Below are 282,442 nucleotides of genomic sequence, written 5' to 3' on the forward strand. Positions count from 1 at the left end.
GTGTTGACTATTTCATAATCAATAGCTGTGGGGGAATGAAGGTATCAGAGAAGTCCATACTAAGCCAGCCCCCCAATTCTATATTATTTTTGTCTAAACAAGGAATTACAAAGACTGAAGAAGTCTTAGGGATACAAGTTAAACCGGAAACGCCAAACCATCTATGAACGTGTTGGAAATGCCTTCACATAGTTTTCTGGAATCTACATATCTGACTTAGCTCTAATGATAACCAAGTCTTGCACCGGTTCTGATTCAGCATCCACAGGAAAAGGGATTGGTAGAAGGAGTAAGAGCAGATCACTTTCCAAATGGAATTATGATTTGAGAGAGCATTCTTGATGTGGAGCTGGGTGGGAGGAGAGGGCTGAGATAAATAATAAAGGAATGTGGGTCTCCAAGATTTTTAAGGGGGACTCAAGAGGTAAAATACTGGCTGACCATATGGGCTATTGTATCCTCGTGTTCTGTACATAAGACGGTTCTGGGAAGCCCTGCGGTGGGGGCAGCTGTCATACTGCACAAGTAAGCGGCAGCACTTGAAGTAGGGTCAGGCAAGTGAAGCACAAAATTTAAGGGAGCACCCCAAAAAGAACAACACCTCAGTATTCAAGAATCAAGTAATCAAGATTTTTTTCATCAAAAATAAACATTGGGGCTTCCCTGGTGGCGCAGTGGTTGGGAGTCCGCCTGCCGATGCAGGGGACATGGGTTCGTGCCCCGGTCCGGGAAGATTCCACGTGCCGCGGAGCGGCTGGGCCCGTGAGCCATGGCCGCTGAGCCTGCGCGTCCGGAGCCTGTGCTCTGCAACGGGAGAGGCCACAACAGTGAGAGGCCCGCGTACCGCACAAAACAAAACAAAACAAAAAAATAAAAAATAAAAAAAACATTGAACGCGATACTTAATAAAAACTCATGTAAAAATCCCTGATGAATAAAATAGCAAAATTTTACATATAAACAAGCTGTTACTATTTTTTTTAATGATTCTGTTATACAGCCCTTTCCGATCCACCCTTGGCTCCTGGGTCTGCACTGACATTGCGTCCTCTCGGGTGTGTGTATGAGGGTTGATACTGGTGAGCAAACGAAATAGGTATCACTGGGCTTTATATATAGATACGTTTTTTTTCATTGTAGAGCTTTCACTAATGTTTTCCCTTGGCTCAAAATCTGGGAGGAGATTTCAGTAAGTGTATATAGGTACACACACTTTTCCTTTGCCTCAGGTTCCAACAGGGCTCAGCCTGATACTCAACTGAAGAAGATGTACCATAAGTAGGACTGAGTAGGGAAAAGCCGAGAACACTTGGACTGAAACCTTGATTCACAGAGGGGCTTTTGAGAATTCAGGATGAGTTGATTGACAGCTGAGCGGCCAGGGAATAACTGGCTGCAAATTCATAAGAATAAGAGCCCAGAACAAAGGAGACAGGTGGACTCCGAGTGGTGATGGAGCCCAGATAGCAGGGAGGGCTTTGGCCGAGGAATCAGCTACTCATTCCAGCCCTGCCTCTAACTCCCCATGGTCCGGCCACGGCAAACCCTTTCTAAGCCTCAGCTTCTACACCAGTAAAACAGAGTGTCTTCTGACTTACTTTAGCTGGGGGCCCTTTCTCCAAATAAATTTAATGTGACAGCCATAGTTAGAAGTATGGCTGATTTGGTTGAACCTGGGGTGTGAAACCAAGACCCTGACCTGTTCAGCTTTTCCTGACTCCACCATCTCAGGGCTCTTCAGAGGACAGTTTGAAACACTGTATTAGGGGATCATTGATGTCAATTCCAGTCTTAGCATTCTATACAAGCTGAGAAGAAAGCCCTACCTGTATTTTCATGTTGAAATTTTGACAATGAAAGTTTACTCACATCAAAAAACCAGAGGAGCCTCCAGCCTTTGGATTGCACTTCTTCTGGGTGTGCCCTGTTCTGTTTCTGGGCTCTTCAAACCTGCAGGGCTCATAGAATTAGCAGAAGCATCAGGAGAATTTAGTCAGCCTTGCCATGGCCAGTACAATTATACAGTGAAATGAGGCATGCTGTCAGGATTTTAACATGAAGCAGGCACCCCTGGGAAACACTGAGAAGTGACCAGCCATTGTCTACACATGGCCAAGAGCCAGTGGCAGCCAGCTGGGCCTTCCTTTCAGATAAATATGACAGTTCCAGACCTGTAAATATTCCAGGACTGGAAGGGAATGAATTCTAGGGGTATTCAAAACAACAACAAGGTCCTTGTCATCTTTATTAGAATTGTTATCCTCTTGATTACTGTGGCTGTTATTCAATTGTTATGGATCTTCAAGGACATAACAGCCTTCTCTTAAAACACAGGTGGCAGGGAGGCAGCAGGAACTGCAGAAAGGGAAGGAACTTCAGGGTCTGACAGATCCAAGATGGAACTCCGCAGGTCTATCTCTTACTAGCTGTGTGGTTTCGGTCTGTTTTTTTTTTTTTTTTTTTTTTGCGGTACGGGGGCCTCTCACTGTTGTGGCCTCTCCCGTTGCGGCTCCGGACGCGCAGGCTCAGCGGCCATGGCTCATGGGCCCAGCCGCTCCGCGGCATGTGGGATCTTCCCGGACTGGGGCACGAACCCGTGTCCCCTGCATCGGCAGGCGGACATACAGTGCCAGTAGAGCTGTAGTGAGCTCCATCGATTGAACAAAACTTGTACAACCTAAAAGTTTTGAGTTATGCTTTATTCGGGGACCTTACTGAGGACTATAGCCCAAGAGACAGCCTCTCAGATAGCTCTGAGGAACTCTTCCAAAGAGGTAAGGGAGGAACTAGAGTATATAGAAGTTTTTTTTGCTGAAAAAACAAACAAACAAAACACGTAAAAAACAAAAAATAAGCCATGTAGTCAAACATCAAGAGATTACTGCTAAGCACAAAAATGCCAGGCACTTTCTCCTTCTCCTCTTGGGATGCTCACTCTCGGAATCCAGAGTAGGGAGGAAGCTCAGCAGCCTCCCAGAGAAGCCATGGGTAGGAGTTCCAGCCAACAGCCAGTACCAACTTCCAGTCAGGATGAGTCTTCAGATGGTCCTGGTACCCAGTCAGGTCACTTCTGGTTTTCAGGCTACCCCAGCTGATACCATGTAACACAAACTGTCTCAGAGAAACCTTGCTCAGACTGTAGAATTGTAAGGAAAATAAATGTTTTCAGCCACTTAGTTTGGGGTGTTTTTTTTTTATGTGGAGCCTGAATCCCTCTTCCCAAGCCGGTGTATCCATCTTCCAGGTACTGTGAGTGTGGGCTGCTAAGATCTTGCGGCCACGCCCTTCCACATAGACTTGCCCTGGGCTGGCTGGGGTCACAGGGGAGGTTATGTCCACCACCCTGCAGCCAATGACTGATTGTCACAAAAGGTGGTCCCCTTGCCTCAAGGCAGCATTGGTTCTGGTACAATTCACACTCCGGTGGTCCCTGTGGGACTAGGCTAAGGCTAGATCCCTGGTGAGGCCACATCCTAGGCTAGCTCTTTCCCTGCCCCATCTCCTTCTCTCCCCACCTTTCTCCTGAGAGCACCCTCAATACTTCACATGTGTTAGAATCCCTGTCTCAAGCTCTATATCTAGGTACCTGACCAAGAACAGGCACTAATGGATGTTTTAAGTAGTGTAGGGGAGAAATTTTTCCATGCCATCTCCTGGTGCCTCCGCTACCCAGAGACGTTAATATTTTGGTGTACATGAAATTATCTAATACTAACGATAGGGCACTTAGTACATTCCCTGGCAGACAGTAAGCCCTCAATAAATGCTAGCCATTATTATCATATCTCCCAGTGCTTTTTTATATATTTGATAATCACGTTTTTATTGAGCACATATTAAGTGTCAGCACGATTCTAACAATATATTTCATGTATAACACACTTAGTCACACAGCAGTCCTATCTAGTGGGCATTACCATGAAAATCGAGGCAACTGAGGCCCAGAGAAGTTTAATAACTGATCCAAGGATACACAGCAAATAAGCAACACAGTGAGATGAGTTATATATGTCTACATTATATTTTAATCATCATTTCAATGATTACTTCTTTGTGGCAGATTGCTTCAGTGTGAGGCTGGATGCTTTGCTGCATTTTAAAGGACTCAAGTATGCATAGTAATTCACTCCAGCTGTGACTGTCCCCTCCCTGGCCTGGGAAGTACTCTGCTCGTAATTTCAGATGGGTCTCTCTTCCTGGAATGGCCTCACCTCTTCTCTAATTATCCAGATTCTAACCTCCCTTTAAGAGCCACATCAAACCTTATCTCCCCATGTAGTTTTTCTTGATCTCTCACTGTCCTTCACCTCTTCAGTTACGAACTCCTACAGCTTTTATTGTATGTCATTTCTGTCCCTAACAATTTCCTGCCACCACCGGCCCTGACACATTTCCTTTCAATAGAGGTTATGCTTACAGATGGGTCTGTTTCCATCAGCTAGACTGCAGGCCTTTTAAGGACAGAATCGAGACTTCTTTGCTGTTTCTCCAGTATCTCCTGTAGTGCCTGGTACAAAGGAGATTCTTCACAAAAATTTGTTGATTGGATGAATGAATCAACAAACTATTTCATGTGTGTGTGTATGTTTCTTGTTTTTTTGTCTGGATTCTAAGGCCCTTAAGACCCGGACCCGGTTTTCAGTTTCTTTTAAGACCCTCATGTTTAGCAAATGGTAGGACCAGGACAGAAATATTCATGGAACTGAACCAGAATAGTCTGTCCTAAAGATGGGTCACACTGTGGTCTTGCTCTGGGAAAAGGACAGCTCTCTATCAAAGGGAAGCAGTCCCATGTGAAATCTTACATGGAAATAAGAGAAATTTTTAATCTCTGAGTTTGGTGTGTGGCTGGCCCTTGTTGCATGCTGTTTCCATAACTCTGCATGTGACCGAATGTCCTTGACTTGACCTTGTGGGAATATGTAAACTGTGGGATTCAAGGGGGGGATGTTTGTGGGAGGAGGGGACCATGTGATGTGGCGCAAACTTTGTTTGTAATTCCCTGACTCAGGAGTGACTTCTGGGCAGTAGCAAGAGGTGACCCCACGAAGAGCCTTGCCGGCCTCTTCAAAGACAAGATGTTCTACGGAGAAGTCCCCCTGCCAGCCTGACCGGAAGTGGAGGACAAAGGGGCAGCTGACTGCAGGTCTCATCCTGACCAGCACCAGCTTTTCTAGGCTCAGTTTTAGCATGACGTTTCTCCTTCAGGAGGGGAAAACCTGAGCTCAAGGAATACAGCTGTGTCTCTTCGTCCTGCAAGACCAGATTCACGTATCTCTATAAATAAAAACTAATTTTTAAAATGCATCAAAGAAAAAAAAATTGGGCTTCCCTGGTGGCGCAGTGGTTGAGAGTCTGCCTGCTGATGCAGGGGACACAGGTTCGTGTCCCGGTCTGGGAAGATCCCACATGCCGCAGAGCGGCTGGGCCCGTGAGCCATGACCGCTGAGCCTGCGCATCTGGAGCCTGTGTTCTGCAATGGGAGAGGCCACAACAGTGAGAGGCCCGCGTACCACAAAAAAAAAAAAAAGGTATCAAAGAGCTGGCAAGTCAAAGTACCCCAGTGCACACTGTTCCAACACGGACCATCTCACCTTCCGCACTTTCCAAGTTTATCTATTTTGCAAGCATACATGATCACTTGATCAACGTTGGGCCTTTTTCAAAGACATATAAATTTATCTTTAAAGAATAGGGAAGAGGCCGTGAAGTACAGGGGGTTAGGAAAGTTCATTATGCTTTGGAGAATGTTTCAACCTTGATCTTAAAGCAGTGCCCAGAAAGCTTCCCATTCAACCTCAAGGTCACTCGCTGTACCGCGCTGCTTTAGGCCAGAGAGGATGAGGGCTCCTTGGATTGGGGTCAGGGTTGGGATTGGGTAGGGAGAAATTCTGGGCATTCACAGCTGTAGAAAGTGCTTGTTTTCTCTTCATTTTGTTTTGCTTAAGAAGAGAAAAGAAGTTCACGTCTCTTTGAAGCCCCATGGGGCTGTTTTCACTGTGAAGGCACAGAGAAAGCCCATGATTGTTCCTGGAATGCTGGTCTCACCATTTATTGTCCTTGGATTTAATGCCTGCTTTGCATTTGGAATAAAGATTCATTCATTTCTGTGCCAAGAAATAAAGAATTCTATTGTCTCCCTGCCCAAATTGTTTCAAGACCATCTTTTTTTTCTGAGGCTGACAGGGCCAGATAACATCTTGCTTGGCCCCATGATCTGGTCTCCAAAGGAGACGTTGTGCCCTTTTTGGTCTGAGCTTTGCTGCCACAATCATGTTACACAGAGCAGATCTGTCCCCTCGGTACCAGGAACCTTGCCCCTTTCACGAGGATCCTTAACAAGCTCTGCGGATTGCCAGACCAGACTTACACTAATTCTCCACCATAAGGACAGCTATGTCACTTGAATTAGCAGGTGATGATGAGCCTTGGGTGGCCCCTAATTCGATCCATGGGGAGAAATGAGTGTAGCGGATTTGCATGCTGTAACATGCTCCATCCCAGAATATTCTTTGATGACTCACCAAAATAAAGGCCAATCTAATTAAAACGAACACAGAAGTGTGGAAAAATAAAGGGCAAAAGAAGTTCCAAGGAAGCTGGTTATCTCTTCGGAGGAAAACTTCCTCTAGGGGCTGTAGCCAAAACAGTTTTTAACAGAGTGTTCTTAGGTTGTTTGATTCCAACCATCATGACAAAGGTCATGTTGCCTCTTCCGCATCTGCTTTCCTAAGCCTTCCTCCCTCCCCTCAAGCCTCCTCTGCCAGCAATCCTCCTGGCCTGGGGGAGAAGATGAAGCCACCTGGAACCCTACACTTGGCTCTTTTCCTCTGGTTTCAGACAAAGGCAGCCTCTCTCCAATTTACTGCTGGTGCCTCCTGTTGTGCTGTTCATCCGAATGTATCCTCCAGGAGCTGGTTCCCAGGTATGTCTGCTCTGCACTGTAGTGTCCTTTTCTTAGTCACCTGGTTCCATTTCCATATGCTATGAAGATGCTCAAATCTCTCTCAGCTCTTAAAAACACCCTCTCTTAACCTGTCTTTCTCCCCATCTCCCCTGATAGCTTCCCTTTCTCTCCCCTTCCCAGATAAGATCTTTCAAAGGTTGCTTTATATTTAACACCTCCACTTCTATCCACACTTTACCTGCTTCACTCTTCACGACAACGGTATCCTCTTTAAACCCTCAAACTCCCTGACAACAAGCTTCCCACTTCCAGCTCCCAAGGCCATGAAAACGATTGGAAGAAGACACTAAGGACCTAATTGTCAGAGGCGAAGAGCTCATTTTACCCTCAGCTTGTTTGATTTTATGTAGTAGTTGTCTCCATGGTCACTCCTTTCTTCTGGAAATTCTACTCTCCATTTCTAAGACACCACCCCCCCCCCCAGTTCTCCTTTTCCCTCTCTGGTCATTCCTTTCCACATCAACCCTCAACTGCTGAAGCTCTTCAGGATGCCTGGATCTTATCCCTTCTTAGTCTCTCCTGGTAATTTCTCCCATGTCCGTGGTTCACCTCCTACCTGCGTACTGATGACCCCTATGTTTGTATCTCTACCCCACGTTTTGCCCTAAGTTCCAACTGCTTCCTTCAAGATCTCTTCTCCTGGAATACCATACAGGCAGCTCAAACTCTACATACTCAAAATTGCACTCATCTTTCCTATAAAACCTGTACCCTGTACCCCTCTTCCTCCTGTACCCCAATCCAGGAAAGAGCACCAGAATTCATCTACTCACCTGAGTCAGAAACCTGGACGCACATCCTGGCTTTCTCTCCTTCTCTCATCTCCTATGGCTAGTCGGTTACCAAATCTTGTAGACTTGACCTCCACAGCACCTCTGCTATGTATCCACTGCCCTCCTTTTCCGCCGTCCTTGACTTTTCCCTGGATTATTAAAATGCTCTTCTTGCCTCCCGTTTTTTTCGTCTGCAGTCTACCTCCTACAAAGCATCTGGGGTGAACGTCCTTCAGTGGCTCTCTATTGCTTTTAATATGAGGCCCGTACTCTATAGTGGGACCAAGAAATCATGCAGCCCCCGCCTACCACTCAGTTCTCTAGTTTCATCTCTCATCTAAACCTCTTGCACTCCACTCCCCACAGAGACAGGCTAAACGTGCATTCTCGGGCTTCCCTGGTTGCACAGTGGTTAAGAATCCGCCTGTCAATGCAGGGGACATGGGTTCGAGCCCTGGTCCGGATGGATCTCACATGCTGTGGGGCAACTAAGCCCGTGTGCTGCAACTACTGAGCCTGCGCTCTAGAGCCCGTGCTCCGCAACAAGAGAAGCACCTCAACGAAGAGTAGCCCCTGCTCTCCGCAAATAGAGAAAACCCGCGCACAGCAAGGAAGACCCAATGCAACCAAAAATAAATAAATTAAAAAAAAAAAAACATGCACTCTCTTTTCACTTTGCCCAGAATTATGCTGTCCCTTTTCTGACTTTTCCAACTTGCTATTGGTCCATTTCCCTCCACCCTAAACCCACTGCAGGGACACATTATCTACATATCTGTTTTAGACCCAATTCCAGAGTTATTTCACCTCTAATCCCTAGGAGACTTTTCCTGAATACTAACCCATCCCTTACCTCCAGGCGCCACCAAGGGGACCTTCCTTTGAGTCTCACGGCTCTCTGTACACTCTTTCACATGGACTCATAGCCCTTTATTACCAGCATTGCTCATTTTTGTTTCAGCATTTATCACAGTGCCAAAACTGAATAAATGTTTCTCTGAGTGAGTGAATAAATGAATGAAGGAACGAATGAATGAATAGACTCTCAACCATTTCCAGTTGGACAGGTGTAACTTACAAGTCTCAAGTATTAACCACTGCAGAGCTTCGCCTGAGAGGATGTATGCTATGAGAAAGGAGTTAAAGCCATTTGGCTTACCCAATATTTTTAATAATCAAGAGTATGAATTTTCTCCTCCTTAGCATTTGTGGAGTGTTTACTGAGTGTTAGCTAGTACAAAACATTCCCTGCTGTTAGTCAAACATTAAAATGGCTAAGCGCTTTTAATGCACTTTAATATTTTGAAGATAAAATTACAGTCTTGGGTCAGGGAACACTTTCGCAATTTGGATTTATGACTTTTGCAAATGGATTTGTATTTGACTGTCATGTACTAGCAACACAACTAATTTGAATGTGTGTTCTGTTATTTTATTTTTCATAAGCACAGGCTCACTGAAAGCCTGTGAGGCTGTGAGGAATGCATCTTCAGGTTCATCCATGTGAAACATTTGCCTAAAGGTGGCAGCAGGTACCTGCGACTACGTACTGAGCATATATACTCTGCATATACTCTGTACCAGGCACTTTCATTCAATCATTTCAATAGCCTCGGGATGCAGGGGTTCATTTATGAAAGAGGCTTTACACATGCCATTTAGTAGAAGGATTCCTGTTCAGCAGTGGGGTTTTTTTGTGTTTTTTTTTAACATCTTTATTGGGGTATAATTGCTTTACAATGGTGTGTTAGTTTCTGCTTTATAACAAAGTGAATCAGTTATACATATACATATGTTCCCATATCTCTTCCCTCTTGCATCTCCCTCCCTCCCACCCTCCCTATCCCACCCCTCCAGGCGGTCACAAAGGACCAAGCTGATCTCCCTGTGCTATGCTGCTTCCCACTAGCTATCTACCTTACGTTTGGTAGTGTGTATATGTCCATGCTTCTCTCTCGCTTTGTCACACCTTACCCTCCCCCCTCCCCATATCCTCAAGTCCGTTCTCTAGTAGGTCTGTGTCTTTATTCCTGTCTTACCCCTAGGTTCTTCATGACATTTTTTCCCCTTAAATTCCATATATATGTGTTAGCATACGGTATTCGTCTTTCTCTTTCTGACTTACTTCACTCTGTATGACAGACTCTAGGTCTATCCTCATTACAAATAGCTCAATTTCGTTTCTTTTTATGGCTGAGTAATATTCCATTGTATATATGTGCCACATCTTCTTTATCCATTCATCTGATGATGGGCACTTAGGTTGTTTCCATCTCCGGGCTATTGTAAATAGAGCTGCAATGAACATTTTGGTACATGACTCTTTTTGAATTATGGTTTTCTCAGGGTATATGCCCAGTAGTGGGATTGCTGGGTCATATGGTATTTCTATTTGTAGTTTTTTAAGGAACCTCCATACTGTTCTCCACAGTGTCTGTACCAATTCACATTCCCATCAGCAGTGCAAGAGTGTTCCCTTTTCTCCACACCCTCTCCAGCATTTATTGTTTCTAGATTTTTTGATAATGGCCATTCTGACTGGTGTGGGATGATATCCCATTGTAGTTTTGATTTGCATTTCTCTAATGATTACTGATGTTGAGCATTCTTTCATGTGTTTGTTGGCAGTCTGTATATCTTCTTTGGAGAAATGTCTATTTAGATCTTCTGCCCATTTTTGGATTGGGTTGTTTGTTTTTTTGTTATTGAGCTGCATGAGCTGCTTGTAAATTTTGGAGATTAATCCTTTGTCAGTTGCTTCATTTGCAAATATTTTCTCCCATTCTGAGGGTTGTCTTTTGGTCTTGTTTATGGTTTCCTTTGCTGTGCAAATGCTTTGAAGTTTCATTAGGTCCCATTTGTTTATTTTTGCTTTTATTTCCATTTCTCTAGGAGGTGGGTCAAAAAGGATCTGGCTGTGATTTATGTCATAGAGTGTTCTGCCTATGTTTTCCTCTAAGAGTTTGATAGTGTCTGGCCTTACATTTAGGTCTTTAATCCATTTTGAGCTTGTTTTTGTGTATGGTGTTAGGGAGTGATCTAATCTCATACTTTTACATGTAGCTGTCCATTTTTCCCAGCACCACTTATTGAAGAGGCTGTCTTTCTCCACTGCACATTCCTGCCTCCTTTATCAAAGATAAGGTGACCATATGTGCATGGGTTTATCTCTGGGCTTTCTATCTGTTCCATTGATCTATCTTTCTGTTTTTTTAATCAAGAGCCTGCTTTGCTTTTGGTGATGTCTTTGGACAGAGTGTGGTAAGGAGGCAAAGGTGCTTATCTGTGAACCCTTGCCAATCAATGGCCTATGGTACCTGCCAATCACCTTGGGTATTGCTCTGCCCTGAGACCTCCATCCTTCTCTAGCCACCCAACATAAAGACCTGGTTGTATCATTCTACCCTGCTTCTTTCACCACTGGTTTCCATGCTTCCTGATGACCTAAATGTCACTTTGTTTCATCCTCTGAAATTCAACACCTCTGAAATTCAACTTGAGCCAGATGTTCTTTTCAAGGTCGAATAAACTAATCTTCCAGTCTTATAAAATAATCTATGTTAACGGGTAATGGGGGAGAGTCAGAGAATCTCTATCTTTCCCATTCATATAGAAAATTTGTATTAAACGCCTTCTTGAAATGATGTCACACAGTGTCAGTGTCATTTAACCAAAGGATGAGTCTTTGGGTAAATGTCAAGGTATGATGTGGGAAAGGGTCATGTCACAGTTGGCCGGAAGATACACTAGCGTAAGGAAAGTGAGAGGCCCGGAGGTGAGAAAGTGCCTCAAATTAGCTAGAACAGTGCTGTCCAGTAGAAATATCATGTCAGACACATAGTCACATATGGAATTTAAAATTTTCTAGGAGCCACAGTGCAAAATCGTAGAAAGAACCAGGTGAACCAAATTTTAATAATACACTTTATTTAGCCTAAACAATTCAAAATATCGTCATTGCAACATATAGTCAACACAAAAGACATGTATGAGATAGTTTACGTTTTTTTACTACTGTGTCTTTGAAAGCTAATAATATGTATTTTATACATTGGATGAGCCATATTTCAAGTGCTCGATGGTTAGTGGCCATCCTATTGGATAGCACAGCTCTAGAATCCCAGGGCAGAAAGAAGACTCAAAGTCATTAAATCCTACAATTCTCTGAGGTTCAAAAACCCCTATAGAGCATCCGGGTGAAGTGTCTGTTCTGTCCATGGGTGAGCACATTCCGTAACAGAAAACGGCCCTTTCCAACATTGGGATGTTTTGACCTTTAGCAAGTTTTTGGACTCTGATCCCCCAAGTTCAGAGAAAGGAGAAGGAGAATCTTTCAACTACGTTAAGGCTCTTGTGATCCTTGAGTTTGTGCTTTAGGTTAAGCTTTCCTAATGTTTTCAACTGCTCTCTGTATGAAGGGGAGGATTTCCAGAGTCAGAGGAGGCAAGGCACAATGATTTCTTAAGTGCTTTCCAGCTCAAATGTTCTATGACTTCAAATATTAAGCTGTCACCTTAAAGACTCTGCATAAAGTAGAAGTGAAAACATTCAAAGGAAGAAATAAGGCAAGTCAATGGATGAGACATGTGTTCCTGTCCATATGTTATAGGACCTAGAACCAATTAAAGGGGAAAATTGTGATGTTTCTGACCCCATCAACAGGTTGAATCTAATTCCCCTCTCCTTGAGCATGGAATGGTGTTATGACTCACTTGGAACCCACAGAACTGGGTAAGAGTGTGTTTTGCAGGGCTTTTATTTTTTGTTTGTTTTCTTAAAAACTTGATACTACATTTACCTTACATTTTTTAAATTAACCTTTTTATTTTGAGATAATTATAGGATCACATGGGTTATAAGAAACAGTACAGAATAACCCAGTGTACTGTTAACCCCTAAGAGTAACATCTTGGAAAACTATAGCTCAGTATCACAACCAGGATATTGACATGGATACAGTCAAAATATAAAACACTTGCATTGTTACAAGGGTCACGAGTGTTGCCTTTTTATAGTCATATACACTCTCTTCCCATCCACATGTCCTCCTTAACCCCTGGAAACCATTAATCTGTTCTTCGTTTCTGCAATTGTGTCATTTCAAGGACGCTATATAGAAAGAGTCATAGAGTATGTAATTTTTTTTATTGGCTTTTTTTGTTTTTGCTCAGCGTAATTCTCTGTAGATTCATCCAGGGGTTGTTGCATGCATCAATAGCTTTTTCATTGCTGAATAGTAGTCCATGGTATGGGTGTACCACAGTTTGTTTAACCAGTTACCTGTTGAAGAACATTTGACTTGTTTCCAGTTTGGAGCTGTTATGAATAAAGCTGCTATGAACATTCATATACAGTGCTTTGTATGACCATATGTTTATACAAATGCCCAGGAATACGACTGCTTTCATATGGAAATACAACTGATTTTGCATGGTGATCCTGCAACTTTGCTAAACTCACTTATTAGTTGAAGGAGGGGTGTGTGTGTGTGAGTGGTAGCTTCCTTGAGATGTTTTTATGTAGATAATCACAGTATCTGCAAAGAGGCACAGCTTTACTTCTTAGTTTCTGTTCCGTATACCTTTTATTTCCTTTCTTGCCTTTTAGCGTTGGCAAGAAGTTCCGGCACCACGTTGCAAAAGAGTGTTGAGAGTGGATGCCCTTGCCTTGCTCTGATCCGAGAAAAGCGCTCAGTCCTTCACCTCTAAGCATAATATTAGCTGTAGACGTTTTGTAGATGTTCTTTATCAAGTTGAGGCAGTTCCTCTTTATTCCTAGCTTTCTGAGAGGTATTTTTAAAATCATAAATAGATGTTGAATGTTGACATGTTTTCCCGCACCAGTTAATATGATGGTGTGATTGTTCTTCTTTTGCTTTGTTGACGAAAAATTAATCAGTTGATCTAAGAAAGAAATGGAAACTTTTATTCGAGCCAAATTGGAGGATTATAACCCAGGAAGAGCATCTCAGAAAGCTCTGAGAACTGTTCTGCCCCTTAGAAGTCAAGGCACAGTTCTGTAAGTTTTTTGAGGCAGAGGACTGTACATCAAACGACCCATTATTGACAGTTTATATCGTCCAGATCTAAGTGCCGTTGCGGTGGGTCATGTGACCCCTTACGAGATCCAGAAGACATGTTATCTTTAAGGAGTTGTCTTGCTGATGCGAGGAGAATGTTGCTGTTTATGATCGAGCAGGTATTTCTGCCAACGGGGGAGGTTTGGTCGACGCCAAATGCAGATACACAGCGCACAGTGCGGGGAGGGGGGAGACCAAAGGGCAGAGAAGAATTTTTGTTTAAATTTTTCTTGTCTTGCCATAAAAATATGAATTTTTGACTGCTGGTCACTGTCACCAGGGACCTTCTCCTGCAGCTCCTAGGCGAGACCTGGAAGACCATAGCCCTTGCCTGGTTACAGATTGGGTCAGGACTCTTTGATCACGAATCTCTCCCTCCTCTCCAGCCAAAGTAAGTCTCCAGTCGCCTCTTCCGTCTGTGTCTCATTCCTCCTTGAGATTTGTCACCAGGTCCATATTAAAGGAAGCAGAGAGCTGGCTGTCTCTCTCAGCACCCTTCCAATTTACAAGAAGTCTAAATGGCTGGGGCTGTCCTGTCCTTGCTGGTTATTTCCTTTGAGACAGCAGCCAGAGGAAGGGGTGGGAGTCAAGGCAGGCAGGAAGAAAAATGTTGTTGAACACAGCCCAGCTCAGCAGATGAAAGCCTGCAGGCCTTTGGCTGAGGATAGCATAGAAAGGGACAGGCAGAGCCAATCTTCAATCATTCCTTCTCAGTGTTTACATTAGTGAGCTCTGGGCACTGCCCTGCTGGCAGCCTGGGTATTAGTAGCTGTTGGCTCGTGGCCTGATTGGAAAGAGATTCCAGATTTTGGAGGGAGTTGAGGGAAACAAGAACAACATGTCCTGTTCACTCAGAGAGTATGGAGGCCTCCGGCGTGGTCGTATGTACAGGGCGCTCAGCTGCAGGGTGATGTAGCCTCTGACACCCAGGGCCACACGTGTCAGGAGAATCCCAGATCTGGAGCTGGAGGAGGTCCTACGTTCGGGTATGGTTCCACTCTCTGACCTCAGCTTGGGAAAATGGGAGCTTGCCCAGTTTACAGATAAAGCAACCAAGGCCTGGCCTTATCTTGGGATATACAGCTAGAAAGTAGATTGAGGGAGAAGGATGATGGTAAAGTAGAAATGCGGTCTGTGGTCCCCTCTGTCCCCTCCTGGGGACACTCTGGCAACCTGGCCAGCCTGGCCCAGCATAAGCGACACTGGGGAAATAATGCTTGCCTGTCTGCCCCATATTTACCCCAACCCATCCAAATGCCACCACCTCCTTTTCAGGCACTGTCAGAATCTAATAAGCCTATTGTCCAAGGCTTAAGTGTGTAGTGTGGGTTACTTACGGGAAGTCATTCCCGTAAGAGCTGGAGTAGTCAGGGAGAAAGTAGCCAGGGAGAAGAGAGCTTGATGCAGGCTTTAAAGTTGTCGACTGAAAGAAAATGCACACCTAAAAGTGGAGAATTATGTTTGATTCACAGACTTGGCCTTGCTGAGGACTAAAGCCCAGGAGGCAGCCTCTCGGTTAGCTCTGAGGGACTGCTCTGAAGAGGTGAGGGAAACGCCAGGATCTAGGAATTTTTGCAACAAAAACCAGGTAGTTGGAACATCCAAAGACTACTGTTAATCAAAGAAAACCAGACATCTCAAGTTAATGATTTAGCACTTTTCTACGTAGGGGAAGATACAAGAGTCTGGGCTTGTTGAAATCACTCCTTTGATATGCACCTTAATTATCTAAGGCCGGTATCCTGTTTTTCTCCACCCTGAACCCCTCGGGGTACACAGCCCGGGCTGGCTGCAGTGGCTGGTGGCTCCACGGCTGCAATATCCTTTGTTTACTGATATGGCAGGCGGCATTCTTCATCCACAAAGTCTGCGTAGGACTTGAGGAGATGGAGAACAGGGAAATGGGCATTCCAGGAAGCTACTTTTTAAAAGCGTTTATTAAATGCTAGTCATTAGCAAAGCACTCTACACATATTACCTCATTTAATCTTCACAACAACCCTATAAGGTAGGCATGAATTTTCCTAGGTTTATGAATGAGGCTGGGGGAGGGAGGCAGTGAAATATTTCATTCAGTATCATCAGATGATTAACCCAACGGATGTCTCCCTGAGCCCTTATTCTTGACCCCTGCCCTATACTGCTTCTCATGGTGGAACAGGAGAGACAAGAGGGTGTCCTGAGATGAAATGGGAGTGGAGATTGATTGGCAGAGTGGGTGCAATTGACATACATTTTTTGTGATCAGACATGGGTTAGGTGCGCAGTACTCTCTTGGGCATCTGCTGATCTGACACTTAGCCATTATACTAATGCTCTAGAAAATCCTGCTGTGACAATGGAAATGGCATCCTCCAAATTCAGGTTCAAATGGTGTAGGGTCAATTCATGGGGAGGCTAACGAAATGACCTGGATGAATCTGCTCATCATCAGTCCTATTAGACCCGAATTCCTGTTATAAGTGACGTGGTATCACCCTTCTGTCTATTTGTTCGTGCCCTTTTTTAACTTGTATGTTCCCTGAGGATGAAGATTGTTAGTATTTAGCTCAGTAAGTCCCTCAGTAATGGAAGGAACTCTCCATGGGCTCTCAAGTTGAATTAATTAAATCAGATTATTTAGTGGTAATAATTTCACAGTATATGCATATATCAAATCATCCCATTGTACACCTTCAACTTACACAATGCTGTGTGTCAATTATATCTCAATAAAGCTGGAAAAAGAAGAAAACATTTATTTTCAGCCATGTGATTTTGAGTAGAGTTACAGAGAAGTTAGACTCAGAGCCTCCATTGTCTCCTTCTCAAATGGTTGAACGCTTTTTAAGGATCTAAAATCCTTAAAGGATCTAGCAATTTAAATTTATATTCTGGGACCCAAATGAAACCTCTGAAGTGACATCTCTTTTAAACAATAGGTCCACAAACTTTTATGCATTGTGCATATTGGAGAGGAGATTCGTCCATTGAAATGTCTCAAGACTTCTTTAAAGTTTGCTTTTAACCATGTCCTTAAGGTCTTGTGATTCCTAAATTTGGACAGAGAGGCATTAAGGCATGATTTCAAGATCAATCATGAAAAGCTCAGGAACCCAAGGTGGATAGACCTGACTTCCGGGGTCAGCTTTGCCACTGGTTGTGTGACCTTGGGTGAGCTGGCTAAACTTTCAAAGGCTGGGTTTCATCCTTGTTCAAGGGAAGAAAAAACGGAACCCATCATAGGTGGTTGTTGTGAAATTTACTTGAGAAAATATATCCAGAGGATTCCCTGGCACTAGGCAGTGTCCCATAAATGTGAAATTAGAAGATGAAATAAATTAGTGGTACTGCCTCGGCTATTTTCATTCAGAGGCTATTTGCGTCTCCTAGGAAGGGGTAGGTGGCAAAGGAGGCTGGGTGGGTGGAGGAAGTGCTGTGGTGTGTTTGTTGTGGGACAACGGCATGGAAAACCACTTTCATGTGTTGCATGAGTCGGTGGGGGAAGTGCACAGGTGCTGTTACCCCTGGAGAAATTCACTGCCTCCCGTCCTGAACCCCCGCCCCAGAGAGAGGGAGAATCCTCACATGTTCGCCGAAGGACAATTCTCCTTGTTCCTTAGCACAGAAACCTGTTCTGTGAATCATTACACCTCTTTCCCAAAGGCCACCCAAGATGGTCTACCCTCAGCCGAAAGCTTCTTTTCCTTGGATTTTGTTTGTGACCTCTTGTGTGCAAGCCAATACCTGTAAGTGCCCTAATGACTAGAACTTATATGAGCACCTCTGAGTGTATTCCCCATGCCTAAGTGGTCCCTCTGAAAAGACACTGCCCTTGGAGACCTCTTGGGATGTTGGGTCATGGTGAACACAGTAGTGATGCTTGGTGAGTACATCTGAACGGTCCAGATATTGTTTAGCTAGTCAGAGTTGTTGGGGGCAGTTGGACGTAGTGTTGGGCCCGTCATGTGCTGTGTGTCCTCTGACTGAGGTCGTAGGAGTCATCTGTGGGATGAGCGTGGCTAAGGTGATGCAGGTGAAGTACCGGAAACTTTCCATACCATTGACCAAGAATAGCAGGTTTTGATCTGTTGATGGCTTCTGTGTTATGCCTGTACCTCCTTGATTCTTATCTATTTCTGATGGGTTAAATAGATGGGTCGCAACAAAAGGGTATAATTTTACGATTTTTAAAGAACGTGGTAAAAATTATGTGGAGCCCTGGAAGAGCAGCATGAAAAATCTGGAACTGTAGACTCTGGGCTGGACCGTCTATAGCTAGTTAGCTTGGTGCAACTGTTCATTTTATGTGTCAAGTCAAATGGGACACAGCGTCCCCAGATATTTGGTCAAACATTATCCTGGCTGTGTCGATGAGGGTGTTTTGGGATGGGATTAACATTTGAATCGGTAGACTGAAAAAAAGCAGATTGCCCTCCCTAATGTGATGTGTGGCTCTCATCTAATCAACTGAAAACCCGAATAGAACAAAAAGCCTGACCCTCCTGTGAATAGAGAGAACATCACCTGCCTGATTGATTGAGATGGGACACTGGTGTTTTCCAGACTTGGACTGAAACCTCTGCTCTTCTGGGATTCTGAGACAGCCAGCTTTTAGGCTGGAACTTACTTACACCATTGGCTCTCCTGATTCTTCGGCCTTTGGACTCAGCCCGCAGCTACACATTGGCTCTCCTGGGACTCTGGCTTGTCAACAGCCCATCTTGTACTTCTCAGCCTCCATAATCCCATGAGCCAAGTCCTTATAATAAATTTCTTTGGATCGATATAGATGTATACGTATTTCCTATTGGTCCTGTTTCTGTGGAGAACCCTGACGAATTACACTTGGTAAATTATGCATGCTTTTGTCTGGCTGTGTTAGTATCTTCAGGCATTCAATGGGTCACTTAAATTTGCTTTTCTGCATTTAAGTATCTGCACCCCAAACCCTGACCCACTGCCTAACAGTGAGCTGCTGTTATGTGAAGGAACCAAGAAAGGGAATATGGATTTATAAAGATAAATTTAGACCTCCTCCTAAAAGCTTCTAAATTTATGTGGATTTTTTTATAAAGTTTTTGTTACAAAGTTTTGCATATGACAAATTACAAACTAGGTCGCCAGCTTGCAAAGTGTAAGCATGAGACTGTGTCCAATCAATTTATGAAGAAAGGCATACAGAATATATGCAAGGAGCACTAAATTGGAGACTATTCTGCATAAGAGTGTGCTTTGAGGTCTAAGAATTAAAGTTAAGGCAAATTAAAGGCACTCTTTTAAGAGGGGTTAAAATTACTTCCATGAGATGCTGCCACGTGCTGAAGACAAAATAAGTTCAGCAAAGGGTTAAAAATTTAATATATGATAACACTGTGTTTGTTGGTTTACTAAAATAAGCAGGAAAACCAAAAGTTAGAGCCCCAATCTGTGGAAGATGACATCATAGGGCAAATTGGCTGTCCCACCACGTGGAAGTGAGAGGGGACCCGCAAGTGTGGCATAGCTTAAGGTTCTGATTAAGTTCTTATGATATTGAGGTTATTATTCTGCTTGTTGCTTTTATTGAATGTAAGCAGGTAACAGGCATTGGAAATGTTCATTGTAACGTATAACATTGTTCTCAATTTTTTTAATGCATTAGTGCTCTTTCCCATGCAAAACTGTCAGCTCCTTACATCCTGGGACCTGGTTGATTTCTTATTGTGTCTCTAACAGTATTTAGATATTAGTACTCTGTGCCGGGCTCCATGCATAGAGGGTCTCGGTATATACTTGTTGAATAGAATTGAGTTTATCATCCATTCAAACAGGCATAGAGACACTATAATTCAAAGTAGGATGAGTACAGATGTAAACCAAAGAAGGCATTCCTTGTATTTGTACAGCATTGTTCTTGCACAGAGCACAACTTCCTTGTTATACCTTACGGGCTCAGATATCATGCTAAGAATGTTATATATATTCTGAGTAGTATTCCATTGTACGGCTATATCTGCATTTGTTAGTCCCTGTGCCTATTGATGGAGATTTGAATTGTTGCCAGATCAGCAATTATTACTAAAGCCGCTATGAACATTGCATACAATTCTTTGTGTGGATAGATTATTTTCATTTCCCTTGGGTAAATATCTAGAAGTGTGTTATGAAGCTACAGCAAATAGTGTTGAACTGGTTCTTGAGTACATACAGACGAATGCAAGGAATGTAAAGTCCATACATGGACACAAAGAAACATGGGAATTTCATATTTAATAAAGGCGGTACTTCAAATCAATAAGGAAAAGATGAATTATTCAATCAACAGTGTTGGAACAAATGGGTAAATAGCTGGAGAAAAAGTTACTAGCTTTAATTGCTTCGGCTGGTTTAGACTATGCATTATAAGAAAAAGACGGCTGTTCTCAAAAAGGAAGAAAAGGACAAAAAAATAAGTCCCCAAACTCCAGGATCTGTCAGACAGAAGATGTAACTAATTCCCATTTCTAACTGGAAAAATATAAAACTGAGATGGCCTTTGAGTGATTAAGGCCAATTACTACTAAGCCTCATGACAAGAAGCAAGTCAAGGGTATGACCATCAAAACCTTTTGCTTAAACATCTGGAATAATTAAGGTGGTTCTAAGTAAATCCTTTCAGTTGGACAAAACTGCTCCGGGAAAATAGACCAAAGGTACGGCTCTCCCACCAAAGCCTGATATGCTCAAGATACCTGCCTGGAAAAGAACTGGGGCATAACGATTGGCACAAAAAGCTAATTGAATAAAATAGATAAAAAGCCAACTACATTTTTAAGAGAGTTACACTGTCAAGAGAGCCACTAGCTGTGCTAAAAGGGGTTCTAACTTCTTTATCTAAGACCACAAGCTTATTCAGCATATTATTATCTACCAGACAAGTTCTCACAAAAGTTTTACTGCATTACATAGATCGCCTTCAATTTAGTCTCCTGTAACAGTTTCTTTGCTGCCCATTAGCTAGACCAGAAGCAAATGCCATTAATTTTCAAATTGCTCTTATGGAACTTTTTGCCCCACTCTTGGAACTAATTTCTGTATTAGCCAACTAAGTCAATGGTGGTAACAATGAAAAAGAGTGAGTCACTTATAATATACATACAAAATATTTTCCCAAATAATTATTTATATTTGGATGCTCTTTATTGTGGTTTTTTGCCATGAAGAATCCCTCCCACCTGTTTATATAGTCAAATACCGTTTGGTTCTCTTTGTCATTCTGGGTTATGGTTTTACTTTGAAAAGGTTGTGTCATTAAATCAACAAATTAAGGGACATAAGAGCAACAGCTCCTTGTTTTCTTCTAGTATTTTTATAGTTTCATATTTTAACATTTTTAACCCAGATGAAATTGATTCATGGTGGTAACAATTTCAGTTGTTAAAACAAAAAGGGTTTATATTTTGTGCATATAACATATTTTAAATAAATAGAAGCCACGACACCTATTGATGGACTTTTGTATTGCTTCCAATTTTCACATATCACAAGTAATTCTGCATTGGACATATTTGTACAGATATCATTCTGCACGTGGGCAAGTATATCTGTAGGTTCTCTTTCTAGAAAATAGAATTGCTAGGTTAAAGGATATGTACATTTTAAAATTTGGCATAGACTTATTGATTTATACTCCCACTAGCTATATATGAGACTGCCTATTTCCTCCTACCCGCAACAATAGCATTAACCTTTTTGGTCTTTGCCCCACCTGAGAGGTGAAATGTAATATTTCATTAATGTTTTGTTTTTTATTTTTTCAAGTTAGATTAGACTTTTCCTATATTTCAGAAGTCTTTTTACCTCTTTTTTTTTTTATATCCCTTTTTCCATTTCTCTCTTTGGTTGTATTAACAATGGTTAAAGAAGACAATTTAGTTGATCCAAACAAGCTTTATTTAACACTTCATGAAGTAGACAGTCTCCATTCGGAGAGGTGCAAAATGGGGTAGAAGGCAGGAAGCTTTTATAGGTAAAGAATAAGGAATAAGGAAGAGAAAAAAAAAACCTATCTGATTGACTGGGGCTGCAGAGTCTACCTTGTTTGGGGTGAAAAAGAACAAGGAAATAAGGGTAGATCCCGGAGCTGGCTTGGTGTTTGGCTAACGGGATAGACTGCATTTCACGTCAAGTGGAACATTTACAAGGACACAGAAGTCACCCAAGTTTGAGTTTGCCTCTGTGGCACTCCAGGCAGAAGTGGATCCATTTTGGGCCCAGAAAGTTATTTCAACAGACATAACTTTTTCTTATAGATTTATAAGAATTATTTACATAGGCAATAAAAGACTCACTTATGACATACATTGAAAATATTTTTCCAAGTAATTATTTATATTTGGATGCTGTTTTTTGTGGTTTTTGCCGTGAAGAATCCCCTCCCACACCTTTTTATATAGTCAAATACCAATTGTTTCTCTTTGTCATTCTGGGTTATGGTTTCACTTTGGAAAAGTTTTCTCATTAAATCAACAAATGAATGGATATAAGAGCAACAACTCCTTGTTTCCTTCTAGTATCTTTATAGTTCCATATTTTGTTTTAACATTTTTAACCCAGATGAAATTGATTCTGGTGTAAGTTGCTAGGGAGGGATACATATTTATACAATACCTAACTGGTGAGGGTGGGTGTTTTTGTAGATGATGATCTGTGAGCTGTGGAACAAGAGTTGTAGAAGATTAATTTTCTAATGAATATATTTTTGTAATTTTGGGTTTTGTACCTCGTTCATGTAAAATCTACCAAAAATTCATTGAACTAATTAAATTCTTTGCTGTGATGAAAGAAAGCAACAGGAACATGGACAGTCTCTGCTCAGCTTCAGTTAAATGTCACCAAGGCAGAAATATGGAAACAGTATTGTCAGACCTGCCCACTTTTCAAAAGAAGCTGAAATCTGGATTTTCATGTGAAATCCCCGGATGTTTAAATGTTAACAACTAATTCAGAGTTTTAAAAACATTGCCTGGGCCAAGCAAACACATCTGTGAGCCAGATGGGGCCCTCAGGGTGCCAGTTTGAGACCTGTGGTTTAGACATGTTTTCCTCTTACCCTCAAAGATTCATGTAAGTGCCTCTTCTAGGGGAAGCCATAGTGTGGTCAGCCTGTATCACAAAGGATTTTAATTGATTGTTGGTGGCCTAGTTTTTCTATTAAACTCAAGCCTTTCTATTAAGTTATAAAGTTAGAAATATTTATAGATTTTGAGATCCCCAGGGCCTAGCACAGTATCTTGTACCTAGTAGACATTTAATATGAATGTCTGTTGAATGAATAAGTAGATGAATGAATGAACTCCACTGCAAATAGAATCCCTGCCAAACATTTGGACAAAGTAGCTCAGGTTCTCGGAGGTTACCTCCCCCCAACCCCCCAAGTCCCCCAGTGCACTCATGGCAAGCTGAACATTTGTACCCGATTTTGTTTACAGGTGGCCTCTTCCACGTTGTGAATCTTGGCCACTAGATGTCTCGCTTTGCTTAAAAGACATTCTGGACCCCTGGGTTCAACTTGTGGTTTGCTACAAAGAAACAATACTTAAGTAAAAAAGAATGCCTTAATCTCAGGCCACATCTTCTACATATGTTTGTCCTCTTGAAGAAGCTGAAGACAGCCACAATATCAAAGAAAAAGTGCCTAGGGATGGAATCAGATTTATTTTGTTCTGGGAGAATTTTTTATCCACAGGAAAGCACCCTTGGGGGCACTGAATGACAGTCTGTTGGGTTTTCACCTCTAATCCAGCAGATTCGTGAGTGTTCTCCACAAGTCTTGTTGGTGTTACTTTTCTCTGCTGCTTTCGGCTGGTGGAGAAATGCATCTTCCTGTTAAGGGTCTGGGACTCTAGAACCCGTGTAGTAAAAGCAGAATTCTTGTAAGCTGTATCAGGACCAGCTTCCCCACTGAGGCTGCCCAGATGCTCATCTGAATTCCTGAGCACCACGTGAACACAGGGGATATGCTGGTGCCTGTGGTTGTGTCTTTCATGTGCCCAGTGAGGGTCTGCTGAGCTTGGAAAGGTGGGCTGCTTGGTGCTGTATAATTCTTATTTTCTTCTTCTTCTTCTTATTTTGGCCACACCCACGCAGCCTGCAGAATCTTAGTTCCCTGACCAGGGATCAAACCTGGGCCCTGGCAGTAAAAGCACCTAGTCCTAACCACCGGACTGCCATGGAATTCCCTTTCTTTTTTTAGTGCTCTATAATTCGCGTTTTAAAGACAGGCAGAGTAAGGGGTAAAAAAAAAGCTCAATACTTTTATAGCCCATGGCTTTCTCTTCTCAGTGTTACCTCTGGCATTCAAACACAGTACATTCTGAACTGATTAAGGGCAATGGATGGAAGATTGCCCAACGCTGTTAAATGCACCCAGGGCCTTGAATTGAATGATACTTGAAGCTACTTGAATAAAATGGAACTGTGCATTCTATGGGGCTCTGGTGGCTCTCTGATTTATTATGGAAGGTTCAGATGGTAAGAACGCTGTGTCTCATTAGCACCTGAGACATAGCCTTGCCTTTGTCTTTTCTTTGGTTATTTTGCAAGTGTTTGACACTTCTCTTTGCATTTCTCATCTGTCTTAGAGAAGCAATGGAGTGTAGGTTCAGAAAACAGACTTTGAAGTCAGCCTGTGTTAGTGTCCTGGCCCACCATTGAGACTACATCAATTTTGATTGTTTTACCATATTTGTAAGACTTACCATATTACTCACTGTAATTTACATTTTACAGTCAACTCTCCCCCTCTTTACTTCTCCTTTCAGTTGTTTTTTGTTTTTGTTTTTTTTTTCGGTACGCAGGCCTCTCACTGTTGTGGCCTCTCCCTTTGCGGAGCACAGGCTTCAGACGCGCAGGCTCAGTGGCCATGGCTCACGGGCCCAGTCGCTCCGCGGCACGTGGGATCTTCCCGGACCGGGGCACGTACCTGCGTCCCCCGCATCAGCAGGTGGACCCTCAACCACTGTGCCACCAGGGAAGCCCTCCTTTCAGTTTTTCTTTCTAATTATACCTGAATTTTAAAAATTACATTTAACCCTTTCACAATTATGGAATAAAGCCACTGGAAACAGTTCAGGACATATCCCTCCCTTGAATCACCATGTCATTCAATGTGGCCCTCTGTGTTTGCAGCCCCTGGATCAGAGCTTCTCAAAGACCAAACGCAAAGGATACCCAGCACTTCCGATGGAAGGACACTCCTCAGAGTGGGTACATGTCCTTCGCAGGTCCACCTGCTGATCGAATTCAGATATTGTCTCAAACCCACTCAGGGAAAGATTGCCGTCACTCAGGGAAAGATTGTTGAGGTCATAAGAGTTAGATGACTAGTTCCAGTAACACGATTCTGTTTGCTATTTCCTTTCTCCTAGGCCTCAGTCTTGTTGCTGCTTATTCCTGTGACTCTTCTCTTTTGCTGGGAAACCAAGCCGTCAGACCAAAACAAACAGATGGAGTTAGGAGGCCTGAAGCTCTTCCTCAGCCCCCGGTCTTTCTTCTTGTTCTTCTTCGGCATTTGCAGGATGCTAGACCCAGACTCGCCAAGGAAGCTCTGTGGTCAAGTTCACCAGAGGAAAAAAATGTCAGGTTGACCAGATGGACCAAAACGCATTGGTTTAGCTACCTTTGTACCCTTAGGTGAACAACTTTGTTTCTGCTTCATAGGTTAGTGGGTGAGATTTGGGGGCAGAAGGAGCATTGCCATTGCATCAGAGCAGCAACACTTCCTCAGCTCTGCCTTCACAGAAGGTGGCTCTTCTTGGGCTCATAACAAAGACATGTCACAATGCCAGCACAAGGCTCAAAGCATGCTTCTTCCTTTTGGTCTTTGTCCTCTGCAGTGATGGGGGAGCCCCATCCCCGAACCAGGAAATATTGAAAAATTCAGCATCGCGTGTGTTAGCATATTATTAGGAGGAAGCTGGAAGGGGTGATTAAATGGCTTGGTGGTGAGTCATTGGTAACCCTCTTTGTGAAACAACCTGAATACTGGGCATACTATGATCTCCTTCTATAAAATATGGAATTAACTATTAAACACATACATTTATTTGAATTCAGGGTTTCACCAAAATCAATGTACTCATGAAATCACTGATGTTTATTGGTTGCCTAATTTTCTAGTATCTGCTGAATGGTTTTGAACTAATAAGAAACTGTAGGGGTCCCTTTGGTTCTGAGGACTATACACCAGCCCCTAGGAAGCTGCTGGGCTTCATGACAAAAAGAGCTGGAAGTGAATAACAGAGCTGCCGTACGAGCTGCCAGCCCTCACCATGCTGAGCTCCACACTGATCGGCCACTTGGTCTGCTCTTCTGCTGTTTCCTTACCCCTCCCCCTCGCCCACCACCCAATTCCATAGCTACTTTCTCCCTAAGTAATTAGTAAGTTATTAGTCCATTTTATAGACACATTCCCACTGAGATGTCAGTGACTTATATGTTCCTACAAGCTCCTGAATTTTCATACAGACAATAGGAAAAGGGCAGCACTGAACTGAAAATATGGCATCTAATCCTAGGATGTTAGACATTGGATCAACTGAGTAAGAGTATATAGTTCTAGAAGTCCTCGACCGTTCTTATTGAATGGAAATTTGGTCTCCACGTACCATTGGTGGATCCCGAAAATAGGCAGAACCCTGCAGAAAAAGCACATGAGAAGAAAGGAATTAACTTGACTAAATGATGAGATCAGCTTTATTCCACCCAGGCTGGTGGGGGACACAGGAGAGATGGTTGATGCCCTTGAACTATTGGAGGTTGTCAGAATGGCTTTGTTCTCTTGACAGCTCTTCCACTGGACCAGATCCAGACCTGGTCATGAAGAGACAGGATGAGGACCAAGTGGCCCAGATGGTGTTGGAAACAAGAGGATCACATTGAGTTCAGGCCTGATTGGCACTAAAGGTATTCAGAATGAAAATATAGACCCTAATATATTGGGAATATTGTTCACTCTAAAAAAAAAAAAAAAAAAAGAGAGAGAGAGAGAGACTTCTGTTAGGTTTTAGTGCCCCGAAGACCATTTTGTCCTTCCTGAGAAAATGGCTGCTTCCTTTTTTCTGATAATAAGAACAATGTATCTGACTAGCTTCCTCTTTTCATTGCTAGGAAGCTCTGTCCCTAGAGTTACATTTTAAATTTACAAAACACTGTAACTACCTCATAGGTTTTTATTTACATTCTTTTTCTTAGTTGACTCCCTACTCTTTTTTTATTTTATTGGAGTAAAATTGCTTTACAATGTTGTGTTAGTTTCTGCTATACAATGAAGTGAATCAGCTATATGTATACCTGTATCCCCTCCCTTTTGGACTTCTCTCTCCCGCCACCATCCCACCCATCTAGGTCGTCACAGAGCACCAAGCTGAGTTCCCTGTGCTATACAGCAGGTTCCCACTAGCTCTCTATTTTACATATGGTAGCGTATTTATGTCAAACCTAATCTCCCAGTTCATCCCACCCTCCCCCCGCCACCATGTCCACATGTCTGTTCTCTATGTCTATGTCACTATTCCTGTGACTCTCCACTCTTATAGTTCCCCTTTTTATAGTTCATGTACATACATATAGTTTATGTATAGAACATTTATGTTTCTTTATTTCTATTCTAATGTAATTTTATGCATTAATATTGTAAGCTGCCTCAAATCATTTGTAAGTTATACAGTGGTTTAAAGTGTCAACTACCTCAAGTCATTGGTAAATGTGGAGTGTCAGCTTTCAAATCGGATGACTCCTTAGAAAGAAACTTATGAAAGAAGTTAGTAAGGTTTAGCTCGAGGTTTTCTAAGGACAAAGAATATACCGAAAGCATTTGCCCTGGGCGTGGACGCCGTTGCTCTCTTTTGCCCACCCCCATTACACAGTATTCCACCCAGAAGTCCGAGGTGCCTTTGTCTGGGAAAGTAGCAGGTTGATTCTTCAGCCTTGAGTGAGAAAGTGGGAAAAGGAAAAATGATATCTACCTCTCCCCATACCTCCCTGGAAAGACCCACCTCTCCGCAGCTGAAATTTATGCATGAAAGGCTACATTCCTTCTGCTTTATGGGCTATGGCCCTGGGTGTCCAGAGGCTGGATGTGAAAGCTTGACAGAGTGGCATCATGTGACACGTGAATCTAGGACAGAAGTATCCTGCATTCCCCTAGAGCATTTTTCTCCCATATTCCTTCTGTGATTTCTGTGTGCTGGGAGAATCATTAGGTCTTGGACTCTGAGCTCTTTCCTCTTACCAGGCCTGTTAGGGACTTAAGTGGGAGGGAGAGTCAACATAAAGGTATTTCTCTCTTCCTTCTTGAAGGGAGTGTGTTCTGGGCTTGTCTGCCTACTGGGCAGCAACGTGCTGCAGGAGTTGCTGGTGAATCAGTGGCCTGTACACCTGCCAGCGAGCCCCTGTGGCTCAGATATTACGATTATCTTTCCAAACAGAACAAGAAGTGATTGAGCCACGGTTACACCAGAGGAAGGGCTCCCTGGGGCTGTGATGTGAAGAGAGGAATCACAGGTAAGCCTCAAAGCTGTGATTTGATTCCTTAGAATGTGTCTTACTATCATCCTTATTACCTGTTAATCTGAGATGATTTTTCCCCTCCGCATGAGGAAAACTCTGATTTCAATATCCCATTTCCTAAAGAAGGGTAACTAAAGGAAGAGAGAATGGAAAAAACAATGAGCAGATACGACAGAGTTCAGCTTCTCGGTAATTATATAAATCGAGATGTTTGGTGAGTCTCAGACTAGAGGTTTGCTGACTCAAAGCGCAGCCTTCTCTCTGTCGATTGCAACACGGTAACCCCTATTCCTGGGGGTGTGCCTGGGAAATGGATTGACTGGCATAAAGGGTAATTGTTAAAACGTCAATCTCGCGGCTTCCATGAAATAGTCATAGATTTCCCCTCGCCATCTCTTGAAATAAAAATATTCTTGATAGGATCAAGTTTATTTTCACTTTAAGACGAATTAGTTTAAGCTTTGACCTAATTGGTATATTTCCAGGAAGTGCTTCCCAATTTAACTCCTTCCCTAGACTCTAAAAACTCCACAAACTGACCCTTTTAATCCTTTCCTCTGCTCCCTCCCCCAATAAATATAAAGTGATACACTTGAAAATTAGTCATTTTTCTTTTCCCTTTTTTTCTTTTTCATGAAGAATTAATTTATGCAAACCTGATATTCTATGTAATCCATCCAGGCCAGATACTAAATAATGAGAAGTTACCAAAGGAGGTATAGGAAGAAGGTCAGGGTGGAGAAATGTGGAAAAATGATGACTTTGGCATTTCCATGGAGAAATCCATCAAACTAAACCTGATAATAACACACATAGGCTGGAAATTACAGAGACAAGAGAAGTAACAAAAACAGATAAAAGTACATTCTATAATTTATCAGAGTATTAGCACAAGCATTTTGTTATGTTCTTAATAAAACCACTATTAATTATTCAACCATAACCCAAATTTAAAAGGATTGTATATTATGTAGCCACATATAGTACTTTATTCAACCATTAACAAGTAACATAATCTTGAGCAAATTATTTAGCTTTCCTTATTCTGGTCACTTGATTTGCAAAATGATAGCCATGAGCATGAAGTGTTAAAATGAGAGCCTGGGGCTTCCCTGGTGGCGCAGTGGTTGAGAGTCCACCTGCCGATGCAGGGGACACGGGTTCGTGCCCCGGTCCGGGAAGATCCCACATGCCGCGGAGCGGCTGGGCCCGTGAGCCATGGCCGCTGAGCCTGCGCGTCCGGAGCCTGTGCTCCGCAACGGGAGAGGCCACAACAGGGAGAGGCCCGCGTACTGCAAAAAAAAAAAAAAAGAGAGCCTGTCTGTGTTGAGTCTAAGAAACTTGACTTTCAAACACTCCTATTCTGTGCATGACCACAAGTTGATGGAAATTGTTGCCGACAGGCCTCAAAGGTACATATGTCTTGCTTCTCTAAAAAGACAGTGTATTTCTTTATTCCTTTTTAAAAGCAAGGACAGGGTTCCCATCACAGGGTTTATCTCTTGTGGTGCTGAGGGTTAGGCGAGCACAATACTTTGGCATCCATGTGCCCTCTGGTGTCATTCATTCCACAATTAAAGGGATACAAATATCCTCCTAGAAAAAGTAAATGAACACATTCAATCAAACTAGGGTGTCAGTGACATTTTTTAGCAGCTTGGCTGGGAGCAATTGTGAACTGGATGAAGCAAGAGGATACTGGGTACGGAAGGACACGAGCAGTGGCAGCAGTGTGTCCCCAGGGTGAACGACCCAGAAAGTGGAGGGATGGCATCCCTAGGACAATGTCACTGAATTCACAGTTTTGCTTACAGCCGCTCCTTAAGAAACCACGTTCTACCCAATCTAAACGTAGGTCTCTGCCACTTTCAAAATGGTCTGCCTTGTTCTCTTTCTAAAGGTCTTTGGCAGGGAATACCCATAGCTACATAGAGTGTGTTTGAGCAGAGATGTGCTCACAGGATGTCAAGGTCTCCATAGTTCTGGACTGGATACACGGTCTTGATAGCTATGAAAATAATCTTAGAAACCTGGAGGGATGGTGCAAAAGATCTAGAACATCATCCTCTCTCCCATGCCCAGCTGGTTCTAGCCTTGCTGAATTCCACCACTGTAGTACACAGAACTGGGCGGGGAGGCAGGTGGGGTGGGGGTGGGGGGTGGCTTCTTACCCCGCGCCCCCCCCCCCCCCCCGCCCCAGCAAGCCACAGATAATCTCATCAAGGCTCCAGTTCAACGGCAGATGAAAACCTGGGCTCTGGCATGTTGAGGCCAAAAATCCATAAGAATTAATAAGTGTGAAAGTGCCCTGGCATTCCCTAGAATTATAGTAAATTTCCCATGCACAGTCAGTTGAATGAATAAAATGCAGAGGTGAACAGCCATGAGGTATGTAGCCCTAAAATGTGCAAAATATAGTTAAATCTTGTTGATGAAGGTCATCTGGTCTTCATCGTGTCTCTGGGTCCTCAGTGGGAATGTCAGTCTTTGATCCCCAGAGGCTCACAAACCATGGAAACTCTAGTGTTTTGTTTTGTTTTGTTTTAAAGAAAGTCTTTTAAACTAAAGACTTTAAGTAAAGTCTTGAAGATAATTTCCTCATCACTTGCTTCTTTCTTATAAGACAAAATTTTTAAAAACCTGATCATAAGAATTCCTTTATTATTAGGGATAAGCAGGCATTTACTCTAAGTTTGTGGTGTTAGGACAGCTTTGTCACAACAGAACAGATTCACACCTGCAAAGTTTTGGGTAAAGAGGTTTTGTATTAAGCAGATTATATTTTCCATGACGACTTTTCACACTTGTGTTTGTACGTTAGCCTAATTTTGCTTAAAGACATTCCTGTGTTTAATCTCTTAAGAGAATCAGGCTAATTATTTCTAAGAGAACAACATATTTCTTAGGCATATAACACTCTTCTACATTGTCAACAAAGATGCCAATTAAGCAAGTAACTAGCAAAAGAAAAGACACAGATAGCATAGAATTTAAAAAATATTTAGGTTAGAATTTTATTATATGACCATGTGCACCTTTAACATTGATAAAGAATTTTACAGGCGGTCTTGATAAAGAATGGTTTAGTCAAGAAATGTAGTTAGCATAACTGGTTATTCATTTGGAGGAAAATGAAAGTAAACCCCTATTTTATACCGAAACCTAAAATAACTCCAGAAGGACTGAGAATTTTAAAGTATATAACAAATGAACTAACTCACTGAAAGAAGCGTTAGAAGATAATATAGGAGGATATGTTTACCATCTTTTTATAGAAAAAAAATTCTTAGCATGACCCCAATTTAAAATCCATAATGGAAAGGATTGACAGAGACATTCATTGATGAATATCTTAAACTTTTGTGCCGAACAGGACAACGTAAAAAGTTAAAGACCAAAGACAAATGATGAGCGCATATCTATAACACGAGTGACAAAGAGCTGATATCCATGCTATGATGAGCTCCTAGAAGCAGTTCTTAAGAAATAGGTGAACATTCCAACAGAAGCACTTTGGACAATGACTTAAATAGTCAAGCCAGAAAAAAATATATATAAATGACCAATAAACATCTGAAAAATGCTTAATTTTATTAATAATCAAAGGCATAAAAATTAAAGCAATTAGATAAATATTTGCCTATCAGTTTGGCAAATATTATACAGATGTTGGGGCCAGTGTGATGAAACAGGCATTTCTACACCTTACCAGGGACTGTAAATGGGTACAAATTAGGAGGGCCATTTGGCCATGTCTATCAAAACTCAAAATGTAATAACCTGGAATTAAAGATGCACAAGAAGAAGGTTAACAGAAGGAACATTTGAGGCAGATTATAGGAGCCTAAATAACAAATTTGCCATGATAATGTGTTAGATTTTCATCTGCACATAACGTGAAGCCCAGAAGGTTTTTGAATGTGGATTGGCATGACATTTGCAGGATAGGTAGAATGCCAGGCAACTGGCTTTATTTCTAGAAAAATCATTTGGAGAATATCATTGGAAAATGTGCTTTTACTTATTAGGAAATTATGATGAAAACACTGTTCATATGCTTAGGGAAGCTTAAAGAATGAGTGTTTTTTGGTAGATTTGTAACAATTGAGGTGTAGCAGTGTGAGCACTGAATGAAAAGTCAGATATTGTTTCACTCTTATTTAAAAATAGATCACGCAAGAACAGTTTGGAACATCTTTAATCTGACCTTTCACCCATGAAGGCCCCACAAAGCCCGTTCTGTAGGTTCTTTCCAGTAGGCCTGATGAATTGTGTTTTCTCCCGTGCAGAGCTGAGTTTCTTTGGACACTGGTGACACTCACATTGTTAGGAGGATAGCTTTGAAACATATATTCTTCTTTTTCCTGAATAAAGAAAGCTTAATTGTCAGGAACTCGGATGGGGATCATGTTAATAATTGTGACTAAGCAACAAAACGAACTGGGCCCAGAGTCCGAGAGAAATAACAGGTTCTTTGGGGAGAGAAACTTAAGGAAATAGTCAATACATTCTTTCTATTTAGAATTTAGGTTTACCCTTCTCATTTTACACAAGTGTAAAACCCAAATAATTCCCACTTAACTGCCAAATAATCAAAGCAATACATATGAAAGTATTTTGTAAATTAGAAAGAATTATCCTATTTCTTCTTATGTAAATATCCCCGCCCTTGAGTGCGGTTCTGGTACATTTTTCAAGCAAAAGGTCCAAGAGGAAGGTCAAATTCTCTGGGCTTTACTGATTGTCAGTAAGAAAATTCGAGTGGGGAAGATGGGAAACAATGACCTGGGGATTCCAGGAAGGCTGGGTCCCCAGTTGCTAAGCTGAAGTCTTGACTGAAGAAAGAGCTTGGCACCTTTCCTGGAATGCCATTAATCATGCTTTAAGGGCTTGGTGGTAACTTGTGTTCTACTGAACCATGAGTGACAGGAGCAAATCCTCAGTTACAGGGGGTTGGAATAGAGCCAACCCTTGAGGCTGGCAGTCAGGCTTTTTACAACAGGATTGAGCTAGACTTGTCTGTGAGTGATAAACTCAACCAGTACACCCAAAGCAGTATTGGGTGATGAGCTAAGAACGACGAGTCATTCTGTATCTCTTCTAAGAAACAAAGCACAGATAAATGAATTTAAAAAAACCAGAATCCTTGTGAGGAGGGAGCAGACAGCTGAGCTAGGCTGACAGCACCAGCAACAGGAGAAATGCTCTCTAGCTGAAGTTCCAATTCGTGGCAAAGGACAGAAGGCCTCGTCAGAAATGTATCTCAATTTTTGGATGGAAAAGAATCAGATAAGAGGCATGGTCACAAACTGGACTCTGAAGGGAGATCCATTCAGTGAAACATCAGAGAGTTTACTTTATTTATTTATTTATTTATTATTGTTTTTTGCGGTACGCGGGCCTCTCACTGTTGTGGCCTCTCCCGCTGCGGAGCACACGCTCCGGACGCACAGGCTCAGCGGCCATGGCTCACGGGCCCAGCCACTCCGCGGCATGTGGGATCCTCCCGGACCGGGGCACGAACCCGCATCCCCTGCATCGGCAGGCGGACTCCCAACCACTGCGCCACCAGGGAAGCCCTCAGAGAGTTTAAATAGGGAACAGAGAGACCCCAGCAACCCAGCAGTTGTTTTCAAAAGTAGGTCTGATCATGGCTCTTGGAGTTTCCCCAAGTGGGTGGCACGAACACCCTGCCTGGGAAATTGGAGGCGCTCAATACACAAGGCTCTCGATACACAAGTGATTGGACAAATCAAAGTTTAGCAGATTGGTAAAGTGTTGCAAGGAAAGGGACAACTTAGCTAAGTAATTCCTTTTGTCTCTTCCAGCCTTCCAACTCCGTAGTTCTTAAAAAACCTACCGCTATTCTCAACCGAAGGGCTTAATTCTTATCAGGTTCTCAGCCCATCTCAAAAGATGTTCCGGAATGATAATAACCAGTATGAGGAGGACACAGGAACAGAGTCCAGTAAAAACAATTTAATCTTTCTAGACTCAGATTTGCTGACTGACAGACACTAATGAAAAGAACAATTACATATACAAATAGAAACTGGGAAATGGGCATATAATAATGGAATCTGAATGTGAACAGATCTGAGGGCACCCTATTTTCTTGCTTACTTTATAGAAAAGGAAACTGAGTCCAGCAAGTCTTCTTTTTAACTTTCACAAATTCTAGCAGATAAGGGACAATGCTGAAGTTAGGGTCTAATTCATCTAGGTCTTTTCCCACTAAGTTTATTCAACATGAACACACTAAAAACATGCTGCAATATAAAATATGTGTTTAAAATTTTACTGGGAACACATGTTTATACAGACACTCACTGAACTTTTAAATAACTTTATAGTCCTTCCAAAAGAAGTTGGTCTAGCTCATAAAAATTACCAAACCACCAAACATTTTTCCATATATGACATTGGTTATCTTTTCCGTCTCCCACCTATATCCCCACCTGTCTTTACCACATCTGCCTACTGAAAGGAATGCAAAGAAACTCTTCTCAAAGGCAAATGGCCCAAGGACTCCTATACAAAGGCAGATCCCAATGAAAATGTGTCCAAAAACTTATAAAATAAGACGTAAAATAAAACCGAGATTTTAAAGGTCCTCTGCCTATTAATCAGTTCTATTTGAATCCTGATTTCTTTCAGATCCCAGCTGGAGATCTGTTCTTTCCATTTGTGTGTGTGTGTGTGTGTGTGTGTGTGTGTGTGTTATGCATGTGTGCACATGTGAGTCCAAGGCAGAGAGGAGGGTGACAGTTCTACTGGGAATTCTTCTATTTATAGAGGAAGAAACATAATCCCATACATATTGATGCCAGGAAAACAGCCCGAGTTTAACTCTGCCTAAGAATAGAATGTTGCTAAAAATGCTAGAAAATGTATGTGAGAGCAGTGCTAGTTAAGCACCACTGTTGATAAGGAGACAGCTGTTGATATAAATAAGTGATATTTGGATCCGTAAATACATAACTGGAAGATTGAGGAGACAATGGGCAGCTGTCTCCAGAGGCGTAATAGCAAATTCTAATGATTGTTCTCTAAAAACTGAAGGACAGGGATTATCAGGAATGAATTCACTTGAATGAATTCAAGGAAGTGAGGGGAGTCCCACCACGGCCAAGTCTTCCCATGGATGCCAGGGCCTCCCATGGACGCCCGGGCCAACACAGCTGTAGGTCAGGCATCGCTGGCCCCCAGCTGCACAGAGAGACGTGTGTTGTAGACAAGCACACACACTCTGATGACAAAAACAGCTTCTCGTCTATGGCAAGGGAACATGGATTCTGAGAACTTTTTTTAAAATAATCAGGACCCTTCCAGTTTAGAAGGGACGTGCTGAAAATACCACGGGGTTTGCCTCTAGGGAAGGCAAAGTTAAGTTGGATTTAAGATTACACCTCAACACACACACACACACACACACACACACACACACACACACACACACAGTATTTCTTGACCCTCTTTAGAGTCAGATAACTAAGTCACTGTAAAAATGTATTTTTACTACCTCCAAGCTGGGATCCCTCCATTGATACAGTGTTAGCTATCAACCCAGGGGCACCTTTTATTTGACCAGTTAATTTGCCTCAGATTGAAGTCAAATTCTGACACAATCCAACAAGTAACTACAAAAACTGGTGGTGAGATTGAAACGCTAGTCGTACTAATATTAGCAGCTATCAATCATTGAGGCTCACCACCTGTCAGGCGTTGTTCTGAGTCCTCTATATTCAATGACTCATTCAATTCTCCGAAGAACCTCTGAATTAGATACGACTTTCCCCATCTTATAGATGAGCAAACCGAGGCATAGAAAGCCTAAAAAAGTGTCAAAAGGAGTCCGGTTGATAAACGCCAGGACCTGAAGCCTTTGCAGGCTAGCCACAGAGCCCGTTTTGACCCATGCACCCGGAGATAACGATTTTCCTCCTTTTGATTAGTTGTCAAATACAGTCCAGTTAAATTTGAATTTCAGAAAAACAGCTGTAATTCTGGACAATGAATAGTGTCCCAAATATTGTGTGGCACATACGCACACTAAAACATTATTTGTTATTTATCTGAAAGTCAATCTTCCAACCCTACCCCAGAGGGAGCTGAGTGCACCAAGGGAGCAAAGAAAACATTTTGATAAATTTGACGTTTGGTCCCAAATCCCAAAGGAGAATTCAAATCACAGTATTAGCCTCGGGGCAGAACTCTTTTTCCCTCTCCTAGAAGCAGTCTAGAATAACAGCTCTCAAAGCTGTCTGGGGGTCAGCCTCGCTTGGGAAGGTTTAATAACACACATGGCTGGGCCTGGTCTGCATAAGATTTAGTAGACTTACTGTGGGATAGGGGCACCATTATTTTCAAATGAGCCCCTAAGTGTTTCCTTGTCTCCTTCCCAGCTCCTCCCCCTTTTTCATAATCCGGCTATTCATGACTGGCCTATAGACCAGTGACTGGGAATCACTGGTCTGAAACCCTGATTATAAGTTCCAGTTGACCACTTCTAGCCAGTCCAAGGAGACAGCCCAGGCTCCACCCTCCAGTGTGGGAAGAAGAGAGAATTAACAGGCTGAGAGGATGAGAGAGTTTCCTCACACGCTTGGAGCTGTCACCCAGGCCTCCTCACGGTGGGTTTGCAGCCTCAGGCCTGAATGCTACATGCGAGAAAGAGATTTTTCAAAAAGAGAGAGATGGAGAGAAAGAGCCATATGAGGGCCAGGCCTCCCGTTTGGAAGCAGGCCCTGGCGCAAGAGAGAGGGTAGATCATGTTAAAAATTGTCCCTGGAAGTGGAGGAAAATTGGGAAAGGGGCTGGAAAGAGCACAAGCTCCGTCTGCAATGTGGCTGCACTCCAGGAGGGTACTGGGAAATAAATTTAGCAGGACGTGGCAATTCACCAATAAATAAACAAACAAACAGATATATAAATAAAAACAAATAGAAAATATCCAAAGGGCACAGAAAAAGAAGTTCTATTTCACAAAACTGTTCAGTTATTTTACATATATATAAAATTTTCATTATGTGTGAGTATATATATATATTTATATATATATACATAATACAGATATATACACACTTTATTATGTGTGTATCTATACCCTCATGTTATAAAATATGTTTCTTTCTATGGGGTCAAAAATATTTGAAAAACACCACTCCAGAGGCAAACATCCATCCCTTTTGGAAAGCAGAAAGCACAGACCAGAGCGAATAGGACTCAGAGCAGCTTTTGGGAAGGAAGATGGGGAAGAATGATCTGGAGACTGGACAGCTGCCCAAAGAACGTTAAAGCTGTCGATTTAGGGGGAGTCTTGGCAGGCAGGTGGATGGGAGCACGCGAGGACCATTCCCTAAGGGGAGAAGGTAAATACAAAACGGGTATGTGTCTCATGGCTTATTTTTCATGCTGCCCTAGAAAGCCCTAGAAGGAATCTCTGCTGACACGTAGGCACATCTGTGGGAGTCGTTACCCTGTCTCTAATGTCTTTTCTCTTTTCTTCTTTTTAATCAGTATTTTTTAAAATTGAAGCATAGTTGATTTACAATGTTGTATTAATTTCTGCTGTATAGCAAAGTGATTCAGTTATATGTATATATAAATTCTTTTTAAAAATATTGTTTTCCATTATGGTTTATTCCAGGACATTGAATACAGTCCCCTGTGCTATACAGTAGGACCTTGTTGTTATCTATTCGATATATAAAAGCTTACATCTGCTAATCTCCGCCTCTCACTCCATCCTTTCCCACCTGTTCTCTTTTCTTGTAGGTCAGAGAGCAAAGCCTGAGGCCGCACTGTTGGGATGGCAAGGCGTGTATGAAGTTTAAAGTGCACCCAGGAAGCAAGGTAAGGGCTGGAGAACCAACCCTGGGCTTCTGTGCTGCTGTCCCCAGGCACTTATTCCAATGGTGGGTTACTGAGCTTGGGAATCATAGCTCTTTATCTTTTCCTATGGAGATGTAAAGAGAAAGGGAATTTTATGACCATGACTATGGACTTTTGTCTAAATTATTCTGAGATAACCATGAACTTGAGGACAATTTGTTGCTAACCACATCAACTATGAGGAAGGCCACAGGGAAGTATTCTTTCATGTTCTGTCAATACTGGCCAATAAAACGTTAAAAAAATTTTTTGTTAACAAAACCCCACACAACATAAAACATACCATCTTAGCCATTTTTAAGTGTAAAGTTCAGCAGTGTTAAATATATTTACACTGTTGTGCCACAGATTTCTAGAACTTTTCCTTTTGGCAAAATTGAAACTCTATATCCACTGAATAACAACTCCCCTCTACCCCCTCCTCCCAGCCCCTGGCAACCGCATTCTTCTGTCTATTTCTATGAGTCTGACTTCTTTAGATCCTCATATAAGTGGAATCATATAGTACTTGCCATTTTGTGATTGGCTTATGTCATTTAACATAATGCCCTTAAGGTTCATCCATGATCATAGCATGTGACAGAATCTTTTTCTTTTTAAAGGCTGAGTAATATTCCATGCCCAATAAAATTTTTGGCAATGATGAAAGTGTTCTGTGTCTACACTGCCTAACATGGTAACCACTAGCCACATGTGGTTATTGAGCACTTGAAATGTGGCTAGTATGACTGAGAAACTGAGTTTTTCATTCCATTTTATTCTAATTAAAATGAAATTTATTCTAATTAAAAGTAGACTGTCACATGTGGCTAGTGGCTACTACATTGGACAGAACAGTTCTAACTCGTGATTTTTTTCATTGCCACCAAATAACCTGTGTATAAATGATTAAATCTTGTGACCATGACTATGGGCTGAGTTTTGTCTAAATTATTCTAAGATACCCATGAACTTGAGCACAGTTGGTTGCTAATTACATGAACTATGAACAAGGAACTTTGCTGGATTGGTTCACTATTATTTTTATGCTGAAATACTCAGAGTCTATCTTTATATTAATGGTTCTAGGGTCCTTGGTTATTTGAATGCCTGTCTTTACTGAGATGAAAAGAAAACCTCAGTGAAATATAAAAGGCTGGATGTTAAATGCACCCAGCTACAAAGTAAAGCAAGCCATGATTTTAAAATAGCCTGTGTTGAGTCAAATTTGATCACTTAGATCAAACTTAAACGTAGAACAGAGTTCTGGAGAAATTTTCTAGTAGGTTTGTAAAGAGAAAAATTCACTAGTTCTGCAGTGGGAGTGGAAGTGATGTTGTCTCTGGGGGAAAAATATAACCATATGCTCAGGGCTTCTGATGAGCCCAGCTAGGCTTTACCCCTGTGTGCATTTAAAAATGTTGGCTTGAATGACTTGTTTTTGTGCCTCAGCCTTGCATGGCGCACACGTCTAGTCACAGACCGTGACTCCAGCTGTTCTTGTCCTGTCCAGAAGCAGGAGGGGCCAGGGGAAGATGAGAGTTCCTACGCCCTGGCTCTTCTCCTTCTTCATGATCACCGAGGGCTGGAATGGCTTCCTGGGGGTGAGTTTGCGTACGTCCCGTTTTCTTCTCTACCACCTCCCCTCTGTCCTTCTGGCACTTTGAGCGTCTGTCACTCTCTAGGCAACTGCAGTGACAAAATTTCATAGACTTGGCATCAGAAGTGCTGGGTTCTTGTCTCAACAATACCAGCATTAGCTGTGTGGCCTTGGATGAGTCACTTCATCTCTTGGAGCTTGGATGACCTGACTGCAAAAACCGGGATCTTGGACTAGGCCATACTGGAGATGTTTTCTAACTCAGCGCATCCTCTCCTATGGCCTCTTTGATGGAGGAAAAGCATATAGATCGACATTAGCAGTCCTTGGCCTCTTCCCTATCTATACTCACTTTCCTTTTTTTTCCCCAATAACCTTTTTTTTTTAATTGAAGTAATAATTTACATATTTTAGTTTAGTTTACATAGTTAATTTACAATGTGTTAGCTTCAGGTATACAGCAAAGTGATTCAGTTATACATATATATATGTATACATATATATATTCTTTTTCAGATTCCTTTCCATTATAGGTTATTATAAGACTTTGAGTATAGTTCCCTGTGCTATACAGTAGGTCCTTATTGTTTATCTGTTTTATACATAGTAGTGTGTATCTGTTAATCCCAAACTCCTAATTTATCACTCCCCACCTGCCCCTGTCCCCTCTGGTGACCATAAGTCCATTCTCTAAGTCTGTGAGTCTGTTTCTGTTTTGTAAGTAAGTTCATTTGTATCATTGTTTTAGATTCCCCGTATAAGTGATATCATATGATATTTGTCCTTCTCTTTCTGACACACTTCCCTTAGTATGATAATCTCTAGGTCCATCCATGTTGCTGCAAATGGCATTATTTCATTCTTTTATATGCCTGAGTAATATTCCACATCTATGCCACGTCTTCTTTATCCATTCATCTGTCAGTGGGCACTTAGGTAGCTTCCATGTCTTGGCTATTGTAAATAGTGCTGCTGTGAACATTCGGGTGTATGTATCTTTTCAGATTAGAGTTTTGTCTGGATAGATGCCCAGGAGTGGGATTGCAGGATCATACGGCAACACTATTTTTAGTTGTTTTAAGGAACCTCCATACTGCTCTCCATAGTGGCTGCACCAATTTCCATTCCCACCAGCAGCGTAGGAGGGTTCCTTTCTCTCCACACTCTACTCACTTTCTTGATGCTTTCATCTGGGGTCATGGTTTTAATGTTCTCTGCATGCCAATGACTCCAAAATCTGTGTCTCCTTCTCACACCTGTTCCCTGAACGCCACACTCACCTATCTACTACCTACTTGATATCTCCAGTTGGGTGCCAATATCCCGTCAACTTAATATGTCCAAAATTAAACTCTCGGTTTTTTCTCACCAAACCTGCTTCTCCTTGCCCATCTCAGCAAGTGGTATCACTGTCTCTCCAGCTGCTTAGGCAGAAAAATTATTATTACGCTTGACACTTCTCATAATCCACGTCTAAACCATTAGATCTTTTTTTCTGGTTTTCTCTTTAAAATATATCCAGAATCCAAACACTTCTCACCAACTCCATGGCTACCATCCTGATCCACACCTTCATCATCTCTCACCTATATTATCTCGGTAGCTCCTGAAACACTCTCATTGCTTCGGTGCTTGTCTATTCCCAACACGGCTGCAGGATTGAGCCTTCTAGAAAGTGGAGCAGAGCACATCTTTCCTCCATTCAGAACTCTCCAGCGGGCTCCCATCCCACTCAAGCAAAAGCTAAGCCCTTGCCACAGCCCGGAAGGATCTACAGGACCTGCCTCCCTAGAGATACTCTCTGACATCACCTCCTGCCCCGCCTCCCCGACTCCACTTAGCTGCTCTGGCCTTCACGTGCCAGGCATATTCTTATCCCAGGGCCTTTGCACCTGTTCCTCCCTCCTCCTGGGAAGTTCTTTCTCAGGGATCCTTCAGGTTTGTGCTCAAAAGGTGCCTCAGCAATGTCCTTTTCTGCCCCCCTCCCCCACCATCCCTGGCTTGCATTTTAGATCCATGATTTCAGTTTATCTGGGAAATCCAACGAGGCCTTATGAAATACAATATGACCAAGCCTCGCTGTAATTCTTCTTCTTTTTTTTTTTTTCTCTTAACAGAGTGATGATGGCATCAAAACAAAGCAAGAACTCATTTTGAATAAGAAAAATCCTCTAGGTGAGACTCCCTCAGATAGCACGGTACAGCACACCCTGGAGCCCAGAGAGCAGGGTTCAAATCCCAGGGGCGCTCCTGATGGGTTTTATGATCTTTGGCACATCGTTAAATACCTCAAATCCGTAAAACGATAATTACAGTAATTCCTTGTGAGGATGAAATACTATAATAGAGGCATAGTATCCTGTCCCATAGCCAGCCAGTAGCTGCTGCATACTCGTCCTTTCCCTCTTCACCTTGATCCCAATAATGTAATGCATGGCACAGACTTCAGTCCAGGAATGAGTTGTGGTCTGGAATTTGATTTGCGGGTCTGATGTTTCAAGCACTGTATATATTTCCTCACGGAAACAGTGGTACACACAGACGGTGGTTAGGTTCCTGGGTCAGTCCTCAAAAGCCTTTTTACGGTGCCATGAATCTGCCGTCCAGCAATGCGCTAATAGGACCATAGACCTTCCCACACTGTAGCAAGGCTACAATTCGTTGGGAAAATGAAACCAGAGCGTCAGCTTGGAATGCCATGGGAAGGTGTTGCCAGTGCCGTGCACTATCCTAAGTGTGTTAGATGAATTAAAGCCTCACAAAGATCCTCTGAGTTAGGTACAATCTCCATCTTTATTTTACAGGTAGTGAAACTGACAAGGCCGGTGGGTAGGTCGGGCAGGATTCAATGCCCAGTCAGTCTGACTCCAGAACCAGAGCCATTCATCTTTCCCCCCTTCCCCACCTATTACCTGCTTGGGCCTCCTAGCTTACATCCCTTGGAGTAATTCCCAAGGCCGGGACAGAGTTTCCGGCCTTAAGGAGATGCGGAGAGGGGTGAGTTGGTGGCAACTACAGCAGGCAGGAGTCTCCTGTAAATGTCCCGGGACATGCTGCAGCTTCTGGATTTCCTTCTGAGAAGCCTAGGGATTGATCCAGCTGCTTTTCTTCCCTCTAAATCTCCCAGCTCCCCCGGACCCTTAAGAAATGGGACAGTCTCATAGAAGCTCCCCATCTCACCTGTGCCTGTAGAAAGCATGGTCCCGTCCTGAGAGATCTAAGGGATTCTAAGAGAGTTCACTGCCGATGATAACAAAATGAGACCCAGGAAGAAAGGATGTTCACCTTTTGCCTCTTTTTCTCTGAGGCCCTTCACATTCTTAACCTGGGGTCCACAGAGGACCTTGGGAGGATTTTGAGACCCCATGGAACTTCATACAGAGTTTCATGTGAACGTGCCTAAGTGAATTCTGGGTGCGATTCCTCTTCTCTCCCAGCCCAAAACACCTAATGGTCTCTTCTTAGGGAAACAAAAGGTACTGCTCAGAAACGATAGGGTGGAGGTGAGGGTGCATCAAGGCTCAAGTAAGGTTTGCTTTGGTTTTACTCGTGCATTTCATCTCAATAGCAAACTCAGCTAATTAGTGGAACATTTGTACAGGAGAAGGAAGGGCTCTTTGGAGAGGAAAGAGGGGACTGGGGGTTTTATATCAAAGATACATCCAGGAGACCAGAGCTGGGGGAGGAGTCGGGTAGAGTGACCAGGACTTTCTCACCTCTTCTCCCTTCAGTCTTGACCCTGAAACTTGACTCTGGATGTGACCTGAGAAGTATATAAAGTCAGGAGGGCGATGCTGGGGTGGGTCAGAGAGCACAGAGCAGCTGGCCTGGCCGAAGTCAGAGGAGAGAGGTGTCTTAGGCACCTGTGGACTGTCTGATGCTTTGCTCGGGATGCTCATTTTTAGTCCATGTCTGGATGAATGGAAGTGACCAAGCCACGTCCGTGACCCTCAGGCTGAATCTGACAAGCGCTCCGAGGTCACTTGCTCTGCAGTATCTCCCTCCCAGCCTGAGAAAAGAAGCCTTTGACGGTCTCTCTTTCTCTCTAGGTCCAATCCAGGAATACGAGCTGCTGCTTCAGGTAGCCTATCGAGATTCCAAGGAGAAAAGAGACGTGAAGAACTTTCTGAAGCTTTTGGAGCCTTGCCTTGTTTTTGGACCAGTGAAGATTATCAGAGCAAAGGCCACCACGTGTGAGTCAGTCTCTGGTAACTGGGAGTGGAAATGGGGAAGGTGGTGTGTGAGTCAGGAGAGGTTAGGTTATGCTGGGGAATCAACCATCCCCCCAATATCTGTGGCTGAAAAGAATAAATGCTTGTAAAAAATATCTGGCCAACAGCACTAATGACCACCACAATGGGGTTAGGAGAAGTTAAATGATTTATCTAAAGCAAGGGTTCTCAGAGTGTGGTACCCAGACCGACAGTAGCAGCAGCATCAGGGAACTTAAAAGAAGTGCAGATCCCTGGCTCCATTCCAGACTTACTGAATCATAACCTTTGGGATGAGACCCCTCCCAGAAGGTTCTGATGCATGATCACGTTTGAGAACCATTTACTGCACACCATTGTGCATATTTTCACAACCGTATGTGGTGACTTTGCCCCATTTTTGTTTTTTTTTTGTCTATTGAAAAGGAAAGGTTTTTTAGTGGGAGTTTTAGGTCCAATACAAGCATACAGGATTGGTTAATAAAATTTTTCATCATGACTCTCAACAAAAAGGTCTCTCTGCCTTTGCCATATTGCTAACAGGGACTTTGGGGGAGTGATGCTAGGTGGATAGGAGCCTCCGATAAGACAGTGGACAAATACCATCTAGAACCCTTTAAATAACTCTCAGGTCGACATATCCTCTTCTGCTTCTTTCTCCATGTAAGTGGTACCAACTGGGCACACATCCTTCTTTTGGACGCTAGCCCCGGACACTTGATTGTTATGTTAGCTGGGTTTCTGATCCAACCTCAGTATCTATTGAGTGGGACGTTTCCTTAACCTTAAACATACTTGTTTCCGTCTTGTTTTCATCCTTACAGCTTTTGGAGAGAAATAGCTCTAGCTTTCGGTTCAGATTCTATATCAGAACCAAAGATGAGAACTCAACCATAGCCAATTTATTAACCAGGTCCCGTGAGACCAAGCTCTGTTTCTTTTTGTGCAGACTGTGGTATCCAGAACGGGGTCCTGCGCTGTGCCTGTGACGACGGCTACTCCTGGTTTCCTCCCTCATGCCTTGATCCCCAGAAATGCTACCTTCACACGGAGGGATCTCTCCAGAGCTGTGATTGTCATGTCAACAACCTCACCCAGAGTGTCCATTTCTGTGAGAGAACAAGTAAGTGTGTAAGGATACACCCCTCCCACCTCCACATGTGACAGAGAGAGAAGGACCACCGGGTCTGTGCCCCAGTGTTTCTCTCTGCCTCCCAGAGAAGAGCCAGTGTTTACAGGGAGTTGGAAGGGCAGTGATGACGTACCCTGCTAGGCTTGGCTGGACACAGCGAGAGCTTCGTAAGTGCAGAAAATTCAGAAATGCGAGCTGATGTTTGGGCGTAGTTCAGCCTGGAGGTACATCCAGCCACCTCGACAATTCTACGATCCTTCTGAGATTTAGGGAGATTCCCTGAAATTCCAAGTAGGGGAACAGCTTGAGTAAATAACGTTTTTCTTCCCACCTTCTGTTTACTTCTTTGGCCAACATCAATTTCCAGAAAATAAAAATTTAGAGGTGTGCAGGCAGGGAGCGTTGCCCAGTGATTACATTGAAAGAAATTCTGTAAATTGCCAACAAATATGTGTGTTGAATGAATTGCCAAAACCAAACAAAAGTTGAAAGTCTAGTTTAGGAGCCAGTGGACGCTGAGGGAGCTACTGCTGACTTAGGCTGATGCCCAGTGGATGATGGGGTGAGCCGCGTGACGTGGGCTCCGACAGCTTGAAGGACTTTAAGAAACGTCCCCAAAGACTAGTCCAGTTATCTTGAAGCTCCAGATTTTGGTAGAGTGGAGCAAAGAGTGAAGGAGGACCTGAAATAGCCCAGCTTTCCTGGGTCTCCCTGGGTCCCTTTCCCAGAACCACAGCAGTTCAGGTTAAGGTAACACTTCTTTATTTATTTATTTAAAAAATTTGATTGAAGTATAGTTGATTTACAATGTTGTGTTTAATTTCTGCTGTACAGAAAAGTGACTCAGTTTTATATGCATCTATCTATCTATCTATCTATCCTTTTTCATATTCTTTTCCATTATGGGTTATCAAAGGATATTGAGTACAGTTCCCTGTGCTATGCAGTAGGACCTGTTGATTATCCATCCTGTATATAATAGTTTGCATCTGCTAATCCCAGACTCCTAATCCTTCCTGCCTCAAGTAACACGTATTTATTAAACACCATCTTTATACCCAGATCTGGGGCAAATTCTGGGAGGTCACCGTGAGGCATTTCTCTTGCTGTCGATCAATTAGCAAGCTACCTGGGGAGGCCAGAGGCTGTTAACACATGAAAGAAGACAATGTGATCTCTTCAACAAATTTTGATGAAAGCCTACACTTTGAAAAGTGGTCCAAGTCTGATCCATCTTTGGGGGATACAAAGATGGTTCAGATAGGGATTACACTCACAGGGAGATTCCCAAAGTAGAGTGGGGACACACATACATGAGGTGTGTTCACAGATAGGATAGATGTGTAGGTGAAGAGGCTGGAAGGGACGTATGGATAACGTACTGTAAGAATTTAAAGGAGAGGGAGACTCTTTTCATCTGGGGCCCAGGGAAGGTCTTGCTAAAGAGGCGCATTTAACTAAGTCCTGAATGAAAGATACACAGGATTTGTCCATCCAGAGGTGGGGAATAACCTGTCCCAGAGGAGAAAAGCACCAGTGATGGGTAAGCAAGGGGTAAGTTGGAGTTAGCAAGTAGTGATTTTTTTTTTTTTTAATTTTTAAATAGGGACAACGTTTAAGCTCAGGGCCTAGACTGGGATAAGTGCCTTTTATAACCACATGTGAGTGGCTACTCATTTACCTGCTTATAAGGTCATCTTGATTATCGCACTTTCCCATTATCTTCCAAATCCACAAAAGAGAATTCCGGTTTTATGGATACTTCCTATATTACTTTAGGTGAACATTCATCATAAAAAGAAAATTGACAAAACAAAGAAGAAAGTACCAGTGTCAAATAGACGGGCTGAATTAGACTTCTGTAACTTTAAGCTATGATATATCAAGTGAGTAATTTTTATCTCTGTAAATTTCTTTTTATTTTCCATAGAGGTTTGGGGTACTTTCAAAATTAATGAAAGATTTACAAAAGATCTTTTGGATTCATCTTCTGCTATATACTCCAAATATACCACTGGAATTGAACTTCAAGTAAGCACCTTCTACTTATTACAAAAGAAATCCTTGCCTAAACGTAAGTTCAGGTGTTTCCAATTCAACATATTTATTTAACACATATTCTTAATTTTTCATTTTCAATGACTTACTACATAGCAGTTAATCACTCTACCCACAAGTGATGTACTTTGAACATTTTCTTTCAAGGAGCGTTAAGCAATTGACTTCTTCCCATTCCTTTAGTGTTTAGTTTTGCTCATTTGTTAGGGTAATATTAAACCACACCCTCTTGATTCTTTTCTTTTTTTTTTTTTAAGTACTAAGGATCTTTATTCTCAGGTCTGATATTGAATCTGTGGCTGCAGGTAATGTCACTATTTTGAGAATAAAAGTTCCCGTTATCTTCATTCTTTGCAAGTCTTCAGCCACAAAGTTACACCTTATTCTCATAATTAGATGAGTGAATCAAGCCTTCTTGATTATTTTCTGATTTTTATTTGTCAAAAGAAAGTTTTCATGATCCAAGCTCAATTGTTAACATTTGGGATTTGTTCCTTAAAGAAGCCTCTCTTGTTAGAGGCTAAAGAGGGTTACTGACCAAAATTCTGGACTTCATAATGAAGTAACATAAACTACCTCTACCTAGGATGGTGGCTTAGATGTGGTCCTAACTGAAGACATGCACAAACACTTCGCAGGCAGATTCAGTTTAAGCATCTATTGAAATCAATGGCTTATTTAGGGGAAGGAGAAAATAGATTTTGGATGAATTTATTACATTACCTGGCACCCGACCCATCCTCTAGTCTAAGCAGTTGGTTCCACATTCTTTATTAGCAACCTCAACATTAAATTATATGTGTGTACGGAGGCGTGTGTGTGTACATTTTCTGCTATCATTTTAAATGTATTTCTACAACATGCAACTACCTCTCACCATATCTCTTTCCTTTTCTTGCTGCTTCCGTTGGTTATTTATTGTCTGTGATCATTTTTTGCTCAAATGTCTTTCTTGTGTGGGAACAAAGATCAACATATTGCTCTTTGCTCTCTTTGTAAAGCTTAAAGAAGCCTACAAAAGTATCAAAGGTTTTGAGTCAGTTCAAGTCACCCAGTTTCGGTAAGTAATACAACGGTCTTAGAAGGGCATCCCTGGAATCATGCACCCGTCCTGCAGGATGCCTCATGCTGTTTCCAAGTGACCTTGACAGAAAATACGTCAACTGCTTTTTGAAGCAGGATTCTTACTAAAACTGAATAAAAGTCTGTGGTGCTTTAAAAAATCTTAAGAAGAAAGCCTATATTCTCATTTAAATGCCTTTGCGAATATAAATATTAAATGGCATTCTCGAAGCTATGGATCGGAAACTAGAATTGGAAACCCGCATGGCTTGGAAGGAAGCAGGAGGACGTGGTGTGCATGCATGGGAAGGGGCGAGTGGTGGTGACAAGGGTTGTGGGTTGCGGAGGGATGCGTTTTCTCCTTCCATAACACAGAGGGTGTGATGTTGTATAACTGGGGGCCAGAAGGGGCTCCTTGGGTAAAATATTATATTTTTGTGTAGATATCATGTATGCACCATAGTTCAAAGCCCAGTAGTCATTGTCTACAGCAAAGAAAGAGATATTTAGTAAATTACCCTTTTGTTTATACTTTAATTCAAAAGTTATTTGGTTAGTTACCCCTGTGTGTGTGTTGATTACCAGCTATTTATAGTCTGCTTGATAGAGGAAGTGACTTACAGGTCAGAGAACTTAACTTCTTATATACTTTTTTCACAGCTAAAGAAGAGCTATAGGAAATTTTCAGTAGCTTTTGCTATAAATATACTGTCCTGGACATTATCCTTTAAGCCTTCTCATGTACCTATAAAAAAGGCTCACATATATAATATTCTTTAAAATTCAGTGCTAGGAAAAACACTGCTTCTTTTTTCTTATATCAAGGTCTATATAATTAATCTAACTTCTGTTTTTGACTTTGCTGTCATTGAATTCATAGACAGCATTGAAACTCAATCAACAGTTTTGTATTCAATATTCACGTTTCTTTTCCTTGGTCCTGGTTTTCTATTTATATTTCTAATTTATATTCCATCATATATATATATATATATATATATATATATATATATATATATATATATATCTTACAAACTGTCTCCAATAATTTGTAGACAAAATCACAGTAAATGTACACATAAGTCTATAAAATACAACTATTTTGGTTTTACTCTTTATGTACATGATCTAAAGTAAATCTTAGTCTCTCACAGTCTCGATTTATTTATCTGTCAAACAGGACTGTTAATACCTGTGGAATTTGAGTTAACCTCATTACATAAAATGAAATAATAGAAAAATACTTTTCAAACACGATAGAAGGGCCGTATCAATGAAAAGCCATTGTGATCGTCACAGCATAAAAGGGTATTTGGGTTTATTTATTGTGAGTTCAATGTAGTTCAATGTAGTGATTAAGAATTTGAGCTTTAGAGAGCCAGAGGTCCATATCCATCAATTAATAATTAATGACTTGACCCAACTTCTTTAGGACTCAGTTCTCTTATCTATAAAATGAGAATAACCCTAACCCTAACCCTCATGGAGTTGCAGGATTAAATTAATCCATGTTATCTCACTTGCTTTCGTAACTTCAAATACCATCTGTATACAGATGGGTTCTAAATTTATTACTTGACCTCAGCCTCTCCCCTAAACTCTGGACTCCAACATCCAATGCCTATTAACATCTCCAGGTGATTTTCTAGTAGGCATGTCAAATGTAACAGGTCCAAAATGGGAGTCCTCCAACTGCCCATCATAAGCTTTCATCTCCTTCTCCCACTGTCTTCCCCATCTCATTTCCAGACCCAAATCTTAGAGCTATCCTGTCTTAATTTATTTTCCAATAAATTATACTTAATTATTGAAGTATAATTTACATACAGTGATATGCTCAAAACCTAATTGTACAGCTTTATTAGCTTTGACAAATACTAATACACGCCACCTCCTATCAAGACAGACCATTTCCATTATCCCCAAAGTTCCCTTGTACCCCTTTCCAGCCAATCTCCATGCACATTCCTACCTCCCTACCAGAAATAACCACTATCACCATAATAACCTATCACCATAGGCTGGTTTTGCTTATGCTAGAACTTTACCTAAATGGAATCATGTAGTGTATAGTTTTTGGGGGGGCCTGGCTTCTTTCACTCAGCCTAAGGCCTTTGAGACTCATCCTTGGCTTTCTGAGTATCAGTGATTCCTTCCTTTTTATTGCCCAGTAATAATCCATTGTATGAATATACTACAGTTTGTTTTTCAATTCCCTGGGGTCGTTCTTGCCTGGTTTCTTTCTCCCACACCCAAAATCTGCTCCGTTAGCAAGTCTTCTGGCTCTATCTTCAAATACAACCTGAAACTGACCAGTTCACTTCTCCCCACACACACTGCTACTCAATCCGTTCAGGGCACCACCCTCTCCTTCCTAACTAGCTTTCCTGCTTCTCTGCTTCCTCCCTTCACCTATTTTCTACACAGCAGCCAGAGTGATGATCTTAAATTATAAATCTGATCATGCCATGCCTTTTCAAAAAGAGTAAAACCTTTTAATAAAAGATGAAATTCAGACTCAAAGGCCCTCTTCCATCTGGCTCCTGGGTACCTCTCAAGGGTCATCTCCTATCCATCTCTCACCTGCCCATTGAATTTTAGTCACGTTAGCCTTGAAGTTTGTCAGACTCACAGGCATTTTCTTGCCTCCAGCCCTTCTCAGGTGCTGGCCACGCTGTACCAATTCTCTTTGCATCACTGGCTGTTTCTTTTCATCCTTCAGGTCTCAGCTTCAAAGATCCTCTGCACAGAGAAGCCTTTCCTGACCAGTCTTATTTAAAGTGGGCCTCACGTCTACTTGATATTCTTTTTTTTTTAAAGATCTACATGAAGAAAACTTTATTTTATTTTTAAAGTTGTATTGGCATGTTGTTGATTTTCAATGTTGTCTTAGTTTCAGGTGTACAGCAAAGTGAATCAGTTATACATATATCCACCCTTTTTTAGATTCTTTCCCCATATAGGCCATTATAAAGTATTAGGTAGAGTTCCCTGGCTGTACAGTAGGTCCTTATTAATTGTCTATTTTGTATATAGTAGTGTGTATATGTCCATCCCAATCTCCCAATTTATCCCTCCCCCCACCTTACCCTCTGGTAACCATAAGTTTGTTTTCTACATCTGTAACTCTATCCCTGAACTTGTCTCTCATAACACTTAACAAAAATTGGAATTATATATATATATATATTTATAATTATGATTTTATATATTTGGTGGTTATTTGTTTCTTATTTGCCTTGCCTTCTCCACTGGCACATAAGCTCCAAGAAGGCAAAGACCAAATCTGTTTGATCTATTCCCACTGACCCAATGCCATCCCCACACAGAATAAGCCTTGAGTGACTGAATGAATGAATCTCATGTTTCTTTCCACATCATCATTGTAGAAATGGAAGCATCATTGCTGGGTATGAAGTTGTTGGTTCCAGCAACACATCTGAACTGCTGTCAGGCATTGGGCAGGCGGCTAAGAAGGCTAAGACAGGCCTGCATCAGCTGTTTCCACTAGAAGACAACTCTTTCAGAGTGTTCGGAAAAGGTAACACTGGATTCCCGTCCTCTGTAGGGAAGTAGATTAGGGGAGCCTAATTAGTAGATTGTATTATATATTGGAGATGTTCCCGAAACGGAATTGTTCTAAGACTGACTTTTAGTAGAAACAAGCAGCTGTTTCTCCTCCCGACCAGGATGAAACTCAATTTCAGCTCCACTATTTCAGACGCTTGCTCATGGGTCAGCTGACCTCCAGTTCTTAGTGTAAACGTCACACAAGACTGATTCACTGCAGGCGCTGATGGAAATGATTCAGCAATCGTTTCCTGGTATACATGCTGGAAGAGCCCTGGGGCTGATGAAATTCCTAAATCATAATCCAAGGGACCCAGGAGAGAAAGCATTTTTTCCAGGTCATTCACATACACCCAGACACACAAACACACACAGATATACATAGACACACACACCCTACTTCTTTTCTTCAGATGTTTAAAAAATTCTTTACATTCAGTTTTAAACCTCTCTTACCAAGCTTTGTGCCACTTTCAACATTTATTCAACAAATATTTACTAAGTATCCAAAGTGATTAGGCACTTAAGACACAGCAGTGGGGAAAAGAAACAAAATTCATAGCCCTTGTGGTTCTTCCTTTCAAGGCTTCCTCTTCGCAGTCCCAACGTGGTAAGAGTATATTATGAAGGGCCAGCTGCAGGAGGAACTAGTGGCTGATCACGATGTGAGAAGCCTTTAAAGGGGTACAAAGTAGGACATGTCACCCCCAAATGGCAACTGCCCATCTTTTAACCCTATCATGCCTGCTTTGTCCCATAGTGTCTTGAAGATTTTCTGGTTTTCTAGTATTCCCTTAAAGAGTGAAAATATTTCCTGGGAGGGATCACACCCCGTCTTATTTTCACCGAATACTTAACTATTTGATAGCCCATTAAATTCAGATTGTTGGCATAGATCAGACACCTGGAGGGAAAGGGGGCCAGCCTTGGGGAGGGTAGGACATCAGGAAAGAGGAAAAGGGGTTGATGGGGTGAAGCTGGGCATCAAAGACAAACTTCTCCTACTCCTGAGTTTTGCCTGGGTTTTGTCTGAAAACATGACTTAGAAAGTACTGCTTTATAGTTTATAGAGAGTGTCAAAATATTCAGAGACATTTTTCTTCTTCGTTTCCATTCTTTTCCAGCCCAGTGTAACAGCATAGTCTTTGGATTTGGGTCTAAGAATGATGAGTATACTCTTCCCTGTAGCAGCGGCTACTCCGGAATCATCACGGCCAGGTGCCAACCCTCTGGGTGGCATGTCCTCAGGGAGACGTGTGTGCTCTCTGAGCTGGAAGAACTGAAGAAGGTAAAAAAAGCATTTCCGCCTTGCAGATTTGCCCTGGTTTTGAGTTTCACAGTGGGTGTCTCCCAGTGAGCATGGCTGGGTGGAAGGTAAAATGTATCAATTTGTCTCATTGGTCAGAAGTCAGTGACATCAGACCCTGGGAAACCCAGGGAGTGTAGGCGTGAGTAGTGAGGACCTCAGAAACGTAAGATTGGGTGGTTTTGGGGGGAGGGTGCTGCAGAGGTGTGAATCAATGCTGAAGAGAGCTGAAGACGGCAGAACAGCAACTAAGCTGGCCTCTGAAAGCCTGGGAATCAAAGATCCAAGTGAAGCTATAAGTCAGAAGCTATAACCTTAGTACATTTGTCAGAAACCGGGGCAGGGAATGAGTCAGCCATATAGAATGATAGAACTTCAGTGGCTCTCCAGGGCCATGTGCCTCACCAACTTCCTTCTATAGATCAGAAAAGGGGAGACTAAGGGGCTAGTGGTCCCTCTGGTAGCAGTAGTGTTGAACTAGAAACATGGTCACTTGATTTCCGGTCCAGTGCTATGACCTTCACATGACGCTCTCTTAGGAAGTTTCAAGTACTTAAGATGTAGTAGATAGAAAGATGGAAGCAAATGGTGAGGATTTAAAACTCAAGTCATGGAAGAGGAACTCCAGGACCAGCTCACAGACACTATCCTGCAAATAGTTCGTAGTGAGCAGAACTTCAGTCCCAGCCAGAGATCCTGCTTTGGAAGCAGAGAACCCCACAGTATTCACCAAGGGACCGTGGAAGGTTTACTGCTCTCTTTCTGGACCTCAGTTTTCTCATCTGTAAACTGGGGAGGGAGATTGGAGCAGGTGTCTTCTGAGGTTCATCCTTGTTCTTGCCTTCTTTGGCCCAGTTTCTGGACACGAATCGTAGCTGGGACCAGGTCACCCCAGGGTGTGAGGACAGTCAGATCCCAGGCGCCCTAGGCAGAAAACAGCTCTGTCAGCTGAGAAGAGTAAAAAGGAAAACAGGGGGGATCTGGGATCCTGGGTTGATGTGCTTTGAACAAAGGGAATATCCCTCTTGGCTGCCTTCCAAATTAGCTCAGTGTCGTGGAAGCAGATGGGAGCCTCAAGGAAGAAGTAAAACCCCAAATCCAGTGACCAAGTGTAGCAAAGTCTCCACTTATGTCCCTCTAAATCCTCTATAGGGATTTCTCAGCACAGTATAATGGATATAACATAGGATTTAGTGCCAAGTAGACCCTACCTTTCCACTTCCTAGCTGGGTACTGTTTGGAAAGTCACTGAATCTCACTGAACATCAGGTTCTGTATAATCAGGGTAACAATTTATATAAAAGTGCTTCTTAGTGAATCTCTTCAAGTTTCAATTTCCTTAATCATAAAATGAAAATATCATGGTACCTCCTTTAAAGGGTAATGTAAAGATGAAATCAGTGAATCCCCAGTAAAACGTTTAGCGCACTGTATGGAAAATAAAAAGCACTGAATGACAGCCATTATATCGTTGTTATCATTGTTATATGATTATCCTGCGTTATAATGCACCATACAAATGCTGGTTATTCGTGGCCATGAAATCTGATTTAAGTCTGATGAAGCACAAGCATTTCATTGTTTTCTGGAACATAACCATTTCTATTCCTAGAACTTCAGTGTGATTGCCAGCAACGCCACTGAGGAAACCGTGTCATCCTTGGTGCAGAATCTTTCAATGGTCATTCAGCAAAACCCATCAACCACAGCTGGGAATCTGGCTTCTGTGGTGTCAATTCTGGGCAATATCTCGTCCCTGTCCCTAGAAAGACACTTCAGTGTGTCCAGTTCGACAATGGAGGTAAGGTCTGCCTGAGCTTGAAGGGCTCACTTTAAATGCTCAATCTTGCAGGAGGAATGGCAGAAGCCCCAGTTGATGGGGTGCTGTTGAAAAGGACCAAAGAGCCATGTAACAGTCTTGACGTGAGCTTCACTGCTTCCTCAGCAGTGTATAAGCAACCCCCGGGATCAACTATGTGAGTTCAAAGTGAGAGGGAGCCGCCTCCAGGCAGACTGCCTGGATAGCATCTGGCTGAGGGGAAGGCGTGAGCCTCTGCCCTGAATGACACAGGTGCCAACTTTTTAATATTTAATATTGAGTCGGCAGTTGTTCCTTCCCGTGGCTATAAGCTCTGACTTTAGTATATCATATTTAGTATATTTTAAGAGCTCCATTTTTTCGACTGGGGAATTCATGACTTAGTTTGGACATTTAAAAATTAACTTTAAAAATTACTCAAATGAGACATGCTCACTATAAGATATACAAATAAACAAAAAGAAAAATAAGTGATATGTAATCTTGTCACCCTAGAATAGCCACTGCTTACATTTTACATGTCACCTCAGTGCCTAGAAAATGGACAAGGGACACATAGCAGGTACTCAATAAATATTTGTTAAATAAATATCCTTCCAAACACTTTGGATGTGTGCATTTTATATGTTAAAGCATATAATATTTTACAAAATTGGATTATATAATGTATATTGTTACATAATCACACAATCCTGCTTAACTGTATAAGGTGAACATAATGTCAGAGATGACATTAAGTGTGAATAAGTTAAACTCCCTGAATCAAAGATGCTCAGATTTGTTTTTTTTTTTAAAGTCTGACTATGCATTGTTTACAAGAGACCAACTAAAACAAGGTGACACAAAAAGGCTAAAAATAAAATGAAGGACAAAAACAGAGCAGCAAACACAAACAAAAACAAAAAGAAGGCAGAGGTTGCTGGGGCAATAGGAGAAGCTCACTATGCAATCCAGGCCAGAAGCCACAGAGGGCTCAGTTAGGGTAAGACTCAGCCAGAGGGATAGACGCCCACAGCAGATGCCTGGGAACCAGACCCGTAAGAGTGAGTGAGGGTCCTGGGTGAGAAAACGCTGCCTTTCAGGTACGTTTGGAAAAGGAACCTGGTTTTTGTTGTTGCTATTGTTTTTGTTTGTTTGTTTGGCCTTACTGCTTGAGGGATCTTAGTTCCCCAACCAGGGATCGATCCTGGGCCCTCAGCAGTGAAAGCACAGAATCCTAACCACTGAATTGCCAGGGAATTCCTTGAAAAGGAATCTCAAACTGAGACTGACCCTTAAAACCCACAACAATTCAATGCTTCCTTGTTGCATGTCCAGTGTTTAAGGATTTTTGCTTTATATTCTCCTCTATTAAAGAAAAGTCATAAATACAAATGAATTAAAACTTGAACATTCATGACATGAATTTAGAACTTCTGATATTAGCAAAAAACCATGATATGGGAAAGCAATTACAAGTAACGTTTCACTCTTGGACCCTCAGCCTGAGGAGTCATGCAGTCCCGTTTGCCATCTCAGAAGGAAGAAAATGCACACTCTGCAGCACCCATTGCAGGATGCTCCTCTTCTCCTCCGAAGCCCCAACCGGAGTATGAATTCCCGGGGGTGATCACCGTGGAACTGACGTGATTCTGCTGACCCTCATTTCTTTCTTTTTTTTTTTTTTTTTTTGCGGTACGCAGGCCTCTCACTGTTGTGGCCTCTCCCGTTGTGGAGCACAGGCTCCGGACGCACAGGCTCAGCGGCCATGGCTCACGGGCCCAGCTGCTCCGCGGCACGTGGGATCTTCCCGGACCGGGGCACGAACCCGTGTCCCTTGAATCGGCAGGTGGACTCTCAACCACTGTGCCACCGGGGAAGCCCTGACCCTCCTTTCTTAATCCAATGCTTCCACTGCGCGGAGCCCCAGAGCTGAATTTCATTGCTGAGTTTTAATGTGGTCCTCAACTGAGCCAATTCTCTGGGCCATTTTCCTGAGCTTAAGACTCACGACTATCCACCCGTAGTCCTCTGATCTGTTTCCTCAAAATCCAAACTGACGTTCACCCTTGTATTTCAGAATGTCATCAGTATATCTGACCACATCCTTAATTCTACCTCGGTGACCAACTGGACAGTGTTACTTCAGAAAGAAAAGAACGCCGGGTCCCAGTTCCTAGCATCACTGGAAAACATCAGTGTTCTGGTCCCTTCGACAGCTCTGCCTCTGGAATTTTCTCAAGAATTCATTAACTGGAAAGGGATTCCAGCATCCTCAAATCAAAGCAATTTGGGTTACAACTATCAGACTGAAATGTTCCTAAAAAACCCCTCCATTCCCATCAGAGGCCATGCATTAATTAGGTCAGACCAATTCCAGGAGTCCCTTCCAGAAACTATCATCAGCATGACCTCCTTGACCCTGGGGAACATTCTACCTGCTACCAAAAATGGAAATGCTCAGGTCAATGGGCCCGTGATATCCATGGTTATCCCAAACTATTCCATCAATGAAATTTTCCTGACTTTTTCCAAGATAGAATCAAATCTGAGCCAGCCTCATTGTGTGTTTTGGGATTGCAACCATTCGCAGTGGAACGATAATGGCTGCCACCTAGTGAATGAAACTCCAGACTCGGTGACGTGCCGCTGTACTCACCTGACCTCCTTCTCCGTGCTGATGTCACCCTCTGTCCCCCCTGCCATCGTTCCCGTTGTGAAATGGATCACCTTTGTGGGACTGGGGGTCTCCATCGGAAGTCTTGTCTTATGCCTGACCATCGAAGCTCTGTTTTGGAAGCAGGTCAGCAGAAGCCAAACCTCGCACATGCGTCACATTTGCATGGTGAACATAGCCCTGTGCCTCCTGATCGCAGACATCTGGTTTATTGTCGCTGCCTCCGTGCACACCACGGCGAACCCGTCTGGAGTCTGCACAGCTGCAGTGTTCTTTACACACTTTTTCTACCTCTCCTTGTTCTTCTGGATGCTTCTGCTCAGCTTCCTGCTGGCTTATCGGGTTATCCTGGTGTTCCACCACATGACCACGCCTTTGTTGGTGGCTGTCGGGTTCTGCCTGGGCTACGGGTGTCCTCTTATTATATCCATCGTCACCATTGCGGTCACACAACCCAGCAATGGCTATGAAAGGAAAGATGTGTGTTGGCTTAACTGGTCCGATGGGAGCAAACCTCTCCTGGCCTTTGCGGGTCCCGCCCTGACTATCGTGGCTGTGAATCTGGTGGTGGTCCTGTTAGTTCTCACGAAGCTCTGGAGGCCCGCTGTTGGAGAAAGGCTGACTCAGGACAGCAAGGCCACTGTCGTCCGCGTGGGGAGGAGCCTTCTCGTTCTGACCCCCCTGCTAGGGCTCACTTGGGGGTTTGGCATAGGAACAATGGTTGACAGCCAGAATCCGGCCTGGCACGTTATTTTCGCATCACTCAATGCATCCCAGGTGAGAGCGGTGAGAACAACCTATTACATCATCGGGTAATTGGAATAATTGTAGAGAATTGAGGATGGGAAAACCACTCTGGGGGTGATCGATCTCATTTCCCTGCCTCTAGCAGGACTATTATAACCCAAATTGCCTGGCAACAGTGAATAGAAAAAAATAAAATAAAATAAGATCCAGTCTTCCCAACAGTGATTCTCATACTGAAGCAGAATATTGGGCTTCTTCAGTAATCCATTCCAGGGTTTTAAATCAGTTAGAGTTCACATAGCTAACACTAATCTCTCTTGCCGTTGACCCAGTCCTCTTTGTCTTGTGCTGATGTCTTTTAAAGCACACAGGGAAAGGGAAATAAATCCAGAGTGCTTTTTGAGTCTGAATGGTGCAGAAGAAGTCCCTAATGTGCCATAAAGTAGGGCCTGGCCAATTGTAGGCAGCACTGTCTTTGTAAATAAAGTTTTATTGGAACACAGTCTTGCCCATTCATCTATATAGGGCCTGTGGCTGTTTTCCTTACACAGGCAGAACTGAGCAGTTGTAAGAGACTGGATGACCTGCAAAACCTGAAATATTTACTCTCTGGCTCTTTACAGAAAAAGTTTGCCGAACTCTGCTGCCAAGGATGGGTTTTACATGCCATGATCAGAGAGTATTCAGAGAGTAGGTGGGCAAAACAATCCTTAGGTTTTGGTGAATCTGGAAGAGAGCCTTCAGTCCTGGTTCAAGAAATATTTGTTGGGTCTCCTCTGGACAACGACTCAGGGTAGTGGTGGTTAAACGTTTGAGCTCTGGAGTTAAATAGCTCTGGGCTCAAATGTGTCATGCTATCCAACTGTGTGACTGCTAACAAATTATTTAATTTCTCTTTACCTTAATTCTCTCATTAATTAATTAATTACCTGTAATATTAAGTACCTGATAATATTTTTAATATTAATTAATATTATTAATATTAATTATCTGATAATATTATTACCTGTATCTTAGAGTAAATGTGAAGATTAAATGAGATCATTTTAGCACTTAGTGCAGTGCCTGGCACAGAGTAAGTGCTCAGTAGATATCTCCTGAATCCAGTTGGTTCTCCACCTACTGCAACAAACCAGGGTACATTTAGGTGGTGGCACAGAGGGCAGTCATGGAGAGCACACACCTAATGGTGACAGGTTTAGGGAACTGCTGTCCAGGGCCCTTGGTGACACGCTGTCTGAACAGGCACCAACTGAGGGTCCTCTGCCTGGGAGGAGAATTTCAAGGTCCAAGAAAGACTCTGCCAAGGGTTACCCAAGGGCTGGATGGACCTGATGGAAAGGATGCTGATATAGTCAACTTCCTCTACTTGGCCTTGGGGTCGGACTTCAGTGACTGCTGACATCATAGACGCTTAGTTAATGTTTGTTTAATGCCTAAAGAAAGACTAAGACATAGAAGCAAATGGAAGTTCTTTGTTTTGGGTTTAGGATAACACAAAGGGGAAAATGGTGCTCCACGTGTGTTTCAGACTTTATTCACGCAATAATTTAATTATATGTTCAACCAAAAAAAAAAAAATGTTTGCGTACTTTGTGTTAATCCAGGCATCGTGGAGTTTATACAGTATCCTTACCTTCAAGGACCCACAGTCAACAGGGGGACAGACAAGGAAATAATTTCAATGTTGGGGGATATAATAGAATAGAAATACATATAAATGCTTTCTTTACTGGAAAAGGAAAAGATAATACATGTGCCTTATTCCTTTTTTTAAGGGCTTTTTCATCTTCTGTTTTGGAATGCTCTTGGATAGTAAGGTATGTGTATTCATTTCTCTCTTTCTCCTTTAACCCAGGCATCTAGTCCCTCCCCTTCAGTTCTAGGGCCCTTATTCATATATAAGAAGTTAGACCATGGGTACCTGCATAATAAAATTCTATAATTTCACAAAAGGCAGGTTCCATCAGGAGACAAAGAAACTAAACACTCATTGCTGAAAATAGAGCTGTAGAGAACTAACCACAACATATAATGTGAACATTGTAGAAAAAAAGGGGAAACTTGTTTTTAGTTTTAAATTATGATTTGGCATAATTAACCAGCAGAAAAACTTTCCTTGGGGTGAATTCCTTTTTGCTCCTTTACTTAATTTATTCATTCACTTAGAATATGCTGAAAGGCCTATCTGTATGTATGTTTCTAGAATTTTATGTAGTAAATATTACATAGCCTCTAACATTAAATAGAATTCCTAATGAAGGATGACCAATGTAAGTAAAAGAAAATAGAAAAAAACTTAAACTTCTTTCGTTATTTTTCCAAGCTTTGAGCAATTCTGCAGAGAGAGGTAAAGACAATAAGCTAAAAAATGTAGCCTCTGTTTTAATAAGAAGATAAGGATATTTTATAATTATCATAATTGTTGCACATGCCTCCAAACCCCTGTTTACAAAGAAGCAATTTGCCTCCTTCTTGATTGGACTAAATAATTCTGTTGTTTGCACCATTCACTTGATAAGGACACTCTTCACTTCAAAGACAAACTTCAATTTAGCCATTATTGCCAATTACTAATGTCTAGAATCTGAATTATTATGTTTTTTGGAACTGTTGCTTTTTGTTTCATTCTAGATTTGTTTACAGGTAAAGAAAAGAAATAAAAGAAAAGAAATCCTTTCATCAGATCCACATGCTTATCGCTTATTAAATGCTTCCAGGAAATACTACTACTAAATAACAATTACACTCTTCAGTTTTGTTCTTTTTTTTTTTTTTTTTTTTTTTTGCGGTACGCGGGCCTCTCACCGCTGTGGCCTCTCTCGCCGCGGAGCGCAGGCTCAGCGGCCATGGCTCACGGGCCCAGCCGCTCCGCGGCACGTGGGATCCTCCCGTGTCCCCTGCATCGGCAGGCGGACTCTCAACCACTGCGCCACCAGGGAAGCCCTTCAGTTTTGCTCTTGATTTGCCTCTGTACGATTGCCTATGTGTAGTTCCTCACTATTTCTTTTTTGCCCTGTAGCTGCGACAGCTGCTGCTCAACAAGTTGTCTCCTTTAAGCTTTTGGAACCAAGCATCAAAGGTAATCATCTCCTGCAGCCGTGGAGGCAGTTCGTGAAGTTCCAGTTTTGCACTTTTTTACACAGTCCCACGGCAAGCCCACTTTTGTGTAAACCCCTTGAGTTTCTGTCCCGTTATATTCCTGGTATCTGGCACGATGTCCAGCACATGGTCAATACTCATTAAAGAGCTGTTGAATGAATGGGTGAATGAGTGAATGGATGAATGGATGCGAGGGTGTGGAAAGCTTCAAGGATGCTCAGGCATGGGGGTCTGGGGTGCTCTTGTGAGCAAATACATTTCAACGGTGTTGCTTGTTATAGTCTGACTTGTCTCCCAATATCTAGAATCAGTAGGGTCCTTTTCTCTGCCTGCCTGTCTAGATCTCCTGCAGAGCACTTTTCCTTCTCCAGAAAATCAGACGGGGAAGCCTTCATTAACTTCTAATATGTAAAATGATCTTTATGAATTTTCCCTTATGCTGGTGTACCTGACTTTGTTACTTGCAATTTTAGCTCTTCAGTCTACAAACTGATAAGTTTGTATGGAAACAAAGGATTCTTGTTTCCATTCTTTGCCACAAAAGTGCAATCCACTTAAGGAACAGTATAGTTAGGAACAAAAGTACTTGCCTCTCGGTTTTGTATTTTTGACATTAACTCAGACTTGTGTCTTTTAGCAAGACACGGAGGGCCTCTCAGAAAGGGTTCTAAAGCAGAAATTTCTGTGTGTGATAAAAATCAGCTGATTTAAGTGCATGAAAAACTACATGGATATTTAGAGATTCTTAACAAGGGATAATATAACGTTTTGAAATTAAAAAAACAGTGAGGAAATTAACCTCTGGCATTTTTATAAAATAATTTTCCTGGGTCTGCATTTCATAGGAGAGGGCTGTGACCCCAGGAGCTGGCAGACCTGATTGTATTTCTGACTCAGTAACCAATTGGCTGTGTGACCTCGGGAAAGTCACTTAGTACCTTTTGGTTTCAATGTTCTCAAGATGTAAAAATAAGTGTTAGACTAGTTACTCAAAGCAGAAGTTCTAATATTCTGTGATTTTGATTTTACGTCTTGAAGAACTAAAATCCCTTGAACCAGAAAATGTGAAACTAATGAATCATTCTCTACTCTTAAGAAAAGGAGGGAGTTACAGCAGTGTGACTGCATTAAAGTCAAACCTTTAGTTAGTAAAACAAGACAGGACACTCCCCACCCTACAAAGCAGGAAGTCAGAATTTTTCTCACTGGAAGGCCAAAGACAGACAAACACTGAAAAGGAAAATACACCAAAACCAAAAGTAAAGACGCCTGATAGTGGTTTATCTCCCTGTTTTTATTTATTTTTATTTTTATTTTTTATTTTTTTGCAGTATGCGGGCCTCTCACTGTTGTGGCCTCTCCCGTTGCGGAGCACAGGCTCCGGACGCGCAGGCTCAGCGGCCATGGCTCACGGGCCCAGCCGCTCTGTGGCATGTGGGATCTTCCCGGGCTGGGGCACGAACCCGTGTCCCCTGCATCGGCAGGCGGATTCTCAACCACTGCGCCACCAGGGAAGCCCTATCTCCCTGTTTTTAATGTAAATTGTTGACCTTTTTCAGAAGGCAGCAGTGGTCAGTGAGGGCTTTGCATCTTCTGGATTTGTACCCCTTCTCCAGTTTCTCTTTCAAATTAGGTGACAGAAATGAGATTTTGTTTTCTGGGTAGGTGGCTCATTTGCTTTAAAGTAAATGCACATTTGGCAGAAGAAAAATTGAGTATTTGTAATCTTCTGAGGGAGTCTGAATGAAAAAGCAGGCACCTGAAAGCATACTTTGAATGCCTAAATGACTTGGTTTTCTTTTGTGCAGCAAAACTCATCAGATTCATCTGTCAAACCCAGATTCAAAAAGACTTTCAACCCATTCCAACACAAACGTGAGTTACAACAAACCAAAGGTTCTAAGGGGTAGGAAGAAAGAGCATGAATCCATCATGGGCAACTCACTTTAGAGTCCAATCAAAATTCTTTGGATTTCAGATAAAGTTCAAGTGTCGGAACTTGAAAAAGCATATTTCCCTCCCCAAATGCTCAATGTGCTCATCCAGAAGCTTTGGGTCCTGTTATCACTGCCACCAACCAGCCTGAGGGCTTTTAATAAATCTGTTTACCTTTTTGGACCTTTGTTCCTCATCAGTAAAAAGAAAAACTAAGAGATCACTAAGTTTCCTTCCAGCAGTAACATTCAGTGATCTCAAACCAATCTCATTCCCCAACGTCTGAAAATACGGTGCTTCTCTTCTCAAATGAGAGATGTCTGACAAATGTAAGCTTCTATGGCATTAATAAAATGCTGTACACCCTAACCTCTTCCTAACACTGTCCAAAATTGTAAGGAATTGCATAGGCTTATTTTCATTTTGGTCTTATGCTTGATTCCAACATAGTAGCAATAATTCTTATCCTCTTTTTCCTCTTTTAGGCAACTATGTACTTTCTTATACTGGAGGGTCCTCAAACGACATCACGCTAACTCAGTTTTCATCAACTGAATAAAACCGGGAACCCTAAAATCAAGGAAAATTTTTTGGAGCAAATTGACATTAGAGCTAAATGTCAGTGAAGAAATCATGCTCAATATTCAATGGATTTTTCTGATTTCGGAGTCTGAGAATATAATAAGGAACTCTCAGCAGTTTCATGACAGCCATCTTTATCTTCAATTAAATGGAGAGATTTACTTCCATGGGGTTTGATTCAAAGGAATTGCTTCATAAATGTAGAAGATTAAGTTTTTGTCGGAAATTATGTCAGTTGTACTAGCCTCTCACTGCCACAAACTATGGTTTCCTTTTTCATAAAATAGCGTTATTCATGTGACATTTCTAATCACCTGAATTGGAGTAAGGAAATGTCATGAAATCACTTTAGATGCACTGATGGACCATGTTCACTTTCTTATAAAAAAAGTCACTGGTGAAATTTCCTAGAGAAAAGGCGTTTTCCTCCAAAAACTTCCAGTTGGATTTTATGCTTGTTTTTGTGGTACAGTCACTGAACTTTGAAAGTTAATCAGAAACAAAATAGAAGTGTCCATTTCAGATAGCTTCATAGCTGTTACTTAGGAAGTATAAAGCAGTATATATATATATATAATGCATTATTTTTCAGTTTACAAGGCACTTTCATCTGGTCCCCCATCCAATGACGTGAGGTGTCCAGGCAGACCTAGTGCAGACATGATGAAATAGAGGCTTGGACAAGTGAACTGACTTCCCAAAGTGAAGCCAGTAAAGGGCGCTTTTAGGACTTTTGGTTCCTAGTCCATTTCTACAGCCTCATAACAGCCTTGAAAATTACCTGCAATCCTAAGCAAGCCTTATGAGGTTAGATATGAGATTCATCACTCCCAGAATTCTCTCTATGTAAGAGGAAAATTGAGGGAGAATTTGGTTGTCAGCATCCAGAAAGACCTTAAAGCACCTGGTTTTCTTTCATGATGCACTGTCGGCACTTTTGGAAGTTATTTACATGTATGGCCGTTGCTACTTTTGGATGAGATAGAGAGCAGCAGGTGAAGGCACTGCAGGAAGCAACATTTCCCTTCCATACTGCCATCACTTTGGGCTCACCTGAGTTTCAGTCCTGACCACAGTGCCCAGAAGAACTAAGCCCTTTGATTCAGAGGCTTCCAGAGCCTCCTAACAATCCGCTGTGGCATTTTTAAAGCAAGTGTTGATTTCTTTCAATAACAATTGCAGTGATGACGATGATGATGGTGGTGGTAAGAAGTCATAAAAGAAGAAGCTATGTGTAGAGGGTCCTCACTATGTGTCAGGCATTATTCTAAGTGCTGTGCATCTATTAACTCATGTAATCTTCACAATAAGCTTGTGAAGGGGGAATAATATCCCTGTTTTACAACTGCTGAAACTAAGGCACAGAGAGGTGAGACGTGAGCAGGGCAACATGGATGGCAAATGGCTATGCCAGGGTAGTAGTTATGGAAGTTGAATTACAATAAGAAGAGGGTTATATAAGTCAGCCTAGCAGGATTGGAACTGCTAATTTGATTGTAATTAGAATCCTAGACTACTTGGTCTGCAAGGGAGCTCAGGTATCATCTAGCTACTATTTTATGAGTAACCCTGATGTCCTAAGTCTCAGCAGCCTGTGATTACAAAAGTAAGTCAAGTCCACATTTACTGCTATCTGTAGGAGTATATTAGTCAGCTCAGACTGCCATAATGGAACATCACAGACCAGTGGTTTAGACAACAGAAATTTATTTTCTCATGGTTCTGGAGTCCAGGAAGTCCAAGTTGAAGCTGCCGTTGGGCTTGTTTTCTAGTGAGACTGCTCTTCTGTCTTGTCTGTGTCCTCACATGGCCTCTTCTCCATGCACATGCAAATAGAGCTCTCTGGTGTCTCCTCCTCTTCTTATAAGGACACCGATGCTATCAGATTAGGGCCCCACCCTTATCAGCTCATTTCACCTTAATTACTTCCCTACTGACCCTGTCTCCAAATAATCACATTGGCGGTTAGAGCTTCGACATACGAATTTTGCAGGGACACTATTCAGTCCATAACAAGTAGCTAGAATTTTTATTTGCCTGTTTAATTGAAATTAGGGTCTTTTAAAAGTGTGTTGGATCACATACCATATATCATGTTTGTCTAACCCACTGACTACACACACATTCAGCTCAGCTCCCTTCCAGAATGCTACTGAAACAGCAATAAAATAATTAAAAAAGGAGAAAGACATTGGAATATTTTCTATGGCTGTGTAAAAAAACTGCCACAAACTTAGGGGTTTAAAACAACCTGCATTTATTTTCTCACAGTTTCCCTGGGTCAAGAGTCCAGACACAGCTTAATTGGGTCCTCTGCTCAGGGTCTCACAAGACTGAAGGAGCTAGCTGGTCTACCTCTTTATCTGGAGGCTTGACTGGAGAAGAATCCACCTCCAACTCATTCAGTTTACGGGCAGAACTTATTTCCTTGCAGCAGTGGTAAAGAGAACCTTGGCTTTTTGCTGACTATTGGCCAGAGGCTACCTTGGGACACTAGAGGTCACCTACACATCCCTGCCACTGGGATTTTCCAAAATGGCCGCTTATGTCATTAAGCCTGCAAGGAGAGTCTCTTAGTCCAGTCTGCTTTTAAGACAGAGTCTTGTCCAATATAAGGTAATCAGGGGAGTGACATCCTATACCTTTTTCCGTATTCTATCGGCTAGAAGTGAGTCACAAGTCCTGGCCACACTCAAGGGAAGGGGATTTCTAAAGGTGTGAACAGTAGGAGGAAGGAATTTCCAGACCTGAACTACTGAGGATAAGGAGAGAGAGAGGAAGCAACAGCAACAGAGCTTTGGAGAGCAGGTGGGGTGAGTGCAAACTGGCTTAGCTGGCCTAAGAAAGCTAAATATGAAGCCAGAAGCGAGGGAAGCCAAGAAGCAAGCTGCTTTACCCTGCGGAATCCCCCAAGAGACTGGAGACTTGGCAGGACCAGAGTCCATAAGAAGTGAAGTGAAGGTGGAACTGAACCGTATGGTTGTTCAAAGTCAGTTTAAGAAACAGACTCTCAGATGCCTCCCTCACCCCAAGCAACCAAGTAACCATCCCTTCCTCCATCCTAGCAATAGAATATATGGATATGTGGGGGAAACATGGGATTTGGGGACTGTGAGACTCCAGAAGCATTTGAGGGAGAGTTTACCATCTCCAAAACAGAGAGATTCAGTGACAGTTAACATATAACACCAGCAGCGAGGCTTACCTCCTCCTGGCAAGAGACTGGGACGGTCCTCTCTGGAGAATCTGATCACCAGGAGAAAACACTGAAAGATACTGACTCTGGGTGTTTGCTAATGAAATGTTCACACCTACAGTGAAGCCAAGAACCATCCTACGCACTTTGTTCACAGACCTTCCAATCAGCTCTTCAATGTCCTACTCTGAAAAGTATAGCCAAACCGTCACAGCCCACTAGGCTCTCTAGGAAAACACCCAGTATTAAATGCAGAGGGCAAAACAAACAGAAAGAGCCAGTATGGTGTCACCTAGAATCCAGTTCTATGAGCTCGACTAGAAGATGAAGGAGAAAACAGAGAAAGGAAGCTGGGGCAGGGGCAGGGGGGTGGGGGGACGTGACTAGAAAGAGGGGAAGGGCAGGGATCAATACTAACCTCCAACAGAACATTGCCTTTATGAACAGGGTGCTATAAAAAGGCATACTGGGGCCACAGAAAGAATCTTTGGAACTAAAAATAGAATAACATAACCACTAAAATACTTCAACTGAGGGGATGGAAGATAAAGTTGAGGCAATGACCTGGAAAATAGAAATAAAAGAAAAAGATGTAAAATGAAAGAAAAAAAATTAGAGGACTAGACCCAGAATTTCACCATTTGAATAGTAGGATTTTCAGAAAGAAAGACTAGAGGAACAAAAGGAAGGCATCATTAAAGTCATAAACAGAGAACATTTTTTGGTCACTTAGGGTCATGAGTTTCTCTACTGAAAAGGCCCACAGAATGCCCAGTATGATAAATGAAAATAGACCCACAGTTAGACATGCTATCATCTGAATGTTTGTGTCTTCCCCAAATTCATATGTTATGAATTCATACCTAGTCCCCAAGGTGATGGTGGTAGGAAGTAGGGCCTTTGGGAATTGTTTGGGTCATGAGGGCGGATGTTGCATGAATGAGATTCGGGCTCTTATAAAAGAGGTCTCACAGAGCTCCCCAGCCCTTCCCACCACCCGAGGTTGTAGCAAGAAGCCGGACGTCTGCAACCCGGAAGAACCTTCACCAGATCTTGTACTTCCCACCTCCAGAACTGTGTTGAATAAGTATTTGTTGTTTATATGGCATCCAGTCTATAGTATTTTTCTATAGCAGCCCAAATGGACTGAGACAACATTATTGTGAAATTTCAGGTCACAGAAGAAAAAAAAAAGAAGATGCAAATATTTTCAGAGAGGAAAAGTGGGATTTACCTGAAGGGTCCAAATCAGAATATTATCAGGACTCTTCACAGCAGCAGTATAAGCTAGAAAACAATGGAAAATGTCTTCAAAATGTTGAGAAGAAAAGACTGCAACCTAAAAGCAATTAAGTGTGAGGAAGAATAAAGATAGTTTCAGACGCAGAAATTCTTGACACGTTTTCCTGCAATACTGCCTTTCCCAAAGGTTACTGGGGAATAGACTGCACCAAAGGCAGCAATAAGCCCAGAAAGACTTGGGACACAAGATGCAGTAGAAGAGAGAGAGAGAGGGAACCTCTAGTGTGGGAATAAGGGAGTCGCTAGCCAGACAGCAGCCATGGGGCTGGTCCAGGCTGGACCCACAGCAGAGACTGCTCAACAAGGTGAAAATGATAAGATACCTGATATACTTGAGTGTTATTTAGAAGAGACCTACATACTTTGAGGTAGGTTGGGTATGGATTTTTCATAAGAACACAGAAATCTAAGCAAGTAAAAAAAGTTACACCTCACAGAAATAAAATGTTGTGCAAAAAAGGAACAGCAGTTAAGCATACTACCTGGCTCAGCTATGAATAGAGCATACAGAGTGCCAATAATGTGAAATGATTTTGATATAACCAAAATAATAACGATGTATCAGGAAGGTGGAGAATAGGAAGTATATTTGAGAGGATAGGAAAAGAGATGTAAATACTCATTCTTTGTTTTTGGAAATCAATAAAACTGAGAAACCAAGAAGTAGCATTATAGTCATGTTATTTAGAACCATAGAAATAAATATCAAAAGAATCAACTAAATCAGTTAAAAGAGTTTGTCTCTGAGAAGCAGGGAATTATAGAGTTATTTGACTCTTGAAATCATATCCATGTGACTTTGGTTTAATGTGTGTGTGTGTATAATTGGAGACAGCATGGGACATCCTGAAATAGGAAGTCACTTTGATTGATTTGATTGGCCACAAGCTTATGTAGCCTTGGTCAGCTGCTTCAGTTCTTGGAGATGCCTATGAAACCTTCAATTTGTAATGTCCAGTAGGACACTTGGCATATCAATCTGTTGTTCAAGGGAGAATCTGGGCTAGAGATACACTCTTAGGGTCTTCACCCTGGAGATTATGGTTAAAGCCATGGGACCAGATGAAATCACCTAGCAGGTACAGGGAAAGAAGTGAGTAGGTCCAAGCATTGAGCTTTGAGGGTACCCCATCATTTAGGAGTAGGGAGAGGACGAGGATTCAGTAAAGAGGAAGGAGAAGGGCAGCCTGTGAAGTAGGAGGGAAACCAGGACAATGGGACCCAGAAGCAAAGAAAAGCATTTCAAGAAGGAGTTCAAGGACAGCAACTGGGTTAACTACTGCTGAGAGTCAAGAAAGAAAAAGAGCCCGACTTGCCCATTCCAGTTTGAATGTGAAGATCATTAATGTATGAGTATAATAAGCACTCAGGGTAAGGAATTCCACTAGTGGAGAGTTTCACATTGAACACAGAGAACGGAATCGTGTTTAGATGTTGCCATCCCTCATATTGGATAAGCTCTTCCAGATCTGCAACTAGCTATTTTAGAAAGATTAATTTTCTCCATTTTTTGGATGCTTCCAGAACAAATGGAGGGGCTGAGGGATGGTCATTTTGTCGCACCTAGAATGTTTCCCAGCCGGATGCAGATTTTGGTAAAAGTCCCAAATCTATTTCTCTCTCAATGATTCTTATGAAGAAAGACAATGTGCCTTTTGTTAAAAGAAGGCAGCAAAACTGTGCTGTACTTACCTTTATTAAACTTCAGGGGGCAGGCTCTGACCAAGAAATAAATCCTGGACAAATTGCTCAAAGCTTAAATACACCTGAGATCCAGCCTGGAATGTGGCGAGGTGAAAGGCGTTTTAATCCAGCTACTCTAATTAGGAACAATTTACAGTGTTGCTGCTGTGTTTTGTCTAGTAAAAGAGATTAGGGAGCTAAGAACATAATAACTCTGTTTGGGGCTGGGAAACAATACCTCTGTTTCCTGGGTTTAAGCCCAAGGGTGCTGACGAACAGTTGAAGCCTGCTTTGAAGCAAAGCAGGAATTAGCCATGGTTGGCAGGGGATTTTTGCCTGCTAGAAAACCAGTGTTTTATTTAAAATGTAGGTTGTCTAACAGGATATACCTTGAGTAACTTGGGCAAATGCAAGTTAATTCAAGTATGTGGCACCAAATAGATTGGGGATGTTCCTAGATTTTTGGATTCATTGTTTACTTTGGGGGAAAATGGTCTGGCAGATTTTGTACAGTTTTGTCATACATGAGCTTCCATGAACGCATTACCCTAACTCTTCAGGGCGGAGGGAACAGAACAAAAGAAACATAAAATAGTGACTTCATTCAGAGCAAAGATTTACTAGGGCCTCAAAGATGAATCAGGAAAGCTCAGGGCTGCTTGCAATTTATTCCTCAGCCCTCCCCTTGCTGCCAGGGCTCGCGTTAGTGTTACGCAGTCCAAGCTCATACTGCCCGCTGCACAACAGGCCAATAGATCAAGAGATGAGGTGTTGGGACGAGGAATAGTGACCTTATCTGGAAAGCCAGCAGACCAAGAAGTGGGTGGACTAGTGTCCCAAAGAACCATCCTGCCCAGATTTGGGTGCTAGTTTCTTTTATAGAGCCAAGAGGGGAAGGTGAGGAGGTAAAGTAAAAAAAGTGTTAAGTTTTGCAAATATTTCCTGGTTCCTGCCAGACTCCGGAGGGGATGTGTTGATTTCTTCTTTCCTGCAGCCATTCATAGGTTGGCCTGGTCGGGATGTTTCCTGTGAGCTAAACAAAGGTATTTTAGCTTAATCCTCAGGCATGGGAAGCAGGGTTCCCCAGGATGGGCCATTATGTATACTTTAAGCCTTAGGCAACACCCCTTTAGTGATTAACTTGTAGCAAAAGCAATAGAATACAAAGATTAAAATAAAAGAGACAGATCCAATATGGAGTCAGATTTGTTCTTCCCTATTACATTATTGACAGAAAGGGTAGGAAAGGGAACAGAGGTGACCAAAGCCCTCAGGATCCCAGTTTCTGTCTTAGACTCAGCATAGCTCATGCTCGTTAATCCTCAGAACAACACAGTAAGTTGCATATTATTTTCCCCCTTCTATAGATAAGGAAGATGGGACTCGGAGAGTTTGGGTAAGCTGTACACAGCAGGAAGGGTCCAGAGCACTCCACTCTGCCTCACTTCCCTTGTTCAGAAAGCCTCCTTGCTTCACTCTATGCAAGCAGCAACCATTCCTAATATTTTGTGAATAGAGATTTATTGCTTTGGGATAAATATTGGACGCTCAGGCTGTACCATGAAGTAATTTATCCAGACACTCGACTCCAGATTCTCCTGATAACCCGGGCAAGGTCAGGGAAGGGTTAGAACTTGAGAAAAGGACAAGTGATGGGGGAAGAGTCCACTGGTGACCACAAACTCTTCTGTAATTTGTCTCCATTTCACCTGCTTGATCCTAAAAAAAAAAAAGTGCCCATGTACATTTCCATGATGGGCTCCATGGGGCTTATGTAGAGGGTTCTCTCTGGGATGGAGTCCTTGGGAGGCCCACCTCTAGTTTGCCTCCATCACTTCTCTGTGGGTCAACTTCCCATCAGTAAAACCACAGATCTGCATTAATTCGATAAGCTCAGAGATCCCTTCCAGTCCTGACTTTCTCTGATTCTGCGTCTCTTCATAGGTAACACCCTGGGAGAAGAGAAATTTATCACCAAAGAGTACCAAGTGGGTTTGGCAAGACCTTATCTTGCTGGGTAGGAATCACAGACAAAGCATTGCCAACAACTACTTTTATGCCAGCCAGATGGGAGGCAACACCCCTCTGGAATTCTGACCTGACACTTGAAACCAGAGGAGAGGAGAGCCCCAGTGTGATGTGTTGCCAAGGGACACATTGCTTTTATGGATAAGGTTTCCTGGTTCTTAGATCTCAGCCATGTCCCCCAGTAGAGCACGGCGAGGCAGCTGTGGATTCCATGACAATACACAGCCAGGCACTGCCAAGGACAACTCTTTGTGGCACGAAAGCTTGCCTGGTGCTGGTGATAACGTGACTTTGTTTTCCTGAAGTAGGCTGGGTGTGGGGAGCCAGCCCCACCTGTCCTCTATGTCACCTGATGCGGGGAACGTTATACAGCCCCCCTCCCCATCAGCTTTCAAAGGAATATGTAAGAAGTCACATTCATGGAATCACTTTCAAAACTTGTGTTGATAATTTTTTACATATTAAATTCTGCAAACATGCAGTGCACCTGCCCTGCGTTCTTTTAGACTAGAGCAATGATTCCCAAACTATATCTTCAACCGGCAGCATCAGCATGACTGGAACTTCTTAGAAATGCCAATTCCTGGACCCCACCCCAGACCTCCTAAATCAGAAACTCTGGAGTGGTGCCCAGGGAGTGCTGTTTTAACAAGCCCTCCGGGGGATTCTGATGCACACTCAGATTTGGGAACCACCAACTTAGAGAACTGAAAGGGGGAATGTTTCAGGCTGAGGGCAGGAGATTAGGATCTGAATAAACCTTGCCCTGTGCAGGAGGGTAGGGCAGGGAGTGAGGACTTTTTTGTTTCATTTTCTAATGACAGCACTTCCGTGAGCCTCAGGGATCAAGACAGTCTTGGTACTGGTGCGAGCAGAGAAGTGTTAATGATAGATGTGTAATGTAACAGAACTGATAAGAAAGAAAAGGGGTTGAGGCCTGGCTCCAACACTTACTAACGGTATTAACTTGGTTCCATTCCCAAAGCCCAGTTACTTCATCTGTAAGCTAAGGGTAATAACTCTTTGGAAAGTTATTGTTGGGAGTTCATGAGAGAACCTGAAAATTCTCGGCATACTGCCTGGTATTTGGTAAGCCTCCAACAAATACCGGCTATTACTAATATTAATAGTGCTGAAGTTAATAAAGCAGCGTGAATTCTATATGATATTGTCACGGCCCCAAAGCAGTGCACTTCGAGGAAAGATACAGTCTTCAAGGTCCAGAGAGAAGGGTTCGAATATCAGTCCGGCTATTGACCACGTTGGACAGGCTATCTTATTTCTAGTTATTTGTTAAAAATCGGAAAGATGGGGGCTTCCCTGGTGGTGCAGTGGTTGAGAGTCCGCCTGCCGATGCAGGGGACGCGGGTTCGTGCCCTGGTCTGGGAGGATCCCACATGCCGCGGAGCGGCTGGGCCCGTGAGCCATGGCCGCTGAGCCTGCGCGTCCGGAGCCTGTGCTCCGCAACGGGAGAGGCCACAACAGTGAGAGGCCCGCGCACCGCAAAAAAAAAAAAAAAAAGAAAAATCGGAAAGATGACAATTATCTATTGTCATCATGTTCAGGCTTGTTTAATGCCTGAATATATAGGAGTCCAATACATTTTCTTTTTTCTTCCTCTTCTTTCAGTGGGAAAGGAAACCCAATTTTCAAGGGTATGAAGGTCAGTGTGTCAGCGATTTAATCATGCAGAACATTCATATCGGAGCGTTCTGTCGAGGTGGCTTACAAAATACTTGTTTAAAGCTGAGGAGAAAGGCCATGGGCAGCTGTGAAGGAGAGAAGGACCCTGGATGTATATTTCTTTTTCTTGTTCATTATCCTATAGAAAAGTGTAATGACCCTTGACAAGTAGAAAGAAAAATAGTCCAGACCAAAGAAGGCTTTACAGGGAAGAATCCTGAAGACTCACAACCAAAAGAAATGTCTAATTACTTTTCCCTTGTTCATATAAAATAGACTTTAAGAATATCAAAGGCATTGCCATAACTTCCGCTTAGGACATTTCCAAATGTACGGGACTCTCAGGTCCCTAAATGACGATGCCTTTCTAGCCCATCTCTCTTTGCTTCTTGTTTTTCACTTTAACGAAGACTGGTCACCAGCCTCAGATGTCTTTTTCCGGCCTCTCTTCCCTTCTGCCTCTCCCCAGCCCAATGTGTATACATTTTCCTCATCCTGGCGTTGCAGGTGCTGGGAGGGGTCATGTAGTACAGTCATAGACATTTGGTTGAGTGTCTAAATGAAACAAAGTGTACATTCCAAGTACTGAGCATAAGATATATAACAGGTGTGACTATGAGTGAGTGAGATTGATTCTTTGTTTCCCAAAAAGGAATGTTAAGTTTATTCATTTAAGGAAGTTGAGTACCGTGGCAGGAAGTATGGAATCTGGACTCCCACTGTAGCATAGCTCTTGCACTTAGCCCTGTCCTCTGGCAAGTGATTTAGTCCCTCCAAGACCTCAATTTGCTCAATGGTAAAATGGAGACAGTGATAGGAACTGCCTATAGGGTTGTTGTGAGAAGTATCGGTAAATGAAAATAACACATGTAGCAAAATTCCTGGAACAGAGTATGTGCTCAATATATGTTAGCTATAATCACTTTTAGCTTTTATTTTATTATAAATAAAAAAATACATATGATAGAATATAAAAATCCGTTTCCTTACTTTTACGTTTACTTTTGCCTCCCCAGTACCCTGCCACACACAGTAAATAATCATTGTTTTTGGACTATATTTTTCAAGACTTTATCCTTCCACACAAATGGGATCCACTTTCTATGTGCACGTATTCTCCCTTGTCAGCTCGTGTTTGATGTTTACTTCAAAAAAATCACAGAAGAGATTTGGAAAATTTCTATGAGACTGAACCAGGTATGAAATACACAAGGAATAGATCTCATAACATTAGAGCTTTGGAGTTATACCTAATTTTCAAAATAAAAACTGCCTTGTTCTACGTGGCTACTGAATTATTTACAAAAAGAATGGGTCTGGATACATGTGAGTTTCTCAAAAAATTCATACCTTTCTCAAAGTTGCTGGTATTGTCATCATAGCAGATATTTAGAAGATTGTGATGCTGGCCCTGAAGGTGGGGAAATGTGAATTCTGCACACACATGCCCTTCTTCTCCCATCTCCCTGACAGCCCAACAGTGTTGTAAAGCCCCAAATCAAAGTGTTAACTCGGATCCTCCCTCCAGCGCAGCCGATAAACCCACGGTCATGTGCAAAAATACACTGTGGACACAGAGATGGGCAATGAGTAATTTTGTTCAAGATCTGACACTGTCTTGGCAGGGACCAGCAGCTTCCACTGCCGAGAGGTGAGACTTCACTATTGAAGTCCAGCTCTTCCTTTGCAAAGGTTTCTTTCAGATAAACAACAGTACATGATAGCATATGGTTCCTACATGTGCTCATTTATCTTACAAGATTCCCAGGGCGAGGAGGGGTGCAAGCAGACCAGGAGTAGGGTCCGTATGTATCACTTTAAGACACGGCTCTGGCTCCTGGTTGAACAGTTGCCTAGATACAAGTACATTTTTCTTGTGCCATCACTTAGTGATGTTCATAGTTATCACCTCCACCTTATCCAGTCCTCTCAGAGCACATCTTATTAAAAATAAGTGCTTTTAATACTGGAGTATGTAGGAGTAACATGATATGGTATCAGAGATCTACTGCTTTTTTTTTTTTCTGGTACGCGGGCCTCTCACTGTTGTGGCCTCTCCCATTGCGGAGCACTGGCTCCGGACGCACAGGCTCAGCGGCCATGGCTCACCGGCCCAGCCGCTCCGCGGCCTGCGGGATCCTCCCGGACCGGGGCACGAACCCACATCCCCTGCATCGCAGGCGGACTCTCAACCACAGCGCCACCAGGGAAGCCCCAGGCTGAATTTCTTGAATGAGAAGGTTAACTGTTGTTCTTTCTCCCACAGTGGAAAAGTCAAAGACAGGCATTGAGAAGCCCCTAGGAAATCTTCCAGTTTCATTCTCAGCTCATCTCCAAGGGAGATAGGGACAGGGGAGAGCTGTCCAAGAAACAATCAAATATGTAAAACAAAGCAAAACAAAACAAAACAAGAACTCTTATTGGATGTTGGAGGCATGAGGGGGAGAAAAAAAAAGTAAAAAGGAGGGAAAAAGAAATCACTTCTATTTCTACTGCTACTGAGAGCACGTGGTGGAGAAATTGCAAAGGGTTCTATATTCCTAGAAGGAAAACGAAGTGCAGACACTGGGGATTACTGTACAGAGGACACTGACCTTCCTCTCTTCCTGAAGAGCTTATGAGACCACACAAGGAAAAAGAGATTTGTGCTGGGAGAATCTCTTTACTTTCTTCCATTTGTCAGAAGTAAAATATCAAGGTGGAAGAGGTGGAAAGGAGAGGAAAGGGCCATTTTCAGAAAAAGAACAACAACAACCCTGAAATATCACAGTTACCCTTAGTTCTAGGAAAAGGAATAAAACATGGTCTCCTTTTTATTTTTATCTTTTGAAGGGGCACCTGAACTCGCCATGTTTTCTTAGTTGGAGCATTTCCTCCTTCCAAATATATCCTGTAAATCTTGGGACAGATCTTTCCTTTGTATTTAGTTGGAGCTCAGTCAGGGAATTTGACTAGATTTGGAGCCATTATGCACAATAAACTCTACCATACATATTCAACCCTCAGAGTGTGCAGATGATTCCAGCAAAATTAATAATTGAGTTGTTTGTAAAGGGCCGAACACTTGTGCGACCTTTATTAACATTAGTAGTCATGCAGACTTTGGAGTGAGCAGTCAAGCTTCAAGCTTCCAGGCATGGGCAGGGAACAGGTCAGCTTAGAAAAGGACATTTACTCTCACATACTTCTGAAGGGAAGAGAACATTCCTTGAGTTCTTTCACCTTTACTCCAATGGGCAAATGGGCTCTATTCTTAGCAAACGCCACTGAAGACCAACCCATTCAGGAAAACAAACGTTAACAGTAGCTCTGTAGGTCTGAAAGGGTTCTGCTTGGAAGTGTATGAGCCCAGGTCTCACTTTGAGTCTTTCCAAGATTCATTCATTCATTTGACAAAAATCTATTGGGCACTATGGGCCATACACTGTTCTAGGTATTGGGGATACAGTGGTGAACAAGATGAAGAGATGAGGTTCCCATCCATGTGGGTACAAACCCATCACAAGTCTACAACTTTTCAGCTTGTCTGGTCAGTCTCTCCTAGGCTCTGCTACTTTTCGAGAGGTTATTTTTTATTGATTTGGAATACTTGGGCCCTGTCAATAAATAATCTGATATTCATCTACTTTTATGCTCTACTTCCAAAGGAAAAACTTACCACTCCCCATGTTGTTTCATTCAACCTAGAAAGCCCGCCCACTCTCCCTTCCACCTTTGCAAACCTCCTTGGTTCTTCAAGGTTCAGATGGCAGCCTACGTCCTGCTTGAAAACATTTCTGCCTGCTCCTGCCTGAATCGACTCCCTTGTCCTCTGAATCTTATCGTACTCAAGTAGCCACCAAGATGTTGCAGGAGGTATTGATTGCATAGTTTTTCTATCATTTGCTGTTTTTTATCCCTATTAACTTTGTTTCACCTGCTGGATTATGCATTTCTCACCAGTGAAGGCTGCGCTTTATACTTTGATGATAGCTGACTCATTGGTATTAGACTTGAATATCAATTGCATATATTTGATGCATACAATGGAATATTACTCAGCCATAAAAAAGAATGAAATAATGCCACTGGCAGCAACATGGATGAACCTAGAGATTATCATACTGAGTGAAGTAAGTCAGACAGAGAAAGACAACTATTATATGATAATCATTTCTATGTGGAATCTAAAAAATAATACAAATGAACTTCTTTACAAAACAGAAACAGATTCACAGACACAGAAAACAAACTTATGGTTACCAAAGAGGAAAGGGAGGGAGAGATAAATTAGGAGTGTTGGATTAACAGATACACACTACTATATACAAAATAAACAAGGGCCTACTGTATAGCACAGGGAACTATATTCAATATCATGTCAATAATGGAAAAGAATCTGAAAAAAATACATATATGACTGAATCACTTTCCTGTACATGTAAAGCTAGCACGATATTGTCAATCCACTATACTTCAATAAAAATAAAGAAAGGAATTGCATACCTTTGAAGTATACATTTTCATTTGCGAATTAAAAAGCTTTTCACAACATTGTAAATCAACTACACTTGAATAAAATACATTTAAAAATATTTTTATTGGAGTATAGTTGCTTTACAATGTTGTGTTAGTTTCTGCTGTACAGCAAAGGGAATCATCTACACGTATACACATACGTTACAATTTTCTACAGGAAAACCAGGTGATCGGATAAAAGCCAAAAGAGATTTAATTGATTATCCAGATGTTGAAAACATAGAAAAGAAACCACCAGAAGATTGACCTGCATTTTCTCGATACTAAGCTCCTAATTCACGAGCTAGTCCTAAGTCAGCAGTTGTTCACAGGCATCTCCCCCCTTCATGCAATTTGAAAAATGGGCATCCCTCTGGTCAAAACAATTTTGCCTTCTATATCATTCGTTTGTAAATTTGGAGTAAGAAGAAAGTGGCTCTGGGTGTGGGAGAGAAAAGGTGGCTGGAGGAGATGCAGAAAGTAAAGCTCATTCATTTAATGACTGTGTATTCACCTCAGCACAGCATGATCCAGAGCCACTCACAGCTCCCTGTTTTTTTTTTAACATGCAAATAAGCACTTCAAGCAGCTTTTGGGTATTTTCCCATCTCAGGTCTCCCCATTGTTTGCCAAGTCCTTCTGGACAAGGCGAAATGCAACGTATTTCCTTCTCGGTGATTGTTTGGTCTGTAGACCTGTGTGTGCGTGTGTTTGTGTGTGCACTGCCCAGCTGGTAGGTAGACAGATTTCCCCCACGCCCTTGGCCTTTGAATAGAGCAGAAAGGTGGAGATTGTTTTTTAACTTAGTAATAACAATGCTGTTACGAAGCAATTGAGAAAATACCTAAGGCTGCATCAAAAACAGCTGACTTAGATGTGACACAGAGCCGCGGTGACTGTCATCAGAGACAGGGTCAAAGACAATTTTTATGGGTCCTCAGACCAAAGGACATTGGGGCAGATTCTGTGTTTGAGGGGGTGGGGAGGGACATCTTATTTCCTGAGTAGGATATGCCAATTTTTTTTCTGTATTTTTATAGTCTTTTTTCAGATGTTATGGTATTTTCCACTTTGTGTGAATGTGTGTGTGTACCTGAATATATTGAAGAATATTTTTATAACTTATTCTTTCATTCAATCAATCTTTTATTTTGATGGAAAATAAATTGTGCTTTATATTTTATTTTGCTTCATTTTGTCTGTTTTTCTCTGCAGCAAATGGCAAAACCAGAAATGGTGCTGGGTGAATGACCGTGAAATCAGTACAGATTAGGTGTGGAAACCTCGGAGTCACTGGAAGCACCTCCTTTAAGTGTCAGTCCTGCTATTCTAATGTCTTGAATAGCAATGAAATATGCCTTTTGAGTATGAGGGCTGGAAGGGGAGCAAGTGGTCAAACTCCAAAGTTAATAGAAGAAAAGAAAGATAATCGGGATTCTGGGTCCATAAGGTGGCAGATGCCTGGGTCACCATCCTAATACTGCCCTCTGGGATCTGTTTGTGGCCTGGAAGGTATAGGACCTATGGAGAGAGGTGAGATCTACTGTGGATGCCCTACTTCTATGGCTCCAGCTAGAGTAACCTCTCATTGATTGTGTAAGTTTCTAGACTGGAACTTGCTGTGGCACTTTGGGTTTTAGGGGGTGAGAGGACACCACTGTCCTATATGGTAGCTTAGCCTTTATATGTTTCCTTCTGTCACCAGATTCCCAGTGTTTTGAGTGTGAGACCACATGGCTCATGCATCTCTATAGCCCCAGCCTTGCACACATTCCATGGGGTTTGTTCAATGAAAGAAGGAATGAGGAATAGATTCTATAGGTGGAGAAACAGAGAATTCTTGCTGCGAAATTCTCTGCTCTCTACAACTGACTTTCCAAAGTGACTTTCCATTCTTTGACTTTAAACACTGCCACAAGTCCCGGTTTGGGGTTAAACGTAATAGGAAAGAAGGAGGGGCCTCTGTTATTCTGTAAGAAAATTCAGAACTTGAACTGGGGAATAAAAAATACATTTCATAGAAACTAAATTTGTGGACAATTTGAAAAATCATTAAAGCAGAATGTAAATATATCATTGGTTAGCTGAAAGACTTCACACACACACACACAATTTAAAAGAAGTACAAAGACTATGCTCTATAAATTTCTCCATATCATAAATAACTTTCAAAACATATCTTTAGTGAGCTGCCTGCTCCTCCATCACGATGTTGGACTATATTTAATTTAATGAATTAAACTCATTTGGGGGGGCTCTGTAGCAAAGAATTAATCTCACCCAGAGAGAGATCTGGCCTTTGACCTTGGCTACGGGGAGGTATTCTCTTGGCCGTTGTAATGTCCTGCCTGATAAGAATGTCTTTGTTTAACTTGGGGTCTTGTGCTAAACTGGACAGTCTAACAGTGTGATTTATAATGGGCCCCTTAGGCCACACAGCATTTGCCCAGGTGCAGAGGGGCAGGAGATTAAGTAGGATGCGCCACACAGCGACACAGGCAGCCACTCAAGTCTACGCGATTGAGCCCAGTAAACACTGGACACCCAAGGATCAGGTGGCCCTCTCTGGGTGGCAATACTCTAGGCGTATTGCCACACATTGTTGCAAGGGGACTTCACGCTGTCCATGGCTCTACTGGGAGAGGCCAAATGGACACTCCACCTGTGGAATTTTCTGCCCTGTGCACATTTGCCCTTGGCTGATTTTAATGTGCAGTCATTCACTGTAATAAACCGTAACCAGAAGTATAACAGCTTCCAGTGAGTTCTGTGAATCCTTCTAGCGAATGAGCGAATCAGAGGGTGACCTTGAGAACCCCCAACTCTGCAGTTGGCATCAGACATGAGGGTGGTTTTGTGGACTGTACTCCCTAACTTCACAGGAGCATTAATATTTCCCTTTGTTCTAAGTTGTCAATGACTTTGAAATGAAATATGAGTTTAAAATAACATTTTGTAGAATAAAGAAAAATTTACATGACATATACATCATCTGTAATATGCATTAGAAAGGCTAAATGTGTTAAGGTATGGCTCTTAGAATTAAGAAAATTAAGCAAATTGTTTCAATTTTTTTATAATATAAAATAATATAGTAATGTACAGTATGCACTTGGATATGTGTCTTTGACCCTTTCTTTACATTAGATTCATAAAAGTAGAATTAATTGGTTGAAAGACCTGGACATCAAGCTTGAAGGATGTGGAGCTTTGAATGTGCAGCAACAGATGGGGAAGGAAGGGGCTCCCCTGGTGGTGCAGTGGTTGAGAGTCCGTCTGCCGATGCAGGGGACACGGGTTCATGCCCCGGTCCGGGAAGATCCCACATGCCGCGGAGCGGCTGGGCCCGTGAGCCATGGCCGCTGAGCCTGCGCGTCCGGAGCCTGTGCTCCGCAACGGGAGAGGCCACAGCAGTGAGAGGCCCGTGTATCGCAAAAAAAAAAAAAAAAAAAAAAAAAGAGATGGAGAAGGAGGAAAAGAGCCTTCCAGGTGGGTCAATGAGAGGAAGCTGATGCATGGAGACAGGGAGGCCAGTGAGAGAATGATCTGGACTGAACAGAATGAAAGCTTGGACAGGTGAGTATTTGAGAAAAAGTATTAAGAAGATAAATCTTCTTATGATAGTGAAGTTATGATAGTGAAGTCATCCAAGATGCTTACAAGCCTGCAAAGTAGGAGAAATTAAGACTTTCAGGCTTTGCGAGAGGCTAGCTGTTGTTGAACCTCATTCCACAAAGGATTTGAGGGAGCTGAAACTCCCATCAAAACCTATTGAAAAGTTGATCATTCCAGAGCAGCCAGAGGAAATAGGTAACAGGCAGATCATTTGTCACATGGACAGAATCTAGACTCAGAGGCTGCTTAGTAGAAGGGTAATTACTAAGACCTCAGAATTCTTATAGTTCTTACACACAACTCGAAACAGTGATAGGCTTCCTTCTGAAACATGATAGTAAGGAAATGGTTCTAAACTTTTCCGTTAATGTGTATTTGCAGGTTAAACCAATACCCATTTATTGACTCACATTCTGTATGTCAGGGTCTGGCCTGGCATGGCTGGGCTCTCTGCTCAGGGTGAAATAAAGGTATTGGCTGGATGCATTCTCATCTGGGACTTGGGCCCTTTTCTAAGGAAAAGTCCCCATTTTCTTGCTGGCTACTGGCTGGGGCTGCTTTCAGTAACTAGAGACTGTCTCAGTTCCCTGCTCCAGGGACCCCTCCATCTCACATTTCAGATCTCTGACATCCTCTTCTGTTCCCACTTGAAGACAACTCTCTGCTTTTAAGGGACTCATGTCATTAGGTTAGATGCACTGGAAAATCTTCCTATCCTAAGGTCAACTGATTATTGACCTCAATTACATCTGCAAAAATATCTTTTTCCACATGAAATAACCTAATACAGGAGTGACACCAGGGAGTGGAGACCATGGTGTCCTCTCAAAATTCAGCCTCCCACAGGATAGACCAGAAGAAGTCCTTCAGAGAAGGACCCTGCAGACAAATGTATAAAGACTGGCAGAGCTTAATTCAGAAGTTCTCAAAGGATAAGTCAGTGATCAGAGTCCCTGAGAAGATCATGAGATCAGAACCGTTTTCAAAATAATATTAAAATACAACTTGCCTTTTTTTACTCTCGTTTTCCCACATGTGGGTCTGTCTAAAGGCTGCATGATGTGTGATACAGCACAGACTGAATACAGAAGCAAACATGAGGGTCCATGTCTCCTATTAAAGACATTAAAGAGGTTTGCAAAAATATAAAACAGTGACACTAGTCACTCAGTTTGTTTTTTTATTTGGAAAGCACGATTATTTTTCACACACAAAATTTTTTGTTAACATGTAATGGGTTTACTATTGCCATTTAAAACGAATTACTAACCCCAATGTTCAAGCAGCATTATTTACAATTGCCAAGATATGCAAGCAACCTAAATGTCCATCCTTTATGAAGGGATAAAAAAGATGTGTTTTATACACACACACACACACACACACACACACACACACACACACACACAATGGAATACTACTCAACCATAAAAAAGATCAAAATTTTGCCATTTGCAGCAATGTGGATGGACTTGGAGGGCATTATACTTAGTGAAATAAGTCAGACAGAGAAAGACAAATACTGCATGATATCACTTATATGCGGAATCTAAAAAACACAACAAAGTAGTAAATATAACAAAAAAGAAGCAGACTCACAGATATAGAGAGCAAACTAGTGGCTACAGTGGTGCAGGGGAGGGAAATATAGGGGTGGGGGAGTGGGAGATACAAGCTATTGAGTGTAAAATATGCTACAAGGATGTACTGTACAACGTGGGGCACATAGTCAGTATTTTGAAATAACTGTAAAGAAATGAAATGAATTAGTAAATATGTATACTTTAAATTCTGATTTAATTCCCAATATGGTTAATATTGATAAACATTAACAGCACAATAACAACATAAACACCAACAAAAGCTCTAATTTTTAATGTAAAGTGTTTCTGAGACTAACTGGTGTGAGAAATGCTAGTTTCACCAAAAGAAATGTTTTGAGCAAAACTTACTAGGAGAAAATGTATTTTATCACATTGTTTCATTTGGATAGCTAGACTTTTGTTTTTGGACTGTTAGCATTATGGGGGAGAAAAAGCTCATTCAAGTGAGTTTTCCATCTGGATGACGTATTAAATATTTCCTTACTTCATGGGAAGAGAATAAAAGTGTCATCAGCCGACTGTATTCTTCCTGGAATTTGCAACCCTGAGTTCCAAGAAGAGACAGTTAGAGCTATATTTGGAACCAAGGTCAAGTCTAAAGTGAGCCTAGAAGGACTCTGGAGATGAACGTACAAAGCCCGGCTTGGCTTAAGCCCTGGGTTCTCAAGGCCAGGTCTGGGGTTTACCAGTAGTCCCCAAAGCATCAAGGATTGAAGAACAATTCAAGGTTGTAATGCTCTCACTTTGTTCCACTGTCCTTTACAGGTGTGTTATACTGTTGTTTCTGCAAATATTTTGTGTTATATCAGGACTTTGTGCGATAAAGTCATGTGTAAATCACACAAGCTAATAATTGACTGCAGACCTTTAAGATTTTCACTTTATATTTAGAATTATACTGCTAAAATATGTTGTTTGAAAGCCCCCTCCCCTCACACTAAGAATAAGGAAAAATAGCTTGCCTTTTCAAATTTTTACTAAGTCCCCTGTGGACCCATGAATCTCTTCTTTTATAACTTACCTTTCTGAGACTGACATGTATATGAAAAATCAATTTTGTGTTGATGACACACAACATATTTCCTGATGGCGTGGTTACATATTTGCCTTAAAGTTTCAGAGAGATAGGAGCAAAGGGTTGAAATAAATGTATCATTTGCCTTCAATGTGAATTGCCCTAGTAAATCTCAAAATGTTTGCTTTCTTGAGGGAGGGACTTAATTTCATCAGGCAATCCACGTCTTATCGGGAGTTGTCTGTACTTTTGGGTCAAATAAGAGCACTGGACAAAATAGCCACATTGATGAAATAAGAATGACATGTATGAGGAATGAGTTAATTATCCTCCATTAATAATGTGTCATATTTATGGTTTTGCAAAAAGATTAGCTTTAGGGAAAGAGATTACTTCCACTTTTCTCAGACTCAAGTTTTGTTCTTTCCTTTTTCCTTCCAGAGGACAGAATGTCCCTCAGCATGGAAACAAGCAGACCAGGTAGCCAAAATATCATAGTGTATTCTCATAGAAACAAACAGGAAAAAACATGCTTGGAGAGAGTTTCGCTTGTTTGATGTTATGGTTCCTGTTGAGATTTTTCAAACAGAAGTTTTGAAAACAAATGTGTCCCACAGTCTCCCACCTCTGAAAAGCAGTATTTATTCCTTTTTCTATGGGTGTTTTCATTCCCATGAAAACTGAGATATCTTTTTCCGAATCGGCAATTAGATTGTTCCCCTTGTATCAAAACTACAATGAGGTACCACCTCACACGGGTTAGAGTGGCCATCATTAAAAAGTCTACAAATAACAAATGCTGGAGAGGATGTGGAGAAAAGGGAACACCCGTACACTATTTAATTCAGCAAATTTTTAGTGATACTGTCTGTATATATGGGAACATGTTAGGGATACAGGGGAGATAAAGAATAGAGAGAAAGACTTTGACTACAGGAAGCGCACAGTTTATAAGGGGACTGAGAGAAGGAATCAGACAACAATAAAGTGAGAAGAACGTTCTTCCCAGAGGAGACTAGGAGATTCCAAATGGGAGGTATCCTCTGGTTGGGAGGATCAGCTAAAGCTTCATGGAAGAGGAAGCAACTGAGATTAATTTTGAAGAATGCATAGGATATCCACAAGCGAAAATCAGGCTGAGATTGTGGAGAATGAATGTGTACCAGTGGGTGGATTGACTTGAGCAGGAGAAAAGCAACCAACTTAGAAACCTATTTAAAAGTCTAGACATTTTGTAATGATGGCCCAAACTAGGGAAGTGTTAGTAGAAACTGAAAGGGGAGGACAGATAGGAGAGACATCGCTAAGATAAGACTGTCGGTGCTTAACAACTGCCATTGATCATGGGGTGAAAGAGAGGAATGAGTGTCCAGCCCAAGGGACTGGAGGAACGGCCATGCTATCATCAGAAGGGCTAAACGTGGAAGAAGTGTCTTCATTAACACATTTGAAATAGGCTGAAATTCCAATATAGCAGGTAAAATAATTTGAAAGGAGAAAATTTGGTCTTTGCAAATAAATAGAACTACGAATGAGAAAGCTTATAACTTTCATCTTAGTCCTTCTTGGTAATTTGAATGGTATGACAAAATGGCCTTATCTTCCAAACATATTTATTTACAGATATAAATATTAGGCTGGATCCTGAAACACCTAATTAGAGATGTTCTTTAAAATTTTTCTTTTTAAAATTCACAGGCACCTTTGTGTGAAAGTTTCTGGGCATTTTAACAAAACAAATAAAACCTATGCCTTCTAACTATGTAATTGGTTTTTATTTTAAATTCAAAAACAGAGTGTTTTGATATTACTGGTGCAGGTTTTATAATCCATTTTTAAGATCAGCTTTGGCCAATGAAGATATCTGTGACTGCAAACTCTTACGCTCTCAATAAGAGGAACAAAAATGATATACACATGAAAAATAGCAATTATTAGAACTAAAAAAAAAAGCTGAATAACTGGAAAACAATTCATAGTATTTAATCACTAAAATAGACCACTGGGCATTGGGTGATATTATTAAAAGAATAATATTGCGCCTAATATTTATCCAAGCATAATGATGTTTTTGTGGTAATAACAGGACAATATTTACAGAAAACAATGGAAAATTTCTAGGTTAAGTGGAAATGATTTCGAAGTTTGATGCTAAAATAGCCAAACACAGATTAAAAACACAGATTAAAAAAAGAATGAAACAAATGATCAGTATCTAGAATGGAAAATTGTAAAAGGGATTGTTAATCAACAGTAGTAAAATAAGAATTCTTAATATATAAAATTTTTAAGAATACATATCTCAGGTCAACTGGATTCTATTAGTAATAAAAGTCTTCTTGTATGCGTACATTTATCATACAAATTATTAAAAACTACTAGATGAAGAAATAAAGAAGTGAACATTTATAAATGTTTCATTGGCTTTTACATTCTCTGTAAAGCTAAGTTTTGGCTTTTATAAGAAGCTGAAAAAAAAAAACCTTTTAATTTTAGGCATTGATTTAAAGTTTGATGAGACTTGTGCTCAGATGAAGAAAAAAAACACGTTTAAGCCAGAAGAGAACTCAACATAGTTTGAATTTGTTACCAAGAGACAAGATTTCAATTTGTGGATAACAACGGCATTCTATGAACCAATTTAAACATTTATATATGTTATTGTCTATATCTGTCAAAAGGGGGAAAATGGAAGTAACCAATATCAAATTCAGCCATGCAACTATCCTTAAATACGTCATGGCAATGCGAACTGAGTGCTGTTAAAGTGGTAAGATTTAATTTAGACAAGATGTCAGATGTATAGCAGAGTTAAGTTAAGTAACAGGAGAGTTTCAAATAAACAGCCAACTGTGGTCTTCAGCAGAAAATTAAATTCAGTTTGAACGTGAGCTTCCCACGTTATTTTGTTATTTGGAATGAACTTTGTTTATTTGGTATAAGCATTTAAGCAAAACCTTATAAAAAGAAAAGATCAGAGTTTGGCCATTTCACTATAAAAGGATTACAATTTTTTTTTTTAAGGAAAAAGTGTTTTTATAAATCAAAAGAAATTGCATATAACCTGTACAAGTAAAGTGACATTCCAATAAAATATTAGAACAAGGAAACAAAAACGTGTACATGAATATAAAGAAGATTCATGTACAAATAATCCCAAAATGTATTTCTGTAAGGATGATTTCCTGGTCTTTATGGATCACGGCATGCTCCTATTAAAGAGAGGTTTGGGCAAATGCAGCAACACAGTGCTATTTTCAGTTTTCTTTATACTATCCCAACTTGGAAAAACTTGAAAGAAAAGGCAATTTTAAAACATCATATGGGAAGAGATATGGGAACATATGTATATGTATAACAGATTCACTTTGTTATGAAGCAGAAACTAACACACCATTGTAAAGCAATTATACCCCAATAAAGATGTTATATCTCTGCAAAAAAAAAAAAAAAATCATATGGATCTAAATTTTGCCTTGAGATGATTAAAATCACAATATATGATAGTAATTTATATGATAAAACATGGAATTTTCTATGATAATGCTAATTTATCATATGTGATTCTATTAGAATATTTGAACCAAATATATAAAATTCCTAATTATTTCTCAATCTAAGCATTTCTTTGAGACATCTATTGGCAATTCTAGTTGCCTCTTCCCCTACAGAGCAAAATTTTCCAAATTTAAATCAATTTATAAAACTACCTAGAAATGATGATGACTCAAGAAAAGTTGTGTGAGGTGACATTATTAACATACCAAAATCTTGATAACAACATATTTCGCAATTTTGTGGACATTAAGGCAAGAAAAATAGATTTTATGAAATAAATATATAATTGGAAAGTTCCATATATCTTTATTTTATGAAGCATCCAAACATCCCTGACTGGTCAAGAGAATACCCAGAAATAGGTAATAATAACTTTCAACCATCTTTGATATTTTGCTGTTTTTTCACTCATTTAAAAACCATTGCTCAATATATATTTTTTAATATTATCATCATGATGCATATTTGTCAAGGTAGATAGTTGTTGCATTATTGCTGAACAGTGTGTCAGTGTGTTGATCGGTTTTATGTGTCAACATGGCCAGGCTAGAGTCCACAGATATTCAATCAAATGCTGATGGAGGTATTGCCCTGAAGGTATCTTGTAGATATGATTTACATCTATAATGAGTTGACTTTAAGTAAAAGAGATTATTCTAGATAATCTGGGTGGACTTGATTCTATCAGTAGAAAAGTCTTTAGAGCAGAACTGAGTTTTCCTGAGCAAGAAGAAATTTTGCCTGTGGGCAGGGGCTTCAGCTGGTGCCCAAGTGTTCAGCCTATGCTTCCTGATTGCCTGCCCTACAGCTTCTGGACTCACCTGCCAACCCAACTGCATAAACCAATTTTTCCAATAAATCTCCTAATGTACATCTCCATCAGGATCCGTTTCAACAGTGGAATGTTGCATGATACAATTAGTTTAATTGATAATTTTTTAAATATTGGCACACAGAGTGTGTGAGTCCCCACATGTCCACTACTCAGCTCTCTAGATGGAGGGACAGGCCTACATGCATGGTACTTCTCCCCAAAAATGTCTTCTCCAAATCTGACCTGAAATAGCTACCTTTTCTCTTTCCTTATCTTCTCTTTACTGTGTCTGCTCTGTTTTGCCCATTGGTAGGATTTTGACCATTCCATTGAGAATCAACGTATCTTCTCTGACCTCCTCTGTTCTCTAGACTTACCCAGTATTCCCGCGAGCCCAGATGCTGATGGTCCAGGACAAATGCTCCTCAGATGTGAGAGCTGGGCTGGGGGGGCAGCAAAGCCCCTCATAAGCTAATACCTTTGACCCTTACTTGTGAATTAGGTACTCCTTAGGCTCTTATTCTTCACCCATGACCATTCAGCTTCTAATACTATTTTGCCTTCCTTGCTACCAATTATTTTCCAGTGGCCCAAGAAGAATTCGTCCTTCTCCTTTCTTTGCTGTCAGCAGCTTCCTTTTGATACCTCCAGGACACTTGCATATGGAATTGGGTGAGGCGAGTAAAGGTTTTTGAAGCTCAAATGGCCACCCTTTCCCAGGAGTGTGGGACTCTGGTTGGAGTGGGTCCCTGTTCTCTCAGTGTCTTGCCCACACCTTCCCTTAGTTCTGGTGACTCTCCAGACACTGAGTCTTTTTTTTTTTTTTGTAAAGTAGTTGTTTTGTTTTCCTCCAGTTTTACTGAAATATAGTTGACATACAGCACTGTATACATTTAAAGTGTTCAGCCTCATGATTTGACTTACATACGTTATGAAATGATGATCACAACAAGTTTAGTGAACATCCATCATCTCCTAAAGATACAAAATTAAAGAAATAGAAAAAAAAATGTCTTCCTGTGAAAAGAACCCTTAGGATTTACTCTCTTAATTTTATATAATCCATACATCAGGGTTAATGATATTTATCATGTTATGCATTATACCCCTAGTACTTATTTATCATATAACTGGAAGTTTGTACCTTTTGACTGCCTGCATCCAATTCCTCCCTCCCTGCTCCCCCCCACCCCGGTTACCACAAAGCTGATTTATTTCTCTATTTGGGTTGGGGGAAGGGGGATGCCTGGGATTTTTGTTGATATCAGGATTTGATCCAGAGTCTCTAATAATGACAAAGGATCATAAGATATAAAATATGGAAGAGTCACTGCCCGGATTTCTGCCACCTGTAACTAGGTATGTTTCATTTTGTTCCATATGACAGTAAAAGGAAACCTCTCATGATGATAAATATAAAAGTGTGAAGAGAAATACTAGCACAGTAAGTCCCTACATACGAACCTTCAAGTTGCAAATTTTCAAGGATGCAAACGTGCATTTCGCATGTCCAATCACATAAGTTAGTTCACATGTGTGGCGTACATGGTCATGTGCTTGCGTCCTCTACAAGTGGTTGTGTTTTGTGTACTTTACTGTACAGTACTGTAGAGAGTACAATAGTACAGAGTCTTTATTTCAAGCCCAGGATGTCCAGAAACAAGCATAAAATCAGTGGTGATGCAGCTGGTACGCTAAGAAACGCCAGCTGTTGTACTGTACTACTGTACTTTTCAAGGTGATGTACTGTAAGATTCGAAAGGTTTATTTTTTGTGTTTGTTTTTGTTTGTGTTTTTTTATGTATTATTTATGCGAAAAATATTATAAACCTATTACAGTACAGTACTATATAGCCGATTGTGTTAGTTGGGTACCTAGGCTAACTTTGTTGGACTTGATGAACAAATTGGACTTACGAACACGCTCTCAGAACTGAACTAGTTCATCTGTAGGGGACTTATGTATTAAAGAAAAGTGAAGCCAAAAGTTTTTGAGTACAATTCAAAGTGACTAGAATTATCTCCCCAAAATATTCATCTCCCTCCTCTATTTAGACCAGTTTCTCTCAAACATCAGACTTCAATGTTAAAATCGTTTTAATCCAAAATAATTGATTTTCTGCATAATCTTATTACTAAGATTGTACTTAATTTTTGTGCTTATTTTTCTTTGCATGTGGACAATTACATAGGCTTCATGGATGGTTTCAAGAAGCCACTGGTTCATTTATTTCTTTTCTTAATTTATTTATTCAGTATTTACTATGAGAATCGAAAAGTAACTCTATATTTTTAAAGTACAGCTAAGTGTCCATGAGTAAGTTACACAACTTCTCTGAGCTTTAGTTTCCTAGCAAAGATGGAAGGCCTCATACCCACTTTTCAGAGTTGTTATCAGAATTGAGTGAAATATCATTCAACCTAGTATAGTATCTGGTACATGATAAGTACTCAGAAAATGATAGCATTTTTTCTTGCTGCTGTTGTTGTTATTTTAGAAATTTTGTTTTTGTTAAAAATACATTCTGCATTCCCAAATAAATGACTATGTTTTGGAGTAGAGCTTTGTTTGTGACGTCTATACTGCTTTATCCTTATTTCTATCCTATTTCCATCCGATATGGAAGTATGAGGGGAACAATTGAAATAATAGTAGATAGTAAATTTTTCCAAATGACTTTAAAGTTGTATGCGGACTCTGGATGACATTAACATTCTGAGGTTAAAATGTTTCTAAACTTAAATAGTTATGAAATTACTTAATCGCTTAGACTATGAGCTTCTTGGGTCTCTAGTCTTGGGAACAAAACCTGCTCAGAGGGAGACTGGGCTGGAATTGTCACATCTTTGGTGCTGTTGGCAGGTTTTCTCCCTAAGGTAGCTGGGAATGATAAGGAACAAACATTAAATGAAGAAGATTCTTTGTGATTCTCAGAGAGGAATCAAGAACATGTTTTTATAAATTCCAGTTGATGTGAAGAATTAAGATCTGGGAACATTGCTGTTTCTGTGAGAAGAAATGACAGCTTATTGAAGCAGAGAGAATGAAAGTTATCCCCTGGGAATGAACTGAATCATTAGCTTTGTGGTCATTTCAACAACGATAAACCAGAGGAAGTGATTTCAACCCAGGGCTGCCCACGCCTTGGTGTGAGGGTTTAGTCCAGGGAGACCTCTATGGCAGCTTAGTTTCCCCTACATTTCTCATTCCAGAAAGAAAAGGAGTCGGGGGAGAATACCTCATGTCATTTCCTGAGATGCTCAGTATTTACAGAATACATTTTTTGTAATCTTGGCCCTAGTAAGAGTCAGTATATTCTGGAAATAGTACAGAACTCTCAAGACCTTGATGAATTTTTCTGTGTAGTTTCTACCTCCCAGCTTTGGGTTACCTGCAACCCTGAAAAAGAGGCTTTCTAAGCTTTCCTAGCCATCGATAGAAACCAGTCGTTGCTTCTCTTTATCCATCTTTTTTTTTTTTTTTTTGCGGTACGCGGGCCTCTCACTGCTGTGGCCTCTCCCGCTGCGGAGCACAGGCTCCGGACGCGCAGGCTCAGCGGCCGTGGCTCACGGGCCCAGCCGCTCCGCGGCACATGGGATCCTTGCAGACCGGGGCATGAACCCGCGTCCACTGCATCGGCAGGCGGACTCTCAACCACTGTGCCACCAGGGAAGCCCTCTTTATCCATCTTAAAAGCCATCTGTCCTCATGCCTTTTTTTTCTCTTCTTAATTTATTTATTCAATAAGTATTCGGCACAAAGAGGGGGTACAAAGCTGATTAAAAGATGCAGTCAAGATGCTTACAATATAGAATAAAAGATAAGCCATGCATATGCCAGGAAGAGACCATATACACAGGTGAGGAAGAAAAATAAAATGTTGCTGTTTAAATTGATAAAAGTACAGCAGCCTTCTAAGTGAGTAGCATAAAGGTGGAAGCTTATTTTAGAAGATACTTCACTTGGGTCATTTTGGAGGTGAAAGCTGAAACCCACTGGGCATTCGGATGAGTGAGTGCAAAACAAAAGGAGAGCTGAGTTACTCTGTATCTTGAGGGTGAGAAGAACTAAGAATTTATTCAGCAGTGAGAGGATGGGAAGAGGGAGATGTCAGAGGCTCTGGGAAGGAAGAAGAGCCCAGACATATGAGATAGATAAAGGCTTCAGGAGAACATTAACCAGGAAAATTCCGCGTGGGGTGGGGCAGAGGGACTATAGGACACTGATTCCAGTGATCAATGTAAGTTGTTTTCTGGGTTTTGATGTAATTACCCTCTTTCTTTTCTCAGACTGTTAACAAAAAATCTCTTCCACCCAGCAGCCTTATGCTAATGAGGCTCTGGGGAAATGAAGGATTTAGGGTTCAAAGGCAGGAACCAAGAGCTGTATGCTGGCAGCAAGCCATTTAGTGCTGGTTCCAGCGCAGCCTCCAGTGAGGATGGCTCACAAGAACTCAACTCTCTCCCCCACCTCCTTCTTTGAGGATCCCAGAGGAATGGAGGGTGGGAAAACTGGTGGTGGATTTCCCACAGTGCATGGGACGGAAACTCCAGCCATTCCTTCTGCTATCATATAGGAAAGGCTGAAATCATACCAAAAGATTGTGTGTTGGGAGAATCAAATAGGTTAATATGTCAAGGGCTTCGCATATAGTAAACTCTCAGTGGGTTTGGAGTATTATTAATTTTATTATTATTTGAACAGCTGGGTTATGAAATCATAAATCGATAATATACAAGACCGGGAAAAGTTACTAAATGGTACAAACAATATGTGTTCTAGAATTTTAGTGATGGGAGAGATTACCTCTGGCATCCTTTATCAGGGGAAAGTTTATAGAAGAGCCAGGCTTCATGCTATGCATGTGGACTTATGTGAGACTGAAGGATGACTCCACCCGAAAGCCCAGCTCTTTGCAGAAAGGAAAAGACAACGCTTGTTGGAGGGAGGGAAGGAGATTCATTTGGGTCTGGAGCCAAGGCTAAGTACAGAAGAGCAGAAGTTACACTGGAAAGGCAGACTGGGCATAGACTGGGAGCATTTTGCATAGCAATACAAAGAGCAAAGTCTCTTGATAGGTAGCGTGTATACGCAACACAGATGTCATGGACAGATATTTGAGAAGGGAGCATCAAAATCACAGCCCTGCTTTAAGGAAATTCACCTGACAGCAGAGTGTCAGTGGCCGGGAGGAGGGAATCCAGGAGAGGAACTGCTGAGGATATTTTTTTTTTTTTGTCATTCAGGCTGGAAGAGATAAATGAAAACATGAAGTGATGGCAGGGAATATGCAAAGAAAGAGACATATGGGAGCTGTCTGTCTAAGTCATAATCAGCAGGTTTGGGAAACTGATTTGGGGTTGGGGAAAGGATGGGGGGCTGGGAAAATAAAGATAGAAGCAAAGTTAATCATCACACCCCAGATCTGAACCTGAAGAACTAGAAGGATGGTGGTGCCAAAAGCAGGACAAGGGATGTGAGATATTTTGGGAAACGCCCTCATTTAAAGAGGAATGAAGACCATTCTCTAGTAGGTCTGTGTCTTTATTCCTGTCTTACCCCTAGGTTCTTCATGACATTTCTTTTTTCTTAAATTCATATATATGTGTTAGCATACGGTATGTCTTTCTCTTTCTGACTTACCTCACTCTGTATGACAGAATCTAGGTCTATCTACCTCATTACAAATAGCTCAATTTCGTTTCTTTTTATGGCTGAATAATATTCCGTTGTATATATGTGCCACATCTTCTTTATCCATTCATCCGATGATGGACACTTAGGTTGTTTCCATCTCCGGGCTATTGTAAATAGCGGGGAGGGGGAAGGGTAGGCTGTGACAAAGCAAGAGAGAGTCATGGACATATATACACTACCAAACGTAAGGTAGATAGCTAGTGGGAAGCAGCCACATAGCACAGGGAGATCAGCTTGGTGCTTTGTGATCGCCTGGAGGGGTGGGATAGGGAGGGTCGGGGGGAGGGAGAGGGAAGAGGGAAGAGATATGGGAACATATGTATATGTATAACTGATTCACTTTGTTATAAAGCAGAAACTAACACACCATTGTAAAGCAATTATACTCTAATAAAGATGTAAAAAAAAAAAAAAAAAAAAAAAGAGGAATGAAGAAAAGCCAGATTAGGAGGGAGGAAATGGGAATTCCTAGGATAGAGACCCCAGGCGGTACAGATGCAGGGAAGATGAGAGAGGATTTTCAAGAAAGAATTGATTGACATGTCAAAAGCTTCAAGTTGAGAAACAGGAGACTTGAGAAAAGCCCTTGTTAGCCGACAGTCATTGGTGACTTTAAGAGTCGGATTTAGAGAGAGGGACGGATTACTAGCACTTCAGAGAGAGGAGGAAGAGGCTGGGTGATTAACAATTTTTTTTTTTCATAAGTTTGGTTGAAAACGGAAGGGAAAAGATAGAATGGTAATTCAAGAGTAGGCGGAGTTAACAGAAAGTTGGTTGTTGAAATGTTTTTGGAGTAAGAGGTATGAACACCTTTTTAGGCAAAAGGATAAAGGAGCAAGTAGAAACGGAGAGATTAATATGCTAGAAGAGGATTGTTACAAAGGACGTGTGAGAGGTCAGCTCTCAAGAGCTCAAGTAGGCTACTGGGTACTGCACATCCTTGTCAAGCAGCTATGAGGATCCAGTTGTATTTTGCAATGGGAATATCTCTTCACTAACGTTCCGTGGCCTTCCCCATCAGTCACAGAGAGAGCAGGGAGGATTGATAGGTCCCCCAGGACCAGGAGTGGCCAGTGGCACAGTGGAATGTCAAGTGGGAATGATATAGGGAAGGTTGACAAAGAGAGTATTTAAATAGCTTTGCAAGGCATCTGGTTTAATAGGAAGGTAGTTGTAGCTTGAATAGTTGGAAGCTAAGGAAGGAGGTGTAGAAGAGCTGGGCCTCTCAATGAAGGCAGATGTCCCATGAAAGTGAGGAAGAGGCAGTAAAAGGGTGTGCTCCCCATCAAAAATATTCAAACTTAGAATCATGTATTTTCAAATTAGAGCAGTTCCCGATGGTCACATTGTGGCAGAACATGGCAATTCGCTGAAGTGGGATGCAGGTCATTGGCATGGAAGAGCTCAAGGAGGTGAGAGCCCAGGGTCTTGAATGTGAGGATGCAGAAATCCTGGAGAACGGGTGCAGAGGAAAGAGTTGGAGCATGAGCTAGACGTCAGTGAGCAAGGAACAGTGGAAGAGCAAGTGGTGATGAGTAAGTAGGAGGGGGATGGAGGGGAACAGGGAGGGGGAAGGATTTGTGCCCAGGGGCATGGAGTGGGGCAGGTGTGATGACCAGGATTCGTCACCCAGGGAGATTGAAAGGGAACTGGGGTCAGAAGCTCCTGAGAAGGGAGAAGGCTTTAAACCCAGACCCACATTGTGTGCTTATGGGGCACGGAAATGCCTCAGGGTGACAATCTAGGGTGCATTGACCCAGGAAGCCCTGCGTCACCAGGGGCTGTAACATCATCACAGTAATATCTCCTGGATGATGAGTGATTTCCCTCTCACATCTTTAAAGAGACACGGTCTCTGTGTATTCACTTTTACATCGGAGATGTTGACTAGCAAGGATGGAGGTGAGTCTGAGACTCACTTACCTCTCATTCCTTAGCAGGTAGGAAAGTCAGAGTTTAGAGAAATTTAGGACACATCTCACAAACCGACAGCTTCTTCCTCTGCCCACCCCCCTCCCCAATTTTCTTCAACCCACACTAGTTTGTTGCTAAAACTCCATCAACCAAACCAACCAACCAAACGAGTTTAGTTTTTAAAAACAAGTTTCTATTTACATCATCCAAATAAAATGGTTTCTCTTTCAAACTTCCTAAGATAGATATATATATATATATATATATTTTTTTTTTTTGCAGTACATGGGCCTCTCACTGTTGTGGCCTCTCCCGTTGCGGAGCACAGGCTCCGGATGCGCAGGTTCAGCGGCCATGGCTCACGGGCACAGCCGCTCCGCGGCATGTGGGATCTTCCCTGACCGGGGCACGAACCCGTGTCCCCTGCATCGGCAGGCGGACTCTCAACCATTGCGCCACCAGGGAAGCCCCATATATTTTTAAAGTACGTTGTCTTCGGGAAATTTTTACACATATTCATCGAGGTTTTACAGGTTCTCTTGTGAACTACATCAAAGAGCAGGTGGTAGACAATACTGAGCTGTCAGTAAACATGCAGGTGACTGTGTACCTGAAGGGGCCCTGAAGACCCTCAAGATTTTGTTTCACGTGGAAGAAATGAGAGAATCTGAGATCTAGCCAAGGATAGTACTGCAATTCCATCAAGGACTGGAGATAATTTGCATTTTCCCAGAGTTCTCTTCCCTTAATTTTTTTCTACCACAGTTGCAGGTGGAGGATGTGAAAAGAATGTGTCTAGTCTATGACTCAACATGTCTCTAATTTTTAAAATAATATTTTAGTGACTTTTCTTTTTATAAAGAAAACTATAGAGAAAAACCAGCATCTGTATTACATGCCAAACAGAATTAAACTATTAATATTTTGTGATTTTTCTTTTTTTTAATACCAAAGGCATAGAATAAAATGCAAAATCTTATATCGTCTGCTTAGTCCTATATCCCATACCTTCTTTTTCCTGGATTGTATAGTTCATTTTTTCCATTATATATCATTGTGTATATATAGTTTTGAAGCTGGCTTTTTTCATTCTGGCCTTTTTTTTTTTTTCACTTAAAAAAATTATCTATCCGGGCTTCCCTGGTGGCGCAGTGGTTGAGAGTCCGCCTGCTGATGCAGGGGACATGGGTTCGTGCCCTGGTCCGGGAAGATCCCACATGCCGCGGAGCGGCTGGGCCCGTGAGCCATGGCCGCTGAGCCTGTGCGTGCGGAGCCTGTGCTCCGCAACGGGAGAGGCCGCAACAATGAGAGGCCCGCGTACTGCAAAAAAAAAAAAAAAAAAAAAAATTATCTATCCATGTTGACACATATAGATCTAGTTCACTATTACTGTAATAATACTAAAATATTTTATCCATTTCCCTACTGATGCACATATAGGTTTCTTCAGATTCTAACTATTAATAATAATAATGGAATTGAACACTCTTGTATTTTCTCCTTGTATATATAGGCAAGCATTTCTCTCAGATATATAGTAGTATATATCCAGAATTTTGAACTCTCCTGGATACGTCAAATTGCTCTCGCAAGTGATTTAAGTAACACGCATTCAGCGGTGTGAGTTCCTAATTGCCCCCCCTAAACAACAGTGTATGAGAATTCCTAGTTCCCCAAAATATTTGGACTTAGCTCTCCCTCCCTTCCTCCCTCCCTCCCTCCCTCCCTCCTTTTCTCTCTCTCTCTCCTTCTTTCTTTCTGCCTTAATTTTTCCTAACACCTTAATTTTCCAGGGAAGCATATGACAGTGGTTTTACCTAAGGCGAACATTTATTTTCCAAGAACAATCCTACTGATGTTTCTCGCGTTATGTTGTCTCCTTGACAGGGTTGATACTATGGAACACACGTTTCCTCTTCATCTCTCAGTGACACAATGAAAGTCATAGAACTCCTTAGGAGTCGCCTCTCAGTGCTCCGTCTTCAATGACAAATGTGATACTAATATTCGGCAAAGAGAAAAAAAGGCTAATGGAACATGACTAATTTCACCTCCAATGTAGATGCAGCCAAAGCTGGCGGTACTGACTCTCTTTTCAGGAGACACTTGGAGCTCGTGCAGAAAGAGCCCCATGTTTGCAGGAAGTGATCTTTGAGCATCCAGCAGACACACTTGTTCTGTTACCATGACTGTTCATACTTCTCACCATGCCTCCCAAATGAGGAACCACTCTTCTCAGGAAAACATCCAAACTACCACACTGAGCTCTTAGGTATGTTTTTTTTTTTTTTTCCCCTCAAAATAATGGAACCAATGACAAATTAATTTCAAAAGTAAAAAACAAAACAAAACATAAAAGCCTTTATGTTGACCTGCTTATCTGGATCCAAGAGCATTAAGGAGCAGATTGGACGGATTGACCAGAACATTCCTTAGAGATAAATCGTTTACATCTTTGATATTAAAAAAATGTATTTTGCAAGTCACATCAATTAAAAACAACAAATACCAACATTAAAAAAAACCAAACCACACAAATATATTGATAGTAAGATATTTCTGGATGGCTGTCTTATGTGGTTGCAGATTCTGAAAATAACATTTTAAAGAATTATCAAACACCCGAAATGTGTGCCCTTTGTTTATCAAGGTCCTCTTTCCTCCAAGCTACTAGTTTCAATGAGTCCAGCTTTAGCACTTCTTCCTTACCTGGTAAATCCACATCCAGTTACATTTTGTAACATCCCACTTGGGGCTTTGCCTATACTTCTGCCCTTCCTGAAACTCTGTGCACTCTTCATTGTTCAGCTGAGGCAGTTTCTCTATTTACTTTGGTAATCAACATGCTTCATTCTTTCCCTGAGGGAAAAGAGTTCCGCTACAGCAAACTCCTAACATGACTTACTGTATTCACTGATTATCACCTGACTTCTGTTAAAAGATCGTTATCCAAAGGTGAAATCGTCACTCTCATACAAATATAAAATGAGCATGTGACAAAGTTTTTATTTAACTCATCTATTAATGAAGGGATGGTAAGACGTTAAAGCTCATTCAAAGACGAATCTTAAGAGCAGACATATTGGTGCAGGCAAACCAGGAATGCTAAACCGAACTGGCTCATAGATGCAAAACTGACTCATAGCCTCTAGAGCATTAAGATGCCATGTTTGGGATAGTCATTTCTACAGTGTAAAAATCAACGGTATCTCTACTGGAGAAAGGTAATTTGTGTTTCTATGGACAAGAATCATCTGCATTTCTATCAGTTTCTACATCTTTCAGAATTATAAAATAGCCAAAAGAATCAAAGGTATCGACCTCTATAGACTCAGCGCCTCACAGAGGGTCTGCAGATGATACTCGACGTCCTGTTGACAGGGCACCCAGTCATCTTTTTCCACTTTAACGTCTTTCACTATGTTTCTCGACTATTCCATCTTCAGTGGAAGTAATGCCTATTAAGTAGGAACAAAATTGAGACTCCGTGAAGAACATTTAAACCGTTGGTTTAAGGAATATCTTTGCTTTACTATAGATCTCTGCATATACTAAATTACAATTAACTGCACAAAACTAGATATTCAGAATAACGGACTTTTACCTTATCTTTATAGATGTTAGATGATGCATCTCCACTACTACAGCTTGTGCTCCAATCCGACAGCCTCAGCTGAGGCCTCTCAGCTAAACACAGCTCTTACACCTACATGAAGTGACCCTTTGGTTCATAGGAACTATGACAAATGACCAGAATACACGAATACAGGCTCGGAAATTCTAGCAGGAACATTGTCACAAAGTATTTACAACCGTGAAAAGAAAACTAATTTGGTGACTTACAAAATGTTTCCAAATCCAAGCAAAACACAGAAGCTAATTTCTGCGTCCTCACAGCAGCTCTGTGGCACAACCCTCGACCCGCTTCTGCATTTTGGGTTTTAGAACACACCAGCTTGATTTATCAGGGAGCACAGGAAAGGCACTGGGGAGTCATGGAGGGAACAAGGAGTTTCTAGATGCTTCTAGATGAAACGGTGACCTGGAGAGTCACCCCCCTCCATCCCTCTACCCCACAGTTTCCCAGCCTTTGCTGGACCCTGTGTTTCTTCCCACCTCTCCATCTTCACCTGTCTTCCCTTCCCTCCTCCTACATTCCCCCCTCCTCTTTCCTTTCCTCTCTCCCATTTGGCATCCCCCCACCCCCTTCTCACCTCCAACCACTTCCCATTTTCCTTCACCCTTTCTTTTAACTTCAGTCCTCCATACTCTTGGCATGTCCAGAGCTTCAGTTTCTGAATAGAGGTCATTTTCTACTCATAATACAGTCCCTGTAAGAACAGGGACGGACAGCACATGACAAACTGTGGTGTTTTAATACTAGCCCTGCCGTATTGCCTGTGAAATCGCTCCACTTTTTCTGCCAGAGCTTAAACTGTAAAACCATAACAACAATCTTATGTTTTCCTCTGAGTCATATGTTTTCCCTTTTTCAAAAAGTGGAGAGCTGTAATTAACAGTGCCTTTCCTGCTAATGCTCACCTTACACAAATAACGCCCTCGTGGGTCCTAGGTCTAGGGGTGCAATGCTGAACTAGACGCCGTCCATGACTTTATGGAATTTATAGCCCAGCAGGAGGCATGGACAAGTAACAGACCTTCACCACTTCCAGTTATGCGTGTTCCGGGAGAGATAAGCATGGTTGGCTACGGAAGAACACAGAAGGGGCCCAGGAATCAGAAAAGGACTTTCTAGAAGACGTGAGATTCAAAGGATTAGGGGTTCGTAGAGGGCATCCTTCAGAGAGCAATTTCCAGGAGAGGATAGAGGTGGAGATGGAGAGAAGGAAAAGGGGGGTGAAGAGAGAGAGGGGGAGGTGGGCTTTGAGGTCAGGTGCAAGAGGATAGCCAGTTCTGGTCCTGAAGGGGCTGTGAGCCATGCGTAAGCATTTGGCCTTTACCCTTAGGCTACTGGAAGAGTTTAAGCATGTGATGATTTCATGAAGACAGCAATTGAGAGGTTGCTCTGACTTCGGGGAAGAGAATGGATGGGTGTGAGGGTTGGACCCAAAAGCACTGAGGAGACCACTGGTGGGATTTTAACCCAGGGATGTGTTTGTGGCCTGTGCCCACTTACAACCACAACCCAGCTTTTCCCCCCCTTTGTACCAGCTTCTGAGTACATTGCTCTTCAAAGGCTGTCACCCCTCAGAACAAGGTGGCAATAGTCCAGGCCTCTTGATAACACAGCTTGTTAAAACCAACACGGCCACAGTTCCAGCCTTCTTCCTACTGGAACCGAGCAGGGCCCTATGGGGCCATCCCAGGGCGGACCCCTCCCCCATGTCCTCTGCTTTAGCTCCTCTCTGAAGTACCCAGATAATCGTATTTCATGCATATTTCCTGAGTTTTTCAGATGCTAAAAATAACCACCAGATGGAAGAAATTCACTACTTGATGATCACGAGCATGGAGCCCCCAGGACCTTCTGGCACCTAAGGATTGATAATGTTCACTCTGTGCCACCAGCCCATCCGAGAATTGTGCACAAGCTGATCGCATACCCTGGGACCCTCCCCCCCCAGGGCCTCATCTGGCCTTTAAAAATGCTTTGCTGAAACCCTTCGGGAATGTGGGGTTTGGGGGACATAAGCCCCTCGTTCTTCTCGCATGGCCCTGCAAAAAAACCTTTCTCTTCTCCAAACTCCGATGTTTCGGTTTGTTTGGCCTCACTGTGCATCGGGCACACAGCTTGCGTTCGGTGACACGTTGGCAGGATGGGCTTCACAGATGTACCACCTACATAAGCTGCAAACAGCCCTGTGCTCAGAAGGGCCCGCACTGGGTTTAAGGATCTGCTGTCATCTAGAAATCCTTAATTTCTGGAGGAGTGACCTCACATTTTCATTCTGCACTGAGCCCCATCAATTATGTAGCGGGGAGTCCTGCTTCTAGCAATCTACAGACGTTTGCCTGCAGAGAATTCTTTAAACCCTAGGGTAAAATGGCCTGAGGACTTGAGGAAGTGTTCCAGAATTAGACACAGACTGTCATCAGCGTTTCCAGAGACAGAGCTGAGAGAGTCTTTGCCTCCGCTGGCAAGCAGACCCTTCTCAGGCCGGTTCTGGCCTGCCTCTGACCAACAGCTCTGCAGCACTGCATCTGGAGTGTGGCCAGAAAATTCTTCAGTTCGGTGGAAGAGGATGAGGACATGCTTGACTTTTGCAGAGTTGAACACTTGGAGAAACTTCAGGAAGAAAGCACTTAGTACAAGGTAAAGCTAGCTGGCCCATCAGCCCCCTGCCTGCTGCCCTGCTAATTCTCATTTCCACGATTCTTAGCATGTTTATTCTCTTCTTGCCAGTGGCCAAAGGACACATTTAAATGTCTTATTTCCTCTGGGGAGCCTGGAGAGAGGCAACAGGCACCTACTACAGGAAATCATGTGGAGAGGATCTCTTATTTAATACGGTTCCCAGATTACTTCCCTTCCCCCAGCCTCCAACCCCCACCTCCAGCCACACCGAGTCACCCAGTTTCTTCCTGCAGCAGAGACTAGAAGGCAGTTCACCTCTGCTCCCTGAGGTCCCCGTGAGCCAACGAGCTGAAGTCTGGTCTTGGGCAACCCCACCCTCTCCGCGGCTGTGATTGAAGGGGAGGCCCTTCAGTTTCACCTCCCCAAAGAGGTTCTTGGGAAGCTCTCCAGTACAGGGTTAAACTTCAGGAGGCTGCAGAGCACAGACGAGAAAGGTAGGTTCCTGCACTCTTTTCTTTTGCCTTGTACTGTGAACCAAGCTGTTCTGAAGTGTGTGTCCATATGGCTTTTCCAGTTGGCTGCATGTTTTCAACCTCTGTGTCTGGTTGAGGTTTACTCATTTACAGGATGTGGGGAAAAAGAGTGAGAGGGGAGATGACCCTTGGGGGTTTTGCTTCTGGACATCTTTGGATACAGAATGCCACCCAGAATAGTACCTAGAATGCAAAGCTGATTCTTCTTTTCTTTGGAGGGAAATCCCATTAGAAGCTGCATTTTGGGGACTTCAGTATATGAGAAAAATGTTTACCACCTGCCTTTCCTTTTCAACAATGTAGACCCTTCCCTTGATTTTTTTTTTTTTTTTTACTCCTTTCTGAGTTTTTCCTTTCAGTTAAAGATGGCTTAGAGTGGATAGGGTATTTTCTGACAGCAATATAAATAGGTGTTTCTAATTTCGGGTACCTATGAGTTATAAGAAATGAACAAGCACTGTGTTCAAGATCAGGTGGACTGCCATGTTATTTTCCAGAATTTGCTATGAAACAGTTGTTCTTCCTGAAGCTTCCTGAAACTAGATGCAAGTGTCTCTCAAGTGATGGCTGAGAAGGCTGATTTTATTTGCTCTGTTGTGATAATTGTCTGCAGGGATGCTGCGCCCCTTAGCTGGTTGCTTTTTCAGTCATTACTGGGGCTGGAGATGACGTGTCCACTGAGACCCAGAGGGGGGTCTAGACTTATTCAAATAACACTATGTGCCTCTTTGACTTTTTTTTTTTGCCTCTTATGCTTTCATTGTTTCATCTTCGTCCTCACAAGCAACCTTTCCTCTGGGAGAAATATTTTACAGCGACTTCATAGAATACCAGTCTGCACCTGTTTATTTGAACATTGACTGTTCTTTCCTAACTTTATTTAGTTCAGATGCTCAAAATTTCTTGCCACTTCTGTATTTTACCCCAGCAGAGTCTCCCTCCATTCCGTCCTCCATACCCTGCTACAGGGTTCTTGGGAAAATGCAATTCTCTTAATGTCACTCTCTTCAGTGAAATATTTCCATTGCATCCCATTGCTTACAGCCTTGCTTCCTAAAGGGTAGTCCAGGGACCAGCTGCATCAGGCATCATTGGGCAGCTTGTTAGAGATGCAGGTTCTCTATCTGCTCCCCAGATTTACTGGATCTGCATTTTAACCAGGTCCCTGGGTGATTCACATGCATTAAAGTTTGTGAAGCCCCAACTTAAGGAAGGTAGACAAGACCTTCAAGGTATGGTCCTTATCATACAGCCAGCCTTACCTCTCACCCTCTGACTTTCCAGCTGTACCCAATACCTTCCATTTCCCCAATATGAGAGAGCTCTAACGCCTACCTATGTCTGTGTGTGCTGTTCTCTCTGTCCCCGTAACTTCATTCATCTTCTCCACCCAACTACCCGCTGCAGCCTGATTGTTCCTGCCCCCTCCCCCCATCCAGTCCACCTTAAACTAAATGCCCATCAAGTCTGGTATTTTATGGCAACTTAGCGAAGTGCTTCTGCCGTAGCCCTTAGTACCTTAAATGCTCGTTGCTAGCTTTACTATTTTCATCCTTGAGGAGTTACTAGAGATTGACTTCTGAATCCTTCGCACTTGAACCAATGCCAGGTACATAGCCTGTGCTCAGTGTTTTTGAATTCATGAATGAATGAATGGATGGACAAATGAATGGATACATTGTTTGAAGAGGCCCAAATCATCCCCAGATTGAGGTCTGTAGTTTGAAGTCTTCCAAGGAGATTGCCACTCTCTATAATATTTTTCCACACTCTCCTTTATGAGACTTGGCTGGATTCATTGTTTTCACCAAATATTTTGAGTACCTACCCTATGCCATACCTTTTCGAACCTATTTCTTTACGTCGCTGTGAATAGTCTCTCCCAGAAGGTGTTTCTCTATCAGTGCCCCTCATTCGCCACCACTCCAAGTCAGAGACTTACTCATCTTTCAGCAAATAGGTACTGAGTACCTTCCCCATACCAGTTGCTGTGCTCCCTGCTACAAATACGATGACCAACGACACAAATGCGAGCCCTGCCTCCATGCAGCTCCCCATAGACAAGATGCGCCTTTTGTCATCCTCTGTCTTGCTTTTCCTTAGAAAGTCTGAAGGAAAACTGAAAGCCTCATCTTTAACCAAAGCTGGCGCATCCTAGTAAAGACAGCAGGAGCTTGAAGGCAGAGTGATTTCGTACAAAGGAAGCGGGGCTGTGTTTCTGCACCTTGATTTAGCCCAGCACCTGCAGTTCCCTAGCCAGGTGACCCTGGGTGCGTCCATTGCATTTGCTGGACCTGGATTTTCTCAAGTGGTGACCAAGATGGAGAATTAGAAGGAAAAGAGGCCCCTGCCTTCATGAGTGTACAGAGAAGATAATATCCAGGGAGCCTCTGCACTCACTTCTGTCACGTTACGTGATGATCTGAAGGGCAGGGCTCTGCCGTTCTCTGGGTCAGACTGGCAAAGAGGAGATCTTAAGGGAGACATTTCATGACTATGCCCACGAGCTCGGCTGTGACATTAATGCTGTCCTTTGGCACCTTCCATCAAACACAATGTGGCAGTGGCTTCCAGGGAGTAGCGCCCTGCAGCTTAGAGGAATCCACTTGGTATTCATTGTTGGGTGGAGAGCTGGTTTGAAGTAGGGCAGCTGAGGAGAAAGGCAGTGTCACCCTCAGGCAGTCTCTGCTTTTGGAAAGCAGTCAGGAGAAGGGAAGGAAGTGGCTCCACCAAGTCGTGCAGGAAAAATCTGGAAACTTGTAGACATAGAGCGAAGAAGGGATCCCTGACCCCCACTGCGGCATGGTTGTAAGGACTCCCTTTCTGATTCCACTTGGGTTCTTTCTAATTTGTGTTCATTTCACCTAGAATCAGAGGTTGGGGGCCGGGCGTAGTATCCTTTGTCCCCGAGCTTTGCACCCCCGTGCGGTGCATGCACAGCTGGGAGGAAACAAATACTTTCTATTTGTTCTCCAGATACAACCACCAGGCCGAGGCTGCAGCAAACTCTTTAGGCACTTGCAAGGGTTCACCCTTTGCCTGTCTGAGCCTTCTCTTCCTGCTTCATCATGTGTGCAGCTTCCAAACGAAATGCCTTCCAAACCTTCTGAGTTCCTTCTTGCTTCCTGTTCCTCGTGTATCTCTTTGCCTCCAAATTTCCTGCACACCCACCTTGTGTATAGTTGCCTCCCAGCAGGCGGTGTTTTCTGATGGTCATTTCCTAACTCCTCAAGTTAACATCAATCTCTATCAGTAAGCACACCTTGTAGCAACAAAAAAAAAGAGGCTCACCTGCATGGGAGGTTTCTAAGGACCTACTGCAGATCTCGGGATGTATCTGAGATCAACCTTGCCTGTACCTGACCAACATTTGTTTTTTCATCAGAGGCATGGAGTGGGCTAGAAAGAGGTAGACCCACTTCTGAGTCCTCTATCTGCCATCTCCTTCAATAAGTGGTTGTACCTCATCAAGTCTTAGATTTGTTTCTGAAAATGCAGATAATATTTACCAAGCAAGGTTGTAGAGAAGATTAATTAGCTTAAGTACCTAGTATGTTGCCTCAAAAAATACATCAGATCTGAAAAAAGGAGGTTGACCAAGATGGTGAAAATGAGAAAATTGGCATGTGCAGAATAGTTGAAAGAACCAGAGGACATTTGAAGTAAGAAGTAAGTCTTGCAGCCCATGAAGGTTGCCTTCAAATATTTAAAGATTGCTCAAGGTGGGAAAAGGGGTCAACAGAGGATGGATCAGTGGCAATTATAGGGTAACAGGTCCTAGCTCATTGTACAGAAGGATTTACCCACCATTTGAATTGTCTAAAACTGGGTGAGCTGCCTTGTGGCAGGGTGAACACCCTGTCCTGGGCAGTGTTCCAGCACCTTGGAAGACCATGGCCAGGGTGTTCCCAAAGGGAAGCCTGTACTGGGTGGAGCCTGGGTGATGACCTCGAGGTCCTTCCCACTCAAAGCTACCAAGAGTCTCGTGATGTCAGGGTTCCAGCCCAAGCCACAAAATAAAAGTCTGCAAAAAAACCCCATCAGACTACAGAGTGATCGGGGCTGCCTTTTGACTAGCTAGCCCTACACATCAGCTGAGATGCTTTTTAAATAGGGTCTTTGCAGCAACAGTCAAAAGGTTGGATTTCCAGGAAAAAGCAAAAAAGAAACGAGAACAATGAGATGGGAAAAGTTCACTCCAAACCGCTCTTCTTGGGTTACTCTTTTTTTTTTTTTTTTTTTTTTGCTGTACGCGGGCCTCTCACCGTTGTGGCCCCTCCCGCTGCGGAGCACAGGCTCCGGACGCGCAGGCCCAGCGGCCACGGCCCACGGGCCCAGCCGCTCGGCGGCACGCGGGATCCTCCCGGACCGGGGCACGAACACGCGTCCCCTGCACCGGCAGGCAGACTCCCAACCACTGCGCCACCAGGGAAGCCCCTTGGGTTACTCTTTAACTAGATCGTGGGTTACTTCTTGTGCTGCAATCACATTCCTATTTGATGGAAAACTGCCACATTTTGGTACATTTTCACCCAAACTGGATCAAGCAAGTTAACAGCAAGACTCCAAGCTTTGTCCCTGATTTTTGCTCTATGTATAAAATGAAAACACGACAATATGTCTATGTATTCTTTGCCATCTCGAAATCTAACTTTCAAAAGTGCAAAATAGGGCTTCCCTGGTGGCGCAGTGGTTGAGAGTCCGCCTGCCGATGCAGGGGACACGGGTTTGTGCCCTGGTCCGGGAAGATCCCACATGCTGCGGAGCGGCTGGGCCCGTGAGCCATGGCCGCTGAGCCTGCGCGTCTGGAGCCTGTGCTCCGCAACGGGAGAGGCCACAACAGTGAGAGGCCCGCGTACCGCCAAAAAAAAAAAAAAAGTGCAAAATAAATGGTTCTACCATCCTCTAAATTACGGGGACTGTGAATGTGGAATTTGACTTTTGGGGGGAGAGGAGAGCTGGCTGCCGCTGGCTGCCTGCTCTGAGTCTAGTTCATCAGCCATTGTTTTCCACCCACCTTTCCTTTTCTGCTAAATGATAACAGCCTCTCTGCCAGATAAGGACCTGGAGGCTTTTACAAAAGGGATAATTTAGCTTATGGGGAGAGGGGCCTGCACACATCACTCACTGCTCCAGGTCCCCTCGGAGGCTTTGCTAATACGTCATCCTTCCAGGACTCATAAGAACTTTCTGGTCTTGCAGTTTCGGACCCTCACATCTTTTCTGCAGTTGCTTGGGCAGCATCTCCACGTGCTTTTCATTTCTTCCATCTTTGTTTTGAAATCTCAGGGAAAAGAAGCTGTGGTTCTTTCAGTAGAAGTGGATGTCCGCAAACGCTGCATTTTGTCAAATTGAAACAAAACTACAATCTATTTTATTCTCCAGGTTTACCCAGGCTCACTTTATTGAAAACGAAATTTTTAAAAATCCCTTGAAATATAATCAGCTGTGCAGGACAAAATCACAGAAACCCGTGCAGACCCGCGTGTTTATTTTTAGATGCCGGCCCAGCATGGCAAAGCAGCCGTCTAATGTCCAAACTAAGGCCCTGGGAATTTCCTCTAACAAGCCTGTGCTTCCGGGCATTGTCACAGTACAAAGGGCAGCGGGGGGCTTGAGTGCAAAGCTCCGGGTAACCCTGCCCCCATGAAATCTGGAACTTATCGTTCCTTCGGTCTACATGGTCCTCAGTGCTGGGGTCACCATGCAGGTCGTCCGGCAGTTCTGGGCACATGCAAATGAGTAGACGTGTATGATTATCTCATCTAAAAATATCCCAGAGATCAGCAATGGCATTTCGGAAATAAAGTTTCAGCTTTCTGTTTGTAGTTGGGGATCTACTCAACCCTCACCCTTGTCGTGAGGTGGATTCAGGTCTAGCCCAGAAACGGGGTTGTCATGCTAAGATCCTGGGTTAGATTGCAATTAATAAAGGGGTTTTAAAGCATATTATAGTTTTTAAAAAGCATAGATGCATGTACACACAGCGCCAACACACACACACAGAGGAGAAAAGACACCTGAGTCACCTAGATCTTTCCTATTATCCTAGACTGGTTTCTGATCCTTGATTTATTTATCTACAAAATGGATGCAATAAACCTCACATCCTATTAGTTTTGGGAGAAATAAGGTGCAAAATTACAAATAAACTGACCCAAACTAGACTTTTGCTCAAAGTTTTGCGTTTTGGTCTTAATATGCTTTGAGCTCCTTCCAAGAAATTTTTGTAGGAATATTTACCATCAAGTCTCCAGGGGGTTTTGTTGTTGTTTGGGGGGTTTGCTATTTTGTTTTTGTTTTGGTTTCGGTTAGGTTTGTTTTTTCTTCCTCCTTGCAGAGGAGGAAGCCTAATTTGTTACTTAATGGACACACTTTATTAGGAGAGGTTTCATGCCTTTGTCAAGCTCCCCACTCCTGGGAAGGTCACTGCACAGAGTCAAGGTTGCAATGCTCAGGCTTGCCATCTGGGGGTTACGACGGAGGAGGAAAGGTGGGTCTCAGGTCTGCACACAGTGGTCCATACTCACCCTGTGCGGGGTCTACCATCTGCATCCCAGCAGCCTACTGTGAAGATGGGGCCCCTGCACAATCAGAGGCCCCAGGGGCCAGGGGACCTGCACATAGAAACGCCAGCCCTGAGCCTGGACAAGATGGTTGGGCTTTGCCAGCAGGTGGATGACCAGGCCCCCTCTGGGGTCTGCAGATGCAGGAAAAGCTGTTCTAGCCCTTTGGTGAAAAATGTGCAAATGTTAGTAAAAAAACACCTTTATGGATTGTTTTGTTTGCAAGTGTTTATTATCAGACACCCCTCAGGGGTTCACAGGGCAGGTCACGTGGGGCCTGGGAATTTCCTTCCACAAAGGCTGTGCTTCCTCTCTTTGTTACTCCTCAAAGGACAAGTGGAAGCATTGCTCCAGATCCTTATTAACCCTTTCTCCCTGCCTGCCACATTGCAGACAAATCCTGCTGCCAGCCTTTGAAGGTGCAGAAAGATTTCAGACTTGGGTTGTGTGTGGGCACCCACAAGTGCATATGCAGAACAGGCTGTGTGTGTGTGTGTGTGTGTGTGTGTGTGTGTGTGTGTGTGTGTGTGTGTGTGTGTGTGTGTTGGTGGAGGAGATAGGCAATAAAGCATAAAACTTACTTTTTTTTTTTTTTTTAAAGCTCTCATTCAATATCACAGCATACACCCAGTCATTGTTCAGACCAGGTAAAATTTCTGCTTTATTTACCATAATAGACTTTTGTACTAAAAATGCTGGCGCAATTTCAGTTCCCTGTCCCCAGGGCGGGATCCCTCTAGAATGATAGTTGCTCTTCCCCTTTGGAGTCAAGCTAAAGTAGGGGCACGATGAGTGGAAAGATCTTTCATGAACCAAGTTCTTTATGGAGCACATGCTACGTACCTGAGCTCCACCAGGAACCCAGGGAAAGTAGAAGTTCTGCCGGCAAGAAAGCGTAAGCACATCTGAATTTTTATACCTAAATCCAGACACACACCCTCATGCGTTGTACGGGAGAGCACAAAGCAGCCAGGGAACAGTGTGATCTAAGTCCAGAAATATCAGAAGCGGCACCTGAGCCCTCGTGCTGCTGGAGACGCTAATGATTCCCAGATACATTTCCCCACCCACGCATGGGGGACACACACACGTACGCACGTGCACACACACCTCACTCTCGGGAGACAGCTTCGCCATCTCAGAGGAAATCGCTTCTCACCACCAACTCCACGAAAGTATCTCCTCCCACACCCATCTCTTCCTCCTCCTTTCCTGCCTCAAGGGAAGAGACGGCCCTTCCCTGCATTCAAAGCTGGCTCTCACCCCCTCCCACCCTCCCCATCACTACACTCCCCTCTGATTGGCTCTTTCCACTGTCATTTAAATCTGCTTCAGACCTCATGGCAAAACCACCTTTGCCGACCATGCAGCTACTCTTCCATCTTCCTTTCCTCCCCATCAGGAAGTGCATGAAAGAACTGTTGATGACATCCTCGTGTCATCGTCAGCCATTCACCCAGGAAACCATTCTGCGCTATCTCCTCATCTGCCCGACCCCCTGGGGCACCTTAGCTGCACCTCGGCACTTTAGTCTTGTCAGGACTCTCACTTCATTGTCTACAGCATGTGACCTCATGGACTACCACCTTCTCTGCTCTTGTCCTGCTTCCTGACTTCCCAACTACTACTCAGTTTTCTTTGCAGGTTCCTTTCCCTCTGCTGTTCCCTCCACTTCCTGATGGCCGTGATCTGGACCACCTTCCCTTCTCCATCTACATCACCACCCAGCTGCAATTCACCTCTCTGTCCAGAGTCCTCTTTTCTCCCTTGTCTGTTAAGTAATCTATTGATCATCCAAAGCCTATTTTATTTTACTTTTTTATACAGCAGGTTCTTATTCAAAGCTTATTTTAAATGCCACCAGATTACTTCCTTTTTACAAGTCTCTCCATCCACGTGCAGATCTGACCTCTCTTCTCGGAGCCCTCACATTCCTTCGTTGTAGTGTTTTTTGTATTTGTATTCTCAGTAATTGTTCCCATGCACTTCTTTCCTAGGACATAGAGACGCCATCTTATTGATCTTTTTATTCCTAGCCCCCAGCACAACACCTGGCACCTTGGGTTTTCGATAAATGTTTGATAAAGAGTTGGGAACATCAAAGTGTCATTTAACAAACAGACATTTTGGTGAACTTATCCCTGAGCTTAAATAACATCTTTACTGTTTGAGGGTAAAAGTACTAGTAAATTTTTATTTAAATACATAATTAAATTAAAAATATATTTAAATATAATCTTTAAAGTTAAAACTCAAAGTCTAAACTCACATTTAGACTACTAACAATATTTCACTTTTCCTTAAAATCAAAATCACAGTTCCGAGCACTTCCTATCTGAGTGTTCAATCTCTGTTTAGAAGCCGAAAGGAACGACAACCTGATTTCATGTTAAATTTAAATTTCCCCTCAGGGAAAATGTCTGAGTGCGTCATGAATGACACCGTATTTTCGTGCACCTGAAGTGGGGTTGCCAGGTGGAACAGAGCTAATATTTTGTCAAGGTTTTGCCACTTCACCGTGCAGCTGGCATTATGTAAACTTTCCACAGCTGCACCTGCAGGTCCATTGAAGCCACAGAGATTGATTTGCCGAGTTGTTTGAAGGAGAACCAGGGGGACCCCAGGAGAATCAGCCTGATCACAGAGTCAGGGCTGAATCCACCCAAGGTCCTGTCTCCCGGGAGCACGTAGGGCAGGGATGGGTCTCAGAAGGCAGGGCAGAGAGGCTCACCCAACCCTGGGCGGTGACAGTATTCTGCATCCTCCCTGGGGCTATGAGGAGAAAATAGGAGAATCGCTATTTATGTTGAAAAAGGTCATCCCTTTAAAATCTCTATGTTAGGTTTTTGTAATAATGCTTATAAAATATTAGCACAAAACAACAGAAAATGGCTATATGAGAGATACAAAGCATCGTTTGTCCGAGTGTGGTCTAGAGATCACCAAGAGGTGAATGGACTGGGGCACTGGTCATGATGCAAATTGCCACGCTCTACCTGGATCTATTAAATCAAGCCTGTAAGGGGAAGTGAGGCTGGGGGTGGGAAGGACGTTGTATTACCCATCAGTAACGATATTTAGGAAATGCCTGCCAGCTTCTGTTTAGAAAAGTGTCTACAGTCGGCCTCCTGACCCTCGGTGCATCCCACTGGGTAGGTTAATGAGTTTGCCCTCTGGGCTCATCTTTGCCGCGACACCCTTCCTGCTGAATTTGTAGCCCTTCTCTGGGCCACAAGTTTGGAAGAGAATCCTATACCGCTTTGTACCATCCTTCGCACCATCGCGTGTTTAACTCTGTGTATTTAAATCTTGGCAGCTCGTCTCAGAGCACGAGATAGTAGAGAGGCAAGAGCTGGGTTTGGAGTTTGGATTCTGCCTCAAATTCTTCCATGTGACCTCCAATCTATGCTGTTTTTTAAACGGGACTTGGCAAGTTGAGTAACCTCTCCAAGCCTCCCTCCCTTGAGTGGGAAGAGCTAACCAGTTCCCAGATTGTTGTGAAAATTAAATGACATCATGCACACACAATTTTTTTGAAAGGCACTCAGCACAGACCCTGGGCCAGAGTAGTTTCTCAGCAAGAGAGAGCAATTAAAAATAACAACAGATAAACAACAAGCTCCCACTGTATAGCACAGAGGACTATATTCAATAACCTATAATAAACCATAATGGAAAAGAATAGAAAAAAAGAATGTATATATAAATGTATAACTGAATCACTTTGCTGTACAGCAGAAATGAACACATTATAAATCAACTATACTTCAATAAAAAAATAACAACAAAAGTTTCACCAACACCAACCACGGAGGAACAGAGATGAAGTAATTTGTCCAAACTTACATAGCTAGTAAATGGTAGAGCTAGGACGTGAACCCAAGTAGTCTGGTGCTAAAGCCCATGCTCTTAACATTTTATAGCACCTCTAATAATGTGCCACCTGGGGAGTCATTCCTAACAAACAGTGATGGAGCACCGGCCTGCACTGTGTTAGATGCTAAGCACACAGCAGTAGACAAACAAGGCCTCGCCTTGGCCGTGAAGGCGGGCTCTAGGAGAATCATAGGATAGAGCAGGAGCTCACAAATAAGCCTTTCTAATGTAGTTCAGGAAATGCCTTGATGGAGGGAAGTGACGGGCAGAGATGTACACACAACTAGACGGAGTCAGAGCAGATTCTTGCCTGGAATGACCTTGACTGGGGCCTTGAAAGACAATGGGTATTAGACCAATGAATATGGGGCAAGGTGGCAGTTCTAGGCAGAGGCTGGAGGACACAGTGCTTGCAGGGCACTGAGGGGCTACAGAGAGGGGAGGGTAGGAAGAGAAGAAAGTGATGGAGAGAAGTGAAGATGGGTGTGTAGGCAGAAGCTATAATTATTCAGGGTTTTAGCTGAAGATAGTTGTATGTCATTTTAGAGAGAGGAGAGACTTTCCACAAACTAATCCAGCAGCTATCTATCTGCCAGTGTTTCTCTAAATGTAGGCAGAGCTTCTGATTCTACTGGCCTGGACCTGGAGACGAGGCATCAGTACTTTTGCAAAGTGAGAACCACCATGGTAAAAATAATCGTGCTATATCTCACTGATTAGTAAGCTTTTGTGTGCATCAGAATCACCTCTGAGAATTTGTTTAAACACGGCTGACTGGATCCTACCGCTAGAGTTTTAGATTCTGGAGGTCTGGAGTGGGCTCAAGAATTTGCATTTCTAGGGAATTCCCTGGTGGTCCAGTGGTTAGGACTCCATGATTTCACTGCCAAGGGCCCGGGTTCACTCCCTGGTCAAGCAATTAAAATCTCACAAGCCGAGCGGTGCAGCCTAAGAAAAATAAAGAGTTTGCATTTCTAGCAAGTTCCCAGGTGGTGCTAAGGCTGCTGGTCTTTGGCACTTTACAGAGCAGAATCTCAGAGTGTAAAGCCAGGAAGCCAGGAACTTAGGCCATAGTATTTGGGTGATTCTTAAGCTGCACTAAAATCTGAAAATTCCTGGGAGGAAGAGTGATTGAAATCTCATATCTTCTTTGCTGTAATGCTCCTTTAACTTTTTTTGCGGGCCTCTCACTGTTGTGGCCTCTTCCATTGAGGAGCACAGGCTCCAGACGCGCAGGCTCAGCTGCCATGGCTCACGGGCCCAGCCGCTCCGCGGCATGTGGGATCTTCCCCGACCGGGGCACGAACCCGTGTTCCCTGCATCGGCAGGCGAACTCCCAACCCCTGCGCCACCAGGGAAGCCCCTCCTTTAACTTTTAAATATTTCTGTAGCTTAAGAAAATCGAACCCCAATATTCCTGAGATTCTGGTTCATTTTGCTCTGTAAATGGTCAAAAAATGGTGACATGTAGGGTTCTTTGGAATTTTAAACATCAGCCCTTTGAAACGTTTGTTTGCAAAGCAGGAAGTCACTTGCTACCCAGGGCAAACACTCAGGTGGAGGGTTTGTCCCTTTGCAGGCTTTAGCGCTGCAGCTTTTGATCAAGTTTCTTTATGTTGTTTTTTGTTTTTTCTGTGTGTGTGTGTGTGTGTGTGTGTGTGTATATACATATATATATATATACATGCATCTATTACCTATCATCTATCTATCTATAGCGAGAGACCAAAAGTGTACTGTATAAATGAATACTAGTAATGCCTGCTGCTCTTAAAATATGAAATCTTTAGTGATCTGAACTTGATATCTTGGAACAGCAAGCCACCGTGCATGTGCTGCACCTGGCCACCAGTGACCCAGCCATTAGGTACGTTCTTGAGGCAGGGACAGCACTTGCATTACAGTAAACAAAATAAACAAACAATAAAATCACTACACTCAAAAATTTTTATTGATTCCCTGGATAGTTACTTCCTTAAGTTAGCAATAATCTTAATTAAGTTATTAGATTTTATTTATAAATAAGTGAGGAAAAGTAATCCTTAAAGTTCTTGTGGTGGTTAATTTTTTTTAATTTTTGAATTTAATTTAATTTATTTTTTTATACAGCAGGTTCTTATTAGTCATCAATTTTATGCACATCAGTGTGTACATGTCAATCCCAATCTCCCAATTCATCACACCACCATCACCACTGCCCCATTGCCTTCCCCCTTGGTGTCTACATTTGTTCTCTATATCTGTGTCTCAACTTCTGCCCTGCAAACCGGTTCATCTGTACCATTTTTCTAGGTTCCACATATATGCATTAATATATGATATTTATTTTTCTCTTTCTGACTTACTTCACTCTGTATGACAGTCTCTAGATCCTTTTACGTCTCAACAAATGACCCAATTTCGTTCTTTTTTATGACTGAGTAATATTCCATTGTATATATGTACAACCTCCATTTGTCTGTCGATGGGCATTTAGGTTGCTTCCATGACCTGGCTATTGTAAATAGTGCTGCACTTAACATTGGGGTGTATCTGTTTTTTTTTTTTTTTTCAGTACACGGGCCTCTCACTGTTGTGGCCTCTCCCGTTGCGGAGCACAGGCTCCGGACGCGCAGGCTCAGTGGCCATGGCTCACGGGCCCAGCCGCTCTGCGGCATGTGAGATCTTCCTGGACTGGGGCACGAACCCGTGTCCCCTGCATCGGCAGGCAGACTCTTAACCCCTGCGCCACCAGGGAAGCCCGCATGTGTCTTTTTGAATTATGTTTTTCTCTGGGTATATGCCCAGTAGTGGGATTGCTGAATCATATGCTAATTCTATTTTTAGTTTTTTAAGGAACCTCCATACTGTTCTCTATAGTGGCTATACCAATTTACATTCCCACCAACATACAAGAGGGTTCCCTTTTCTCCACACCCTGTCCAGCATTTGTTGTTTGTAGATTTTCTGATGGTGCCCATTCTAACTAGTGTGAGGTGATACCTCATTGTAGTTTTGATTTGCATTTCTCTAATAATTAGTGATGTTGAGCAGCTTTTCATGTGCCTCTTGGCCATCTGTATGTCTTTTTTGGAGAAATGTCTATTTAGGTCTTCTGCCCATTTTTGGATTGGGTTGTTTGTTTTTTAATATTGAGCTGCACGAGCTGTTTATACATTTTGGAGATTAATCCTTTGTCCGTTTATTCGTTTGCAAATATTTTCTCCCATTCTGAGGGTTGTCTTTTTGTCTTGTTTATGGTTTCCTTTGCTGTGCAGAAGCTTTTAAGTTTCATTAGGTCCCATTTGTTTATTTTTGTTTTTATTTCCATTACTCTGGGAGGTGGATCAAAAAGGATCTTGCTGTGATTTATGTCAAAGAGTGTTCTTCCTATGTTTTCCTCTAAGAGTTTTAGTGTCCGGTCTTACATTTAGGTCTCTAATCCATTTTGAGTTTATTTTTGTGTATGGTGTTAGGTTCATTCTTTTACATGTACCTGTGCAGTTTTCCCAGCACCACTTATTGAAGAGTCTGTCTTTCCTCCATTGTATATCCTTGCCTCCTTTGTCATAGATTAGTTGACCATAGGTGTGTGGGTTTATTTCTGGGCTTTCCATCTTGTTCCATTGATCTATGTTTCTGTTTTTGTGTCATTGTCTTGATTACTGTAGCTTTGTAGTGTAGTCTGAAGTCAGGGAGTCTGATTCCTCCAGCTCCTTTTTTTCCCCTCAAGACTGCTTTGGCTATTCGGGGTCTTTTGTGTCTCCATACAAATTTTAAGATTTTTTGTTTTAGTTCCATAAAAAATGCCATTGGTAATTTGATAGGGATTGCATTGAATCTGTAGATTGCTTTGAGTAGTATAGTCATTTTCACAATATTGATTCTTCCAATCGAAGAACATGGTATATCTCTCCATCTATTTGTGTCATCTTTAATTTCTTTCATCAGTGTTGTATAGTTGTCTGCATACAGGTCTTTTGTCTCCCTAGGTAGATTTATTCCTAGGTATTTTATTCTTTTTGTTGCAATGGTAAATGGGAGTGTTTCCTTAATTCCTCTTTCAGATTTTTCATCATCAGTGTATAGGAATGCAAGAGATTTCTGTGCATTGATTTTGTATCCTGAAACTTTATCAAATTCATTGGTTAGCACTAGTAGTTTTCTGGTGGCATCTTTAGGATTCTCTATGTATACTATCATGTCATCTGCAGACAGTGACAGATTTACTTCTTCTTTTCCAATTTGTATTCCTTTTATTTCTTTTTCTCCTCTGATTGCTGTGGCTAGGACTTCCAAAACTATGTGGAATAATAGTGGTGAGAGTGGACATCCTTGTCCTGTATCTGATGTTAGAGGAAATGCTTTCAGTTTTTCACCATTGAGAATGATGTTTGCTGTGGGTTTGTCCTATATGACCTTTATTATGTTGAGGTAGGTTCCCTTTATGCCCACTTTCTGGAGAGTTTTTATCATAAATGGGTGTTGAATTTTGTCAAAAGCTTTTTCTGCATCTATTGAGATGATAATATGGTTTCTTCTTTAATTTGTTACTATGCTGTATCACATTGATTGTTTTGCATATATTGAAGAATCCTTACATCCCTGGGATAAATCCCACTTGATCATGGTGTATGATCCTTTTAATGTGTTGTTGGATTCTGTTTGCTAGTATTCTGTTGAGGATTTTTGCATCTATATTCATCAGTGATATTGGTCTGTAATTTTCTTTTTTTGTAGTATCTTTGTCTGGTTTTGGTATCAGGGTGATGGTGGCCTCGTAGAATTAGTTTTGGAGTGTTCTTTCCTCCACAAGTTTTTGGAAGGGTTTGAGAAGGATGGGTGTTAGCTCTTCTCTAAATGTTTGATAAAATTCACTTGTGAAGCCCTCTAGTCCTGGACTTTTGTTTGTTTGAAGATTTTTAATCACAGTTTCAATTTCATTACTCGTGATTGGTCTGTTTATATTTTCTATTTCTTCCTGGTTCCGTCTTGGAAGGTTATACCTTTCTAAGAATTTGTCCATTTCTTCCAGGTTGTCCATTTTATTGGCATAGAGTTGCTTGTAGTAGTCTCTTAGGATGCTTTGTATTTCTGCAGTGTCCCTTGTAACTTCCCCTTTTTCATTTCAGAAGAACACTTATCTGTTCTTCTGCCTCAGTTATTCTGCTAGTGATTCCTTCCAGGGTTCTTTTCATTTCAGTTATTGTATTGTTCATCTCTGTTTGTTTGTTCTTTTATTCTTCTAGGTCTTGTTAAACATTTCTTGCATCTTCTTGATCTTTGCCTCCATTCTTTTTCTGAGGTCCTGGATCATCTTCGCTATCATTATTCTGAATTCTTTTTCTGGAAGGTTGCCTATCTCCACTTCATTTACTTGTTTTTCTGGGGTTTTATTCTTGTTCCTTCATCTGGTACATAGCCCTCTGCCTTTATATCTTGTCTATCTTTCTGTGAATGTGGTTTTTGTGCCACAGGCTGCAGGATTGTAGTTCTTCTTGCTTCCGCTGTCTGTCCTCTGGTGGATGAGTCTATCTAAGAGGCTTGTGCAAGTTTCCTGATGGGAGGGACTGGTCTTTCTATGTTTTTAGAACAACTTGAATCTGGGTTTTGATGGAATGGGCTGTAAATGTAGAAATGTGAGATGTGGAATGTAGAAATGTGGGTGTCTTTGAGGGTAGCCATGGCTAAGGCCAACGTGTGTCCCAAGGATTGTTATTTCTTCCTTCATAGATAAGGCAGGAAGAGGCTGGGAAACCCAAAGTCACCTTGAACAAGAAAGGAGGGGGCTTTCCTGGTGGCGCAGTGGTTGAGAGTCCGCCTGTCGATGCAGGGAACACGGGTTCGTGCCCCGGTCCGGGAAGATCCCACATGCCGCGGAGCAGCTGGGCCTGTGAGCCATGGCTGCTGAGCCTGTGCGTTTGGAGCCTGTCCTCCTCAATGGTAGAGGCCGCAACAGTGAGAAGCCCGCATACGACAAAAAAAAAAAAAGAAAGAAAGGAGGGAAAGGATAGATGGGGGAAAAGAATCCTGGATGTTTAATGTTTCCCTTTTGCCTATAAAAAACAGAACCCCCCAAAACTACCATTTTTTTAAATGTCATGGTCACAAACTAAATTTCTCACACCAAAGATTTAGAAGAAAATATTCATGTGACCAAATTAACAGTCTTTAGTACAAGTGCGTGGTGAATCAAAGCAAGGCTCCCTGGAACAGAAATAACTACAAATCATAAAAATCCGAGTTCCTCTGAGGGTTTTATTACCAGTCTGGTATCTTAAACTCCTCTTTGTGGAGTATTGAAATGCAAATGCCATGCTGAATGTCTGGAAGCAACTCTTTCATCCAAAGTAGGATCAATTCTATTAACTATCTCTGTTTCAAAAGGAAGAAAAGGGCTAAATATATGCTTTAAGACTTCTCAGTACTACACAGTGTTTCGCCTTCATTTACCAGGAAAATTAATTAGTGGAGTTCCACATTCTATATCCTTACAATAAAATTCAACCTTTACTGAAAGTCACTTAGGAGTTTTGAAACAATGAGGTCAAAGGGAAGTTACTAAAAATAATCTGAATGAACTGTGATTGTATGAAAAGGAAATAAGCAGAAAACTACTTTCATTGAGTCCAAGAAACAAACTTTTATTAACTTGCTCTTTCCCCTCATTTGTTTAATTTTCACCTAGGGATTTTAGTGGAAGTCCCCCAAATACACCAGTCTGGTTGTCTAGTTACCCTGTGGCCTCCCCAAGCTCACAGGTGCCCAGTGCTCTCACGTTTCCTGACGTCTCCCCCACACCTTTGAACTCACCTGGGTTCCAGCCCCAGCTTAGCCCCGTCCGTTTGTGTTCATTCTAAATGCCTGGAGCTTGGCCACTTGGCCGACCATGTTATGGCACGATTCCTACACATAGAAAAGAATCCCTAGTTAAACGAGGGAAGAGTGAGTCTCTTTTGCTTTGCAGTCATCTGAAAAATGGGGGAAGAAAAGGAAAAGTAAGGTGAATTGGGGGGAGAGGTAAAGGCCCCTGCAAAGCCCTTTGTGGTGGAACAGGGTGGGTGGTCTCTAGGACAGTACTTCTCAGGGTTTAGTTTGCACAGGAGTCACCCAGAGAGCTTGTTCATAATGATTCTGGACCCCACCCTGAGATTCTGGTGAGAAGGTTGCAGGCAGGACCAGGAAGTCCCGGTCAGTGGACCACGTAGGCTTATTAAGTGCTGAACGGTACACACCAAGAGGTTCCCTCATATGGTGGGAAGAGCAGTGGGCCCCAAGGTCTCACCCATGGATCTGAGGTGCAGGGGAGGAGAACAACAAAAAATAGAGAAATAGATGAGCGTGACTTGGCAGTCAACAGGTGGTGGAGTCTGAGTCCAGCAGAAAGGCAGGGCAGGAGAGGAAGATACTTTGAACGCACCCTGAGCATCGTCCTTTTTCTAGCAAATAGTTTCCAGAACGAGTACTGGAATTTGTTCTGCGGGCTTTCCATGGTTGAAGAGTGTACAGGCTCCCCAAACACAGAAAATTAAACTATAAGTCGACTCACAAACTACATGTCATAAAAAACATTTCTGGTTGTCGATAATTCGTACTATCACCTCGGAACTAGGATGGTGACCAGGGGAGGGCACTTTGCTTGGGAAATTGGGATACACATTTGAAGGCTGGCGCTGTCAGAGGCTGACCTGCTCTGGTTAATACAGATAAGAAAAATTGAGGACCCGGTGGAAAACCCAATAACGTGGGATTTGAGCTAGTGAGGCTGGGGACGGATGTGGCGAGGGTTGGAAAGGGGATTTCCAGTAACTTGTTAAAAAAAGGGGCGTGATGCCACCTCCACCGACACACGTGAATACACACACATACTCCTTGCTGCCTTTATGTTTCTATATAGCATTTTCGCTCATCTGGTACATAACTTATTTGTTTGTTTATTGTCAATATTACTGTATCAGTCAAGGCCACACCAGGAAGGAAATCACTCTCAAAGGTTAACTGAAAAGGTGAAGGCATTTTGTCAACAAGCCACTAGCAGTACCAGGAAGCCCTTGATCCCCTCCCGTAGGGCAGGAAGGGGCCAGATGTTTTGGGTGGGGTGTCAGAGGAGCCTGGCAAGACCTGTGGATGTGGGAGAGGGGGTCCCCCAGAATCCATGGCTGAGGGTGGAGCAACACAATAAGGCCATTGCCAAACTGTAGCCCCAAAAGGAGCGGGGGGAGTACATCCCTGGCTCCCCTTTCCTCCCATCCTACGATCTCCTGCTGGCATCTCCTGCTCTCCCAGAAACAAGGCACTGCAGGGTGTGGGGTGGGTCCCCCGGGGCACAGAGCACGGCAGAGAAGGGTGGAAATGAACCGAGAGGCCAGCCAGCACGTTCCTCCAGCTGGAATGAAACTCCTCGGGGACAGTTGTGTTAGTTACTGCTTATCTCCAAGGTCTCCATTAGTGTCTGGTGCACAGGTTTTCAACAACATTTGGTGAAGGAATGAATGATGCATGACTTGGAAGAAGAGGCATATTGAAGAGGCAGAATGTGTGATGCAAACCCCCCACACCGTCCCTATTATGATACTTAACTCAATTCATCCTTGCTCACAATGTTTTCATGCGAAGGGATATTTTGAGGGGCAGGTACAGCAGGAAGACCTGGATGTAAGAGTGAGAAGATGCCCAGCATCTGATTATACACATATTATACTAATAAGTTATCAAGAAATTCACTTTGCCCATTTCTTTTTTTTATGTTTTTAAAAAATTTTATATTAGAGTATAGTTGGTTTACAATGTTGTGTTGGTTTCATGCCCACTTCTCAGTCTTGCTCTGTGAGCAGCCAGACTTGATTCACGGTAATAGACGGGCCCTGATGCTGTACAGCCCACAGCACAACAGCAGGTTGTGAAGGTTCATGCTCTGGTTTCTACAGATGCTAGAGGCATGGGAGGGTTCACCCCCAGCCAACCCTACCCCAGGCAGGACAGATAGGCCTAGGACATGAGCTGCTCTGGTTCTGTCTTCGCCACCTCAGAGGCTCTGAGGCTGAGCTTTACAGACTTTCTGTGAAATGGGGATGACAATCGTGCCCCCCTTTCAGAGATGTGAGGCCCAGCTGGGTACTGACCACTGCCTGGCAGTGTGTAAACACTTAGTAGTAGCCTTAAGGATTGTTTCTTGTCTCTGCTCCTGGGAGAGGCGTGGGACATGCGGCAGAGGCTCTGTTTTCTGCACTGGATCCTTGATCAGGGAGAGGGTCAGGAGGCAACAGGATAGCCCGTCCTGGAGGAGGCTTTGCCCAATCCCCAAAGCAGGGCTTCCTGCTTCCTTCCTTCAGGATTAAGTGGAGCAGAAGCTGGCTTCCCTTCTGACCCCCAGTCAGTACCACACACACACTGTTTTTTTTTTTTCCCAGGTGGCCTAGGGTGGCTTAGAAGTGCACTGAGAAAGAGACTGTGCAGTTCTTCCTTCCTCAGGGTCAGGGAGATGTTCCCAGAGGGAGCTGAAATGAGGAGCAGGTGGGGGACTCTGGGAAGATGAGCTTCCCTTGGAGAAGATGGGCAATGCCTTTAGGGTCTGGGGGTTCACGTGGTCTTCCTTTGCCAAGGGCTCTCCACCACTTACATTTGCTGGTGGCAAGTCCTTCCTCCACGCTCTTCGGGTCTGTATCGCTAAAATGACTGCTCCACGCTGTTACAGTGGAGGATTACTGGACTGAATGTCGACATTATGACATAGAAAAAAAAATATATATGTGTGTGTCATCTTGGGCATGTTACTTAACTTCTTGTCTCATATGTAAAATGGGATAGTAGGAGTAGTGTTGGGAAATTATGTGAGATAGTATATGTAATGTAGGGCACTTAGAATGGTATATGGTTCAACCAAAGACTATATATGTGTTTGCTCTCTTCGTGGTATTTTATTGTGTATATGCAATATAATTAATTTAGCTAGTTTCCCATTGAAAAAAAAAATGACTGCTCCAAGTTAAAACAGAGGAGGCTGATAAAGAGAAAACGAGCTACCCTTTGACACCAAGGTCTCCTGCGGTTGCATGACAAGCTTACAAGAAACGCTCTGGAATCCGGGGCACGAGGGTTGGTGGTGGGGAAATGTCACCCCGGCTGCAGGCAATAAGGTGGTACATGTCTGGAGAGAACTTAAAATCAATAATAAAACCAACTAAAAGTCTTTTTTTTTTTTTTTTAATGATCACCATGCAGTGGCAATTCCAAACAATGTCAGTGGCAAAATACTCTTCCAAAAAAAAACTTTTGTTGGTCTAAGTTCTAAACAATTGCTGTCATCACGGGTGAGTTTCAGTAATAGAATCTAAGCTGCTAGTTACCATATTTGTATTACTTATTTTTTATTCATTTTTATCAGAGTATAGTTGCTTTACAGTGTTGTGTTAATTTCTGCTGTACAGCAAAGTGAATCAGCTATACGTATACATATATCCCCTCTTTTTTTGGATTTCCTTCCCATTCAGGTCACCCCAGAGCAGTGAGTAAAGTTCCCTGTGCTATACAGTAAGTTCTCACTAGTTATCTGTACGTAGTAGTGTATATATGTCAATCCCAATCTCCCAACTCATCCCATCCCCGTTCCCCGCGCCCCCCGTATCCATATGTCTGTTCTCTACATTTGTGTCTCTATTTCTGCTTTGCAAATAAGTTCATCTGTATCATTTTTCTAGATTCCACACATATTTAATAAAGATTGTGTTCTACATAGAAGTTGATTCAGAAAACTCAGTCATATACTGACTCCTGGCACAGAGGGACTCCACTACATGTTCGTGTTCCAAGAATAAGTTCCTAATGGTTTGGAACTGTCTGAGGTTGCTTGAAGTGACTATCTCCTGGGGCATGACATATCCCTGCATTTGAACAGCAGGCTAAAAATAAGTAACATTAGCACAGTAATTGTAGAGACAAATAAACGGAACAAGAGTTGCTTCAATTCTGTCATTCTGTGGGACTTCATAGAGTTCTGATTTGTGTTTAAAATTGAAAACAGTGAAGCAGAGTACTACCCGCATGGTGTACTCTTTATTTGACAACTACACGTTTTAGCTCACACCTCAATGTTTTACCGAAAATTAATATTTAAGTGAAAATTTTTCTCTTTTTTAATTGTTTTAAATCTAAAGAATTAATCAAGAAAATAAGGACTATTACTGAAAATAATGTTCTCATATAAAAGAGGGTAGAGTTAATAAAAAAATCTGGTCCAGATGTCAAATATACTAGATGCTTCCATGGTCCAGAATTATGAGCGCAGGCTGTTGCCTTCTTCAATCGGATTTTACGATGCAGAGAAGTGAGTGTGAGAGAGAGAGAGAGAGAAAGACAGACAGAGAGACACAGAGAGAGGGAGGTGAACACGTGCATGCGTGTGCCCGTGTGCATGTGTGTATTCATGGGTGTAGGGAACCAGTTTTCACTCTTTGTCGTTATGTGATTCCTGGGAAATTTTATGATGTCAACCATAGAAGTTTACTTAAATATCGCTCCTGTTAGTCATATATATGTTATATTTATACATAAATATCCCTGATCAGGCATTTGTTGTATAAGGTGATTCTGGCACTTAAGAAGGGAAGATATGGGACCATTTCTGATGTAGACCAGTAAGTGATCCAAGGGCTGGAGCTCATTCATAAGAGTGCCCTTGTTTAGTGAGGGTCCAGCCGGTTCAAATAAAGAGTCCTAGGAAGAGGGATGTGTGTGAATATCCCACTGGGTAAAGCACAAAGTCCAGATCTCACTGACTCTAAGTAAAATGGAAAATGGAACATTTGAGGAATTCAGGAAAAGACTAAAAATATCAATATGTTGTTTTCCCTATCTTAATGTTCCAGGTCAGACAAGGTAAACCGAAGGGCTGTGGTCCTGGAATCACCATGTAATTGTTAATAGGTAGCTATGTTTTGTGTACTATGCACCAGGTCTAAAGATAGTTCAGTGGTCCCAAGAGGCCAGCTTTGAATTATAGGTGGTGATGTAGTTAGGAACAGTCTTGAACTTGGAAACCTGGACTCATTGTTCTGGGACAGGTCGTGGAGCTGTGGGGAGCTGGGCAACTTCCATGCAGCACAGTGACAGTGTGCACAGCGCTGGGCCATTGCCAAGGGCTGTAGCAGCCACTGTGAACACCTTTCCCTTCATCTCTTAACTCCGTCTGTCCCTGAAACACTCAAAAAGTACAGGCTAGAACGCAGGGCAACTAAACTTTGGGTTTACCAACTTGATCACCAAGCACACTGGAAGGTCAGACAGGGTCTCAAGAGTTTGCCATCATGGTATGAAATGGAACAGACCAGTGAGTAAAGGAGATTCCAAAGAGATGTCTTATGCACAACTTAGATTTGGGGAGACAGAATTTCATAAACCTATGGGTAGGGCACTCGAAGTGAACAACTAATGCTTTTCCTAATATTAAAACAAGCAAGTTGTTTTGAACAGGAGCTAGTTTACTGAGTAATATGTGTAATATCTGGACAGTGTGTGCCTTTCCATTTTCTTTAAAAGATTCACTTCAGGTAAAATAAAAAGTGGTCTAACAAGGTCTTGCTAATGATGGAATAGCTCGTTTCTCCAGGGCTCAATTACAAGCCATCTGGTTTTCCAGCATCCCACATCTCTAGACTTTTTAAAAGCACGTTTTTCCTGCTCCCCAAGTAGCTGAACTTCAGAAATGTTGATTAATTTCCATTTGTGCTTCATTTTCCATTCTCACCACTGTTCTCCCAACTTTATGCTTCTCCTCAGCGAGCTTATTTTAGGCCCCTTCTTGGGGCTGGAGTTCAGAACCATTGTTGCTCACGGACACAGGCATCAGCCCAACCTTTTCCGAGTTCTTTCTCAAACAAATGTTGTCATTGTGCCTGACATAGTATGTATTCTTGAAAGAGCATTTTAAAAAGAATACATCATGGCTCTGAAGAACTGAGGGAAGTGGTGGTGGAGGGACCCCACTCTTAAGACATGAAGCAGGAGCCACGGAGCAGGGACTCGGGAGGGAGGTGGGATGTGTCCCTGGGGGATGGGGGGGTGGCCATCTTTAGCACAGGGTTGGCCTTCGCTGGTTGACCAGAAGGTGGTATTGACCTAATAGTGTTACCTTTGTATTGTAGGTCTTGGGAAATTTATTGAGCACCTCTTATGTGTTGGGGATTTCTAGCTCTACCTTAGAAGTTATTTTCACTCTTTGGTTAAGATGGTGGAATACCTCCCCATCTATGTAGGGGGACTCCTGCAACCCTACTGGGGGGCCTTGGTGGGCATGGTGTGTTAGCAGCCATAACCACGCCGTGACTGTGCCCTTGAAAGCACTGGATTCTCCTGACGGTATAGACATCCTAGCCCCCGAAAACGGGATGAGCCGCAAAACAAAACCTCCCCTTGATTCAGTCATTAAAAATGTATTCGTTGAATACCTACGGTGTTCCTTGTCACAGCTACTTAGTATTTTCATATTTTCTATTATAATCTCACCTCCAAATTAGTCATTTTTAACTAATAATTTAAAAAACTAATAGTTAAAAAACAGATTTTAAGTGATCAGTTCTTGAGTGTCCATTTTTCTTTCTTAACTACATTATCTTAAGTTCATGGACATCACATGAATAAAATTTGGCGGTGGGTCCACAAACTTGAATGGGAAAAATATATCTTTATTTTTACTAACCTCTAACTGCAATTTAGGATTTCCTTTAATTAGGAACCTAGGTAACAAGCCACAGCAGTATTAGCAGTACCTATGACTTTGTCACCAATAGAAATCGCAGATATTTTGGTATCACATTACTGTGTTGCAGACCCTCAGAACTCTAGTTTATTCCCATCAGCACATGAAATGTGTGATGGTCATTAAAGCTGCCTCATTAAATTTTTTAGTTGAATAAATTAAGAAAGAAGTAAATATATTACTAAATCACATTGTTTTACTATTTTGATAACTATATTTCAATATAATTATTTTCTCTTGTAATCCTATGTATTTTGCTCTATACATTTCAAAGCATTATTCAGAGAAGGAATCATAGTCTTTACCAGATGGCCAAAAGGGTCCATGCCCCCAAATCATTTTTTTTTTTTTTTATCCTACAGTCCTTTCATCCAGGGCCAGGGAGATACAAACTCTTTCAGTCTTTATATGTCTAGAAATATCTTTACTTTGCCCTCATCCACGAATGTTTTTTCAAGTGTGGAACCAGGTGAGGCCACCCTGGAAGAAAGTACAGGTGGAAAAGGATGTGGGACCATGGACAAGGCTTGGGGCAGGCTAAATATAGAGGGCAGGTAGAGAAAGAAAGGGCGCCAAGGGGATTGAGAGGTGGGAGGAACCCGTGGGGTAGGAGGAACATCAGAAGACTGGATGCCAATGGGATTTCAAGGAGGCAGGAGCAGCCAGCTCTGTCACATGGTGCTGCAGAGTCAAGGAGGATGAGAGCAGCAAATGGACCATTGACCATGGTGATGTGGAAACCATGGTGACGGTCATGAGAGTCGCTAGTGCAGAGCTAGGGAAGGAAGATGGATTTGACTGACTTGGGAGCCAAAGAAGAGGGGTGAAGAAGTGGAGACAAAGTCAATGTGTTCAGCTCTTTGGTCAAGAGTTGCTGTAAAGGGGAGCAGAAAAATATTGCAGTCAATGAGGAAAGAGACAGATGTCAAAGGCTTTTCAAGAGAGATTCTAGAACATGCTGGTGTGCTACTGGGACGGATCCAGTGCTGAAGATGAAAGAGGAAATGGCACCCAGAGCCGAGTGGAGGAAGAGGCAGGTCGTCGGCAGGAGCAGGGCTGAGTCATCCTCTCAAACCAGAGGGCAGTTCAGGTGCAAGAGTGTGGGAAGTTTGCACATAGGAAGATGAGCATTTGATTGATTCTGTTTTCTCAATGAAGTAGGAGGCAAGACTACAGCCAAGAGTGAGGAGAAAAGAGAAAATGTGAAATGGTGATTTGGAGGAGTGAGAAAACGAACATAAATAAGAGCATTGTCGGGCCACGTGATTGTAGCAATTCCACCAACAATTAGCAGGATAATTTTAATAAATAAGCTGTCTGTCTGCTCTCAGACACAGATAAGAACTGCTCTCTGAAATACTCCCCCCTTTCCACTATCCCCCACTTCTCTCTAACCCCATTGCCCTCTTTTTAAAAAAAATTTTATTGGAGTGTAGTTGATTTACAATGTTGTGTTAGTTGCAGGTGTACAGCGAAGTGAATCTGTTATACATATACATATATCCACTCTTTTTTAGATTCTTTTGCCATATAGGTCACTACAGAGTTTTGAGCAGAGTTCCCTGTGCTCTGCAGTTGATCCTTATTTGTTATTTATTTTATATATTGTAGTGTGTATATTGTCAATCCCAGCCTCTCAATTTATCCCTCCCCCCCTTACCCAATTGCCTTCTTGTTATTAAAGCCTCTTTGATGACTTAAACTAATTCATGCTTACATGCAACTCATTGGAAATGGATAATATATCCACCTTTCAAAGGCATCTGAGTCAGAGCAGAGGTGGTTCCTTCGCTTAAAGCAATTTGTCTCTAAAGGTGTAAGTTTAGGAATTAGAGGCAGGTGGACATAGGTTTATCTATTGCTTCTCAAATCCTCCCACAGAGGTGACAGTCTACACTGCTTATGTTACCTGGCGCCAAAATTCTCAGACCACTATGGTGCCCTTCACTACACTTTCAGTTCAGCTGTATCCTAATACAGTAGAAAGAATCATTTAACCTTCTTTCTTGAAAGGATATAGGCTTTGGCATAACTTACTTAGAGCATCATTTCTGGCACTAATTAAATTGTGGACCAAGCATCATAAAGAAAAGACTACAGGTCTAACACAAGTTTAATACTGTCTCTCTCTACTCAGAAATCATCACTGTATCTTAGGCATTAGGTGTAGGGATCAACCCCTTACCTGTACCTGGGGAATTGTCTTAATTTAGAGGTAAGAAGAAAGGGTATCTGAGTATCCAGAGGGGGTTGGGGCAGGCGCCAAGGCACCATGCTAAGAGTCCTGCCTGGGAAGACAGGAGATATCAATTCTAATTCTGGTTCCGACACTAATGGGTGTTGTGGCCTTGGTGAAGCCTCTCAGCTCCCTCTAGCATGGTCGCTGGAATGCATGATCGCCCGGTCCCCTTGGCTCTCAAATCCTGTGATTCTGACTTTTTTCTTGGCATGTGTGACTCTTCAGCTCTCATTTGTCTGGTGCGTTTAGCATCATGGCTATTCACTCACTGGCTTGATAAATTCTGAGGAAACCACCTCTCGGATCAAAGGCAAAAATGGGGGAACCTTTGTTTTGGTGGCAGAGGAAGTGTTGAGGCCCTGAATCGGGATGGAAAGTGCCCTTATGGGGACTAGGGATGTTAGCAGATGCCCTCACTGCTGCCTGAGGCATATGATACCTGCATCAGAGCACCTGCACCCAGGACACACAGTGAAGGAGCAGAAGTTAGAAGAGGAGCGGCCACCCATGTTCACGTACAAAGGAACTTGCACACTTGAGACCAGATTCAGCTTCCTTCAAAAGAGCTTCCTTCCCAGACCAAGACAAGAAGGAATGCCCATGTCCTCAAATACCTAGCTCTTCTCCATGTTGCTGAAAGAGAGGGTAGTGGGGATGGGGGCGGGGATAAAGGAGGAGGAGTCAGTGATACATGTGGTCCATCAATAACTCTGACATCCGTGCACACCAAGGCTGCAGCATGTGGCTGACATATGGGCAACTTCCTGCTGCATGGATGGGCTAGTGGGTCACCTGTAAGAGCCAAAGGTGGAATCCAAAGGCTAGGGATGATTGCCAGGCCACTGACGGTCAACCCTGCATAAGAAAAGGTCAACAAAGGCCAAGAGAAGGCTGTTGATGTCACCTCTACAGATCTGTGTCCTGCATCTGTCTCCATTTTCCCATATGCTGTCTCTCCCTCTTCCAAGAAAAGGCAGGGAAGGTAGTCTTGGCCGTGGTCCAAAATAGGACTTCACTTGGAGGGTGCTTTGGATTTCTGACCAAAGCTAGGACCATCACAGGAGACATAAGAAGGTGGGTAGAATATGGAAGTCAACTGTATCCAATTGGTCCAAAAGATGGAAAGCTTTGGGATCTTCCACAGCAAAATAATATAAGTATCTGAAAGATACTTATGCCAAGAAGGCATAATAAATCTGTCTATCGCTGGAATGGATCCAGTAACAGCAAATGCAAATAAAACCTGAGAGGCCGCAGCTGAGTACAAATATGACCAACTCCAATTAGCAGAGTCTGCCAAGATACACACACAAGATAAGAAGAAGACCATTTGTATACCATAAAACCGCCCAATTTTCTGTCGGTTTCTTCCTTGCATAAGGACAGGTCAGTGCCAGAGGGGAATTTTCCTGGCCTCGTTATAGAAATAACAAAGGAGAGCTGACCCTGAGTCACACTGGGTCAAAAGTGTTACCAACATCTGGTTGTGGATTAAAAAAAGACAAATAGGGCGTACCCTGCCAAGACGTGGAAGGGTGAGTGTTTTACAAGTAGAATAATTATGGACTTTGGTGTCTACCTCTGCTGTGTATATACTAACATCGTGGCGTTCTTACCTTTGCTTTCATGTTACACTTTCAAATATGCTTCTTTAGTGAACCAAATAGGCATCTCTCCCCTCAGGGAGCTTACACCCTAGTGGAGGGTTAGAAGGTGGAGACAGCCAATAAAATAAATAAGTACATTATAGTGTATTAGAGGTGATATGTGATATGGAAAAAATTCCTCAGGGAAGGGGGTTGGGAGGACTGAAGTGGGACGTATGGTGGTCAGGGAAGGCATCACTAAGGAAGCAATGTTTGGGCAAAGGTGGGAATGAGGTGAGGGAGTGAGACACGAGGATATCTGGGCTAAAAGCATCGAGGCAGAGAGAATGGCCAGTGCCAAGACTCTGGGATGGCACAACCTGGCTCACAGGAAAGCCGGCACGGCTGGAGCAACGTGGAAAGAAGGAGAGGAATTAAGGGAGGATATGGTGGGAGGAGCAAAGCTGCCAATGGTGTAGACCTTACAGGCCACTGAAAAGACTTTCACCTTGACTGTGTGAGATGAGAGCATGGCTGAGCGCAGGTGGACATTACATAGCTTAGATCTTATGAAGACCATTTTAACTGCAGTCTTACACAGAGACCAATTAGAGGTAAAGATGGTCATCCAGGCAAGAGGTGATGATGGTTTGATGAGAGTGATAGCAGTGGAAGGGGTAAGAAATACCCAACCACGCGTGTATTTTGGAGGTAGACAGGATTGGTTGACAAATTAAAGTGTGCAAGGGAGGACTCGAGGATGAGTCTTAGAGTTTTGGTCTGGCTAACCTGGAAGGATGGAGACGCCCTTCACTGAGATGGGAGAGACTGTTGGAAAAGCTAGCTTGGGAGGGAAGACCAGTTTTGTTTTCGGACATGTTACGTTTGAGAGCCTATTGAAGATCCAAGTGGATTTATCGAGTGAGAAGTTGGATGTACTGGTCAGAAGGGCAGGAGTGAGGTCTGTGATTGCGGTAGATGTTTGGAAGTCACCAGCACAAAGATTTAAACCACAAAACTGGTGGAGATCACCTGGGGAATAAGTGTCAACAGAGAAGAGTTCCAAAGACTGAGCCATGGGACATGCCAGTGTTAAGAGGAGAACCCAGCCATGGAATGAAATGAAGCAGTTTCCTTATGTTTGCCTTTTAAAAAAAAATTTATTGGAGTATAGTTGAGTTAGCTTCAGGTGTACAGCAAAGTGATTCAGTTGTACATATATTCATTCTTTTTCAGACTCTTTTCCCATATAGGTTATTACAGAATCTTGAGTAGAGTTCCCTGTGCTATGCAGTAGGTCCTTGTTGGTTATCTATCTTACATATAGTAGTGCGCATATGTTAATCCCAAGCTTCTAATTTATCCCTCCCTCCCCACATTTCCCCTTTGGTAACCATAAGTTTGTTTTTGAAATCTGTGAGTCTGTTTCTGTTTTGTAAATAAGTTCATTTTGTATCATTTTTTAAATTAGATTCCACATATGAGTGATATCGTATAATATTTGTCTTTCTTTGACTTACTTAGTATGATAACCTCTAGGTCCATCCATATTGCTGCAAATGGCATCATTTCATTCTTTTTTATGGCTGAGTAATATTCCGTTGTATATATGTACCACATCTTCTTTATTTGTTCCTCTGTCACTGGACATTTAGGTTGCTTCCATGGCTTGGCTATTGTAAATAGTGCTGCAGTGAACATTGAGGTGCATGTACGTTTTCAAATTATGGTTGTCTCTGGATATACGCCCAGGAGTGGGATTGCTGGACCATACGGTAGTCCTTTTGTTTGCTTTTTATGGATCAGCTAGGACATGCCAGCACCGAGTGAGGAGCTGGGCATATGATAAATAAGACGGGGCCCGGCCCTCAAGGCCCTTACAGTCAATGCATTAAGCATTAAAATGATCATTTGAGTGCAGTCTGGTACCTGCAGAAAGACACATACCTGATAGTTTGGGGTCAGGGAGAGGAAACACATGGCCCAGCCGGGGAGAGCTAGGAGGGTCCTTGGAAGAAATAACATCTGCAATTTAACTGGACATTAAAAGTTAGCCAGATGAAGAAGGGGGAAGGGCAGAGGCGTGACACAGCCTGGAGCATGCTGGGAAAGACACATTTATTTGGTGCTGACATTTCTGCCTGAGCAAATAGCTCTGTCTCCAATGAGGTTATCCCCTCAAGCCCTAAGAGGCGCCTCATACTAACGCAAACATAGATTAACACGACTAGTGAATTAGTTACTCAGGCTGCACCATCGCAGTCTGGTTGAAGTCTGGGTTCAATTTGCCACCAACTATAACATCTTAGAACTCAGGAGAAGGGCTCTGTCCCAGCCAACGGCAGGGCAGCTGTAGCTGCGACAGGGCAAAGTCTTCCCATCAGCAGTGAATTCTGGGTTGCAGCTGAGACCATATGGTGGTCCCGTTTTCTGTTTGTCTTTGTTTTCATTGTAAAGTGAGTGCCACGAGCACAGAGTGTTCCTAGCAACAAACAGGACTATGGATGAGAGAGGAATTGCTCTTCAGTGAGGCAAAGGGACAGCCACCTTGACAGCGCCCTGTCCCATGTCAGAGTTGATGGCATCCCACAAACCGACGCAAATAGGGAAAAGACAGCGCTTTCAAAGAAGCGTTAACCCAGGAGCTGACTGACAGCAGGGTGTTTTTTAAGACAAGATGCATCTGAGTCAAGGTCCCCCACGTTGTCACTCTTTTTTGAAGTATCAAGGTCTGCAAGCTTTCCTCTCCCGGAGTGGGCAAACTCTGCCACCAGACATTCAGTTCTCTCTTACAGTTACTTTCCAAAGCCGTCAGCCTGCAAAGTTCTGTTAGTGTCCTTTACCCCCATGATAATGTACAGGCTTCTCCTACGTTTTCTTCATTCCTTCCAACACAGCTGGTGTCATTCATCTACATCTATACTAATCCACTCAAGATACCCCCAAAGGAACCACATCTCATGACAAACACAAGAAGATATATTTTAGAGGCATCTTCAAAGTGCCCGCCTGTACGGAACCAGAGGCAAAGCCAGCAGAAAACAAAGGCAAAGACAGTACCAAATCCCTACATGATATTACAACAAAAACCTCTTTTCTGCAGAAATAGCGGTAGCTAACACACATGCTCACTAACTGCCAGGCACTGTTACAAGCCTTTATACATGTACGGAACTCATTTAATCTTCCCAACAACCCTGAGGTAGGTCTTATTATTAACCTGATTTTACAGAAGAGGAAACTGAGGCACAGAAAGATGAAATAACCTGTTAAGTTTCTGAGGAGCTACTAGTGGGCAGATCTGGTGTCCACACGCTTAACCCCAGGCTACTTTGCATTCTCAAGACTCAGCTGTTCTCTACTACTTAAATTTAATATTATAGGTTTTTAGTATTAAAAAGAATCTGGAATGTCTTTGTCCATTTCGTATAGAAAAAGTCAATACCACAAATATTTAGTGTAAGAAATTTGGAATCCATTTGACCCTTGAACAACGTAGGGGTTAAGGGCACTCCCCTGACCCCCGCACTCGAAAATCTGTGTATAACTTTACAATCAGCGCTCCGTATCCCGGTTCCACATACAAGGAGTCAACCAGCTAACTGTGGATCGTGTCATACAGTCGTGTGTAGTTAGTGAAAAAAATCGGCGTGTAAGTAGACCCAAGCACTTCAAACACACATTGTTCAAGGATCAACTGTATTCTAAGACATGATTTAAGCTGTTTGCCTCTGTGTGTATGTGTCTTAATATTCTTCTTATTTATTTATTTACTTATTGGTCAAGGGTAGTATTTTATTTATTTTTTATAGAATTATTTTTTAAATTGAAGTATAGTTGATTACTATGTTTTTTAAAAATGTATTTAAATTTATTTTGAAATAGAAATTCATAGTTCTTGTTTGTGGGTAAGATTAGGCCATGTTTTCTTATCTGTAGGGATGTTATTTTACTCCTTCTTCTTTTTTAAAAAAATTTTATTGGAGTAGAGTTGCTTTACAATGTTGTGTTAGTTTCTGCTGTACAGTAAAGTGAATCAGCTATATGTATACATATATCCCCTCTTTTTTGGATTTCCTTCCCATTTAGGTCACCACAGAGCACTGAGGAGAGTTCCCTGTGCAATACAGTAGGTTCTCATTAGTTATCTATTTTATAAATAGTAGTGTGTTTATGTCAATCCCTATTCCCAATTCATCAAACCCTTCCTTGCCCCCTTGGCAACCGTGTTTGTTTTCTACATCTGTGACTCTATTTCTGCTTTGCAAATAAGTTCATCTGTATCATTTTTCTAGATTCCACATGTAAGGAAAATTATATGATATTTGTTTTTCTCTTTCTGACTCCACTCTGTATGACAGTGAGTATTTTCTATAGAATCAAAAGATTTATTTTTTATAGTGATTCACACTTTACTATAGGTAATGCCGTTAGAACTGGATTAAATAATAAGGCCCTTTACTGTGCCACTGACAGTAAATCCAGAGGTAAAGTGCATCCACAGCGTGCCACATGTCCAAGCACACCCAGGGCCCGTATCACAAGGCACCCCCTGAGCACAGCCAGGCCCAGGCTGGCAGCAGGGAGGAAATGGAGGGTAAGCTGTCAGGGGGCAGCCAACAACATCTTCCACAATGGCGTGGAGTGGGCTGGAGGATACAATTTAGAATCAGTACCGAGAAGTAGAATAATAATATTTTGAAGTTTCATCTTGTTTTTGCCAAAATACTTCACCATTGCCCCCAGCCTGAGTACGACTGGTGGTTGCTGACTTGCCTTCGGGGCGATAGCTCTGGCTGGAAAGGAAGGCTGGTGAGGAGGGAAGGAGACGGTGTGGGACAGGGAAGCCCCATGAGCTTGGAGGATTCGAGCCCAGCTCTCCAGTTCGGAGCTCTTCCTCTATGCCAGGCTTTTATCAGAGCCTATAGAATATACTGCCTCAGCAGTATTATTATTCCACTTTCACACATAATATAACTGAGTCTCAGTGAGGTCTCATAACATGTCCAAGGCCACAGAAATAGGAATCAGTGGCCCTATGGTTTGAACCCCTACAGTCTGACTCTGGGGTCCTGGCACTGACACACAGTCCTGACACTAGGAGGGTTTCTTTCAATGAGGTCTGGGGACGGCCTGCGTCAGACTTACTGGAGCACTTACAATGCAGATTCCTGGGCTCTAGAACAGGAGCCATTCATCAGACTTTCTGTGGGCAGCGTTTTAGAGTAGGAAATTGAAGATCATTCCCCATGCTGAAGTTTAAGAACAATTAGATGACCACCTATTACTTCCCATCTGTGTTCTGACCTTGGGCAAATCACTGTTTCTCTTTGAACCTCAGTTTCCTCCCTTGTAAAAAGAGGATGAGTAAGGTCACTTTCAGCTCAAAAACTCTGATTCTGATTCTAATTCAGTTTTTAAAAATTTTTTATTGGAGTATAGTTGCTTTGCAATGTTGTGTTAGTTTCTGCTGTACAGCAAAGTGAATCAGCTATATGTATACGTATATCCCCTCTTTTTTGGATTTCCTTCCCGTTTAGGTCACCACAGAGCATTGAGTAGAGTTCCCTGCGCTATGCAGTAGGTTCTCACTGACTATCTATTTTATACATAGTGATTCTAATTTATTTTAAACCCAACCACCTGACTGCAGCCTGCCAACCTGCCTTTTTCCAGCTATCTCCTTATCTTTAAACATTAGTGTTACTGAGATGATATTTTAAGTGTTACAGAATTTGTAGTTAGATGCACAAATATTCATAGAGTTTCCCTGGAAATCTGGGAGAACTGGATGCCCCTGAATGTGACATATTTGAAGTGCAACCCTCCCTTAAGCCCAGGGCTAGGACTAAACAACCTCACTAGGTCTTCTCGTATTCAAGACTTTTTAAATCTCTGATTTCTTGGTGCCACTAGAAAGGAAACTCATTGATAATTGTAATTTCCTTTCTGAAAACGCAATCTCATTTAGTGGACATCTTTCAAAGGTTTAAACCAGGCATCCTACACCGGCCACGAGCTCTAACACATTTGGGGTTCTCTCTGGTTTCATTTTCTGAACTTTTTCTTGGAGAAAGGAAAACAAAAACTAGGGCATTGGCCAAACAAGTCTGGCCACTCAGTGAATAGGTTTCCAGATAAGAATGACCTGAAGGACTTCCCATGGGCGTGAGGGAAATCGCATGCGCCATCCAGGGAAGAGGACCAGAAATCACTTCTTGCTTTCAAACAGCGGCTAGCCATCAGGGATGGCCCTGTGAGGCTCGGAGGACCACGGCAGAAAGGCACTGGTCAGCAGCGAGACTAAGCTCGCCTTGGAGCTGCCGGACCTGCCTGAGCCCTCCCGACGAGTCCTGCTTGACTCTCCCTTCACCGAGCATGAGGCTGTGGGGTGAATGGCCTCGTAGTGGAGACCTGGAAGTTTGTTAGACGTCTGATCAGAGCAGGAGCCGGCCTGGGACAACGGTGCTGGGAAGGTAACAGGCATTTCTCCTAATGGGGGTCTGTCTCTCTTTGTAGCAAGATCTCAGGGGCAGCTAGGTCACTCTGACACTGCTTTAAGTCATCTTTCAGTTACGACCCTCTGCCTGATTTTCTTTTCTGTAGCTGTGACATGTGTGTTGGGAGCACAGAGCATGTCTGGTCAAGGGCATTTTGCATGCAGGCTGTTGGTTAAGTTGGTGACACTGCGTTTAGGGAGACTGAGTGTCAGGCAGTGAGCTGGGATGCTTTTAGGATTTCCTCTAAAATAAAAAAAGCTTTCCTTTTCTTTTTCTTTCTTTTTAATGAGTTTTCCCATCCCTGAGCCAGAAAATACCGTAAAGACCAGAGTATTTTTGAATTGCTATATGAGTGTTTCCATGCCAGGCAGCAGGGGAGGCTACCCCGAGTGTAGCAGGAGGGCCATGGGTATCCTCAGGTCCCAGGCAGTCCTGGGAATGTGAAATGTAAGATGCTGCCCCACCCAGACTGAGGGGAAAGGGGGTTTGCAGGTCAGCGCTGGGAAGGATGTCAGGAAAAGTGCTGGGATCAAGAGCAGGCAGGCTTGTCTCGAGTGTTCTAGAAGGAAGGAAATGCCCTATGATGTGTGGTTTGCTTAAACCTTTTTTTTTAACATCTTTATTAGAGTATAATTGCTTTACAATGTTGTGTTAGTTTCTGCCGTACAACAGAGTGAATCAGCTGTACGTGCACATATATCCCCATATCTCCTTCCTCTGTATCTCCCTCCCACCCTCCCTATCCCACCCCTCTAGGTGGACACAAAGCACAGAGCTGATCTCCCTGTGCTATGTGGCTGCTTCCCACTAGCTACCTATTTTACACTCATGCCACTCTCTCACTTCGTCCCAGCTTACCCTTCCCCCTCCCTGTGTCCTCAAGTTCATTCTCTATGTCTGCGTCTTTATTCCTGCCCTGCCCCTAGGTTCTTCAGAACCTTTTTTTTTTTTAGATTCCATATATATGTGTTAGCATACGGTATTTGTTTTTCTGTTTCTGACATTTCCCTCTGTATGACAGACTCTAGGTCCATCCACCTCACTCAAATAACTCAATTTCGTTTCTTTTTATGGCTGAGTAATATTCCATTGTATATATGTGCCACATCTTCTTTATCCATTCATCTGTCAGTGGACACTTAGGTTGCTTCCATGTCCTGCCTATTGTAAATAGAGCTGCAATGAACATTTTTGCATATGACTCTTTTTGAATTATGGTTTTCTCAGGGTATATGCCCAGTAGTGGGATTGCTGGGTTATATGGTAGTTTTATTTTTAGTTTTTTAAGGAACCTCCATACTGTTCTCCATAGTGGCTGTATCAATTTACATTCCCACCAGCAGTGCAAGAGGGTTCCCTTTTCTCCACACCCTCTCCAGCATTTGTTGTTTGTAGATTTTCTGATGATGCCCATTCTAACAGGTGTGAGGTGAAACCTCATTGTAGTTTTGATTTGCATTTCTCTAATGATTAGTGATGTTGAGCAGCTTTTCATGTGCCTCTTGGCCATCTGTATGTCTTCTTTGGAGAAACGTCTATTTAGGTCTTCTGCCCATTTTTGGATTGGGTTTAAACCATGTTTTCTTGTACTTTGTAGAAAGCCAGGCCACACCACTTCACTGCAGCTCAGTTTTTCCCTTCATAAAGGGCTAATGTTTGGGGCCTTTCATTTTTGAATTACACAAGTAATGCATGACTATATTCGTACTATAATAGACTATGCCTAACAATTTTTCAAGTCCCGCACACCCGATATGCATTAGTTTTTTTCCCTCCCCAAATTTATCCCATCAGTTGTTTGCTGTGTATGTTACCAGTTAAATGACTTGTTTTTCTGTCTTCCCAGCTCTTAGGACAAGTCAGGGCACATAGGAGTACAAGAAATTCGCATTGTCAGATCCATGTATTGTTCTTTAACAATACCTTCCTCTCGCTGGAAAGAAAAACTAATACATGGGGAATGTGAACAGCTCTTTTAATATTTAGAAAAGTTTGGAAGAGTTTTATTCATTTTCGGCATTATTATTTTTGTGTTGGTTTTGGCAACTAATAGTATTCATAACAATTTCCCAGGGATTAAATTCTAGATTTTTCAACTAGTAGCTTGGGCCTCTCTCCTGAAGGCCATCAAAGGCATCCTGTTCTGGAAAATAAAAGAAAAGAAAATTAACCAGATAGATAGATGGATGGATGGATGGGTAGATAGATAGATGATAGCTAGCCAGCTAGATTAAGTGGTTGGCTCTGGGAAAATGGGGAGAGTGTGGGAGAGATTCCCTTTTCATTTAGTGGATAATAGTTGGGTTTAACAGATGGGTTCATTTTCTATTTCTTCTAGCTTTCTGTAAAAAGGTGGCCTTTTTTTTTTTTTTTCCTTCCATACATTATTATGAGACAAGTGAATAAGAAGAAAGCACTGTGAACTAGTCGGTATGGGTCATGGAGAGAGGATCTGGAATGAAGTTGCATGAGCAACGTCAAGTCCAAGAATAATCACAAAATACTTTCAGTTGCTACTTGGCATCTTCTTGCCCTTCCCAAGGCTTCTCTACCCCAAACTAGAGGGCCAGTTGGCCCTGCTGATTTTGGACATTCTCTGGTGCTTTCTTGACCATCCTGTTAAATTTGCCTGCCTTGACTCTTTCTCAGGGTAATTCAGTTAATCATTTTACCCTACTGTGCAGTGCTAGCCCCTGATAGAGACCGCCTCATCCTCACCATGTCATAGGTAAAGCAGGTAACTTGTTCCCATTTTATGGAATACAAAAATGAGAGGCTCGGAGGTTTCGTTGTTTGCTCAGCATCTCACAATTAATCTTTTGGGGGCACTGAAATAAGAAGAAGCCCAGATGTCTGCCTTTCCAACATAAGGATAAAAGTCATGTGGAATAGAGAATGAATGGGATTGGCTAGATTCTATCAACTTGGTAGCAACATGGATTCCCAGTTGTGCTGGAAGTCTGTAGGCAGATTAAGCTATTGCCTGGTCCAGATTTTAGCAGATTCTAATGCCTGCTGTCCATTGGTATCACCCCCAGAAACTTAACAAAAAGAAAACGATGCCCAGACACTTCCCTGGAACAACTGAGTCAGAATCTCTGGGGAAACGGCTCGGGCATGGTTTTTTTGTGTGGTTCGTTTGTTTTTAAACCTCCAAAGTGATTCTGTTATGCAGTGAGGGTTGAGAACCACTGAGTCCAAACTGTAAGAGATAAAGTCTAAATTGAGAAGCAGAAGTGATAACCGCTTCATGGAGCCGAGAAGTTGGGGGCAGGAGTCCCAGCAGCTGTGAACATCATGGATTAGGATTCTGGCGGCCCTATTTATGAGAGGAACAGTCCCGTCTCACGTCTGCAGGTGAGAATGAAGAGGCATCTCTACTCCCCAGACAATGGCACTGCCTTTCAAGTTTAAATCAGAACAACCCCACTGGCTTCCCTGCAGATTCATGGGCTCCCTGTTACTTGCAGAGTTTACAAAATCAGATGAAATGTTCTAGGTAAACAGGACGTGCTCTTCTGCCGCCAAATGACTACGGGGGTGGGGGTCATCTATTCTACTCAGTGTCATTTTAACATGTGTCTCAGTTCCCAGAAAAAGAAATACTAATTATCCTTTGCATGATCTGCCACTTTCTGGATTGATCTATAGATGGATAGACAATAATTCAGAGCTGTTTGGGTTTTTTTAATAGATTTTATTTATTTACTTATTTATTTTTGGCCGAGTTGGGTCTTCGTTACTGCGTGTGGGCTTTTCTGTAGTTGTGGCGAGCGGGTGTTACTCTTCGTGGCGGTGCCTGGGCTTCTCATTACAGTGGCTTCTCTTGTTGCAGAGCACGAGCTCTAGGTGCGTGGGCTTCAGTAGTTGTGGCACGTGGGCTCAGCAGTCGTGGCTCACGGGGTTAGTTGCTCTGCGGCATGTGGGATCTTCCTAGACCAGGGATCAAACCTGTGTCCCCTGCATTGGCAGGTGGATTCTTAACCACTGCGCCATCAGGGAATCCCCAGAGCTGTTTTTTAATCAGAAGATGTGTCCCTAGAAACTTCCTCGCTGACATTTCTCAGTAAAATCCAAATTAGTATCACTCATCGCTGTAATCTTTGTCTCCTTTATAAGGAGCACTGGGTGGGGGTGGGGCCTCTCAGCCTCAGTTTCCCCAGGTCCTGGGAGTTTCAACACAGAGTAGGTGCTGCAGGAAGGCTTGTTGGGTTAAATATCTGTGTTGAGGCGCTATGAATTCACACGTTATTTACCAGCTCAGCATTTCAACTCACGTTGTCTGATTCTAGTGATGATGGTTAAAATAACTGGCGTCTTGCCTGTTTCCTAAAAGAAAATCACAAACGTGAAACCTTTAAAGTCACAGCTTAGTGGAAGCATTTACGGTGATAGGTGTGCAAAGAGCTGTGGAATTACAAAGACAGAGAATCCTTTCCTTTAATCAGCTTATACTCGGAATGGGAGGCAAGGCACAGGCCTTGGGAATTTTAATAATAACAGGTAATATTTACTGAGTACTTATTATGTGCCAGGCACTGTGTTCAGTGCTTTACAAAGACTGTTAAGTCATATAGTTATTCCAATAATCCAATACCTCAGGTACTATTATAATACGTACTTTATAGACAAAAGGACACAGAGTTTTAAGTAAGTTGCCCGAGGCACACAAAGCTGGCAAGTAGGGAAGTTGGGATTCCAGCTCAGGCAGCCTGACTTACCGGTCCAGAGGCCTAATTCCTACGCTGTGCTCCAAAAACCACAACAGTGCTGCAAAAAAATCCAAATGCCAGGGCCAGCAGAGTAGCGGAGGAGAGAAATGCAGAGTAGTCCAAAGAATGATGTATCGCTCGAAAGACAAGAAAAGAGGCATGTGCTATAAAGGGTAAGAGCTCAGATTCGGCAACAGAGTTGGCTACATACTGTGTGACTTGGGGGGTGTGATTTAATCTACCGAAGTCTCAGTTTCTCCATCAGTAAAATGGGGATATTGCTATTTCAAACAATATAGGATTTAAGGATTAAATGAGCCTAGTACATGCAGAGCGCTTAGTCTAATGCCAGCATATAGCGAGGGCTTGATAAATGATAGCAACTGTTGTTACTAAGGGAATAAGCAAGACCTGAAATAATGAGTAAATCTCAGAAGGGAGGAGTGGGTCATTTCAGCTGCCACGAATAGTGTGAGAAGAAGCTAAGAGCTAGCAATCCATTCAACCAATATTTGTTGTTAATATTTGGGACACATTTTGCAAAAAAAGGTACAATAACAGCTTGTGAGTAGGTCAGCCTGTTCTGTATCCAAGTGTCACAGAAGAAAAATGTAGCAGGGCTGGGTTTTCCTTAGGTTGCGGTGACCATGCTTGCCAGGTGAATTCTCTGGGCATTTGAGAATGTTCAGAGTACTTGAATGTGGTACAGTAGCAATCTATGAAAAATAGTGTTCTAGGCAAAAGAATCAGCTGATGGTATTGGATATTGGACAGGGAGGAAAGGAGGGAGGGTTCAGGAGATTGCTGCAGTCATCCCGGTGATAGTGATAATGATGAGATGGTAATGTCCACACCAATATGGAGGCCGAGGAAAAGAAAACATGGCAGTGGAGGTATTTACAGGACTTAGCGAATGGTTGAATTGCTCCCCCGACTCCTGCCCTCGATTCGTGTAACCAGGAATACCTGTGGGGTTGTGAGTCTGTGAAACTGAAGAATGAAGCCAGCAGCTGGCAAACCTGGGAAGAGGTGGGTTAGGAGAGAAGAGACACATTAGTTCTGGGTGAGCTGAATTTACACCCAGGTGGAATAGTCCAGTTGGAAAGATGCTCCTAATATTTAGCAAAGAGATCAAGGTGGAAATAAAGTTAAACTGATAATTAAAACTACAGATGTGGGCTTCCCTGGTGGCGCAGTGGTTGAGAGTCCGCCTGCCGATGCAGGGGACGCGGGTTCGTGCCCCGGTCCGGGAAGATCCCACATGCCGCGGAGCGGCTGGGCCCGTGAGCCATGGCCGCTGAGCCTGCGCGTCTGGAGCCTGTGCTCCGCAGCGGGAGAGGCCACAACAGTGAGAGGCCCGCGTACCACCAAAAAAAAAAAGGAAATACTTTTTTTTTTTTTTAGAACATCTTTATTAGAGTATAATTGCTTTACAATGGTGTGCTAGTTTCTGCTTTATAACAAAGTGAATCAGTTATACATCTACATATGTCCCCATATCTCCTCCCTCTTGCATCTCCCTCCCTCCCACCCTCCCTATCCCACCCCTCTAGGTGGTCATAAAGCACCGAGCTGATCTCCCTGTGCTATGCGGCTGCTTCCCACTAGCTATCTATGTTTGGTAGTGTATCTATGTCCATGCCTCTCTCTCACTTTGTCCCAGCTTACCCTTTAGAAAATACCTTTCATAATAAGGTGAGGACTAAAGTCAGACCAACCAGATTAAGGAAGTTTTGGAATGGCCATGACTTCTCAGGGTACTGTATTTGGGGGGAAAAATAATACTTTTTTCATTTTAAGTAGCACACATACAGACATTATTCTTAAAGTCTAACAAAATGGAAATTTAAGAGAAGTGAAGTCACTGGCTAAGGACACCAATGCCTGATGTCAGAGATATGGAGTGAATGGGGGCTGGGAAAGGAGGGAACACAGAGGGCTAAGATGGCCCCTCCAAATATTAAAATGTTGGAATAATTGAAACCACAAGGTAGATAAATAACTGCTGCCCCGGGGCCCCTGGATTGTCCGAAGTGCCCCCTCCCCGCTCTGCCTCGGTCACCGGGTTGCTTGCCTTGGACCTTGCACAGACCTCCCCACTAACTGGCAATGAGGGCCCCGAGGCCTCTGCTCTTGCAGCGACCAGGGACTGCTCTGATTGGGCCACTATTGTTGTTATTAGAATACTCTATTATTTTGAATCTCACCTCCTAAAGAGTAGAACCACAGAACTGTAAAGGTTTGGACCAACACCCAAGTCCCCTGAGGCTCTAAACAGCCTGGCAGCCAACCCCATATGGCAGTCGAAATGCATTGTCTTGCCAGGGCTTAGGGAAGCCCCTCCATGTGGTAAATGAAAGTAGCAAGATGGTTGAGATAAGAGCAGAGTTAGGAACTTAATGTTTTCGTGGAGATGGCAATCTCTTGCTCAAAGGTTAAAATCCTCCAGTGATTTACAACAAGGAAAGAAGGATAAAAGGTTATCAATGCCACACACATGTGCAGTGTGTTTTAGAAAGCTTGACCCCATTGTGTACAAACAAATGTTCCTCTGTAATCTGATAGGACTGAGCGACCCTGACACAATGCAACTGCAGGACTTTATTTTAAGGCAAAGGAAAATTAAATAGAAAAAAAAAATTTCAAGGCAGTTCTTTCATTGGTATTGTGTTTCGTGTTTGTGTTAAATAAATATTTAGCTTATAGTTCTGCATGTGTGACGGATGAATCATCTCATTAGATAAGGTCAGCAAAGGTAAGTTTTATCACTTCTGTGTTTGAAAATACAGATCTGTGAAGGCAGGCTCTTAAAGTCGTCCTTGAGGACTTTTAATCTGCACTTCTGCAATTCAGGAGGGAGGTTATTGATGACATCCTGTCTTAATTGCAACCCTGAGCAAAGAATAATAATCTCAGTCAAATTTGCAATGGAAGTCCTGAAATTTCATACTACCATTCATCACCTGCCATCAGGAGGAACTCTGCTTTGAATTATTCTCTAGTAGTAGCATAATATAGATATATGTGCCCCAGAACATAGGGAACGGGGCATAGGAAGATATACCATTGGCTTTTTCAAAGGATACAATACCTGTCTAGTTAGTGACACACAGGCCAAGGATTAGTAAGATGCATGGCTTTCCCCTGTTAGTGTCCTAGCATGCAATGCAATTCTTCCTTTCTTAAAAAGAAAGCCATGCATATAACATCACCTTCTGTGCATGACACAGAAACCAAGCAGTTTACCTATGGGAAGAATCGCTACTCTCTCCTCCACTTTTTAACCAAATACCTTGAGTTTTATGTGCCCACCACATTCACAAGTCCTGACCTCCCATTTATAGCTGAACAGAGCAAGGAATCTCCAACCAGGAGGCAGTCGTCTGCCTGAGCATTAAAGGGTGGATAGAATTTAAACATGTGGTGATTATGTTGAGGCAAAGGGACAGGAAAAAAAGGGAGACCAAGAAACCAAGTAAATGATGACAGGATTACTTTGGTTTTGCCAAACACTGAAAAATAGTTTGACCGTAATAACTACCCTTCCCCACTCCCAGGATTAAGTCTCAAAGATTAATGTTCATATTATTACTTTTGCATGAACACTGGGAAATCTCTTGCACTATTTTAAATTATGAAAAAGCAACCAGCTACAGTAGTGAAAATATGATAGGTGCTTATTAAATAAGCCAGCTCCAGGTCATGAGGCCTTCAGCATCAGCAAAAGCCATTGCCTTTGTTCCGAAGGCAGCTGGGAGCTGAACAGAGGTAACACATAAGAAGAGCACTTCCAGAAGGTCAATCTTGCATCTACATAGGTGATGCACAGAGAGGAAAAGAATCCAGCCATCGCAGTGGTGCATGTGAGGGGCAGTGAAGGCCTGGACTTGTGTAGTCAACCAGAGATGTGAGAGATAAGTGCAAGAGATAGTTACGATTAGGCTCAGAAGCCTAAGTGAGGTTACAATGGATTTGAAATAATTGTGAGAAATTTTGGTACCTTCAGAGGACAATTCCTCTACCCCAAATTTGAAGTCACCAGGGGCCATCAGCTCCCTGGCTTTGCTGAAAAGAAAACTGAGACTCAGAGAGGTGAAGTGACTTGCCCCAGTTCACGAACCAATCAGTGCCAAAGTGAGGCTAGAATTCAGTTGCCTGGTCTAAGGTCCATATAGAGAAAGTATTTCATTTAGTCTTACTGATATCCCACTGAGAAGATCTCATAGGCCAAATGGTACCTTTTCCCAATGGAATAGATTGCAAAATTTATAATTTTGTCATTACCACATATCAACTGTGCAATCTTGGTGAGCTACTCATCCTTCTAACCTTCCATTTCCATTTTTGAATATGGAATAATTAGGGATAATTTAGTGGTATCATAGGATCATTGAAAGGGTTAAATGACATAATCCTCGGAGAGAGCTTAGCACCATGCCTGAAACAGATCCAGTAAATGACAGGGATCTATCACCATCAGCATCACCATCAGCATCACCATCATCACCACCATCATCACCATCATCATCACCATCAGCATTCTCATCACCATCAGCATCATCACCATCAGCATCACCATCATCACCATCATCATCACCATCAGCATCACCATCAGCATCATCATCACCATCAGCATCATCACCATCAGCATCACCAGCATCACCATCAGCATCATCATCACCATCAGCATCATCACCATCTTCATTGCTGATAATTATTCTCCACCATCCTATCACAAACAACTTGTCTGACTGTAGGACAACATTATTATCTATTGATAGAATTTTAAGAATCCTTGGTTGAGTTCTTCAGTTCTGACTGACTCAACCCCTAGCTGCCTTTGAGACACATAGCCCTTGCCAGGCCCTAGTTTTCTCATCTAAAAAACTAAGAGGTGTGCGTGCGTGCGTGTGTGTGTGTGTGTGTGTGTGTGTGTGTGTTTGTAGAGGGCTGGCAAGAGTGCTTGAACTAGACATGAATTCTCGTTTGTCTTTCAGTTTTAAACTGTGTATGTTTTATGCTCTATTCAGACACACCAATAATCCATTTTTCAATTTTCATAAAAACATTCCCAGAGTAAATAGTAAATACTGGGCAGCAGACCAGAGGGCCACACTCACACTTTTTGAGTGATAAAAAATAAAAAGAGATATCATTTTTATTGAATTCTGTATTAGTTTGCTAGGAACACTGTAATAAAGTCCTGCAGATTGGGTAGCTTAAACAACAGAAATTTATTTTCTCACAGTTCTGGAGCTTGGAGGTCTGAAATCAAGGTGTTGGCAGAATTGGTTTCTTCAGAAGCCTCTCTCCTTGGCTTGTAGATGCTGTCTTCCTCTGGTGTCTTCATGTGGTCATTCCTCTGCGTGGGTCTGTGTCCTAATCTCCTCTTACATGGTCACTGGATATATTGGATTAGGGCCCCACCCATATGACCTCATTTTGATGCAATGACCTCTTTAAAGACCCTGTCTCCAAATAAGGTCACATTCTGAGCTGCTGAGGTGTTGGAATTCAACACATTAATTTTGGAGGACACAACTCAGCCCTTAAGAAATTCAGCTGTGACCAGGCTTTCTTGTGCTTCGTGGGCACAATCTCTAATCTTTACAACAATGCTGCAAAGCGGGTACTGTGATCCCCATTATTCACATCAGGAAACTGAGGCTCCATGGGGTTAAGTGTCTCACCAACAGTTACTAAGTGATGGAGCTGGAATCAGAACATAGGCCTGTTTTGCATCAAAGCTAGTGCTCTTTCCACTACAGTCTGTTATAGGAAGGAGAGAATCACTGGACCCCTAATGTCCTTACATTCATTTTCTTTCCAAGTCAGAGCAAAAAGTAGCTCTGCCTTCTCTGTTGATGGTGATCACTCAGGAGAGCAATGCACACCCAGGGACCGTGGCTGAGCCTTCGTCACAGTGGTTGGACAAGCTGACCAAGGCAACGTCCACAAGGAATTCAAGGGACAGCTGAACATCGCCCTTCAGGCTGCTTTGTTCCCTTTAAACAGAGACAAGGGCCTCTGCTTAGGCTCTCCTCCTTTGCCTGGGATTCTCTTTTCTTTTCCCGTTTTACATTAAAACGTTACCCATCCTTCAGGGTCTGGTTGGCGACCTCGGTCACTCCCAAACTCACCCAACTTCCCCCTGTCCAACCTCCTCCAGTCATCTCATCCCTTCACACTGCAGCTCACATTGGAGACAGGCCAAGTTGGGGGCGATTCTCACTCTGTTACTTACTAGCTGGGCCGCCTGGGTCAGTACGGTAACCTCTCTGAGACCCTTCACGTCCTCATCTATGAATTAGGATTAAAACACCTACCTCACAGGCTTATTGTGAGAGGCAAATTAAGTGAATGAACATAGTAATGGCACTGAGGGCTGTGCCTGGTACCTAGTAGGCGATTAGTAAATAGCATCTTTTAAACTTACATTTTTTCTTCCAGTCTCTGTTGCATGCCTTCCCGATGAGATTGAGAACTTCTTAGGAACAAGGACCATGACTCATGTCAATCCATGAATGCGTGGCATGAATTTAGGCCTACAGAAAGTTCTCAGTGTTTGTTGGTTCGTAATTGTGCACCGTGATTGATTCTATGTGAGATATATAATACAACCTCAAATAACAGACTTGGCTGCTTAATTGCATCAAAAACTATTGGTAGATCACATTTGAGTCCATAATCCCATGAAACCATTCATTCATCCACCATTGATTGACTGCCTCCTAAATGCATCCCCCTTAAGATTCTGTTTCTATGTAGTTTCTTTAGTAGACAGAGGACCATAGGCTGGTGATGGAAAGTGACAGGAGTGTGGGTAGAGCAATGGGATGCTGAAAATGTGGACCTGCAGACCTCAAACCTCCCTCTGCATCAGAAACAGCTGGGACAGATACAGATGCTCAGTCCCCTACCCTGCCAGAAATGCTCATGTAATTGGTCTGGCATGATATTAAAACAACAAATAAACAAATGAAAAGAGGAAAGGAAAAAAAAGAGAAATTCCCCAGGTGCTTGTTCTGACGTGCAGGCAGGGATAAGAACCATTTAAGCAGATGATGCTCAAATACTCCAGGGAACTTCCTTCCAGGGTGGTGGTACCCAGGCAATGTTAAGGGGAGGGGTTGTGCTCAGGGACCAAGCCAGGAGCAGAGCCCTGGACTGGAGGAAGGACGAGGCACCTGGGCAGAGGCTGATCAAATGTGGGCTTGCTTTCACCTCTTGCCTTCCTTCTCCCCAGGGGGAGCCAAGGAGAGTATCCAGGCTGGGGTCCCCAGGGGAGAGGGGCCGAGAACACCAGAGAGCACCGGGAGGACAGAGCTGTGTAGAGCTTAGGAAATCATTCCCAGAACGAGTCTCACGATTGCCCTATTTATACGGAGCTTGGAATCATAAATTGATGATGACATTGGGTCGTCAGACCACACAGATGTGGTCATTTCAAGAACAGGCTTCTAAACTTGCAAGGTGTACAAGCCTCTTCACTCCTGCTCCCACCCCCTCCAGCAAATCGCGGTAGCTCAGGGCTGATGAAGGGTTTCCTGGAGACCAGCTGATCTGAAGCACTGGTTGTTTAGAAGATTTGGGAGAACCGTTCCCTGATGTGTTTCAGGTCAGTTTCACGATGAATGTTTCTGGCCCACATCCCTCCAAAAGAGAATGCTGTTAAAGACCGCTCCAAGGAACCCAGGCCCTCGTCCTCCAAGTGCAGCGATGCTGAGAGTCCTGGCGATTTCTTCCTGGCATAGGAGGCTTATGATGTCAGGGTGCTTGATTTCCCTCCCCCTCTCTTCTAACTTCACAGACAGGAAGACAGAGTCTGAGGAGCCAGGAAGTTGCTCATCTCCCCAGGGTTACTCCTGAGCATGAGGTCATATCTCCCAGCTTTTTCTAAGACACAGCAGGCTCATATAGGTTGGTGAGTTTTAGTAGACAGTGTCCAGAATTTATAATGTAAAAGGAGAAAGAAATTGGAAATGACATCAGATATGTTCCTTTCCCTTTCTGCCTCTGCTTGTCTCTGAGTTTCTTAGTTGTGCTCTGCCATTTACTGCAGGAATTTGGAATAAATATAAACTTCTCAGGGATTTACCATTAAAGGGGCCCTACTGAAGATACATTGCCTTGACGTGGGCTGCTACTCTGGGCTTTTCGTTGGATTCTGTTCCCTGTTAGCCAAGTTAAACGCCTCCACTAGATTCCTCACTGATGAGAACAGCTGGACGGTTACTGAGACCTTATTGATATAGGTGAGAATAGTGTGTCTTCAGAAGGCTCTCCCCAAACGTAGCAGGAACCCTAAAAACTGAATTGATCTTCAGTTGGTATCACTGTTCAGACTGGTCAGGCTCGCGCCATATTGGTTGTCAAATATTTTTAATATTACCTCTCCCTCGAAACGATGGCCTTCTTCCTTCAAGTGGAGGACCTGCCCTTCACCCTTACCATGTAACTGATGACTGTATGTAGCTGTTTTCTTTCTTCTGTATCCAGAGAACATCCCCTCCCCACAGTGCAGTCCTTCCTGTATCCGTATTTCTACTGAATTGTGATTTTGTGGCCACAAAATAGGCCAACAGAGAAAAGGATGTCAGTTTCATCAAGAGCTATGTCCAGGGAGGCTGGGGGAAGATGGGGACAGTGGACAGTATTGGCCAGTGGCTATTATACAAAAGGGCCAGACATGACCATTTAGGTTGTGACCCTTTATTTGGTCATTATCATGACCAAGATAATCCTTGCTAACTCTGACAAAGGCCAACACTGGGACGAGAGAAAGACGTGGAGTCAGCTTGAATTCCTTTAATGCCCGAGTCCCTCCATGGCTATCACGTACTAAGGGAGGCTCATTAACTATTCAGTTACTATTCGTCTCCTTGATTAACTGCCTCAAACTGGAACCAGCCAGTCCAGTGCACTAAGTCAATGCCTAAAAAGATTAAATTCCCTCCAAAATACCCGATTCATCCCCAAAACAGTTGTTATCCCCAGGCTAAATCAGCCTGCTCCACACTCACAAAAGCCTACTCCCTTCAACAAGGAATGAGTGGTTATGCTTTCCCTGCAGTAGATGCATCTGGTCTTAAATATCTATTCCTGTAACCTAAATTGCAAAGCGTTTTCCAAAAGCTGTTGAGTTGTAGAATTTTAAAAATGTATTTGATTGCCAGATCTGCAAATTGGCTCAGTTTTCCAGGGCCTTATTCTTCCTTCTTTTCCACTGGGGAAGAGGAAAAGGAGACAGCGACAGCTGGTGATTGAAACACAGTCTTCCCTGGCATGTAAGTCTTGGCTGTCTCTCCGTGTGTTATCCTGGCCAGGTCCCCTGGTGGCCCCGGCAACGCCTGGACCAAGGGCTGTCCTTGATGGCGGCTCTCTGGATTCCACTAAGGTCAGGATGAAACCATTGCAGCCGGCATCCCTGGAGCTCTGCACGGCTTTTAGTCACATCTGAGCCTCAGAGAAGTCTGTGAGAGAATTAGAGGAGGTCTGAGTATCCCCATTTCATAGATGAGCAAACTGGATGCAGAGAAGTGTCAAGGATGCAATTAGTTTGTAGTCATCCTGGATCCTAACCCGTATCTCCTTAGTCAAGTATTCTTTTCACAAAAACACATGGACATAAAAATGTCAGTAAGGAAAGGAATCTACACAAAGTAGTTTGTCGTGGTCCTCAGACCCATGAGAGGTGGGATTATTCCACGTGATACTCTAACTTTCAAATGCAACAATGATTCATCTGGTCGCTGAAAAAGTTTGTTTTCATTACTAGCATTGTAAAGAGATAGCTATAAAAAAATCAATATATTGAGATATATGTCAATGTTCCATATTATACACTCTAAAAATCTCTAAAATACAACTTGTATTTTTATGACTGAGTCCAGAATTTTTCATACTAATGGGTCATAGCCCATTAATGTGGGTCATAAAGTCAATGGAATGGTTTACTGCCAGAATTCAAAGAAAAAAATAGTGTAAGATAATAGAATAGAATTGAAAATATCAGACTGTGTCACACATAGCAAAGGAAAGTACTGTTCTCTGAATCCTTTTGTTCATATGCTATGTACTGAACCACAAGGTTAAAAGTACTTTGTACTGAGTAGTCTCTCCCTTTTTCTTGCTTTCCCTCTCTTTCCTCTTTCTCCTTTCTCTTTCCTTCCCTCTCTCCTTCTCTATGTCTCTAGGAAAGGTACCCAGACATCTGCCATCTTTGTGCTGTTTGCAGGTACCATCCCCAGCCCTCCCAACCCCCATCCTTCCTAACACCATCCTTCCCTCACCCGGGGTCTGGAGCAGACACTGTTGTCTACATTTGATGTATTTGTGCTTTTTCCTTTCTCCCCTTCACTGAAAAGGTCCTTTTGTAGTGCAAACTTTGAGACAGGGTTTGCTAGTTCTTTCTGTGTTTGATAAATGAATTACTGTATCTCTAAACCATCCTATTTCCATTTCAGGCAAGGCAACTCAAACTTGAAGACATGAAATCCCCAAGGAGAACCACTTTGTGCTTCATGATTATTGTGATTTTTTCTTCCCAAGCTACACTGAACTTGAATTTAGAGTCTATTGTTTATCCTTCGGTGAGTAAATCCGTGTCTGCTGTATTTTCCCTGTCACATTTTTCTGATTTCCTGGGAATGTCACAGACGGAAATTGCTTTAAACAAATGTTTAAGGTCTTTGAGAAAATGTCACAAATGGTGGGAGGGGGTGGTGAACATAAATGGATGTTAAGGTATCTACTGGGCTGCACCTTGCCACACTCTGAAATCAGTGGTAGTGTCAAGGGAACATCCTCCTGGCTTCCCTCCTGAAAAATTTGCCACGTCTAGGCCTGAAGCCCCGCCCTGTGAAACTGACAACAACATCTACAAAGCAGATTCTGAGGACTGAGCAGGACCTATGCTCTCAAAGTATTCACTTGAACTCCAGCATCAGACTAGAACACATTTCAAAAGGTGTTCATTTGTGTCTGTGTTATAATCACAGACTGATATAGTTGAAAGGGCCATAGATATCATCCAGGCTTTTTGCTAACAAATTAGCCAGGTCGTTTACCTTTGGGAAGTTAATGGGAGTTTAGCTCAACTCAAGAGGGTGATAAGTACCCCCTTGTTCCTTGTGGGAATCCTTGGGATCTTCTTTCCTTAGGCTACTCCATGCACCAGAGACAGGGAGTGTTACTGCTTATGAAATCTCACGAGACTGATGTGATTCTGTGTCTCAGTTTTCTCATCTGTAAAATGATGAAAATAAGAGTATTTATTTACTGATCTCTATGAGAATTAAGTTAGTTAATATTTATAAGGTGCCTTAGAACTGTGTCTGATACATTTTTTTCACGTCCTTATTGGAGTATAATTGCTTTACAATATTGTGTTAGTTTCTGCCGTACAACAAAGTGAATCAGCTATACGTGCATATATGCCCCCATATCCCCTCCCTCTTGCGTCTCCCTCCCACCCTCCCTATACCACCCCTCTAGGTGGGGTGGTATAGGTGGTATAGGGTGGTATACTATATATAGTATCATGTCATCTGCAAACAGTGACAGTTTTACTTCTTGTTTTCCAATTTGTAGTCCTTTTATTTCTTTTTGTTCTCTGATTGCTGGGGCTAAAACTTCCAAAAGTATGTTGAATAATAGTGGTGAGAGTGGGCAACCTTGTCTTGTTCCTGATCTTAGTGGAAATGATTTCAGTTTTTCACCATTGAAAATAATGTTGGCTGTGTATTTGTCATATATGGCCTTTATTATGTTAAGGTACGTTCCCTCTATGCCTACTTTCTGGAGAGTTTTTATCATAAATGGGCGTTGAATTTTGTCGAAAGCTTTTTCTGCATCTATTGAGATGATCATATGGTTTTTCTCCTTCAATTTGTTAGTATGGTGTATCACATTGATTGATTTGCATATATTGAAGAATCCCTGCATTCCTGGGATAAACCCGACTTGATCATGGTGTATGAACCTTCTTATGTGCTGTTGGATTCTGTTTGCCAGTATTCTGTTGAGGTTTTGCATCTATTTTCATCAGTGATATTGGCCTATAGTTTTCTTCTTTTGTGACATCTTTGTCTGGTTTTGGTATCAGGGTGATGGTGGCCTCGTAGAATGAGTTTGGGAGTGTTCCTCCCTCTGCTATATTTTGGAAGAGTTTTAAAAGGATAGGTGTTAGCTCTTTTCTAAATGTTAGATAGAATTCCCCTGTGAAGCCATCTGGTCCTGGACTTTTGTTTGTTGGAAGATTTTTAATCACAGCCTCAATTTCATTCTTTGTGATTGGTCTGTTTATATTTTCTGTTTCTTCCTGGTTCAGTCTCAGAAGGTTGTGCTTTTCTAAGAATTTGTCCATTTCTTCCAGGTTGTCCATTTTTTTGGCATATAGTTACTTGCAGTAATCTCTCATGATCCTTTGTATTTCTGCAGTGTCAGTTGTTAGTTCTCCTTTTTCATTTCTAATTCTGTTGATGTGAGTCCTCCCTTTTTTTCTTGATGAGTCTGGCTAATGTTTTATCAATTTTGTTTATCTTCTCAAAGAACCAGCTTTTAGTTTTATTGATCTCTGCTATAGTTTCCTTCATTTCTTTTTCATTTATTTCTGATCTGATCTTTATGATTTCTTTCCTTCTGCTAACTTTGGGGTTTTTTTTTTGTTGTTGTTCTTTTTTCTCTGATTGCTTTAGTTGTAATGTTAGGTTGTTTATTTGAGATGTTTCTTGTTTCTTAAGGTAGAATTGTAATACTATAAACTTCCCTCTTAGAACTGCTTTTGCTGCATCCCATAGGTTTTGGGTCATCGTGTTTTCATTGTCATTTGTTTCTAGGTACTTTTTGGTTTCCTCTTTGATCTCTTCATTGATCTCTTGGTTATTTCATAATGTATTGTTTAGTCTCCATGGGTTTGTATTTTGTTACAGTTTTTTTTCCTGTAATTAATATCTAGTCTCATAGCGTTGTGGTCAGAAAAGATACTTGATATGATTTCAATTTTCTTAAATTTACCAGTGCTTGATTTGTGACCCAAGGTATGATCTATCCTGGAGAATGTTCCATGAACACTTGAGAAGAAAGTGTATTCTGTTGTTTTTGGATGGAATGTCCTATAAATATCAATTAAGTCCATCTTGTTTAATGTGTCATTTAAAGCTTGTGTTTCCTTATTTATTTTTATTTTGGATGATCTGTCCATTGGTGAAAGTGGGGTGTTAAAGTCCCCTACTATTATTGTGTTTCTGTCCATTTCCCCTTTTATGGCTGTTAGCATGTGCCTTATGTATTGAGGCGCTCCTATGTTGGGTGCATAAATATTTACAATTGTTTTATCTTCTTCTTGGATCGATCCCTTGATCATTATGTAGTGTCCTTCTTGTCTTTCATAATAGTCTTTATTTTAAAGTCTATTTTGTCTGATATGAGAATTGCTACTCCAGCTTTCTTTTGATTTCCATTTGCATGGAATATCTTTTTCCGTCCCCTCGCTTTCAGTCTGTATGCGTCCCTAGGTCTGAAGTGGGTCTCTTATAGACAGCATATATGCGGGTCTTGTTTTTGTATCCATTCAGCCAGTCTACATCTTTTGGTTGCAGCATTTAATCCATTTACATTTAAGGTAATTATCGTATGTATGTTCCTATTATCATTTTCTTAATTGTTTTGTTTTTGTTATTGTAGGTCTTTTCCTCCTCTTGTATTTCCTGCCTACAGACGTTTCTTTAGCAGTTGTTGTAAAGCTGGTTTGGTGGTGCTGAATTCTCTTAGCTTTTGCTTGTCTGTAAAGGTTTTAATTTATCTATCAAATCTGAATGAGATCCTTGCTGGGTAGAGTAATCTTGGTTGTAGGTTCTTCCCTTTTATTACTTTAAATATGTCCTGCCAGTCCCTTCTGGCTTGCAGAGTTTCTGCTGAAAGATCAGCTGTTAACCTTATGGGGATTCTCTTGTATGTTATTTGTTGCTTTTCCCTTGCTGCTTTTAATATTTTTCCTTGTATTTAATTTTTGATAGTTTGATTAATATGTGTCTTGGAGTGTTTCCCCTTGGATTTATCCTGTATGGGACTCTCTGCGCTTCCTGGACTTCTTTCCTTTCCCATATTAGAGTTGTTTTCAACTATAATCTCTTCAAATATTTTCTCAGTCCCTTTCTTTTTCTCTTCTTCTTCTGAGACTCCTATAATTTGAATGTTCGTGCATTTAATGTTGTCCCAGGGGTCTCTGAGACTGTCCTCAATTCTTTTCATTCTTTTTTCTTTATTCTGCTCTGCGGTAGTTATTTCCACTATTTTATCTTCCAGGTCCCTTATCCGTTCATCTGCCTCAGTTATTCTGCTATTGATCCCTTCTAGTGAATTTTTCATTTCATTTACTGTGTTTTTCATCATTGTTTGTTTGCTCTTTAGTTCTTCCAGGTCCTTGTTAAACGTTTCTTGTATTTTCTCTATTCTATTTCCAAGATTTTGGATCATCTTTACTGTCATTATTCTGAATTCTTTTTCAGGTAGACTGCCTATTTCCTCTTCATTTGTTTGGTCTGGTGGGTTTTTACCTTGCTCCTTCATCTGCTGTATGTTTCTCTGTCTTCTCATTTTGCTTAACTTACTGTGTTTGGGGTCTCCTTTTCACAGGCTGCAGGTTTGTAGTTCCCGTTGTTTTTGGTGTCTGCCCCCAGTGGCTAAGGTTGGTTTAGTGGCTTGTGTAGGCCTCCTGGTGGAGGGGACTGGTGCCTGTGTTCTAGTGGATGAGGCTGGATCTTGTCTTTCGGGTGGGCAGGACCACATCTGGTGGTGTGTTTTGGGTGTCTGTGAACTTACTATGATTTTAGGCAGCCTCTCTGCTAATGGGTGGGGTTGTGTTCCTGTCTTGCTAGTTGTTTGGCATGGGGAGTCCAGCACTAGAGCTTGCTGGTCGTTGATTGGAGCTGGGTCTTAGCATTGAGACGGAGATCTCTGGGAGAGCTCTCGATAATTGATATTACGTGGGGCCGGGAGGTCCCTGGTGGACCAATGTCCTGAACTCGGCTCTCCCACATCAGAGGCTCAGGCCTGACACCTGGCCAGAGCACCAAGACCCTGTCAGCCTCACAGTTTTTAATTCTTCTGATTTCCACAGCTCTACTTCCCATCTGTGTTTCAGCCAGTCGCACAGCTGCTAGTGTTGAAGGGTCTCCTGCTGAGGCGGGGGTTGGATGTGGCTCACTGTGGGGACAAGACACTGGCAGCAGAAGTTCTGGGAAGTACTCTTTGGTTTGAGCCTTCCCGTAGTCCCGATAACATAGTTTTTATTTTTGCAATAAATCTTTTCAGTAGCAGTGAGCAGAGCCAGGAATACGCTTGGTCAACAAAATAATGCTGAGCACAGTCCTCTTAAAATCTGACTGCAGCATCAATAAAAGTAAAATCATAATGAAGGAGCAGAAAAGGAAATATAAAACAGAATTTTGGAGACAAGAAGACAAATAGTCAACTGGCGATCAAATTGGAAAACTCAAGAAAACTGAATCTTAAGCCAACAGTGGAGAAAGCTAACTTAATATTCATCAAAACATTCAAGAATTGATGAAACCCTCTGAAAATGGGGCATGAAGAGAATGCTGATACAAGGAGACTGGTTGAAGGATGTGTGAAAAGTGGTTGGGTCCCTATATCCCCTCTCCCATGCCGTGAACTTGGGCAAGCTGCCCTTCCTCCACCCTGGCAGAAGTCTGGAAGTTTATTCTCTGGAGAGGGTGAAATGCAGCGTCTTTTTATCTGATACACTCGAATATAGTCACAGATGTATCCTTCCAGAATCAGAAACACTCACGACTGACTCACACAGGTTACATGAGATTTTTCTCCAACAGGCGTTTGGAAAAAAAAAAAGAAGTATGAGTCCTGACTGCCCTCCATCTCCTGACCCAGTAAACTCCCTGTGCCTCATACATTTTTTAAAGGCTCTATCAGTGTTTGCTATTATGATTTCTCTTCTTGTAATAGCATTTTTTCTACTGACTTTTTAAAAAGATATTTAGTGCTACTTTATCCAGTCTGTCACTATAGTTAGAGCTTCACTGGTAGATTTTACCATGAGAAAATGTCTCTTTTTGCCCTGCTTGGTACTTTTCAATTTTAATTCTTTGTCTTATATTCCAATGGTCAGTTCTGTTTTTTATTTGTGTTTGCCTGATCTTTGTTCTTTACTTTTTTTTAGCTTTCAGTATATTCCTTTGTTCTACTGGTTCTCTTATAAACAAGGAATGTTTGAGGTTCTTTTTTTTTCATCTGACTGTGATTTGGGGAGTATAATTTATTCACATTTGATGTCATATTTAAAATGCTTGCTCTTACTTTCAGGATGTTTTTTTATGAGTATATGCATTTCCTTCCTCGCTTCTGTTTTTGTGTCTTTCTTTGTTTGGACCTAGGTTTTATCTTTTTTATTTCTCTCATGACTTGGGAGGTATACTTTGTATGTCTTCTTCCAAACTCCGCTATGCGGGATGCAGCCCATGCAATCATATGCGGCAGCTTGCTCTCATAAATAGAGGAGGGAAACATTACTTTTCCTGTGAGTTTGCATGGTCAGTACAGAGCTCTACTTCCCCCAAGCATGTGGGGAGAAAGCCGGAGCCTGAAGTGATCTCAGCAATGGGGTCAGCCTTACCTCTGTTCCAGAGTTTCCCAGTGTTCCTAGCTGCAGCAGTGCCCTCCCACTGGGCCAGCTCGGCCCTCATCACAGCATCCTTAACAAAGTCACTCCATCTGTCTCGTGGCCCAGGCTGATCAGGGGATACGTCTCCCAGGACTGCTGGTGGAACTTTAAATTTGTCTTCCTGAAAGCTCCCACCACCATGCCAAAAGGCCCCAATTGTCCCCCCTAGATCTGCCTTCAAGATATAATATCTTCATCCAGCCTAGAGGCTGAAGACCTCCATTGGAGACGTGCCCTTGAACCTGCCTTATCAGCTCAGCCTAAGCTGCCACTCAGCTCCCACTTCTACCATTTTAAAAGCAACATGGGGTGATGAGCTTTTAAAAAAAACTGTGGTAAATACAAAATGTACCATCTTCACCATTTTTAAGTGTATAGTTTAGTAGTGTTAAATATATTCACATTTTCCTGCAGCCAATCTCCAGAACCATCTCGCAAAACTGAAACTCTGTAAACAGTAAACGATGCCTCCCTAGCTCTGCACCCCCTAGTTCCTGGAACTCACTGTTCTACTTTCTGTCGCCATGATTTTGGCTACTCCAGGTACCTCATACAAGTGGAATCATATAGTATTTGTCTTTTCATGACTGCCTTATTTCACTTAGAATAATGTCCTAAAAATGTATCTATGTTGTAGTCTGCATCAGAATTTCCTTCCTTTCTTAAGTCTGAACATGGACCCATTGTATGTATATCCTACTTTGTTGATCCATTTATCCATCAAATGGATCGTACGGTAGTTTTTTTTTAAATTAATTCGTTTATGTATTTATTTTTGGCCGTGTTGGGTCTTCGTTGCTGCTCGCGGGCTTTCTCTAGCTGTGGCAAGTGGGGGCTACTCTTCGTTGCGGTGCGCGGGCTTCTTATTGTGGAGCACAGACTCTAGGCGAGCGGGCTTCAGTCGTTGTAGCACGTGGGCTCAGTAGTTGTGGCGCATGGGCTTCGTTGTTCCGTGGCATGTGGGATCTTCCCGGAGCAGGGCTCGAACCTGTGTCCCCTGCACCAGCAGGTGGATTCTTAACCACTGTGCCACCAGGGAAGCCCCTAAAAAAGCAGTTTTCTTCACCCGATTCTAGACCTGCTGAATCGGATTAAGGGAGGGAGGGAGGTGATCCTTATGCCCACAGAGATTTGAAATGCTCTGCATGAGAGGATTGAAATGTTCCTTGATTTTAACCCACAACTGCCGGCAGCAAGTCCTTAATTTTTTAGCACCCCTGGAAAATGGGAGAAATGAAATCTCAGCTTGGGAGAGCTTCCCAAAAGTGACCACCAGTAGTCACCTTCTCCTGGGCTGAGTTCCCCAGCAGCAAGCCATGGAGAGTGGACAGAGAAAGCTTCCTGGTGGCTCCCCTTCCCCAACCCCAAGCCCCAGGGAGGATGGAGACAGCAAGGCAGCGGAAGAACTCTTCCTTCTGCCCAGGCACGGAGCCAGAGAAGGCTCCAGGGCAAGCCGCACAGGAACCAGCCCTGTACATTGACTTTGTTATTTCTTGCTTTCTGCACATTGCGGTAGACCTGAACTAACCTCACTGCAAACGAAGCAGCACCCTGGGCTTTGGAAATTCGAATCATCAGCCATCATTCCTCTGTTCATATCTTCAAGAACATTTGTGAACTCTCAGGTCCCGCCACAGTTCCTGTGGACGTGAATACTAGTCATTGAAGAGAAGGAGGGGGTGGAGGAGACAACAGAGAAAGAAAGAGAAAAGACACTAGTTAAGAGATACTGGGTCACCAAGGGGAGCCCAGTTCCCCCACAGTTTCCGGGGTACCTCCTGATAAGACGATGCTGTACCTATGTGGATAAGCGCAAACTTAGGATGCAGGCTAGCTGGGTTTGAGTCCTGATTCTGCCATTTCAAGGCTGTGTGACCTTAGGCAAGTTATTTGACCTCTCTGCACCTGTGTTTTCTCATCTGTGAAATGGAGATAATAACGGTATCTACGCCTCAGATTGTCATGAGGATTAAATAAATAAGCACACACCAAGTACTTAACAGTGCCTGGCACAGGGTGTTGAAGAAGTCTTAGGAATTATTGTTTTTGTTATCATTATGAGGTGAGATAACTAGGAAAAAATGGTAGAGACCACAGGTGGCAGAGCTCTCTGTCTCTCGGGGGGTGTTCGTTGGTGCATGGGGTTCATGGTAAAGCACACACCCTGGAGGGCAGGGGTTATCTGGCTCTTCTACTGAGACTTAAGGAAGTTTGGATTGGGAAACACATCATAGGAAAATTCACTTGGAGGCAGGGATGAGCTAGGAGCCCCATATCAGGTCGGGGTAAGGTTATAAGCTACGGAGCTGGCAGTGAACTCAGCAGCAAAGCCAATCAATGTCAGGTCTTAAACAAAGAAGCCACGTGATGACAGTAGATGAGCTTTATGGAGATGAAGCAAGTGGCAGTATGCAAATGAGGGGGGTCCATGTGAATGGTGTCCCTAGGACAGCGTGATGCCCTGTCCCAGAATAGCACTTACTCTGTCATCAAAACTATTCTAGTGTTTTTCACTGATTACTCATTTGATCCTCACAGCAACCTCATGAGGTAAAGCTATTTTTATCGCTCTACTTTAGGTGAGTACTGAGGCACTGAGAGGTTAAGTAACTTGCCCAAGGTCACACAGCCATTTTATGGCAGAGTTAGGATTTGAATTCAATTTCTGCAGAGGCCTTATGCTTAATTATTGTACTATACGATCTAACTAACATTTATTAAGAGCTTACTATGTTCCACGTTGCGGTTGGCTTATTTCTCATAACAATTCTATGAGGTCAGCACTATTATTATTCCATTTTACAGAAAAGAAAACTGAGGCTCAGAGAGGACGAGTAACTTCCTCAAGGTCGCGTAGCTAGTAAGGGCCTGTACCCAGGCATTCTGGCTCTAGAGCTGGCTCTCAAAGCCCCCGCCTCAGAAGGCAACCATCGAACCATCTAGGAGAAAAAGGGCCAGAGGAGGAGAAAATAATTTCTAAGCATGCACAATCTAAACAGCCCTAATGCTGCAGAAATATTAGGGTGGGGACAGGCCGAGTGTGGAGGGGAGGTCGTGAGACTCGTCTAAAAGGTCATGCGAATGACTCAGGGTTCAAGTCTCAGTACAGTGGAGGACAGCGTCATTTATATTTCTCGACAGGCCTCAAGCTGCAGGAACTCTGAGAAACTCAGATAGGCTGATTTCTTCCGCTCCTGCATCTAGAGACTGGTCTATAAAAAGTCGATGCCCAGATCATACCACAGAGACGAATCCATTTCATTTCCCCGACCCTTCAATCACTGGTTGCCCGCCATCCCCGGGGCACGAGGTGCTGACCCAGAATCTGCAGCCCTACCCTCAGCTTGAACATCCCGGGGCATGTGAACAGAGAGCCATTGTGAAAAGACGTCTCTAACACTCACTATTTTCTAAAATGTTCTTTCAGCTTCTCCATGAACATGAACTAGCAGGGGCGGACCCAATAAGGCAAAAACGAGCCGGTATGTAACCCTTTGCTTGGCCATTTTTCTTGTAAATCCCAACAATGACATTTGTTTTAACTTTTTGAAACACTGGGATCCACATAATACAGTCTCTGAGCACCTCAGTGTTCAGTTTCTAGAAGTAACTGCAAAGGAACTCCATTCTCTATCCAATGACATTAAAGGGGTCTTATCAGCACATTCAGGGCTCGTGTCCTCTCCCGTCACCTCTCCTCAGAGCCTGAAGATTTCCCCGAGGCCCCTTCCTTCAGCTGCCCTCTGCCACGACAAAAAGCCTGCTTCTCTCTTCTCAGCCCAGCAGCCTTGCCTTTTTTCTTTTTCTTTTTTTCTTTTAACCTCGTCTCCTCTCACTCAGCACTTTATTTTGTGGATCAGTTGAATCGCTAGACCCAAGTCCTTTTCTGCCTGCCACTCCAGGTGCCCACTGAATTCCCAAGAAGCTGTCTGGAAAACACAGGGCTCTGCCCTTTGGAGGGTTGGGGGCAGGGGAGAGCTGTGAACACCTGCATGGTGATGGTCAGTGTCTCCTCCCTCATGTGGGACCCTGAGCAGGTAGGTACATCTGGAGGCTGCATTTTCCAAGGACCAGCTCCTCCCACCACAGCAACCTTGCAAAAGCATCAACCTGATTTTCTCATTTCCCTGCAGAAAATCCTTCAAGGGCTGCCAATTGCTTTGGAGATAAAATCTGATTATCCGCTCACTGGACCCTAAGTGCTTTGCCCACTCACTCTCCTTCTGCTGCTTTTCGCAGAGTCAGTATCCCACTCACCACACCCCTTTGCTTGTCTGGGGGACTCAATTCACATAGGCTCCTGCCCTGGAAGGTCTTCCATCAATTCCCCAGACAGGGAGGGGCTGTGTTCCTGGGTTCCCCTTACCCACAATACATCCTCGTAGCCCAACATTTATCCCAATGCATTGTAATTCTTTTGCTTCCTGTTTGCCACTCCCAGGAGACATGAGCTCCCTTGAACCCTCTTCCTCTCTGCAGCCTGGCATGTAGCCCAGTGTCCCAACAGATGAGTGAACAAATAAAGAGAAGGCATGTCTCTGTCATAGCTGTCCCTGTGTGAGTTCAGAGGATATGTTCCTTTTTGCTAAGAGTCTGCTGGCTTCGTGGCTGGACCAACCGTCTAGAAACTTCTTCACTTGTAACATTGGTACTGAATCCTTTTCCAAGCATGTTGGGACTTGGTCTGTTCAGTCTGGTGGTCTAAAAGAGACTTTAGGCTGCCAGAGGGAGCAGGCTTGCCCCAAGGGCAGGATAAAGGCATCCGGTAGAGCCCCTTACAGGGCCATAACAAGATCCGCCTGCTGCCCCGTGCGTGAAATGAGAATTCAACCAGTGCTTGCCGGAAGTTCATACCATGGGTCCTCTCTCCGTCCCTTCCTTCCCTTTTTTTTCTATTTTAACCTTGTTTTATCCCTATGGGATCCTCACTCGCCCTCCTCTCCTTCCCTAAAGTGATCTACAGCACAGACTGTACTTTGTACCTCCTGTGCTTTAAAACAAGCATTATCACCTCTACCCACCCCTCCCCCACGACAACCCCTTGAACCCTCCCACCCCCATGACAGGAACAGGACCAGAGATGTCCCCACTCAATATTTTGAAAGACTTTTCTTCTTAAAATCAAACCACTTGCGTTAAGTTCCAGCTCCAGGTTCTGCCAGCTTCTTCTAGGGCTCAGGCTGCCACCTGCCTTGGAACCAGTTGGTGACCCGACACCTGGAAAAGTAACATCTTTCTGCACTTCCAGTTCTAGCTATTTGTGATCCCTGGTGCCAGCATGAGAGGTTAGCCCTCAGAGAGGAAACCACTTCCACTTCTAAGGATTTGACATTCCAAAACTTTTCCAGACGTGCTTTCATTACAAACAGTCACGAAGATGATAAATCAACATGAAAACATGTTTTCCATTTTTTATACATGGTTTGGGCCTCTCTAGGGTCATTCTGGAGGTGTTAATGGCTCAACCCATCATCTGCAGAAGAAGGATTGGCCTTGGTACTTGTACAAAATCACTGAAGTAAGAAGTGGTCATGGAAAGGCCCAGGCACTGGGCCGCAGATGCTCAGAATATAAGTTGCCATTAAGAGCATCGCTCTCCAGGAAAACTAGGAAAGCAAGCCATAGGAAGGTTACGTTCAGCAGATGCCACACAGAAGCGTCTGTGTTCTGGAGCCTTCGTGCCAGAAAGTGGCAAACAAAGTTTCCAAGAGAAAGAGAATTCTCAGAAGGAATTTCCTTCTGAGGCACTGGACCAACTCTTCAGAGCTTTAAAGTTTGATCCTTTAAAGGTAGGATCAACACTCACATTTATTCTCAGAGCTGTGGACTTCTTCCTTTACCACATGTTATGTATCACAAATATATCACACACATCCAAACACACACACATGTATATACATACATACAATACAAATACATTTTTACTGTACAGGGTTGTTGAGAAGATTAAATAATAGTATGTACTTATTTTTTAAATGTTAATATAGTTACCTGGGGGGGGGTATTTGATGTTTTTGTTTGCTTTAATGGTTTTTAAAATTAAAAACAAATTTAATGGACTTATTTATAAAAATATCGCATTTGACAGAGCCTGACATATACCTGGTACGGAGAAGGTTTTGTAGAACTACTGAAGGCAGGAGGTTGGATGCCACGATATTAGCATTTTAGGAAAACTATCTCAAAACTCTGTGGGGGCGGAGAAACCTTCACCAGAAACTCGGAGGCCAGAGGCAAGAAGAGTATGAACCTGCTTGTTAGTGGCTCTTGGGGAGCAGAGGGAAATAAGCATCCGTCAAAGCCTCCAGAATTCTGTCCTGATTCCACCAGGAAGTGGATTCTAGACCAGCCGAGAGGCTGGCACAGAGAAGGCATTGGTGGAAGCCATCTGAAGTGAAAATTTGCCAGATGGTTACGGTTGAAGGAATTAGATGAAGAGGTTAGTGCCGGGAGACCAGCAAGGATGCTAGGCAGTGTGGACCGTCATCGGCCCTGGTACATGGAATGATGTTAGGAAAGGAACATGGCGAACGCTTGTGAGAGACATTTGGAGAATTGGGTCAAAAGGACTTGGGGACAGACTTGACATAGGGGTGACAGGAGGGATGATTTATATGATACTTGGGAGTGCACAGACCCGGGTGACTGGGGAGGTGGAGGCCACGGGTAGAAGCTGGAGCTGGAATGAAAATCTTATTTTGGAAGTACAACAGTCAGCGGGAAATTTAGTCTTAAGGACAATCTTCACAGGGGACTGAAAGCAGAAGTTTCTTGGGAATTCCCTGGGGGTCCAGTGGTTAAGGCTCCGTGCTTCCACTGCAGGGGGCACGGGTTCGATCCCTGGTTGGAGAATTAAGATCCTGCATGCGTGCGACCAAAAATAAATAAAGTGCCGTGATGGACTGATTTTAAAGGTTTTGTTTTCTAAAAAGAGGCTTCTTAGGTTGGAAGTAACGCAAATGTGTCCTCAGCATCAGTTATGAAGTTCCCCATGTCAGATTTCTGAGCTTAACTGGGAACGTGTCTTGGGTCCTGGGCTGAAGAGTCCCCACTGGTGCTTCTTTGGTTTCAAAAGGAATGGCTGGTAGGAGAAAGGGAGACCCAGGGTGTCCTAAGCCCGAGATGGAGGCACTATACATCTTCACAGATCCAGTGAGAGCAAGGTTCCTACCAGATTGGTTGCCAGCTGCCAGCTCGGAAATCCTGACCTTTCTGCAGACCTGCAGCCCCGCCAGCTGTGCTGTCTCCTTTTGATCTGTGTTCAGGAAATGCTGTGCATTCTCCAGGTTGAGAAACACATTTGGGGATTTTCCTGGCTTTAATCTTTCTTATGATAACTTGTGGCATTTCGTGCTCTGAGCAGGCGGTAGTGGTGGCAAAGTAAGAAGAGAAGGCTGGTTCTCTCTGCCTGGTGGGTTTTTTTTTTTTTTTTTTTTTTTTTTTTTTGCTTACCTGTCTCAAAAGTGAGACCTGATTGGAAGACAATTAGGTTTAGTTGACCTACCCGCAGATGGCTGCATAGATGTTAATCCGTACACTTATTATGATCAGTATTATTATTTCTACACGCTGTTTCAGAATGGCTATTATATGCTAGGCAATTTGCTAGGGGTCTTCATACCACAACTCCTTAACAACGAATTCTGCAGAGAAAATAGTGCTCCTGATTTACAGATGAGCAAAGCGTGGCTCACAGGGGTTCAGTAGCCTCCCAGGTGAGAGGGCATTTACCCCAGCTCTCTAGGCTCCAAGTCCTAGCTCAGAGTTAAGAGTCAGAGTTTTCAACATGACTTTCTGGATCTTGCCTATGAGATTCCGTGCCATGATTTTTTTTTTTTTTTTTTTAGCAAAGAAGTGTTTTTAATATTTAATTAGTATACATTTATTAAGCACCTATCGGGCACAAAGAACATAAAACATGCTGACTGCTGCTATCAACTTTTAATCTGGTTGTAAGGATAGGATATGCACGCACCCTAAGTTAAATTAGAATTCTGTAATATCAAAAGCAGAGTCATCCCATATTGGGAGCCTGAAAAAGGCAAAGCTACTGGCTAGAAAATGGTAGGAGCTACAGAGAGGTAGGTCTGGGCTAAATGTAAGTTTCTAACAGAACTAACTAAAGGTGGGTTGGACCGTCTTATAGGGAGGTGAGTTTCATGTCATGCAAGGTATTTAAGCCAATCTGAATAAGCACCTGGCGGGAGCGTTTATAGGGGGAATCACGGCATCTGATGAGTGGTTACCCAAGATGATCTTCAAAATACTCAACTTCACGATGCCTTGATTCTGTGAGTCCTCAGGTCACTGAGCACATAGGCTCAGAGAGTGACCAGGAAAGAATTGATTGAGGTTGAGGCATGAAAGAAGGAGCAGAAATGGGACAGAAGAAGGGAGGGTGGAGGGAGCTCCAGGCAGAGGGAATACGAGGAGATTCTTGATGGCCTGGGGCTTTTTCTTACGCATATTGCAGAAGGAAACTGTGTTCTCGCTGACCACATTTAGAGGAAGTTTACGCAGCTGTGATTCTCGGGGCAGATTTGTTGAGTGAGGGGCTCTAGCATCACTTTACGCGGGGCTGACTTTGATGATGTGGGTGTATGATGAGCTAGTAGAATTGATTCTTTTCTCCAGGCCTCACGGCCCATTGTTTTATGCCACAGTGCTGCCCTCCCTCTCCCCCATCCATGCCTGCCCCCCAGACCATAGCCATAGTGTGAACAAACCTTTCAAAACCTAAAGGGAGGACAGGATCTTTGACTCTCTCCTGACAAAGGTACAGCAGACCCAGATGATGCTGCCAAATTGGTACCTACGAGAACGTGTCAAGAAAAAAAGCAGAGCAGGTGGCTTTTAATATTTACCTGCTACAGGACGAAGGGGGAGAAAGAAATCTAAATCTTCCGTGTTAAGGAAGCATATGGGCCCCTTTGGTCAAGAGAAAACCGCACGAACCTCGTTTCTCCTGAGCGATGTCAGCAGGCCCCACTCTCTTGCAGGTGAGAGGTTCATTTATACACTGATTTAGGCCCCGACTTCTGAGAAGCTGTAATTACCAGTAGAGTGGCCAGGCAAAAATAGTCTTGTTTGCTTAAACAGCTGTGATGAAGACCCAGAACTGCTTGTCACAGTTTGTGGCCAACTTTCCAGAAATGTCTCTATAAGATAAGTGCGGGCACTGATTAATGGGAAAGGAGAGGGGAAATCCTGGTTGGTTTGTGCCTCCCAGGCCAGGGATAAGCCTGCGTCTGTGACACTGATGACCCCTGGAATGTGCTACCTTCCACTGGGGCATCGGTGAGTCAGAAGAACTCAGACAAACAACACCAGGGCGAAGGAGCCCGAGGCGAAGCGAACACATTGAACTGTCTGGAATCAGGTGGTCCAGGGGCAGCAGAGAAGCATGGAAGGGTCTCTAAAATACACACTTACACAGAGTGGGAGGAACCTTCCTGTTCCTCCTGGGTCCCTTGTAGCCTGGGGCAAGCCCACCAGGATCGCTTTCCGAAGCTCTGAAGTCCTCAGGTTTGGAGGAGGTGAGGTGGACAGGGCGTGGCCTTTCGACCCCAAATCTTGGGCCCCTGACCCCACCCTACACAAGTCATACTAATCCTGAGCATCTGAGCTTCTTCCGTTAATCAGATGCTCTTCCTGGGCATTACAGGGACTGGAGGCCCAGTGGTGTTTCTGTGTTCTGCTTGCCCATAACACCAGGATGCTTTGGGTTCAGGGCCAAGCCAATGGTCGCTGGTAGGTCCAGCCAAGCTATCTCTATCTTTGAAGTTATTAATTACTGCATGCCCACCCCACCTCCAAAACATCCTTTATTCTCTTTTCCTGAGGAACACGTGGCACCATTAAGGGAGAAATGATTCTACCAGTCACACTGTCAGAGTGAGGTAATGGAAAGAACCCCGTTCTAGAAGTCCAGAGATCCAAGTTCTGGTCCTGTGGACACCACCAGCAAGCAGCAGAAGCTGGGGAAAGTCATTTACTCTTTGGGGGAATCATTTTTCTCATGCCTAAAAGCAGAGATTTCTGGGACTAACTTATAAATATTCTACTTTGACTCACCTGGGTCGAGGCCCCACAGTATCTGTGTGTGTAGAATCCCTACATGTGGATATCATCAGTCAGGAGCGGGGACCACGGGAATAGATGATCGCCAAGGGCAGACCTGTAGCCTTCTGAGTTACTATGGTGTTTTCGAGCCTGTTTTGAAGAATTGACCATTTTCAAGAAGACATTTCTCTCTCTATTAAATGTTTCCCATTCTTATCAGTCTCTATAGAGGACTGATGCTCAGGCTGAGGGTTACTCTGAACCCCCCTTAGAAGTTGTCAAGAACATAAAAGGTGGCTGAGGGGAAGGGGGCCTTATAGGCTGGTGCTTCAATTCATATTTGCACAAACGCCATAGACTAGAACTCGCTCAAGTCACAGGAACTGTCCTCTTAGTCGTATTTTAAGCTTTTGGCTCAGCTCCTTGTAGGACCTCAGCGGAAGAACTACTTTGGCTTCAGTGGGGAATGATGACATCCAGGAAGCACCATGTGCTTTTCAGGCACATGCTCGTTCTCCAATTACATCTGTAAAGAGCAGAAAGAGGTGGGCTCAGGGATGGGTGATACTCACGACCCTCAGGCAGGCATGGAAATCATGCTGGGATCAGACCCTGGGAGGCAATAATGCAGGTGATGGAGTGGGTGATACGGGATTGTTACTGACCTCACTCATCTCAAAAGCAGCTGCCGTCCAGGAAATCCTGTTTACATTCATTCCTGGCAGGAGAGTAGACTGACCACAGCAAAGAGGATCCTGGAGCTTCTGAATCCTCCGGAGGGTATAAACATTGCTGCATTACTTTTCAGGAAAAAGAATGTGCTCTAAAACAGAGCTTATAAATACCATGCAGCCGCCCTTCTTGCAGATGTTCCCAGCAGGCCACATACTATGTCTAGGGTTAGGATCACTCAGATTAAGATTAGCAGTCCTTCCAGGAAGCTTGTCTGCATCACAGAACCGTTTGCAAATCAGAAAGAAAACAGGAAATTTCAAGCAATGCCATAATATTGTGACAAACTGAGATTCCGCACTGGGTTTTAAAAGTCACCGTGTTCTACTTGTAAATACATTTTTATAAGGAGGAAACATACCGCAAGATGCATTCCAAATTTTAAGAAAATGTGCACAGATATTTTTTACAGTTTGAGTTAATTACAGCAAGTTGAAGGATGCCAAAATGAAATAATTCTCAACAAGGTTGATAAGTAAAACCAAACTCCTAGACAAACATAGTTTACAGCTGTAAGTGGACAAATATTACCATTTTCTACAATAAACATTTATCAGTTGGAGTTTCCCATAGCAAACGTACTCCATTTTAGTGTTTCTCATAAATAATCCTTGGAACATTTAAAACAAATCTTGTGATATTATGGGGGAAATTCTTTGTCATTTTAGAAAACAGACATAGAACTTTAATGTTATGGTTTTATATATATACATATATGTATATATATGTATCGTACTTCCAGATTTTACTTATATTTTAAAGTAAAAGGCTTGCAGGTATTCACTAATCTTTTCCTTATTTAACTGACAGGATAAAATAAGCCACAACTTGTCTTCTCAAGGCATCAGTATTAAAAATTCTCCTATTTTTTGAAGGTTCGTCATTAGCTATTAACCAAGCCCATGGCTTCTGCTCCAGTTATATATTTCAACCAGGAATGAGCCAAAGATTCTGGCCATGACAGAAAGGTGAATCTGTGATTCAACTCAGAAATCACAGGTTTATCAAGAATTGATTGGACATGAATTTATTATGTGCTGGGCTGCATGCCAGATGGAGTGGGTACGGCCATGAGAAGTAAAAGAAGCCGTTTCTGCCCTTGAGAACTTACAACCAACAGCCCAGACATGATGTAATAGTGGTAATTATGCAGGAACATTCCAATAGATCTATTGTCTGGCTTGCCTGGATTGGGAAACAGACTCATCTAGAATGCCAGCCAGGCAACCCGTCTTGAGACAATTTGGAAGAACAATGAATTGCTGAAGATCTCTTTTATTTTAATTTCCAATTTGCCAGTTTTGCTTTTGTTGAGTACCTAGCATGTGCTGAACACCAGAGATACAGAGTAAGAACAAAGAGCCCAAGCTTTGCACACAGGCTAAGAACAAAGGGAATTAACTACATGACTCTTCCCAGAGGTCTTCAGGCCGTGAGTGCGTCCTTCAGCTCTCAAAATACATGCATGACCACTGACTGGTGTCAGAAACATACTGACTCATGCTGGTGAGTCAGGACCGTGGCTTTTATTGTCTAGATGGTTGCCAGGCCTCCCTGCCGGGTCTCCCTTTTTCTATTCGTGTCCCATTCGAGTCCGTTTTCCACACAGTCACTCTTGGCCTTGGACACCAAGGGGGTTGTGGGAATGGAGAGGATGGACAAGTCCTCAGCTTGGCCTGTGAAGCTCTCAAATGGCCAGAGACCACAGCGCTGATACGAGCTAGATCTGTTTCCTTTCTCCTCTAATATAGCAGAGTCGTAGAGAGGAAGAATCATGGAGGGAGGGCTTGGTGGTGATCAGTAAACAAACTTCTTTTTCTCTAAAAAAGTTCATTAGAAATTCTTAAAGGGTGATGTGTCCAGCATCCACATGTCCCCGTCATTAGTTTTTTTTTTTAATTTTAATTTTTATATTTATTTCTTTATTTAACTGCACCACACGGCATGCGGGATCTTAGTTCCCCGACCAGGCATCGAACCCATGACCCCTGCAGTGGAAGCGTGGAGCCCTAACCACTGGACCCCAGGGGATTCCCAAGAAACTTCTGCTTTTTATTTTGTATTGGAGTCTAGTTGATTTACAATGCTGTGTTAGTTTCAGGTGTACAGCAAAGTGATTCAGTTATACACGTACATATATCTCTATTCTTTCTCAGATTCTTTTCCCCTATAGGTTATCACAGAACACTGAGCAGAGTTCCCTGTGCTATGCAGTAGGTCCTTGTTGGTTATCTATCTTATATATAGTAGTGTGCGTCCGTTCATCCCAACCACCTAATTAAAACGTCATTGGCTTTAAGCGCTGAAAGGTCCATCACGTTCTCTCTCTGCCCACCACAGTGAGTTCTCACAGCCTTCATATGCTTTCGTTCCAGCTGCCGTGAGCAGTCCTGCAGCCCAAGAGTTCACTGTCAATGTTGAGGTCAGTTTTGAAGATGCCTCCTTCCTGGAGCCTAGCAAAGCTTACTTGAAAAACCTCAGTTTTCCAGTTCAAGGGGATGACGCTGACCCAGCTACCAGCATTTTGAGCATCGAGGTGACAACAGGTGAGTAGAAGACCCATTGCTTGAAATAGGAGGATTGGGCCAATCAGGAGAAATGTTGCTTTGAGCCCCTTCCTGTTAGAGGGGGATGTGGGGTTTGGAGGGGGGTAGCCTGGGGAGAGTTGACCTCAGAGAGGAGGTAATGGCTGGGTAAGGAAGATTAGACTTACTGACCATGATACTCATATCTAAGCACCCCAAATTTTCTCCGTGCCCCTCTTCCTGTGCCTCCCCCACCCACTCTTCCAACAGCTTATCTTACGATCCTTTCAAGAAAGGCATGTTTTTTAATCAAATTTTTTAAACTGGAGTATAGTTGATTTACAATGTTAGTTTCCGCTGTACAGCAAAGTGAGTCAGTTCTACATACACATATATCCACTCTTTTTTTAGATTCTGTTTCCATATCGGTCATTACAAAGCATTGAATAGAGTTTCTTGTGCTATTCAGTAGGTTCTTATTAGTTATCGGAAAGGCATTTTTAATCATAGTACACAAAACCGAGGATTTTTATGGCTAATGTGTGTCAAGCCCCAAATGCGGTAGGTGGTCCAGGGTGGTCGCTTCCGCCATCCTCTTAAGGCACATTTGTATCATACATGGAGTCAAAAGTTCTGCTGATATCACCTCCACATCCATCTCAAAAATAAGTAAATGAGGGCTTTCCTGGTGGCGCAGTGGTTGAGAGTCCGCCTGCCGATGCAGGGGACGCGGGTTCGTGCCCCAGGCCGGGAAGATCCCACATGCCGCGGAGCGGCTGGGCCCATGAGCCATGGCTGCTGAGCGTGCGCGTCCGGAGCCTGTGCTCCGCCACGGGAGAGGCCACAGCAGTGAGAGGCCCCCGTACAGCAAAAAAAAAAGTAAATGAAAAACAACAACAACAAAAATAAAACAACCAAAAAAATGCTTTTCACGTCAGCGGGAGAGAGATTTTGACAAAGGGGATCTTGTTGGCTCCCTTTGAATTATCCCCGGCCAATGTTCACCACACTCACTAGCAGCCTTGACTTTCTCCATTCCTTCTGCTTCTCCTTCAGCTCCTCCTGCTGCTGGAGCACAGGACGGAAGCGGTGTCCAAGGATCCCAGGGGACTTGGTTGTCCCTCCTATTTCAGGAACAATTATTTGATGGCTTTCCTTTGGGTGGTCACTCTGTGGGCCTTTGCCTAGATGCCCACCCGCAGAACAAACAGCTCACAGTGACGTGGCTTTAGTCCAGTTTTAGACATAAATTCCAAGCCCTCTGTTTTCAGAGCATTTTTCAGTGTCAGTTTTTAATGGGATTGGAGTCTGTTTGGGCTGTTCACATTTGACTTGAAATGTAAAAGGCACAAGTTTAGAATTTTTCCTTATACTCTACATTTGTTATCTATTGCTGCATAATGAGTTACCCCCAAACCTAGCATCTTAAAACAACAAACTCGGAATTCCCTGGCGATCCAGTGATTAGGGCCCTGCGCTTTCACTGCCGAGGCCCCGGATTTGATCCCAGGTTGGGAAACAAAGATCCCACAAGCCGCACAGCATGGCCGAAAAAAAAAAACCAAAACAAAACAAACAAAAAGCTACAAATGTTTATTACGTCACACAGTTTCTGAGGGCCAAAAATCCAGGAAGAGCTTAGCTGGATAGCACTGGCCCTGGGGTCTCTCATGAGGTGGTAGTCAAGCCGTCAGCCCGAGTTGCGATCATCTGAAGGCTCAGCTGAGCCTGGAAAACCCACTTTCAGGCTCACGCCTGCGGTTGTTGGCAGCCCTCAGCTCCTCACTAGCTATTGGCTAGAGACCTCACTTCCTAATCATGTGGGCCTCTCTAGGACGTGTCCTCATGCAATGCAGCTGGCTTCCCCCAGAGCAAGTGATCAGAGAGAGAGAGAGCGAGAGAGTATAACCAAGAGGGAAGCCACAGTGTCTTTTATAACCTAACCTCAGAAGCGATGCACCACCACTTCTTTCTATATTCTCTCGGTCACGCAGACCAACCCTAGTACAACATGAGAGGGAGTTATAAAAGGGCGTGAGTACCCAGAGGCGGGGATGGGTCGTGCCATCTTGGAGGCTGGCTGCCATACCCTCTAGTCCGGGAATCTGTTGAGCACTTTATCATTGTAGGCAGCCCCTGGGATGGTCAGAGCTGTCATCTTTTAGATGGCCGTGCCTAACAGCAAGGTGACATGTACGGGAATCATGAGAATCTCATGCAGAACTACTGAACTTGCCAGAAGGGCAATATGAAGTGGAGTTAGCGTTTCCTACAAGTATAAATACTTGACGTCTATAAACACAAAAGCGGTAACTACCTTTTCTCTCCTCATTGTTCTGGTTGATGGCAGTCTGCAGACCTACTGGAAATGAAGTCTGGTGCTCCTGTGAGAAAGGCTATAAGTGGCCTCAGGAAAAGTGCCTCCACAATCTCACTTGTCAAGGGCGTGATGGCTCCCCTTCAGGGCATCATTGCAGTCTCCTTAAGGGACTGCCTCCCAAGGGACCTTTTTGCCAGCTCCAGGGGGGTAAGTAACTGCTCACTGAATGTTTGTTTGTTGAGTGGCTATTTGATATCAACTCAACCAGATGCTTCTCTGTCCTGTGTGTACTCAAATGCTGACATGGGATTTTTAAAATATTGCCCTGTGTTCTTCAGCAGATATTACCCTGCGAATGTCGGTCAGACTCAATGTGGGCTTTCAAGAAGAACTCAAGAACTCTTCCTCTGCCCTCTATAGGTCCTACAAGACTGACTTGGAAACAGCGGTGAGTTTTGGTCCCAGGAGGCTCTGAACCAACAAACTCTGAGCTGAACTGAATCTGTTGCATTTACAGTGGGTCGTTTGCTTGAATCTGTCAGAATTTATGAATGTGAATGTTGAAATTATTTCTATACCTCTGGGACGATGAATTAAGAAGCGCTCAAATCAGACAGTGTTCAGGGGATGATTGGACATCATCTTGACCTATAGGTGGAACTTCCTCCCAGGACAGAATTGATTCACATAAAATTTGGCAGCATCAACTCACAGAAACCTACTAAAAGGTCCAAGAACCTGGTCTAGAAGCACCTGATGGTGCATTTCTATTCATCTTCGCACATCACATGGGTGAAACCCCTAACATCTTTTGTGCAGACCAGACCAAGTCTGGCACAGAGGATTCCACACCACTCTACACTGCAGGTCCCAAGGCATTCACACTTAAGGCAGATTTAAATTTACTCACGTAGATAGGTTCATTTGTGTCATATTGTAGATTCCACATAACAGAAACAGACTCATAGACATAGAGAACAAACTTGTGGTTGCCCAGGGGGAGTGGGGGAAGGGGCAGGATGGATTGGGAGTTTGGGATGAGCAGATGCAAACTATTATATATAGAATGGATAAACAACAAGGTCCTACTGTATAGCACAGGGAACTATATTCAATATCCTATGATAAACCATAATGGAAAAGAATATGAAAAAGACTGTATACATATGTAAATTTACTCATGCAAAAAAAAAGGATATTCTCTCATTGTAAACTGTGGGCCAGACACTATTCTAAGTGCTTTACATTGGATTAATTCATCTAAACCTAAATGCTTTGCTGAGTCAGTTCATTTGGAATAGAGCTTCTCAACTGGTGTGGTACAAATTGCCACAGGTGGGCTGAGGTAATGACTCCCCTTAACCCTCTGGGCAGCCAACCCTCTGCCTCAAGCCAGGAGTGGCCTCCTGTTTACCCAGTCAAATATTACCATTGTTCATGGACGCCATGATGAAACTCGGATACAGATGAGCTGTAGGATCTCTGATTTGCATATCCGACATGTAATAGTTCTGCACAGCATGAGAATCCTCCTCACGCACACACGTGACACACTAAATTATACACTTTTGAGGAAAAAAGGAGAGTTACATATTAATCTTTGGATCCCACCCATCCAGCTACTTAACACAGCACTTGGCACACGGCATCCGCTCTGTAAATATGACTTGATTCAAATTGAATTTCCTGTGGGGTTGGAATCCAGGGAAACAAAATGAAGTAAAAACATCAGTAAAAACCACATTGGCTCAACCAGAGCTGTGATATGTTAAGTGAGGGATCCGATCCAGCAGTGTGGCAGCCGCAAGAAGGCACCTCGAAGATTTCCAACTACAGGAAATGCAATTGATTGAGGGCCCGGCTGCTGCCGCATGGCAGGGCTGGCTGCCTGCTGCTAGTGAATGAGCAGGGCGGGTCTGTCTAGCAAACGTGGGACTCCTTTGAAGGCTGTACTGAACCTTCCCAGGCTCAGTCTAGGATGATTTCATCCAGCCTCTCCTGCACAATTTCACTCGGGTCTGATGGCTCTCCCTGTCTTCCCCACTGCCTTCCCATTATTTTCCCCTAGGCATTTCCCTAAGTAAATTTTTTGCACATTTACTCTGGTGTTTGCTTCCTGGAGAACCCAGAATGACCTAGGTAGATAGGAATCACTTCTTCAAAGATCTGCCGCTAACAAAATATACAGGAGAGCATTTTACCCAGGGTGATAAGAAATAGACACTCTTCACTCTGTTTCAGATTGTTGACCCGTCTCTCAGTGGACCTTGATCCGTGACACTTGTCTTGCTTTATTTTCCAGTTCTGGAAGGGTTACAGTATTTTACCAGGCTTCAAATTGGTGACAGTGACAGAGTTCAGGTAAGAATGCTATAACTGGGTCATTTTTATCCAATGGCAGATACCAAAACGTTAGTGAAAAAACAAAAGCCCGTTAGAAGGGCACCATCTGGGATGCCCAGTGGGGGCAGTTTGGTAAAGGTGAAGACAGTGTCAGATTTCCAGGGCTTAAAGTGAAAGGAAATACTGAGAATAGTAGCTCACTCCTTAGAGATGTACCTACTTAGAAGGAAGGTGAGAAAAAGACTTGTGTTCATTCTATGCACGCAAAAATTTTGCAAACAAAGATGTGGGATACATTTGCCATCTAGGGAAGTCCGAAATACAAACATGAAATAAAGTCATGCATGCAATGATGCCTTTATTAAAAAAAGTTAGCCAGCTAGCCATGGCCACAGAGTTGCGCACTGTCATGTGAATGCATCCCTGTGGAGTTAGGCACCGGGCAGCCCTAAGTGTGTTTGCACAGTGTTTCAAAAAGTTAGTTGCCAATTAAAAAATGAAGAATGTTTACAGAAACGTTGAGGATTTTGGCTTCACTGGATATTCAGCATAGCTGGTAACCTGGGCCAGCAGACTGTGTGACAACAGTCTCTACCTTGTGGCTTATATCCTTTGACCCATTTGTAGGATTCAATTCACTCTGCCCCATCTGGCTCTTCCAGTCATTGATGTTACCCATCTGCAGACACTTGAGTGTTCGAGCCCTGCCTCAGGCTTTCAGCTAGAGCTTAGAAACAGGTTGGATTTCAGTGGACCCTTGAAGATAAAGTCCCCAGGCTCTTCCTGCCATTTTGTTTTCTTATGCAAATAAACCATAAGGATCTAGACTCTTCCAGATCACTTACTGCTTTACTGAACTGAGTGGTCTCCATCCAGGCCTGGAAGTGTGGTTGTGGTGTATGAAGTCACTACAACAGCAGCGTCACCTGAATTAATGCGCAAAGCAAACGAGCAAGTAACACAGAACCTCAGGCAGACCTACAAGATGGACAGCAGTTCCTTCCAGGTTACTTACAGCAGTAAGTAGAACATTTTTCCAATGTGTAGATTCTACTTAGATATGGTAACGGCATTTATCATGATGCTTAAATCTGGGAGATCACATTACAGTGTCCTCCGTGGAGAGAGACTCTCCAGTTCCTGGCATAGAGTTTTGGTACCTTCTCCCCATCTTAGGCCTGTTCAGAGCCTCCTTACACTGCTAATATCACTGTGACTGGGGAAGTGGGGGGGGGGGTTCCCAGGAGGGAGAGATTTTTACAAGGGGGCCACAGAGCCATCTGGGTTTATGGATTTTTTTTAAATTAACAGACCCAAAACATCCAAAAAAGTAGAACTAACGTGGTGGTGGTGGAAGTGGGGGATATTCATGAAATGCATTGATATTGACTAGGGGGACCGTTGTTACTTTAGAGCAGTAGTTCTCAAAGTGTCACCCCCAGACCAGCAGCATCAGCAGCATCTTGGTACTTGTTAGAAAAGCAAATTCTTGGGGCCACCCCAGACCAACCTGGGCCAATCTGTTTCGGCAAGCCCTCCAGGTGATTCTGATGCATGGAAAGTTTGAGAAACACTGCTTTGGATCAGATGTAGCAGTGGTAAGAGGTCTGGTATTGTAGATGTTCTCCCTCATTTTACAAATGGGGTATGGCGTTGAGCTCTGTTGTGTAATTAGGTGGGTGGATCGATTGTTACTTGGGGGATAGAAAGGGGAGCCAACTGAGCAGAGATTTGGTGGACCGGTACTGGCCGGTAGGTGTTCTGTCTAACTCAGGTCCGTGGTTCCAGAGTGAAGGTGACTCCTCTTTGGAACAACACAGTTCACCATGGGGAGGGCACTGAAGGGATTGTCTGAGGCACAGCTGGAAGGAAAAGTGCCCCTTCTCAGGAGTCAGACCATCCTTACAACAGGTCCATACTCTTTCTCTCTACATTCGCTGCTCATATTTTTAAACATTGGATCATTTTTAAAAATAAAATATTGAAAGGGGTATACACAACGGTAAGAAAGTGCTACAACACAAGAAAGAGAAAAACAGCAAGGTAAAAATTCAGAATGAATAAGGCAGCAACCACATAGATGAAAACTGAAAAATTCAACGCAGGGAAATAAGTGGCCTCCAGGTGCGGACTCACATGGAAATAATCCCAGCATCGCCAACCCCTTCCTCACCCCTAATGCCATCCCACCAACCGGCAGATGCTTTGGCCTGAAAAAACTTTTTTCTTTATGGTTCTGAGGGCACAGGAGAATAGCAAGCTCTAGCATACATGAGCTTCAATTATGATGACTCTTTCCCCCAAATTTCCATTGTGCTGAATATAGTCAGACATTTACAGGAATAAGTATCCAGCAGTTTTCCTGACCGGTGGCTGACAGTCAGTCCAAAACCACAGAAGTGCTCTAGTGTCTGTAGCTTATTCTTCCAAAGAGCCATGAAGTTGTTGCGAATGACACTCGATGCCCCTTTTTGCAAGAGAATCTACATTCATCTCTGTCCTTGATACCCACAGCCTTAGACCAATGACCATGAACTATGTCACATGCAACTCCACCCCCCGGGAGCTTAAATACCAGCCTGCTCTCCATAGGGTTAGTGGGGTTTATCCAAAATACAAGGATCCAAAAAAGTCAAGTAGCTGAGTAGGTTTTTTTTTTTTTTTTGGCCGCGCAGCGTGTGGGATCTTAGTTCCCCGACCAGGTATCGAACCCACGCCCCCTGCATTGGAAACGCAGAGTATTAACCACTGCACCGCCAGGGAAGTCCCTGGGTGTGTTTTTCTTAAATTATAATTTTATCTGGCGGCAAGAGTGAGGGGTGCAGGGGAGAGGAAGAGAAAAAGAAAGAAAAATGCTGAATGAATGAGGTGGTATCAGGAAATTATTTTTAAGTCCATCTTCATGAAACTATTTCAGGAAAGGCACATGGCAGTCTTCAGAATGGTCCCTTTTAGTCTGCCATATATTAATCCTCTAGTGATGTTTGACCAATCAGCAGGGTCCCTTAACCAGAACGCCCCTTTCTTTAATCACTCCCAATATATTTACGATCAATTCCACATAACCACGGAAATCCGGCAGTTTTCCGGATCCTTGTAATTAGCAATGGTGCTAATGAAAAGCGGGCACGGTTATTGTACCTTTTCTATGTTAAACCCAGTGTTTTACACATTTTTCATCTTCATACATCCTGTGAGGTAGATACTATTATCGCCATTTTACAGGTGAGGAAATGGAAGCTTCGATTTAAATCATTTGCTCAAGGCCACATAGTAAGTAACATAAGTTTCTGTGCCTTCCTGGTCAGTTCACTACATGAAATATTCACGGATGGCCTTGCTTCCTAATAGTTGAATGCAATTTTCTGAAATCTTATTTTATCCAGGAGCCTAAAAAAACGGGATAAGAAATATTTAGATACCTTGATATTTTGACCAGAACATCACAGCACCCTAAATTAATTGTGTGGTATTTTAGTCCACGTTTACAGTACGGACAGGGTGTGGCGTGGGCATAAAGAACCACCCAAAAGAGGAGTTGCCAAACCTGCTTCCCCAGCTCCTCTGATTTTCTCAGCACATGGAGCTCATGAAGGACATAGCACAGCTTAGAGGGAAAAATCTGTATGTTGTGTAAACAAGGGACAGCCGTAAAAACACACACAAAAACAGCAAACACCGTGTTTTCATTTCTGTCTGTGACATGGCTTAATACCAGGGTTCCCCAGAATTTTACTGTGAAAACAATAAGAATAGTTACTATTCCTCCAAATCACCTCCCGTGGTAGTGCTCACTGCTCCTGTTTTCCAGACAAGGGAGCTGAGGCTCAGAGATGCTAAGCAAGTTCCCCAGGGCCACACAGCTATGCCTGGTACAGAACCAGGATTCAAATACAGACCTGTGTATCTCATAAGCTCCCACTCTTATGGGCCCATGGGTGTTAGGTCTTTAAAAACATTCTTATTTCCCAAGCATACTTCATTGTAAAAAATTAATTTATTTTCCCACTCTTAATTCATCAAAGACACAGGACAGAGCTTTCAGTCAGCATGAGGTATCAGTTATCAGTAAGAAGCAGTTGATATCTTTCAAATCAGTAGCAAAGAAACTTGATGTTTAGGTTAGCTGGGGTGGCTTTTTCATAAGCAAATGTGCAATTTTCTACCAGACTATTTAAATTTTTTTTTGCATTTTTATTTTATTTTATAAATTTTATTGAATATAGTTGATTTACAATGTTGTGTTAATTTCTGCTGTACAGCAACGTGGTTCAGTTATACATATATATTACACATTCTTTTTCATATTCTTTTCCATTATGGTTTATCACAACTATATTGAATATAGTTCCCCGTGCTATACAGTAAGACCTTGATGTTTATCCATCCTGTATCTAATAGTTTGCATTTGCTAATCCCAAACTCCCAGTCCATCCCTCCCCTCCCCCCCTCCCCCTTGGCAACCACAAGTCTGTTCTCTATGTCTGTGACAGATTATTTGAAATATTGAAAATAGCTTTGGGATCCCCATTAGTACCATTGAGGACTGTTAAGTGTGCAAAGATCCCAAACTGGGAACCATGTCCCTAGTAGCTGGCAGACTGTCACTCTGGGGCCTCAGATCCCAGCTGCCCAGGGGTGGAGTGAGGAAGACGCGTTGCCTCATTCATCACCACGAAGACCTCTCGAGAACCCCAGTGGTGGTGGCATTCAGAGAGTAGCATTAATTCCATGTATTTGCTTTGGGACCCTGATATCTTTTGTTTTGGGTTTCCAGATGAAACGAAGTTCTCCATCACCCCAGAAATCATCTTTGAAGGGGATACGGTAACTCTGATGTGTGAGAACGAAGTTTTGTCCTCCAACGTATCCTGGCAGCACGTGGACACAGGCTTCGACATCCAGAACAGCAGCAGATTCTCCATCTACACCTACGTGCTCAACAACATGACCTCCGTGTCTCGCCTCACCATTTACAACATCACGCAGGATGACGCGGGTGGGTTGCCATCCAGTAACCAGGGCGAGGAAAGGAATGAAGGGCTAAGAAAGAATCAAACCGTGGTGGTGTGTGTAGATAGCCTTCTCCTCTTCAAAACGAAGTCACCAGGCTCAGCTTTTCAAAACTGAAGATTAATCCCATGATGAATGAGCCAAGCAACTTTAGCCTTGGGAGACAAATATAATTTTCCACATTTACTGAAGCTTTTGAGTTGGAACCTAAGACAAAAAGTAAACTCCTTTTTTTAACATTTAAAAAAAATTTAGAAGAGCCTTGTTGAGGTAGAATTGACATATAATAAGCTGTACATATGTGAAGTGTATAATTTAATAAGTTTTGACATGTGTGTACACCCGTACAACTATGACCACAATCAAGGTAGTGAACATATGGGTGCCTGCTCTCCTCCCCCGCCCATTTTCTTGTCCTCTGTTTTAATCCCTCCCGCTTGTCCCTCCCCAGCAACCACAGAAGCATACGTTTTGTACCTGACATTCTAGAATTTAATAGCCCCATATGGTAACCCAGATGTCAACAGGAGCATCTCTTTTTCTCTGAATGAGAAACTGGGCTGCAGACACATGGGTTCTATCGTATGTTTGTTGACTCTGACCTGCCACGGAGTTAAACAGGATGCCAAAATTATCCATGATCTCCTAATTCTCCAAGGTTTTCCCATGTTCCCTTTCTACCTCTGAAGCATCCCCACACTTCTTTTCTTACTAGCAAGGACTCAGATTTCCGCTCTTTCCTGAGAACAGCTCTCTACTCTTTTATCTTATGGCACCAGAAATACCTGCCTTGACCTTCTGCACTTCCTGAATCTTCCTTTAGCGTTGTTTAGACCAAGTCTCAGATGCTTTTGGAAGTGATGTTTCACGAAGTACTGTCATGACACATGAGATGAGGCTATCATTCTTCTAAGGAAATAGACATGTGTAATAGTAATAATAAATGCCTTTGTGTGTTCAATACAGGTGAATATATTTGCAAACTGACATTAGATATTTTTGAATATGGGTCCAGAAAAAAAATAGATGTTACATCCATCCAGATTTGGGCAAATGAAGACATGAAGGTGATGTGTGACAACAGTCCTGTGTCTTTGAACTGCTGCAGTGAGATGACGGTGAATTGGAGTCAAGTTGAATGGAAGCAACAGGGGTCTGTAAGCATTCCAGGTGAGACTGTTAGAAGCCCTTCTGCAAACAGGTTTTTGCCTCTTGACCAAGTAAAAATGGGAGATGCGGTCGGTGAAAGAGCCAATGTCAGGTGGCTGGGTTTTTTTCCAGACTGAAAAAGTATGAGGTTTGATGCCAGCTCCAGCTTAGCCATTCTAAAACAAAATTCCCAAAATATACACACACAAGTTTCATGCTTGGGTTGTAGACAAGATTCTGGCAGAGAAGACCCAAGAGGGAGTGACGGGATGATGCAGGTGCATGGTGTCTTGCCTACAGACAAGACAAGCTTGTCCCCACCGCCCTCTCCTTTCCCTCTTCAGCAGAGAGCCAAGGATTAGGTCATTGGCTTTGCTTTGGGGTCTGACTCTGAGAGTCTCATTCCTGTGTCTCTCCTCTTGGTGTCTGTCCTTCCCACTTCTCTGCCTTTGTCACCATGTCTCTTTCTGTATTATCTGACTCCATGCCTCTTGTTTTATATCTTTCTCTGTCAACCTGTGTGTCTCTCAACCAATGTCAATTTCCGATCCTGTTTGCAGATCTGAGATATCACTGGAAATTCCCCACCTTCCAGTTTATACTGATGAATGACAAGAAGGAGAAATTAAAATAGCATTGGTGATTCTGTTTTGTATACTAGTTTATGATCAACCGATTTTTAAAAGATATGTTATCACTTTTAATCCCACTTAAACTTGACCACAAGTTTGAAGCTGGCGTTTTTTTGCCTCCCATTTTCAAATAAGGAAATCGAGGTTCAAATGAAATGACTTATCCAAGATTGTCATAATTGGGAAAAGAAAAGAATTGGGACTCACCTTGTTTCACAGCCTTCGCCTTGGTCAAACTATATCACACGTGCCTGGTGAGCCAGCACTAGAGTGAGTTGATCCGGCAGAATTTGTATTGAAACAGAAGACTGTTTTCTGCCTAGAAACCTCACATAACAAGATCCAATCTTTCCCTTAAGAAATGACAGTATTATTTGCTCACCTTTTTTTTGTTTGTTTGTTTGTTTTTTGCGGTACGCGGGCCTCTCACTGTTGTGGCCTCTCCCATTGCGGAGCACAGGCTCTGGATGCACAGGCTCAGCGGCCATGGCTCATGGGCCCAGCCGCTCTGCAGCATGTGGGATCTTCCCGGACCGGGGCACGAACCCGCGTCCCCTGCATCGGCAGGCAGACTCTCAACCACTGCGCCACCAGGGAAACTCTTGCTCACCTTTTTTAGTAAAAAATCCTTAAAGGAAAATGTGGCTTTACCCATGAAGTACATCAGTGTGGTGGAGCTTTTATTTTATAAAGCCGTTGCTATCAGACATTATTAAATCATAAATAAAATAAGGATCAGTTTGGATGTAACGTTTTCTGAGCACATCTAGTTTGAAAAGCACATTTGTTTTCTACCTTAAAGTGCTCCAGAGAATGGAAAAAGCATCTGGTAACTGTTGAACATGTTGACATATGGTCCATTTAGTCACTTCCCTAATTTTTAAGGAAGAGGAGGTGTAGACATCCTGGAGGAACTGCCAGATGGTAGAAGGACCTTGCACAGTTCCCGGAGTACTGACTTAGACGCTTTCAACTGTGAGAGGTGAAAAGCCTCGCCATCTGGCAAGAGAACCAGGAAGTCTGCTGTGCAGATGCTCAGGAACCTCGCTGTGGCCACCGCTGCTACAGACATTCGTAACGCCCAGGGTGGGCTGAACCGACCGGCAGAACAGTGGATTTCCTGCCACAGGGCTGGCCGCCGGGGGCCGGCAGGGTTGTTTCTCTGATGAATTTAGCCCCTGCTTTCAACACCCTGCCCTCCTTCCGTCTCCCTTGCCGTCCCCTCTCTGCGGCAGTCTTTCTCCAGATTCCACCAGTTCTTCTATCACCCGTTTTTCCAGCTCAGCAGAAAGCAGTCTAGCTAGATGATTCACCCCAAAGCATCTAGAACTGCATGTATTACAGCTTCTCAGAAACGGTTGCACTGGATTTTCAAAGCACTTCCGGCAAAGGATAAGACAGAAAGGAAGTAATCTGCGTGACAATTTCTAGCTTTAAGAAGGCGGTCTTTTTCGAATAGGGAGGGCTTTCTGAGGCTATTTCAAATCATGGGGCATGGGTTGATGATATAAGTGGTAATGGTAACAAGTAATAGTGTTAATAGTACTAGTAGTAATAACAGAGGTACGAATAGTCATTAGTGCAGCTTCTGGTTCGCCTGTACTTAGCGCTAGCTTTGCCTATACGGGAAGGTACTGACCACTTGGGAAATTTAAAGGCAACAGCGTTTGTATTCTCACCTTCTCACCGTAGCTCTTGTTATGCGATGATGAAAAAACAACAGTCTAATTCCCTCTTTGACAGAACAGTTTCCAGACGAGTTCGTCAACTTCTTCTTTGCCCTGACTACCACTGCCTTTTTTTTTTTTTTTTTTTTTTTTGCGGTACGTGGGCCTCTCACTGTTGCGGCCTCTCCCGCTGCGGAGCACAGGCTCCGGATGCGCGGGCTCAGCGGCCACGGCCCATGGGCCCAGCCACTCCGCGGCACGCGGGATCCTCCCGGACCGGGGCACGAACCCGTGTCCCCTGCATCGGCAGGCGGACTCCCAACCACTGCGCCACCAGGGAAGCCCTAATTGTGTGTTATTATTTATGCTTCTGTGCCATCTGAAATGCTATGTTTGTAGCCCAGTAGGACATAAGTAAGAGATAAGGGAGACTTTTTTTTTCTTTATTGAGCAGAAATCGGCCTTGTGGCCTTCAAGTCACATTATAAAGGGCCGCTAGAGACAGGCCTGCCTCGGGGGCTGAGGCGAGACCTAGAGAAGCAGCTGGAAGTGGCAAACAGCCCCGTCAGAGGCGGCCTCTCCCAGCCTGGCTGCCCCTCAGGGTGTCCACAGTTGTCTTTTGAAAAAGACCAGCTGTCAAGGTTCCTCCTGAGAGCCACTCGTTCACAGTCTCCACGTTTGGGCTCCGGGCAATTTAATTTTCTTCAGTTTCACAGGAGATGTTATTGTGAGAACCACGGATTTCATCCCATCCCTCGTCTTCCACATGAGGAGACTGAGGCTTTCCGTGAGCTGCCCACCATCTCCCCGAGAGCACCAAGGGTCCCCTCCTCACCCACTGCTCTCTCTCCTACCCCCTGTGCCTCCCTCTGTGTTCCTAATGTTGCCGTAGACAAATCTGATTTTAAATAGTGATTTCTCTACTTGTAGGAATGCACACAAAATTGGGCTTAAAAAAGGAAAAAGAAAAAAAAAAAAGAACTTGAACCCAGTCTTCTACTGTAGAAAAATTAGCCTTACAACCCGTGCTTTCCAGTAAGACAGAATCTGGTCCTGAAGAGCTGTCATTCCAGCTCTGCCCTGTTCCTGCTGCAGAGCAAGTTGGGTCATCTTGACTCTGAGAACTTAATCTTTTTTTTTTTGGCTGCGCCGCACAGCTTGCGGGATCTTAGTTCCCTGACCAGGGATTGAACCTGGGCAGTGGCAGTGAGAGCACTGAGTCCTAACCACTAGATCGCCAGGGAAGTCCCAGACCTTCATCTTTTAAATAGTGACAATGGTACCCACTTTGCAAGACTTTTGAGAGGAGGGAAAAAAAGAAGATAAATGTCAACATTTAAAACAGTTGCATACTTTGCATCTGCCGCAATAACTGCTTTCTGGTAAGGATGAAAGCTTTGCAAACCATGCCTTTATGTATCCTCAGTGTCGTGGGCAATTTTCACTGGATATTATTTAACCTTGAGCCGCTGCTAGGTTAACTGCCTACCAGCTCTACTCCAGAAAACAGAGCGCGAACTTATAGGCTGCATTCAGTAACTTCCATTGTTCTGCAGTCAAGGGAGAGGAACGATAAAGGATGGAGTGAGGTCCTGGAGGAATTAGAGAAAGTAGGTTTTCCAAAAATGAGTAGAGGGGTGAGCCTTGGAGAGGAAAGGGACATTTGTACCTATGAACTAGCAGGTAACTTACTCAAGGTGGGGAATCAGTTTGGTATTCTGAACAACCATTTTGGGGACTGGGGAGAAAAGCTGGTGACTTATCAAAATATTTTAAATATCATTGATCATCCAGCCAAGGCTGGATGGAGTTCATCAGAAGGGTTTTTTTTCCTTTAATTTTTGGAAGATTGCCAGTGTTTGAAGAATGCCTGGCAGAAGTACATTGCAGAAGGCAGGGCTGGAGGAGAGAGAGTGAAAGAACCGAACCAAAAAAAATGGCCAAGAGGCTGTTACAGAGCCACAGGCAGGATGGCTTGGAGGGCACAGCGTCGGGAATGGAAAGGAAGATAGCGAAGAACAGCTATTCTGAAGGGTACATTGCTGTTACCCTGAGAAAGCATGACGTTGAAGCTTCCACTAAAACATATATACTAATAAGAAGGAACACGTTATGAAAACAGGTCTCAAATGAGATGAATATCAGAGTCCGTGTCCTGTTTCTTCCTCCTTTCAACAATAATAATAGTCAAAATAATCTGACATTTTCTTCCTTCCAGTAGAAGTCATATCCAAACACATGGCTTCCTTTTTTATTTTTCACACTCCAACTACCATCACGAAGGGTCTTTGTTAGGGGTCGGCCCCAGCCAGGCACTGTTCTAAATGTTTACACAGTTACACTACAATCCCCGGTCACAGCTGTTATTTATTCTCATTTTACATCTGGAGAAACTGAGGCACAGAGTGGTTTAGTGACTTTCCCAGTAACACCCTACTGGTAAGTAGTAACGTTGGAATCTGCAGCCGGGCCACCTGGATGCGGAGGTGGCAGGGCTAACATTACACCATCCCGCCTCTCCATTCAAAGAGAAGACATTGAAATAAGAATTCCTTTTCACTGATTTGGCTTCTTTGCTACCGAATCAGACAGTCAGCCAGCTGTGACAGTAAAAGAACCTCTTATGTGGTTGCAGGAAGCCCTGAAACAGACGCAGACCCTCGCTGCAGCAGATACACCCTCACGGCCAATGGCACTCAGTGTCCGAGCAGATTGTCCGGAACGACAGTGATCTACACGTGTGAGTTCATCAGCGCCCACGGAGCCAGAGGCAGTAAAGACATAAAAGTGACATTCATCTCTGTGGGTAAGGACTCTTTCACTAGAATGTTTTGCCTTGCACTTCAAACTAAGGGCTGCCAGTCAACTGGGAATATCCATGAGCAGTAAAGCAGGGCCTTCCATGGTAGTGAGAGTGTGACTGGGGTCAACCACAGAATGGGATTTCCATCTCTGCCATTTACATTCTTACGAAGTCTTTAAAAGCAGGAAGGGTAGGGGTAAGAAACAGCGGTTGCAGGGAAGGAACAGCCTGCATTGTACTAGAAAGACAGAAAGTGGATGGGAAGTAGGGTTTCACACTCAGATTAGTCACTGAATGAGGATAACACCGCCAATTTCCCACTTTTTCCTCCCATAATCCCATTCTGCCTCCCTTGAATTCCAATAGCCTGGCTCACTCCCCACCATCCTCCACCTCCTCTTTCTCTCCCATTTCGTCTTTTCCGGAGAGAATGCTGCAGGAAGATTTAAGAGTCTGGTATTTTGTGATTATTTTACGGTTGTTACAAATGGGTTTTAAAAAATATTTTAAGTAATTCTAGGCCTCTTAAAAGTATCATTTCTTCTGCTCATATCATAAAGCATTATAACTTCATCCCTATCTGCTAAAGTGGGGCAGACAAACGTGTTTTTCTACCCACCCATCATACAAATACAAACTATTATATTTAGATAAATCCTCAGTTCCCCTTTCTGAACAATTTGGAGAAAGGACTGAGATAAACATACTTGTTACTCTTGTTTCCATTTTCTACTATCCTGACTTAGCACTTTTACAAAGATCAAGATTAGATTTATCTGAAACATTATTACTATAGAAAAGTTCAGGGTCTTTTGAGGTATTTGCGGTTTTCTAGAATGAGGCAGTTATACTCTGCAAGTTTTAACTCAGAGAGTTGTGTTGATTCTGTGGGCTTTTGGCTATCTCAGGGACATGCTTAGTCTTCGCTGAAAACCACCGGTCTGGTAGTTTGATTCTCATCTGGAATCAAGAGAACCAGATTGAGGCTTCCATGCGCCTTTTCCTTTCCACCCTCAGAAACAACTCAGCCTTAGAAAACCATCTCAAGATCCTTATAGCCAGGGAGGGCAACATGAAGGGCATATGAATCCCTTCTCTGTGACTTTGGGGCTGCATCTGAGCATTTGAATCCCAGCTTCTGGAGGGTACTATGCAAAGCCCTGATTTCTTTTGTTTACGGCTAAGAATAAGATTTCACACTGATTGGAAAAGCTGGCCAGCATCTGTGGGCTCAAGGTATGACATTGTCCACGTAGAGAAGGCAGAGGGAATGGCATTTTGAAATGACAGCTATGCTCAAAGAGGAGTAGAAAGAGAACCAGAGGCAAAACCAGTAGAATGTTCATAGAAGCTTTTATTTATAAGGGTCTGGTTAACAGTTTCAGTGACTAGTTCCTCATGAACTTACAAGAAAATTCTCAGAAATAGGAGTAAATAGGGACATAAATTAGGGTGCCTGTACTTCCCAGCCCAGGTATAATTATTTGGGCAGTAAACACTGTGATCCCTGTACTTAACATGTAATTCCAAAAACCACTCGTCTGCTTGGAAAGCACTGGCTGGGTACTGGACCCAATGCTAATGCTGGGGATGTGAAGATGCAGATGAGAGGGTCCTACTCTTAAGGGGCTCACATGTTTATGGAGAAGAGATACAGAAGAAAGAAATGAAAATACAGCATGGTATTTTTTGAAGTTATTTTAAAAGAGTAGAGAATGGTGTGGTTATAAGAACTGAGCCATTGAGTCCCCCTTGAGGTGCCTGGAAAAGGTTGGAGGGGAGTTTGGGTTAAGTCGACACCGTAGTTTACAACCTTTTGCCCTGCTGATCATTAGGAGATAATTCCAGCCACAAAGGGGAAGTGCACGAGTTCCCAAGGCATGTGATGGAAATGGGTACAGTTCAGAGCACCACCGAGAACAGCCTAGAAACAAGTAAAGCTCCGGAGCAGCAAGGTACCAATCCCACGTTGACCCTAGTAGAGTCAGGACAGCCCATGCTTTCTGTCTCTATGTGAAATTTCACTCAGGTGTTGATGTCACCAGAAAGACTAAACATTTTACTTGTTATTGGTTTTCTTTTGTCTGTTTTGTTGCATTCTTTTAGCCAACCTAAAAATAACCCCGGACCCAATTTCTGTTTCTGAGGGACAAAGCTTTTCTATAAAGTGCATCAGTGATATGAGTAACTATGATGAGGTGTATTGGAACACTTCTGCTGGAATTAAAATATACAAAAGGTTTTATACCACGAGGAGGTATCCTGATGGAGCAGAGTCGGTGCTGACAGTCAAGACCTCGACCAGGGAGTGGAACGGTGAGTGAAAGCCCAGATACACTGGACCCTGATACCTGGACCCCTGGAAACACACTGTAATCATTACCATCCCTGGAGGGCCTGCCCTGGGCCATGCCCGTGCCAGCCACTCTATATGACATATGTGCTCACACTAAGTGCAGCAGCCTTCCGGGGGAAGATGTCACTATTCCCATTTTACAGATGTGCAAAGTGAGCCTAGGTTTCCACAATTTAAGCTGTAGAGCCAGGATTAGAACTAGTCTCTTTGATTCTAGAGTCTTTGCTTTGCCATTAAGTTAAGAGGATTTTTTTTTTATTGAAGCATAGTTAATTTACAATGTGTTAGTTTCAGGTGTACAACAAAGTGATTCAGTTTTATACACACACACACACACACACACACACACACACACACATATACACTTTTTTAGATTCTTTTCCATTATACGTTATTACAAGATATTGAGTATAGTACCCGTGCTATACAGTAGGTCCTTGCTGTTCATCTATTTTATATACAATAAGTCCCCTACACATGACCGAGTTCCGTTCCGAGAGTGCGTTCGTAAGTCCAATTTGTTCATAAGTCCAACAAAGTTAAGCGTAGGTACCCAACTAACACAATCAGTTATATAGTACGGTACTGTAATAGGTTTATAATACTTTCACACAAAAAATACATAAAAAACACAAAAAATAAAACATTTTTAATCTTACAGTACAGTACCTTGAAAAGTACAGTAGTACAGTACAACAGCTGGCATACAGGGGCAAGTTCGCATCTTTGAAAGTTCACAGCTTAAATGTTCGTATGTAGGGGACTTACCGTATTAGTGATTTGTATATGTTAATTCCAAACTCTTAGGAGGATTGTTTTTTTAAAGTATTTTTACCAGACTCTTGTGTTTCACCCAACTGAGGTATAAAAATTCTGCCTAAAGATTTTATATGCCTAGTTCCAAAGGGGGGAAAAACACGTTTTTGTTTTCTACTTATCCCTAGACATTGTTTACGTTGGGAGGAAATGCAAATTTTTGAAAGAAAAGGGCATTTGATAGAATTGCTTCAATAATAGCTGACATTTCTTGAGCTGTTGCTATGTGATAGGTATTGTTTTACGTATTTAAGTGTATGAATTAATTTCAAACAATAAACCTAGAGGAGAGTGCTATTATTTATTTATTTTTTTGTAAACAGTCATTTATTTAGATTCATAGTTTTACAAAGGGAATTCTTTCCCACCTTGTAGTAGCAGAATGATATAGTCCCATTTAGATTGTTATATAGGTCAGCCTTTTTTAGGGAGATGTTTAAACATATAGTATATAACTTTAGAATGTCGTAAAGTTACCACAAAAATAAAAGAACAAAACTACCTAATCATTCTACCTCTCTCTCCATCCTCCCTGCCCCTGTACACCTGGGTCTGGGAGATTTGCCTTATCACTCAAAAAAGTGTCAAGAGTAATGGTCACAGCTTAGGTCGCATGGGTAAGATTACAGCCAGAGATGAAAAGACCACACATCCATAAGAAGCAGGATCCCAGTCAGGCATCTGAAAGGGCAGAGAGGTGGCTCTGTGCAGGCTGAGTAGCAGGCTCTTCAGTGGGGAGATGAGCACCTGCCCTGCCTCCTCCGTGTTCACCATAGACTCATGCAGGGAATATAGCAGCCACCTGCTCCTCAGGGAGGGGCACGATGCCAATCACACTGTCTCAACAAGCGGCACCACCTGCTTTATTTACACAGAGGAGATGCTCAGTCGTAACAGCATCATCCCATGCCTCCCTCCCACCCAAGATCATTCTCCTGAATGACCTTCTAAAACAGAGGTCTTACATTCCCCCACTCCAATATACTCACCTCCTGAAGATACTTTGTTATATGTCATTTCAAGATACTTCTAGAACCAAACCCTCACAGAGACATTTAGACTTGGTGCCTGATAACTTGATTACCTTCAGAGTCCTGGGTAAAGAGCAAATCAGGCTGCAGCTTTAACTGAGTGGTCCTATCCTGGCACTGAGCCCAAGGGCTGTTAAGAAGCTGTCCTAAGCCCTGATTCCGGTCATTGGTTACATCTCGGAAAGGAACTCTAGAGTTGTGGGCAGTGACCCACTGGCCCTGAGAATCCTCGGTGCAAAGCTGACTCCAGGAGTCCTTGTCATTCTTTTCGCTGTCCCAGGAAAACACAGGAATAGGACAAGGGCTTTGCTTCACTGCTTCTTTGTTTGCTGCACTCCAGGAATCGAGAGTGCTATTATTATCTCCATTTCACAGATGAGGAAACTGAGGCCCAGTGAGGTTAAGGAAACTACCTGAGGTTATACATCTAGTAGACAGCAAAGTCAAAGGGAAACAGAGACTGTGTTGCTACAGAGGCCAACTCTTAACTCCTCTATTCTAAAGCGTTTCATTCATTATAAGCTTAATCAGTCCAGATCCTGTGAGTTCTTCACTTTTTCATATAAGGCCTAGGCAATATTGTAGAAATAACTACTTATTATCTGGCTGGACTTGGTAGATACAATCGGGAAATGGGAGTCTTTTTCTCCTGTGCTGAACTCACACAGGAGAGTTGCTCTGCCCAACTGCCCTTTCCTACTATCAGGCAATAACTTAGGAAGAGCTGTGGCTGTTCTGGTCACACTGAACTATTAAACAGTCTCAGGTGCTAAAAATCATCTATTCTCATCTAAATCGACTACACTTTTATTTTATATTCAATGTAAATGTCCCCTCCCTCCCAATGGGAATCAAAAAGCGTTTCCTCTCTGTTCCCGTTCTACGTGTTTCCCCTCTGGCTATCGGCTACTCTGGCTCCTCCAGAGTCGGGGCAAAGAGAAGGAATGTCAGGAACATTGAAAGGTCCTGCTTAACTGTAGATGCTGTTATCATCTTCCACTGTCCCAACAACAGCTGATCCAATGGCGGTTCATCCTCTGATGGGCTCTGGTGTGAAGTCCCATAGGAAAAGTTCCTTTCATGAAGCTCAACCCAAGCCCTGTCCACAGTCCTCTCTGCTTCACCAAGCACTGGGCGTGCAGGCAACTCCTGCTGCAGCCTTCTCTTTTCACTCCTGCAAAGTCGGCCTGCTCTCCTCTTTAGACTTTTCTAGATAAGAGTCAGACATCTAATCTCAGAGTCCACAGACCAAGCTCTCCCAAGAACTCACAGTCAACCTCTCTCCCTCCCTCCCCACTCCCTCCCCACATTCCTTAGTGGTACCCTGAGGTCCCAGACCAGAGGCACCTACTCCCTTAAAGATGGGGAAAGGGGGCCTCGCAGGACCGCAGTGCTCTATTTCCCTCTCACTGGCAACTTTCTTCAAAGAACTCCCCAGCCCAGCACACCCCAAAATTCGCATTCCGCCCCCGCTGCAACCCCGACTAAAGAAAGAGCCTTGGAGTAGGTTTTGTGAACCAGATTTGAAACTCAGTTCCACCCCCAACAGGCTATATGACTCTGAATACGCCACTTGATTTTATTCGGAAGTAAGTGAATATTTAGGTGGCGATGAGCTAGTCCTTCAAATGCATAGCGATCCCAGGAGGGGAACCTGTGGAGCATTTTCTAGTCCAGGGCCCAGGAGCGGGTGCTGTGCCTGTGCTCCAACTTGACAAGGAAAACCAAGCCTTTTCTCAACTTTCTCAGCAAATGTCTATTTGGAGCGATGACTTCGTTCCACCTCATCTTGGCTTCTTTCCACTCAGGAACCTATCACTGCATATTTCGATACAAGAATTCATACAGCGTCATGGCCAAAGATGTCACTGTCCACCCGCTGCCCCTACAGCCCAATATCATGGTTGATCCTTTGGAAGCTGCCATTCCATGCACAAGCTCCCGTCACATCAAGTGCTGCATTGAGGAGGACAGAGACTACAAGGTCATTTTCCAAGCTGGTTCCTCGTCCTTTCCGGCTGGTAAGATGCCCACTGCTGAATTGTAAGGACACATGATTCCATATATGTCGAGTCTCAAACTTTACTCTTAAAATAGGGGTAAGGAGACAGAGAGGGATTGCTTCAGGGACATAATGTAACAGAGGGAAGCCCATGAGGCTTTATTGCCTTCTATTTTGCTATGTGACCAGTGGCTCATGGGTTTGTGACAACATCTTGAGAGTCTGTGAGGGTGGAGCCCACTGTTTATAGTGACAGCTGTTGAAGGTAGTGTTAAGTTACCGTCACAAGCCTTCTACGTGCTCAGTATAGTAGACTCGATATTCTGATCACCGCTCCCTCTATGCTATGAATCAGCACGCAATAAAAGTATGGCAGGGGCTTCCCTAGTGGCGCAGTGGTTGGGAGTCCGCCTGCCGATGCAGGGGACATGGGTTCGTGCCCCGGTCCAGGAAGATCCCACATGCCGCAGAGCAGCTGGGCCCGTGAGCCATGGCCGCTGAGCCTGTGCGTCTGGAGCCTGTGCTCCGCAACGGGAGAGGCCACAACAGTGAGGCCCGCGTACAGCAAAAAAAAAAGTATGGCAAAAACCCTTTTAAATGCACAGTTGAACAGGCAAGAGAGTAAGAGAAATAACCAAGGGTCAAAAACATAGAAGAAAACAAAAATAGAGGTAATGCTTTAGCTAATGCTGGAGTTTCCCTGAGGGCATCTGCCAATATCAGAAACCTCAGAATCTTTTTTTTTTTTTAGTTTATTTATTTATTATTTTTGACTGTGTTGGGTCTTTGTTTCTGTGCGAGGGCTTTCTCTAGTTGCGGCGAGCGGGGGCCACTCTTCATCGCGTTGCGCGGGCCTCTCACTATCGCGGCCTCTCTTGTGGAGCACAGGCTCCAGACGCGCAGGCTCAGTAGTTGTGGCTCACGGGCCTAGCTGCTCTGCGGCATGTGGGATCTTCCCAGACTAGGGTTCGAACCCATGTCCCCTGCATTGGCAGGCAGATTCTCAACCACTGGGCCACCAGGGAAGCCCAGAAACCCCAGAATCTTGAATTTGAATTTGAAGGCTCTGAAGTGTATGAAAGAAAAGGCCTTGTTCCCAATGCAGTAACTAAGGCAAACTACCCCATCAACACAATGTCAGGACCCTCAGACAATGATATGCTCAGTAAAAGAAGAAGCTAGAAAAACAAAATTCATCTTCCAGAGGTAAGAGCCTCAGCGCTGGGTGGGCAACAATTTCCCCTGAGAAGTATAACTGTCCTGCCTACATTCAGATTTGGGGCTTGAATTTATACAACCTATGTGGTCCAATAACTCCAAGCTGAGGAGTAATTAACTTAAAGTAGTCCGTTGGTAGCACTCAGTGGTACCTGGCCAAAAAATTTAAATCCTCTCTGGTAGAATGTACCCTCCATCCAGATCCCTCAGGATTCCTGTAGATTAAGGTCAGCCAAATATGAACTCACAACCACAAATCGTAATGCATGGACACCTTCACGAGGGATTTTTAAGCTCATTCATACTTTCAAGAACTGTTCTTTGGGACCTATGCTTAATACAAAACATAACAGTAGGCAATGAAAAGGAGACAAAAGAAGTGGGGCATATATGTCGATATCTAGAAGGGCGTATGTCGTAAAAGAAAATACATAGAGCATTAACTGTACAAAATGAGCACTACAGATAGAAAGAACAATGGAAGTTCAGAAAAATGGGGATCCCGTAGAGACCGGACAATTTAGAGACTGCATGGTAGGGGGATATGAAATCAATCTGGGTACCGACCTATTTAAGCGTTTTAACATTCCGTGTTCAACACGCGTGCATTCACTGCTACTTCTAGGCTAGAGGCATTTTGAAAACCACATTAAAGTGAATGTGGCGCATTCTTGGGAAAAGTTTGGACAAGTTTATCCACATTGGATGATTTTCACAAAATTTGTGCTTTGAATACTAATGCTGTGACTTCATCCTTTCATTGTACCTTAGCAAAAGAAGTTAACGGAAAGCAAGTGTGCTACAAACACCACTTCGTGGCAAACTCAATTTCCTGTCCAGAAAATATGAATGTGTTTTGTCACATTACCAATACCGCTAATAATTCAGTGCGGAGCCCATCTATGAAGCTTAATCTGGTTCCTGGTGAGAACACCTTAAATTATTTTAAAATGTTATAGTCATGAGCAGGGATTCCTGTATTCATTCACTCCTCATTCATCCATCAATAAATACATGTTAATCACGTTCATGGAGCAAGCCTTGAGCTAAGCATGGGGCTTTGAAAAGAAATAAGCTGTGTTTCTTGGCCTCAAGCCTAGGGGAGAGATAAATGCGATTTAAAAATGTTATCACATATAATGTGGTAGATTCTAAACTAGAGGCAGTTGTGGGTGGTTAGAAGGGGCTGCCTGGTTTAACTCTGCTAGTGATTAGGGGGGGAGAAATTGATCAAGAAAGCCTTGCAGATGAAGCCGTATTTCCGTACGTGAAAAGAATCAGAAACTATGTAAAAAGGGCTACGTAAAAAGAATCAGAAACTGTCTTTCCCATGCTTTGTCATCACTGAGCCAATATCCCCCTAAATACTATTTTCAAGGTAAAAGGTCGTGATTTGTGGAGCCATCTCTGTAATAACCAATACCGAAGAGCTCTCCTCAGTAGCAACTGAGGGGCAAGTGGATAAAGGATACTCCTGGGCTTGCATCATAAGCAATCCCCTCCCCGCAGAAATCTTCTCTCTAATAGAACCCGCGACGTCTGTAGGATCCATGGCTCCATTACCAAGCTTGTTTGAGTTTACTGAGGGATTTGAGGTCCTTCTCAACATCTGTTGGTATCTGAGCCCTAGACAACAAAGTAGGAAGCCACTTAGAGCTCCCTGTCTCTCTGAGTCACCGGCCTCTGGACCCCACCAAAAGCACACCTCTTCCAGGGGGCAGCCAAGGTCATTTCTCCACTGTCCCTCCATCTTAGCCTAGACATCATCATGTTTTATTCACTTACCTTTGTTCTGCTCTTCTTTCTTCATACCAAGTCTGATTCCTCTTCTTTTTCCTAATAGAACATTACTTAGGTATTCTAAGATTTTACACAATGGCTAAGAACTCAATTCATGCTAAGTTTAAAAGATGATGAGAGCGGGGGTCTGCTCATCAGAGAGTCAGGGTCCCTTGGAGACTAGAGATTCTGCAATAAATGACATTTTCCCATTCAAGTCTGTCTTGAGTCGAGGTAAAGAAAAGTCATCCTACGGGAAACCAGAAGGAATAAATGCTTAGGAATGTTGCCCAGAATATTCAGGTCATGGGTGCCTGGGATTTCTGCTACTAATTATATCCTTGGATTAAGGTGGTGCTTCTCAAACTTGCCTGCACCCTAGAATCACCGGGGAAGCTTAAAAAACTGCTGATGCCTGAATTCCAGCCCAAGGGGTTTTGATCTTCTTGGGCTGGAGTGAGCCTGGACATTGGTATTTTCCAAGCTCCTCTGAAGATTCTAATACACCAGAGCTGAGAACCCCTTGGATTAAGTCATTATGTCCCTGAGACCCTTGTTAACCTGCCTGTCTTTCATCTGGATGAGTACACGTCAAGCTCTCATTATTTTCCATGGCTTAGGTTTTGCAGGCATCAGAGGGAAGATTCCTGGAGGTCAGAGGCACTGAGGAAATAAATTCTGTTAGAAAAAGCCAGCGCAGATTAGAATCGGATTTGCATGGAAAGCCCTAAGGGGCTTTAGAAAATCAGGGGCAAAATAAAGAAAGTGGGCAACTCCGAAAAGGTCACTGAAAGGAAAAAAGAAGATGAGTTCAAAGATCAAAGCTCTACCTAAGCCTGACCCTATTTCCACTATCTTTTCTCCTCCCTTCAATTGTCCTTTTTATGTCCATTTTTCCAATGCAGGGGAGAACGTCACATGCCAAGATCCTATCATAGGTGTTGGGGAACCCGGAAAAGTCATCCAGAAGCTTTGCCAGTTCTCTAATGTTCCCAGAATCCCTGGGAGTCCCATTGGCGGGATCATAACTTACAGATGTGTGGGCTCCCAGTGGAAGGTTAAGAAAAACAACTGCATCTCTGCCCCCATAAATACTCTGCTCCAGCTGGCTGAGGTGATTCTTTTTTTTTTTTTTTAGAAGATGTTGGGGTAGGAGTTTATTAATTTATTTTATTTATTTTTGCTGTGTTGGGTCTTCGTTTCTGTGCGAGGGCTTTCTCTAGTTGCGGCAAGCGGGGGCCACTCTTCATCGCAGTGCGCGGGCCTCTCACTGTTACGGCCTCTCTCGTTGCGGAGCACAGGCTCCAGATGCGCAGGCTCAGCGGCCGTGGCTCACGGGCCCAGCCGCTCCGCGGCATGTGGGATCCTCCCAGACCAGGGCTCGAACCCGTGTCCCCTGCATTAGCAGGCAGACTCTCAACCACTGCGCCACCAGGGAAGCCCCCTGAGGTGATTCTTAAACACTTGACTCTGAACTCTTGGTGGGGAGGTGTGTCTAGCTGATCCTATTTCTCAGCACTTAGGAAAACGGGCTTTGAGCTGCTTGGTGTTGCTCTCAAAGCTATACCTATTTAATTCCAAAGAAGATGCAACCCTAGAAATGCCGAATATTTTGCTTGAATCCAAATATGGAGGCAGCGAAATACGTGTTCTGCCCTAGGACCAGCTGTACAGCGTCACCTTGACTTCTTAATACCTTGTTTCCATTACCTCCAAGATGGAAGTCGTGTTATCCCCTCTAACTGCTCTCCTTTGAAGAATTTTTATATCAAGCTAATAGCGCTAATCTTTTCAGAAAGGGGAGCAACACAAAAAGTAAGGTTCATCAGTCAAAAAAATAGTTGGGCTTTACGCTTTTACAAGTCTGAGATTTCCTTAATCCTTAGAGGTAGCCTATAGTTATAGAAGGGCCTAGCTGACCTCTCTTACCTAGAATAGAGGTTACTGCCATGTGGTAGGAAAAACAAGTTTCACTTCATCAAAATAAATATAAATTACCTCTCATACTTAGGTTGCTGAAAGTTCGAGACGCCTAAAATTCCATGAGTTACAATAAATGAGGCAATTAGTGGGGTTATAGCTCATGGTAACATCTTCAGACCGTGAGCTATATTTGGAGCTAACATCTGGTTAGCTCCAAATCCTTGCATCCCGGGAAGAAGGACTGAGAAAAAAGGGTGATATTGGTTTGCATTTTATCTAATTATCTCTTGTCTCACATCAAATTCCTTAAAATACCGACTATGTATAAAGCATTATTATAGGTGCTATCAGGGTAAAGCGGCCAAATCAAAACTTGACCTCTGATTGGATATGGAATATAGATGTTACATATGTATTAATTGGGGCTAGGATAATCAGGAAGTTCTGCTTGAAAAACGTGGCATCTGAGTTAGACCTTGATGGGTAAAGCATCGGGAATATAAACTATCCCAATTGAGGAGGATAGAAATTATAATTTGAACTCAACATTGGGCCCTGGTCCCAATTCTAGATACTACATACCCCTTCAATGGAAAGGGGGCATGCTGACCTATCATGCTCCGTCTAATTTATCCATCCAACATATGTTATTGAATACCTACTACATACGAAGTTAAGTGACTATGTTAGGGATTATGGGATATGAGAAGGATACAAAGAAATGCAACACATGGTTCCCATTGTTAAGGAGCTTATCATTTAATGGGAGAGAGATTGAAATTAAAACACAGGATGACATTGGTAGAGATGTCACAGATGTAAATTCCGTTAAGTAAAACAAATACTTCTGCATTCAGAGGAAGAAACTCCCCTGGGTTAGAACACTCATCAAAGTTCTTTATGGAGAAGACCAACTTTTAATTCATTCTTTAATTATAGTGAGGAGTCAGATAGTTAGAAAACACAAATGTGATCATTATAGATAAGGTGACCATATAATTTGTCATCCAAACCAGGATACTTTGTACTTTTTGGTTTTTTTGTTTGTGTGTGTGTGTTTGTTTTATTGAAGTACAGTTAATTTACAATGTTGCCTTAGGGAAAAGAATCTAAAAAAGAATATTTCAGATTCTTTTCCCTTATAGGTTATTACAAAATATTGAGTATAGTTCCCTGTGCTATACAGTAGGTCCTTGTTGGTCCTAATTTTCCCTCCCCCCCTTTCCCCTTTGGTAACCTTAAGTTTGATTTCTATGTATATGGGTCTATTTCTGTTTTGTATATAAGTTCATTTGTATCATTTTTGAAAATAAAAGAGGACACCATTTATAATTACACTGGGACATCAGATGTAAACCAGAACTGTCCGAGGGAATTTGGGATAGAAACCTCAGAGTGGCAAATGTGCTTTCATAGAGACAATCAAGTGACAATTTCATGCAACTTTAATCTAGTTCTCTAGCAGTCATATCTACTTCCCTTCCTTTTTCTTTTCAACTAGTCATCAGGTTGACATATGCTCTACTGTTCCCCTTCTATGTGTGAGGTCTCGTGTAATATTCTATTCTGAAGAGCAAGCACAGTTTAAGAGATAAGTACATTACCTTATGGGATATACTTATGAGAATGGAGGAATCAAAAAGGAAACTCAGATGTGAGAGATTTTTGTCATGGATGTATCAGCAGTATTTGATGACTGATGGGCAAGTTTTTTGTTTTTTTTCTGTGTCGGCTTTTGTTTTACTAGGCTTTGATGAAGAGCCCCTCTCAGGATGAGAAGCTCCCTTCATACCTAAAGAATCTTTCCATTAGCACAAACCAGGTGAAACTTGAAGTCAAGTCATTTCCTGGGAGCCTGGGAGCCATTATTAACATCCTTGATTTGCTGTCAACAGTTCCAACCCAAGTGAATTCAGAAATGATGATGGTGAGTTTGCTTAAGCCTTGCAGGAGTTTGGGGTCTTGTCTTTTCATCCCTCAGGACTTGGGGTCAAGAAACATAACTTCTCTCCATTGCAACTTCTTCTCCGTCTTTTCCCGAACAACGCTTTGCCAGCTCTGGCTTTTAGCATATCAGTGAATATTTTCAGTGTACATTTTGGGATCTTAAGATTTCTTTAGAGAAGGTCTGTTTTAGTTTCTTCATTAAAAGAGAATGAATTCTTACCTGCTTTCTATGAAAACTAGGAGTGAAAGGTTTTCAGAATATGTACAAGGTGGGATTCTCAATGGTCTCTCACAAAACATGATCTTTGAAGCAATCCGCATTCTGAGAGGCAAGAGAATTCACCCACCAGAATTCACATGAAGAGACTTTAATGAAGGGATACTTACAGAGGTAAAACCAGGAATTTAAAAAAAAAAAAAAAAAGGTGTAACGTACCCAGAGACCAGCGACATTTAGAAGCCCTTACTACCCTGAGGATTAAGGTGGGAAGGAGAGGAAATAGTGCACCCATAGCGTTGGAGGAGGGGTCACTGAGCAGGAACTACAGTATTGGAAGTATGTAACTATCACCAAAGGTGTGCTGAGAGTGAAATGAAGGTGCAGCGGGTAGCAGGAAAAATATATCTCAGCTTCTTTCTTCTCTCATCCTCTCATCTCCAGCCGCTGCTTCTCATTGGCCAAACCCAACCGGAGGTAACTGGCAAGCAGCTTGGGTACCAGGAGTCTAAGGAGCTTATACAGATTTCCTAGGGCTGCTGTAACAAATTGCTTCATTCCAACCTCTGGCTTTGTCTTCACATGACCTTCTCTTCTTCTCCATGTACCTTCTCCTCTTCTGTCTCTTATAAGGATACTTGGATTTAGGGCCCATTTAGGTAATCCAGGTTGGTTTTTCTCTCAAGATCCTTAATTACATCTACAAAGATGCTTTCTCCAAATGAGGTTTTCTCCAAATAAGGGCCACCATTCAACTAACTGCAGGGCTCATCATTTCAGAGAACAGAACAAGGCAAAGAAGGGCAGAGAGAAAAAGCCACTTCTCTCCATGGAGAGAAGCCACAAATGACAATTCCAGGTTTATGGGAGAGAGAATCAAAATGTTGAGCTAAAAAGAAAGATGCCTTTAACAACACTTCCATGGCGTATTTGATGCTTAGCATTTGAGAGGGTCTTCTGAGACTACCTCACCCTTGCTGGTAAGATACCACCCACCCAAAAGCCTTTACAGGCTTGAGATTTAAAATAAAATAAAACAATAAATAAATATCTCTGTCAGCCCGCTGAGTCGACCTTAGTGAGAGGTGGGGGCAGTTCTCACCGTCACGACTGCTAAATGTTTAGTAAGTCTCGCAGTTGTGAGGGCCCATCCCCTGCTAATTCCCTCCATAAGAAGGTGGATCAGAGTCCTCCACAGCCTGGGATGCTGCATTTTTCTCTTCTATTTTCTTCTTCCCTGTACCCACTTAATGAGTTTCCAGGGAGATGTTCTCTTCTTCTCTCTTACGATTGAAAACATTCGGTTGGTTTGATCCCATGTCTTGTCAATTACAGCACGTCCTCTCCACGGTCAACGTCATCCTCGGCAAACCCATTTTGAATACCTGGATGATGTCACAACAGCAAAAGACCAATCAGAGCTCACAGTTACTGGATTCATTGGAAAGATTTTCCCGAGCCTTGCGGTCAGAAGATAGCACCATCTCCCAACCTAATGTTCAGATGAAGAGCATGGTCATAAAATCTGGCCACCCCAAATCCTACACACAGAGCTTTGTTTTCTTAGACTCTGAGCTCTGGGGCAATGTGACCATTAATGAATGCCAGCTGGAACACCTGCAACCAGATTCATTTATCGTCACCGTGGCTTTCCCAACTCTCAAGACCATCCTCGCCCAGGATGTCCCAGGAAAGACTTTTGCAAACAGCCTAGTGATGACAACCACTGTCAGCCACAATCTAACCGCGCCATCGCCATTCAGGATTTCGATGACCTTCAAAAACAACAACCCTTCGGGCGGGGTACCGAGGTGTGTCTTCTGGAACTTCAACCTCGCCAACCACACAGGGGGGTGGGACAGCAGCGGGTGTTATGTTAAAGAAGTCACCGAGGACAGTGTGTCCTGCAGCTGTGACCACCTCACATCCTTCTCCATCCTCATGTCCCCTGATTCCCCGGACCCTGATTCTCTCCTGAAGATCCTGCTGGATATCATTTCCTACATCGGGCTGTGCTTTTCCATCTTGAGCTTGGCGGCCTGCCTCGCTGTGGAAGCCGTGGTGTGGAAATCGGTCACCAAGAACCGGACTTCCTCCATGCGCCACATCTGCATCGTGAACATCGCGGCCTCCCTTCTGGTCGCCGACGTCTGGTTCATCGTGGCCGCCGCCGTCCACAACTACCGCTACCCGCTCAACCAGACGGCCTGTGTGGCTGCCACCTTCTTCGTCCACTTCTCCTACCTCAGCGTCTTCTTCTGGATGCTGACTCTGGGCCTCATGCTCTTCTACCGGTTGGTTTTCATCCTGCATGACACGAGCAAGTCCATTCAGAAGGCCATTGCGTTTTCTCTCGGCTACGGTTGCCCTCTGGTCATCTCCGTCATCACGGTGGGGGCCACCCAGCCCCGGGAGGTCTACACGAGGAAAAATGCCTGTTGGCTCAACTGGGAGGACACCAAGGCCCTGCTGGCCTTCGTTATCCCAGCACTGATCATTGTGGTGGTCAACGTGACCATCACAGTCGTGGTCATCACCAAGATCCTGAGACCTTCCATCGGGGACAAGCCGAGCAGGCAGGAGAAAAGCAGCCTGTTCCAGATCACCAAGAGCCTTGGGGTCCTCACACCGCTCTTGGGGCTCACCTGGGGTTTCGGTCTCGCCACCGTGTTCCAGGGGAGCAATGCTGTCTTCCATATTGTATTTACCCTCCTCAATGCCTTCCAGGTACGTTCTGCAGGGCAGCGCTCTCAGGAAGGATCTATAATGATAGAAACACAAACAGGGGTAGGAACGGGGAAGGACTTTTGTTCATAGGAGGCCCTAGCCCTAAAGAACGGTAATGACAAGAAGTCAGTGAAATAGAAAGGGCGCGTTCCTCTGCTCCCATGGAACCGCATGCCTCTTATCACCTGCATTATAATTTAGTTGCCTACGCACCTCTCTTCTAAGTGCCCTGATAATACAAATAGGAGGAAAGTCCCTTCCCTACACTGGATTTTGCTGTTTATCTAACATTATCTTGATGCCGTTTATTATCTCCTAAATGAAAATACCACCGTTAAACCAAACAATCTCTCCAGTTAATTTCCACTAGCATTAAACGAGCCCAGCCTTGGTGAGGTCAGGGGCAGCGTCTGTCTTATTTATCAGTACATTCCTAGTGCCTGCAAAGACCTTGGCACAGACTAGATGCTCAGTCATGAGCACCTTGGCAAATGCAATGCAGGCTCTGTACCACATAGTGGGTTCTCAGGCAACATTTTTCTGAAGGATGAAAGAATGAATGCTCTATGTAAGGTAGACATTTTGCTCCATTATGTGAAAATGAAAAAGACATTCTCTTTGCTCTCCAGCAGCACGTAACTATAATACAAGCCACGTTGTTAGGTGGGCTTTAGCAGAGGTACAGACAACAAGCCTTTGGAGCGCAAGGAAGGGGATGCTTAATTCTGATTCAACCAGTGGTAGGCCTAAGTCCCCATGAGCTGGTGAGGATCCAGGGCATCTGGAGGTGATGCCGAGACGTTGCCCTAGATGCTAATGCCAAGACCATGCAAATTCTAACTTCTGCTACTGGGCCCATGGCTCCAAACTCTAAGGCTCATGTCTAATGATGTTTATAATATGCCTTGACTAGAAGGGACTGATTATTCCACCTCATGCCCTATGTTCTCATCACAACTACATGAGGGCTACTGTAGACATAAGAGGTATTTTTAATAACATAACCAGCAGGATCTCCAGCGCACAATTGGGTGGAAATAGGGAAATTGAAAATATCCTTATGACATTATCACATCAGAGGCCCTTGGTGTGGACCTACTACATCACTGTCATCTACTGGACCATAAATGCAGATGTGGAAAGAGGTAGTACAAATTCTATGGCAGGTGAACCATACTTCCTAGTTTGCTAGACTAGACTGTGATTAATATAATTAATATGATTAAAATGCACTTCTTCCCAATTCTTTTTTCAGGGATTATTCATTTTACTCTTTGGATGCCTTTGGGATCAGAAGGTAAGAACAGTGACAGTCATGATTCTAGAAAAGTCTAAATTGCAGTGACATGTTGAGTTGACAATGGCTTCTTTTAAATGATGCAGGTACAGGAAGCCTTGCTGAATAAGTTTTCACTGTCGAGATGGTCTTCACAGCACTCAAAGGTAAATACTTCCTTTGTAGAGACTTACACAAACTCCTCTCTCTCCACTACCAGTTATAACATAGATTATTCCACTGTGTTTTCTTCTTACCTGATTCTGCCTATTAAACATAGTCATGGAACAGAACTAGCATTAAGATGCTGTCCCCACATCTTTAAATAGAGGTTACAAATAGCACAGATAATATCAACTGGAGGTTAAAACCAAATTTCAATGAGAAGTACTCTTCTGGGGAAACTCAAGGCCATAAAGAACAAAATTTGAAGAAGAATGATGAATAGAATTTTCTGTAGTTCATCTTGGAAGATAACTATTGCACTTAAATATATTTGTTTTCCTATGTCAGAAGCTAGTAAACCCTATCGAACAGTAAAAAATGTATTTGGAAGCTATTTCCCTCCTACCGGTGGCGATGTTACAGTGTTTCAAAAGGTGGCTCCCCTGCTTAGTTTGTCTGAAACAGAAATTCATGCTCATCCAGGCTCTCTCCTTAAAGTGAAATGAAAGACGCAGTCAGTGACCACCGGCAGGCAGCAAACGAATCATCCTACAGATCAAAACCGGGCCTTGGTCTAACACGTTTGCTGTGTAATTCTTCTTTTCTTTTCTAGTCCACGTCCCTAGGTTCATCCACTCCAGTATTTTCTATGAGTTCTCCAATATCAAGAAGATTTAACAATTTGTTTGGTAAGACAGGTACGTGCTGACCTCTAGATGTTTCCTGGCTTGACCTAAACATATTTGCCCTGGGGGGAATCTCACGCCCCTACTGTCCCACTGCCCACTTCATGGCATTGACCCATAATGGCCTTATTTGGGGCAGAGGTTAAGTACTTGCTTATATTTTCCCAAACACCCAAGGGGTTGGTACAGAGGGCAGTTGCCTTCAGCCTGTGGAGCGCTCTCCATAAAAACTGTATCCACCGTAACACTGGGAACTGTAAATTGCTGGCCTGGTCAAACACGGAGTTCTCTTCTATTCCTGTTATATAAGAATAGGTCGGTCATGTTTATGGGTTACCGGGCAGCGAAGAATATATTTAGAGAATCCTACCATAGGATCCCATGCTGTGAGTTTCATTTCCTTTTTTTTTCCCCTTTTCTTTTTTTGGAGTGTTCTTTTACACATCGACATTTATAAAATTGCAAACATATGAGGGATCACCCAAGTTAGCTGTTCTATGAGGGGCATGGCGCAGTGAACGTTTCCTCCTTGTAGACATAAGATAAAGAATGTTAATGACTTTGGGCAGTGGGTTTCAGCTATTCTGGCAAGCTGAAACTCCTGTCCCATGTCACCACCACCTCCTCCCCTTAGGAAAATAGGCACCAGACTTCCTTTCAGCTCCTCAAAACTGAACAAATCTCACAAATGAAGACATGTATCAAATGTATCAAAAGCCTTCCTGACTAAAGCTTTTCACATAAAGCAAATTTTGAGAATGCCTATTAATTATTGAAACTCCAGAGAACTTGGTGTTTTGAGCTTCATTTTGATGCATTGCTCGTGAAACTGGAGGACCTTCACTTTTGATTGGACCTGTTGTGAAATGATCAGATCTCCAGGGTCTGTTAGAACTATTCCCTTTGGCCAGCACTGTCCCTGGATCATGTTTATCGTTTGCATTAAAGCAAGAACAGTGAAAACTCTATGAAGCGATTCCACAGAATCAGAATTATGCAATATGTGAGGTCAGTAAAACGTGTTCATTGTTTCTGAGCCAGTCAGGTCAAGAGTCGGGGTCCTGTTCCCGAGGTCTCGGGGCCTGAGAGCCCCGGCCATTGCCTCTTAGCCTTTCAGGGTCATTAATGCAGATCCAGGTTGGCCTATCTGAGGGTTCCATAATCACTGTAACTTTGGTTTGTGTTGTCAGCAGCGACAAAGGGCCCCCCAGGCAATGATGGAAACCTTGTTAGCCGTGGCAGTCCGCCCATCTGATGGTAGGGTGGGGCACTGTGTCGCTTCCCCTGCCCAACACACAGCCCGTACCGTCCCCGTGTTCAGCCCCCACCCCCCTGCTGACACGAGCCTGTGCAGTAGCTCGCGGGCCACCCGCCCTGCTACACTCATCCTCAGCGCTCTTGTTGGCATTCTCTGACTCCTGCTGCTTTTTCGGTCCTGCCTTTTCTTCTCCTGTAATTTTCTCTTTTCTTTCCTTTTCTCCCTTTGCCCAGCTCAGTCCCCAGGCCCCTCCCAAGAGCTTCCCAAAGTCACATCAACCCAAAGGGACCAGGGATATTCCCTCCCACGGATGCCCCCAAGCCAGTGCATGTGGTGGCATGCAGAGGGCTGCCCCTGTCGCGATCTCCCTGTCTTTTGTAGAAATCTGGCTGCTGGTATGATGTGAAATAGTTAGTGCTTGTCTTGTCGGCCGCCACGCATGCTTGAGAACAGCTTTGTTTGTTCTCCAGGACTTCTGGGTCTGGGGAGGAGGGCAGGCATGTGTTCCTATCCAGGCATGGCCTGAGCTTACCTGGCTCCTGGAGTAGAGCGCCCCCTGGTCTATGAGCAGAGGTTCACACCCTGGTAATCATGAAGACTTGGCCTTCAGCTGAGCTGCTGTTCTGTTTTTCAGGAACATACAATGTTTCCACCCCGGAAATAACCAGCTCATCCCTGGAAAACACATCCAGTGCTTATTCATTGCTCAACTAAGAACAGGAGAATCCAGCCCATGGAACCTCTTGGGGAACAGTGGACGTTCTCTGAAAAAGAGATCTTTTCCAAGCCATGGATAAAATGTTTTCTCCGCAGGCTTCAGGGAACAGATGCCGAAGAGACTTTTTCATTAGGGAAGGGGCTTTCTTTTGTAAATACAGACTAAAAGGAATTGTTACATTTATGTTGCAGCCCTACCCCCACCCCTTGTGTGATACCGAATGTGTATAGTATTTAAGTGAAACTCAAGCCAACTTCTCTGTCTATATTGTAAAATAGAATTTCAGAGACATTTTTACTTTTCACACCCTGGGCCCAAAGATAAGCTTTGATTAAAATAATAAGTGAAAGGCTAGGACCTAGGAAATACTTCAGTGAATTCTAGGAAGGAAGGAAGGAAGGAAGGCAAGAAGAAAGGAAGAAAGAAGGGAGAGATGGAGGAAACTAGAAGGAAAAGAAAAAAAATAGAGAACAACATAAGGACCATATTTTAAGATTTCCATGTTAATGACCTAATACAATTGCTTCTCAGGTGCTGCAACACTGAAAATTCAAAAATGACTCCAAAATGGAAATGGAAAATTAGCCGTGGAGAAACTTCAATATCTTCCTGGTATTTCCTTAGTTAAGAGGGACCAAAAAAAAAAAAACAAAAGCAATGAAAAAATTAGGGAGGAAATTATATCAAAGATGCTTTCAAGTGGATGATAATATTTACAAGAAATTCATGGAAGAAGACATGATTCTCCTGATGCTAAACATATACATATATGCTACTGTATGTTAAGGTTGGAGCTAAGTGGAATGAATAGACAGAGAAAGTGTGATGGCCATGCCTTATTAGATCACAGCAGACCAACTGCTGATTACACTTTTATAGTTTAGCAGAAAAGGCTTATGTTTTGCTTCCACTTTTTGAAAGCAAAAAAAATATATTTTTATATCCATTCATTTCCAAATGTGATATATTGCACTGAAATACAGAACCCCCCTCTACTGTCATATATTAACAGCTTTAACCAGGTACTTTTCTGTGCATGATAGAATAGATTTTCATGACCTTACAGCATTGTATATTATTATTGTTGTAGTTACTGTGGATTTAGGGGCCCTGGGTGTGTTGTATAGCTCTCTATGTATTAATTCTTTCAGTTCCTAAGTTCCTAGACCAATATACATTAAGAGTTTTCTACTGTCTAATTCGTGTTTATTTCAACCACCTGGAAATCTTCTAGAAAGAAATTTTACAACCAGCTAGTCTGTGCTTCTGATGACACTTTACCTTGATGAACAGATGGTGAAGATTGTTTGTGAATTATGTGCATGTGTGTATTTTGCTTGTGTGTGTGCATTTCATAAAAATACAAAGATTAAAATAGCATCCTTATCAAAGTTAACCACGTAATGCCGCGGAGCAACTAAGCCCGCACGTCACAACTACTGAAGCCCGTGTGCCTACAGCCCGTGCTCCGCAACAAGAGAAGCCACGACAATGAGAAGCCCACGCACCGCGATGGAGAGTAGCCCCCGCTCGCCGCAACTAGAGAAAGCCCGTGCACAGCAACAAAGACCCAACGCAGCCAAAATAAATAAATTAATTAAAAAAAAAATGTTAACCGTGTACTGTAGCCACAGCAACCGTACATTCCAAATCAAAGTCGGATCCCAGGGAGACAGTGAAACAGAATAAAAATGTGGGGCTTCTCTGAAAATGTGGGTTGTGTGGTCTTCATAAGGACAAATTTAAACGGGTCCAACCACCAGGAAGAAAGGCCAAAAGAGTCCGAGATTCAGCAACCATTTATTTATTGAGGTTGGAAAGAGTATTCTGTAAATGTTTTAACTCTTTAAAATCTCTTCCGTTTATTTTAAATTTTAAATTCCATTTTCATCTCTCTTTTCTTTATGGAGAGGTGGAGGTGAGACAGAAGTCCTAATGTTTCAAGGAAATGAACTCTTTTTTCATACCTATTCACAAACGACGCAGACATCTACGCCCACATTTGCCTGCAAATTGTCACATCATTATCCCAGCTGAATAGTTCATTATTTAAAGTCCCTAAAGGAAATGATTGTCAGCCTTAACATTTTTCAGGGAATGATCAACTTTGGGCAGAGTTTGGTACTTAGAAGACAGACCCAGAGGTTAGGAGGATGAACTGAATTAGATTTAGCTATTAGGGAAAGCACGGCGTTGCTGCTGTGGCCTCTGGGGTTCTATCAGTGCGGACTGAGGCAGGGTTAGACAGTATGTTAGCACGGCCACCTTGATGTGATCGGCCAAGGAAAGCACAGCACCCTGGAGGCTGTGGGTCTCGTGTTCAAAACCACAAAGTGACAAGAAACACTGACCTTCCACCCACTTCTGTAGGGATCCTTTGGGAATCATTGTGTTTGACTTTGTGGAGGGGACCTCTGTAATGACAGGAGCCTTCAGCAGGGCTCCCCAGGACGTGGATCTGGCTCTCTCTCCACGTTGATTACCATGGGGGCGGCACGTTCACTACCCCGAACACACACACACACACACACAGGTGTGCACGTACCTCCCACCTTTCAAGTCACAGCGCCGGATCCAAGTCCCAGGAAAGCTATACAAACAAAACGTTGGAGAAATACAATAACTGCTGGTTTTCTGCTCAACTGCAAGACACATAGTTCAGCCATTGCTCTTTGCCAAGATCCTAAAATAAGCAACAGAATTCAAAATTGTAAAAAACAGTGGTCCGTGAATCTGTAAATTACATGAAAGCCGGAGCTGTGCTTGGCCCCAAGGTCACCAGTTCTCAATCAGCAAGGATTCCGAGGCTTTTCACAGCAGATTTCCGAGGGAAGGGAAAACATGGGCTCTGGTTTTGATACAAAGTGAGATATGGGGTCAACTTCACTTGGAAAGTGGGCAATACTTCCCCCACGTCCCTGAAATCTCTCAGTGTATAAAGTCCGTTCCATGGGCCAAAACCTTCTTGCATTAAGGGATGTTCTATGAAGTCAGTTTCTTGCAAAGGAATCTGTGCTAATGCTTCAGAGGTTGGAGCATTCACCGATGAGCAATGAATATAAACTACAGAAATATTCTAAGCCCAGTATAATATTCTAAGGCCAGTGCAACACATCATCTGTTGAATGAGTCATGTATCTGCCATCCTCCTTCCCATGCCTTACTGTTTACTTGGAGAAAGAGGTAAATACAGGTCCATGGGGATTTCAGGATGTAGGTTGCTAAGGCCAGAAATTAAGAAACACTGTGGGAAGTCATAGCCCTTTGTGGTTTATCTAGGGACCTTCAGAGAGGTTGGAAGACTGAAAAAAAAAGTTTCATGGAGACGAGAAAGATTATAGCAACCAGCAAGAACAGAGGTGGGGGAAGGAGTTATTCTGAGGCAAGTGGAACAGAAAGTCACGACCATTTGAGAAGACAAAAGGAAACAAGTGTGGTCATAGAAATGCCATGTAGGTGGAATGCATTTTATTTGTGGCAGGTGAAGGTGATGTTAAATGGGGCTCTGCACCCCTAAGAGAAAGTCAATAACCCAGGCCAACAGAACTCTGATTCCCTGAGTGTCCAAAATAAAGGAGGGGCTTTCAGTGGATCTGTCTCTCTCACGTATTTTCTGAACGCCAGTGAAAATAGTGTCTCATCATTTCAAAGATGTTAGCTTTGGAATGAGATGCTACAGGTTTCTAATTTATGACTTGGGATTTTCAGCCGTGTCTTAATAGCATGCCAGCATACAGCTCTGTGTCTTTTCTGTGCTTATAACAATAAAAATCTAACAAGATCGAGTGAAGTTTTCTTTATATAAATTGTCGGTGCTCTTGGAATAGGCTACTGCTGTTGTTTCAGGCTTCCCCACGTCCACCAGAATTTAATTCCGTCTTCTTCAGTGAATGGTCACATCTATTCTCCAGGTATGGGGGCGAGGGTGAGGGGTGTCAGAAATTCACAGCTGAGCTCAGTTGGCTGACAGAGCTGATGTCTTTCCTCACACCATCCACACTCCCACTCAGCATGTGGAGTCCAGAAGCTTGAGAGGCTTTAAACAGGGGACCTGGAAGTAATGCTTTCAGGACCTGACTGTCTGGGAAACAAATAAACAAATGTCTGTTCTGACATTTGGATGTGGCTTGGTTGGAATTTTCATGGACAGCCAAAAACAGAGCCCCATGGGTTCTGTTAGCAACAGATATTTCTGCAACACGGTCCTGTATTTCCTGTATTCGTTTTCTACTGCTTTGTAACATACTACTGCAAACTTAGAAGCTGAAAACCACACCTGTTTGTTATCACGCAGTTTCTGGGCATGGCTTAACCTGGTCCTCTGCTCAGGGTCTCATCAGGCTGAACTCAAGTTGTTGCCCAGGGCTGCGGTCTCATCTGAAAGCTGGGGTCCTCCTCCGAGCTCAGTGATTGCTTGGCAGAATTTTATTCTTTGCAGTTAATAGGACTGAGGTCCTTAGCTCCTGGAGGCATCCAACCATCCCCTGCCATGTGGTCTTCTCCCAATAAGGCAGTTTGCTTCTTCAAAGTCAACAGAAGAGCTTCTATGCTGCTTTGAATCTCTGTGACTTCTTCAGTCTCTGATCTCCAGACCCTCTTTTAAAGGACTCACCTGATTAGGTCTGGCCCACCCACGATAATCTCCCTTGAGATTAACTCAAAGCCAGGTGATTAGGGACCTTAATTATATCCGCAGAATTCCTTCACCTTTGCCCTGTGATGTAATCTACTCATGGGAGTGACATCTCATCAGAGTCACAGGTCCGGCTCCCAGTGCTGGGGAGAAGATGATACAAACTATTTCTTCAGATTCTTTAAAAAAACAAAGTTAGGGATTTCCCTGGTGGCACAGCGGTTAAGAATCCGCCTGCCAATGCAGGCGACATGGGTTTGAGCCCCGGTCCGGGAAGATCCCACATGCCATGGAGCAACTAAAGCTGTGCGCCACAACTACTGAGCCCGTGTGCCACAACTACTGAAGCCCGCGTGCCTAGAGCCCATGCTCCACAACAAGAGAAGCCACCGCAGTGAGAAGCCTGTGCACCACAACAAAGAGTAACCCCCGCTCGCCACCACTAGGGAAAGCCCAAGCACAGCAACGAAGACCCAACACAGCCAAAAATAAATTAATAATTTAAAAAAAGTTAAGGACCCAGCACTGCTCTGTAGAATCTGTATGAGGCCTAAGCTGCAGATATGTGACCTGCAAACTTTCCTTTGTCCATAAGAGTAATCACACTGCAAAGGGTCTCTCTGGCAGTATCAGTAATAAGGCTTGTGTGCTGCAAATATGTCAACGTTATTCTGTCTGCTGAATATGCAAATGTGACAGAAGGCACCCTTCCCAAGGGGATGGCTTCCAGCTGTGTGGAAATTCAGGAAAAGTGCCGTGTGGGAAAGCTTGATTTGTCCAGATGAAAAGAGGCACACAGCTCCGTAGCAGACAGCCTTCCCCACGCGGTGTGCGTCTGGTGTGGCAGGTAGAGTGAGCCCAGGAGCTCTAATGTACTCAGTCTAAAGTACGTTTGACATTTAGGCCAACAGGGCAGAGATCTGAGTACACAGGTGCTGGCCTGTTCTCTAAGCTTTTGTTCATCTGACCTCCCACTCCTTAAAAACCAAGTCAAAGTGCTCCTCCTATGCTGGGCACTTCTCATCCTCAAAGTTTCCCACCCCACCCCCACCAATGACTTGCTGCCACCTGCAGCCCGTGCCTGGAACTGGAAACGTTTTCATACCTCAGGAGACGCATCCCTCTCTCACGGCGTTAACCTGCCATCACATGCTTGCATGGGTCACAGGACTTTGTCTGGAATTGTCTGCTCTTTTGCCCTGATGTTTTCCTTTTCTTTTGTTTTTGTGTGTGTGTGTGCACATTTTTACATTTATCTTTTGACTGCACCGCACGGCAAGCAGGATCTTAGTTCCCCGACAAGGGATGGAACCCGTGCCCCGTGCACTGGAAACATGTTATGGTCCAGCCATAACCACCGGACCGCCAGGGAATTCCCTACCCTGATGTTTTTCTTTGAAAGATAATGTATACATCATTTGGAAAGGAAATTGTTTAGTTTTGTATTTTGAAGACCTTTCCCCCTGGCTTTATGAAGTTTATTCATATAAACAGGAAGAAAAGCATGCTTCCTACGAATACGTTATGTGAAAAGGAATGCAGCCGTCTTTGAACTACTCAGGAACGCTGGGAACGCTGCACGGTCTGGTAGAACGCTAAGTCACGTGTACTTTTCATTTTTAAGGAGTCACTTTACAAAAAGTAAGTTGATAAAATGAATTGCAGTAATACATTTGGCTTAACCCAACAGATCTAAAATCTTAGCATTTCAAGATGTAATTTATGTGAACTTCTCTTTTTTTTTTTTGCGGTACGCGGGCCTCTCACTGTCGTGGCCTCTCCCGTTGCGGAGCACAATCCCCGGACGCGCAGGCTCAGCGGCCATGGCTCACGGGCCCAGCCGCTCCGCGGCATGTGGGATCTTCCCGGACCGGGGCACGAACCTGTGTCCCCTGCATCGGCAGGCGGACTCTCAACCACTGCGCCACCAGGGAAGCCGTGTAAACTTCTTGATGAGATATTTTACATTCCTTTTTTTTTTTTTAATACTAAGTGTTCACAATCTAGTGTGTGTTTTACTCCACAAGTGCCCAGCACATTTCCAGGGCTAAGGAGCCACATGTATCTAGAAGCTACTACACGGGGAAACACATATTGAAAGCACAAATCACAGATAAATGCGTTCTGCCCTTCTGCTTCCCTTCTCTATATGAACAGCAGGGTAGGAAAATGAATTTAAAACAGGCCTGTACCACAGCATCCGGGCTGGACTTTGCAGAGATGCTTACACATATGGGAGGTGGAGGGGACATAAATCCGTAAGGCCCCAAATACTTCTCTTCCGTATAACTCCTGCCCCTCCAAGCTGGCCTGAAAGCCACACTGTTATAAACTGTCCTTGGAGATTATTGACAAGCACGGAATCAGCCCCAGAAAATTGCAGCCTCGCATCTTTCCCAGAAAGGAGGAAGGGCCGGGAGATCCGCATCAGTCTTCTTTCCTGGAGGACGAGCTTACTGTCTCATTGGTGTGGCGTAGCAGAAAGAACACGGCTCCCAGAACAGAAAGACACCTTTCCTCACTCCCCTGGGCCCTTCACTGAAGTTCTCTGGTCCTTGGTTTGCTCATCTAGAAAATAGGGATCATTCTAATTACCTCTCAAGGCTGTTGTCAGGCCCCCAAACCATAGTTTATAGGAACATGTTTTGGAAACGAAGTACTATGCAAATAATAGATTACCTCCATTATCTCTTTGAAAGGCAGAGAGAGGCTGACCACAGGGGAGCCTTGGGGAGGGGACAGTAAGCTCTGATGACCCTAGTGAGTGTCCAGGGGCATTCTAGGCCTGGGTGTCGAGGGTCATCAGGAGAGCCCTGAATTAGGATGGGTAGGGCACGCTTCATCCCGTACCCATGAGGGAGTGAGATGGCACTCAACAAATTGTTGGCTTTGAAGATTTCCTTCAAGATGATCCCATATGTGACAAGATGATTTTTCTTAAGAGGCCCAAAGCACACATGCAGGTTGGCAGTCTTTGGACAATGTTGCTCCAGGACATGCCTTTACATGGACCTTCTGTGCTTCCCAAAAGGGTCCAGGGCCTCTTCTGGAGTCCCGGGCGTGACTCAGCCCCCGGCACACACAGCCCAGTGGGCATATATTGGGCCTCTGTTGCCCAGCAGTGTAGGGAGGACCCTGAGAGGCCCAGGCCTGCTCTACGACCCCAGGTGTCTTCAGAACCCTCCTGCAGGTGGGGACACCCTGCAGCTCAACTTCCAGCTGTGACTACTTCAGGGCCCTTTGAGCTCGGGTCCCAGAAGATGAAAGTCTGGGGAAGTGGGAGAGCCTGTGATGAGTGGGTCCCCAGGGGAGGCATGCTCTGAGCACTGTCTCCCCAGCATCAAATGGACCCACGTAGCAGACTTCAGGTGCACCTCCTTCCAGGAGCAGCAGCCTCCCTCACAGGCCACCTGCCCCTCCGGAGCTTCATCGCAAACCATCCCTTATCTCTGCTGGTGTCAAGCAGTGGCCAAGAGGAGAGAATGGAATTGCCCCCTGGGCCAGGCCTGTAACATAGCCACCGCCACCTCCAGTACCCGTGGTACTGAAGGAAGCGACGATGAAGCCCCTGATTACTTCCCATTTACCAACCTCACCACCCCATCTTTCCTTCTGTCCTGGTGGACAGATGTCTAAGTCTATCCTCTGGCACATTCTAGAGAGGAAACAATTTTCATGACTCTATTCTTACTGAATACGGAGCAGACAGAAAAAGAAAGACGAAAAGATGGGCACGATTACTAAAGCCCGCCCTAGGCCAGACCCCTGTTATTTGTCTCTGAATACTATTTTCCCATGTGGGCTGTGTGTGGTCTACTTACAGGCACCTTGTCTATGTTTAGAATAATGATCTAGACATCTATTCTTTCCGTTCCACCTGCAAACTTTGCGATGAAGAGTTGAAAGGTCATGAGTGTTCCCCCTGCAAGAATGGGCCAAGGATGGGGGTTACTCAACTCCGTTTCCACCCCAGGGTTTTTATTTTTTAATGCAGAGCCAAGTCCCAAAGGAAGTATGCTGGTGACTATTAGAAACTAAATAGAACAAACCCAGGAGTCCAGGAAAAAAAAAAAAAAAGGCTTTTTCTCAGCATGAAAAGAAACAGGAACGGATTGGGCAAGTCCTAGGCAGACTGCTGTCACAGCCCACTTCCCAGGATCCAGGTATGACTCTGGGCCCCGCCTTTTTGGAAACTAATTTTAATGGGTACCATCCTCGGTCCTCCATCCTGCCAAATCGCCCCAACCTCCGGCAGCGGTGGCAAGAGGCGTTTGATTTTGATTAACCGAGGAAATTCGTACATCCCTTTACTGCTTTTCTGGAACTGTGAGCGCTTCCCATGCCCAGAGGCGCTCTGTTCACAGCTGTTCTGGTCAGGGCAGCCCTGACGGGATGGCCAACCGGGCTGATGAGTGACAGCTGGCCTCCAAGCTCCGGCTCCTCCCCAGCAGTCCGCCAGCTTCTCCTGAGGCTTGATCACCACCTGGTGGTCATTAGAGGAAGCGCCTCCCTGAGCCCCTTGACAGAACCTCAAAGGTGTGCAGCTACTGTGGGCCCGTGGATGAAGAGCCTGGAGGGCAGCGTGCAGAGGACAAGTAACTTGGGACTATGAACAGAATGACAGAAACCAGGCACGAAAGAATCACTCTCTGTCCCCACCTCCTAACACGTCTATATCAATATTATGGGGCTTCCCTGGTCGCGCACTGAGAGGACCGCGTACCAAAAAAAAAAAAAAAAAAAAAAAAAAAGGACCATGAATCCAGGATTAAATTCAACTTCACAGCAAGGTAAATTAAGTGCCACAAGCCAGATCCAACCCCTGTCTGTGAATGTACTGCCCACGAGCTAAGAATCGTTTCCACATTTTTAAATGGTTGAAATGCAATCAAAAGAAGAGTAGGGCTTCCCTGGTGGCACAGTGGTTGAGAGTCTGCCTGCCGATGCAGGGGACACGGGTTCGTGCCCCCGGTCCGGGGGGATCCCACATGCCGCGGAGCGGCTGGGCCCGTGAGCCGCTGAGCCTGCGTGCCCGGAGCCTGTGCTCCGAAACGGGAGAGGCCACAACAGTGAGAGGTCCGCATATCAAAAAAAAAAAAAAAAAAAAATGTTTATGATCCTTGCAGGAGGAAAAGAAATGATGTAGAAAGAGATGTCAAGGTATGGGGAGAGCCATCATTCCAGGCACATAGTTCCAGTAGGTGTGATGGGTTTTACTGGCAGGTGTACATTTCTGCGAGATACTAGCCAGGATAGCTCCCTCCTTCTGTTTTTTCTCCTTCCTCACGGACAGAATCTTATTTATAGACCTAAAGGCAAAGCTAAAAGCAGCCCCAGAAATCACCCAGTCCCCCCATTCCAGACAGGAGTGTGGAAGGTAGTTTGAGAAATAAAGATGGGTGCCTTCCATGTTTCACAGGACCCTCACACTTGCCCATCAATGCACCTGCAAGAGGATGAGCCAGGACGGTCTTATTCCCTTTTCTCATTCACCCACGGAAACCTACTGCCGGGCTGAGCTTTCATTTTCAATCTGTGGTGAATCCGCAGCTGTCCTAGGGCTAAGTGACACTCCAGCCAGCAGCTGGTAAGTTTCTAGTCTAGTCTCCAGACACACGATGAAGAGGAGGCTGCTCGCTCTGCCAGCTGAAGTGTGATCCAAGAAGATTCAGGAGAAGTAAACAGTACCACTGCCAAAGGGCTGGCCCTTAGGGCAGAGGGACAAGCTGACCTGGGCTTGCATAAGAGGCATATGACTTCTGACTGCGGGAGAGTGTCATATGCCTGGGATATTACTCATACCCTCAGGATAGCTCTCAGCCCTTCTGCCTAACATGGGACACCCCTCTAACAGAAAACAAAATCACAAGGAGAGATGAGGCTTAACATGTACCAGGCTCCAGGAGAGGGACACAGCAAATGACATGAAATTTACCCTCCACTGAAAATGGCTGTTAACTATCTATATTAACTAACATTTATTGAGTTCTTACCATGTGTTTGGTGCTGTCCTAGCATCTCATTTAAGCCTGACAACAAACCCTTCTAGGGTTGACTAAATATTCTTTTTCTCTTTATTTTACAGATGAATAAACTAAGCACAGAGAGGTTAATCACTTGCCCAGGGTCACACAGTTCAAGAATGGTAGAGTCAGGTGTTAAATGCAGAATGTCTGACCTAGAATGTGTGCACGTCACCACCACACTGCTGCTTCCCTGCGATGCACGCAGACTCCCATGGCAGGGAGAGCTCCGAGCACAGAAAATGAGAGAGGGACAACGTGGTGACAGAAAGGATGGAGAACTTAAGGCATCTCCAACCTTAATCCTGCTTTATAATCTCATCTCAGGGCAGCCCAGAGCATAATGGCTGGCGTTCTGGGCAAACATGGAACTAGTTCCTTTTCTGGTCTCTGGTGGAGCCTGAAAGGACGCCAGCTATGTTGCTTTATGGAAAGTAGAGTTGCTCCCCTATGGGAAATAGCTACATGGACCCTGGATGAAGCCATGAAATGGAGCTTTTGACTTTGCCACATCTTGCCCTGTCAGTAACCCAACTCCTAAGTGTTCGTGGCCCACAGTCTGCCCTTACCTGTCTGGGGAATCTGTCAAAGCACCTCCACACCATCCAGACATTTTTAGCCTGTGTCCCAGCGTTCTCAGGACCACATTAGCCGGCCGATATTTTAGGGCAATAATTAATTTTAATTCATCCACAAATAACTTAAATTTCATAAAGGCCTCTCAGACACACCAACACAAAGGCATGTGAGCAATCTGGGGGCAGTTACGCCTCCTGGCTCTCTTCAAATTACATGTCATAGGACATGGCTAATACTTTGCACTTCTACTTTGTTTCTTATATTTATCTCTTTCAGATTTCATAATAACTCTCCAGTAAGAAGCCAGTACTTGGAAATGATCAAAGATTTATCTAAAGACACAGATAACTAGAACCAATTAAAAAAAAAAGAAAGTAGATCCCCCATTAGCCAACTGGTCGACTCCCCAAAGGGAGCAGCTTGAGCGTACCTGCCATGTTAATCTTTACTCTTCATGCAAAAGAGTTTCCATGGGGTTCCACTGACCAGTGCTCCTATGTTTATTCTTGCCACAGACAGAACAAGCATTCTCAGAATGCTGGATGCCATTTAGACACACAGGAGGAGACTACGATTTCCTAGGGATGAAGTGTATTCCCGAGGCTGTGTCTGAACACACGTGGACCAACTGACCTTGGTCCTAATCAACGTGGCTACATCATGATTTCCCGTATGATGGGCAGAGTGAAGCAGCGGCTGATTTGCTACTTGGATTCTTTGAATTCTCGGCTTCGGTTTGCAGCGTGAACGCATCGTGTTGTGCGTTAGTGTTGACTGACAGCTGATCTGGTTGCGTAAGTGGTGGGGAAGAGCTTGTGCTCTGGAGCCAGACCTTGTGCTTTCCAATGGTCAGCCCAGCGTGTCTTAGCTTTGCGACCTTGGGTAAAGTCTCTTGTGACTCTATTTCCACAACACAAAAGGGGATAATAACTGGACAGGTCTGACAGATGGCTGTGAAGAGTTGCTTCTTATAAAGCCCCCAGAAGAGTATCTGGCACACAGTGACTATGGAATGAATTTAGCCATGATCATTTTGTATCAAACTGTGTGTATGTGTTTAGAAATTACACACACACACAGGAGAGAGAACCCAGATTCAGATACAATCTCTACTCAGGATCAAAATACATATACCCTCCCCATTTTTGCATTTAATTCATCATTAGGAGTTTTTGAAAGTAACCCTGAAGATACATGACATCCAAAATCATCATTTTGCCAAGGTTTGACTTTAAAATCATGCCCATTATGAAGCCAGAAAGGAAGAATAAGTCACGGAGCAAAATAAGGGAGGCTGATGAACTCATCAGCATATGCATCTCAATTCAAGTTTATAATCTTATGTAATATGAGATTTTATTTAACCTTAGACTCATCCCAGTTATTTCCTCTTTTTACAGATGAGTCAATTATGTGCTGCAGCAGTTGAGTCACTTAAAGATCTCTCTGGGGCTTCCCTGGTGGCGCAGTCGTTGAGGGTCCGCCTGCCGATGCAGGGGACACAGGTTCGTGCCCCGGTCCGGGAAGATCCCACATGTCGTGGAGCGGCTGGGCCCGTGAGCCATGGCCGCTGGGCCTGCGCGTCTGGAGCCTGTGCTCCGCAACGGGAGAGGCCACAACAGTGAGAGGCCCGCGTACCACACACACAAAAAAGATCTCTCTGTTACAAATAATGAAACCACAGCTCAGACTAGTTGAAGCGGGCGTGGACATTTATTAGCTCCTGTAACTGGGGAAGATACTGGATTGGTACACCTGCAGGCTCAGCTGGGTTCAGGGGCTCAAACAATGCTCTGAGTTCTTTTTCTCCCTTTGTGGCTTTGTCTCCCTCTGTGTGTTTATTTCATTCCAAGACAGATCTTCAAGGAAAAAAATCGATGGGGCCTATGAACCAGAGTCTCAGATCTAAAAGGAAGAGAAACTCTTTTCTTCCCCATCGGTACATGTGTCTACAGCGGAGCAAGGAACTGTGATTGACTTAACCTGAGTCATGTGCCGAGCCCACAGAAACCATCTTAACAGTGCGGACTACATCTTCTGTGAGCAACACAGATGCAAAATCATGGCCACTTAAAATTCAAGTTTAGCCAAAAAAGTGTGTAGGCAAGCAGTCCAAGACTGCCATGGCAGGCTCAGATCCACGTGGCTCTCAGGGTTTCAGTACTTCCTGTCTTTTTGTTCTGCCCTTCCCAGGGTACAACATAGCCCCACATGGCAGGATAAAGAATAGGGTGGGGGAAGCATGAGACATTTTCAGACTTTCAAACTACTCTGATTCAGCCCCACTACATAAGGCCAAGGAATCCAAGTATACGCATACAGAGAGGGCTTCCCAGTTTTTCACATGACTTAGCTAAATCCCAAATCCCACACTGCCTAAGGACGTTGAAATGCTTACTTCTCTATCCACCTCCCACTAGATACATTTGGAGCACAGAGCAGGGTAAGAGAACCATGTGAGGGTGGGGACAGGAAAACCATAAGGGTCACACAAGAGGCTGGAGGCAAAGCAAGGCCGATAGAAGCTGCTCCAAACTGCAATGAGCACGGGAAGGAAAGGGAGGGTCCAAGGGCTGGAGGTGCTTCTGCAGTCTAGTTGATGTCAGCGGGCATCACTGCCTGGCCTTTGGCGAAGGATGGAGAGGATGGTGAAGGTCAATAAAACCATGCTGGCTGCGCCTCCGATCATCAGGCCCAGGAGGCTGCCGTGCACCTGCACGGCCTGACATCGCTCCCCAGTGTAGAAGAAGGCGTGGCCAGAGACGCACCTGGGGAGACAGGACACAGGGGCGTGTGGGAACCACCTGAGCCCCAAGGGCTTCCTGACAACAAGACCAACACAGCAACAATGGCAGGGGACACTCAGCAGTTACACGCACCTGGCCTCGTTCAAAGTGCTTTACGCAAGTCAATTAATTTAATCCTGGAACAACCCTTTGAGGTGGTGGTTATTACCAGGCCATTCTCATCATCCTTATCTTTCAGAAAAGTTAGATAATTTGCTCAAGGCCATGCAGTTAGTAAGTGTCTCACTCTTGAAGTCTAATCTCTGAAGGTCTGTCTCCAGACCCTGTCCTCTTGGCTACCATATGCAAAGTTCAGGAGGAAGGTTTGGGACACTTAAAGAATGTGTTTCCTGACACACAGTAGTGATGGTTCAGCAAACTCCACCAACGGCTGCTGAAATTAGTGGGTGAGGGTTTGAGGAAAGGCAAGATGTCTGCATGGCCTCCGAGTGTCTCTCCCAAGACGTGTGTTAATTAAAGAGTGAGGAATGGTAACTTCTCAGGAGACAGGGCTGGCAGACACCCTCTTGGCCAGATGACAAGGTTAACATCACCGGTAATAACACATATTGACATCCGGTACCCCTCACATGACACACTGAGAAGGTCATATCACGTCTTGGTTCTTACCCAAAATGTACAACCTCAATATAATCATGAGAAGACATCAGATAAACTCAAATTGAGGAACAATTTGTAAAACAACTGATCAATGCTCTTCAAAAGTATCAAGATAATGAAAGACAAGACCAAGGACCAGCTCAGGATTGAAGGAGCTAAGGAGACATGAAAACTACATGGAACACGGGGTCCTGAATTGGATCCTGGAACAGAAAAAGTGTATTGGTGGAAAAACTGGGGAAATCTGGATAAGATGTATCGTTTAGTGAATACTATTTTTAATAGTATTTACCTTTGTTAATGCCCATTTCTTGCCTTTGCTAATGTACGATGGTTATGTAATATGTTGACTTTAGGGTATGGGGAACTCTGCTGCATTTTTGAAGTGTATCTGTAAATCTAAAATTATTTCAAAATAAAAGTTTAAAAAAGAAAGAACATAGTGGAGATCAAAAAGAGCTGAGAAGAAATGTAGGTGTTTTGGGCCAAGCAGACCGGCTCCCACATCTGCTACTATTCTATCAAATGAAACTGATGCTTCTGTCATCACATACATCCTTTTAGGAAATATTTTATGCAAATAACAAACATTATAAAAAGAACTATTAAATATAGCAAACTGTGCTGACAGACAGACCTGGATGGCAAGTCTAAGCTCCAGCACTTACCATCTGGGTAATTTCAGACAAATTACTTACTTCTCTAAGCTTCAAATTTCTTATGCCCTAAACGGGGATAAGAAGGGCCTTTATGTCACAGGGTGGCTATGAGGAATAATTTAGATCATGAATGCATACTGCTCAGGGGAGCATGTGACACAGAGCAAGCAGCCCCCAAATATCAGATATTCTTCTTCTTCTTATTGAAAACATAAATATGATAATAGTACAATTGCACTAATGGACAATAGAAATAATAATTAATAACAATAATAACATTTGCAGTCAGGGAAGGTTTAAGCTTGGTCCTGAGTCCCTGTGGTGGAGCCTTGATGCTAAAAGCTCTGGGTCGGGACTTCCCTGGTGGTGCAGTGGATAAGACTCCCTGCTCCCATTGCAGGGGGCCCAGGTTTGGGCCCACATGCATGCCACTAGATCCCACATGCATGCCACTAAGAGTTCACATGCCATAACTAAGGAGTCTGAAAGCTTCAACTAAGGAGCCCATCTCCCACAACTAAGACCCGCTACAACCGAATAAATATTAAAAAAAAAAAAAAAAAGCTCTGGGTCATTTTTGAGCCCTGCAGTGGAGTTCAAAGTGCCAACAACATTCAAGATGCTGTTGACAGTGTCCCAGAGGTAGCAAAGGGATACACGTGAAGAGACAGGAGATTTGGGACTCTTCTGCTCTGGCAGGACCCCTGCTCTGCCCTCTGATTCCAGGCACGGCATTGTGGAGTCAAGGACCGACACGGTTGACCATCTGATGGCGTGGATGCCCTGACCTGAGACACGTGCCTTTTAGCAGGGTAAGCAGACATAGGGCTCCCCTCTGCCGGCCTACACCTGCCGCCCCAGGCCACAGAGCCTACCTGCAGCTCGCCATCCCCTTCACGTTCACACAGATGCCTTCGTTTTGACAAGGGTTCGGGTCACATGGGTCTCTGAAGTACTGGGGCCAGTTGTGGTCCTCCATGGGGCCCGTGTTGTCCACCGACCGCTTCTGTCGGCTGCGATGCCCCTGGTCCAGGCTGCCCAGTAGGTCTTTCTCTAAGGAGGCCTTTCCCGAACCTTCTTCTGAAGCCGGCTGCTCCTGGCCTTGGAGAACGAGGCTTTGGGGGACCAGCCTGCTGTCTTCAATGTGAACTTCAGTCTGCTCAAGGTGGGTGATATCTTGAGGAAAGAGACAAAGCGTGGTGAGGAAGATAGATGATTAAATCAGACAACAATTCACTTCCACTCCTGGAGAAAGCTCCCTGGGCTGCCTCCACCCCTCTGGGTCATCACCTTAGTGATGAAAAGCGGCTTTGAATCCAGCGGATTTTCATAATGCCAACTATTTTATAGATGGATTATTTTTTATTGAAGTATAGTTGGCTTAAAATATTATATTCGTTTTAAGGTGTATAAATAGTCATTTGACATTTTTATAGATTACACGTCCTACAAAGTTATTATAAAGTATTGACTATATTCCCTGTGCTGTACATTCCACCTTTGTAACTTATTTCATACATAGTAGTTTGTACCTCTTAATCCCCTGCCCCTATTTTGTCCCTACCCCTACCCCTTTCCCCTCTGGTAACCACTAGTTTGTTCTCTGTATCTGTGAGTCTGTTTTGTTATAGTTGTTCATTTGCTTTGTTTTTCAGATTCCACATGTAAGTAAAAACATACAGTATTTGCCTTTATCTATCTCACGTATTTCACGAAGCATAACGCCCCTCAGGTCCATCCATGCTGTTGGACATGGCAAGATTTCATTCTTTTTTTGCCATGTTTATGTTTAAAGTAGTCCAATCACGATTTTATTTATTTAACTTGAGAAGAGAAGCATAAAGTGAGTATGAATAGACTGATTGAAACTAAATTGAAGTCAGCCAACTGTCACATTTGATAAGTTATACAAAAAGGTGACACTAAAATTTTAGTTTCTCCCCAGGACAGTTAAAATCGAGATGGGAGTCCTTCAATAAAAGAGCACAATGTGGTTCTCTTAGAGCACATCTTTTTTTTTTTTTTTAACCTAGTCCCCCCCAAAGATCCCCACCTTCCATGAGATGCTTTAAAAAAATCCACGTAAAGTCAATAGAACACCCAGAACACAGGATTATTGATTCAGGAAAACCAGCAAAATACCTTCAAAGTCCACAAACAAGATAAGGTCGTCATTTTTAAGGTAACTCCTCCTTTTCAGCATTTGGTGGGAGATGATAGCACCCCAGCCCCAGTCGATGCTTCTAAAACAGGCACAGCTCTTGTCATAGGACCCCACGACAGACGGCCTGTCCCAGATGACGGAGCCATTCACTGCTGCAAAGTTACAGGTTACAGAAAATCACATTATCGCTTTACTTTTCACTTTCCATCTGTCTTTAATGAGTATAGAGAGCTTTTTTTTAATTGAAGTATGGTTGATTAACAATGTGTTAATTTCTGCTGTACGGCAAAGTGATTCAGTTATATGTATATATACATTTTTTTACTATTCTTTTCCATTATGGTTTATCATAGGATATTGAATATAGTTCTCTGTGCTGTACAGTAGGACCTTGTTGTTTACCCATAAGAGCTTTGTTAATCAGAAAAAATGTGTTGGAAAAATATCAGGTTATTTACTCTTTCCAGGAGAATTATGCTGGAGAGGGTGTGGAGAAAAGGGAACCCTCTTGCACTGTTGGTGGGAATGTAAATTGATACAGCCTCTATGGAGAACAGTATGGAGGTTCCTTAAAAAAACTAAAATAGAATTACCATATGATCCAGCAATCCCACTACTGGGCATATACCCTAAGAAAGCCATAATTCAAAAAGACATATGCACCCCAATGTTCATTGCAGCACTATTTACAATAGCCAGGTCATGGAAGCAACCTAAATGCCCATCGACAGACGAATGGGTAAAGAAGATGTGGTACATATATACAATGGAATATTACTCAGCCATAAAAAGGAACGAAATGGGGTCATTTGTTGAGATGTGGACGGATCTAGAGACTGTCATACATAGTTAAGTAAGTCAGAAAGAGAAAAACAAATATCGTATATTAACGCATGTATGTGGAACCTAGAAAAATGGTACAGATGAACCGGTTTGCAGGGCAGAAGTTGAGACACAGATGTAGAGAACAAACATATGGACACCAAGGGGGGAAAACCGCGGTGGGGTGGGGATGGTGGTGTGCTGAATTGGGCGATTGGGATTGACATGTATACACTGATGTATATAAAATTGATGACTGATAAGAACCTGCAGTACAAACAAACAAACAAACAAAACAACTTATACTAAACTTTCTTTGGGTTATTTGTATGGAAATATGTTAATATAAATGTTTCGGACATTACATGAAATTTCTAAAAATCTTGTATGTTCTGGTGCAGTAAGTCATAATTCTAGTTATTACTTTAAAATGTGTATCTCAGAAATAACTAAATTTCCTTGGCAATTGCATTATTATGAACTTTCGTCAAATCTTTAACCGTGGTCATTTTTAAGTCTTTTGTCATTTACAGACAGGTCTGGGTGTACTCTGATGCTTTTGCAAAAATGTTCCTATAAAAGGTTTTCATCTTCAAGGAATTCATGGAAAAGACTGACAAGTACAGGTTTCTGGTAACTGACTATACTGCTGAACTGAATGAATAAGCATTTTCAGAACTCTAATGGAAAACTGATGAATTCATAAAAGTGCTAACAAAAGATCAAGTTAAAAAAAATTAATTACATGGGACTGAGTGAATTGATGAGGATGATTATAATTTTTGTAACTTTCTGTTTGAATAATAAACCCCCCCAAAAAAACCCCTGAGAATTGGGAGGGGGGTGGAGCAGCGAACCACCCCTGTGAAGGGTCATTGCCCACTACTGAGTAACTTTTCAATGAAGGGGAAGAGAGAGCTATAGCTTCTTCCTTTTAAGGCTTAAGTCTCTTCTTTTGAAAAAAAAAAATAGTTTGCCTGTTCCTTTATTCATGCAAGTTTGTTTCATGGACCTACTGACAATGAGTAATATTCCAGGACTCAGTGCATTAGTTTTGCACAGAGCCTCACAAATTCTGAGTATTTGAAAGTGATTAGCTGGATCTGTCTTCTCGGACTGAGCTCAGTGAGGCAGGGACTGGCTGGTTTGCTTGTACTCTAAGGGACTGGCACAGAGCTTGGCACCTTGCAAGCCCTTACTTAGATGCTTGATGGATGAATTCAGGAAAGAGAGAGAGATAAGATGACACTGAAAATTTTCACTTACATAGAAAACAAACTTCTGGTTACCAAAGCGGAAAGGGGGTGGGAGGGATAAATTAGGAGTTTGGGATCAGCAGATACAAACTACTGTATATAAAATAGATAAACAACAAAGTCCTATTGAATGGCACAAGGAACTGTATTCAATAGCCTGTAATAAACCATAATGGAAAAGAATATGAAAAAGAATAAATATGTATATCTGAATCACTTTGCTGTACAGCAGAAACTAACACAACATTGTAAATCAACTACACTTCAATGAAAGAAAAAAGAAACAAGGACATTTTAACTTAATGCTCCAACATGACATTGCTGTAGATGTGCCCAAGGAGGAAATGTGAGGGGAAAGTTAATCTCTCCTGTACAGATGAGAACTGTGTCTGTTGGCCCTTCCAGGTGGAGGGGCAGGTCTTCTAACCACCTACCTGTAGACGTCTGGGACTTGGAGGTAGTGAACACCATGCTGGAGGACATTCTCTTCCTGACATCGGGTTCCTGGTCGAGTATTGTCATTATCACCTGTCTGTTCTCCACTGGCCACTCCAGGACAGCATCATTCTCTCCACTACACAGATGAAAGGCAAGTCCCAAGTACCCAGAGCTCCTGGAGGTCGTTCTGCCATGAGGGTACAAGGTCAACCCCAAACCGTAGCCCTCTGAATTGTAGAATCGAGGGCTCTGAAGCTTGTCCCCTTTGACTGCGTTCTGCAGGACTTGAGAGAATTTCCGGACCGTCCAAACCCCTGCGGGGCATGGGGTTTCTGTCAAAGTGATGTCATCCAGGGAAATTCCCCCACTCAAGTTCTGGGGGTCACCCTTTGTGCCCTGGAAAATGTAGCGAAACTTCTTTTCCTCTCTTAGTGTAACATGGGCAATTTTCCAATTTTGGTCCAAATCTCCTGAGGACAGAGAATAAAATTGGTGACAACTGTGACTAACATTTTTGGAGCACTTGCTTGGAACCTCGTACTGTGGCAGGTGCTTTACATGAGCGATCTCATGTAATCTTCACAACAAACACAGGAGAGAACTGCTATAAACTTGTTAAGGAACTTTTCCAAAGTCATATATCTAGTATGGGAAAATCGCTAAAAAAGAAAAAAAAAAAAAAGACACACTCTGATTTATCATAAAAGTCTTAATCATGAATTTGTTTTCCATTATTATTCCATTCTGCAGGTTCTGGGCTTTCCCCTGGGTTTGTTGGTATAAATGCACCCCACCCCCTTAATGTTAGCACTGAATGCACAAGTATTGGGCTGAACCGTATAAAACAGACCTTTGATAAGTTAAAGGTCAAACAATGGCAATTTCATATGTCCATATTTATAATCCTTGGTAACACAGCAAATTCTCAACTCTTAAAGGGCACCTAGCTGTCATCCCTCTATTTGATAAAGATGCTCTGTAAATTTCAGCCAGAAAAGTGAACCCCTCAAAACCATTATTTGTAGTATTTTCTACCCACAGAGTGACCTGGGTAGAGACAATTTGGGCCCCCGTTCTTCTGAGTAGCCTTTACTAAGGAAGCCTCCACCCTTCAAGAGCAGCAGCTTCTTCTAGAAGTACACAAAGAATGCTTCCTTTATCCCATTTTAATTGAGAAATTCTTTGTTGAATGGAAAACTAGAAAAACATGTCTCTCCTTTTCTATTTATGAACGAACCACCACCATAATCAAAGAATGTAAGTACTTAGCTTTTATAACCCTGGATCTTGATTTTCAGTCAGATTACTCTCACAACCAACTAACTACCTTAGCATTTTAAGGTTTTCATGATCTTCTTATCGAAATACATAAAGTATCACTAAGGAATATATAAGTGATCTTAGTGAAGTTAATGTATACAAGTCACTTGCTTGCCACCAACTTCACAAGTGGGTTTCAAGTTACCTCAGTGTATTAAATAGTGGTATCAATCAGTTTGCTGAAACAGAGGCAGCTTCCCTTTTACCTTCCAATCTCCGCCTTTGAATCACCAATTTTCTCTATTCTGTCTTTCTCCAAAGCTCTAGTGAAAACTAGATTTTTATATTCTGATTGGCCTTCTTTTTTCTTTCCCTGATTGGCCTCTTTCAATAGTATATTTCAGGCTCACCTGAACCCGCAATTTCTGAACGGTTAAAACATCCATTGAGTGGTTAAAACATGCCAGGCATTATGCATTTCAAAGAGGCAGAAGGGAGGTGGAGGAAAGGAAGGAAGAGGAGACAGAGGGGGAGGAGGGTGAAAGGGAGAGGGAGGGGAAGGAGGAGAAAAAGCACAATCCCAAATATGAAGCCCAATCAGTCCTTGCAGGATGCCTTTAAGTACCTTGAAAGGTCTTCACCTTGACCAGCTTGCGAACGTTGCCCGTACCGTCATCCCTCCTGACCCAGATGGTGAGTCTGTCTGAAGGGCTTCCTGTCATTTTATAGAAAAACTGCAGGCATTGCTGCTTCCTCTTTGGGTAAAGAATCCGAGACTCCAACAGGGCTGCCTCCTCTGCTATCCCCAAGCTGGTACTGAAGTACATGAAGTAGCCGGCACCTATGGAGAGAGGACCCTAAAGTCCCACCTCTGGCCACAAATACCCCAGGGTGCCCTCAGCCCAGGCAAAGTGAAACAGTGAGCAACAGCCATCAACCATGCAACAAAGGCTAGAACTCTTCTGGGGAAAATAAAAAGGTTGTTTGTCAGTAAATATTCTGTCTGTCTCCACGGACAGAATTGCTGGTCAAAGTCACAGCTCTCCACTGCCTCTTCTGATTGCCTTTGTTCCCAAGGTTGTGAAACGTACACCTCTGACTTAAGGAAATACAGACTTTAAGCAAAGTTGATGGAATCTAGTGTCTGTGAGATGAATTCCATTTTCTTCATTAACTTTGTTGTTTAGAGATTCAATCCAAGGAAAAGCGATGGCCTCCTAGCTATATAAGAAACTGTGGGATTCAAAGTTTTAGGAATTGAATTTTAAATATTCACAATGAGAAGGGTTCAGTTTCATCCTTTTGTAGCCTAATAACTGGGTGTACTATCAGTGGTAAAGAATCAACTTTACTGTGTCCTAAGAAGAGGCATTCAAGGCACATTAGGGACCAACTGAGGCTTTCTCCTGAATGTAAAGAAAGCCTTGGAGGAACACTAAGAAAGAGGGGAGAAAGGGTCTACATTTATGCCAGAGGCTGGGTTTGCCCAACTCATGTATCTCAAAATTCTCTCCCCTAAAACAAGCAGGTGGCTAAACAAATACATCACTTGGAAAACCAGCACACTTTTTCAAAGGCAAGGACAATGAACAATTCTTGCATATAAAGAAGTCATCTAGGGCTTCCCTGGTGGTGCAGTGGTTGAGAATCCACCTGCCAATGCAGGGGACACAGGTTCGAGCCCTGGTCCGGGAAGATCCCACATGCCGCGCAGCGACTGGGTCCATGAGCCCCAACTACGGAGCCTGCGCGCGTCTGGAGCCTGTGCTCCACAACAAGAGAGGCCGCGATAGTGAGAGGCCCGCGCACCGCGATGAAGAGTGGCCCCCGCTCGCCGCAACTAGAGAAAGCCCTCGTGCAGAAATGAAGACCCAACACAGCCATAAATAAATATAAAAATAAATAAATAAAAACGTTACCATTCTTTAAAAAAAAGAAGTCATCTAAACTTACTCCAATACTCAACCTCTTACCAAATGCTCCACTCAAAACATTTCATCAAGTAAAAATGAAGTGGGCATCTACAGTTCCAGGTACTTTGACAGTATGAGTCCTTGCCTCATCTTGCCTCACATATGGGGCATGAGCAAGGATGTTTAAATAAGCTTTCCACAAAGCTGAAAAATACCATATGTCTTTAATATATCATCAGGGTAAATTATATTTGCCGGTATGTTCTTCTCAATACTTTATCTTACTAGCCTTAGACTTCTGTGTCGTGAATTGCTGAGGGCTTGGGTTAGGGTAAACAAGAGCTCACAGGGCTAAGAAGGTCTCCTGGTTATCCTTGCTCAGGAATTCCACCAGTTGAGGTCAGAAGTATGAAGTGCAAGCCCAATAACTCAAGCTGAGGAGTCAGGAGACCTGAATTCTTGCCCTAGAGCTGCCAGTAACTGGGTATTCATTCATCCCTCTGGGATTCAAGTGGGAAGTGGCTTCTATCCTTCGAGCTCTTTGAGTGTATGCATCTACCTGAATAAGGCAGCGCTCTCTAGCAAAGGAAACCCCGTCCCATTATCTGCCTCCTGTGGAAGAAGCATAATGGCTGGTCAAGTTAACCTGAGAAAGCTTTTCTAGTTACCTCTCTGGGCTGTGGTCCTTTCCTTTCCTACTAAAATGCTAGAATATTCTTTCAGCAGATTCCTCTCACACGGAGATCACCTTTCTGTTTAGCTGGAACTTGCACATTAGCCTAGCAGCAAACCCACAGGAGAGATTAGATTAGAGGCTATGATGGAAATTTAAAGAGAACTTCAGGCGTAGATCACCCTTTGGACACTGGAGATTATATGTTTAATAATCTGATGTGTAACAGAGACTTTCGCCCTTTGCCAAGGCGCGAGGAAGAGTGGCAATCGTTGACAACCTCCGACATTCTCCCTGGTGGCCTGGCATCTGGGTGATAAGCTGGGTCTCTTCCGTGAAGGAACTCTTACCAACTCTCACACAGGCGTGGACTAAGGGACTTGATGATAGTCCAATCTTTAAAAGGCTATTATAATCTATAACCCTGCCTGCTTCCAAATAGGGTTGGTACAATTTCAATGACAAGCACATAATAAAAGGGTGTTAAGATAGAAATTGAAAAATAAATAGAACCTCTGGAAAGAAAGGGACGATGGGGGAAATAAGTAGGGAGTCAGGCTGCTGGTCTGCCTTGGAAGATTCTAGACGCATTATCTCTTTCCAAGCTCGCTGTGAAGGATCAATAGCTTGATGGTCAGAGAGGCTTACAAAAAGCCAAAAGACTTAAACAGCAACAACAACAAAAACAACTTCCTGGGGTCACAATTAGCAAGTGGTGGAGCCAGATTTTAAACCCAGGTCTCTCCTGACTTTATGGCTTTTTCACTGCACAAACCATGTACAGGAACTGTCTGAAGCTGTTATCCAATATGGCAGCTACCAAACGTATATGGTGACGGAGCACTTGAACTGTGGCCCGTCCAAACTGAGATTTGCTGTAAGGATAAAATATACACCAGATTTCAAATACCTACTGTAAAGAAGTGTGAAGTATCTCATTAATAGTTTTTATATTGATTGCACATTGAAATGTTAAGATTTTGGATCTATTGGGTTAAGTATATTACTAAAGAGAATTTCCCTCATTTCTTTTTTATGTGACTGTTAGAAAATTTTACATTACATATGTGGTGCGCACTGTAGTTCCACCGGAGGACGCTGCTGTTAGAGACATTGCCCTAATTTACAAAGTCATATATATATATATTTGGCTGCACTGGGTCCTTGTTGCTGCTCGCAGGCTTTCTCTAGTTGTGGCGAGCGGGGGCTATTCTTTGTTACAGTGTGCAGGTTTCTCGTTGCAGTGGCCCCTCTTGTTGTGGAGCATGGGGTCTATGCAGGTGGGCTCAGTAGTTGTGGCTCATGGGCTCTAGAGCAAATGCTCAGTAGTTGTGGCACACGGGCTTAGCTGCTCTGCGGCATGTGGGATTTCTCCAGACCAGGGATCGAACCCGTGTCCCCTGCATTGGCAGGCTGATTCCTAACCACTGCACCACCAGGGAAGTCCTACAAAGTCATATATTTTTTAAAATTAAAAAAAAATTTTATTGAAGTATAGTTGATTTACAGTGTCGTTGTTAGTTTTAGGTATACAGCACAGAGATTCAGATAGATAGATAGATAGATAGATAGATAGATAGATAGATAGATAGATAGATATAGATATTCCTTTTCAGACTCTTTTCCCTTATAGGTTATTACAAAATATTGAGTACAGTTTCCTGTGTTACACACACTCTATATAAACTAGATAACCAACAAGTACAAATTCATATCAACCATTATGTCTGTATCAGTTTTGTCATCACTTAAATGAACGTTTCTTTTGCATGCCCAGAACCTGGATGCTTTTTATTGTGTTAATAATAAAGATATGTCAGGCTTCCCTGGTGGCGCAGTGGTTGAGAGTCCGCCTGCCGATGCAGGGGACACAGGTTCGTGCCCCGGTCTGGGAAGATCCCATATGCTGCGGAGCAGCTGGGCCCATGAGCCATGGCCGCTGAGCCTGCACATCCGGAGCCTGTGCTCCGCAACGGGAGAGGCCACAACAGTGAGAGGCCCGCATACCGCAAAAATAATAATAATAAAGATATGAGAAATGGTTTTTGTCCTCACTCAGAGTTCCAGGTTTGATAACTAGCATTCCAGCTGAGGCCAAACATGCCAGCTGCCATTTCCCCTTGAACCTGGAGAACCTCCATAATGTACCCTCTTGCTGCCTTCACTGACCTGTGCATCGTCCCTCCAAGGTGTGATCCGCTTGTCCAGGCTGAGTGCTGTCCCCATGGACCCAGTCAGCAGTATCTCTGGTACTCTGAATCATCCCACAGATGTTTGCCTTCTCGAAATCACAGTGGTCCAAAAGGGTGTGAGTTGTGGCTGCAAATGATATTTTTGTCACCTGGTTAAAAATTTAAGGTCTCTCATGTCAAATACCTAATGGCTAAGGCTACTAAGATGTCATTGTTCTAGCAGGATCATGAACCTTTCGTCGTCTTGATTTTTCTCAATTGTAAGTCCTACCATCGTGCATTAGATAGCAGAACCTGCCAACACATATGCAGCCCTACACACTTCACAGAGTCAAACTATAAAAAGGCTTACCATCATGCTTTTCTGTAAATGCCAACCATCGACTCCTTTAGATCAAGAATGAGGTACCTATTATGCTGGGCTTTGTTCTTAGTAGATCTTCTCTACATACATATTGAACAGGATTAAAGAATGTGTCTCTGAAGACCAATGGGGCCATTTTAGAAAACATCCCATCTCTGAGCATTAGAGGACTCCAGGAACCACTAACCTGGACAAAGAATTTAAGATACAAAATACTTTCAAGCCTATAACTATCTTGGGCTTTACATAAGGATGCTCCCTTCAAAGGGAAGCTGAAGAAGTTGGACAATTCCAGCTCCTTACATTGGCCCAATAGTTTCACTTTACAGAACACAAACACATAATTGATTTTCATGACCATCTTGTGGGGTAGGTGTTACAATTTTTTCTAAGGATAGGGAAACTAATGTCCTTAATGAAATGGACAAATTAACAAAATTAACAAATTAACACAAAGGAAAATGTACAGGAGTCCCGTAAGGTCAGGGGGGTTACCCAGTCCTCAGACCCAGAGGTACTCACTGCAGTTGTACATTCTGTTCAGCCTCTCCAAATCGATATCACTGAAATCCAGGCGCTGCCCAATGATGGAGTTAAACTCAGGGATCTTGGCTGTGATGGTGGGGACACTAGCATTCTTGTTAAATGAGAGAGGCTCATAGTGCATCAAAGACTCGTAATCATAGGGTGTGTTGAGGTCTGTGATGAAGTTGTCATCGTAGGTGTTAAAGTTGTGCTGATAACCTGTCAAGGAGGGAATCCACAGGCCCTGATCAGTCATGTCATTTCCCCATCCTACCCTCTTTGACTAGATACTCAAGCAGAGACCAAAATAAGGGAGAGGGGGCAGAATAATGCATCTTTGATCTAAATATATATACATATTTAACATATTTTATAATTTGCACAATGTATATAAAATTAATATATATCAATGTTCACTAATAACATTGTAAAGTACTAATATATTATATAATAGTACATACAATTATTATAATGGATATTAAATAGAGAAAGCCTGTGGGCAGCAACAAAGACTCAACACGGCCAAAAATAAATAAATAAAATTAATAAATTTTTTAAAAAGTAAGAGGAAGCTGGTTTGAGTGGGAAAGAGTCATGAGCTGGGGCCACCTTGTCCAGGTCAGGAGAACTGATTCTGAGAATCTTTCCCTAACTCCTTGTTCAGTAAAATTGTGTGGTAGCTTGAAACTGGCATAGTAATTAAATAAATGGGTAAATACTCCCAAAGAGAAAAAAAATACATGTTATAATTAATAATAAATATATACATATTATTAAATATGTGCATAATATATACATATATTATAATGTAATGTAAATATACAATGCATGTTATTAAATGTATATTTAAATCAAAGATTCATTTTTATACATATAAATAAATAAATAAATGTGTGTGTGTGTATGTATGAGGATTTAAGAAAGAGAAGATAAGATATCGAAGTGGAGGCAGGTATTCCTCATGGTAGGAAAAGGAATTTTTGAACTCAGGAAAATATTCAGGATTGATCCATCTTGCTAACAGCCAAGTACCTCATCCACCAAGAGCTGTACCTGGCCAGCTCTCCAACAATTTAGGAAAAAGAAATCTAACGGGCAGAAGGAAAGTTTAGCACCTGGCGAGAAAGTGGCGTCCTGTCAATCAAGGCTCACACTCTCCTGTTCTAGAAATGGCCCCATGGTGAGAAAAACAGAATAGGAAGAAAACTGACTTTCCTTTCAAAATAGAAAATGAAAATATTTTAAATGAGATTAGCATAAGTAAGAGAATATGCCCTGCAATGTGAAATGCTGAAAGGAGAAACCACCCAGATACTCTTTTAATCCAGCAGCCATCAGGAATTTACTGGTTCAGCTGCAATAATGGGAAGTTCACGGTTTTTAATTCCCTTCTTAGGAAGTGATAGAAAAACTGAATGAGAATACTCATAACTCTCCCAGTCAAAACTTCCCACCTTCATCATCTCTTTCTCCCTTTCTAGCTTCCCATCCAACTGTTTTTAATAATTAGAAGAAAATGTGACCAGCTTTCAAAGACATCCACTCAGGTACACTCAGGATTGGAGAAGTGTGGTACAGCCTGGCAGTGGTCCCCAGATGCTTTTGGAAAAGCCCATGAACCCCTTTGATCAGAACTTGTTTTAACTATAAAATGACAATACTGATGTTACATCCTCCCAACTCACAGGGGTTTTATGGGGACTTAATCCAAGAGGGATCGAAGCATTTTCAAAGTTGGTACAGAACTGCAAGAAGTAAATAACCCCAACAGGGAAGGAGGAGAGTCACTCCTTCCAGAGCATGTGGTCTTCAGATGGCCGTTAAGGGGGCAAAATTATAAAAAGCATTTAGGGGGTGTGAGGACTTGGGCGTGGGTCTGGGGTCTCCTGGTAACTCTCAGTGGTATCTTAAGCAAGGCACTTTCAACTCACTGGCTGCTTTCCTTAACTTGCAATAAAATCATCAGGTTAAAATAGATAGTTTTATTCTTTATTATCCAAGGATACTTATCAGAATGCTTTACCAAATAAATGTTTTTAATACATTTTAAAATTTAACTCAACACATTTTTGTCATGTCTACTATTTACTGGGAGCTGTGCTAGGTGGGTGGTGGTCCCTGGCAGTGACTAGGACAGGCACGGTCCTTCAGGGAACTCACAGCCGAGAGGCTGAAGAGGAAGTGATCTTGTAAACCAGAGCTCATGGGCAAAACTTTTGTGTAAAGGGTCAGATAGAAAATGCTTTTGGCTTTGCAAGATGTATGGTCTCTGTCACAACTACTCAACTCTGCTGTTACAGCACAAAACCAGCCATAGGCAGTATGTAAACAAATGGGCACGGCTATGTTCCAATAAAGCTTTATTTACAAAAGCAAACAGATATGGCCCACAGACTGTAGTCTGTAGACCCCCTGCTAGACTTCAGAAGTGTTTTGCTTAATAAAAGAAAACAGATCCAGAAAACACAATTCTGACTTCAGAAACAGAGATGGATCTGGGGAGAGAACTATATGGCCAATAGAGTATCTTCCTAGGTTAAATAATAAGATTGCCATCAACTGAAGATGAGATGCAATAATGTCATAAATTACCCTGAGCAATAATACTGCCCTTGCTTATGATCTAAATTGGATTTGATGTCTCATTTGAGGAGAGTTCTCCAGTGATTGCAAGCAGTTTAGATATATGAAATTACACCTAATGAAAACACAGACAGGAGATGAGCAAACATGGTGAGTCATTTATGCTCAACCCAAAACTGAGCATGTCTGCAAATTATCCTTGTAAGTGTACAGGCTCCCTCTGAGAAAGGGGACCTCATATGGTCTAAAACGATCTTAAAAGCACCGAGCATTGTGTTCTTCAAGACTTAAAAATGCAAATGTTTTCTGCTTCCTCATGTCATTTTCAGCAGAGTTAAGTATATAAGAGAAAGTAAGAAATTCAGGCCTCTCGCAAATTCAGACGAAGTCTAATACTGCCCGGAGCCTCACAAGCAGAGATTCGGTCCTTTGACCTGCACTCTTCTGGCGTATCTACACAGACCCAGATATAAGGCAATTACCCCTGGGAGACAAAATATACTGTTTTTGATCTATTATTTCATACTTGGGTGAATACTGTCTAGAACTTCTCTAGATTGTATCGGGGGACAAAGAAGAATATTACTTGGCCTCTAGCTCAGTGGTTGAATGGTAGGATGGGTGGGAGTATAGGTGTGGGTCCAATCCTGGTAACAGATTAGGCTTTTACAAACCACATAGTTTCCCCTCCTCCCACCAATACTCCACATTCATGAAATATCAGAATAGGAGGTGCCGGGAGGGACACAGATTGAGAAACCCCAGAGGTGATTTCGATAGGATTAGCCATCTGTACCCCTGCCTCCTGTGAGATCCACGGTTACAGCTGACTCCAAGACGAGCCAGTTCTGGCAGAAGTCTTTTGGAGACTACTATTTAATTGTAAAGTATGGCCAGTTCTTCCAAGTCCCTAAAATTATTAGAGATGCACTGCAGTCTGTGAACTCATACGTTAAACTGGGATCTAAATGAAACAGATAATTACGAGGCAACGATTTGCTTCATGAAAACCATGTGTGGTCATAGTTAAGGCACTTCCAATACATTAAAGTTTCATTAAGCTATCACTGCCAAAAATGATGCTTTTCCACTTCCTGAACTAATTCCTAATCAAACACGAGGTGTTGGGACTTCCCTGGTGGTCCTGTGGTGGTTAAGATTTCACCTTCCAATGCAGGGGGTGCAGGTTTGATCCCTGGTCAGGGAGCTAAGATCCCCCATGCCTCATGGCCAAAAAAACCAAAACATAAAACAGAAGCAATATTGTAACAAATTCAATAAAGACTTTAAAATCGAAAGAATCTTTTTAAAAAAACTAGGTGTTTTCAGAAACACAGCATGGAATGTCCATTGGTAAACTGAGTTATAACATCTTCATCAGAATTTTTAGAATAACTGCATAATCATATGTGAAATAAAACTGTGTTATCCTTTATGGGTTGGGGGCAGAAGGAAAGAGGTGCTTAGAAAGGAGAAAGAAAAGACTTGTGCATTTTGATGAATCAGAAAGACTATTAGCTAGAATTAACACAATTGGGAGTGCAAATTCAGATGAAAGGTGGTTTTGGTTTTTGCTGTAGTTGTTTTGTTTTTAAGCACCTATTGTTGATTTGGTAAAGCACCAAAAAAAATTCTGGAGTATGTCTTCGGATTATCATACAGTCAACTAAACCTCATGTAGTTTTCTACACAAGATTTCACATGCAGAAAAAGGACCCTGACATCCTCAGGGACCTAATTCATTTTACTCACTAAGACAGGAGAATAGAATTTTAGATAGATTTTCAACAAAAACACTGAAACAAAGCAAGAGCTTTTGATGATCAGTTAAGCCTACATTTAGTTAACCACCATTCGCCTTTCCCTGAGACACTTATATGGGATCAGTTGTGATCAGATGAGCACAGCCTACAGCAGAGGCCATATTTTGTGTTCCTCCTGGAGAAATTGAAGCTCCCATTCATACATAGGTTTGGCCTGGTCATCCCAGGGTTGGGCTGAGCAAGTGATAAAGATAATAGCACCTTGGGTTCATACACACCTGGAAGAATTTCATCCCACCAGATCTTCACATAATCATCCCGGTCCGTCCTTGACTGCTCATGGTAGAACCCCAGAGCATGCAGGATCTCATGTTCAATGATAGCCTTATAGTCGCATCCCTGGCCAATGGAAAGGTTCTGTCCTACGTGTCGGTCGCCAACCTCAGACCAGCACCTTTAAAGAGAAGAAAGAAATTTTCTTCTAGAGAATTCTTAAGCAGCTGTAATTCATAGGATTCCAAAACACAAATTAGGTTAGGTTTGAAGAAATTTAGGTTTGATTTCAAAAAGAAACTACTGATACCATTCTCATCAACATAGGGCACTGGTGAAAAAAGCAACATTCCCTGGAGAGAATATTATGCAGGCTTTAAAAGTGATAGGCCATTATAAAAGTACGCCTACATACTCAGAGGCAAATCAATCCTAATAATGCATCAGGTAAAAAGAAGTAAAAATTGGCATTTTTCTTCACCTTCACAAACCCATGGGGCATTCCAAAGAACAACACTATTGCTTCTATACCACAAAGCTGTCTGAGCAGTGGCTGTGGTTGATTTATGTCTTCTCCTTTACATTTTCATGACTTTTCAAATTTCCTATAATGAGCAGGCATATATTTTATGATCATAAAAAAGAACCTCATTAAAAATGCAAGTTAATCAAGTTCATTTCTTGGGGTATTACCCAATCTGCAGCATTATGACAACACACAGCAGGTGGCCTAACTTATGACTGAAGGGCTCCAGGCAAGAAGGACCCATAAATTCCCTCAGAAAATAGTGGACTCAGGACCTGCTAGCAGATACTCTAAATTCCTCGTGTGCAGCCTCTTTCCCTCTTTTTCCCAATTATTTTTGTCTTTTCTCGTACATCTGATTTTCCACCTCAACAAGGATCTATACCTTAACCAACGCTCAACAGAATAAGAGATCTGACAATAGTTTAAATGCCACCAGTGAATTGTGAGTTCCTTGGTGACAATCACATTAAATTACTTGCCACTGTTTTCCCAAGACTGCTAACATCATATAAGTTCAAATGCTAATAGGCTTGATTTCTACTCAGAGATAGACCTTAGTTATTTTCTAACAACTTTATTAAGGTATAATTGACATACCATAAAATTCACCAATCTTAAGTGTACAATTCAATGATCTTTAGTTAATGTACTGAGTTGTGCAAACATCACCATTATCACCTTGCCTGACGGTAGCATTTTATTACCAATTCAGAGTTAACTCTGCAAAATATCCACAATCCAGAGGGAGCATTTATTATTTATCTTTTTTTTAACATCCCTCCCCAAAGGAAAGGTGTAAGTTGCAAAATACGGTAACTCCACCACTCTGTAAATCTTTGACCTTGTCCTTCTGAAAGAGCCCAGTTAACCTCCAGCTTCAGAGGACCAGGATCCTGAAGGGTTTGGGGCGCTTTGGGCCAGCCCCTTTCCTGGACCCTCTTCCTCCCTTTTCCTCTCCCCTAACTTAAGTGTAATAGAGACATCTCCCGACCACAGGCAATAAGAGTCCCCCGAATTCGGGTTTTCTCTCTCTTTCCACCTCCCATTTGCCCTTCCCTTTCCTCTACCTCTCCATCCTTCTCCTTTCTTCATCTCTCTGCCACTCAGCTTGGCTCTGCCTGAATCTTCACTTCACACTATGTCCTGCTTCTGCGGTCACCATAGCATACTAGACCTATTCACTTGTTATTACTCCACCACCCCTACTTGCCAAGCTTACACCTTTTGAGGTCTAAGACTCTTCTCGAGGAGCTAAAGCATGTGCTAACTTCCTTCTTTACGTCTGTTACCCATCCGTGATTAACAAAATCCCCACCTTCAGAACTAGACAACGAAATCCAGGCAACACCTAGAGGCCATGTTGGGAACTGCAGTGTGAAGAGATACCTCCAGCTGGGTCTTGAAGACACAGACCTACAGGGTCACGGCAGATGGTGGCTTTGCTTCGCAACTTCATCTAGCTCAGACTGGTTGATATACGCACCGCTGAAGACAAATGTCTTCTTTCTTGATATACCATTTATTTCTTCTTAGAAATAAGTAACTCTGAAAAGCAAATCTACATCTAGAACTTTTCAAAGAGGTCCAGCCATCAGAGTACTATACTTTAAAACAGAGCCATTAAAAGGATGCATTTTATACTTTAATAAACTTGACAAAAAAAAAAAAAGGGGCTTCCGTGGTGGCGCAGTGGTTGGGAGTCCGCCTGCCGATGCAGGGAACGCGGGTTCGTGCCCCGGTCCGGGAGGATCCCACATGCCGTGGAGCGGCTGAGCCCGTGAGCCACGGCCGCTGAGCCTGCGTGTCCGAAGCCTGTGCTCCGCAGCGGGAGAGGCCACAACAGTGAGAGGCCCGAGTACCAGAAAAAAAAAAGGACTGTAATTTAAAGCATAACCTCAACCCAGGAAAAGAACTGAGATGAGTCTCCCTGGTTCCCCGAGGTTTCCAAACAATTCATTCTCTACAGAGCTCATTAAAAATGTGATGCCACTTTAAAAAATTCACAGTGAAAGATTTGAGTTTGCTTTTAGTTTCTTTCCAATTTCTTCTTTTAGCCTTTGAAAGAGATGTGTCAGTTTTTATAACCAAAGGACATGTGATTTTCACACTCTGTAAAATTTCATACTAACCCATCAAACTGCTGAAAGATGATGTACGAGCTCTCTCCTTCATAGGGCTTGAAATCCACACAGGACTTGAGGCGGAACATTTCAAAGGCATAGAGAATAGCTCCTTTGGCATTCAGTGCTGCAGAAATCAATAAAAATATCAATGAGCCTTAGCTAGCTCTTGGATAATATATATAACCTATGAACATAGAAAATCACGCCACCACATGAAATCCACTGGGGGCCATGACAGATTTTTTTTTTTATAGTAAATAGATCCCTTGAAAACTAAAACTGACACATTATTTGTGGATATAAACACTAAGTGCATATGTTAAATACATAATGTATATATATCTACAAAATAAGAATACACTTACGTATGTGTGGCTGAACAAAATCATAACTTCCCCACTTTCTCCCTTTCATTATCCCCCATTTAAGCAGAAGTTCTGAGCACCTTCCCTCAGGAGAGCCGCACGGCAGAGCACAAGACAGAAGTGATTCAAGCCACTTCTGTCTTCTGGATAAAGTACTTTGGAGAGCATTGGGAAAGGGATTCCTTCCCCCAATCTAAAAAGTCACCACTCTTGCTAGAGGAAGAGAGCAGAGCTTACAGAGGTTTATGGCTCCTGAAAGCATAAGAAGTATGTGTAATATTTATGCTGCTTCCCTGTAGGACCCCCAATAGATGGCAAGCCTAGATAGGCAGCTCTGCAGGCAGCCTTAGAAAAGAGTTCTGTAACCCAAGTTTGGAACCAAAGCAGCAGAAGCCTTAGGGACCTATAGATGCCTATTAGTAACCTTTGTGGATCAATGACCAAAGATCAAATATCATTCCTTTTGCCTAATCTGCACGTGTACATACCTTGGTATTGCATAAGACAAGGATGGGTGGGGGAGATACTCCAAAGGAAAGGAGATTGTTTCTTACCGTGTGTGTGTGTGTGTGTGTGTGTGTGTGTGTGTGTGTGTGTGTGTGTGGTTTTTAATCCCGTCAACTTGTTGGAGGTAGGTCTCTAAGTTACAACTTAAGCTAAGTTCTATAAAATTAAATTACATTCTTGCACATTTGATTTTCAGCATTCTCTCAAAGAGTTTCTAATTCTTGGCACTTTACCACATACTTATCTCATATTTTTAAAATTAATGTTTCTTAAATCATGTCCCAGTAAATAGGGATGCTCCTTGAATTTCCAAGTGCCCTGTCAAACACTGGGGAAAAACAACTCAGCTCAATTTTCCATAAAATAACTGAGAAAAACAGCACTTGTTACTACGTAGCTTTTCTCCAGAAAAGGCATGGGAGGCAGCACTGATAAAAAGTGATGGAAAATTCTTGAAACATAATCTATGTCTCCTGACAAGGGGAGCAGCACAGCAGCTCATTAAGACTGAGCAACATTGTCCTAGCTTCCCCTCTCCTCTTGCCCATCCACAGAGGATGGGCCTCCCAGACAGGCACTGCATCATGGTGGCTGCTGAGCTGTCAGTCAGGGGCTTGATGTCGGCCAGTGTCCACGCGTGGCTTCTAATATTTATTTATTTCCACCAATTACTATTTTCAACAATGAACAAAATGCAACTGATTTCAGTCCTTTATATTAAGAGAGAGAAAAGAATAGAAAATTTTAATACAGAGGAACAAGGACAATGAAATATAGTCTTTTCTATTTCTCAAAAGGGTGACATGTTTGTCTTGCAACAGAAAGGGAAGAAATCAATATATTGAAACTAGTATCCTGGTACCATATTTAGATTCAACCTAAACAAACTGTTATTGCAAGTGCACATTTTTCATTGCTATGATGTCAAATTATATTTAATTTTTGTTCTTTGTGTTGCTCTTGGTCTGATTAACATGTTAGTGTGTTCTGCATTTTAAAAATCATTATTTGATACTCTGTATCTCAGACTGGTTAAGCAGCATGGGTTCAGATGTAATGTCATGCCTCTCATACCGTGCGGTAAAGAACTGTCAGAGCTTAGAAACCCTTTTATACGTTGGTAGTTACCCCAAGTCTGAAGCTGATGATCAGGAGGAGAGGTGAGACAGAAGAATTCAACTCAAAACTCGTAATGAAGAACAATTAATATTACCCAGATTGTCGGCCAGGATGTAAGGGATGGGGAACTTCCACCTGGCGCTGGGGTCTCTCAGGCCATTTCTGGAATTCTGCAGAAATAAAGGCAAAGGTGACTGGACAGTTGGTCTCCTTGGCTTCCCCCTTCTCTAAACTCTCACACCACTAACAATCTGTCACACAATTCAAACAGTTTAGTCAACTTATCTTCTGATTATATTGTAAAATCAATAGAAGTTCATTACAGACATTTTAGAAAATTCCAGAGAAATTTTTGAGAACCAAATAAAGGTGACCTACAATTCCTCAAAACTGAAATAGCCACTTTCAATATGGTGGTGGATTTCCTTCTCTCTCATGCTTCACTTATTAGGAAAATTGGATGGACAAGCAATTTAATAATTATAGACTGTCTTGTACTGTTCGCTAATGTTTTTGTCTGTTTTTGTTTACCAGCAACCACAGTGGAAGTCTTTGTGGGTACAGATTATAGATGAGATTTTTTCATCTCAGTGGCTGGACACAGAGCAGAAGCTCACCATCCTATGACACAGCCAGTCCTGGGGGGAATGTTATTGTGTTCCTAGCAGGTACTCACCTGTAGAAAAATGTCCCCCTGAAAGAGGTCCAAGCCTGCCGCTAGACATGGATTTTAAAAAAAGAAATATTTGAATGAGAATTACTAAAAGGGATCTCTCAAAATAAAATGAATCTTTTCTATTGTAAGTCTTTAGTTGTTAATCTTTATGTGGTGAAACGCTTTTGAAACAATGCAAAAGTTTCTTCTAATTGAACAAATGTAAATAGTCAATAAATATCAGATATTGTCACATTCTCTATTGTCATTTTTGGAACAAGAAACCTAGAGGGCATTATGCTTAGTGAAATAAGTCAGACAGAGAAAGACAAGTACTCTATGCTATCACTTATATGTGGAATCTAAAATATAAAACAAACAAGTGAATATAACAAAACAGAAATAGATATAGAGAACAAACTAGTGGTTACCAGTGGCAATAGGGAAGGGGGTTGGGAAGGGCAAGATAGGGGTAGAAGATTAAGAGGTACAAACTACTATGTATAAAATAAATAAACTACTAGGATATATTATACAGCACAGAGAATATAGTCAATATTTTATAATGACTGTAAATGGAGTATACCTTTGAAGATATTGAATCACTCTGTTGTACACCTGAAACTAATATTATGGTGTAAATCAACTATACTTCAATTAAAAAAAAGAAAAGAAATCTTGTCCAAGAATCTTAAAAGTAAGAGACAAGTTAGAAGGAATCTTTTTGGTCATTGACTTCATTGACTTCGAAACTCTTACACTTTGGGGGTTGAAATGGGACTTCCTGAGACAGGAAATGAGGTACCAGGTGGTCAGCAGCTGAGTGAGCTATAGTTTCCCACTTCCCGTCCAGGGTCCTTTCTGCTATTGTACTATCCTTCTTCCCCACCCTAGCTAAATGGGTTGATTTTGCTCTTCCCCATGAAAAAACAATGGTGTCCTCCAAAGCCAAGCTCAGGGTGCTGCCCTGATAATAAAGAAGACCTGGCAAGTATGGGTAGATCCATTCAAAACCATGGCTCCAAACATCTGCTGTCAGGACCTTAGCAGAATATACTTTCTCCCTGATGGCATTGGTAAGATCCTTAAAAGGGACGATCCTGGTGGGAAAACTAAGGGCATTTAAAAGAATGTCACTTCTTATTACAGCCCTAAAGTTTGACAAGCATCCTTCCCTTGAAAACACAGACTACTTCAGACAGAATCATCAGATCATACTTCATTCTGAGAACAGCCCCTGATTTACAGCTGGAAAATCACACTAGAGGATAATCACCACAACTTCACATGGAATCAGTGGTCTCATTTGGCAAAGCTTACAGCTCATTCAGGAGCTGGGTTCAGGCTCTGTAATGACACCGTGGAGGTGTTATTATGATGAGGCTTCCTGGTTGTGCTTGTTAATGACTAACTAAGGCTGTCCCTGAATCACTCCCTCCCTCATGCCCATATTTCCTAGATTTACTTAACCTCAGGACCATAACCTAGTCATATAACAGCACAATTAAACAACAACAAACAGCAGTGATGCCACTGCCTCAGAGGCAGCAGGACCCAGGTTTTGAATTGCCTTTTCAGCAGGGCTACTATGTGCTGGTCCATCCATACTCTTGCCTAGGCCGGTCCTGGGCAAAATTATGCATTTCTTGACCCCTGGCCTGGATGAGGGAAGGGCTCTTCCAGAGCAATGTGAAGAAGCCTACTGGGACCTTGGCCCCAAGGGCTGGTCAGCATGGATGGGGTCACAGAGGAGTGAGAGAGTGCAGTAGGAGAATTTCACCAAGAAGTACAGATCCATTGAAAGCAAGCCCCAGCCTGTTCACTACCCAGTTTGTTCATGAAACATATACTTATTAAGTGCTTAATGTGTCCTGTGCCTTGTTCTAGATGCTGGGGATATAGTGGAGAACAAAACAAAGCACTCGGGGAGATGACATTCTTGATTGGAGAGGAAGGGGATACAAATAAATAAATAAATGTAAAGTATGGCTGATGGTGAAAAGCATAATTGAAAAAAAAACCCTGTAAAACAGAGTAAGAAGGAAAAGAGTGCTGAGGTGAAGGAGGGTTGATATTCATAAATGGTGGTCAGGGAAGGCCTGCCTGAGGAGGTGGCATTTACGCAGAAATCTAGTGGAGTGGGGAGTGAAGGAAGGGAATTGAAGGCAGGGGCAACAGCAAATAGAAACATCCTGGGGCAGGAAAGCCTTGATGGTTTAGAGCAGCCTTAATAGGGGGGAAATAAATCTAATCTCATTGGTGTTGAATCCTCTGGGGGATTCTGATGCTAAAGTTTGAGAAGCACTGCTCTAAAACCTCAAGGCTTTCCTGCCTCAGGACCTTTAAGATACAGCAGATCCTCTGAATTACAGACACCTTGACTGCCTGACTTTAAAGAGAGAGGGCTTGATGCCTGGCTCTGAAGTCTTGAGACCCATGCACCCATTTACTTTCCTAAGTGATTTCTACTTTACCCCTGCAATCATTCTCAAGGTTTTCCAACTAAATATCACCTAGACTGGCTTCCCTGTAAATGGGACAAAGCCAGAGGAATTTACCCCTAAGGTATGGGATTTTTTAGTTTTACATTCTTCATATAGGACTGAGCTATTAAGCTATGAGTCACAAGACCTGGAGGTGAGCTCTCACTGCCATCTGTGGTCTTGGGTGAGTCAACTTGACCCAAAGGAGCCTCCTGTTCCTTCCTGCAAAATGAAAATAGCACTCACCCCATTACAGATTTTTTTTTTTTTGCGGTACGCGGGCCTCTCACTGTTGTAGCCTCTCCCGTTGCGGAGCACAGGCTCCGGATGCGCAGGCTCAGCAGCCATGGCTCACAGGCCCAGCCGCTCCGCGGCATGTGGGATCTTCCCGGACCGGGGAACGAACCCGCGTCCCCTGCATCGGCAGGTGGACTCTCAACCACTGCGCCACCAGGGAAGCCCCCCATTACAGAATCTGACAAATAAATATGCAATTGGAAATGAAAGCTTTTGTAAACTATAAGGTACTTATGATCAGAAATATGGAACCTCTGTTTCCCACCAATTCTAACCAAAGATACCCAGAATGTCACAGCTCCTCCCCCATTTTAGAGACAGGACGAGAGAGAAAAGAGAGACGATTACTTGGCATCTCTCTCCTCTCAGTAATGGATGAGACCAATGGATTTCTTCAAGGAATGTTTTTGTGGACAAGATGTCGAAACAGAGACACTTCACACTCCTCTCCAAGTCCCAAGCAAACAGTTGTTAGTGAATATGATGGGCCAGTAAAGGGACTGGGGTTTTTTCCCCACTAAATATAACCAAAGGCATATTCCTTACATTTTTCTTTAGCAAGCAAAATAATCATCCATTTTCCCTTCTTTTTTCTTTTTTCAAAATGAAAACTGGAAGAATAAATTTTTTACCAACAAAAATCTTGTTATATATTTCTAGATCCGCTGAGCACTCACTAGTTCTAGAAAATTTGGTCTAACCATTATTCTCCTTCCACATTTCCATTTTCAGAAACTCTGCAAATTCTAATGAGGCACGAATGAAGAGTTCTCTCCTACAGTTACCCAATACCATACTACGAAGGTTAAGAGATTTTCAGCAATTCTATCACAGGATTTTAAATTATTTAAAGGCATTAATGATGGCAGAAATTGCACCCACCTAAATTGATTTCTGAAATAGCCTTCTGTTCATCAAACTCTCCATCATGTACTGTTAAAAGTGGGGGAAAATATTGTTACCAGTATTGCTGAACAAAAGAGAGAAAGTTCAGAAAACACTCTATACATTTCAATTAGTTCTTACCATTTCCTTTAGAAAGATGCTTAATCTGAAAAGAAATAAAGATACAGTAAATGGATAACATACACTACAATGAATATTTCTAAATACCATGAAGAACAGAACCTACTTACCGATACAGCTGCTATGTGGGCAAAAAACAAGATGAAAGAGAGAATGCAAGCAGATCTCGTCCAAATCATTTTTGCAAGTGAACAGATTTTAGCAAAGACACCTTGTGATAAGTACTTGGACCTTGCTCTGGCTGTCATATTAGAAACTTTGACCCTTACATGTGTTCTGTAGCATTTTCTGAAGCATTGAAGTCGTCAAAGAAAATGTCTTTGCCCCATTTGAGGACAGATACTAAGTTTAACAGAAAAGCTCAGGTTCCAGAGACCAGGGAAAAGTTTGAAAAAGTTAATATTGAGATAAGCATATAAAAATAAATGACATTCCTGTACACTAGCAATAACTGTTCACACAATATAGTAGGTAAAGGAGCCATTTCACAATAGAAATAAAAATAATCTATAAAATGATCATAAATTACGTAAATCTAATAAAAATGAACTAGTTATATGTAAATGTTATAAAGCAATCAACAAAAAAATAAAAGAGCTATCTATACATACACACATATACATATATATTTATATATATGAGATATTCATTGATGGGAAGACAGTATAATAAAGATGGTCATTATTTTGATATTAGTCTATATATTCAATGTTATTCTAATAAAAATCTTTTTTAAATTTTTAATTGAAGTATAGTTGATTTACAATGTCATGTTAGTTTCAAGTGTACAGCACAGTGATTCAGTTACACATATATATATCTTTTTTAGATTCTTTTCCGATATAGGTTTTTACAAAATATTGAGTATAGACCCTATGCTATACAGTAGGTCCTTGTTTGTTATCTATTTTATATATAGTAATGTGTATATGTAAATCCCAACCTCCTAACTTTCCCTCCTTCCCCTTTCCCCTTTGGTAACCGTAAGTTTGTTTTCTATGTCTGTGAGTCTCTTTCTGTTTTATAAATAAGTTCAATGTATCTTTTTTGTTTTAGATTCCACATATAAGCAATATCATGTGATATCTGGCTTATTTCATTTAGTATGATAATCTCTAGGTGCATCCATGTTGCTGCAAATAGCATTATTTCATTCTTTTTTATGGCTGAGTAATATTCCATTACACACACACACACACACACACACACACACACACACACCACATCTTCTTTATCCATTCATCTGTCGATGGATATTTAGGTTGCTTCCATCCAGAGGAGCTTTTATCTTTCCCTTCCTTCTTAGCCTTATCTGCACAGTATACTCTAATGGTGACTTTGGAATCTGATGGATAAGAAATAGAGTTCCACATCTACCACCAACCAGGTGTGGCATTTTGAGCATCCACTTTCCACGTGTAAAAAAAAAAGAGTGGTACCTGCTTCACGGGTCGAATGTAGGGATTCAATGAGACAACAAGTGCAAACCACAGGTACCAGAAACATAGGAAGCACTCCGTAACCTATAGCTCTTTCTATCCACATACACAGCCTCCTGGGAAAAGTCAGGCAGTAAGGACGCAGCGCAGCACCTGCTTTGTTCAGTGGAGCCTCTGAGTGGGAGCATAGGTCTTCAGCAGATACATTTGTGCCTGGTAAGTTTCTTTTTATGATCTTGATCGGAGGTGTTAATTAGTTACCAGTTACCTGCAACCCCAGGCATTTCTTGCCCCAGGGCGTCAAGTGAGCAAGGCTGAAGCCTCAAGCCTGGGGTTTAAAGGGCTTATGGCTTTGCAGTTAAAAAATAGATTAGGCACTCCATGGGGCAAGGTCCGTGTTTTATTTTCTGTATCTGCCCTGGTGCCTGGAATATAGTAGACAATTGGTGATCGCATTGGGTGAAATACAGTAAAACAGCACTTTTCAAAGGTATTGGATGTAGTGATGTGTTTTGAGCTCAGTGAGGGCATTTTACAAATTGACCAATTGGGAAAGCAGAGTGAAGACTGGAAGAAGAAAGCCATCGGCAGGTGGAAAGAGGGAAAACCCTCCCCTAAGCGTCGTCAGACTCACTCCAGTCTCTTGAAGTCCAGGCCAGACTTGCTCGGGACTGCGGTAGGAGGCTGGCAGCGTCCTCTCACCCCAACCCCTTCTCAGGAGTGTCCTCTGCTTCCTCCACTTTCTACCCTCTTTCTAGATGCCGGTTCCTTCCGCTTCACTCACAGAACTCTGCCCTCGGCTGTTAACCTCTAACACAACTGCCTTTGCTCTTCCTCCAGGCAATCAGCCTATTCACGGGGTTTCAAAGAAGAGGAAGTGTTGGTAATTATTTTCTGAAAAGGTCAAAGAATAAATATTTTAGGCTTTGCAGGCCAAGTGGTCTCTGTAGTGACTATTGAACTCTGCTGTTGCAGCTGGAAAACAGCCACAGACATTAACGTAAAGGAATGAGCCTGGCTGCAACCCAGTAAAACTTTATTGACAAAAACAGGTAAAGGGGCATAACTTACTGACCCCTGAGTTTTAGAGAATTGACTGCCCCCCCAAGATGGTGGAGATGGAGATGGTGATAACACTTATAAAAGAAGCAGCAGTAGCAGCAGCTAACATGCACACAGCTTTTACTGTGGCTTGGGTACCGTTCCAAGGATCTAAAGTGCAATTGCTCACTTAATCTTGACAATAATTCTATGAAGTAGGCAGTATGTATCCCATTTTATAGATTGAGAAACTATATATATACAATAGAATATTACTCAGCCACAAAAGAATGAAATAATGCCATTTGCAGCAACATGGATGGACCTAGAGATTATCATACTAAGTGAAGTAAGTCAGACAAATATCTAATGATATCACTTATATGTGGAATCTAAGAAAAATAAAGATACAAATGAACTTATTTACAAAACAGAAATAGGCCCACAGACATAGAAGATAGACTTATGGTTACCGAAGGGAAAAGGGGTTGGGAGGGATAAATTAGGAGTTTGGGATTAACATATATACACTACTATATATAAAATAAACTACAAGGACCTACTGTATAGCACAGGGAACTATACTCAATATTTTGTAATAACCTATAAGGGAAAAGAATCTGAAAAAGAATATATGTATATGTATAACTGAATCACTGTGCTGTATACCTGAAACTAACATAACATTGTAAATCAACTATACTTCAATGAAAAAAGATTAAGAAATCTGCCCAACATCACACACCTCCTAGAGATGCTCCTGAAATTCCACCTGAATTTTTTAGAAAGCTTTCCCTACCTCAGCCTGGACCCTGGCAGCTCAGGGGTGAGGCCTTCACCATCAAGTTGTAGCAGACTCAGCCCCATATGCCCCAGAGCTCCATCTCCAACAGTTTACTAAGAAGACTTTGCTTTTTAGGGAAGCAGTTCCCAAGCTATAGAGTTTTTCAAAAATCCCCTGTAAAGCTTGTTAAAGTACAGACTCCTGGGCCTGGGATAGGGAAATTCTGATGCAGGTAGTCTGTGGAATACACTTCGATAAACAGGGGTCTAGGGAATTTCTGTTAACAGGATGCTTCCACTCAGAGTGTGGTTATTAGGTAGCTTCCCCTGGTTTCCTTTTTATAAGAAAAATCAAAAGATCATAGCAGCCTCCAATTTTCTAGTGGGGACATATCCGATATTAAGATTTAGAGATTTTCAATGCAGAAAGAAATCCACTTCAGGAACAACCTCTCTGGGGTATAGCTCAAGAACCCACATTTTTAACAAGCATGAAGGTGAACCCTGTGTGGAAAATGTGAGACCCACTGAGCTTTACAGCAGCTCTGTTTGGGGCTGTACGGAGACCAATCCGAGCGGACCTCTTTGGAGAACCAAGCAGAGACTTCTTCCTCCCCTGGGCACTGAGATCCCTGATAAGCTACTCTCCACGTCCAGGTGGACATTCGGTGGGCTTTGATTTCAGCTTTTTCTCCTCTATAGGATCGTCACCCATCTTTTATGGGGTGGGGAAGAATCAGACAAGAGGCTTACTCCATTCTTTCCCCAATTCTCTTCTTATTTTTTTGAGCCCTCATAGAGTACTTGAAATTGAAGCAGACCCAGATGAGAGCTCCAAGAGTGCCCGCTGATTTCAGGAAAAGTCTCTAACCTCTGCCAATTACAAGGGTTATCACCATCCAAGATGCCAAGTTGGACCATGGCATCGGGAGGAGAGACTAAACATTGAATTGTTTAATCAACAATTCCCTTGAACTGTTAATTCAAGGGAAGATACAAAGCAGGGAGGGATAAATCGGGAGATCGGAATGGACATATACACACTACTATATATAAAACAGATAACTAATAAGAACCTACGGTACCGCAAAGGGAACTCTATTCAATACTCTGTTATGACCTATATGGGAAAAGAATCTAAAAAGGAGTGGATATATGTATGTGTATAACTGATTCACTTTGCTGTACAGCAGAAAGTAACAAAACATGGTAAATCAACTACACTCCAAAAAAAATTTTTTTTAATAAAAATAAACGGAAGATGCAACTGGGATGGGCTTTTCTCTGAAAGGAGACATGATTCTAAAGAGGAAGAGGTCTAGCCGTTATCTACTGTCAAAAGACAAAACTATAACAACATGTGATGAGTTTGATGCCCTTTATTGAAGGGGAAATAATCCCTGGGCTGTGGGAGTAGAAGACCTCACAAGCAGTGAGGCACTTTTCCCAAGGGATCTGGGGCAGGAGCAAGTTTTATAAAGAGTTCGAAGAAGCAGTCAGGAAACAGGGCACGACTGGCTGGGGTTGCATATCTGACCTAATTTAGAAAGATCAAGGGACGAGGAAATAAGTGTAGACCCCAGAGTTGGCCTGGCATTTGGGGCTTGACTGAATGGATTTTCTGCATTTATGATCAAGCAGAGCACTTACAAGAACACAGAAGTTTGGTTTGCTGGCATGTCACCCTGGGCAGCAACGGCTCCATCTTGAGCCTAGAAATTTATTTCACCTCCACTGTCCCTGAAGCTAGGGTACAAGAAAACAGGCTAAAATTGCAAAAAGGACACAACTGTTGGATGCAAAGTCCTTCCTGATCATCTGAGGATTCCGAAGTGTTTCAAGGAGGCAGACAGTGTTAGTCACAGAGAATAATGCCAGAGCTACGGGCTAAGAGGGAGGCAAGTGTGGACAGATGAAATTATTCAGAAAGAGATGATGTTGGAGAAGAAATAGGTGGCGCCTGGCTTGGGGATTTTTCTTTGTCCTGGGAAGTCATTCAGTTTTGAGGTCATCTAATGGAAGCAAGATGATGGTAAGTCGTATGTTTAACTTGATCCAGAGAACAAGGGGATCAGCCCTCTGAGAAAACAAATGGGAATTGTAATTCCATTTCCCTTTGAAAACCGCAAAATTGTTTTTGGTACAGCTGATTCTTTTATGCAAGTGGCCAGCAGGTCCATTCAGGCCCAACTGCATTATCTGTGACTTCAACTGGAATCTGATTTAGCACCAGGGGAAGGTAAGAGGAGGGACTGTGCGGGAGGCGCTATTGGAAACTCCAAGGATGATTGGCCAAAGCCCATCAGGAGGCTTCCTGAATTAGGAACAGGTCTGTTTATATTCATAGACTGAATCAAAGTTTTCAACATAAGTTGATATTCTCATTACTAACGGGGAAGATTACAGTGGCAGCCATTTTCCAAAGCAATGCCAACTAATGAGAACAGCTTTGCATAGACACGCCAGCAAAAATGTCAGCCACGGATGCCCTGTAAGTAAGTGGGCTAAAGGACCACACACCAGGAAAGGAAGAAAACTAGCCACGCCTCGGTTTTACAGTTGAATTTCTGGGAAGAGGAGTTTGTAATACCCTACAAAGTTCCCCACCTTGAATGGCATTTCTTGTTATTCAAGTAATAGCAATGATTATGATAACAACCAGATGACTTTTTACGCACTTATTACCTGGCACGCACTGTGTAAAATGCTTTACATAGGCTATTTCATTTAATTATCATAACTGTCCCATAAGGAAAGAATTGTTGCCCTCGTTTTATAAAAGGTTGAGTTCAGAGAGGTTATATATAGTACCCAGAATCTGAAAAACCTCAAAATAGAGAAATTAGTTTAATGATGTGTTTCTCTTTCTAGGGCAGCTTCTATTCTCAGTTGCTTAGTTAAACACCAACATATTGCGTTCATTCATTCATTTGTTCATCTATGCATTCATCCATAAAGTTAGTACTGGGGGCATCCTCTGTGCCAGGCGTTGAGGAAACAGTTGTGAACCAGACAGACACTGTCCTTACCCTCAAGGAGCTTAGACGCAGGTGAACACCCTGGGGAGGCAAGCATTTACCAGCATTTTACTAGATCCTCAAGTAAAGATGGATCAACGGGTAAGCAGATAAACAAGTTGTGATATATTCACAGATCACAATAGGACACTGTCACCAAGGAATGTTACTGCACAATTAAAAAGAAGTGTAGGGACTTCCCTGGTGGCACAGTGGTTAAGAATTCACCTGCCGATGCAGGGGACACGGGTTTGAGCCCTGGTCCGGGAAGATCCCACATGCCGTGGAGCAACTAAGCCAGTGTACCACAACTACTGAGCCTGTGCTCTAGAGCCCGTGAGCCACAACTACTGAGCCAACACGCTGCAACTACTGGACCCTGCGTGCCTAGAGCCTGTGCTCCATAACAAGAGAAGCCACCACAGTGAGAAGCTCACGCACCGCAACAAAGAGTAGCCCCCGCTCACCACAACTAGAGAAAGCCCTCGGGCAGCAACAAAGACCCAACACAGTCAAAAATAAATAAATAAATTTATTAAAAATAAAAAAAAGAATTGTACTACGGGTGCATACAGCAACATGAATAAATCTCCAAAGCATTAGGCTAAGAGAAAGATGCCAGATATGAACCATATGCTGTGGGATTCCACTTATATAAAATACTAGAAAAGGCAAAACTATTGTAAAAGAATCCAAATCAGCAGTTGCCAGGGGCCAAAGGTTGGGAATAGAAAGAGACTGACTCCACAGGGCAAAAGGGAACATTTGGGGGTGACAAAAATATTCTATATCTTGATTATGTTGGTGGTTATGCAGTTTTATAAATTTGCCAAAACTCAAGAAATTGTGCTCTAAAATTGGTGAATTTTATTGCAGACAAGTTACATCCCAGTAAAGCTGACTTAAAACAATCAGGGACATAGGTCCTCTTCCCACCCCTTCCACTTACATACCAGAAGACATCAGGCAAAACGCTGAAACTGTGTTTCGGTTTATTCTTTTTTTTTTTTTTTTTTTGCGGTACGCGGGTCTCTCACTGTTGTGGCCTCTCCCGTTGCAGAGCACAGGCTCCGGATGCGCAGGCTCAGCAGCCATGGCTCACGGGCCCAGCCGCTTCGCGGCATGTGGGATCTTCCCGGACCGGGGCACGAACCCGTGTCCCCTGCATCGGCAGGCGGACTCTCAACCACTGCGCCACCAGGGAAGCCCGCTTTGTTCTTTTATAATATGGGGCTCATGAGAGCTGTTCTGCCTCTTTTATTACTAAGTCAAGAGAATTTCAAATGTGCAGGAGAAAGGCTTTACAGTGTATCAAATCCCATGTAAGTACGAAATTTAATTGTTCGTATTCCCTCACTGAAAATTATTCTATCTGGATTCTCAGAGGCCTAGAGTAAGTTTAATTTGATAGGTTTCATGACATTTTGGGTTTTCATCTTCTTATAAGAAGGGCAGCCTCAGAGGCTGTGACAGGGCTTTAGAGTCCTGGGTCAGCATGTTTCAGAGGAGAACCAGCCATCTGCTTTGGATTTGGACCATCAAGTGGCTGAGCTGATGGAAACATCTTCTGAAGCTTTTTGCCAATGACCACACATCCCTACATCCTGAGCAAACCCATGTCCCCTGCCTAGCTGGATGAGAGACAAATGCTGAGGGTGGGTCCGTGGAGCTTGGTCACAGAACAAAACAAGCAGCTGATGGTTGGCTGTATGGTCAGAAAAGCTCCTTGATCCTCATCCAGGGATTTGTATCTTTAGTGCTGACTATTTTCCTAAGAAGCAGAAACATTCTCTTTCCAATTCTGAATGCAGTTCTCATGCCACCAATTTTTATTTTATTTTATTTTACTTTATTTAGTTTACCCTATTCACACTAAGAAGGAACATGAATAGCACAGAACATCCAGCTTTGGCATATGACCCATCCAGCTGGTCTTTACCAAAATTCTCTTGGTCCCCTGCTGGATGCTGAGAAGAAAATGAGAAGAATATTGCATATTCCTTGTCCTCAAGGCCTTTAAATGTAACTTTTCCTGACAGTAAAGCCTCTTCATTTAGTGGGTAAGGAAAACAAAAACATTTGTAACGTGAAAAGATGTCCATTATGAAACATTTAATAATTAAACTATTTTAAAATATGAAAAAGAAAAAAAATCACCACCGATCACACTCCTGACATATCGTCTGTTTCCTTCCAGTTTCTCACTATTTATATATGCATATTTTATAATAATATAAAATTTTATCCACTGAAAGATTGGCCACCAGGGCTCTCAAGGAGTCATTGAGTTGGAATGACATTGATTTTTTCTAAATTATTCTTCTCTAGAATGTTCATTTGCGCTCAATCCTCCCCCAGCAGATATTCACCAATGCAGAGCCCCACCAAAAACATGGGGGTCCTTGGATGCCTCAGCTTTTTAAAGGATCTTGTCTATTAAGTTTTTCTATATTCATAATTAATACTCATTCAAAAAGTTTTTCTATATTCATAATTCATACTCATTCAAAAAGTTGAAAGACACAGTAGGAAAATGCTAACTTTAATCCCACCACCAAAAATAACCACTGCTAGCATCTTGGTATATCTCTTAGATTTTCCCCCATGCTTATTTTTCTTTATAAGAATGTTAGTTACATTAGGTTTATAGACTGGCTTGTACATGTTTCCCCATGTCACTAGATACTCCTCAACAACACACTTGTCAGTGGCGCCATATAATTCCATTGAATGGATGGATGGGACGTAACCAGCCAAGCCTGTGCTTTGTGTGGAGGTTATTTTCAGTTGATTCTTCTTATCACAGGCAATGCGGCAATAAATATCCTTGCATTTGTGATTGCATGTACTTTCAGCTATTGCCTTAGACAAATTCCAATAAGTAGAATTGCTGAGTCAAAGTGTACTGAGTAGTTTTACGTTTTTAAAGGAATGTAATTACTAAAGATCTCCAATCTTCCCACCCTCTAAAAGCATGTCACAGAAAGGTGAAGGTAGTTTGAACTCCTTTAGCCAAAGACTCTGAGGAAGCAGGACTTAACTCTTTAAAAGGGAAGCAAATTAATTGTGCTATGGTTTGGAGGCTTAACAAAAGGCAACACAAAAGTGAGGGATATTAGGACTCATAACATGGGCAAAGCAATGTCCATTCTTATTCTTTGTTAAATGCTGTAATACAAGTAATAATACATTTACCAAGAGCAGAAAATGTGTTTCCTGTAGTAGACCCTTCCAATGGGATAATGGCTATGAACACAATAGACATGGCAGGTATCTTAAGGGACAAAGAAATTCACCTTGTGTTACCTGCAGCTGCAACCAGAACAGAGCCAGTTTTTAGCATCATTAAATCACTTAATCTTCACTCAAGCCCTTTGATGTATGTTAGGGTTGACTGTGCCGGGACCCCCCCATCAAATTCATGTGGTGAAGCCCTAACCTCCAGTGTGGCTGTATTTGAGGATGGGGTCACTAAAGAAGTCATTAAGGTTAAATAAGGTCATAGGAGTGGGGCCCTGATCCTATAAGAAGAAACACCACGGAGCCCACTTTCTTGCTCTCTGTGTGCACGCATTAAGAGAAGACCAGGTGAGGAGAGAGCAGGAAGACAGCCATCTACAAGCCAGGAAGAGGGCTCTCACCAGAAACGGAATTTGTTAGAACAGTGATCTTAGACTTTCCAGCCTCCATTACTGTGAGAAAATAAATTTCTGTTCTTTAAGCCATCCAGTCTGCAGTATTCTACTATAACAGCCCAAGTAGGCTAGTACCCCATGGAGACTATCATCATCACCTATGTTATAGATGAGAAAACTTCGAGAAAAATTAATGAGTTGTACAAGGTCACACAGTAAGCAGTAACCAGCTTTTAAATTCACCTCTGTCTGATGCCCATGTTCTATCTGCTTTATCCCTTTGACTCTCCAGTAGGAAAAATTGGTGACTATCCTTCAAGTGTGATTTGAGACACTCTATTCCGCCCTTTTAGGACCCAAACCACGTCCTTAATCATCCGTTTCCATTCCTGAAAAGCCCCCATTGTTCCAAAGTCTCCTCTCTTTTTTGCCCCCTCCTATGAAATTCTGAAACCCCTAAATAGAATAATATTTTAGCCAAGGAATCTGACATGTAGCCCCCTCCCCAAAGGTACAGCCCACCTGAAATTTTAGAACATGCATCCAATTACCTAGACTCAATAAGGAGACCAACCAGGCCTGACCAGTTTGCCCACCAATGCAATTGTATTACAAACAAACATCAAACAAGGAGGTTTGAATCAATAAGTGGTCATCATTAAAACTAAATGTAATTATTATATAATTTAGAGTTACTTAATTCTGTTGCAATTACATCTTAAAGTTCTGTTGTAATTACAGGCGTGATGAAAGTTTAGTAACAAAAATAAAACAAAGAACAAAGCCTCCATCATGTCCTTGACTTTTTCTTTTTTGAGTCTCATCAACACCAGCAAGCCAGGTACAGGCTTTCTCAAATGCCCTTGTTGTCAATTAAATATCCATGCGGACATACACACTCACAAAAGATTTCAGACTATGCGTCCTGATCCTAAAAACATGTAGACAACTCATCTCTTAACTTTTTCAGCCATTCTTTACTCAAAGAAACCCCTACCTCAGTTACAATACATCCAACTGCCCCAAAGTAGAAACTCGGGAACCATCTTTGTCTCTTCTTCCTCGTAACAATCGATTTCAGTAAGTTCTGTGGATGCAGCCTCATAACCAACTCTCAAAACCATCCGCTTCACGCTCTTCCCAATTATCCCCACCCCATCACAGGTCAGCATCACTAATCCCTTCTAAACTGGATCAGCCTCCTAAGTCCCCCCCCCCGCCAAATCCACTTAATCTAGGGAGAGAAACTTCAAGACTGTTTAAGGAGTACAGAACAGTAAGACATCACTAAAAATTTTCTGTTTTCATATTTGCCATACTACAAGTATCTCTGTGTGGTCTTTTATGTTAATGCTGTCTTCATGGAGTGTCTTAAATTCTTAGCAGGACCTCAGATTTGTGATGCTTTATGATTTGAGGACAAGTCACTAACTTCTTGGAGCTTTGGTTTCCTTATCTGTAATATGATGTCACACCTTGAGGATTAACATCTCAAATTCTAAGGTTCTGTGATGTCTTGAAGAAACTTACTATCCACTTCTAAGATGTTTTTTGCTTTCATAGGGATTCAGTGTGTACATTTGTGGAGCTAGTGCAGGGTCCCCAACCCCCAGGGACCGGTTCCTGTTAGGAACCGGGCCGCACAGCAGGAGGTGAGCAGCGGGCCAGTGAGTGAAGCTTCGTCTGCCCCTCCCCCTCGCTGGCATCACCGCCTGAACCATCCCTCCCAGCCCCCGTCCATGGAAACATTGTCTTCCACGAAACCGATCCCTGGTGCCAAAAATGTTGGGGACCGCTGGGCTAGTATATTTAGACTGTTTTATACTTCCTGACTGAAATCTGTCTCTTTGGTATTACGTGGTCCACAAGAGGGCGCCCACTTTCCAGCAAATTGGACATTATCGCCTTGGTTTCACAGAAATCTTTCTCTTAAATCTCAGAGAAATTCCAGCAAGCACAGATGATAAGCAATTTACAATGCACTTGTAACTTATTTAGATATTTCAAATGATAATTGTTAGTACAAATAGATTTCAATTTAAAAAAAGAATGTCCTCACAAATGGGAGGAATTTGTGATTTCACCCATGATGTTGGGGTGATGAAACATGTAAAATTCGTACGAAGCTAGGCTTGAAGTTCTATTCAACGCTATAGAGAATCCCCAATTCCTTAACTTACCAACTTCTTACTCAATGGTCGTGCCTCCCAGTTACTTTTGCTTGAAGCATCACCAGGCAACCAAAGGAGTCCACCGTACGAAAAGGTTAAGAACTTACCCTGCTCAAGGAAAATGGCTTGAGGGCAGGAATGACATCTTCCTCGTCAGTCACAGCACTTAATACAGTTCAGAGGCTCAATACATATTTATTGAGCAGAGGGAGGGATGGGGCCCCGGGTGACCCCAGCAGTTCACAGAGGCTGAGCCCGGCCTTCGCTCCAGACGCCCTGTGAAACGCTGCCCACGCCTCTGGCACTGAATCGTCACAGTAACAATCTTTTGAAGACAGAACATTATTCTCCTCAACTCACAGATGAGAAGTTTAGAGACGTTAAGCTTCCAAGGTTAAACACCTCACAGATCCAAGTTCTTATCCACTGGGCCCCTCTCCCCTGGGCTAGGCCAGCACTTTCCCAGCTGGTCTTCCTGCCTGTGTTCTTGCCCTGCTCCAATCCATTTGCAGTGCCCCTAGGTCACCCCACCCCGGCCTGAAGTCCCTCTGAGGCTTCTTGACATCATCCAGGTGCCATCCCACGGCCAACTGTGAGCTGCCTTCATGTACCCTCCAGGGAGCCCCCTTCCCCACCCCGTGGTCACCCCTTTCACAGCCCATCTTCACTTGTGATTGTTTTGGGTTAACTTCCTGCCTTCCTAGCTGGACAGGATCCAGTCTGTTTTGCTCATTTAAGGCAAGCACCTTGCATAGTGCCTGGGCCATGTTGATCATTAAATGATGGACCCAATCTATGAGTAATAAAGATATGATGATCTACTGTGAAGAATCCATCTATCTATTTTCTATGAAATGTCTAGAAAAGGTAGATCTATAGAGAAAGAGGGTCACGTTTGCTGGCAGTGGGAATGTGGAGTGACAGTCTATTGGGTAGGAGGGATCTCCTGGGTGTGATGAAAATGTTCTAAAATTCTTAAAAGCATTGAATTTTACATTTATAGTGAGAGCACTTTATGACATGTACATTATACCTCAATAAAATTGTTAACAACAACAACAAAAAACACCTAGTGTTGGCTAGCAAAGAATCAGCCAGTTCCAGAGATTTCTCTGATGGCAGGAAAGATACCCCCAAATTGTATGCAGCGTAACATTTTTGTAAAAGCAATACGCAGCATCGAAGTTCACTCTTTCATAGGAAACCTTAACTTCTCAGTGGAAGGTATTTCACTACTTTGCATTCTTCAGAGTCTGTGATCAAGTTTCATGGCGACAGATAAAGAAGCCCACAGTCACAAGAGAGAATTCCAGTGCTGAACGTTGAGAAAGAAATCTTTGTGGCTTAGTTTGCTCGAAAAGCAGCACGATGTGCAGAAGTAGGAAGATGAGAGTAGAAGTTGTTTCTCCAATTTCTGAGCCCTTGGGGCAAAGTTGCTAAACAGTCACATGGTTCTTAGAGGGTAGAAGGTCTCTGATTTCTCTTCTGCAAATTTAGCAAGAGTTCGGAGTTTGGTAGGCTAACATGGAAGAACATAGGTGGATACAGGCGGGCCTGGACCCCAGTCATATTCCAGGAAGGAGCCGCTTCTTTGCCCTGATCTGGTCAAATGAGATGGGGCAAGAGATAGCTTGCCCAGGGGCTGCGGCTGGACCTGGGGTTGCCCCACGCCATGCTCTGGTCCCCAAACAGAAAAACCACGGTACTTCTCAGGCTCAAGGTCCAAGGAGAGCTCAAGGCTGGCTGCCTCAAAGCCCCTTGATCCTATGGAACCTAGGACTGCCTGAGGGTGGGGGTCAGAGCAGCAAAGCCAGCGGGGGAGAAAGTTCCACGGCTCCAGCTCTGGGTTGTCTCTTGCTGGGTGTTTGCTCTTTTGCACTAGAATCATTGGTGATACCTGATGGCCATGTAGTTGGTCTGCATCATTTTATAAGATGGAAGAAACAAGCCTTCTCAGGAGGAAGATTGATGCAATGACAGAGTACTAGACTGGAACACGGAAGACCTGAATTCAAAGGCAAGTGCTACAACTAATCAGCTGTGTGACACTGGGAAAATCAGTTTTCCTCTCTGAGCACCCGATGGTCCATCTGTAAAATGAGGGGTTTGGGTTAGATGGATTTGAAGGTCCTTTTGACTCTGATACTAAGAATATTAATGACTCGAATTTCCTAATCATGGTGCCAGGGATACTTGCATTTATTCCTAAGAGGCAGGCACAGTTTTCACTGTTTATGAATAAGGAAACTAGGGATAAAGCAGGCTAACGGAATTGCTCGAGTTCAAAGTGCTTGGAAGCTGAATTGCTTGGACTTGCCCAGCTCTGTCTACACTGGGTCCTAAACCCCAACTACACAGCAGAGTGTGAAGGAATGTTCCTCATTCCCTGGCTTGGGGGTACCACAGACACTTCCAGAGGCCACTGGCTGCTACAGAAAAGCTGTAGTTTTTTCCCCCAATGTTATATCTAGAAAACTTTTAATATACAGAAAATTAAAAGAAATTTACAGAGAACACTTATACCTATTTTCTGCTAGCTCTTACTGTTCACTTTGTCACCTCTCCAGCCATCTAGTCATCCCTCTGTCCTTCCATCAATCCATCTTATTTTTTGTGGAATCCTTTGGTTTTGATTAATTTTGAGAAAGGTTGCTCCTGTCAAGTTTTCTCAGTTCTTTCTTCCTGGTCATATACCATTTAATCATTACAAGAGCTAATGCAAAAGAAATTGGAGAGAACAGCTTCTACTCTCTACATCATCTTCCTGTTTCTGCCCATCATGCTAATCTTCGAGCAAACTAAGCCACAAAGATTTCCTTTTTAATGTTTTGTACTGGGATCCCCATGACCATGTGAGTCTGGGCTCCTTTATCCTGCCTTACAGATGAAGAAACAGGCTCGTAAAAATTAGCAGCTGGCTGAGTGTCACTTAGCTGGGGAGCACTGGAGCCCAAGCCTCTCTGGGGCTAAAGCCTTGACTCTGACCCCTATGCTCTCATACCCTCTGACATGGCACTTTTCCAAAACACAGGCATTATGCTTTCACTTTAACCAATCTTCATTTATTTCCACTGGGGATTTTCTCCATAAGCAATTAACAGCTTTTATAGCCAAACGAGACAAAACAAAAACAACTCAGGGTTCATTCACTCAGTTATGACACGATCTTCAAACATGGTATCTTAAAAGAGAATAATAAATTATGTGGCCCTTCTCTCATAAAGCTTAATTTTTATTTATTTATTTTTTTGCGGTACGCGGGACTCTCACTGTTGTGGCCTCTCCCGTTACGGAGCACAGGCTCCGGACGCGCAGGCTCAGCGGCCATGGCTCACGGGTCCAGCCGCTCTGCGGCATGTGGGATCTTCCCGGACCGGGGCACGAACCCGTGTCCCCTGCATCGGCAGGCGGACTCTCAACCACTGCACCACCAGGGAAGCCCTAAAGTTTACTATTTATAGTTTGGTTTTGTGTGTGTGTGTATGTGTGTGTGTACTTGTGTGTATTCCGTAATAGCTGTTGCTTTTATAAGCCAATGCCTTTGGAACTCAGTTCACAAGCTTGGCTGTTTCTCTTTTATTTCTTTTTGCTTGCTCGTCATGCTCTTGAAATGGAAAAAGAAGTCTCGTCAGGGTGCAGCAGGGTGTGTCAGCACTGGTGTGACATGGGATTGTTCAGATTATTCAGCGTGGCTCTCAAGACCCAAGCTTATTACCCTCAACCTATCAGCTCAGCTCAAACAAGTACACAAATTCTGGTGCCAACCTGATTGAGCAGTGGGGTGACATTATTCTACGTGAAATAAGCCAGTCATAGAAGGACAAATACTGCATGATTCCATTTATAAAACAGCCCAACTCACAGAAGTAGAAGGTGTCTAGCAGAGGCAGCAGGTACCAGGGCCCAGTGTGCAGAGGCAGGGTAGCACCATGGATGTGTGGCCAGGCTGTGGACCTGGATTAAGTCCAAGGTCCAGCTCTGGCCTCTGCTAGTTATATGACTTGGGCAAATTACCTAACCTCCCTCAACCCCTATGTCCTCACTTATAGCAACATTTGCCTCACAGAATTATTGACTGGGACATAGTAACATGCCTAGCACACACGGTATATATTACCAGGCAGTGAGCAGCCCAGCTTGACAGGTACCAGGGGTCTCTAAGGATGAGAATTCAGAAGTGAGCTTAGATTACAAGCTTGGGATCAGATGACAAACATTCTATTCTTCTTCCTAATTTTGATTTCTGTATTAACTCCATTTTAAAAGTCTGTCTTTTCTCTGAATATGGTAGCCCCATATAAATAGTATTATTCTTGATCAAGTGACTTTAAGAGTCTCCTTACTGAGAGATTTTTTAATCCACAGTTTAGTCACTTTACCTTCTGAATTTGCCATCTCTTTACTTAATTACAAAAACGTTTGTGGGGGGAGAGATTTAGGAGTCAAGATATTATTGTCTCCTAAGACAATATTGCAATAATCAAAGAAGATGAACTGAATGATCATTTTAAGTATGATGGGATAATTCAGTGTGAAATATGGGATCTGGTTAACTCATTTTTTTGTTGGATGTTTTTGTCCTCACCCGCGAAGTTTCTCTTTTCAGAGTTTTTAAGTGAACGTGCCTGCCAACAGAGTATACAGGACAGAAACAGAAAACAAAGTGTTGGCCTGAATTCATAAGGTCAAGGATGAAAGTCAGAACACTGGTAAGAAAAAACTTTAGTAATGTTTTTGGCTCAACCCAAGCTGTTTGGGACCTTCTCTCTCAAGCAATGCCAAATAATTGATGTTATAAAGAAAAATAAATCCCACAAACCTCTTTGATATCATAAAAACACCAAACAATAAGATTGTTGACTGCATTTTTCCTGTTTTATTTCATGAAGATACACCCTGAGTGCTCTGTTGTGTGGTACAGTTCTTGGAATCTGTTCAGTAAATACTGACTTTTAAAAATTTTCCATGGCCAAGAAAAGATTTCCATGTAATTTAAAGACCCTTAAACGTGGAAAGCATTGTACTAAGTGTTTGACGTGAGTTACCTCATTTAATTCTCCCCACGATGCTCTGGTATAGACACTCTATCCTCCCCCAAGTTACGAACGGGGAATCCAGAGAAGTTAAGCAACCTGTCCGACATCTCTAACCCTGAAGGGTTAAAGCTCCATCCAATCCAGACAGGCTTTAAAGGTTTTATGACCATCAGTCAAGTGGTCTAGGGCAAGTCACTCAACCTCTCAGAATTTTAGTTTGTGATGTCAACTGGGTACAATGACACCTGCCTTGCAGGCGTGTCGTACAGATTCGATATAACATAGTACCTGTAAAGTGCTTAGCACAGAATCTGCATCACAACAGATCCTTCACACAAGGAAGTTATTTTGGCGTCCTCTTTCTGTTGCTCTTATAAGCTATACAAAAACTAATGGGACAAGAAATATATTCCTCCTCCTAACGCCTCGATGAGGATAACAATGAAAGGAGGACTCAGTGAGGACACTGAGAGGCCGTGGGTTATGGACCACGTGAAGGACCCTAAGAACACTTACTGCAGTTTGGCCCAGGTCTGTCCAGCCAATGGAAGATGGGCTATTCTCTGTGCCATGACACTAGGCAGAGGGGGTATTTATGGACTGAACACTGGAGAGCCTCACTCAACCTAGAAAAGGCATCCTTCCTGGATGCCTTTGGGGTTCTCAGGGAAAAGCTGAGCTCACGCCTATAGCAATACAATCGCCATTACATGGACCAGGTGCAGAGTGTTGACGCCAGCATGTTACACGTTGTCTCATCCACACAGAAACCAGGAAGTAAGGATTATTTTGCTTATTTCATAGGTGCGGATACAAACCTAAGTCTATTTGACTCATAAGCCCGTGATCTTAAAATACTGTGTTTATGAAGAAAGACTGGTTGTAAGGGAAAGACAACCGTTCAACGAGCTGTAAGCAAAAGGGGAAATCTCGTTACGAAAGTGGTATCTCGCAGATTTCCTGAGAAAGGAGCCAGAACTGGAAACTAGAAAGTTGCGGGCTTGTGCGCTCTCTCCCTCCCTCCCTCCCAATCTCTCTGTCTCTCCCCTCATCTTCTCCTTCTCTTTCTAGAACACCCCTCAACCCTTCCTCAGCCCTATTATAGAACTAGCTACTCCACACTTCTGAGGTTATACGCTATTGGTCCCTGCTCTCATGAAGACTTCAAGTTCCCAGGAGAAGAATACTTTTTTTTTAATTCTTTTTCTTTTTTTATTATCCATGGGGGGTGTGAAAGCTGAAGAAGGACCACAGAAACTCCCGAGTTCAGCCTACTCTTACGTCGGAGTCTTGTGTACCCCTGGAAGATGCTCAGGCGTCTGTTTAGACACCTCAGGGCAGCCAGCTTTACTGTGGGAGTCCTGGCTGTTAAAATACCCTCCCTTTTACTACTCCCACCTCTATTAATTCCCCTCCACGGGTCCCCTGCTGGTTGAGGGAGCAGGCCCGGCCCCAGTGTTTCCCCGTCCCTCCCATCCCAGCCTCTGGCCCACGAGCTCTAGTCATCAATGGTCCTCTGAAAATGGACACCCAGACCAGATCCAGACCAGATCTGGCCACCCTCCATGTCTGACCTCCAGGCCCGGTTTCAGTGCCATTTGGTCAGCCCAGCGCCTGGGGGCCAGTGCCCGGAAGGACAAATTGCCCCAGAGGAAGAGCCACCGGGGGTCACTCAGGGGACAAAGACAATGATGAAGAGGGAAGTGCGAGTGAAGATGCATGAGGACCCCAGGAGGGTCCCAGCTGAGGTGGCAGATGCAGAACCTACAGCTTCCTCCCCGCTGGACCCAGCTCAGAGTCACAGGTCCTGAGACGGCCTTTCTGCAGGCGTGCGGCCAGAGCTGAGGGTGGAAGGGAAATTGTGAAACGGCGGCTCCTTGAGCGGGCTGAGGTCTCTGAATCAGCAGAGGGCTCAGTGAGGGGAATGGGGACCCAGTGAGGGAGGAGGCTTATCTGTGGGCGGGCCATCAGTGAGGGGGCCCCATGAGAAGACAAGGCTCAATATGAGTGACGAAGGGGAAAACTAAAGGACCTTTTTTTTTTTTTTTGCCAAGGTGGGAGGCTCAGTGGTGCAGCCTGGGCCCTTTTCCACACACTGCCACCCCTCCCCCTCCCTCCTCTCCCTCCTTCCAGCTCCCCGTTTCCCCTTTCCCTTCTCCCTTGGCCCACAAGCCTCTGCATGGGCTGTGCTCATGGTGGGGGAGAAGTGTGAACTTGCAGAGAGGATGGAAACTCTGCACAGAGGTCAAGGGCAATGTGTGTGTGAGGGTGAGTCAGGAAAGAAGTCGGAGATCCCCATGTCCCCTGAGTTTAGCCTCATCCCCCAGAATCAGCGGGCCCAGGGGCTCCCCCTTCATACTGCCAGGAGAAGATGGTTATTGGTCCAGCTGGAGTTGTTGCCACTGGTTGAGGACTGATTGAAGGATGGCAAGCAGGAACCATCCCTGTGAATTGCAGAGACTGGAGAAAGGAAATTGATGCTCGGGATGGATAAACGCTAGACAAGGCACCCTCCACACCTATACTGCTTTCCTATAAGACGCTCAAGCATTTGTTTATTTCAGAAAATTCAACTAAACATGACCTGTATTAACATAAGCATTGAGGAGTGTGTAATTAAGATGATGTTTGGCGCCTAAACACATTGATTTAGGCAGAAAAATTAGTAAGCCTAGAAAGTGCCACTTCAAGTACACTAGGCCAGCTGCCTGGTAGAGGCTCTAACTATTGTCTGGTTTTTACTGTAGTGCTGTCTGATGGGGGAAAAAAGCAAGCCACCTATATAATTTTAAAAACTCTACTAGCCACATTTTTTAAAAAACTGAAAGCAAAAAGGTAGAATTCATGTTAGTAATATGTTTTATTTAACCTAATATCTAAAATATTATCATTTCAATATGTAATCAATATTATTAACGAGCTATTTTACATTTTTGTCCTAAGTCTTCAAAATATGATATGCATTTTATATTTATAGCATATCTCAATTTGGATACAATATTTTCATTGGAAATATCTGATCTGTATTTAGATTTCCTAAAATATACAGTTGACCAAGTAGAGTTGTAATTACATGTTCCATTATTTTATGCTAGCTCTCATTATTAAGTGGAATAAAATTAAGGTTTTTATTTCTCACTGAGCTAGTCTATTGTCCAAATTGTTTCTCCTGTGTAGAAAGGATCATTGGTAAAAATGGCCCTACTGAGACTGTGGGCTTCTTCCCCAAGCAAAAAAAAAAAAGAAAAATAGCTGCAAACTCAGAGCTATATCTCTTCACCTCTTTGCTTGGTCTATGTGACAACAAATAATTTTTTTCATAGATTAACTGACCTGAGAATGTTGGAAATTTCTGAGGTTTTGTTGTTACAATACTTTTTTTTTTTCATCGAAACAACCAAGTTTCCTTAGGAGAAGATTTTTCTTTGCCCCTGAAATGCTATAATTGCATATAGGGGTTCAGGAGATGCTGACAGTGCAAATCACTGGTGACAAAAATGCAAACAGCTGACGTTTGTCCCCTCTTGGTAGTACTTAGGGACAGCAGGTATGGGCAAGGAGGAGACAGCCCATGTAGAGAGTCCCCAGGCCAGACTTCCAGACTGAACAACAAGTCAGGAGCTATCGGTAGAAGCCATGTGGGTAATTAATGATCTAGGAGTAAAATCATGTCAGGACAACACACACCAAACAACACCTAGTCTGGTGCCAAGGAAAGTCTCCTGCCAGAAAGCCCAGCTCCAGTTCCTGGGATGCCAGCCTTCTCACACTCTCCTGTCCTTGGTATTGCTGAGCCTGGTGGGGCCTCGAGTCTTATTCTTTTTCTTATTAGTGTTTTGCTTTGAGGAAGGAAGAGACAGCTCCAACTCCCTCTTCTTGGCATCCCAGTCTTCATCCCGCTGATCAAGCTGCAGCCCCTTCTGCTTGGTGGCCTGGCGGTGGTCCCGGCACTGGGGCTCAGCCCTAGGAGAGGGGAACCAGCTCTCAACCCCCAATGCCCGTGGACTGGACAGCCTGCCCGGCCTGCGGAGGGGCGTCTCCTCTGCCCTCTGCATGCGGCCTGGGCACCTCCGCCGTCCAGTCGAGGAGAAAGGCGGCCAAGTTCAAGCATTTCCAAGTGTACACTTAGGGAGGTCTCAGACACTAAAGAAACTACTCCGAGGTGGAGAAAAACGGTGCCCGGGTGGGATGTCCATAGAATCAAAAACAAGCACTTAGTTTGAAGTGCTTGTCAGTTTTAATGACAGTGACTGCACCACTAAGCCCCCCTACTCATTTTTAAAGTGCTCACATCAACAGAGCAACCTGCATATTATGGGGAGGCTGTTTTCCTTCATTTATTTTTTAATTGCATTTTTTCCTAATTGTAAAAGCTATGTCTGTTCATTGTAGAAAAATTTAAAGTACAAAAACAGGTAGGGAAGAAAATAAAATTATAATCACGTACGTATTGTATGTATAGATGGATTTATGTAAAGAATAGTTAGACGATAGCTACAGAATCTTAGAACAGGTGATAGATGGAGAAATAGATGAATCGATCATCATACACACACGGACGATGGGAAGCATACAAAAACACTGTTTTGTATATGAGGCCAAAGGTGAGTATGTGACTTGCTTAAGGACACTGGTGAAAGCCCATTCACGGAGATAAGGTTTGAGCCAGTATGAGGACAAATGAAACTTGAGAGGATAAATGATCATACAGGCAGGGCAAACAGTATTGTAAGCGCAAAGCATGATAAAAAGCACAGTTCATTCCGAGGACGGCAAACCTGCTTGTCGCTCAGCCTTTGTGCCCCCAACAAGCTGCAAGTGACCTCTCCGTATTCAGACCACAAAGCCTCCCTCCTCTGACCTGCTCTTTTGACCTTGTCACTTTCTATCTTGTGTTAGTGTTATTTATGTAAATCAGTTCTCTCCTCCTCTCCCGTCCATTCTTGCAGACCCTGCCCAGAAATCTTGCTTTTTCTTCCAAGTCGCTCTACCCTGACCTGTGCTAACACCCCTAAGGCTCACTCTGCTTTCGGCAGTCTCCATGCCGACTGCAAAACCAAATACTTGGCAACGACGTGGACGCACTTTGAGGGCATTATCCTAAGTGAAATAAGTCAGACAGAGAAAGACAAATATCATATGATCTCACTATACATAGAATCTGAAAAGAAAAAAACGGAGCTCATAGATACAGAGAACAGATTCGTGGTTGCTGTGGGCGGGCGCAAGATGGGTGAAGGTACAAAAGGTACAAACTTCTAGTTATAAAATAAATGTCATGAGGATGTAACGTACAGCATGGTGACTATTGCTAATAATACTGTATTGCATATTTGAAAGTTGCTAGGAGAGTAGATCTTAAAAGTTATCACAAGGAAAACAATTTGTAACTATGTATGGTGGCAGATGTTAACTAGACTTACTGTGATATCTCACAATATATACAAAAATTGAATCATGCTATATACCTAAAACTGATATTATGTTGTATGTCAATGACATCTCAATAAAAAATACATCAAGTCCCACTTACATGAAAGCTAGCACAGATTAAGAGCACAGGTTTTCTCGTCAGAGAGATGTGGGTTTATACCTGACAATAAATACCGCTTGCTAACCATGGCATCCCAGATGAGAAACAAACATCCGAGGTTCAGTTTCCTCATTTGCCAATTAAGGATGTATTCACTTACCTTACTGAGTTCTTGTGAAGCACAAAAGAATCACAGGCGGGGCTTCCCTGGTGGCGCAGTGGTTGAGAGTCCACCTACCGATGCAGGGGACGCAGGTTCGTGCCCCGGTGCGGGAAGATACCACGTTCCGCGGAGCGGGTGGGCCCGTGGGCCATGGCCGCTGAGCCTGCGCGTCCGGAGCCTGTGCTCTGCAGCGGGAGAGGCCCGCGTACGGCAAAAAAAAAAAAAAAAAAAGAATCACAGGCGTAACGTACACAGCCCAGCGCATAGCAAATGTTCACTGACAGGTGCTTTAGCATAGCTCCCATCACTTTGTACTGGAAAATTCTCCCAACTGACGTCTCTGCAGCCAGGCTTGCTTCCCGCCAACCCATTCGCCATACGGGAGTCAAAACAAATTTTTTAAAAGCAAGGTTGACTGTAACACTTCCCTAACATTCTTCAGTGGTGTTCTATGGCTGAAGGTCTTGACAAGCCCCTTGGCTGACTTTTTGCCGCGACCCTCCTCCAGTTCTATAACTGAGCCTTGTTTGGCGTGCCCCAGCCATGAACAGGACAAAGTTCCCGTTCTGCCCTCAAGAGGGCAGAAAGCTAACATTAATTGAGAGTCACTACTTGCTAGGCAGTGCACATTCGCTACCTTACTGAATCCTCACCACGAGATTCCAAGGCAGCATTACTGCTCTCATCATACAGACGGATAGACTAAGGCCTGGAGATGTTAAATAACTTGCCTAAGGTGCTACAACTAATAAGTGGAGGTGCCAGGATTGTAATGGCCCCCATTCATTCATCTGACTCCCAAGAAATGTTCTTTCTACTACCCCACACCGACTACCAACGGGGAACCTCATGAACAGTGGTCTCGAAGGGATGGATCTGCATAGGCGTTGCCTACTCACCCTTGATCGCAGCCCAGTGAAGTGGGGTTCGGTCATTCCAGTCCACTTCCTTGTAGTCTGGGCCACAGAAACTTTTCTTCAAAATCTTTTTCACTGAATTGTAGTCCCCAGCAGCTACAGCTTGGTGGAGTTTTGTCATGTCGGACAGTTTGGTCAATTCCATGACCAAAAAAACAACTGTGGGAAAAGCATGCCACTTAGGAAATTCTCTGCAATACTTTATTCCTAGGGAGTGATTCCATAGGGTTCCTGATGGTTTAGTTTCTTTCTTACCTCATACCTTTGCATCCAGGGTTGCTTCATGTGTACGCCCTGCTGAGTGTGTATTTGGATCTTAGCTACTGTGGTTAGTGCTTGCCAATCCCCTATCCAAAAACTATCAATGGTTCCTTTCTGCCTATAGGATTATACGCTAAGCTCATGGGCTGACATAGGCTAATTGGCCTCAAACCTCTTCCCAGTACTACTTCCCACTCCTACTCAAAAGTGCTAGCAGTGTGACTCTCAGTAATTCTGTGCCTCATCTTTCTCATCTAAAGAATGGGTATAATGGGCTTCCCTGGTGGTGCAGTGGTTGAGAGTCTGCCTGCCGATGCAGGGGACACGGGTCTGTGCCCCGGTCCGGGAAGCTCCCACATGCCGCGGAGCGGCTGGGCCCGTGAGCCATGGCCGCTGAGCCTGCGCGTCCGGAGCCTGTGCTCCGTAACGGGAGAGGCCACAACAGTGAGAGACCCATGTACATATATATATATATATATATATATATATATATATATATATACCCAGCATAGGAGCACCTCAATCCATTAGGCAAATGCTAACAGCTATAAAAAAGGAAATTGACAGTAACACAATGATAGTGGGGAACTTTAACACCTCACTTACACCAATGGACAGATCATGCAAACAGAAAATTAATAAGGAAACACAGCTTTAAATGACACAATAGACCAGATAGATTTAATTGATATTTATAGGACATTCCATCCAAAAACAGCAGATTACACTTTCTTTTCAAGTGCGGATGGAGCATTCTCCAGGATAGATCACATCTTGGGTCACAAATCAAGCCTCAGTAAGTTTAAGAAAATTGAAATCATATCAAGCATGTTTTCTGACCACAGTGCTATGAGATTAGAAATGAATTACAAGGAAAGAAACGTAAAAAACACAAACACGTGGAGGCTAAACAATACGTTCCTAAATAACCAAGAGATCACTGAAGAAATCAAAGAGGAAATCAAAAAATACCTAGAGAAAAATGACAATGAAAACACGACGATCCAAAACCTATGGGATGCAGCAAAAGCAGTTCTAAGAGGGAAGTTTATAGCAATACAAACCTACCTCAAGAAACAAGAAAAATATCAAATAAACAATCTAACCTTACACCTAAAGGAACTAGAGAAAGAAGAACAAACAAAACCCAAAGTTAGCAGCAGGAAAGAAATCATAAAGATTAGAGCAGAAATAAGTGAAATAGAAACAAAGAAAACAATAGCAAAGATCAATAAAACTAAAAGCTGGTTCTTTGAGAAGATAAACCATATTGATAAACCATTAGCCAGACTCATCAAGAAAAAGAGGGAGAGGACTCAAATCAGTAAAATTAGAAATGAAAAAGAAGTTACAACAGAAACATCAGGAATACAAAGCATCCTAAGAGACTACTACAAGCAACTCTATGCCAATAAAATGGACAACCTGGAAGAAATGGACAAATTCTTAGAAAGCTATAACCTTCCAAAACTGAACCAGGGAGAAATAGAAAATACGAATAGACCAATCACAAGTAATGAAATTGAAACTGTGATTAAAAATCTTCCAACAAACAAAAGTCCAGGACCAGAGGGCTTCACAGGTGAATTCTATCAAACATTTAGAGAAGAGCTAACACCCATCCTTCTCAAACTCTTCCAAAAAATTGCAGAGGAAGGAACACTCCCAAACTCATTCTATGAGGCCACCATCACCCTGATACCAAAACCAGACAAAGATACTGTAAAAAAAATAAAGTTACAGACCAATATCAGTGATGAATATAGATGCAAAAAACCTCAACAAAATACTAGCAAACAGAATCCAAGAACACATTAAAAGGATCATACCATGATCAAGTAGGATTTAACCCAAGGATGCAAAGATTCCTCAATAAACGCAAATCAATCAATGTGATACACCAGATTAACAAATTGAAGAAGAAAAACCATATGATCATCTCAGTAGATGCAGAAAAATCTTTTGACAAAATTCAACACCAATTTATGATAGAAACTCTCCAGAAAGTGGGCACAGAGGGAACCTACCTCAGCCTAATAAAGACCATATAGGACAAACCCACAGCAAACATCATTCTTAATGGTGAAAAACTGAAAGCATTTCCTCTAAGATCAGGAACAAGACAAGGATGTCCACTCTCACCACTATTATTCAACACAGTTTTGGAAGTCCTAGCCACGGCAATCAGAGAAGAAAAAGGAATAAAAGGAATACAAATTGGAAAAGAACAGGTAAAACTGTCACTGTTTGCAGATGACATGAGACTATACATAGAGAATCCTAAAGATGCCACCAGAAAACTACTAGAGCTAATCAATGAATCTGGTAAAGTTTCAGGATACAAAATTAATGCACAGAAATCTCTGGCATTCCTATACACTAATAATGAAAAATCTGAAAGAGTAATTAAGGAAACACTCCCATTTACCATTGCAACAAAAAGAATAAAATACCTAGGAATAAATCTACCTAAGGAGACAAAAGACCTGTATGCCGAAAACTATAAGACACTGATAAAAGAAATTAAAGATGATACCAACAGAAGGAGAGATATACCATGTTCTTGGATTGGGAGAATCAATATTGTGAAAATGACTATACTACCCAAAGCAATCTACAGATTCAATGCAATCCCTATCAAATTACCAATGGCATTTTTTTACAGGACTAGAACAAAAAATCTTAAAATTTGTATGGAGACACAAAAGGCCCCAAATAGCCAAAGCAGTCTTGAGGGGAAAAAGCAGAACTGGAGGAATCAGACTCCCTGACTTCAGACTATACTACAAAGCTACAGTAATCAAGACAATATGGTATGGCACAAAAACAGAAATATAGATCAATTGAACAAGATGGAAAGCCCATAGATAAACCCACGCACATATGGTCAACTAATCTATGACAAAGGAGGCAAGGATATATAATGGAGAAAAGACAGTCTCTTCAATAAGTGGTGCTGGGAAAACTGGATAGCTACATGCAAAAGAATGAAATTAGAACACTCCCTAACACCATACACAAAAATAAACTCATAATGGATTAGAGACCTAAATGTAAGATCAGACACTATAAAGCTCTTAGAGGAAAACAGGAAGAACACTCTTTGACATAAATCACAGCAAGATCTCTTTTGATCCACTTCCTAGAGTAATGGAAATAAAAACAAAAATAAAAACATGGGACCTAATGAAACTTAAAAGCTTTTGCACAGGAAAGGAAACCATTAACAAGATGAAAAGACAACCCTCAGAATGGGAGAAAATATTTGCAAACGAATCAATGGACAAAGGCTTAATCTCCAAAATATATAAACAGCTCATGCAGCTCAATATTAAAAAAACAAACAACCCAATTAAAAAATGGGCAGACCTAAATAGACATTTCTCCAAAGAGGACCTACAGATGGCCAAGAGGCACATGAAAAGCTGCTCAACATCACTAATTTTTAGAGAAATGCAAATCAAAACTACAGTGAGGTATCACCTCACACCAGTTAGAATGGGCATCATCAGAAAATCTACAAACAACAAATGCTGGAGAGGGTGTGGAGAAAAAGGAACCCTCTTGCACTGTTGCTGGGAATGTAAATTGATACAGCCACTATGGAAAACAGTATGGAGGGTCCTCAAAAATCTAAAAATAGAATTACCATATGGTCCAGCAATCCCACTACTGGGCATATACCCATAGAAAACCATACTTCAAAAAGACACATGCACCCCAATGTTCATTGCAGCACTATTTACAATAGCCAGGTCATGGAAGCAACCTAAATGCCCGTCGACAGATGAATGGATAAAGAAGATGTGGTACATATATACAATGGAATATTACTCAGCCATAAAAAGGAATGGAATTGCATCATTTGTTGAGACGTGGAAGGATCTAGAGACTGTCATACAGAGTGAAGTAAGTCAGAAAGAGAAAAACAAATATCATATATTAATGCATATATGTGGAACCTAGAAAAATGGTACAGATGAACCAGTTTGCAGGGCAGAAATTGAGACACAGATGTAGAGAACAAATGTATGGACACCAAGGGGGGAGAGCAGCAGGGGGTGGGGGTGGGGTGTGATGAATTGGGAGATTGGGATTGACATGACATGTATACACTGATGTGCATAAAATTGATGATTAATAAGAACCTGCTGTATAAAAAAATAAAGTTCAAAAATTCAAAAAAATAGAATATTACAAAAGTGACCAATAATTTAGTTTATATGTATGTACTTGTTTATATGGGGAAAAGCTTAAAAGAATATACTTTGTAGTTAGATTAGTTGAATGAGCACTTATAACTCACACAAACAAAAGAAACATTTTGTAATTGTCAAGGGTAGAGCTTTTAAGGACCTTGATTAGCTGTGGTAACAGTAGGAACGGGAAGGAAGATATGGATGACACTGTGAGTGTAGAATCAAATAACTTGGCAACCGAAAAAAGGAGCCAGGTAACTGTGAATCACAGCGCCACCGGGTGCCTTGGACTTCGCACAAAGCCTCCTACATCTTGATTGGGGTTAGTAGCAGTGTTATCAATGACTCAGGCAAAGAAAAATGTCCTGGAGACTGGTTTGGCAAGCCAGATCTTAGAGTCCAATTACTGAATGAATACAAACAAGCCGCTTGTGACAGCCACAGTTCCAAGTCACAAGTAAACCAAGTCTACAGAAGGCATTAAGACCTGCCAAGGAGGAATGAAGCCTAGGCTTGGCATTGGATGATGACTTTTGGAATTGGCTAAAATACTGAATAAAAGATTCTTCATCCCTTCTCCACTTTTGAAACTTAGAGGCATGGCCATCTGGGACCTGCCGTCCTCTGGAAGTGCTTCACCTCTGAGGTCTTGTGTTTCAGATTCCATTCTCGATCATGACCTTCTACCCGACTTCCATCACGCTGCCTCAGGGTAGTTTCCTCCAACCCACTCAAATCACCAATATTTTTCAGTTCTTCCTGGTTATTCATGTTACGTATATGTATAGTCATATAGATATGAAGTCTCTTTCCCATAGCTGTGTGAGTATATATGTGTGTCGTATAGTAATATGGACATGAAATCTCTTTCCCATAGGTGTATGTGTATATATACATATGTGTGTATTGATGTATAGATATATAGGTACATATCTATGTATCAGGTGCTCGTTCTGCTTGCCAAATACTGTTCTAGGCAATTTACATGCATTACCTCTTTTAATACTCACTGAGCCCTCGTGATATAGATGATATTATTATTTCTATTTCACAGCTTAGGAAACTGAGGGGTTTAAAGTCTGTGTAAATTGCCCAGGGCCTTAGAGCTAGTAAAGGTAGAACTGGATTCGAGCCCAGGTCTGTCTGACTCAGCCCTCTTAATTAACACATTTACCTCTGGAAAAGTATCTGGAAGACATGTACTAAGTTGTTAAATAATTACCTAATGAGGTTGGGGTTATGGTGGAACCCTCGTATTCTATATTTTTCTCCTTTATTTTGTTTGGATTTCCATCTAAAAATTCTTTTTCCGTTAACAACAATTCCCTCATTTTTCACTGCCCCTGGCCAGTCTGCTCTCCCAGTTTCCAAGCCCAGATAGCCCTCTTCTGTTGTTTAGTTCCTGGACTGGCAAACATCACCAGGGAAAGCACATCACCAGACAGACTGAATCCATGACTAAGGAGTGGATTCCAGCCACCATGGGGCTCAGAAAGATTCAAACATCCTCAGGCAGTTCTCATTGCCATTCCCCAGATTTTCACTCTCTTCGTGCTTTCTTTCACTCAAACTATAGCCACGTGTCTTTTCTTTTCCATAAAATGTCTTAAAAGTAGTCGACACATATTGTCTTTGTACCCTTTATTCCTTACTGACTCCCTGCCTTAACCCCTCTGTTATACTCAAACTGGTCTTAGGTGTCACCGATGCCTTCCTGATTGGGAAATCCCACAGCCCTTGCTTTAGTCAATTCTATTTAATCAACAGTGTCGATCATATCTTTTAAACTCCTTTCTCTCTTGACTTCCGTAAAGCTCCTCTCTCCCATTTTCTATCCTCACTTTGACCAACCTCACGATTTCATTCACGACCTCCTCTTCCTCATACCTTCCATGAATGCGACTGTTCTTTAGAATTTTTTCTACCACTACCCTGTCTAAAAACACTCCATATCAATTCCATGCACTCTCAGTATTTTTATCTCTAAATAAATGACTTCTGCCCAGGTCTCTATATTGAGCCTCAGACCTGTATAACTAACCACTCAGTGTGCTGGCTCACTAGAGGGGAGAAAAATCACATTTTGGAGTATTTGCTGAATTCAAGCCACCCACATGAAGTCACTGCAGAGAGAGCTGGAAAATGTGCACAGTGGCTCTCTCGAGCAGGGATAAGTTGACTTCACACACCACTTGGTACCCAAGGGCAAAGGGTCTCAAACTATTTTTTTGACATACTGCAGAAAAGAGGTTTTATGTCAGTTACATATATATGCTATGGAAACCAAATTCGATGAAACAGCACTAAACTTTGCCACATGTGATGCACTTTAAAAGTTGTCATGTTCCATTTCATTAAAAAATATTTGTACCCACTCACCAAGTAGATTTCATAAGCCATCAGTGGTTCAAGACCCACAATTTATAAACATCATCCTTGGGTCTTTCAAACTCAGTATGCACAGAATTGTGTTTATGATCCCACTTCTACAACCTGTTCCTTTTCCCTAATTTCCTGTGTCAATCAATGGCTCCATCATCTACCTGGTTTCCCCAGCTAGAAATCTCACGGCCATTTTGGACTCATCCCTCTGCTTTATCCCTCATGGCCATTTCTGCCTTGTTCATATCTCTCAAGTAGATCTTCCAATCTCAGTCCCCACTGTCACTATCCTGTTTTATATCGGCTTTCACATAATAGTCTCCTAATTCATCCCCTGCTTTTGGTTTCTCCAATCTCAACTTATCTTTTTTCAGTTCAAAGCCATCTTCTAAAAATAAGTACTGCTACTGCTCTGCTTAAAAACTCTGATGGTTCCTCATTGCCCCCAAATATTTCTTATTCATTCAGAAAACATCTATTGGGCAACTACTGTGGGCCAGGCTCTGTATTGGACACAGGGGAATAAAAATGCCATGGTTCCTATCCTCAAGGAGCTTACAGTCCGAACTCCATTGCATTACTGAGAAGACTCTTTTAGTAGTTCCAGCTCACCTTTTCACCTTACCTTCTGCTCCAGCCTGTCTATACACCTGATGCCCTTGTCACAGTAGAGGACTGGACATCACCAAGGTGTATCCTCCACTTCTAGGCTCCGGTGCCTTGGCTCATGCAGTCCCACATTCTGTGGGATGCCTTCCTCTTCCTTCTAGATGAACTCCTACTCATTCTTGAAAGCCTCTGTCTTGGTGAAGCCTTCCTTTTCACAAGTTCCTATTCAAAAATTTTAAATATTGAATCAATGTAATCATGCCCATATCCCAAATAGTTAAATAGTACTGAGGTGCTAAAAGAGAGAAGCGAGAGTCTCCCACCTCAACTCACCCCAACTCCAGCCCAATTCCCCAAAGGTAATCACCCTTAATGATTTTCCTTTTCAGATATCTGGTGATCTCCATGTTTGCAAAATAGTATGCTATATTATTATTTCTTGGTGTATCATCCTAAGCACTGTCTATCTAATTTCTACTAGGAGAGTGAGCATTTAGCTCACATCCATCCTGGTCCTATCTTTTCTCTTCTCTAACCCTCCTAATAGAGTTACATCTCTCTACTCAGGCCCTCCACTACATCTCTCCTCTGCAAAGTCACTGCGCATCCAGACCTTTACTTTTTGTTCTACTAACTATGGACATTATCTCTTTTGACTCTCGACATTTTCCAAAATGAGACCCTTAGTAACTCAACCTTTTCTCCATCCTAGGAGGCCTCACTTCTACCTCCTTCTACCTACTTACCTATAGGTACTTCTACATTTTAGAAATCAATCATATTTACATTCTCCTGTATAATCACAGTTCATTCTTCTTTGGCTTGTTTAAAAGGTGTTTCTAAGAGTTGAAAACCAGTAAGCATGCTTGCACTGTTAGACTAGTGAATGTTGTTTTCGATCATCTAGTGGAATACTCTGATCATACTTTCTTCTCTGGTCCGTTCAGAGAAATATATTTTTAGATTTCAGGTTTAATAGTGTCTCCACCCAATAGCTCAAAATCAATCCATTTTAAATTATTTCACACTTAACATCATGCCTTTCCTGGACATTTTCCCTCTTGGAGTTTCTAGTTTTAACTTTAATTGTCTTCAATTTTAAATTTAAGTAATTTAATCTTTTAATTTTTTCTTTTGCATTCTCTTACCTTCTAAGGGCCTCGAGGGTTTCCAAGTTCCCAATCATACTTTTAGTTTTATTGAATCCCATTGTTTCTTCTAGCTTCATTACTTTAATCAGGATGGGTTAGTTTCCAGACCGTCACCCTGGGGCTTCCCTCCTCGGCTCATCTGGCTTGGAGCCTCTTTTCCTTGGATCCTGTGCAGTGAGAATGCCTTTCACTTCCATCCCTTCCAAGGAGAATTAATAACTCACTTCTCAGAAACCCCACAGTCCTTGTATTTACCTACAAGGGCTCACTTGCTATGGTGTGATTTCCTTAGCCTCCAGGGGTAGTCATCCTTGAAATGGTACCTAACATACAGTTTGCCCTCAATAAACACTATTTGAAAACACTATGGAGCACATTATTACTATTTATTCCAAAATCTTGATTGAGGACAGAGTCATCAGTTTTTTTCATGTTAAGGAGTAAAGAAGCACTTCTATATTGATGGGAAATGGGAATAAGAATTAAGAGATAAGAAACAGCTCAACAAAGAATCAATTTATAAACACAAGTACCTTATTTTTTTCACTACATCAAAACAAAAACAAAATCCATATCAGATCCACCTTATAACCTGTATGTCTACGTTGACTTGCCATCCTTTGGAATGTGAGGCCCATTCTTTATTCATTTCACTGGACTAGGGTTGCCAGAAAAATTACAGGAAGCCCAGTTAAATTTGAATTTCAAATAAACAACACATAATTTTGAGTATAAATAGGTTCCAAATATTGTATGGAATCTTCTTATACTAAAACCTTTTTGTCATTTGTCTGAAATTCAAATTTAACTGGATGTC

At 42.9% G+C, this 282,442-nt stretch overlaps 4 protein-coding genes across 17 annotated transcripts; 2 read left to right on the top strand and 2 right to left on the bottom strand.

Annotated features, from left to right (window-relative positions):
- The first annotated feature begins 28,013 nt into the window (after positions 1-28,013).
- On the top strand, positions 28,014-67,524 carry ADGRF1 (adhesion G protein-coupled receptor F1). 5 transcript variants are annotated; one of them, XM_073810643.1, is made up of 17 exons: positions 28,014-28,096; positions 28,249-28,324; positions 38,108-38,185; positions 39,656-39,807; positions 41,921-41,978; positions 43,853-43,996; positions 44,964-45,137; positions 47,077-47,177; positions 48,206-48,264; positions 51,656-51,807; positions 52,961-53,124; positions 54,755-54,943; positions 57,021-58,394; positions 60,143-60,184; positions 61,387-61,446; positions 63,275-63,341; positions 63,887-67,524. In XM_073810643.1, exons 4-17 carry the CDS (start codon positions 39,739-39,741, stop codon positions 63,958-63,960), a joined length of 2,727 nt encoding a protein of 908 aa, XP_073666744.1. In that variant the 5' UTR covers positions 28,014-28,096; positions 28,249-28,324; positions 38,108-38,185; positions 39,656-39,738; the 3' UTR covers positions 63,961-67,524. The 5 variants fall into 5 exon arrangements, with proteins under 5 accessions (XP_073666744.1, XP_019805546.2, XP_073666745.1 ...); XM_019949987.3 differs by lacking the exon at positions 28,014-28,096 and having other exon boundaries at positions 28,128-28,324; XM_073810644.1 differs by lacking the exon at positions 28,014-28,096 and having other exon boundaries at positions 28,128-28,324; positions 39,717-39,807.
- Positions 67,525-102,715: 35,191 nt separating this feature from the next.
- ADGRF5 (adhesion G protein-coupled receptor F5) lies at positions 102,716-209,311 on the top strand. 10 transcript variants are annotated; one of them, XM_073810639.1, is made up of 24 exons: positions 102,716-102,864; positions 102,955-103,340; positions 135,468-135,507; positions 153,057-153,182; positions 162,720-162,774; positions 172,462-172,632; positions 174,962-175,138; positions 175,270-175,379; positions 177,234-177,292; positions 178,151-178,293; positions 182,052-182,273; positions 183,254-183,457; positions 188,371-188,541; positions 190,374-190,493; positions 190,645-190,854; positions 194,550-194,762; positions 196,733-196,885; positions 198,646-198,854; positions 201,411-201,590; positions 203,163-204,554; positions 205,810-205,851; positions 205,938-205,997; positions 206,609-206,693; positions 208,574-209,311. In XM_073810639.1, the coding sequence occupies exons 4-24, from the start codon at positions 153,081-153,083 to the stop codon at positions 208,651-208,653; spliced, it is 4,158 nt and encodes a 1,385-aa protein (XP_073666740.1). In that variant the 5' UTR covers positions 102,716-102,864; positions 102,955-103,340; positions 135,468-135,507; positions 153,057-153,080; the 3' UTR covers positions 208,654-209,311. The 10 variants fall into 10 exon arrangements, with proteins under 10 accessions (XP_073666740.1, XP_019805527.2, XP_073666741.1 ...); XM_019949968.3 differs by lacking the exon at positions 135,468-135,507; XM_073810640.1 differs by lacking the exons at positions 102,955-103,340; positions 135,468-135,507 and having other exon boundaries at positions 102,722-102,864.
- A 13,001-nt stretch (positions 209,312-222,312) lies between these two features.
- MEP1A (meprin A subunit alpha) lies at positions 222,313-249,628 on the bottom strand. The gene is given in 14 exon segments (XM_073810647.1): positions 222,313-222,660; positions 224,834-225,134; positions 226,101-226,274; positions 228,635-229,108; positions 230,524-230,739; positions 234,654-234,803; positions 235,563-235,784; positions 240,190-240,365; positions 242,843-242,960; positions 244,922-244,997; positions 245,504-245,544; positions 249,145-249,195; positions 249,289-249,319; positions 249,321-249,628. Coding segments are annotated over 14 exon segments (2,412 nt in total). The 5' UTR covers positions 249,537-249,628; the 3' UTR covers positions 222,313-222,494.
- Positions 249,629-269,262: 19,634 nt separating this feature from the next.
- On the bottom strand, positions 269,263-280,634 carry ANKRD66 (ankyrin repeat domain 66). Its single transcript, XM_073810215.1, has 4 exons — positions 280,478-280,634; positions 273,006-273,182; positions 272,138-272,291; positions 269,263-270,391 (listed from the first exon to the last, which is right to left on the bottom strand). Exons 2-4 carry the CDS (start codon positions 273,166-273,168, stop codon positions 270,175-270,177), a joined length of 534 nt encoding a protein of 177 aa, XP_073666316.1. The 5' UTR covers positions 273,169-273,182; positions 280,478-280,634; the 3' UTR covers positions 269,263-270,174.
- Between the last annotated feature and the right edge of the window lie 1,808 nt (positions 280,635-282,442).

The sequence above is a fragment of the Tursiops truncatus genome, chromosome 10, assembly GCF_011762595.2.
Source record: "Tursiops truncatus isolate mTurTru1 chromosome 10, mTurTru1.mat.Y, whole genome shotgun sequence".
NCBI lineage: Eukaryota > Metazoa > Chordata > Mammalia > Artiodactyla > Delphinidae > Tursiops > Tursiops truncatus.

What these genes read in the sequence shown, in the direction of transcription:
- ADGRF1 (XM_073810643.1), top strand. Translation starts at nt 39,739, where the DNA reads ATGAGAGTTCCTACGCCCTGGCTCTTCTCCTTCTTCATGATCACCGAG. An exon ending in CCATTTCTGTGAGAGAACAA is followed by an intron (nt 45,138 to 47,076) that starts GTAAGTGTGTAA and finishes TATTTTCCATAG; the next exon opens with AGGTTTGGGGTACTTTCAAA. An exon ending in CAACCCATTCCAACACAAAC is followed by an intron (nt 63,342 to 63,886) that starts GTGAGTTACAAC and finishes TTCCTCTTTTAG; the next exon opens with GCAACTATGTACTTTCTTAT.
- ANKRD66 (XM_073810215.1), bottom strand. Translation starts at nt 273,168, where the DNA reads ATGGAATTGACCAAACTGTCCGACATGACAAAACTCCACCAAGCTGTA. An exon ending in TCACTGGGCTGCGATCAAGG is followed by an intron (nt 272,292 to 273,005) that starts GTGAGTAGGCAA and finishes CTCCCGCTGCAG; the next exon opens with AGCACAGGCTCCGGACGCGC. An exon ending in CCACCAGGGAAGCCCCGCCT is followed by an intron (nt 270,392 to 272,137) that starts GTGATTCTTTTG and finishes GGGGGTTGAGAG; the next exon opens with CTGGTTCCCCTCTCCTAGGG.
- ADGRF5 (XM_073810639.1), top strand. Translation starts at nt 153,081, where the DNA reads ATGAAATCCCCAAGGAGAACCACTTTGTGCTTCATGATTATTGTGATT. An exon ending in AATAAGGCAAAAACGAGCCG is followed by an intron (nt 162,775 to 172,461) that starts GTATGTAACCCT and finishes CTTTCGTTCCAG; the next exon opens with CTGCCGTGAGCAGTCCTGCA. An exon ending in GATGCCTTTGGGATCAGAAG is followed by an intron (nt 205,852 to 205,937) that starts GTAAGAACAGTG and finishes TAAATGATGCAG; the next exon opens with GTACAGGAAGCCTTGCTGAA.